Source organism: Lates calcarifer, linkage group LG19, assembly GCF_001640805.2.
Source record: "Lates calcarifer isolate ASB-BC8 linkage group LG19, TLL_Latcal_v3, whole genome shotgun sequence".
In the NCBI taxonomy this organism is placed as follows: Eukaryota; Metazoa; Chordata; class Actinopteri; family Centropomidae; genus Lates; species Lates calcarifer.
In genome coordinates, this window is record NC_066851.1 from 16,261,463 (window position 1) to 16,549,820 (window position 288,358).

General features: G+C 41.5%; 9 protein-coding genes and 1 non-coding gene across 13 annotated transcripts; 7 read left to right on the forward strand and 3 right to left on the reverse strand.

The window, feature by feature from the left end:
• The first annotated feature begins 8,750 nt into the window (after positions 1-8,750).
• Positions 8,751-18,031, forward strand: atg9a (ATG9 autophagy related 9 homolog A (S. cerevisiae)). Its single transcript, XM_018663588.2, is given in 23 exon segments — positions 8,751-8,940; positions 9,033-9,088; positions 10,122-10,273; positions 10,376-10,419; positions 10,532-10,596; positions 10,752-10,901; positions 11,238-11,379; positions 11,495-11,635; positions 11,766-11,886; positions 12,066-12,241; positions 12,330-12,344; positions 12,346-12,453; positions 12,599-12,786; positions 13,547-13,700; positions 14,323-14,457; positions 14,459-14,503; positions 14,684-14,743; positions 14,745-14,897; positions 15,030-15,262; positions 15,420-15,537; positions 15,633-15,903; positions 16,094-16,239; positions 16,409-18,031. Coding segments are annotated over 21 exon segments (2,577 nt in total). The 5' UTR covers positions 8,751-8,940; positions 9,033-9,088; positions 10,122-10,170; the 3' UTR covers positions 16,418-18,031.
• On the reverse strand, positions 17,744-23,000 carry zgc:112416 (uncharacterized protein LOC550509 homolog). Its single transcript, XM_018663589.2, has 10 exons — positions 22,216-23,000; positions 20,971-21,112; positions 20,824-20,880; positions 20,612-20,669; positions 20,188-20,261; positions 19,898-20,107; positions 19,560-19,674; positions 19,348-19,484; positions 19,033-19,259; positions 17,744-18,932 (listed from the first exon to the last, which is right to left on the reverse strand). The coding sequence occupies exons 2-10, from the start codon at positions 20,983-20,985 to the stop codon at positions 18,920-18,922; spliced, it is 906 nt and encodes a 301-aa protein (XP_018519105.1). The 5' UTR covers positions 20,986-21,112; positions 22,216-23,000; the 3' UTR covers positions 17,744-18,919.
• On the forward strand, positions 18,470-18,542 carry trnak-uuu (transfer RNA lysine (anticodon UUU)). Its single transcript has one exon. It is a non-coding gene; the product is annotated as a tRNA-Lys (tRNA).
• pcnt (pericentrin) lies at positions 21,708-56,360 on the forward strand. The gene is made up of 63 exons (XM_018663405.2): positions 21,708-21,896; positions 23,037-23,066; positions 25,373-25,549; positions 26,027-26,170; positions 27,102-27,251; positions 27,348-28,282; positions 28,425-28,784; positions 29,002-29,343; positions 29,382-29,409; positions 29,651-30,061; positions 30,160-30,378; positions 30,473-30,568; positions 30,715-30,858; positions 31,193-31,448; positions 31,664-31,743; positions 31,927-32,224; positions 32,479-32,579; positions 32,771-32,882; positions 33,095-33,221; positions 33,450-33,569; positions 33,665-33,740; positions 33,978-34,082; positions 34,194-34,305; positions 34,405-34,445; positions 34,535-34,669; positions 34,759-35,005; positions 35,157-35,307; positions 35,728-36,181; positions 36,539-36,736; positions 36,852-36,923; positions 37,285-37,389; positions 37,767-37,919; positions 38,644-38,790; positions 40,597-40,757; positions 41,128-41,300; positions 41,474-41,655; positions 41,795-41,957; positions 42,192-42,434; positions 42,947-43,179; positions 43,421-43,528; positions 44,292-44,312; positions 44,689-44,925; positions 45,016-45,189; positions 45,455-45,607; positions 45,850-46,029; positions 46,132-47,157; positions 48,179-48,349; positions 48,444-48,633; positions 48,732-49,069; positions 49,162-49,264; positions 49,799-49,971; positions 50,060-50,338; positions 50,510-50,655; positions 50,864-50,993; positions 51,197-51,988; positions 52,100-52,315; positions 52,510-52,734; positions 53,360-53,586; positions 53,685-53,764; positions 53,859-53,979; positions 54,075-54,196; positions 54,542-54,697; positions 55,891-56,360. The coding sequence occupies exons 1-63, from the start codon at positions 21,849-21,851 to the stop codon at positions 55,920-55,922; spliced, it is 12,729 nt and encodes a 4,242-aa protein (XP_018518921.1). The 5' UTR covers positions 21,708-21,848; the 3' UTR covers positions 55,923-56,360.
• Positions 56,361-57,194: 834 nt separating this feature from the next.
• On the forward strand, positions 57,195-63,409 carry senp2 (SUMO specific peptidase 2). Its single transcript, XM_018663404.2, is given in 18 exon segments — positions 57,195-57,519; positions 57,521-57,549; positions 58,443-58,504; positions 58,590-58,702; positions 59,334-59,400; positions 59,507-59,588; positions 59,703-59,877; positions 60,168-60,274; positions 60,394-60,476; positions 60,604-60,652; positions 60,736-60,808; positions 60,952-61,101; positions 61,192-61,323; positions 61,462-61,686; positions 61,835-61,914; positions 62,023-62,107; positions 62,199-62,294; positions 62,413-63,409. Coding segments are annotated over 18 exon segments (1,821 nt in total). The 5' UTR covers positions 57,195-57,369; the 3' UTR covers positions 62,476-63,409.
• A 3,618-nt stretch (positions 63,410-67,027) lies between these two features.
• Positions 67,028-214,039, forward strand: LOC108874860 (transformer-2 protein homolog alpha). Of its 4 annotated transcripts, none has more exons than XR_007815198.1 (9): positions 67,028-67,210; positions 68,821-68,954; positions 69,072-69,231; positions 69,450-69,638; positions 69,852-69,967; positions 70,066-70,221; positions 70,342-70,412; positions 70,602-70,687; positions 214,030-214,039. XR_007815198.1 is itself a non-coding variant. In XM_051078257.1 (9 exons), the coding sequence occupies exons 4-9, from the start codon at positions 69,199-69,201 to the stop codon at positions 70,610-70,612; spliced, it is 576 nt and encodes a 191-aa protein (XP_050934214.1). In that variant the 5' UTR covers positions 67,033-67,210; positions 68,157-68,431; positions 68,821-68,954; positions 69,072-69,198; the 3' UTR covers positions 70,613-71,387. The 4 variants fall into 4 exon arrangements, 3 of the variants coding, with proteins under 3 accessions (XP_018518918.1, XP_018518919.1, XP_050934214.1); XM_051078257.1 differs by lacking the exon at positions 214,030-214,039 and adding an exon at positions 68,157-68,431 and having other exon boundaries at positions 67,033-67,210; positions 70,602-71,387; XM_018663402.2 differs by lacking the exon at positions 214,030-214,039 and having other exon boundaries at positions 67,029-67,210; positions 70,602-71,387.
• Positions 72,346-78,793, forward strand: LOC108874859 (obg-like ATPase 1). Its single transcript, XM_018663401.2, has 11 exons — positions 72,346-72,470; positions 72,771-72,868; positions 72,971-73,114; positions 73,487-73,614; positions 74,275-74,450; positions 74,552-74,632; positions 75,183-75,280; positions 75,400-75,543; positions 76,205-76,301; positions 76,855-76,977; positions 77,097-78,793. The coding sequence occupies exons 2-11, from the start codon at positions 72,771-72,773 to the stop codon at positions 77,196-77,198; spliced, it is 1,191 nt and encodes a 396-aa protein (XP_018518917.1). The 5' UTR covers positions 72,346-72,470; the 3' UTR covers positions 77,199-78,793.
• On the forward strand, positions 79,793-88,503 carry LOC108874858 (transcription factor Sp3-like). The gene is given in 10 exon segments (XM_018663400.2): positions 79,793-80,232; positions 80,558-80,655; positions 81,275-81,505; positions 81,583-82,068; positions 82,070-82,186; positions 83,271-83,483; positions 83,639-83,843; positions 83,954-84,143; positions 84,693-84,889; positions 86,165-88,503. Coding segments are annotated over 10 exon segments (1,998 nt in total). The 5' UTR covers positions 79,793-80,225; the 3' UTR covers positions 86,419-88,503.
• uggt1 (UDP-glucose glycoprotein glucosyltransferase 1) lies at positions 89,470-119,846 on the reverse strand. Its single transcript, XM_018663398.2, is given in 42 exon segments — positions 89,470-90,833; positions 90,965-91,109; positions 91,921-92,037; positions 93,067-93,181; positions 93,284-93,444; positions 94,627-94,809; positions 96,192-96,276; positions 96,447-96,551; positions 96,970-97,058; positions 97,951-98,035; positions 98,133-98,218; positions 98,340-98,498; positions 99,419-99,608; positions 99,772-99,851; positions 100,003-100,086; positions 100,088-100,106; positions 100,364-100,459; positions 100,570-100,700; positions 100,853-100,984; positions 101,162-101,311; positions 101,313-101,369; positions 101,989-102,083; positions 102,849-102,947; positions 103,540-103,660; positions 104,786-104,950; positions 105,462-105,593; positions 105,783-105,918; positions 106,311-106,396; positions 106,489-106,608; positions 107,384-107,534; positions 107,903-107,994; positions 110,288-110,348; positions 110,473-110,572; positions 113,597-113,697; positions 113,974-114,052; positions 114,156-114,252; positions 116,074-116,248; positions 116,336-116,448; positions 116,558-116,688; positions 117,029-117,108; positions 117,479-117,617; positions 119,748-119,846. Coding segments are annotated over 42 exon segments (4,593 nt in total). The 5' UTR covers positions 119,779-119,846; the 3' UTR covers positions 89,470-90,813.
• hs6st1a (heparan sulfate 6-O-sulfotransferase 1a) lies at positions 124,215-182,019 on the reverse strand. The gene is made up of 4 exons (XM_018663399.2): positions 181,063-182,019; positions 132,741-132,963; positions 130,585-130,833; positions 124,215-128,513 (listed from the first exon to the last, which is right to left on the reverse strand). Exons 1-4 carry the CDS (start codon positions 181,560-181,562, stop codon positions 128,190-128,192), a joined length of 1,296 nt encoding a protein of 431 aa, XP_018518915.1. The 5' UTR covers positions 181,563-182,019; the 3' UTR covers positions 124,215-128,189.
• Positions 214,040-288,358: the final 74,319 nt, after the last annotated feature.

Below are 288,358 nucleotides of genomic sequence, written 5' to 3' on the forward strand. Positions count from 1 at the left end.
TTTGGTTGATGACTTCCAGAAGAGATGAAAGAGCCTCCATCCCACTTGGCCCAATTACAAGTGTTGATCTTGAAATGAACCAGACTGTTCAGCAACAGCAACACCAGTTTGATGACATGATCTCTGACTGAAAATGGTGAAAAGAGAATTAACACAAAAAGGAAATAAAGAATGTAAGACAACCATCTCTCTTCTATTAACAAAATCAGGAAAAACAGAGGCAGATTCGGCATCTTGCTTAAGGGCAAAACCATCAGAGCCCCACTGCTCTAAAATCCAAAACTCAAAGCAGATGCAGTTTAACTTTTTCACACAAGAAACACGGAGAGTACCAGTTTCTGTTCCCTTTTGTGCCATTTCTTTGTGCATAATTTGCCTTTTTAGCTCTTTAATTCGTCAGGAAGACTCTCAGTTCACCTCTGATCCCTTGGGCTGCAGAAAATCTAGATAAAACTTAACTTATTAACAAATTATCAACATTGAGAACTACAGACTTGATCATTATTTCCCTGTATTTATGATTTATTAATATAGAGCTGCAAATTAGATGGTTTACACTTTATTTATATCTATTAATGCCTTGAATTTATTAATGACACATAAGGTGTTCTCATGAATTGCTCATAACTGATCTGTAAAGCATTAGTGAAAGATTTATAAACCCGTAAGAAACTTCTTATATACAAGAAAGTGCTATCACATTTATTTCCCTATATGTGCCTACTCTTGCATGTGTTGAAAGATGAAATAATGAGTTTTGATGAACTGGCTCGAATGGATATGAATGCGTGCTATGCAGAGGAAGAAATCCCCCTAACACTCATTGAAATGATGTCTAAATTAGCCATAAGGCAAGAGCTGTCAGCACCATTCACTCTAATGCTTCTCCAAAACCAGACCACAAAGAGAGAGAGTGAAGGGGGGGAGAGTTAATATTTCTGTATGATCTTTCCTAAAAAGCCTCCCCCTCATGGCATAGGGAGGAGGAAGAGGAGAAGGCTTGGTTACAGGGTTAGTCAGAGCCCCTGTAGGGTGAAAAATGATATCTCACAACACACACACACACACACACACATATATATATATATATATATTTACACACACCAGACCACAACAGAACAACGGAGGCAAAAACACCCCAAAAACAAAGAGGATAAAAACAGTGTCCCCAGCGACACCAGTTTGTATGAATGAGGTAGAAATGGATAGACAGCTGGTTTATGTGATGTGGAGCGTGCATGGTTTTGTTCTCCTCTTAAGACGACCAGGCTGCAGGGGCCAGGTGCAGCTATCAGCAGCCCAGCAGGCTGAGGCCTCTCTGGGGTAAAGTATTGTGAAGCTCAGCCTGTTCCCTCTGGAGCCCTAGAGGTATGGGGGGGGCTGTATGCATGCGTTGAAGTATTATTTAGCTGCGCCTTCGATCTTCATCAGGGAGACAGTTCAAAAGCTAGACCCAACAACGGGCCCCCACCTTTTTTTGTTGGAAGTGTGTGTGTCTGTAGGGGGTATGGACACACACATATGCACATACACAAACACTCAGGAAATGAGACCTGATCTGTATAAGCTTTAATATGAAATGGCCTTAAGGGAGAGGAGAACTTTAGCAGCACAGACCATGAACGCTTCATCACACACTCACGCTCACTGTAAACAGTAAGAGTGACTGTCTGGGTTTACACTGGAGGGGGCTACATGGCGGATATAAACATTAAGCAGAATAATGCTCCATGTAGAAAGGCCATGATCAAAATAAACAACAGGAAAAAAGGATGAAACTGGTAAAATGACAATACAGAATAATAATGACATGATTTTGTGTTTTAAATGTTATTTTGTGGTGATGCATTCAGGCACCACCACGTGTTTGTTGACATAGGACTAACAGAGGTTACCACTCTCTCAGTCTGATTAGCTGGCCTGCAGCAGTGCTTACAAATCATAATGGACTCTCAGATTAACTCTATTGTTGTCTCAGAAGTGTTTCTTTTAAAATTTAATGAAGCTCCTGCTCTGAAGGACACTGACATCATTTGCCATTTTGTGAGAAAAGACGGAAATTGATGCTCTGGTTGTGCTTAAAGATTTTGAATAGAAATGATTAGTTGATCCATCAATTAGTCGATTAACAGAAAATTAATCCTCTTTCAGTAACTGGTAAGTGTTTTACTGGTCAAAAGTTCTTTGGCTACACCAGCTCAATTATGAAGATTTGTTGCTTTTCTTAGTTTTTATCTATGTCTTTATCGTTGTAAACTAAATATATTTGGGTTTTAAACTGTTGGTCTGACAAAACAAGATGTTTTAAGATTTATTATAGACTAAACAATCAATGAAATAATCAGTTGTAGTCCTATTGGTAAGGTACACTAGCATAACGACATGGTTTATTGATTTTTCAAAAGAATTTGTTGGCTAATCTTCCTATTCTTCCTATCATAGTTCTTACTGTCTCCACTAAACCCCTCCCAGCTGGTATTCAAAGGTGCATAAAACAAATGCTCTGTATATACTCTGCATCTAGGTCTGCATGGAAGTCAATACACCAAATGCAAAAGCTACAGATTTACAAGAAGAAGCAAAATCCCAGGAGTGAAAAGGCAGGTGGGGGTCGCCGCTATTCATAATTACATGACTATAAGCCATCGACCCAAGAGACTCTCATTTCATCTAACATGCACATGTGTAGAGGAACACACACAAACACAGAAATACACAGACATTAGAAAGTCTGGGCTATTAAATTCTCATTACCATGACAACACAAGGACTGAGTGACCCTCAGCGGTGAAGTGTGGGATAGATTTTGTTCCCGGCGAGTCAGGAGCAGAACTCTGCTTACTCATCTGACCACAGCTTTCTGTCTCTCTCACTTTCTCCTTGATGTGTCCCTCTCCTCTTTTCTGTTACTCTGCATATATATATATATGTGTGTGTGTGTGTGTGTGTGTGTGTGTGTGTGTGTGTTTGGGCATAAATCTGAGTGAAGTGTGTCTTGCGGACAGATCATCAATAGGTCTTCTGGTTCTGTGGGTGAAAAGACAGACAGATTACTGAAGAGCTCAGACCAGAGGCTGCCATGATGTCTTCATTTCTGTGTACTTATATATTAGAGCATACTAACAAACAAGACTAACATGCAGTTAATCACAGGTGCATCTTTTTATCTAACCATTGTGTGCATGTGTGCACACATCATATGTTGCATGTGCTAATAGGTATCACTCACAATGTCACAGCCAATCAGTTTTACGGCCTGAGCATCCGTAAATCTCTCTTCATTTATTACCCTCTCTCTCTTTCAGTCGCTCCTCTTCAGTGACCCAACTGTCTCTCTCCAGACACATCTGTTTATGGCTGTCTGAGAGGATACGCTGAATCAAAGAGGTGAAGAGAAGCTCAGCGTGAAATGCCCTGATTGATCGTCAACCTTACTTTGCACTGGTTTACTGGTAAAATGGGACAATCCAAAACAAGGCCTGAGGGTCAAATTTGGTTCTCAACAAGCTCTCAGTGCTTTTTCCTGGTCACACAGAAACAAAGATGCACTGTTTGGTTTAATTTACTACCACTTTTAGTGTGAAATCTATGAAGGCTATGTAGTAATGCAACCACCCCAAAAATTATTTTAAACAACGCTCCATGTTATATGTTTACAATAATCAGATTTTATGCCTAATATCCTTCACCATTCTTGTGTTAAAGTTTTTCAGCATGCATGTGTTCTGCAATAAATCAACAAAGTGACTCTTCTGAGAGTACAGATGTAGCTGTTATTGCAATAACTGTGGCAGCTTTATTAAAACCTGGTTTTCATCAATCTAAATCACAATTTATACGACTTATAATCACATATACTCACACACAAACACACACTCGAGGAAATGCAATACTGAGCAGATGAGGTTACTTAGTCTCTCTAATTTGATTTATTTTGAATTGCTTGTCAATATTAAAGTTCTGCCAGTGGAGGACAAACACTCCTGTCCGCAGCAGTGACATTTCAACATTAGTCACTCAGATACTCATCAACTCGTCAGAATTTTTTTTTTTTTTTTTAAAGGCGTTTTCATGTGACTTTTTAGGATGGCCTCTCCAAGATGGAGCAATAACAGTAGATAAGATCACAAGAATAAATGAAGATATTAAGGTGAAAGGTGATTATTCTCCTTAACAGAAAAGTTCACATTTTGAGAAATACACCTATTCATTTTCTTGCCCAGAGTTTGATAAAAATATCTATGCCACTCTTGTGTCTGTGGGGTAAATATGGAGCCACAACCAACAGCCATTTAGCTCAGTTTAATTTAAATAGGGGGAAACAGCTCTGTCCAAAAGTAACAAAATCTTTCTTGCTGTTTTTTATATTCAGACAGAGCCAGACTAGCTGTTTTCCCTTGACTCCAGTTTTTGTGCTAGGCTAATTGGCTTCTGGCTTCATATTTTGCCATGCAGATGTGTATCAGCTTTCTCTAACTCTTTCCAAAATGTCAAGTAATTTCTTTAAAAGGAGCTACTGTTGGGTGTTTCCATTATTTTGTCCACTCTCTGTACCCTCCAACTTCACATGCATCACATTTCTTCATATCTCTTTTTTACTGTATTGATTATTAACTGCTCTGCTGATACTGACCATTAACCTTTCAGTCTGGGGAGCGAGTCTGAAGGGCATTTGAATGTCTAAATTAATGCATTTACAATAGATGGGCAATAGAGCTAAGTGCGGAGAGAGTGAGGACAAAGAGAGTGAACATGGGAGAGACAACTGCTGTGCAAAGACACAATCTGAACTGCAGAATTATTTGTTAAAGTGGTAAATAATATGAATAGGTAATGAACAAATATTACATTACTATTAGAGTTGCAATGCTTCACCATGTTACAAAGATGGTAAAGAGTTAAGTAAATTCAAATACAAAGAAACAAGAGCCACTGCAGTGCATGGACAATCCATGCAGCCTGGTGTCAGAGTTCACTCCCAGAGGACCATCACACTGAACAATGCAATGATTCATGCATTCATGTCTAATGCACACCAAACACACACTCTTAGAGAGTGACATATATGATGTCACCTGATCTGTATGACTCATGCAACATCACACACAGTTTGTGGCTCTGGATTCAAAATGAAATCATATTTCTGAGAATGAAGAAGGCCTGAAGAAGGTCATTTTGGGAGAAACTTACTGACCAGGCCTCTTTTTAAATGGAATAAAATATTAAGTGTACAAATTATAATCACTATCAGCAGACCATGGAGTGTATCACTGCTGCTATGCAGAGACAGCTAAGGACTATTTTAAAAAACGTATTAGGCCAACAGTGCCTTATCAGCAAATTATGAATGAAAGCTTGACCTCTTCTCTGCCTGTGATGGCACTTCTGCACATGTTTATGCTTTTAATTTAACATACTTTTTAATATCTGATTTGATTCATATTTTATCTTTCTTGTTGTCAAACAAACAGGGTGAGTAGTTCCCTTGCTCACCATCTTTATGGGAAGATGAAGGCAGAGATCAGTAATCTCTTTGTTCAGACTGCATCTGTTTCACTCATGTAACACAAACGCTCACCCAAATACACACAGAGACAGTCTTACATTCCCTACATTAGTCATATATCTCCACTTAAATCAAACACAGACAGGAAATTAATATCAAAGTGTTCCATTATGTGTGAGTGTGTGTGTACATGTCAGTGTGTTATTTTCTGTCTATAAGTGTTTGAAGCATGTGTCAGGGGAAATAAAGGTTGGCCGATATGGGGGAAAAAAATCTATGTCCCAATAACCAGAGGAGCATCCTCTAACATCAATATATGTCTGAGTATTGGTTTAGGTTTTTTTAGACATAGCTGATGATCATACTGGACTGGATGATAACAGAAAGTCAGACTGGAACTGCCATTTTCAAATGGCATATTTCAGAGATCATTTCAGACATCCAGACACCCTAAGGGAAGTGGGACAATTAGGGCTGTTGGAAAACTGCCCCAGGGGTACCAGCAGGGAGCGGAAGTCAAGCTACGATTTAAAAATTTAAAGGGAGGTTTGGGAGTATGTAATGTCCCCGTGTGTGTGGAGGTTTCATACCTGCTGTGTTGGGGCTGACATGGGTGCATGTACAGGAAAGGGATGTGATCTAATTAAGTTGTTCCAGTGAGAGATGACTTCATCCTGATTCCCTTTTCCCTCCCCCCACCCAGACCACCGCCCAAGCACCCCCACTTGCCATGCCCCACTCCCCCACTCTCCCACTCCCCTTGGGTTGCATGGCAGCATGACAGCACGTCTTTGGACCAAATTAGCTGTCAATGCAGCCCCCTAATTCCCGACAGACAGTGGGGTAATTTAATCTGCCGGCTATGGCCTGCAGCAGAACATACATGCTTATAGGCATACACACACAATAAGCCAGAATTATTATATCTCCAAACACAAGGAGCAGGACTAAAGAGATCTTGCATTTATGATCTGTCAATTAAGTTTTAGCAATAACCTAATAACATAATTCAACATTTTAAAAAAATAACAATTTAGTAGAGAAAAGGGAGGTAATCTCATACTAGCCTGTTTTTAATTTATCTTACACACTTGGTGTCAATGCTACATATAAGAACTTAATCTCTAAGTTAATGCTAAGATAATCAGTGTAAGACCCTGCTGTTGTTTGCATGTCATCTATTTGGGATCAGGAAAAGGGCCAAAATGTTTTAACTCAGTCAGGAAAGAAAAATCATCTGAATTTCTTTAGATCATCTGTAACAGCTGCAAGTTTACCTTTAACTTTTCCCTTAAAATGATATGAAATGAAACAGTTTTAATATGGTTCATATGGTACAATAGGTGATGAGTCATCAACATGTTTATCAGAGACACTGGTTTATGTTACACGACTTTGAATTATACTGTATATATTATTTCAACATCTCAGTTACTGTTTGGTGTTTATCAGCCTGTGAGCTTCGTTGTGAGAGACTCTTTCTACTGGATTAAGTTGATAGAAGCCTAATCCTAATCAGAGGAGATTAAATTACCCAGATCACTATAATAACCTGGATTACACAAACTCCCCCCTGACTCAAGACACCCCTGACCCTTTTTTTAAATCTCTAATCAACACACACAAACACACACAAAAACAAACAGACACACTGTCAGAAATATGGTCACCTAACTGGAACAAGAAAGTGAAGAGAGATGGGATGAATGAGTTTATTGCGAAGGTGTAAAAGAAGGAGAGAGGAACTGCAGAGTTGTCAGATTGTGTGTGCCTATTTGTGAGTGTGTGTGTTTCTGTTGCGTCTCTGTGTGTCCGACCATCCAGGTGTCTGTGTGTGAAAGCATGAATTAATTCCCATTAATTCACCTCTCTCTGGGGAGACTGGTTAATGAAATCGTTATTACTAAGTTCACCACACAGAGGTGCACACACACGCACTTGTGTCTTACACACACACAGTGACTGGTGTTAACAGTGTAACTAATGCAGTGACACAGTGAACAAAAGCCCAGCTGTCACTCCGCAGGCTTAACAATCATATATGAATATTCATCACAGCAGAGAGCGACAGAAGGTGAGCTTGGCTTTGCAAAGCATCACTTCCATACTGTGGAGTCAGCTCCTGCACCTCATCTACTGTATGCTCATTAAAATCTGATTCACACAATCTTATGTGCATTAAAAGCTGCATATATATTATATATATTATTTGAAATTTATTAATTGGACATTCATCAGTTTACCACTGTCTCTCTTTTTCCATATGATTACTACCAAATGACTTAGTTTTTTTCCATGAAACATTTTGAGCAAATAATTTGTATATAAAAATAAAATAAAATACAGCATTACCCTCATTTTGATTTCTTTCACTGTATTCATGTGTGTCTGCAGGTGATGTTCTATATTGTTACTCTGTCACTGCACTAGCTTTAAGTAAGCTTTTAGGAGAAATGCACAACATACAGTGGCATAGTACAAAAATCAACACTTCTAAAACAATTAGGCTATACTATTTATTTAGTTTTATTGAATGTTAATAATATTAACAAATCTAATTTGCAGATGAAACTTTTAATCCCATGCTTTTTGAGGGACCTCCCCATGCTGGGACCCTGGGTACTTTCCACTTTTCCTCTCACTGCTACAGCCCTGCTACTGGGGATGGCACAGTATTCATGTGATGATATAATACAGCTGATCAAAAGTAGTATTGTAATGACTCATGTTTCATTTTATTTTATGATGTAAAATTATATAATTGATCACCAAAAATAGAGGCTGTGTAATAACAGGAAATATTGGACATATTATTAATCTACATTAGGAGTCCACATGCAGCAGCAACTGACAGGCTTGTAGTATTACTAAAAACGACCAGACGGTGGTAGTAAATATCCATGTAATTAAACAAACTAGAGTAAATGGTGAGGAGCCCATCATGGAGGGTCATACTGGGCGTATCTACACAACACATTATTAGAATCCGCCTCTGGACGAATCTGATTGGCTACTGCGCCTACCATTTGAGAACTCGTCCTCTGATTGGATAGCGTCCCTGTCACTCAACTGTGACAGACGCTACACTGCTAGCTGTTTCGAAAATGAAACTGGCTTGTGTCTGAGTTCAAGAGGTATCCGAGAGAAAACGAAAACAAGACGGTTACCTGATAAAAAAAAATCCCCCGGGATTCGCTGTTTTAAGCTGACAGGAAGGAGGAACGGGAACCAGACGGTAAGGCAACTCCATGCGGCGGGATTTGGGAGGTGACATATATTTTTTTTCCTTTTTGAGGGAGGCAGGCCTGTGCTGTCAAACCACGACAACAACAACACCTGAATCTGTTCTCCCGTGTCACTGCTAATCACCATTTCTAATCATCAAAAAGTCACCAATCTCTGCATTTTTTGTGGACTTAACCTTGTGCTGTACTGTACGTTGGAAAATGGCACCAAGCCCCGTCCTACAGTCTGTTGTGGTCCTAAATTAGACCTTTAAGGAAATCTCTCTCTTCCTTTTTTTCAGCTGGGAATGTTGAGTAAACACCAGAGCTGGACGGGATGTGCTGTACGACAATGGAGGTAAGCATACTTCCTTAGACTGACATAAGCCATACCATATATTTGCTCTGGGAGGTGTTGCAGTATACAGTATTAGTTACGTCTCACCAGGACCTGAAGTATCTCCTCCTGACTACATGTAATAGGAAGATCCCTGTCCTTACACCACACAATTTTGATTTTACTCTTGAAAAAGCCTAAACTTATATGCACATCAAATAATGTGCATTCTTGAGGAATATTTTGCTTCTTATTAGTTTACTTTCTTTGTACATCATTACTGCCAGGTGCCATTATTTTGTCATTACTGTAGTGCATGGGTTATACTCCATAGCATGTAATGTTAATGTAATGGTCTTAAGTCAACAAGAAATGAATCTGATGAGTCTCTTTGGTGCCTGTGGTAGTATTATTATTTATCTGAAAGCTTTTAGATTTTGCTGTCACAACTTAAACTATACAATACTAATAGTAGACAAATTTTGAGACAAAATCGTTTGTCAGTGGCGCCATTTCGTTGGTTTTGGTTTCAGCTTATTGGTTAGTTTCTGTCTTGACTCATGAGTTCAGTGCAGAATGCAATGGACCATGGGCTTTGGACACATTTGTATGTATCATGTATTTTGTTTACAGTTTAGTCCTATGTGAAGCTTGTGCAGCATGCACAGCCTTCAGTATTGAATAAGTAAAGTGGCCTTTAACCAGGACACCTAGTTTTGAACCCCTTGTGTCAGCAAGAATCCAGCTGTAGGGTTGCAGCTCTGTCACTGATCCTGACCTCTGGCCTTGCCTTGGAAAGATCAAGCAGAGTAGAATTTATGTTGAGGGATCAATACTGAATCATAATGCCTTTTAAAGACCAAGGTTAATGTTGATGGGAAGGCCTCAATAGGGACTGTAGGCTGAACCACACATTTTTCACAATTTAGGGTGTGTATCTTCCCACCATCATGTGATGTATACAGCTTTCTAATTCTCTTAAGACTAGTTGTCTTCATATCTCCATCACTCTTGTCTTCCCCTCATCTCCCCCCTGCTTTTCTCTGCTCTCCAGTGTGTAGCAGCAGGTTTGGCTACTTGGTGAGACTGAAGCTACTGTCACTATGGCGCACTTTGACACAGAGTACCAGCGCCTGGAGGCGTCCTATAGCGACTCTCCCCCTGGAGAGGAGAACCTGCTGATGCATGTGCCTGAAGGAGCCAAATGTATGCCACAGACACACACATGGTCATAGTCATAGTCTTATCACATAGAGAATTAGTAATGCATAAGAATACCATTACTAATTTGCAACAAATCTTTTGCAGCCCAGTGGCACCACATAGAAAACTTGGACCTGTTTTTCCAGAGAATATCCTTTTACATGTTTTTGGCATATGCTCATTGCTTGTTCTGCTCTTTGTGCTCTCCTGAGATTGGCACTGTAGAATAATGTGGTAATATTAGTCCTTAATGTTCTGTACGTCTATAACCTGCATCAGAAGAATGGATTCACCTGTATGCTGCTGGGAGAGATCTTTGAGCTAGTGTATGTATTCTATCTATCAGAAATTATTTTTGCCAAGCAGAGTAAGTATCTGACTTTAATTTATGGAGTTTAATCTGCCTTTGATGTATGTTTTCATGTTTCCTATTTCTTCTGTCTTTATTCTCTCCCACTTTCTCCTCTCTTTTTCCATGTAGTCAGTTGCTGTTTGTGGTTGGCTTCACTGTATTCCTGGCCAACTGTGTAGATTATGACATCCTCTTTGCCAACAAGTTTGTAAATCACACTGATTCATCGAAAGTCACCTTGCCTGATGCCTTCCTCCCAGTGAATGTCTGCAGTGCTCGGTGAGTACGACATAGTTTATTGTACTTTTTGCAAAAAATCTACAAGTGGAATTTCCACTGCATGTGTGGTTAAGCTGAGGATAGGTCTGATGATTGTTCAGTTCAGTTCATTGGAGTGCGACCCTAGCAACTTAAACTTTTCAAAGTCTGTGCACTTTTTTAATTTGCTAATGGTTAATAATAACAGGTATTTCAGTAAGAAATGTAATATTTGTTGTCACTTATAAAGCTAAAATGAGTTAGCGGTTAAGTTGCTTACCCAGGTTGACCTTAGTGTTGTTGAATACTAACTTTACATTTACAGTGAATGATAAAAGTAAATATTTTCTTCCCTAGCATCCAAGGCAATGCATTTGTGATCTTTGTGCTGATGATCTCTGGGGTGTTTTGGCTACATCGGCTGATCAAATTTATCTACAACGTCTGCTGTTACTGGGAAATCCGATCCTTCTATATCAATGCCCTGAAGATGACCATGGTGAGACAGGCAATGATTTGTTCTGTTGACATTAAACGTATCTAGTGCGATTTATTATAGTCTCATACAATAACACATCGGACCCTGTCACCTTCTCTGTGCGTTTTATTTTCAGTCAGAGCTCCCCTATGCAACATGGCAGGAGGTTCAGGCCCGGATAGTGGAGATCCAGAAGGAACACCAGATCTGCATCCATAAAAAGGAACTTACAGAGCTTGACATTTACCACCGCATCCTCCGCTTTAAAAACTACATGGTGCGTTCATCTGCGGTGAAATGTTAATAACACAGTTCGGTGTGAAACTGTTCATGTTTAACAGCCACTTGTGAACATAATGAAACGGTGTGACCTCAAACCAAATCTGTGTTGACCTGCACTTCTCTAGGTTGCCATGGTGAATAAATCACTTCTTCCTGTGCGATTTCGGCTTCCTGTACTTGGGGAGAGTGTGTTCTACACTCGCGGTCTCAAGTACAACTTTGAGCTCATCTTCTTTTGGGGGCCAGGTGTGTGTATGTTTGCTGTGATTCATTACAGAATGCATTTCTGTGGTGTCATGTTCAGGTGAAGTCATGCGTCTATTTGCATTCCTGCTGTCATGTATTTGCGTGTTTGTCAAGGTTTCAAATTACAAAGAAGTATTGTTTGTTTTGTTCTGCTTTGTTTTTTGGGGGTTTTGCTGTAGGTTCTCTGTTTGAGAATGAATGGAGCCTAAAACCAGAGTATAAGAGAGGAGGCAACAGGCTCGAGCTGGCTGACAGGCTAGCATCTCGTATCCTGTGGATTGGCATCGCCAATCTGCTGCTGTGTCCGGTCATTCTGGTGTGGCAGATTCTCTACGCCTTCTTTAGCTACACTGAGGTAACAGCTCCAGAGATAAAAACTAAAAAAGAATTTCCTTTTTCTTTTAGTGCTCCAGATAATAGTTATCGTGTGTATGTGTACCTAGGTGATCAAGCGAGAAGCCTGGTTCTCTGGGAGCGAGATGCTGGTCTCTGTATGGTCGCTGTTACCTGCGTCACTTCAATGAGCTGGACCACGAGCTCATGTCACGCCTCAGCAAAGGCTACAAGGTCAGTGGACTAGCTCTTCTCCTGCCAAATATCATGCTCTTAATGCTTATACTGGTGCTTGTCATTCATTGCTTGTAGAGTTATGAAGTAAGTCTATTTCCCCCTTTTTCTCTTCCTCTTCCTCTTTTGCTCCAATTTTATTCAGGCTGCATCCAAGTACATGAACTGTTTCCTCTCACCACTGCTGACGGTGGTTGCCAAAAATGTAGCATTTTTTGCTGGGTCTCTCTTGGCTGTTCTCATCGCCCTGACCATCTATGACGAGGACGTCCTTGCAGTGGAACACGTTCTCTCGTCAATCACACTGCTGGGAGTGTGTATCACAGTCTGCAGGTAGGGATTAGTTTAACCCTGTTAATCTGTCTGCTATTCTCATCTACTGTAAATACACACAATTAATTAAACGATTTTAATTAACTAGTGGGAAAGCACAGGAGAGAGGAGAAGTGAGCACACTCAGCAGCAGCTAACCATCACTAGTTCCCCACTCACTCTTCGAATAGATTACCTTCATTACTATAGAATGGATATTAAATTGCAAACAGCAGATACAAACAGACTACATGAATAAAAGACACAAATCTTAAAGTAGAAATTGAGGGTATATTATCCACAAGCCATTTCTTTATTGCACTTTTAAAGCTACTCAGAGTTATAATCTAATGCTTTTTGGCAGCTTACTCTGCTGTATAACTGATGAGTGTAAGAGGGTTTCTTTCCCTAAGTAGCTCCTGACTCTTTGAAATCTGTTTTAGCTCTAAATTGAAATTAATAAATATTGGGGAACTTTACCATGAACTGATTTTTACCTGTATAATTCTATTTTGTGCTTTCAACCACTCAAGAGACTCAAAATCATCACTAAGAAATCTGTCTTAAATATAACTTTTTCAGTCTGTCTAACTCCAGACTTTATAGATTTATTAAAGATATTTCAAAAGAAGTCTTTTTCTTTGATTTTTAACTAAGGAATTGTTTTGTTTTTATGCATCGTAAGGAGTCACAGTCTACTATTATCTGGTATCCTTAAACTTCCGATCTTACTGTGTAAGACTAAGTTCGACCACCACCATCTCTCTATCTCTCTTCTCAGGTCTTTCATTCCTGACAAGCACATGGTGTTTTGTCCTGAGCAGCTGTTGCGGGTTATCCTGGCTCATATCCACTACATGCCTGACCATTGGCAGGGCAATGCACATAGATATGAGACCCGTGACCAGTTCTCCCAGCTCTTTCAGTACAAAGCAGTGAGTACAAATACTGAACAGAAAAAAAGATCAGGACTCATAATTATTATGTTGGAGTTGACTTGTCAAAACTGTGTTCTATAAGCTTTTTTCATGATAGACATTTTAATATGTGTAATTAAAAATTTGACTTGCTTGTGCTGCTCCTGCTATGACCAGTTAAAATGCCTGGTGTGAAAAACCCTATATATCTCTTTCTGTTTAAGTGTTATTGCTATAGAGTCTGACTCTGAGTACACATAAATTCTCCTTACTCGCCTTACTCCCACACTGTCATTTGCAGTCATATCTCAAAGACTAGATCCACTGAGGAAATGCAAAGGTTTCAGTGAATATTCTCATTCATCCAGGTCATAGTTATCTCAAGGAAGTTTTAATCGAAAGCAACTGCACTTAGTTGTAGTCTAGGAAGACGTTTCACCTCTCATCCAAGAGGCTTCATCAGTTCGTGTTCGCATCTGACCAGGCTGGGACTGGTCCAACTTATTTATCTCAGTCGAAAAGAATATGCAGTTTCCAAAAAGCACATTCAGACTTTTGAATCAGATGTTCAGCCACTTTGCTCAATCCTTTTCTGCTTATCTAACTGTGATGTTAATGTTTCCCCATCATTTGTATCCAGGTGTTTATTCTAGAGGAGTTGCTAAGTCCAGTGGTGACTCCCATCATCCTCATCTTCTGTCTGAGGAGAAAGTCTCTGGAGATCATCGATTTCTTCAGGAACTTTACGGTGGAGGTCGTCGGGGTGGGAGACACCATGCTCCTTTGCCCAGATGGACATCAGGCAGCATGGACATCCTGCGGTGAGGGACCGCTACGTTAAATGCAGCCATACACACACAAAGACACATTTGTAGACACGTATTTAAAGTGCTTATGTATAAACTATGTGGCATGTATTAGATTAAATCATTCAAAAGTGAAATATGAGTGAATGAGAAAGCGTTATATGTCACTGATTTGTCTCTTTCCTCTCTCCCTAGTGGATGTCAGAGGGGAAGACCGAGGCGTCTATCTACCAACAGGCAGAGGACGGAAAGACAGGAGTTATCGCTGATGCACTTTGCCATTACCAACCCTCAGTGGCAGCCTCCTCAAGAGACAACACACTTTATCAGCCAGTTGAAAGAAAGAGTTCACAGAGAGGCCACAGGGGTTCCTACAGACACGCATCCGCTCTCACTGTCAGAGTCTGAGGTATGGAGATAAGCTAACAGCCATGCTCAGTATCACAGTGGTCCTACATTCCTAACATCAGAGGTAAAATTGGGTTTAATCTCCTCTCTCTTACCCTCCCTCTGCCTCTCTCTCTCTCTCTCTCTCTCGCAGCCGAGGAGCCTCATTGCAAACCTCTTGGCAGGTCCCTCTACGCTGGCCTCTGTTCATTTTGGCAGGGACAGCTCTTTGACCAATCACGCAGCAGCTGGCATAAGCGATGGAGCATCTGCTTTGCGCTCCCTTTCCCCAATCAGCAGCAGTCTGCATCTGAGAGGTAGTTTGAGTGCAGCTCACAGGACAGCTGGCCACACTTCAACCATGAGCAAGGCAATGGCAGGCTCTGGGTAAGAAAATACTCCTTCTGAAATATGTCTCAACTCAAATATTCACTGTGCTACTGTCTTCCACTACCATTTTACTTTCGTTTTGTCAACTTCTTATCTCTGTGCCTTCCTCTCTATATCCTCATTTTCCCCTAATCTTTGTTCTCTCCTCCTATAGGACCGACGCCCGAACTGTGAGCTCAGGCAGCAGTGCGTGGGAGGGTCAACTCACCAGTTTGGTCCTGTCAGAGTATGCCTCCACTGAGATGAGCATCCATGCACTTTACATGCATGAGGTAAGGGTGTATTTGCACTCATTCAAGAGGTGGTGGAGAGGTTGTTATTCTGAATATCTACCTCCAACTGTATCTATATGTTTCTGTCCTTGTAGCTTCACAAACAGCAGTCCCGTGGCGAGCTGTCTCGTCATACCTGGCACAGGCAGGAGAGTGACGAAAGCAGCGACAGCGTCCCCGATGAAGTCAGGAGCCAACCCAATCCTCATTCTAGAAATTTCCCCCGCTCGCACACTTTTCCCGCCGCAGTTCCCAGTCCCAGTGCCATTCCCACCTCAGCTTCAGCCACCAGCACTACCACCATGGGCCAGGAGGGGGCATCATCGCACAACAGCAGCGAGCGGCGCTATAGTGGACCCACCACAGGTATTTATCCATGTGGTTGTCTCACTATGTTTCACCCTACATGCATTTGAATGGAAGGTTATTTGATGATCCAATTGGGCTTAAGGCTTTAAGAGTATTTAAGTGTTTGTAAACCAACTGACAACACAAATGTGTAGGTGCTGTACAGGTCAGTGCTACAGTGGTGACACTTTCACTTTCCATTTCCCAGACTCTTTTGGTGCAGGGGGGAAGGTAGTGAGGTCAGCCCGGGTGCCCATGGGAGGGTGGGCAGAGGAGGGTCAGACGGCACCACGACACCATGAGCCACTACCGGAGGAGAGCTTAGAGGATGAAATGCCTCCTCACATACACAAGGTGAATGCTGTTACTGTGTGTGATTGGGATGGCACTGTTAATTTGCCTGTGTGCACTGCAAGTAAACAGACATTATCGTTCTCTCTCTCTCTCTCTCGCTCTCTCTCTCTCTCTCTCCTCTCTCTCTCTCTCTCTCTCTCTCTCTCTCCCTCCCTCCCTCTCACTTCAGATCACATAACCAAGCCATGAGGAAAAGTATCAGCGTCCCACCCTCCACAGATAACTAAACACACACCCTCATCCTTGTCTGAACTAATCTCCAGGACTGACCATCTGATGAAGATGGAAATGTGAAAGATGTACCATGATCTCAACAAATAATCAAGTAGTGAAACCGTCTGGACAAATTTAGGTTGATGTCGCCATTGGCCATTAGAGGACACAGTGAGCTTATGACGTCCATTACTTACTGAATGACTTCCTTCATGTCTAAACAGGCAAAACAGGGTATCAGAAGAGGAGCTGGAGGATCAAGTTATTTCCAATAGCCACTGATAACATCAGATTACACTACACTTCTGTATAACCTCTAAAGATTACATAATGAAAGTGCATGTGTTGCTGCAATGTAACAAAATTTGTGAACACTCTGGCACTGTTGCCATAGAAAAATACAAAACAATTAGCCCAAAATGCAATCTCAATAATCTAAATTGTGCTCTTTTACAAATCAGATTGCATGGGCAGTGAAATTTGAAGAATGTATTGTCTCTATAACAATAACACCATTCACCAAAAAGATGCTGGTAACACACAGACTTTCATTGTGTATATCTGTTCTCATACCAATAGCAGAAGGCTGTGCATCCTGCTCTGTGCTCTGTATTTCAGCTTGCATTCTGCCTCTTTGCAAATCATATGAAGAAATAGTGTAAAATCCACCTGAAATTTTTCAATCACATATTTTACTTCTTATGGTTTTTTCTCTGCATTACAAAGTTCATGGGAATTTTCTAGCACGTTCTGAAGTTTGACTCCGTTTGCACAGATAGACGTTGATTAAAGATTGTACAGAGAAGCCCAGTATTGTGCACGCACATGCACTGTGTAATAATGATGTCAGGTGAAGTCACAGCAACCATAGAGAGTACTGAATTCATCACTAACACAAGGCCAGCATTTTGATACACACTGTATAACCTGAAATGCTGTATGCAGGCACATTTTAATCTGATTTCACCCAGGTTTTATTACTTTTCAAGACTAACTGAAGGGTGCGGGAGACAAACAAGGCTGTTTTAAGCATGTAATGTTGAATTCTGTGCCATACAAGAACCCCCCAAGCACAAGTGTGTGACTCTTGTCCACTCATCATCTGAAGAGTTGTAACTAAATCACCCCACAGCAAAAAAATACTGATCATCCTCCACATTGTGCTTAATCACAGCATGACTTTCCTGTTACCCTGTCATCAAGCTGCAGTTCTTTTAAAGAATAATTATGCACTTTAATCATTTGTTAGTGCAGGGGATGTCACTTAACATGGATTGTTTGTATGTTTTCGTATATATATATATATATATATATATATAAATATTTTTAATTATTTTATTTATCAAAAGGGATGTGCCATGATGATTGCCAGTTGTGAATCAAGGTTGTTTTCTGTTGTGTATTGGGTTCGGGATAAAGAAGCACTGTCACACTGCTGGACTGACAATGCGGTCAAGGATACAGTGATTCGGTTAGATTAAAAGTGATTACTGTTGTTTTTTGTTTGTTTGTTTTATAGACCCTGTAAAATACCATTTTGTACAGCTGTAATTTCATCCATTAAAGTCAAGGCAATGAATTTGCGTGTAGACTGAAAACAACTAACACCTTGAGAGAGGACTAATAATGTCGAATCCCCTAATTAATAGTAGGGTAATTATGGACTGATTGACTACTATTACACCATAAAATCGATTTTGGTCAGTGTTACGTTTAACATTTGCTTTCGGTTTCAACGGTTACGTTGCCAAGGAGTAACGGCTAGCCAGTAGAAGCTAACCCGTTAGCTGTTAGCAGCTAAACCGTTAGCAGCTAACCCCTTAGCTGTTAACAAGTAACCCGCCTAGTATACGGCTATCTTGCTACTTTCGGTTGCTATCTAGTGCGAACTGAACTCTTCGACGTTGTGGAGATTGGGAGAAATATGAAATCTGTAAACCTTGAACAAAATGTCGTTGCTGTTAATGTAGCAAACTATTTAATCTTCTTATGCTGTCCGGTTGGGGATCTTCGCAGAGCCCGGATAGCTCAGTCGGTAGAGCATCAGACTTTTAATCTGAGGGTCCAGGGTTCAAGTCCCTGTTCGGGCGTTAGTCTTTTTTTTCTTCACCCTGCAATCAGTGGACAACCCATGTTACCTGTGACTGGTGTTTTACATTAAAGTTGACGACTGGCAAACAAATAAAAAGCAAAGTTGAAGCTTGACAAGTTGCAGAAATTGCTTTTATTTGTATACCATTCATACATTTTTAAAAACTTCCAGGATAATAGCTTTTTATGTACACTCTGATAATAGTAACTTTTCCATCAGATTCAACTCCATTTGTGCATTTGTAATGTCATAAGGTACTTTTTAGGCTGGAGTTATTGTATATTATAACATTATAATGTTTGACCATTGTTATGCAGCCAGGGCTTCTCTTCTCAAAAGTTTAGCACCTTTAAATTAAATGGAAACAGGGAATTCTCAGAGAGCAGTCCTGTAAAGACACAGACAAATGTTTTTGTTAGTAAAAGACATAATTCTCCATGTGTGTATATACACACTTTAAGTACACATGCACTGTTAAGGAACCTTACGCATTGAGTGGTGGGAGTGTAATAGGTGCTGTTACATGGTGTAAGGATAGATGCCCCCCTGCTTGTCCTGCAGGGACAGATGGCACACCTGGTAACCATGTGGGGTAGCTGATAGGAGGCAGCTGTGGTGCTGCAGGGATAGGACCAAAGTGATGATGATGATGGACGGCACTCCCCCTTGGTTTGACATCTGGCCTTACAAAAATAGGGTTTCCCTGGTAACTGTCCTGGAAATACAGATTTGGGATGACAGTTTTGTAAGGAGTGGAGACTTTTATGCCTTTTCTCTATGTGTTGGAGAGTGTGTGTGTTTACCTGCCCAAGATGGGTGGTACAGTGGCTGGGCCCACTGGGTGGAGACAGGGCCATAGGAGGCATAGCCTTCAGCATCATGTTGTGCATTATAATCTGGTGCATCTGGGCATTTTGCATCAGCATCAACTCCACCATGTCTACTCAAAAAGACATAACAACATATGAATACAAGGAGACTCGAATAAGATATATCTCTATGTGGTGTTGCATACCCTCTTTGATGCTGCCTGATCGTGGTGCAGGGTACGGCTGAGGCGGGGGAATCTGGGTAATCAGAGGCTGCTGTTGGGGCAGCTGTTGTATGATGGTGGTAGGCTGCTGGGGTAGCTGAAGAGAGAGAAAAAAGGTAGAAGTGATTACTTTTTTTGTCTATTTATTTTGCACTTTTCTTGACCTCATTGCAACTCAGTCTGGATACAAATACCTAACCTAAGAGAAGAAGGGGATCAGGAGGGAAAGAAGATTAAATTCTTTCAACAAGCCACATAGAAACAGAGTAACAGATTTGGGGGATTGGGGGTGTTTCGGAGATTAATGCTGAGCGTCTCACAGTCTGGTGAATGATGCGTGGAGGCTGTGGCACGGCAGGCGGCGGAGGCGGCAGGAAGGGCAGAACAGGGGCAGGGTATTGGATGTGGGTGGGTGCCATGGGTGGGAGCGGTGCAGGCGGCTGAGGGGCAGTGACAAAATGTGGCTGGTACTGTCTTCGTGACCCTGCCCAGGTGTGAGGTCTGTTGAGGTCTTCTAACATGTGCTGCTCCTACACAGGACGTGACACAGTGAAAGTAGGTGAGTAATATGTGAATGAATAAAAATGTATTAAATTGGTTTTGTACTGACCCTCAACCTTTGCAGCAGGTCCTGCTTTCTCCTTAGTGCCCGGTGCAGTGCATCCATCTGCCCATCATAACTCCCTGAGCAGAGAAAATCATGATCTCACAAACTAACAATTGTAACTTGTTACTGTCACCCGTGCTTGCCACCCCAACCTGCTCTTATACACCACCTTCTTTTGAGTAGAGTAAATTCCTTCTGCCTTTTTCATCAGTCAGAATACCCCTTCATTCATATCATTTTACCACCAAGTTCATGCATATTTGAAGTTATCTTTGTATATTCTTCATTCTACACCTACACCATTCTACAGCTTGGTCTCAGTTAAATGTCTGTAATGGAGAATGCAAACGTTTCTGTCAAGGCTGGTTAAAATGATATCCTCCACGATTTGAAATTCTTTATCACAAAGAATTCTTTGTTATCTTACTTGCAGACTGGGCAGACTCTGCTCTGTCGTCCATATTGTACTTTTCGTTTTCCAGTCTCTAGGAATGTAAGTGAAGAATGTTTCTTGAAGATTTTGATTTATAATTCTCAAACAAATCAGATAAAAGAACCCAAGCTGAATTATTTCACTTGCTCAAACAGACAAGCTCAAACAATAGCTCTCTATAAGTTCCAGACTAAATTCTCACCTACCTTCTCCAGTAGTTTAAGTTTGAGTCTCGTCATCTGATCAGCCACGGAGCTGCCATCCTAAAAGATGACCAAAAGGAGAAATAGTGTTATTCTAACATATGTGTACTAGAATAAAAGGTAGGTATATGCTTTTAAAACCTAATTTACCTGCAATCCTGGCATGTGGAGTCACACAAACTTTGTGTTCATTTGTGTGTTTGAGTCAAGGCTAAAAACCACAAAGTGGTTGCCATGGGACACACCTGTTTACCACTGGCACACAGCCATGACATCCATACCTGCTTGGTTTCTATGAAAAAGAGAAGTGGGAGTGAGTCTTTGAACAACAAATAACCTTATGGAATTAGAAGATTTCATTTTCTGTTAAGTTGTAGTTTAAAAAGAATAAAATAAATGTGACAAACTGTGTGCAGGTGTTGTGGGAGTGGTTGTGGAGACAGGGATTGTTATACTAAGAATTGATTTTATGTTTTTTGTTGTTTACAGAACTTTGCATGAGGTAAACTGACAAATAAAAACGATTTATAACACTGTTTTGCTGTTGGTTGTTCCAATGCCATGGAAACGCTTCAGCAAGTAAAGAATGACTCGATATATTCACTCTCAAAACACAGAGAAGTGAGCGCCGGGGTGCTTTGTATTAGCCTGTCATGATTGGTTACAATAGCCATCAATCCAACATTGCCTTCTTGACACAGTTATTTCATTGGTTAGCTAGGTTCTGGTTTTGAGTGACGTACAGCATATGAAGTGGTCCATTTGTGATGCAGGAATATGTTTAACAGACACAAACACCATTGGCTGAAGATGTGAACTGTAATGATTTGATTGGTCCGTTCATTCAAGTAAGCTCGATAAGGGCGGAGTTGAAACGTCTTGGCGGCCATATTGAATATTATCTGTTGACAGTTGTGTCTAAGATAGCTCTAAGATTTTGTTTTAGCTAACTTATGCTAGAAGTTGTGCTTTTCAGTGGAATCAGGACGTTTGCCCTAAACATTTAATGGTTTTGTTTAATCCAAGAGATGGATGACGATGAACGGCAGAGGAAACTAGAAGCTGGGAGAGCTAAGGTTTGTTGCTAACATTTAACGCACGCTAATACTGAATGCTAGCACTTAGCTAACTCTTTTGTCATAGCTTTGCGTTTGTGCACTGCTAACTACACCCAAAATGTTTGTGCGCTTGTTTTGTTTGTCGTTGCTTGGATCCCAGACACTCGTCAATTTACAGGCACTCATAACTTTATTCATTTGCCGCGCACATGCCGCGGGTTGGACATTAGCCGAGGTTGCACATTGCTAATGATAACAATATCATTTATGAAGTAGGTAATCGGCTAATGAACTTCACATACGCTGGAATGCAGCAGGGAAAGAAAAGTGCACTTACAAAGACGAAGAGAAGCTTATTTCTTGCTTGTTAAAGGACTATTTAATATCATACTTAAAATGTTTTCTTAGAGGTGTGTCAAGGCGTAGTGCAGGTGCAACCGATGTTTTCATCTGAGTGTTTTTTGTTTTTTTTATATTGTAGCACATGGTCAGGGTAACTTGCCTGCAGAACTGTCTAGTGTTGCATTTCAGGAGTATACATTTTCTGCAACTTAATGTTCAAGCACATATTCAGCAGCCATTGTAACTTTCAATAACATACATTAACCTTTTATAGTTTTACAGTAAAAGGAGTATACAAGTTAAACACGGGGTTTATGACACTATCTCACAGCCTTGAAAACAATAAAATTACTCATTCAGATTCCCAACGTTGGCAGTTAGATGTTGGCTATTCTAATTGTTCTCCGTTTAACTCCTTACAGCTGTCTAAACAGGTAGCATTAAGTTGTATTTAAACAATACTTACAAGGGCCGATGACTGTACAGCCATAAGGGGCAGTAGAATAGAGTATCCCATATGGCATTTTTAACTGGTGTATGAAAATTACAACTGAGGTGCTGCCAAGTTTGAAAAAGCATGCAGCGGTTTGAACTTAAATGGGAGATTATATTAGTAATGGGCCAATAAACAAGAATGACCCTATATGGACAACAATACCATGCTGTTTAATAGCTAGGTTTAAAACTAGGTCACCTGTTCAGAGTAACTGATTGAATTGCAATTGAAAAGATATTCAAAAGATAAGGGTTGTCATTAGTATGATGCATGATATTAAAGAAATAACTCAACTGAACCACTGGTATTCCTTATAACAGAAATCTTCCAACATGCCGCGTAACCAGTCGGTAAGTATAGAAACTGGTGACTGGCAGAGACCTTTGATTTTGTCATGGGATTGTTGGTTTGTGGATGTTTTTTATTTCACCCTTCTTTTGTTTCTCTTGAGTGGGTAATCAGGAGTTTCTTCTGCTTTTCCACACTTTGATGTAAATGCTGTCAACTTTTGAGATGTCAGCCCACTGCTCTTGAAAGAATGATTCACAATACACTTTTTCATTTCTGTTAACCTGAAAAAAAAAAAAAATGTGCATTGCCTTCATAATTTGAATGATTAATACATGTAGCTGCACATCTTGTTTATGTTGTCATGCTGGTTGCACGCCATCAGGTGGTGCAGTGAGCCCATGAGATTTGGTAAGGTTAGATATGTTGCACTTGCATCTTGCATGAATGGTGTTGCCATGGTAATGCAGTGCTGTCAGTCCCATTTACTGTATTTGGTGCATCAGAAAGCTCTGATTTCTCTACCAAATTAAAAGCGTGACATGTATGTATGAAATGCACGTACAGACAAGCATAAATGTAAACAAAAAAAATACTCTCATTAGATACAGCTGCATGCCCTGATCCTGTCTTGGTGCTGTCATTGTTGAGAACACAATAGCAGTATTCAGACCAGTAATATCTGATTTGGCCACAGTAAGCTCCAGCCAGCCAGTTAGTCAGACTCTGTAGTGCTGAAGCAGCCTTGGGCTAAACACAGCTCATCTGGCTGATGTGTCTTTCTAAGATGTGACATGTGTTGTGGCAGGCGGAGGCGATGAATAAGGTGATGGAGGGACACAATGGGTGGGGATTTAAGTGAAAATGAGTAGGAAAGTAGATGAATGGTGTGAGGTGGGAAGAGATTTCATTGTGGTGGAGCTGAGGGAACGATTCTTTCTTTTTTTATTATAGAAGAAGCTTTTACCTGGTTTCAGGAGTCAAATAAGGACGGTATTGTGGTGGATTCATTGTATGGTGCTAAATTGGAGCATGAAGCAAAACCTTCATTTGTGGTCTCGTGACCAGGCATGTAACATGTCATCAGAATAAACACTGGTGCTCATGCACATGTATGTGACTCATCGCACAAAGCAACAAGTAGCTCTCCCGTGGACATGTAATCTCAAATTGAATTGAGCATGCACACTCTGATGCTGCTCACCACACACAGAGCTCTGTCTCCTCCTCTCTATGTGAGTACATCTCCCAGTCTCCACCCTCTTTTCTTAGTCTAGACACATGCCATCCCCTATCCAGAGTTTGTGGATCCTACTGCTCTGTACGTCGGCTGTGGCAGTGAGCTTTAGGATGAGTGTTTGGGTCAAATGTGCTGTTGCCTACAGACCGGAAGATCTACAACTGGACAGTAGAGCAGCTGACCTGATGAGGAAGAACTGACATGTCTGAACACCAGCAGAGAAAGGGAGTCGCTGATTGACTGTTATTATTGATTGTTATTGATGGAGGGCTTCATGAGGGTCTCTGTCACAATGTGAACTGCTGTAATCTGATTTTTAAGCTGCTTAAAGAAGAGGGAGACGGGCTGAGAGAGAGAGAGAGACAGCGATAAAAAGAGGAGTGTGTTATACAAAGAGAAACGGCCTGAGATGGAGTTGTACCAAATCAGTCCCTCTGGAATTCAAGCTAAATATCGAGGCTTGATTGGGGATGTTTTGCACTGTGAATGAACTTCTCAAGCTTAGATTCTTGATCTTTTTGTCATTACTTCAGAGAAGCTCCAGTCAACCAGCCTGTTTCTCTCTGATTTTGACTTTTTTACAAGCTGAAAAATGCAAAGTGACAGAGATTGGATGTGTACTTTTTAAAATTTATGTATATATTTTTTTTTTTAACCTTGCTCTGTTTCTGGCCTGCTGAGAGGTTGTCCAGTGTGTATCACAAAATTTCTTATCTGGATCTCATGGGCTTGAAATTGCTATCTGGAGATTTGAGAACATTTAGCATCACCACCTCATTTTGAACTTATCAGGTTATGGTGTCATCTATTTTGGGTGTGAGTTTGGGATTTCTTCTTGCTTCATTGGGCACTGTCTTTTTTGCTGCACAACTCTGAATCATCAAAATAAGGGCTTCCAATCTTTTTTGCACAGCAGGGACCATCAGCAACTTATATGCATGTGTTTACATTTTATTTAATGATTTCAGAATGATGTTTTGATTACTTCTATTTTCAAACGAGGACATAAATCTGGACTCTAGCTATCTCTCACCTTTGACCCCTGAGCTTCACTATGCTGATAGTGTGGTGGTGCTCAGTGGTCCTGACCTATGTGTCCATCTACCTCTCGCTGTCCTTCCTGCGCAGCTTGCTAGCTTCAGACAGAAGCGGGCGAAAAGCGACAGTGCGGGGGCGGCGAAAAAGACGCAGAAGAGGAAGGGCCAGGCTGTCGCGCAGAATGACAGCTCGACGCAAGACCGCCATGTAGAAGCAGCACCTCCATCAGCCAACAACACAGAGCTGAACAACAAGACCAACCATGAGGTACATCACTGACTGCACAGAGATCACACATCAGTCACACATTAATAATGGAGTTTTTGGAGGAGACCAGGTTTGAGAGGACCATAAGACTATGGGTTTAATTTACACAGCTGGTTAGTTTCATCACACAGAACTTCATGACTTCACTCTGGTTTAGTCTCGGGTCACATGACCTGACCTCCACAGTTTGTCTAATTTTGTTTGCTCGCTGTATGCTTTAACAAGTGGTCTGTGCCCCCTGCTCAGTAAACATACATTAGAGAAATGGGTCACTAACCATCACGTTGCCTGTAGGGCACGTTGTCATAGCAACCTGGACAGGATTAACTGTGGCACTGTTTACTGCCTTTTTAAAGGGAAAATTCACCCACAATATTAGATCCATGGATCACATGGATTGCACTGACATTTTTTTACATTAGTATCAGGTAAAGTGGTTAAAATCACACATAATTCCTAAACTATTTGCTCTTTTAGAAACCCCCAAAGCCAGAGAAATCAGAGGTTCAGCAGAGCCAACGACAGAAGGATGATCCCCCCACCCTGGAGCAAAGCCCGTCCCCTGTGGAAGAGTTGAGAGATGAGGAGTTACTTGCAGTTACTGGCAAAGAGCAGCTCAAGGTATACACAGTCAATAATTAAACATTTCTAACCATTTTAGGATCAATGTATTTTTCATAGTACATGTTAAAGCATCAGATTAAAACACTCTCTTTTTGTGTGGCATAATTTTGTGATTCTATGTCTTCTAAGTACGTCCTTTTTTATTTTATTTTTGAGTTGCTGTTAAGGACTCAACTGAGATTAGGTATGACTAAATATGACTAGCAAAAGAGAAGTAAGGGTTTAATGTCATGAATGCATACTTAGCATTAAAATCCTAGGCTCTAAATTCACACAGTAGAAACTGGGTCCTTAACTGCTCTTAAAATTTGGTGTTCCTGTATATTTATATGTGTATTTATATGTTTGGTCATATGGATTGATTTGTCTTCATGCTTTGTTTACCCAACAATACAATGGAAGACTTGTTATGGTGTTGCTGCGGGTATGATTAATAGGGTTTGTGAATTTCTGTGTCTGTGTCATCACTAACCCACGGGGAATGTAAGTGTCTCCTCTTCTGCATGGCTGCTTGGCTGCACTGATTTGGAAATGCAGCATCATTTAGCTATAATATGAAGGTCTATGTGTAGAGGAGTAAGGTTAAATAGGGTGTCCTCATGTCATGAAAATGTTGTAAAATTAAGTTAAATAGGCTTAGATATAGTGTCTCACATGTTACATTCAGTTTTAAGAAGTGATGGTTTTTGTTCTTTATTTAGGAAAATGGTGTTCTGTGTTTCATTTAATCAAGGAAGTTGGCCTTACTCTTTTCTAACTGGCATCTAAAATGTTAATTGTAGTAGTAATCAGTGGTTAAGTCTAAGTAGAAATACATTCCATGCTCTCAAAAAGTGTGCTGCTCTTAGCAATTATACACATAGTTATTAAAGAAACTATGTCTATGTATGATTGTGTATACTGACCCATAGTTTTATTATACTTGCAGCAGTTACAGGAGGCTGTGGAGAAGCGTAATGAGATAATTGCCAAGCTCAGCTCCAACCTGCAGGAGGCCCTGGCCAGCAGAGACCAGGTGCAGCTGGAGGCACAGTCACTCACTGGACAGATTCAGGCGCTACAGAGACAGCTCCAACAGGTTAGTGCCAATGAAAGCTAAATCTGTTGCCGCACATCAGAAATAAGCACCTCACTATTCATATGCTGAATATTCTCTGAATTGTCTTTTGCACAGACCAGTGCTGAGTTTCTGCGCATCAAAAGTCAGTCAGGGGCTGAAGTCCTTAACGCTCATCGTCAGCAGCCTCAGCATGGTCACTGCTCACAAAATGCAGACCTCAGTCATAAGGAGGCCCCATCACAGGGGTCAGAAAGTGGAGGACCTGCCTCTCAGTCAAGTGTTGAAGGCTTCAGCACTGACAGTGACTCTGAGGCTGACACTGTTGTGCACAAACTGAAGGCTGAGCTGGAAGAAGAAAGACAGAACAGCCAACGCATTTTTGCTGACCTAGCGGAGGAGATGGAGAAACACCAACATGTGCTTTCTTTACTGGAGAAGGAGAAGAAAGGCAGGGATGAGGAACGAAAAGAAAGGGAGGCACAGCTGCAAGACCTCCAGACCCAACTGAGCCAAGTCCAGTCCCAGTGCCTTGAGATGCAGCAGTACAAAGAGGAGAAGGAGACACTAAACCGAGAGGTCCTGGAGCTGAGGAAAAGGCTTCAGGAGGAAGAAGACGCAGAGAGGAGATTTAGTGAAGAGGTGGCCACCTCTGCCCTTCATCTCCGGAGCCTAGAGGAGGAAAGACAGAGACAGGAAGAGGAGTTGCAGAGGCTGAAAGAGGAGCATAGGGAGGAGGTGGAGAGAGTCAGGCAGCTGTTGGAGGAGAGAGAGAAAGAACTGAAGTGTAGAGAGGAAGAAGTCATGGGACTTAAAGCCTCTAAGAATCGGCAGAACCAAGCAAAAGCTGGTTTGAGTTGTGATGAAAGTATTATCATAGATGAGGCCAATCTGGAAAGTAGACCTGATCAGGACAGTATGAATGTATCGATACCTGGGGACATTATGATGGAGAGATACTTGTCTTCAGTTCCACTTGCACACTCTCAGTCTTCAGTAGTCAATGAAAGCTTTGAACACTGCAGTCAGCTGGACATCTCTGCAGACTACAGGTTAGAGGAATTCCTATGCAGTTGGTCCACGTGTGTGTCTGTTTTCATCTTGTATACCTCATATTTCAGTAGGTTTCATCACTTGTGTTTGTTTTCCAGGCTAGTTAAATCCCCTAATTTATCTCTGTGCTCTTCCTCACAGTTTTGAGCTGAACAGTGAAGTATTGGGAGATGAGCCTCTGTTGTCGATCACAAACCGCCTCCTCGAAGAAAACGACAACCTCCGTGACATCTCTAGCTCACAGTGCTACGTCCCTGCAGCTGATGATTCCAATCCTCAGTCTCTGTCTCAGTGGCTTCACAACTCTACTTCTAAATCTGAAGAGCTGGGGATGAGTAAACTGTCTGAGCAGCACTTTGAGGAGACGGACCTGGAAAAGGAGCTGCTGAATCAGCAGTGCGCAGAGCTCCGTGAGGAGCTGGCTCTCAAGGACAGGGACTTGGATGTGTTGAGGGAGGAAGTCATTAAGAGTGCTGAAGAGCTAGAGGAGGCCAGGAGCAGGTAAGGGGTTTAATTAGGGCACCTGTCGATTTAGGGATGTGTTTTTTGCATTAGTTTTCCTCACTGGTGTCACTTTTCTGTAGCTAAGAACCATAGTTACTCCCAAAAGATGTTCAGATATTTAGATATATCTAATATTGGTACTACATTCAATATATAAGTACTAAATTGACATTTGGATAAAGAGTAAGTGTAGCATTTTAAATCATGTGTACAGGTGGGCTCAAGTAACAGAGGAGCTCAGGCAGGCTCTCTGGGAACTTGAAGAGGAAAAGGAGAAGAGGAGACACGTTGAGGAGGAGATGAACTTGAAAGCCCATGAACAGGACAACCTGAAGAACAAACTCAGTGCCTTAATGGAAGAACGAGAAAAAGAGAATGCAGCAACGTTGACGGGAACGGAAGCTGCTGAAACTCCCCTGCTCGTCCCCGATACCTCTCTATCAGAGGAGGTAGATAAACCGGTAGGGGGGCTTAAGAAGGAGCAAGAGAACGAGGCTGCACTCCAGTCTCATCAAAAACAGCAGGAGCTGCTCAAATCGTCTCTGCAGGATATAAAGCAGAATGCAGACTCTGTCAAACAGAGCCGGGGCTTAGCGATGACAACAAGCTGCACACATTACAGGTATGCCAATAAAATGAGTGGCTTTGTGTTAAAGGCCTATTAAGAATGTAAACATGCTTGTCTCTGCACACAGTTGTTTTTCAATCCAACTTGATTTGGATGGATGGAAATAGTATTATACAGCAACAGTAATACATTTGTGTTAAAAGCCTTCAATGGGAGCAGGCAGTGATAAGAAAAAATTATTTAATGTACATAAATCTAAAGAATTACCCATTTCTTTCTTTCTGTCTTTCACAAGACCCATTGTGACCATCTCATGTCAGAGTTGGAGGACACAAAAACAAAGCTTAAAGCTGCCTTATCAAGTCAAAGCACTATGGAGCTGGAGGAAACATTAAAGGAGCTTGAAACAACACGTGCACAAGTTCTGAATGTCCAAACAGAGGTGGAGAGACTGCAGAAAGAGCTGAAGAAGAACCAAGAGAGTCTGGACAGTGCTGAGAAAGAGAAGAGTGAACTGGAATCTCAGATCTTTTGTCTAAAACAAAACCTGGCCAATGTGGAGGAGGCCCAGGCCCAGGCAATGCAGGAGAGGGAGGAGCACAGGAGAAAAGAAGAAGAGATGGATGATCGGATTAAAAAAATGGAACAAGTCTTAGAGGAGGAACTTGAACAGTTTGAGAACCTGCTAAAAGCCAAGGATGTCGAGGTGAGAAAGATCACAGGCATCTGATTTTATTTTGTTCAGTTTCATGCAAGCAAATCTCTGTTTGAAGATTAACATGATGTACAAAATATCTGTTACAGCTGGCTGAAGAGAAGGAGAAATGGGAGGAGGAGAGGCAGGAGAAGGAGAAAGAGCTTCTTGATGTGAGACATCTCATGGAAGCGCAGAGGAGGGAGAGGGAAGAGGAGGTTAAGGCTCTCCTGGAGAAGCAGGTCCTGGCTGTGGAGGAGGCTAGAGAGAAGCTCAAGACATCTCACCAGCAGGAGATAAAAGACCTGTTGGAGAAACATCAACAAGAGGTGGGGTTTACAAACTTTAAAGACCATCAGTTTTATAGATCTATGAGGGTGTATTTTTCCTTTATCTGTATCTTGTATTTGTTTCTCTGCATAGATTTCTGAGTTGAACACGCACCTGGAGACAGAGCTGCTGAAGCTGCAGGCCAGTATGGAGGAAGAACAAAAGAGACAGATCAGCTTAATCAAACAGGTATCAGAGATGGAAGAATTCACTGTTGTGTGTTTCCAAGAAAGTGGAATGCTTTCCCAGGAGAATTTACAGTTACTCATTCAAAGTTATTTATCTTTTTTGCAAGCTTGTATCATGTATCTTACCATTCTGTCTTCCCCTCCCAGGTGACTGAACGTGAGCATGAGAGGATGGTGTCAGAGCTGACTGTCAAACACAGTGAGGAGCTTAGTCAACTGAAGACAGAGCTGTCTCTGGAGCTGAGGGAGAGTATGGAGGCTGCTCACCAGGCTGAACTACAGCAGGCACAGGTATACTGTATATACACAACGGCACAGTGTAACATCTTAAGCCACAGCATGCTGCACAATAACACTTCTGTCTGTCTCGTTACATAACCATTTCATAGTCAATGAAGTTTTTTTAATCCTCATAGTCATTAATACTGGTGTTTTGACACTTGAGAGATTTAGAAATTTAATCTTTTTCTGCTTTGTACCCGTATTTATGGAGGAAGATTGTGTCAGCTAAATGCTTGAAATGTAAATTTAAGACGCATTCTCTGATTTCCCCCCTTGAATGTGGTCACTATTAGACACAGGAAAAATGGACACAAACCACACCTCATGCTTTCATTTCTTTTAGGTCCAAAAGACCCTTGAGCTCGAAGCCTTGCGCCTGAGCCTGACCAGCGTCCACACGTCCCAGCTGGAGCGCTCTCAGGTAAACCTGCAGCAAGAGCAGGAATCTGCACTCACTAAGGTCCAGGCCTCCCTGAGGGAGACATTCACTCAGGAGAGTGCACACCTGCAGGCCCGGCATCAGTTAGAACTGGACCAGCTCAGACAGCAGAACCAGAAGCAGCTGGAGAGACTGCGTGAGCTGCACCAGCGAGAAATGGGTGAGTCCAGAATAGAGTGCTTTTTGGTTGTTGGATAAGTGTTCTTTTTCATGTTTGCCTAGGGGTGCACTCAACATGTGCACCATTATAGATGTGGGTGAGTCACCCTTATTCTTTAGAAGCTTGTTCTGTGAAAAGGAGAGCACAATGATAGATGTAACCTTCAAATTCTTTGACGTGGGTGAATTCATTTGTGTGTGTATGTCTATGTTCAGATGAGTTGAAGCAGCAGTGGGAGACTCGTGTTGCTCAGGAGAGAGCCTCCATGGAGGAAAAACATGCCAAAGACACACAGGTCAAATTTTATAAGAATGTTCATACATATTTTGCATTTTATCACTGCTGTTTTGTGATGTAGTAGACTAATTGATGATGTTTAAAGATTTGCACTGCCATTTTTATTGCATACCAGTCTTTTACTTCCTTTGAATCATATTTTTCAGATCATAATAATTTTCCCTCTGGTTTTCCTTTTTAGGCTCTAAGGTTACAGTTGGAGAAAGAGGCTGAGAGCACCCAGTCAAACCTCCAAACATCTCTCTCTGAGACCCAGAACAGCCTTGCTGCCACCCAGAAAGAACTTGCCAGCACCCAGGCCTCCCTCACCCAGATTAACAAAGCTTTGTCTGAAGCCCAGGCAGCTCTGTCACAGACCCAGTCAGAGCTGCAGGAGTCAAAGACCAAGTTGGAGAAACTCCAGACCTCCAGTAAGGAGGAGAACCAAAAACTAGAGGAGGAGCTGATTCAAGCCTTGGCTGACAGAGATGCTGCTGCATGTGAGTTGCATTCTTCCATTAAGGCTGTGTAATCCCCTAAAGTCACAGTTTTGATGAAAACTGCTCATAGTTGAATTAAATCTTTATATTCTGTACCAAAGTGTATATTGGCATAGGTAGTTGTGATTTTTTTAAATGCCTAGTTTCTATGGTCATTTGAATTTTTATATGTTGTTCTATTTATGTTTTGCTTGCTATATATTTTGTGTTCTAATTTATAAAAATATGCTTCCTGTGTTGTGAATGTTGATCAGGTTCCCTGGAGGAATTGGTTTCTAGTCATAAAGCAGTGCTGCAGGAGAAAGAGCAGCAAGCACTACACCTAGAGGAGAAGGAGAAGCAACTGCAACAAGAGGTGAGTTGAGTGGAACACGTATATGTAGTGAAGTTGTCATTTATTTTCACAGACCCTTGTTTTTTTTTTTTTTGTTTTTTTTTTTAAAGCTATTACCTATAAAACAAAAGGAAACGTACAAATCTTCAAATATAAAGCCATTACAGTAGGTTTTGTTTTAGAACTGGTCTTGTTTTCTCTCTGTCAAACAGGTTTTGCGCCTACAGGAGGAAAAGACTTTGCTGAAACAGAGCTCAGAAGAGGAAGTAGGTCAGCTGTGGACCCAGCTGGAGAGCATGAGGACTAGTCGCCAAGAGTTGGGAGGTGAACTTGATGAACCTGTCTGACATCTGCATCCCAATGCTTTATTTTTAGCTACTGTACTTAAATAATCACAGTAAAGATGTAGAAGGTGTAGAAAACATGTTATTTTATGAGCAGTGGCTGTTGTCTGTAGTGGGATATGATGCACAGAGGAAGAGGAAACTTAATTTTACCATGTTCCTTTGTTTTGTGTCTACCTTATTGTCTCTCAGAACTAAAGGAGCAGCTGCTCGCTCGCTCATCTCGTGTTGATGACATCGAACGCCTAAAGACAGAGTTTAATGAACAAAAACGAGAAATCAAAGAGCAGAATGAGGCTGAGTTGGAAAGCCTGAGGAGGTATGTGAGCACGCACGCAGTCTCAATGCATTTATTCTAAATGACATCTTAACCTACATTGGCTAATGGTTAAAATGTGATGTTTAGATTAGATATATATATTAGATATTAAAACTCTTTATCACAGTCTACAAGATTGTCAATTTATCCTGGTGTGTGTGTGTGTGCACCCCCCCCCTTCACTGACCCCATCCGAATTACATATGCTTTACCTTCATCCTCCTTTAGGTACTTTGAACAGCGCTTGCAGGCAACAGAAGAGAGCCATAGAGAGGAAATTGCTCTGCTCCAGCTGAGGCTGGTAGAAAGCGCTTTGGAGGAATCTGTGCTTAAAACTGCAAATGACAGGTAGGCCAGTTGGTCTGTATCAAGATGAGATATAACAATGGCAATCTTAAATAAAGGTCTTTGAATAACATCAGTGCCTTTGGTCTGTGTTTCAGTTCCATTTCTCAAGATGAAGCTGAACATGAAAAAGATGTTCTTTCTGATACCAGCATCAGACTTGAGAAACACAAGGTGATGGTGCGCACATACATGAGCTAATTATTAGCATAAGACATTTTAAAGACGTGTGGTTACCAGATGAATGTCTGGTATAGAGTAGTTAGAAATTTTTGGAGCTACTGCCCAAGTTACAAAGTTGCTTAATATAACTTGGAGCATGTCTCCAGCTCATGTTTCAGTCTTCAGTAGCATTACCTCTGTGATCTTCATTACACTGAATTTCAAGGTGTTACGTTATGTCTCATCCAGGAATTGCTTGAAAGCCTGCAACTTCAGCTGGAGGAGAAACACTCGGTGGAGCTCGCCAACCTACAATCCTCCTTGGCTCTTTCCTTTAAGGATGAAGTCCAGCAGGTCAGACACAGATTCAGTCCTTCAAACTTTAATGCCTGTTTCCTTTACCTTCACATGATGCCATTACTCTGTCATTGATTATTTGTTTTTATACTATTGTTTGTATGTTAGGTGCGGTCAGACCTCACAGACTATTACTATAAAGAGCTCCAGGAGATGAAGACTCGTCATGCCCTAGAGCTAGAGCAGCTCAAAGCGAAACTTTCTGACAGTCACTTACAAGGTACTTCACACATACTTTTATGACATAACATTTACAGTTGTGTTGTGAGATGATACTAAAGGAGAAAAATCCCAACTTTTTTAAATATCTTTGTCGTAGAGCTTACCAGAATCCGTTTGGAGGCTGCAAGACAGGTTGAGGTGAGAAAAGATAATCAGAAAATCTATAAAACAATTTACACACCGAATTAATGGATCACATAATGCAGAGTCTTGGGGATTTTAATTAGGTGGAGGTGGAACAGAAGCTGTGGTGTCACACTGAGGAGCTGCAGACAAGGATGACCATCATCCACGCCCTGGAGAGCAGACTGGCTGCCTCGAGTGAACAGCATGATGCAGAAATGAAGAAGAACACACAGAAGGTATATACACTTAGCGAAGCACAGATTTCATTCTACAATATGGGAATCTCAAACCATGCCACTAAATATGCTCTCTCCAACTCCTGCAGCTGAAACAGGAGTTTTCTGGGGAGCTCATTTGTCAGGAGGAGGCTCTGAAACAAGAGAGGGAGTGTGTGCAGGAGGAGATGAAGAAGCTGAGAGAAGAGCTCCAAGAGAAGCATGAAGCTGAGATATCTGTCCTGAGGTCGGACCTTGGCAGGGAGACTGAGAAGGAGAGGACACGCCTTGAAAAAGCACTTCATGAGGAGAGGGCAAAGTTAAAGTCTCTACAGGCTGCACTGGACAATGATGAGAGTAAGATGATTATTTAGAATCACATGGGCTACCAGTACAATGTCAGTGATCTGTAGCTTCCAGTCACATTAGATGTGTTGGAAATTGAATAATTTTAATTAATGGTTCCCTGTCAGTTTCTAACATTTTGTTTTTGTGTGTTTGTTTTTAGGCCCACAGGTCCTAATTGTGAGGCAGAGACTGGAGGCCCAGTATGACAGTGAGCTGCAAAAGGCAAAGAGCTGCATGGCATCAGAAATCAAGGAGCTCACTGCTCTCCTCCAGGAGCAGGGTGAAGAGCGGCTACATGAAGCTCAAGAGAGGTAAGATATGCCTTAGATCAATACTCTAAGGTCTTGTTTGCAGCTGGTTAGAACTTCACAACCCTTAGTCTGTCTGTAATACTATATTAGTTTCCTTTTGGTTTTATAGGTGGTTATCATATAGCATGTGTGGATTTGTTTTTTTTCCCCAGTAAATAGAACTGACAGGAGGTTAAGGATGAGATATGTTATAGAGAAATGGGCAGTCACCTTTTAAATTTTTTTGTGACTTTTAATTTCAGCTACAGTGCTGCTGTAATGGTTATAAAAACTGGTGCTATGCAGTACCACAAATCACTGGGGATTGACAGTGTTTTTCTTTTTAAATCACAACAAAAACACCTCCGGTTTCATCCCAAAGACCCCTGGAAATCCTTCGTCTTTAATCATCTTGGGTATTGTTTTTGTCTGTCTATTCAGGTTCCAAGAGGAAAAAGCATTGTTGGAGCAGCATTTGGTCCAGAAATACGAAATCTCTCTGGCAGAGCTAAAGAAAAAACATCAAACTGAGCTGGAACATGAGAGAGCAACATTACTGAACAAATACTCCCTAGAGATGAACACACTCAACGCCAAACACAAAGCACAGCTAGATTCACTCAGTGCCAGTCACAGAGATCAGCTTGCAGCTATGACCGTTGATCTTGAATCCAAACACAACGCTGAGACTGTTGCCTTGGAAGCCTCTCTCAATGCCAAACGAAAAGCAGACCTTGAAGGTCTGGAGGCCATGTTTCAGGAGACCAATCAGGCTCAGCTTGAGGCTTTAGAAGCTGAGTTAACTCGCAAACACCAGGAAGAGAGGGATGAACTGGAAAAGAGGATGCTGGGTAATATGGACACTTTGGAGGCCACATACCTGAAGGAAGTGCAAGTAAGGACGCGCTAACAGAAAGTAAAACATAATGTTAAACCTTATTTGGACAGTGCTTGAAATACCTTGAATGCAGAGACTGCAGGTCTTTGAAAAGTCTTAAAAAGCAGTGAATTAAAATGATTAAAAAGTCTTTAATTTCCAAAAGTTTTCTGTGTTAAATGCAGTTGTGGTAGTTCAAATTTTTTTTGTTATCTTCTGCTGGGGAAACAGAATTAATGTTATATAATAATGAATAATACTAGGCTGTATTGTCTCAACTGGGCTTCCATCACACTTTTGTACTTGTGAAAAATGTAGCTCTAGTAGTCTTGTTTGTTTAAAGTACTTAAAGAGCTGCTCTCTTTTTAATCTCAGACACTGCGTGATGAAGTGGAGCAGCTTGAGGAGAGGCACCGTCAAGATCAGAATCGCCAGAGGTCAGAACATCGGCAGTTACTGGAGCGCCATGCCGCAGAGCAGCTGTCCCTTAGGGAGGAACTAAGGAAAGAACTGGCTCAGGTGCACATGGAGAAGTTTAGTGCCATGGCAGCAGAGCTCAGCCACGTTCACAAGGTGAGAAATGAAAACAGGTGGTGACTAACATCTGGTAAAGAGTTAATTAAATTATGATTCAGTCAGTAAACAAAAATACAGCTAATTAACTTTTTTCCATGTTTTCTTCTTATAGACTGAGCTGGCTGCTCAAAAAGAGGCCTTAGATATTGAACACTGTAAAGCCCTGGAGACCCTTAAGAAGCAGGTATTTACCCAATCATACCTATGTTGATATAGTTTCTTAATCTCTTAAAAAGATTGAATTTTAAGTGTCCTCTCTTGAGGATGATGGCTGGGTGGATGCACGATTCTGACAGACTTGTAATCCATCCTAACTTGAAATGAGATTTCCGCACAGCATTTAAAAAGAAATGGATTTAACTGAATGGTGTAATACTTTTGCAGGACAGACAGTATCTGTTAACAACGTAATTCCATTTCCTCAAATACCCGTCAAAGTAACTTACTGTTGTTAGCTGTGACTGAACTGCAATTCCATAGTTAGGTCATCAAATTATATCAAAATGTTTTTGAAATACACCTGCATATTTTGTGTGATTTCTCAGGTTTTAGAGCTGGAGCAACAACACAGCACTGCTCTTCAGGAGCTGTCACTTACCTACACTGCTGAGAAAGAGCAACTCATTGGAAAACACCAACTCCAGCTACAGGTGTGTGTAATGTGTGATAAAGCATCACACTGCCTCTGTGTGTGTGTGTGTGTGTGTGTGTGTGTGTGTGTGTGAGTGAGTGAGAGAGAGTGAATCTGTATTTTTTTCACAGGGTGAATAAACACCCCATGCTCTGCCTAGCTAGTTGTTTTTGATGGTTGTCACTAGAGTTCTTGTCTATGTTGCTCTTAAAGCCCATTAGAGGGGGGATTACACAGAGTCATTGTCCATCCTTTATAATGGTGTATTTGTGCGTAGAGGCACAGAGTATTTATTTGGATGTTTTTTTTTTTTTTTTTTTCTGAGAAGCACTTTGAATGTGAGCATTTGACCAACTGCCTGCATATTCTAGTATATTCACACACGTTCTGCTATAGGAATTGAGGAGTGCCTCTGCACGGGAGTTGGAGGCATGTCGCAGGGAGCACGAAGAGGAGTCATCAAGGCAACGTCAGCACTTCCTAGAAGAGGTGGAGCTCTTCAAAGTCCAATCAGAAGAGAGGCTGCAGGATAGGATTAATCAACTGAAGGTAAAAGAGGGAATGTTGGGGAAAAAGATGGGACAGTGTGGATAATTATGTGGCATCATTCTGGTAAAGACAGAAATGACACACCTATAATCACTTCATTATATGTACGAAAATATAATATGATAATGATCTTTTCAAATTTGTTTTATTCCAAGTTGTGTATTTATTTGACTCTGAGTGTTTGTTTGAAAGATCATTATGTAATAGCTGTGGATTATTGAGAGCTGTAGTGTGTGTGTGAGTGTGTGAGTGAGTGAGTGTGTGTGAGATGTGGCACTGCCCCCTCTAAGCTCCAGCTGCACCAGTTGACTCCTAGGGATAGTTCTTTCTCTTGGACTGTGTCCCACTGGAGCTTTATTCAAACCCAGTTTCCACATAATCCTACCATCATCATATATGCAGAAGTGTTCTTGTCCGTCTGTCTCTCTCATTCTGTGAATCTGTGTGCTGCTGGGTCATGCGTGTGTTTGTGTCGCTGCCATCTGAACAGTGGCTAAATGGGATGGATCTAAGCTTTTTATCCTCTGATGCAGAAGGTTTTAAGGCTGAAGGTACTTTTTTTTCCAGACATTTAGCATTTGACCATCTGAAATGTGAAGCCAGCAGTCAGCTATAAGCCAGCGAGACATGGCTAGAGATCTTTTGTAGCTGGAGAACAAATAAACCTTCAGTGCACTGCAGCTTTTTCATTCATGAACCCACGTCATCACTGCTTTCTTTGAAGACGGAGTTTGAAGAGCAGAAGGAGGTGGAGCTTGAAGACCTGAGGCGGAGCTTCACATCTGAGCAAGAGAAGAAGGAGCAGAGCTACACAGACAAAATGAGCCAACTTACCGCCCAGTTGCAGCAGCTTGATGCTGTGGTGGCCCAGGTACTGGATACACACACACACACATAAAATTACCACCCAGTCTTTTTGCTGATATTATTTTTTTTTTAATTTTGTTCTTAATGCAATAGAAAATCACCTGTAGCTTTGCTTCCCTCAGGGCAAGACTCAACAGGCTGAGCAAAATGTGTTGTATTATAGCTATTGAGGTTCAAAGGACAATCTGAAGGAGATGAGTGAGAAAATACAATAACGTGGAAACTGAACATCAGTAGAAAATAGATCTGGGGATTACGAATAAGAGAACAATATTGGTGATAAACATGGCATCCATAGGCCAGATTTTCCTTTTTTCCCTTACATCAGATTACATCTTGTTAAAGAGATTATCATATCAATGAATCACCATAATAATCTGCTGTGGGTATGTTTTGTGTTGTGTTTTGCGCTCTCTTAGTTGAAGCAAACAATGGAGCTAAAACAATAATATAATTAATTACAATAAATCAATCAGAAAAATACTTTATTTCTCCAGCAGAAATTCCCCAATTCTATCTTCTCAAATTGGAGACTTTCAGCCTTTTATATAATATCTTTGGACTATCGGTCAGAAAGAAACAACACATTTGAAGACATTGTTTGGGCTTCAGTAGATTGTGATAGACATTTTTTTAGTCTGATTGTACAGTGAAAGAGATACTAAAGATGATGGAAAAAGATGTTCGTTACCCCGTCAAAGCAGTAAAATACAGATTTAATAATCTGTAAGCTCAAATGCACATTTCTCTGCCTATGTTAATTTTTATCTGTCTGTTCTGTTGGATATTATTGGAACAAAGCCTTATTGGTTTAACGTGTTGTGGAGATTTGAAGCTTTTTGGAGCAAATTTGCATTCATTTGTTGTCATTAGTTGATGTGGAGATTTGAAGCACACTGGACTGGTCTTGGTTACTACCAAGGTCTTGCTATCCTCTTTAAATCCTCCCGTCCTCTGCTTATTCTGTAAATCCATTATATATAATGAAACAGTCAGCAAAAATGTGCCTAATGTATGTATATGTTTGTTTCCATGGCACCTGCCTGGCTTGGCTTTTTATAGTGAGATATTAACACACACACACACACACACACCCCATGAGGTTAGCAAAGAGACGCTTAAGAGAGTTTGGGAGGGTGCTGTTGTCAGGGCAACAGCATTGTTTTGTTGAGGCAGGTGGCTGCATGAGAGGTGTTTGATGGGAGGGAGGGAGAGGGAAAAAGAGAGGGAAGCCATGGTGAAAGGAGAAGGAGAGAATGGCCCGCTTGAGGAAGGAGAGGTAAGAAAAATTGGAACAGATTATGGAGAAAACTCTATAGGAGCTTAAACAGAGTCATCTGCCTGATGGTTATAGGCAGTATGGGTGTGTATGTGTAAGTTAGGCTGGTTTTAAATTAGTATTTTGTCCTACAGTAGATGTATCGAATGTATTTTGGGTAATTGTACTGGATAGTACTCATGGTCAGCACTGGATAAAGTGGATTTCTTTGCGACTGTTAACATCTGGTTGTGATTCCCAGTGGCTCTCTTGTATTCAGAACATACCCTCTGCATTTGTCATGCTCTTGGCTCTGCTGGGATGTTGTTGACCATGTGGTTTGGTTATTTCTGTTGTTACTATTGAGATTGATTCATTTGGGTTTGCATCTCTAGCCATGTCTGGTTTGGGTCTGTTAATTCTCTCCTGTCTGGGTTACAGTTGCACATATGGGTATGTTTTTAAACAAGTCATGGCACAGGTGAGAGTGGGGCTGTCCTTCAGTTAGTGTGGAGTGAATTAACTAAACTCTCTGCCTGTTTTTTTTTCCAGCTGCGAGCAGAGGTTGGCTGTCTGCAGGGAGAGTTAGAAGGGAAGCGTGCAGAGATGGAGACCCTGGACACCCTCCTCCAACGAAGGGAACGAGAAAGTCAGGAGGGAGGCAACCTTCTGAAGATGCTCACTGATGACCTGCATACTGCCAAAGATGAAAGGTACATGATGTCCTTTGTGTGTATGTTGTGTGCATTGCCTCTAGTGTCTAGCAGTTGTACTGGTTAATTTCATCTGGTGACTTGCAGGTCTTCCACTTAAGAGGCAGCTGTGGACTTTGGCATATCAAACATGTACTATTAAGACAGAGAATTAAACAAATTCTTTGTTTAGTGAGTGAATTAAAATAAGATGGAAATAATCTGGTTAAACTCACCTATAAACCACACAAAGGTGGTTGTTAGTGTGTTTTTATTGATTCTAAATGTTTGATTTAATTTACCTGGAATAGAAAAATATTTAATCTACCAACATAGTCGTGGCGCTTTGCCCGGTATATGTGTGTCTAATGTGTCACTTTTGTTCTCCTAGACATAAATTGTACAAAGCCAATGAAAAGCTGAGTAAGGTGCTGATCGAGATGGTCCGCAACACTATTGCAACAGAAGAGCTGATTGGACAAAAGATCAGTGCCAGAGCCAAAACATCTCAGCAGGCGACTCATCAGAGGAGCACAGCAGGGATCAAAGATGCACGAGAGTCAGGTCTGTTAATGTCTGATTCATTCTGAAGTAACATGTTACACTTTGATCTCACAGTGAAGCATTTTTACAGGTACAGATATGAAATAGTTAGATTTAGTTCTTCAGCAACCAAATGGCCAATATTTGCATCAATGTAACTATTAATTTAGACTTTTTTTTACTTTTTTCCAAAGGTATTTCAGTTGCAGACTTGTCATCAGAGGACCTGGAGCTGACCCAGCTGCTCTGTGAGAGCCTCCTGATTTCAGATGCTCAGATCAATCCTGGAGGAGAAGAGGCAGCTCTGAATGCCTGCAGCAGACTGCGACAGACAGTAGACACACTGTTAGAGCTGCTCAACCAGGCCAACACACAGGTAAAGGATGTGTAGACCCACTGATAATTCCATAGGTGTTTCTCAACAATGCACAGTGCTTTCAAACATCTTTTTTTAAATGTGGTTTTATAGGTATTTTAGCTGTCTAATAATCACGTGTTTCTCACTTTTTCTCCAGCTGGAGCAGACTCACAATGTCCACCTTTCTCTGGAGGAGAAGTTCTCCCAGGGCTGGGAAGACTCCGCCCAGCTCCTTGGGCAGCACAAGCTCTTATTGGAGCAGCTCGATCAGGAGGCGAAGATGAAGAGTCAACTCCAGCTGGAGCTCCACAAGGCAGAGGGTGAGCACTGCGTCCTTCTTGGCTTTGCTTCACTTGACTCATGTTATGCTGCCAAATACAGTAGTTAATCCACTGACTGTTACCATGCCTTTTTCCTCTTTCACCACTTGCACTTAAGTTTAAACATAATTCAGCTATTAATGATGCTCAGCACAAGAATCTGAAGCATATTATGTCTTGTTTTTTTTTTTTTTCTTTTCATATAACCTCTTTGCATTTGCTTTATCTGCTCAGGGCTGCTAGAGGGCTATGTGGCTGAGAAAGCAATCCTGGAGGAGTCTCTGCAGCAGAAGGAGGCACAAGAAGAGAGACTAGTGGAGGAGCTGGAGGACCTTAAGGTGAAGCTACACAAGATGCAGAGTCTCAGCGGAGAGCTGGACAGCCTCAGACTGAAGCATCAGGAGCTCAGTGAGGAGCATGCAATTCTCCTGCGTCAGAAGGAGCATCTTTCTGCCGGTCTGGGAGAGAGGGAGAAAGGTGAGTGGGGGGGGGGGGCGGCAAACTCATGAAATCATGTACGTCTGTCTGCATAAAGCGTTATGCGACCTCTTTAGTGAGCTTGACCATACACTTATGTAATAACTGTGCTCAGATGTGTCTTTTCTCCGTAGGCCATTGGCTCAATTTAGATCCTGACGCAGGTTTGTGGGTCAGAGTGGAGTATGTGTGTGATGATGGGGTGGGAGATGAATATGCAGTATATTTGCAGTGCTGTGTGAGGTTGCTGTTTGTAACTGCCATCGCCAGTAGTTTGTAGGACAGGCTCTTTGAGTGCTGTGTTCTTTGTTGTTGTTTTACCTGTTACAATATTTTAGATCAGAGCTGTTAAGAAGAATGCATTCAGTGCTTTTTCAGGAAGAAAGGCACAGTATGTTTAATAGTTGTATTATCTAACTCCTCTTTTGTGTCTTGCCTGCTTTTAAAATTCTTCTGCATACATGTATTTACATTGAAACGACTGCCCTAACCTTCCTCTCTTGTTTTTGAAGCTCTACTAGCAGAGACTGAGCGTTTGACCCAGGATAGGCTGGACTTGCAGCGGCAGGCAGAGAAAGACCACAGCTCTCTGTCTCAGCGCCTCAGGGTCCTGGAGAGAGAGTTGGAAGAGCAGGAAACAAAGGGCCTGGAGACAGAGCTGCACCACAAGACCCACACCGAAGACCTCAACCAGCGTGTCCAAGCACTTGAGAAACAGCTGAAACACGACCGCCAGTTTATAGAGGTGAATTTTTAAATTTTAGAACAATGAGATTGTGTAAAAAAATTCTCTCAATTGTGTATTTAGAATGTAAGTCTTCTTACATGAGCTATTTAAGTTTCCCCTTTTTGTTTTTGCGGTTGTCTAAACACAGCATACACACTTCACATTCTCCCTAATGTTATTTGAGAATGCCACAGACAGTTTGTCTTGTTATTGCTTAATGTAGCGGACACTTTCACATAATTCATCACTATATGCACAGGAGCAAGCTGTGGAGCGTGAACATGAGAGAGATGAGTTCCAACAGGAGATCCGAAGGCTGGAGGCCCAACTCAGGCAGACAGCCAGTGTGGATAACAAAGGACACAGGGTGAGGTCCATTAACATGATAGGAAGTGTACACACACAGCAAAAAGGTGAAATTTTTCAAGACAATTTTACCATGACCAAGCTCAGTTTTGTGGCCTCATTACTGCCTCCCTTAACTCTGTGACTAAGTCGCGTACTATTCCCCATGCAAAGCTGGCAATATGAACAGATTTGCACAGATTTAAAAACTGTTTGCTAGGGTCTAAACCAATGTTCAAATCCATTTCTAGACTTTACTGTTGTGCTTTTCTCGTCCTCTTCACTGGACTTATGCTAAGGCCACTGTGCAGTTTGCAGCTGTGGCTGGCATAGACTATGGAGATTTAAATATTGGTTTTGCCTGAGTCAAGCAGTTTATCCTTTCAAGCAGATGGCAGACATCTGTGGGATTTTGACCTTCTCCAGTGTGGTTTGTGCAGTCAATGCCATGTGATCAAATCACAGAGTAATGTACACAGTAATGACTGCACAGAGGTCACAAATAGTGCTGAGTGTGTTTATTTTTAACACATAAATCATACATATCATCATATGTCATCCAAAAAACCTATTTCTAGACTTTGAGAGATACTAAAAGTGTGTAGCATTTGCAGTATGTCTGATTTTGACATGTTTGATGTGATGAATGTTTTGCTAATGGGATTATAAACCAGCTAACCCAAGAATACATAGTACTACTTGCAGAGGTTGATGTGATGAATGTGTTTGCCAATGAGCCTGACTTTTACCATGTGTTTATCCCTGTGCTGAACGGATTGCTGTAGTTTGAGGACTTGGTTCTGCAGGTATGAAATCTAACTGTAGCCTACTTCTCTTAGCTCTGACTCTTGTGCATGGTGTGCATTGTACATTGTTATTTCAGTGCTGTCATCCATAGTTTTAGTGCTTTATGTGCTTGCCATACATTCTTCATTCATTCCCACTTGATCGTCCATTTGCTAATATTCATTTGCTTCTGTTTTGCACTTCATTTGTCTTTCACCTCCATGTTACTGCTCTCGGGAATGGCTTACTTTCAGTGTTCAGTACCAGTGGCTGCAGACCCGGGATGGCTTATTTAGTGACAAAACATGTAGTTTTCCATTTGTAAATGCTTTTTTTCCCTTCTTTAACATTTAGAAACTTGTAATCCAAAGTGTTGTCCCCTGTATGTCTCTGTAGGTGGAAAGTCTTCAAGCTATCATCAAAGACAAGACGGAGGACCATGCATCCTTGCTTGCAGCCAATCAACAGTCCCAGCGCGATCTCGCAGAACGCAACGAGGAAATAGACAAACTAGCCGGGCGAATCAGAGAGCTAGAGCAAGCCCTGCTTAACAGCGCTGAGAGTAACCGATCTATCAGTCAACTTGAACAAGAGCTTCACAGAACAAAGTTGAGAGAGCAGGAACTCACACAAGTGAGAACAAATGCATACTTTCAGTTAAGATTTGGTGTCGGTGTCACTTTTTGTTCTCAAGAATTCACTCGCCTTTCTTCCTTCTGTCAGGATAAGCAGGCACTGGAGCAGCAGCAGCTGTCTAACAGGCTCCAGATCTCCGCCCTGCAGTCCAAACTGGATGAGACGAGACACTGTTACCATGACAACGTGCGTGACCCCACCCAGGAGCTTAGAGATGCTCTTGACACTGCTCAGCAGAACCTACATAGCAAAGAGCAAGAGGTCTGTAAGATTTTATGCAAAGCTGGCCTAATGTAGCTAAGATGATTTTGGTTGATAAGTGGTAGTTTGTGATCTGCACGTTTGGTTGCAGTGCCACCTTCTGGTACACATGTGTATAGATATCTAGATCCATCTTTTAAAACCACCACCAGGACCAGAGATCTCTGAAAGCTCAATATTTTTAAACCACTAGAGAAAACTTTTTGGCAATAAGAATATAGTTTATATTTGCTGTTTTTATAGTAAATAATGTTATATCTTTCAGGTTGAGGTCCTGCTTGGCCAACTGGAGAATGTGCAGAGAGACTTGAACATCAAAGAAGTTGAACTAAAACACCTCACACTACAGCTGGAGCTGCTGACCAATCAGAACGCAGCTCATGTTAACGAGCTCCAAGAGCAGATTGCTGCACTGAAGGTAAGAGCTACTTTGTCCCCTCAGCAATGATTATCTATTAGTGGTGTGTATCTCTTCCTCTCAGTTGGTTCTATATGTATCAATCTGTAGCAAAAATGCTGACTTTTTAACAATACAATACATCATGTTTCAAAGGTAATTCAGTACAGTTCAGCTAGTTTTATCTGTAGATGATATAGCAGTCTGACTCTTGTATTTGTATTTAGTTATATTGTAAATGAAACTAGAAACTCTGCTTGCAGGAGACTGTGTCGGCCCTCACTATACTCAAGGAGCAGAAAGAGGAACAAAGCGAGGTGGAGGAAGCAGAGGATGAGCCCCTCCCCTCAGCTCTACTCCAGGAGAAAAACCAGGAGATTGACCACCTCAACAATGAGATCCACAGGCTTGAGCAGGAGCTGGAGAACACCAGAGACACAAAGGTCTGTGAAGAACACCAAATGCATGGAGATAGTTTGGGAATACTCTTAGTTGATGAGGGGGCGATGAAAATTTTGATTGTTTCTTATCTCTCTGACAAAAAGGCTTTGGAGGTTGAGCTTGAGGATCGGCACTCACAGGTGGAACATCTTCAGTCTGAAATAACACGAGTGCGTCAGGACAAAGAGGAAGAAGAGGAGCGCCTTCATGAGGTCATCAGCACGCTGCAGGCAGAACTCGCCACGCTGGGCCCCAACCTGCACGAAGTTAGCGACTCTCAGGATGGTGACAGCATCAATCCCTCGCCCGCTCCAAGCCCAGAACCCCACCACTACACCATCCAGGAGCAGGAGAGGAGGGGAGGGCCGAGCAGCCTGAAGCAAGAGCTGAGTCTGACTCATTCCGCCTCATCTCGTTCCCTGCGATCTCGTCTCAAGGCCCTTCAGAGTCAGCTGGAGACTGCGGTGGCAGAGAAGGAGGGACTGGAGCGTTTACTGCTCACCCAGGAGGAAGAGTACAGAGGACACGGGGAGGAGTTCGGAAAGAGGCTGAAAGCTCAGAGAGAAAAGGCAGATGAGCTCCAAGGTCTTCTTACCCTCAGGGACGCTGAGCTAGAGCAGGCGAAAGCCCAGGTAGAAGAGGAGAGGGAAAAGAGGAAACTATCTGAAGAGGAGAGGGACAGTTTGAAATGTCAAGCTGAAGAGGCAAGATCCCTGCACGAGGAGAAAGCCCACCTTAACACCCTGGTTTCTGAACTCCAATTGAAAGAACAAGAGAGGGTGAGAGAGATAGGGGCTCTGAAAACAAAGGAGCAGGAAATGAAAAAAGAAATGGAAGTCCTCAGAGAAACCAGTCTCACTCTGGAGAGACAGGTCCAAGAGGTGAGAGCTGAGGTGGTGGACATGGAGGAGCTGGTTGCTGGGGAAAGGGCAAAGATTAAAACACTTGAGACTGTGAAGGGAGAGCTTTTTGCTGAGAGTGAAGCACTGAGAAGGAGGGAGGGGCAACTCCAGGAGGAAATTGATAGGCTCAGACAGGAAGCGGCTTCAATGAAAGGCCTTATCCAGAACCTGACAGCTCAGCTCAATGAAAAGCAAACCAGTGAAGAAGAGGCTCAAAAGGAGGTACTGGTGAGTGTTGCAACTGTACAAAGTAAAGTGGATTGTTTTTCACTTTTAAAAGCACAATCTAAAATGTAAATATGAACTAAAACTCCAAACCATGGAGTTTTGTTAAAGGAATTAACACACTAAAAAACCTTAATCTTGTGATTTGTATGTTCAACTGTGCAACAGAGCTTAATTTTCAGTTTGTTTTTCAGTCTCTAATTCAAATTCATACTGAATGGGCCTTTTAATATGGTCAGAAAACCCAGAGCAAGCCCATGTTCCAGCTTTGAAGAGATCTGGGTTTTAATTTGCAAAGTCACCCAGATAACTGAGTAAACCTGCTTCAACAGGCCCCACATCCAGACAGGAAATATCTTGCTGCCACTTTTTTTTTTTTTTTTTTGCTTGCATATAGCTGTGCTAGCGACCGCAGGCAGCAGGCAAGACCACATCTGGCTATAGTTAGCAGCGTAATGACGTGTTACGGCACTGAGACAGCAGAATCTTACACAGCGGAAGTGACATTTAAATGAGGAAGGAGGAGGCACTTCTTTGTTAGCTCTTGTTTTTAAAGTTGATGCACTTTATTTTTCAATTCTTTGCGTTCTGTCTCGGCAGGATGTGGTAAGGAGAAGTCGGGATCTTTTTTTTTAAAGAGAAACTAAGGAGCCAGAAATGCCTTGGTTGTGCTGCTGCATGTCTTTGCATTCTGTCGAACTTTGTTTGTATTGGTGCACAGCTGCTTTTGGCAAATGCAATCATAACGGTCACAGCGTACTAGAATAGTTTTAGAATAGATTCTAATAGTAGATGTAAAAGATTGTATCAGATGTATAAGCTGCTAACACTGCATGTTTGACATATGGTGCTCATTAGAATGCTGTTATTGCAAAGCACTCAGCTCTGTTCGTCTTGTGCTCCTGTACAAAAGAATCTTTGAAAAACTGAAAAGCAAAAACACAGGATATGAATGCATATGCCAATCCAGGAGAGTGACTATTATGATACTTTGTGCTGATATGGATGTTTTTCTTTTTATCAGACACATGCTGAGGTGACTCTGGCTAAAGCAGATGCTGCCTTGAGAGAGAAGGAGGCTGAGATCATCGGACTCAGGGCAGAACATCAGGCCCTGAGAGCAGAGCTGACTTCAGTGAAACAGGGTCTGAGTACCAGTACAGAGAGGGCTGAGAAACTACATGAGGAAGGCCAGGTGGGAATGGATATCGAAGAATATCAGACATATCGCCTATACCTCTGTAAATCCTGAGAACAGCTGGATTTTAATGTCTCTTTCTGTCTGTCAGACGAAAGACCGCGCCCTTATCGACCTGGAGACTGATAACCAACGGCTGAAAGCAGAGCTTCAACGTTTACAGGAGGACCTGGCAGTGCAGGAAGAGGAACTGGCCTATCAACAACGAGAACTACAGCAACTCCAACAGCACAGTCAACAGCAGGACATACTTCATCATCAGCAAGGATACTCACAGAAAGGTGAGTAACGAGTCTTTAAACACACGTATATTCTGCTGTTAAATTTTAAACAAAGGTATGTTCTCATAATGACAGTGTCTACTTTCTTCATTTTCCAGATATTTCTCAGCGAGCTTTTGAGGACATCGTGAGTGTCTCTCGTGACGAAGTCTCTCTGAGCTCTCCGGAGGTTTTAAGGAGACTCGAATGCTCCGAGGACAGAATCCCAGAACAGCTGCACACCTCTGTTCTCGGCTCTCGTCTTTCTGAGCTCAGCGCTCTGAACAGCACGGGCCTGGATCTGCCCCAGGTCAATACTTCTCCCAGGGTTGTGATGGAGCCTCCCCACTCTAGGACCATCACACCAGATCCAGCCACACAGAGCACCCACTCTCCAGGCTCAGTGTCACTTGTCTCTGACAACTTCTCTATGCTTGACTCTCTGGATGCTGACAAAGTATGTTAGTTTTATAAATGCTACTTGTTGGATATTCTGTAAAAAGCTTTTGGTTTTTATTTCGGTTCAAATGTGATTTCTTGTTTTCTTAGGTGCGTGAGTTAGAAGGACTTGACCTGACAGCCCCTCCATCTCCTCTTGGCTCAACCTCTTCCTTATCAGCACCAGAATGGGCCAGTGATGGATATGGAAGCAGTGAGTATTTCCACACCAAGCCTGACATCTGTATGAGTGTTTATCTGTGAAGATTTTCAGTCATCTGAATCACAGTTTATCTAGAAGTGCTACATCAAATACTATAAATCAAGTTGTGTTTTGTAATGTTGTGACAAAGTTTACAAAAAGGTATCCAACAAATAATAAAGATAACTTGGTGCTTTCCTAATTCATCTGTGGTCAGAAAGACATTGATTCTTTAAAAACTGGTTCTTTTAAAAAAAATGATAAAAAAAAACAGCTGGACTGGTCGTTACTCACACAGGAGTAAATAGTACATTTTTTGGACTATTTTCAGCTGCAGATTTGGTGTGCTAGTATTTACTGCAGCAAAACTGTGTAAAATATTCAAACTACAGTGAACATGTCACTCACTGCAGTGGTGTCACTCATGTTTTTAATAGTTTCTGGACAAAATGGACAGTTTTTATGGTGACTGTTTGACTGTAACAAAAATGTAGGATTTCTCCAAACTCACCTACATAACTCTTCTGTATTTCTCTTGTGGTTCAGATGTGAGTTCAGAGTTGGGTGCGAGGCTGCGAGTGGAGCTCGAGCAGACAGAAAGACTGGACGCTCAGTTTGTTGAGTATCTCCGCTGCCGAGGAATGAACCCAACAGCTAACACAGATAGTGCTGCAGGCAGTATGAGTTACAGCGATGACCTCTTATCACCTGAGCTTCAGGTAAGCTTCATCTCTACTTGGCACTAGTTCTGTTTGTCTGACAGTCAACCTGACTTTTACTCAGTTTCTCTCCCCATCTTTTTTGCAGGATCTGTTGAAGAAAGTGTATCAAGAAAGCTGCAGGATTCTCACCTTGTCCCAGCGGCGTGCCACTTCCACCACCCAGCCTCATGTCTCAGACTTCAAAGCCTTCTCACTGAGTCAGACGCACCATCATTGTGAAGACAGCTCCACCCTGCTGGACCACCGGGACAAATCATCCTCCAACCCCCCGCCCATGAGCTGGCAGCAGGAAAAGAGGGCACTGCAGGAGACTGTGATTGCTCTCAGAGAGCTGCTCTGTCGAATGGCACAGAGACACACACAAGTGAGTTTCTGTAGTTTTTAAATGAAGTTTTTACAACCCTCTCCTAAGGTGGTATTTGTTTTAAATGACAGTGAAGTGAAGTTAAATAATTGGAAGTATAAAAATAATGAGTATTTAATTGACTTAAGCTCTGTTGAATATCTGCGCTGATCTTCCATCTCTCTTCCTTAGACTGACTACAGAGGTGAAGATGACTGGCACAGAGATCAGCTACAGGTTGAACTACAACTAAAAGCAGAGCTGGAGGAGAGCCAGAAACGACTGAAATGTGCTCATGACACTCAGCAAGAGCAAAATAACAAAATACAGTCACTCAGGTATACCTACATACTAAATAACAGCACACAATCTCTGTTCTCTCCATTATATCTATCAGACACAAATCAAGATAATATACAGAGTTAGGCTTCCTCAGTTGTTTATGGATGTTTTCAGGTATTGGTGGGGATAGTATGAACTTTTGCTCTCTTCATCATGTTTCTGTCACAGTCACACAAACATGCTTTTTAATGTATACTTCTCCAGGCTGGCTGTAGAGGAAGGTGAGGAAAGTCTGAGGAGGGAGCAAACCAGAGTCCAAGAGCTTCAACAGCAGCTGGAGCAGGAGAGAGCTCTGAGTCTCCGTAAAGACAGAGAGGAAGAGCAAAGGAGAGAGGTAAGACTAGGACTAAAACATGTATTTAATGTACACAGAAAACCAGTGTTCTTGGTGTAGTCATTCTCATAATATGTCTCTGCAGTGTGTGTGTGTGTGTGTGTGTGTGTGTTTTTTAAAGTTCAAACTATGTGAAGAATCCAAAGAATACTTCAGCTCTCCTTTTTAACCTCTGAAAGATGACTCTTCTCTTCCCTCTCCAGGCTATCCATGTATCCTCTGAGCAGCAGAGGTCAGAGGTCATGACTCTGAAGGGTCAGGTAGAGCAGGAGAGGGTGGCCTGCAGCAACCTCAGACGTGAGCTTCAGATCGAACAGTCTCGCAGTGTTCTGCTGGAGAAACGACTGGACGACGCCCAGAAGGAGATAGAAGATGAACGTCAACACTCTGCCCACCAACAAGATCTCAGCTTGAAAGAAAAGACTCGTCTCGAGCGTCTCCTGACTGAGGCAGAATCTCGCCTAGGTGAGATTCACTCTAAACTCGCAGATGCTCACCGGAAGCTGGATGAGGAGAGAGACCGATGCTCCAGGCAGGTGGAAGAGCTCAGCCGCAGACACGAGGCCGACGCAGCCAGAGACAGGAAATTCATCTCCGACATGCGTGCCCAGCTGGAGCAGGAGCGAAGGCAGGGGGAGGAGCTGGCAGCCACGGCGGACAAACTGAGGGCCGAGCTGCTGCAGAGCAGAAGGAAATGGGAGGAAGAGGACAGAACGAGGAGGGAGGAGCTGCAGAGGGAGCAGGAGGCTGCCACTCGGCATCGCGTAGCTATGGAGACCTTGAAGGAGCAGAAACAGGAAGCCAGCCACGCTTTAGAGGTGGAGCGAGAGCGGTCCAAACGCCAAGGGGTGGAACTCGCAGAGCTGAAGGAGAGACTCCGACTGCTGAAGGACAAAGAGAGGGAGAGGGAGGAGCAGTGGGAGCGAGAGAAGAGGAAGGGATGGCAAGAGCAGATTGAAAGAGAGAGACGACAGGAAAGAACCAATAGCAAACTGGTAAGATCATCAACTTAGGTCTTACACCACTCTACTATACTCACTTCTTTCCCAATAATAATAATTTTGGATATATAGAAACACCTCCTGATTAAACATTTCTGACGTTAGTGTGAGTTGGAGTTGTTGAGGCAACAGGACCAGCAGCGTATGCAGGAGCTGCAGCACACTCTGGCAGAGCTGGAAAGAGAGGAGAGAGAGATGGCTGCTCAGAGGCTGTCCGGACGCACCACAGGGCAACAACACAAGGCTGCAGTCCCACAGCATCTCCAAAGCAGCATTCAGACTGACAGCGCACAGCCAGGCAGCTCACAACAAAACCAGCAGGTACACAAGTGGTTATTATTACATGAGCACTGCTGAAGGAGTGGGACATTCAGCTAATGTTGATCTGATCTCTGACCTCTTTATCACTTGTTGGATGTATATAATGCAGGTAATGTAGAAACGTAAACTTGAATGGATGTTCACACACTACTCTGATTAAATGTTCTGAAATATATCTACTTTTATCACCGTAGATGCCGTCCATGTCATCGTCATCTTCATCCAGTCTGCTGGAGAGGTTGTTGAAGGAGAACTCAGAGTTGACAGAGCGTGTGACATCACTGAGTCAGGAGAGAGCCACTCTCAAACACAGACTCACCCTCCTGGAGCGACAGTTGCGGCGCACTGAGAATGAGCTCGCCAAGGTCACCACAGAAACTGAAAACAGACCCATCAATGATGTGACCAGCAACAGCAAGGTCAGTGGGGAATGACTGCACGTACACACGTTTGTTTTGTGTGGTTTCAGGATAAATCACTACAGTGTTTTTCTTGAAATATGATGAAATTAGGTTTACACTGAGGCATCATCAGTCTGGTTTAGATGAATGTCCTTTAATCAATAAAAGGCTGGATAATTAAGTTATTTTCTCCATTTTATATTCTTTAAACAGTCTGCCTTTTATATGCAATTGAAAATACAGCTCTTTCTACACCTTTTCCTAGCAGACATTTTAACTTGTCACAGCAGGAAAGCACAGGTATAGTTAATAATGTTAAAGAAGTCGCCATTCTGTTTAAGTGTCCATGTAAGCCATGCCAACGCAGGGCTCCTGAAGTGGAGCACCTAAATTTAATCCTGCTTAATGTTACACCTGCAATTTTCCTGCTATGACTTGTCAAAATCTTAATTTAAAAAACCTGACATTAAACAGCTTGAGAAGTTTGCTTAGCTTTGAGTAGGAATATAAAGTGGTAAAGGTACTTAAGCATATCCAAATCACCTTAATTACTGTTAGCTTAACTGTAAAAGTGGCACTGAAATGCAACGGTGGCCAGTGATGTTGGTGTAATCGCAATGATGATTCAATGATTGGTTCGTAGGTGCAGCGGTTGTATGAGCGTTACCTGCGCGCTGAGAGCTTCAGGAAAGCTCTGGTGTACCAGAAGCGTTACCTGCTGCTGCTGTTGGGAGGTTTCCAGGAATGTGAGCAGGCCACGCTGTGTCTCATCGCACACATGGGGGCACGACCCTCCCCCCCGCTCTCCTCCCAGCGCAGACCCCTCGGACGATTTAGGGCTGCCGTACGAGTCGTCATCGCAGTCTCAAGGTAGAGTCCACACCAGGATGTAAAAGTTGTTTAAGAGTTACCTCAGCCTTGTGTATGGATTAAACAAACCCTGCTGTATTTTTTTTTCTTTTTCTCAGAATGAGGTTCCTCACCAGGAAATGGCAGAGAGCGATTAGAAGATTATCCATATCTGGGACTGTCAATGGGCACGCTTCAGGTCAGCTCGGTGAGTGCAATAATTTAACTGACATACTTGACTGTATGTGTATGAGTTTGAGTGGTTGTATCTTTAATCATAGTGTCTATTACAGGCCCTAAAGCTGAAGTTTTAAGGCAGCAACAGCCAAGATCAAACTCTGACTCACCCCCAAACAGAGACACAGTGTCAGCTCTCGTTCCACCCAGCAAATCACCCTTCAGGCTGCACAACAGGTTTGGTACCCTCCTGTGAAACATTTCAATTAAAAACAAATATATCTGTTGAATTAAAATAATTTTTACTTGAATGAGATCTCTTCTTTCTTCAGGTCGTACTCCAGCATGGCTTCGGGGCATTCAGGGGGAACGTCTCAGGACCCAGAGCGATCCTTGACAGAATATATCCATCATCTGGAGAAAGTCCAGCAGCGGTTGGTGGGAGCCAGGCCAGGTGAGATGCATTAAGTGTGAACTGGGTGGAACAGGTGAATTTTTGGACAAGACATTGAGTTGAATGCACCAAGGTGGCAAAAATAAAATTGGATTGGTGATGGTATCCTAGATTCTATCCTCTTTTTATTCCAAATTAATGAACATCGTCTTGGGTTCTGAGCACCAAATTAATATAAAGTGAGGTCTGTGTTAGTCACATGGCACAGGGTGTATGTTTTCATAGATTTTAGATGCATGCCTCCTTCTTTGGTCACTCACTTTCTAGGATAAGTTCAGTACACTCCTGGGCCCTGTGTCATCAAATCCCACAAAAACCTCTGTGCTCTATCATCTCCCAACCTAGTAAGCGAGACTCATTTAGCCGTGCCCCCTAAAGAGGAAAGGAGGATACAGTCAGCCTGTTCCCCTGATATGATTGGTTATCGGCAGCGCTGGCTGCAGGACAACAGGACGTGGCTGTACCTGAGCTGCTTGTCGCCACTTTACCTGAACGGTCCAGGTGAGTGTGAGTGTAACATACTCACTCCACCAAGCAATAAAGCAGCACAACGCTCCTCTCAGAATGGGTCCTGACTTGTCAGCAGTCAGAGTGCACTTTATATTAGAGGTGATAGCACACTGTGGTCTTGAATAAACATGTCCTGGTGGTTTCTGATCCCCCTGTAATTCATATCAATGTGTTGTGAATTTATGATTAAGATTAGTTTGGCTGATTACACATTACAATTACGTTATTGAGATTAAAAATTTGCTTGATGTTTAAAAAATCCTTTGCAGGAAAAGCTCAAGCTCTTGTTGACTTGAGCTAACTATTGTTAGCTGGAAAACCAGTTAAAAACATCCAGTTGGTGTGTGTGTGTGATGCTTTTTATGTCGTGGTTGGGGAAATTCCAGCGACAGAGATTTGAGTAAGCTGTTGAGTAAGTGTTGTATTCAGAAGTTGTGTTGTCAGAAATTTGAGCCAGAGACAAATAATGAAGCAGTCACGGGACAACACACAAAGGATAATTATAACCTTGTGCTTCCTTGAGTTAAAAAGCTTGCTGTTTGGTGGGTGATCAAATGTCAGAGCTTTGTGCCAAACACAAAACCCTCACTGTATCCAAAGCTCACTATTTGTTTATCCTGTATTGTGCACTTTATTTACCCCCTGAAACACACAAAAACACCTGCTGTGGTAGCTGCAAAATGTGGCTCTTGAACCAACAGATAGTAATAAAAATCTGCAGGACATTTATCCCACAAGACCAGAGTGTGACAGCCATGCTAACGGGATAGTTTTTCATCTATTTTCATTGCAGCTGCATTTTCAGACTTGAATATTTCATCTGAAGATAATAGTGGAGGTTCTACTGACATGCCGTTGCAATATTTACTGATGTAATGAAATTCTTGTGGTTTGTTAAGGATGCAGGAACGGTAGTGGCAGATGTTCACCCCAAAAAGATAGAGGCCAATTCAAATATATTTTTATAAGGTGCTTTGATTACTCAATGTTGTTTACTTGCACATAAATTCAATGTCTTGTTTCATGACATATTTAATATATATATAAGAAATACAAGTCCATCACCACTGGTTTTGTTTTTAATTGTATGATACCTTGATTGCTATTTATGTAAGTTATTTCAGTCTTGGGATAAAGGTCGTTTGTCACATTTACTGATATTTTGTGTTTGTGTGTCCCCTCAGGCCCGTCTGTTCTCCAGCCCAACCCAAAGTAATCCGACCACTGAAAGACTGAATGTCTCCCGTCTGCATATCGTCCATACCTGTCCATGCCTTACACCCATGTAGAAATATGTAGAAAGGAATATCAGATATGTGTTGAATTTTTTGATGACGTGATTTTTATAAGTACATAAATTATTTTTTAAAATTTTCTATTGTAATTTTTCTATTCTCTGTACCTCAGTATTTTGAAGGTCACTTTTGAGGTGTTGCATAGTGCTGTTTGTTATTTTTCTACTAATGTTTTATAGCCTTTGTTGCTATGTAAATAGGACTGATGTTCATTGTACATGTGCACTGGTTTTATACTGGAAATCCACGATCAACATAGCTAGTGAGGACATTATTGCACAGAGGTGAACGATATGTGTTTTTGTATTATCCATGTTTCTACCGTAGAGTTAATAAATATTTTAAATGTGTGATAACAAACCAAACTGAGACTGAGTTTATCTTTCAGTAGCTGAGAATCTACTTACATCCTGGCATATCTGTTATTTCTGCATAATGTGAGTTTTTCCAGGAAAGAACCTATATATTAGATGTTTGATTGTCACATGTTATTTATTTATTTAACCTTAATACAAAACAGATGGTTAAGCATACATGTTCTTTTAACATAATACTGTGTTAACAGTTACAAAAAATAACAGGAACAGAGTAGCAATCAATAAACACGGAATAGGCTTTAGTGAGACACGTTTTATATGCATATGAACATGCAGAAATAAATGAAAAAATACACATAATTACAAATGAAAATAAACTTGTGGGTAAAACAAGAAAAAGGAAGACGAGAAGACTAAATAACAGCTTTAAGAATTGTGCTGTATTTTTATTTTTACAACTCATAATTAGTTTTTTCGTCTTTGCCTGGTTAAAATGGGTTTATATTGAATTGAATTTTGATATATACAAGTTTTTACACTCTGATTACACTCTCATGTTTGTTTTAAGCAGGTAAACTATTATTCTAATTGCAATTTTCATCATTTCCTAGACAATGGACACATTTCCCCAATATTTCTCTCTCTGAGCCTGAGATGTTGACCATTATTACGTAACAAGAAGTGACATCTGAGCAGCTCAGCAGCAGCCAATGATATTCTGACCTACCTCTGACGCCCTTTACCGTCTCAGTCAGGGGTTCGTTCGTTATTAACTCCGCACACGCCGTTTGTAAGCGGTGCCCTATAACAGCTGTGCTTTAGAGCTCCGCCCATGCACTTTTTACACTCACATACAAATCGTTCGCACTACGTGAAACATCAACACGGTCTGACGCACATCCTTTCGCATCTCAGCACAGTGGTGCTAACGCTAAGCTAAGGTAACGGCGGGCGGTGTGTGTCGTAGATCGTTGTTGGACGTCTTACCCGCGGTGAAATAGTCCTGGCCCGCGTAGAAGACCTCGTTACAATTTTCTCGTATTTGTCTGGGATGTATGGATGGATAGTTGACGGAATCTCGTCGCTGTTTGAGCCCGTTACGGGGCATAACCCCACCGAGTGGCCCGGGAAAGGTAACGTTAGCGAGGAGATACCCACGCGACCTGGCGTTAAAGCGGGAGCACAGCGACAGGAGAATCACAGGCAGACCGGCTAAACGAAACTACCAGAGGTCGGTTGTTGAAGATTATAACTATTTTTAGTACTCTGTGTGTGTATAATTGAATTTTACATCCTAATATCCGCCTGGTTTGACTACTAATCGAACAACGGACATTGTAACTAGGGTCAGAGGTTGGCGACTATAAGTGTCCTAACCAGCATTAATTAAATCATTAATTAGCTCGTGGTAAGTAGAATGAACACTCAGTGATATGAAACAATTATTAGATATTAGATAAGCTGAAATACCTCCTCTTATTGTAGTTAGTTTGTTGTAGTAATCGCACACTGCTAGCTTAAACATTTGTTTGTTGTTGTACAGACTTCATTTTGGCTAACTTTGATTCTTAATCTCTCCTGAAAATAACTTAAAACGTTAGGTCCATCTCAACACGTCACTATTTAATATTAGTCCGCTTATATGTTGTTTAAAGACACCGACAGTTGCATTTACGTAAAAGTGTTAGCAGCAAATTTCATTCAGTAAAAGTCATTGTTATGAAGAATGGGGCCTCATAGTGTTGTTATATTGGTGAACTATTATTATAAATACATTAACATGTAAACGGCACTTTAATGTTGTAGTTAGTCGGAATGGAGCAAACTTTAAATACTTCTTTATAGTTTTGAGTGTATTAACCTGTAGCGAGACATCACGTTTTGACTGTTAAATCTTAATTTGAAAAGTAACAAGGAACAATAACTATTAAATAAAAGCATTTGAGTTAAAAATACAATATTTCTTATTAATCTACGGTGGAGTAGAAAGATTTATTGCAAGGCCATTACATTATACATTAGTTTTAGCTAGGCTTACCTAATGAACTACCAACTGGATCATGAGAGGCACAAAAAGAAAATGTGTCGCTATATTGTCTCAAATCTTGTCTCTTTCTGTTACAGTGTTGATGTTGCAGACAGTGTTTACCAGAGTGATCCGGTAGAAGTGAAAAGACGCAGGCGAGGTTTGTTAACAAAACAAAAAAAAATTCTTGATATCTACTTAAACAAATGAAGAAGGTTATTGATTTGTGGTGTCCTGTGTTTCAGATGTAGTCATCAGCTTTGTTAAGAAGACTGTGGCTGGGGTAGCAGGTCTGCTCAGGCTGCGCAACCCACTGAAGACCAGGTGTGAGAATCCCAGACATTATGAAGAGACACAGGTTTGTGCTTCACCTGCCTCCATCAGAAATGTGCATTTGGAACTTTATAGAGGGAAATTACCAGCGGTGGAAGAAATATTCAGATCCTTTACATAAGTTTAACATAAGTTATTTCCACCAGTAGAAATTACAGTTTGTTCCAAACAGATGCTAAAATGTTCAAGACACATTAGGGAATGTTTCCTGTATTTTGTTTAGGTAGTATAGTGTGAATATAACTGTCTGATCTACCTTACTCACCTTTGTAATTTGCATACACAAAAATAAACCTACAGAAACACACATGGCTGCAGCTGATTTGCCTAACACCAAACAACCCAGTTTTGAAGGCTATACTTAAGGCAAGATGTTAAATAGGCCACTCCACTCCTCTCTTCTTTGTTCAGCAGTGACCATATCCCTAAATGTAATATTGAATGTGAACAGGGAGGAAAAATCTAATCACAGTGTGATCAATTAAGTTGTATTTGAGATGCATTCTGATATTGTGCAAACTGGATTAAGACAAGGTATGTCTGTATCTAAATACAAGATACTCTGTGTGAGCAAAGTTTTATGCACAATTTAAGTTTGACACTCTGGTGTTGTATTTGTGTCCTCCATGTTTAATGACCTTCCTCTGTGAATTCAGCCTGTCACTCTGATGGGGATAGATGAGCTCCACACCTCCTGGCTGAACAGTACTGAGTGGAGAATGGGTAAGTGGGGGGAACACTCATTTTTGTCACTTTTGTCTCATCCACACTGTTTCCTGTGTAGTCCTCTAATCATAATCACTTTGTTGATTTTGTCTTAATTACACAGATAAACCAGTTGGTGGAGTGAATGATAGGGGAGGCAAGAATCCCTTCCAGAGCTCCTCACCTCCTTTAGTGAGGAAATACAGGTAGGTGGTCCAGTATTTGAGATTATCTTTATTCCTACCCTATACCACTAATTTATATTTAATGCGCTGCTGTTGGAGGATGCGCTAAAGTACATAACCTTTTCCTAAATCCAGTGGAACAGCGCTCTCTGCAGGTCTCCCTGACAGGGGGAAGGACAGGGAGAGGAGAGGCTCCCTTCAGTTGCTGCCCTCGAGATCTGCTCTCAGGGTAGGAACCGCTTACCCTGATCCAACCTGCAATGGTGTTGGACACAACCGCTGCTACAAGCCCAGTCTTACAGTGGAAGAGGTAAAATAAAGAGACTACAATCCTGCATTCATTGAACATGTTTCTTTTTCAAATTTCACAAGAGGCAACATTTTATGTAAAATATGTTTGATTTATTATGTTAAATTATTAAAAGGTCTATTGAGTGATTGCTGTTTGATTAAGACTCAACTTTCAAAAATGTACCCATGCTTTCAGTGTTCAGAGAGCAGTTTTGAGTTACATTTACCAACAGAATCACCTCAGTAATCATGCTTTAAGATTTGTTACTATTTGGTTGTGTCAGTTACATGTTTTGCTTTTACCTTTAGGCCATAAAGCAGAATAATAAAGAACATTACAGGCGCCTGCTGGAGATGGTGACCGAAAAATATGGCAAAAGTCAACCACTACCTTTCAACCAAGCAAAACCACAGGAGTGAGTATAACCTGTTTTTTTTTTTTTTTTTTTTTTTTTTTTGACATTCCACTTAATAGTATACCCCAGGACATGAGCAGAGACGTCCTCTCTGATCCTTCTCTTCTTATTACTCTCAGTGAGTCACTGTCACAGAGTGATCACAAACCTGCTGCTTCAGGGAAAACCTTTGAATCAGTCCCCAGAAAGACAGGATACACAGGTAACACATCTCTGTAGACCTTCTTCACCCCCAAAGAAAGTAGAATCTATACATGTATTTGTTGCACTTTACAGTGGTGCTCGTATTTCTAAAATGCCTTGGACTGACATTTTTGTCTGTTGCACAGCTACACCGACCATGTTTACATGGAGAAATGCATCTGCAGCCAAGGAAAGGTTAGTGTAACACATCTTTATATGTGTGTGTTGTATATGTTGATGACTTTTATTTCTTTAACTTCTGTCTGATTCATCTCCAGGTGGGGTGGCCTGACTTTCAGCAAGTCATTCAGTGGCGGCTTTGAGGACACACAGTCGGTTAGAAATGCAAAGGTAACCATTTCTCATGTTCTCTCCTAACACGTCAAAGCACTCATTAAGTTATAATTATGATATACATGCATACTTATCCTTATATGGATTATAATTACATACATATAATTATGAAATATATATGTCTGTCTGTGTATTTGCAGAAACAGGCAGCAGATTTGGACCTCTCTACAGAAGTAGCGACTCGCCTCAACCTAGTAGACAGAGAGACTCCTATCAGTTTGCCTGACACACATTCTGCACACACAGCACATACAAGGCACATTGATGAGGACATACCTAGGCTGACCAAGGTGAGATTAAATGTTAAATGTAGTCTCGCTGAGTTGAAGACAGCATGGATTCAGTTTATTTCACTGCATGTCTCTATTGACTGTGTGTAGGAAATGGCAGTGGAGGTGAGTGGAGCTCTGGCTCAGAGTGATCCCAACCTTGTTCTAAGTGCCGCGTTCAAACTTCGCATCACACAGAGAGACCTGGCCACGCTGCAGGAAGGTGGCTGGCTCAATGATGAGGTAAGGTGCAGAGTCACTTAATTTGGTCTATATTAAGAATTACTTAACTAACTTCATAGCACATTATTGATGTGTTGAAGTGTGGCCAGTGTCTCTTTTTTTAACATGTATTGTGCTTCCTCTGTTTCCTCTGCCAAGGTGATGAACTTTTACCTGTCCCTGGTCATGGAGCGGTGTTCCAGCGAAGCAGCAGGGCTAAAAGTTTACTCCTTCAGCACCTTCTTCTTCCCTAAGCTGCGGGGTGGAGGGGGCGGACAGGCTGGAGGACATGCCGCTGTGAAGCGCTGGACTAAGGCCGTTGACCTCTTCCTCTACGACCTCATCCTGGTCCCTCTGCATCTGGGTGTCCACTGGGCGATGGCTGTGAGTCAGAACAGTGACTATAGATTTATCATTTGTTTCTCTGTCATACTCCTCAGTTTAGTTGATGATTCTTGACAAACACTAAGAGCTAGAGAAGTTTCTACACTGTTGGTTTTAACTTTTTTCCTCCCTCTCACTCTGATTCTAGGTCATTGATCTTAAATCAAAGACAGTGAGATCCTACGACTCGATGGGCCAGAGACATGACGACATCTGTAGTCATTTACTGTGAGTCCTCACTGTGCTATTATACTTGGGTTATCTGGCCATTATAAATGCTTTTTCCATATGTCCCCTTGTTGCATAATGGATGGTATCATTGTGCTCATTTTCCAGACTCTATCTTAAAGAGGAACACAAAGTAAAGAAAGGCAGAGAGCTCGACAGTGCCAAGTGGACTATTGGAAGCTTGAGGGCTACTGTAAGTTAAACTGAGATGAATGACATTACACATTGAAACATTTTATCTTTCACTGTGGGATTTATAAGCTTACATTATGTTTGCCTTGTAGGAAATTCCCCAGCAGAAAAATGGCAGTGACTGTGGTGTTTTTGCCTGTAAATACGCTGACTATATCGCAAAAGGAAGGCCTCTCTCCTTCAAACAGGTATATACTGTGTACAAACTTAATATAGTAATAGTTGTATATATATATATATATATATATATATATATTTTATTTATTTTTTTTTTTCTTAAAGTAATGTCTGCCTCTTTCTCTACAGTGCCACATGCCTCTCTTCAGGAAGTTAATGATCTGGGAAATCCTCAATCAGAAGCTGCTATAGAGGATTGTAACAATCTCCCGTCCATTAACCACCTAACAACAGAGACTTTCTCAATGGGAGCGACATCTGTGTACAGTGATTACATGGCGAACGAAAGAAAAAAGAAAGAAATGGGCCAAAGAACTGGACTGAAATTAACCCAGTCTAGCTGTTTTGGTCTGGAGAATTTGAACACTAGTCTTAAGAGTTGATTATGTCCCTTTTCCTGTCAGGGACATATTAATGTTTTGTAATCTCTGAGTTGTAATTGGAGACATTATTAGGATGTAAGAAGTGTATATCTTATACAAGCTTTGGCACTACTGACTGAATGGCTTTTTTTTAAATTGACTTTGGATTGTTTGTTTTACTGTTTAGAAGTATTGCCTGAAGTGCCTTCAGTCCTCTGACACTGAGCTCAACATAGAGCATGCTTTTTTTTCTTTTTCTTTCTTTCTTAATTCCTCAGTCACACACAACTCTAAGTCAGTTCTGAGGAGCTGGACTCAAATTATATTTTTTATATAATTTGGTGTAATTTAGCTGTTCTCTTCCCAGTAATGATCAACAGTGGATGGCAAATAATTAGTTGTGAAATTTAGTCTGACATTAACATTAAAATTATAATACCTCCTTTCCACACCCTGTCAGACAAAAGAGAGTGCTTGTAATATATGTTTTCAGATTATTTATAATTTGACTGAATGAGAAAGTGTTTTTGGAGTGTATGTTTAGGTTATTTTTCCTCCATGAGTGTTAATAGTTGTTTGGCCATACGTTACATAACGCGCTGTTAGGTCTGTGGCATAGTGCAAGAGGCTACTTAGGGCTATTACATTGACTTACAGTATAGTATACTGCATAGCAAACTACTGTACACACATGCATGTTTGAGTTCATGCTTTGAAAATGTGATTTTTTCCCCTCTCCTGTAATAAAGTATTTCTTTTTTAAACTGGAGTTTGATATTTTAAACGACTTTTGGAGTGGTACTGGAGGGTTCACCTCCACCCTTTAAGGGTTAACATTTACCTTAATGTTACGTTACATTATTATATCAGACATCTAGACCCTCTTTTTTTGCTATTTTGAGGATTGTCAGGCAAACTGGAGAACTGATTACTGCTGAGGGTAATACTCCAGGTATGTTATGCAAACAATAAATAATAGAAAAGCCAGATAATCATTACTTTCAAAAGTAAGAGGAAAAGCAGAGGAACACACAGAGCATGTTCTGTAGTGTGCCTGCGCGGCTTCCTCCCACAGATCATAGATATGTAGGTCAGGTTAACTGGTGACTCCTCTAAATTGCCCACAGGTGTGAATGGTTGTTTGTCTGCTCTATGTCAGCCCTGTGATAGCTCCAGCTATCCCAGAGAGCAGCATGCAAAAGAAAGTGGTCACAGAGTGGAAACTAAATGAAGCTGCATTGTGATAGGGAATATGTAGATGGGCTAATAAGAGGGACATTTTTAAAGTCTACTTTAAATTTATTTTGCAATTGTGCTAAAGCAGTACTGCTAATTTATCTTTAAGAATAATGACAAGAGAGTGCAAAACGAGTGACAGAGCAAGAACAACAAGTGGACAGAGAGAAGAACAGAGCAAGGAGAAGAGCGAAAGACTGAGGAGGATTGAAAAAGGAGGATTGGAGAGAGAGAGAGAGAGAGAGAACGACAGGAGCAGGAGGAGAGAGACAGGAGCAGGGGTAAGTTGAAAGACAGGAGAGGGTAGAGAAGAGGAAAAGGGGGGGGGAGACAGGCAGGAGGAGAGAGAGAGAGGGAGGAAAGAGAAAGGGAGGAGGAGAGAGGGAGGAGGAGAGGATGGAGAAGAGGAGGAGGAGGGAGGAAAGACAGAGATGGGAGAGGGAGGAGAGAGAGAGGCAGGAGGGAGGAGAGAGAGAGACAGGAGGAGAGAGGGAGGGAGGAGAGAGAGACAGGAGAGGATGGAGAAGAGGAGGAGGAGGGAGGAGAGAGAGACAGGAGAGAGAGAGACAGGAGAGAGAGAGGGAGGAGAAGGAGGAGAAGAGGAGGAGGAGGAGGAGGAGAGAGAGAGGAGGAGGATGGAGAAGAGGAGGAGGAAGAGGGAGGAAAGAAAGAGAAGGAGAGGGAGGAGAGAGAGAGGCAAGAGAGGGAGGAGAGAGAGAGGCAGGAGAGGGTGGAGAAGAGGAGGAGGAGGGAGGAAAGAAAGCAACAGGAGAGGGAGGAGAGAGAGAGGCAAGAGAGGGAGGAGAGAGAGAGGCAGGAGAGGGTGGAGAAGAGGAGGAGGAGGGAGGAAAGAAAGCAACAGGAGAGGGAGAGACAGGAGAGGGAGGAGAAGAGGAGGAGGAGGGAGGAAAGAAAGAGACAGGAGAGGGAGGAGAGAGGCAGGAGAGGGAGGAGAGAGAGAGCAGGAGAGGAGAGGGAGAGGAGAGAGAGAGGCAGGAGAGGATGGAGAGGGAGAGGGAGGAGAAAAAACAGGAGAGGGAGAGGCAGGAGAAGGAGGAGGAAGAGCTGAAGAGGCAACAGAAGATGGAGGAGAAGATAAGGCACAAGAGGGAGAAGTGGAGAGAGAGGAAGGATCAAGAGGAGGCAGAGGAAGATGATGAGAAGAAAGCTGGTCTCCTCTTACGGATAGTGACTGGATTCTTCGAGGGGTATGGTGACCTGAACATGGCTGTTCTTTAAAGGAAAGATTAGACTTTATATAAACAGAAATTAGAAGAATAAGATGAAAAGAGGCAGGATAGATGATAACAGCAATGTTAGGTAACACAATTTAATATAATCCAACCAATTGTGTCCAATCCAACCATTATTATTAATATTATTAGTAACCAGCCATTAGCAATATAATCAATAGTTTTTACTACTTGCTATTTAATTAGCTGATAAATTATTTTAAAGTAGGATTAAAGTATTTAGAGAAGGAAAGGATAATTTCTAAAACAGTAATTGTAATACAGAATAAAGTTATTTGTCCTCCTACGAGGGGGGGTGGTGGCGGGTTAAAATTAAATTTAAAAAAGTAATAATAATAATTCAAATAACTGAAGTAAGGTTCCACATGGACCATTTTATTTCTATAGCAGATACCACAAAATGTTTAACAATAAAAGAACAGAAAACAAAAGAGAGGAGAGAGAAAAAACAAGACCAAAACAAAAACAGAACAAATAGTAAAAAATCAAGCCTAAACCAGAGGTGAAAGTAGTTATAGAAAGAGGATTTTAAAAAGACTAATATACTTATTATAGTAATAGTAATTTGAAATAAAGTTATTTGTCCTCCGATGAGGGGGGGTGGTGGCGGGTTAAAATTACATTTTAAAAAAAGTAATTCAAACAACTGACGTAAGGTTCCACATGAACCATTAACATGCAGACTGGCTGGTTATATTTATATGGCAGTGTTCAAGAGCAGATATCACAAAGTGTTTAAAAATAAAAGAACAGAAAACAACAGAGAGGAGAGAGAAAAACAAGTAAGACCAAAACCAAATTACAAATGAGGAAAAAAGCAAAAAGCTAGTTTAAACCAGGAGTTAAAGTAGTTAAGAAATGGCTAATATGGATATTATATATACAGTATATAATAATAGTAATTTAGAATAAAGTCATCTGTCGTCCGATGAGGACAAATCTAGTCTAATTTGATCTAATGTGATATGATCTAGTGTCCAGAGAAGTAAGAAGGAAACTTGCATGATAAAAGTGGACAATCTAATACAGCTGAAACTAATATAATACAATCAAATGGAATCCAGACCCATTAAATCTAATATGATAGGTACACACCACTGTCTGCATCTGTGGGGAGCAGGTGGGTTAGGTTACTGGGAATCACCATCACAGAGAGCCTGTCATTTTCATCACACTTCTCCACCCTGGTAAAGAAGGCTCAGAAACAATTGTACTTCTTAAAGAAACTGAAGAGGACTAAATTCCTGCACCAAGTTCTTGTCAGCTGTTGCAAAAGAGCAACAAAAAGCATCCTAACTGGAAACATCATAAACTGGCTTTGGATGTGCACAGCACAGGACAGCTCTGCAGCCGCTGATTCAAACTGCCCAGCACATCATTAGTAACCATCTGCAGAGCATCAGTGATATCAGTGAGGTGATAAATCCTCCCATCCACAGCCTGTTCACCCTGCTGCTGTCTGACAACCAACACAGAGGTATCCACTGCTGTACCAAAAGACTTGAGAGCAGTTTCTTTCCTCAGGCTGTGCCTCACTGAATTCATCCCTCCACACTCCACCATGAAAATAGTTTTATTTTTATAATAAAAAAAACATTAAAGTTTTTTTCTGAGTAGCACACAGACAAAAAAACATCTGTAATTTTGTTATACAATTGTATGATGCATCATGATTATTAGATTGAATCTTGTTGTTTATTATATTATTGAATTATCTGATATTTGATAATAATAAAGCGACCATTATCAGTAGTAATAATAGTAGTAGTAACACACTTTATTATTATTATTTTACACCATTTATTTGTCCTTCGCTTTTCTACCAAATAAAGTTTTAGGCCAAGTTTAATAGAGACTACGCTTTTATTCTGAAAATCAAAACGGAACAGGATACTGACCTCTTATAGCGGCGGAATCTGTCGTTAGCCATTTCAGATCAAACCGGTTTGCTCTGCGGTAAATTCGGTTGTACCAAGCTAAATTAGTCGTTAAAACCGAGTTTATCACGTACATTTTGCACATCTGCGGTCTAGTTACGTAAATATGAGCGACAACGAGAAAGAGTTCAGGGAGCAGGTGAGTAGTGAAAGAAAGAAAATAACGGTTCACAGAAAATAAATTAAGCTAGCTGACGGTCGCTAGCTAGCTTAGCTGTTAGCCGCGTTTGCAGGTCTGGTATTGGAAACACTTTTTGGAAACTGGCCTCCAACATGAAAGAAGTCTATTCTGTGTGAGACTTACTGTAGCATTCTGTGTGAGTAATTATAATCGATGCATTCCTTCAAGTACATCGTGCAACGGTGCCGTTATTGTTGCTAAACTAAAGCATGGGGCCTACAAAGCGCAGCAGCGGAGATGTGGCCGCCGCCCGGCCACGCTACTTTCACTTTACCATTTATTTATTGTACAATTGTTAATTATCGTTACCTTTTTCTATTACTGACTAATCATTACCAGTCAATATAGATTATTAGCTACCAGTCTATACCATGATTACCGTACAGCTTTGTGTCAGTAAATGGTAGTTTAGGACCAATAAAGGCATTAGGGCTGCAACTAAGGAGTATTTTTTCCCCCCAACGATCAATTGTCAGTTTTTTCCCCCGATTAATCGATTACTCGTTTGGTCAACAAATTTCTGATAAATGTCCATCCCTACTACTTAAACCCAAAAAATTAAACATGCAAGTTCAATACTCCAAGACACTATCTTTACAATCCTAGAGATGCAAAGAGACCAATCAGTATTCACATTTGAATTTTTTTTTCTCAAAAAATAAAATAAGTGAAACCAAATCAAAGCCATCACTCTGTTATCACGATTGATGATTATTTTTCTGTAGGTCGACTAATCGATTAATCGACTAATTGTTGCAGCTCTTAAGACCGAAGCTAGCTAACATACAAACATGTATTCAGCTAATCTATGTTGTTTTCCTGGTTTTGCTGTTGTTTTCTTTGTACCTTTGGGTTTTTAACAGAAACCAACATGCCTTATCACCCTTGTTTGTTCTTTGTTAAGGTTGAGGTTGGAAGAAAGAAAAAGGCGGAAGACGTTTCAGATGTGAAGTTGTTATTATTTGAAGCTGATGGTGTTGATGCATGCTAATGTATTGGATGCTGAAAAGAAGCAATCAAGATCTGTCCCCACTACTAGTGTTGTAATGGCAGATGGTAAATGGGGGAAGAGGAGGAAAAAAGAAGTCGTAATGTCAAACAGAAGAAAGAAGAAATGAAGGGTTGTTTTGAAGTAATGAAGTTAAGAAGTTATGAAGTTAAGATCAGAAGTTTACCGGGGTATGAGTAATTTCCTAACAGCCTGCTATGTTATTACTCTATTTCATCCTGTTTCTTTCTCTAAAGCATGCACAATTTATTTCCTCTCTGTATCAAAAACATCACTGGTCAGTCCCTCCATACCTTATAGGTTAATTTACTGTACAATCTTAATTTCAGCTAAATTATTTAATTTCTACTTTAAATATTTGTTGCAATGTATATATTTATGTAATCAAATTCTTAAATACATAGTATCAAACCTGCTAAACGCCAAAAAATGTGGTCAACTCCTTCTGAAAGGGGCATGTAGAGGGCGAGCGCAGTCACTTCCTGTCCCTTTTTATTCTTGTTTTTTGGCAAACGCTTGGCTTTAGAGTGTTTCTGACCTTAGTATCTGGTCTGTCCAGGACTCACGGCCTGGCTCGAGGAGCGCGTCCCCTCGGGGCTCGGCGAAATCCACCAGCCGCTCTCCAGCACGCTCCAAAGATGGCTCCCGTCGTTCCAGGTCTCGGTCTCGTTCTCGATCCAGATCAAAATCCAGGTTAGATGGGCTTTAGTTTTTCAGAGCTGGGCGTGACATGCGGACTCAAGAACTACATTTCTCAAACTATTATGCATGTGTGTAAAGGGCATACTTAAAATGTATGTCTCTTCCTAGATCCCGGTCCCACCGAAGTTCACGCAGGCATTACTCCCGCTCTCGTTCCCGCTCCCACCGACGCCGGTCCAGGAGCCGATCTCGTAGCTGGGAGTACCGCCGCCGTAGGAGCCACAGCCGTTCCCCCATGTCAAACCGACGCAGACACATTGGCAACAGGGTATGTAAAGTCTCTTATAAATGCTTAGTTTGAGGTTCCCTGGGGCCTTCTTGTATGTGGATTTGAAATTTAATAAGAGAGAGAGAGAGAAACATTTACACTCCTCCTGTCAGATACCCTGGTGCTGATGTGCTCAGAAAAGCAGGATTTATTGCAATGATTGTTGCTCCTCATTTTCTTCCAGTATTTTCACATTCCTCTTCTCTTGACTCTCACAGGCCAACCCAGACCCCAACACCTGTCTGGGTGTGTTTGGACTGAGTCTGTACACCACCGAGAGGGATCTGAGGGAGGTTTTCTCCAAATATGGCCCTTTGAGTGATGTCAACATTGTGTATGACCAGCAGTCACGTCGCTCGAGAGGCTTCGCTTTTGTCTACTTTGAAAATTGCGAGGACTCCAAGGAGGTAGGGAAGAGAAGACTATTTATGTGTGTATTTATTTTACAAAGTTGACTTTTTAACTCCCATTTCACAGCAAATATGTATTTATGTCATTAAGTAGTTTAACAGTTCTGGGTTTTTATACTGTTGAATAAACCATTTTAATACTTTGGGCTGTAGTAACTTGTGATGGATGTAGCTTAGTAGATAAAAAGTTTACTTCTGATTGCATTTCAGGCCAAAGAGCGCGCTAATGGAATGGAGCTTGATGGACGCAGGATCCGAGTGGACTTCTCCATCACTAAACGAGCCCACACTCCCACTCCTGGAATCTACATGGGACGTCCCACGTAGTGAGTCGTTCTTAACCTTGCAGCTTTTCTGGAAGCCAGCTGTGTGTGGAGTCTTTCAAGCTGTCAGTAAACTGTATTCTGTCTGTTTTTTTCTGTAGCGGTGGTGGTGGCGGTGGCGGTGGTGGTGGTGGAGGTGGTGGTGGTTCATCACGGCGCGTCTCGAGGGATTACGACAGGGGCTACGACAGAGGCTATGACAGGGGTTATGATCGGGACTATGATCGTTACGATGACCGAGAGTACAGATCATACAGGTGGGTTCTTTGTCGAGTAATTTCACTGGATGTTGACCATTGAAAGGACTGCAACTATTAAAACTGCTCCTTTTTAAGAATGGAGAAGTAATGTTGTGGTTTTCTTTTCCCCTTCTTCAGACGCAGATCTCCGTCTCCGTACTACAGCAGAGGGTACCGCTCTCGATCCCGATCCCGATCCTACTCACCACGTACGTTTAAACCATGTTTCTATAATTCAACATCAGCGATTAGGAAATATTGATTTATTTCCCATTTATATTAAAGTCAGATATTTATGTAACCTTCACACATACATTGTCACTGGAACAGTTCACAATTTATTTGATCCACAAAAACTAATGTTTATTAAGTATATTAAATTTTTTTTTTCTTCGCAGGTCACTACTGAGCCGCGAGATGAGAGTCAACGACAGATTCAGTGTTAATTTCTGGATGCTTGTTTCTTTTTATGTTTTTTTTTTTTGTTTGTTTTTGACCAGATTGTGTGTGTGATAGGAATCCAGGGTTTAAGTATTTAAGGCTGAACAAAATTGTCCTAGTAATGCAGTCTTTCTGAGAATCTTTACCAAATTTACAAGAAGGATCATGAAAAATGTTTTGCCAAAAAAATTATATGGCAGTAAATTAGGTTCAGGTGGAAATGGGTAATGGTCCAGATCTGTTCCAGATTCCATCACCTTCATCTTCACTTTCATAAAATATGTGAAGTTCTTTTTGGAAATCCACATAGCTAATGATCAGAAATCTAAAACACAGCCTCTTTGGTGGTGGTGATTAAACAAACATCTGGCTTGTTTATGATTTACCTAACAAGGGTTTTCTGTGAAAGTTATATTACAGTTTCTCATTTTGCTGTTTGTATGTAGCTGGTTTCTCAAGCTGTCATGATCTTAGTTTGCTCCGGGATATGTTTTAGATACCTTTTTAATTTAGTTTTTTTTTCTGGTGGAAAGTACTTTTGGGGGGGGCGGGGGATTGTATATAAGCAATAAAAAATTACTTGGGTCACTTGGTCTGTTGTTTATTGACACTGAAGTACAATGTATGGTTGTATTGCCCCATGATTTTAGAGGCAGGAATGTTGTTTTACTATGAAGCCCCATCAAACATTTTGACTTTTGTTCTTTCTTGACAGAAATAAAAATATTACTGCTTGGTCTTGACGCATGCACTGTCATTCCATTTGAAATCAGAAACAGAAATACTGCATGTGTATAATCAGATGATGGCCTCCATGCATCCCATGTACTCTGTGTAATGTGTGTGTATATCCCATGACACAAGTTACTTCACAGCAAAAGTATGAGTGTTAGCTATATTTTAGCTGCAACTAAACTTTTTTGTGCTTTGTTTTTAGTGATATTTCAGAAGTTAGTCACAACTCAGGTGAGAAAGATAAATTCTCACTGAATCCAAATGTATAATGCAAACCACATATTTTGGACTACAACTGGTGATTATTTACAGTATAAATTTAGTTACTAATAAATGTTCAGTTAGCTAATATGTGAAAGATTCTTTACTTGTAACCAGTAAATTTACTTGTTAGTTTTAAGAATTATATATATTTATATATTTAAGAATTTTGGTAGGCCTAAAACACATAGGATATAACTCCTGCAGTAATCCGACATTAAAACTTGAGTTTAATGAACTTAAGTATAGGTAAAGATAAGGGGGGGGGGGGTGAAAACTTTTGTCTGGGAACCCAGCTAAATTAATACTCAGTAAACCCCCCTTACATACTTTATATTTATGAAGTTCATTGAATAAAAAGTAACAGGGAATTAACATTTGAGGAAACTGACATTCTAATTTGATTGTTTATTAACTCATATACTTGTAATTTGCCCTTTTTTTCAACTGTATGACGTTCTTGGACGCATCCAGTAAAACGGTGACTCCTATCGATGCACCGCGGAAAGACATACAGCAAAGTAAACGGTAACAAAAATATGTACATTTATATATCGGTCGATTCACAATTATTATAGCTTTTATCACTAAAAATTACAACAGGAAACAAAACAGAGCAAGTAAAAACTCTAACTGATCCAGTCTGTCAATTAACGCACCTCTGACGCAGCGTTACATCTCTGTCTCCGACCAATCGGAGACCGTTCACGTCAAAACACTTCCGCTCTGCTCTCCAGCCTGTCTTTCCAGTGGAGCGGCCGGTGTGAGGTGTGAGCAGAAAACAGATCCGTGAACACCACGTAGCCAACAGGCGAAGGACAGATATAAAGGTACTAAACGAGGAGGTCCCCCAGCTTAGTAGTATTCGGGCTGTTAGTAATGTGTGGGAAAAGCAGACAAGACTAAGTGTTCGGTGAGACATATTGTGGCTAACAGCTAGGAGTGGTTCCAGTTAGCCACTTGCTAACGTTCGCGTGCTGTGTTTGAATGAGCATATGAGTGTACACGTTTTTAGTGGAGCTACTTACTGGTTAAAAACCCAGACTGGTGTTGGTACAAATAAGACAGGCCTTGGCGGATTATTTTGACATGGGTGTCATGGTTTAATCGACTTGTTGTAACTTTTTCAGATGCCCCCCAAAAAGGGAGAAGCACCGAAACAGCCCCCATTAATTGGGCGATTTGGTACATCTCTGAAAATTGGAATCGTGGGATTACCTAATGTTGGGTATGCAGCCTTTATATCGCTAGTAATGTAAAGATTGTGAGAAAATAAACAAATCTTGGGGATCACTCAGGCCTGACCCTCTCTTCATTCGCTCCTCTGCAGGAAATCCACCTTTTTCAACGTGCTGACCAAAAGCCAAGCTGCTGCAGAGAACTTCCCGTTCTGCACAATTGATCCAAATGAGAGCAGGGTACCTGTTCCTGATGAGCGCTTTGATTTCCTCTGTCAGTACCACAAACCAGCCAGGTGTGTGTAATGACTCAACTCGACTCAACTTTATTATTTATGTAGCCCATTACACAGAACACAGTTGATTCCAAGGCATTTGCACCGGACACACAGGAAAACAACAACAGAAACAAAGCATAAGAGAAGAAAAATAAAAACAGAGTGAATGTAATGAATTATGATCATCACCTTCCATCGCCATTACACAGTGTACGCAGAGACAACACAGACCAGTGGAGGCTTCATGTTTGGCACATTTAAAACCTAATGAGAAAATGTGCATTTTAAGACTCAGTAAAGGGGAGAATGATATGATGGGAAGAATCTATAAAGACAGTGTGTTGTGAGTCTTTTCTGTGTTTCATTCCTGCTTTTGTTTTGTCTCTTTAGCAAAGTTCCTGCCTTCTTAAACGTCGTGGACATCGCTGGTCTGGTGAAGGGAGCTCACTCAGGACAGGGACTTGGAAATGCCTTCCTCTCCCACATCAGCGCCTGCGACAGCATCTTCCACATGACCCGTGAGTTGTCATTACGACTGCCCGCTGCAGCTGCCAAGTAGCAACAACTGAGTAGAGTGGACAGGTGTCAGGAGGGCACGTTAGAGCCATTGCTACACTTCTTAAAGGGGGACAAGGCCCATTAAAGGAAGCCTGTAGCTCAGATGGGTCAGTGCAGCGAGTTCGTGTGAATATGCATCACTCTGTCCCAGGGCTGGGTGTAGAATTTGATGAGCACTTTTTATGGTGCTGACTGCCATGTGTCAGTAGCGCAGGTTAATAAATTGTTAAGTATCAAAAGATGGCATTGAATGTCTTGTTAATTTAGACAAACTGCTTGTTTGTTGACAAGTTTTAATAATTAACAACTTTGTGTTTTGTTGAAATTTGGAAAAGCGAACCATATCCCAAGATCTAAAAGCCTTTACATTTCTGATCTGCCTGGCATGTAAAATCAGAATTTTCAGACCAATATAAAATATATATGATAGCATTTCTAGAATTGGGGTTTTACTTGGGTGGGCAACCTCATCTAGAGTCTCAGAGAAAGTGTCAGACAAAAATCAGTGTACCATTCATTGTCATTTGACTTTAAGATTTTACACCATAATAATGTAATTCAATTTATATCTTTAGGAAAGGTGTTCTTGGTTGTAAATACTGACTGAACTGTGGTTTTAGGCGCATTTGACGACGAAGATATTATCCACGTGGAGGGCAACGTTGACCCAGTGAGGGACATCGAGATCATCCACGAGGAGCTGCGACTAAAAGACGAGGAAATGATCGCTCCAATTATCGACAAACTGGAGAAAACCGCAGTCAGAGGAAGTGACAAAAAACTCAAACCTGAATATGTAAGTGCATCTGTTGTACTGTTGCACATTTGTGTCACTACTGGAGTGGGGTGGACAGGAGGTCTGTCATCAGCGTCACCTGCTGCTTCTTTTTGCTTCAGGATATCATGTTGAAGATAAAGAACTGGGTGGTGGAAGAGAAGAAACACGTCAGATTTTACCACGACTGGAACGACAAAGAGGTACTGTGTGTGTGTGTGTGTGTGTGTGTGTGTGTGTGTGTGTGTGTGTGTGTGTGTGTGTGTGTGTGTAATCCTGCTCTGTTAGGCTTGGATGTCAGCAATGTATGTAGAAATATGTCTCTAAAGTAATTTATTACTGGGCACTGTATGGATCAGGGAAAAGAGACTGTGTATTTTATATTATCATTATTATTATATCATATTATATTTATATTATCATTTGAAAAAGGTCTTTTTGCCTCTATTGCACCTCATAACATTTATCGATTTTTATTTATTAATGTTTTTGTTGTTTTTTGTTCCTGCTATTTTCAAATTTAAAATGCACATAAAAACCCATTAATGTAATTTTACTCTGATTGTGGTGAACTTGTTTTCCTGATGGAAAGAGCAGTCTGCTCTGTCATTACTGCATTAGTAGAGTCAAATCGGTCAAATCTGGGACTAGAGGCACATTATCTCAGCAGCAGGATTTCTCGACAAAATATCTGGATAGGCTTTCTGAGAACTATTTTCACACTCGTGATCTGTGACTTCTTTCTTGCCACAGATTGAGGTGTTGAACAAATACCTGTTTCTGACGTCCAAGCCCATGATCTACCTGGTGAATCTCTCAGAGAAGGATTACATCAGGAAAAAGAACAAGTGGTAGGTTTATTTTGACTTACTAATCACCCTGCATATCTACATGTCCCAAACATTATATGTTTGTGTTTGTAGCTGCAGATGAGCACAGAAAGTCTCACCTGCTGCCTGTTTTCCCACAGGCTGGCAAAAATCAAGGAGTGGGTAGACGCTCATGATCCCGGTGCTATGGTCATTCCCCTGAGTGGAGCTCTGGAGTCCAAACTGCTGGACATAGAGGATGAGGAGGAGAGGAATAAGTACTGCCAGGAAATGAAGACCCAGAGGTGAGAAAAACACACACATAATGTGGCAAAAATCTAGTTCAGATTTTTGTTTAAATGACAGATAGTGCAGCAAGTAATAATTCTTATATTTATTGGTTAGTCTTCCAGTTACTTTTACATTTAAATGTTTAGTCTATAAAATGTAGACTGAATATTTAAATGTTAAATGGCTGCTGAAGTAGACTGACAGCTAAATATCTGCGAGTCCCTCACAGTCAGTGTGATGGGATTGTTACTTGCAGTTTGTTGACAGGTAAATGATATTTTGAGACAGATGCATAAATCAGTGGGCCTTTTTTCCCCAGCAACCATGTTAACGTGTCACTGCAGGAAATTCATAACTGTATGTATTAATGATGGCTCCGTTACAGAGAGCCAGTGTGCACGATACCAGGGGCCTGCCACACTTAAATGCTATAATAGATTGCAAGTTCATGTGTTTGCAGTTTAGAAGGCCTTTGAGTCAGCTGACACTGAATAATTAAATCAAGCTTGCATTATTGCGTAAATCTGTTAAGAGAGGTAAGAGAGGATTAAATATAATAACTGAACAGAGGCTTTAATCACTGAATGTACCCTGCTCAAACTGCTTCATCGTGGATAATCATATCTGATTCTGTTCCTTTATTTAATTATAATTATTAATATATATGTTATATAGTGTGCTGACCAAAATTATAAAGACCGGCTATGCAGCACTACAGCTGGAATACTTCTTCACAGCGGGACCAGATGAGGTGCGAGCGTGGACCATCAGGGTGAGTGTTGTGATATGAATAACTCTTCTTCACAGTTCATTTTTACCTTTGGTCCTGGTGGATTAACTCTTGATAGATCCTAGACTCATGAGTTCATTTCAAAATCTTCTGTGCTGTTCATGTATAGTTACTTTCTATGTTAAATAGTTTTCTTAAAGTTTTGTTAGATATTTAGGCAACTCTTTACTTTAGGTCCCCTATTTAGCATGCATATAAGATAAGATAGACTTTATTTTTCTCTCTTTCTGGAAACTTAATAATCTTACAAATTTGAAATGATTTCCATATGTATAAGTAGCCTAAATAAATACACTTTGAATTTCCTTTATTGCACTGTTCACTATTCACTATATGGAAAAAAAAGGGCAGCAGTTCAGCAGCATGGAATCATATTGGTATTTACTTGTGGTTCTTTTCTAAATTCTGTGATCGATTGTTGCTTTTTGAAAACTTATTTAGCCATTTTAGAGGAATGTTGTTCACTTGAGTTGTGTTTTTTTTTTTTTTTTTGACTCCAGAGAATTGAGAGTTTTTGCTTGTTTTGCTCCAACAGAAAGGTACCAAGGCTCCTCAAGCTGCAGGAAAGATCCACACTGACTTTGAGAAAGGCTTCATCATGGCCGAGGTGATGAAGTACAGTGACTTCAAAGAAGAGGGCAGTGAAAGCGCAGTCAAGGTGTGTATTTGTACAGGGCCTATTTATAAGATGGAACAGCTGCACTGTTTAATTTCTGTCAACAACTGTTCATTTTCTGAGAAAACATCATTGAATACATTTTGAATTTGTCTCCTCAGGCTGCAGGGAAATACAGGCAACAGGGCAGGAACTACATTGTGGAGGATGGGGACATTATCTTTTTCAAATTCAACACACCCAATGCCCCCAAAAAGAAATAATGAGACCACGCAGTCGCCAGAGGGAGAACTCAGAATACAGTTCAGTCGGACCCCTGAGAGCTACACTGTGTGCTGGTTTTCATTCTTCTCTCTTGAATTCAGAGGATCAACATGCGGCCTGAGATATTTGGCCAGAGAAATGTACTCGCCTGTCCTCTCAGGTGTGGACCAGAATCTATTAAAATTATTCTGTATAACAACATTTCTATACAAAAACACCATACATTCCTGTGTGTAAGAATGTGAGCAAATTTTGAAATGGAACCAACTGCACTACCAGTCAAATGTTTTGTGGACACACCAGATTCAAGCAATCACAGTCACAAGAAAGAAAAGATGTAACAATGTCTTATATTATTTGATATTGATTTGAGTGGAAATGGTCCAATCAGGAACCTGCAACAGAATTCAAACTGCATACTCTGCTGTAAGTGATATAAGCAATGTATGCAGCAGGACTTGACCTGTTTTCAAGATGTGCTTTAATCGTTTAAGCCAAAACGCATGTTCTTAAAAAGATACTAAAGATACTTGAAAGGTTTGATTTATGTTGAGTTTATCTTTAAGACAGTGTTTCGTTCCTTTGAGTAATAACAGCTTATCTTTGCAGTCATTAATTGATGCTTACCTCCATGATGACTGCTGCTTAACTGGCAAGCTCTCAGATCCCTAACGAGTCTCTTAATTAGTGTTTTATTAAAGGCAGGTGTGCTGGATCGTTAAGCAGCTTCTGTGTCTTTGGAAACGTGTAAACAGTGCTGGCAGGAATCAGCGTATCACACAGCAGTCTGCTACAGGTGGCTCATCAGAGTAATGAAAACTAGGCCATCCTGAATTAGTCTTTTCCTTAAAATGAAAAAGATAGGTGAGCTTTTCTCACTTCCTTTATGCCCTCTCCTCAGTTAAACTTCCTTAATGTTATGCTGTTAACAACAAACTCATAATACCTGAGACTTAAAGAAAAATGCTACAGTATACAGTGTCTGTAATCGTCTGACTGGCAGTGCGTTTTACTTTAAAGAGAGAGGAGAATGAAATCCATCACTTTGTTTACCTTCAGGCCAGTGCTGTGCTGTATTCTGAGCAGCAGGGATATTGTTATTTTAGAAAGAGCAAAGCAGGCATCCCTGACAGTGTCTGATCAGATGCCTGAACAGAGAATGTTGTTGTACACACACTGCTTTTATTGACCTACATTTTGGCTGTAAAAACAAAAAAAGAATTAAAAAAAAAAAAAAACAGACTCTTCACATTATGAACTCCACCCTGCGTAACAAGACAATGCTTCATTGTGAATCCGGACAGCTACAGGAGTGCTCTGTGCATCATCCAGACTGTACAGCTTCAGGTTTCACATCTCCTCACTGCCTCCTCAGTGTGAATGTCTTTATTTTCAAGAGAGCTTACTATCCCCTAACCAATCACCTTGCCAAAATTGTGGACATGGAAACACAGCCCTCTTTATGAACCATAATGAGTTGCTGAGAAATATGCAGGTGAAACTTTAAAGATGTTACTTTAAAGGGAGAAAAGGTCTAATAAATGTCATCCTCATCAATATGCATGTGTCAATAAAAGGAAACAAACCTCTGTCATTGCTTTGTGTACTTATAATTTGTACTCATGTTACAGGCTAAAGTTACAAAAGTAAAAAAGAAATGGGGTTATGTGCAAGAATATGGAACTTGGTCTTTTAAATTACTAATGAATAAACCTAATGTAAAAGTTGCCTCTAAATCAATCACAAATGCAAACTATAAATTTTAAAGCAAGAAAAAAGATAAAATGATAAAATAACTTTGTTATTTTTATATTTCCGGCCTTTCAATCACATCACAGAATCTTCTGCAGATGTAGTTTGCCTAGTTGTCATTGGTCTTGTAGATGTTTCAGTTATAATTAGAAAAACTATTCTGAGCACTTCAAGGACTCGGTCGACTAAAATTAATAGGTTGTCTTAATGCCTTATTATTGACTACAATTAAACAGTAACAGTCACTCAAGTGAGGGGGATGTAATAACGAGGATGCTTTTTTAAAAATAGCTTTTCATTTTCACAGAGTTAACCTTTTGAAACTTTACAATTGGTTAAAAAAAACAACTTTTATTGTGAATCAAACCTTGAATGTTTTCCCCTGCTTTTATTATCAATAAAAAGCAAACTTGAAATGTGAAGTTTGCAACAGCACTTAACCCCTCTCGCATCCTCTCTCAAAGTGCACTTACACTACTTGTTAGAGCTTTCACTAAGGAGGTAAATTATGTTGTTTCGCAGTTTATTGTGAGACAATATTCTCATAGTATTATTAAATAATAAGTGTGTAATGTAACAAAACGTTTTTCGTTTGGGAGTATCGTCAGTGCGGACAAAAATCTGTGCTGGTGAAATAATTATGAGACTTGCAAGTAGTTTTTGATTATGTGCCAATTTGATCATGAAGTAAACTGTTGTAATGAGGTCTTGGTGCAGGGCTGTAGTAGTTTTTGATTATAGTATAATGGAGACCAGCTGACGAACATAAAGTAACCAAAACTTAAAGAACTGAGGTTTTATGGCGACAAGAAACTCCATTGCACACAAACAACAACGAGGGAGCGGGATAAATAACTTTATTTTGTACTGAAGCAGTAATATAGAGTGTAATTTTAACACAGACACCACTGTTTTCCAAGTTTCTCCGCTTAGACTCCCAGCAACTGCATTCCTTCTCTCGTCTCTCTCAACAGCAAACAGGAAACACACGTCCTATAAAAAGAATGATTGACATCTCGGTCAACCATTGACGTGTCGGCGTACCTCGCGCTCAGCCAATCGCATCAGAGAAGAAGGGCGGGACGTCCTGTAATGTGATGCAAATTGGACGGTCGAGCGCGTTGGTCCCACCTTTTTGTGTTTCCCGCACCGTCAATCAAAATAGAAAAAAATCGACCCGAATTCACCGATCAACACTAGCCCGCCTTTGATAAAACAATCATGTTCGGAGTTTAGTTGATCAGATAATCCTCTCGCTTACTACCATTCACGCTATGACTGGTACGTAAACATTTAGCGCATCGAAGCGTGCAACTAATCGGTGAGTTTGTGCAGACAACAGCGAAACAAGCTGCGTCTTTTTATCTTTTGCTCTGCTGCTAACTGGCTAGATATGGTTAGCTAACTGAGCTAGCAGGCTAGCCACGGAGTTGACAAAGTAAACAGTCAATCTGGGCCGAAATCGCCCCAGAATCTCCGCTGCAAAGTTGAATTTCGCAGTCAGCTCCTTTTGGACTGGAGAGTGGGGATGCTTTGCGGGCTTTTCTGGCAGGCAGGAGTTGAAGATTACAGAGTTTTGCTGAGTTTCCCCCTCTCTCCCTGCTAGCGCCAGAGCAGCCTCTGAAACAAGGAGAAATGGCGTCCGCGGACGTGGACAGCAGTCAAAGCGAGTTTCTGCAACCCGGCGGCGCAGCGGAAACACAGGTATCCGACATTTTCTAGCTCGTCTTTCTCGCTCGCTTTCGATTGCTGGTTGTGTTTTTGAGAGCATGAAGTTCACACGTTTTAAAATTTTGATGGCATGGGGTGAAAGCCGTACACTTCCTGTGTTCCCCTCAATAACGGCCACCCACTTTACCCCTGTAAAACCCGCCCATAGTGGGTAGGACACTGAAGTCAGTCACTTGGGTCGGCTCGCTGGAAGATAGCCGGTGTACCTTGGGCTCGGAGGATGCAGGAGTGTGCTAATGTGGCAGGGATATCGTCCATAATCAAAACAGTAGCGTTCAATTGTGTTGTAATAGCCACCCATCCCCCACACCCTGCTCTCGACCATTTCTGAGCCTGTTATCTTCACTCTGTGTGTTGGTGGTTGCATGTAGCTTGTGCCTGTTTTATCGTTTCTCCTGCGTGATCCCCACTGCCTGTGATTTACCCTCTCTTTGATATATCAGCACAGTCTCTGCACCCGAAACTGATTTTCAGACAATAGTAGTGCTGGCTCCCTTTCTCCTGTGATCTAATCTGAGGCCGAGATGAATCACTGTCTTCTTGTACAAGTGTGATCTGTCCTTGTTAATCAGAGTGTTGATTTTACTCCCAGACGACAGATATGTCAGCCATTCAGTTGACGGGTTCAGACCGATGGGAAGTGTTGACTCCTGTCTCAACTGGGAAGGAAGACCAGGGGGTTGTTCACATTCCAAATTCGGGCATTGTCACATCCAACGGACAGTATGTGCTTCCTATTGGGAGTCTTCCCAGCCAGCCCATTTATGTTACAGCACCTGGGAATGAGGCTGCAGCCAATGGAGTATCAGGCATTCAGTATCAGGTAAAAGGAGACAGAAACATGTTTAAGATGTTGTGTTCAGGTGGCAGTCTTGCTCAAAACTCTCACCCCCTTTCCAGGTCATCCCCCAAATCCAAAATCCAGATGGGACACTTGCAGGATTCCCAACACAGGGGTTGGATGATGGCACGGGGCAGATCCAGCTCCTCCAAGATGGTAGCCAGGGCAGCATCGGGATTAGTTGTGCCACAACGGCGACCACGGATCTCCTGACGCAAGCAGGGCAAATACAGTCAATCCAAGGCGTCCCGCTGGCTGGGGGGGCAACATACACCAGCACAGTACCCGTAGGGCTCCCTGGCAACATAACATTCGTCCCCATAAACAGCGTGGACCTGGAGTCGCTAGGGCTCACCGGAGCGCAGACGGTTCCCATCGCGACCGGGGTAACAGCCGAGGGCCAGCTGATCATGAGTGGTCAGACACTGGAGAGTCAGGGTCAGGACGCCGGCAGCAAACAGTCGCTGGTGACGGTGAGCAACGCCAACCAAGAGCTCTATGTGCCAACCACCACCACCGCCTCCTCTTCCAGCTCCTCCCAACTCCCCAGAGACCATCGATGGCACGGGGGTTCTGACCCAAGCGACTGCCGTGTCTGCAGGCGTGTCTGACCCCTCCTCCTCAGAGAACTACAACTCCCATAACCACCTGCAGCAAATCCAGGTGAGTGCTTGCCTTGATCATCCTGTCTTGTGTCAGGCCTGTGTGCTTTAAGGCAGTGGTTATTCTTTTTGACTTTTGTCTAATTTTTGCTTTTTTTCTTACATATTTTACCTCTCCAGGCCTTTAAAATCCTTCATACTAAGGAATGAGCAGGAAAAATCAAACACTGGTCCACACTAAGGCCAAACCTAGTGACGAATATGGCTGGATACTTAACATCACTGCCTTTTCATACTGTCTGAAATATGTCAGCAGTACATAGTATTGAAAACTGACAAGCACTGAAAGCTGACATTGAATGTTTTGTCAGTACATTTGTAGTTTTGTTCACCTGCTCTCTCATCAGTTAGTTTCTATTTTAAAATAAACTTTCCCAAGTTTAGGTTGTTAGTTTGAGAAAGTTCTTGCACAGCTCCTTGTTATTTTTTTTATTTTTTTTGAGCTAAATGAAAAACAGGTATGATAATTTCCCTCAAAGTAAGTACTGTTTTGTTATTGGTGGGTATTATATCAATACTGGTGTCTATCTCAAATGATACCTAGCCATAGCGATGATGGCTCTTAACTACACATTTGTTTTAAGGGGTCAGAAGCGTAAAGAGATGGGAAGCACTCCTTTACGGTCACAATATGTGTTGTTACAGTGTGTTTACTCTCTAGGAATCACACATTTATTGTTGAAACATGTCTGACGTGTATCCCAAATCACTTTGATCCACCCATCTGGCTACGTTTGCCTCCTACTAGAGATTGTTTGCTTGCTTTCTTGCAAATGTTTCTATACCATATAACTACAGATGCAAGTGCGTACTGCTGGAATGATGCATTCACGTGCAGTCGTACAGATCGGAAAAACACCTATGATCAGATGTCACCTTATCAATACAATGTTGCTGTGCAGCTGGCTCTCAAGTGTTTGGATCTTCAATTTTCTACCAGAAATGGATTCCTAAACACTTGAACTTGCAGTTTATTGATGCGATACTGTTTTACTCCCGTAAAACCAGGACGTCCTGCCTAGAAACATGATGTGAATGCAGCTTTTGTTTGTTATTTATTTTCCCTGTTTCCCTTTATCCTGCAGGTGTCATCATCTAACGCCACCACTATTTCACAGCCCATCCTGCAGCTGTCTGGGGACAGTCAGGCCCAGGTAGCCCAGGTGGCTCCAGGTCAGGACCTGACTACGGCAGCAGGTCAGACTCTACAGAGCGTGCAGCTGGTCAACCCGGGGACCTTCCTCATCCAGGCCCAAACTGTCACAGCCACAGGACAGATCCAGTGGCAGACCTTCCAGGTATGCTACAAGAAGTGTGTAGGGAGTTTTCTTCATGTTTCAAAGCAGCAAAGCGGCTTAAAGAAATTTCCTCTGAATCTTACTTAACTATTATGTTGTGTTTTCATACTGTGAATTATGTCATTACTAAGATATATCCAATCTCTGTACGCTAGGTTCAGGGTGTCCAGTCACTCCAGGGGCTCCAGTTGCCCCAGGGGCAGGGTCAGGCCCAGCAGTTGACCTTAGCCCCAGTTCAGACCCTCCCTCTGGGTCAGGCAGGCCAGGTCAGCCTACCCAATCTTCAGACTGTCACAGTCAACTCTGTAACACAAAGTGGAGTTCAGTACACACAGGGAGAGGATGCAAACAGTCCAGCTGGTATGAGACACCTCCACACTCTTCTTCATTTTCTTGTGCAAATCTTAAATTGCTTGTCATTAATCACTGAAACACATCCTGTATCTGCCTCTTTTTTCCTCCTGTCTCAGGTATACAGATAAAAGAGGAGCCCGACTCTGAAGAGTGGCAGCTGAGCGGAGACTCGACGCTGAACCCCAGCGACCTGAACAACCTGCGGGTTCCAATGGGAGACGAAGACATGGAGACGCCGAGCGGGGAGGGCAAGAGGCTCCGCAGAGTAGCCTGCACCTGCCCCAACTGCAAAGAGTCTGGAGGAAGGTGGGAAAGATAAAACACACACAGATACCAGGGGGGTGTAGGTGCTTAGCTCACCTATGTTTATTGGAAATGATTCAAGATGGACCCTGATATTACATGCAAGGGATGAAAGAGTCTGAAAAACTTAACGATATCCTAAAACTGAACTTGAAATTACCACCATATTCTACTTTATTTTTCAGTTACAGCCAGTTTTGATGCAGCTATAAAATCCATTTTAATGGCAGCTCTCTCTCTCTGATACAACTCAAAACATCCAGATTTTGTTCATTGCGGTGGCTGTACTAAACCTAAATATAGCTTATCTTTTATCATTATTTTATAGTCTCAAAATCTGTGTTCAGTTGGAAGTAATGCTTTCATGCAAATATAAAATGCAATCCTTAGTCAGCATAGGGATGTAATTGTCTTTCTATCATCTGCATTCCTTTGTCTTTTAAATAGCGTTTTTCAGCCTTTGCTTTCACTTTTTAGTGTCATTTTTCCAGCTTGGATCGTCCACAGTATTTGTATCTTCCACTCATTCTGTACTTTCCCTTTGCGTCACAGAGGTTCGGGCATGGGGAAGAAGAAGCAGCACATCTGCCACATCGCCGGCTGCGGGAAGGTTTATGGGAAGACGTCCCACCTCCGAGCTCACCTGCGCTGGCACAGTGGGGAGAGACCCTTCGTCTGCAACTGGATGTTCTGCGGGAAGAGGTTCACCAGGAGCGACGAGCTGCAGAGACACAGGAGGACACACACAGGTGAGACAAAGTCAACGCTTTTTATTTTAAAGTACCATCTGTTTTTATTCCCACTTGGTTCACTGTATTAGCATTAAGCACAGGGCAGTAAACAAGGAACGTGTTTTCATCTCAGAGGAGTGGTAACAAGTTTGTACGTCTTGTATCGCTGCTTCCTCTCCAGCGATACAAACTTTAAACGAACAATTTAGTTTTCAGGACATGTTCCTCTTCTAAGACTTTGCAGCTAACACATATACAGATCTTTTCATGTTCTCAGTAGATGATTGTCTGCAGCTGTCCATGTCATTGTTTTTGATTACACGATGTTCAGTGAAAAAAGGTGTCAACCATGATCTTGTAAGTGAGAAAACAAAACCTTCAGCAGCTCCAGAGCTGAATGTTTCGACGTTTCGAATGATGCACAGCTGAGTATGGCAGTTTTATGAAGGCAATAACTAGCAGGGACATCTCTCTCTTACAGGATTTAAACATGTTGGGTGATGTGTGGGGCAGTATAATGAGAAGAGCTGTATAAATGTAAAACTTTATAACTTCAGGCATTGTTTTAGACTCAGTAAATCATTGATAGTGTTTAGTAATTTTTGACTTTAGGTTTAGTGATGATGGGTTTAATTAAAGAATCAAGCCAGTTATAAAAAACAAACAGTACAAAAATGTACTGTAGGTCTTGTTTCTTTAGACAGTCCTAGTCACCTGTCATCACTCCTCTTCTTCTAGACTTTCCAGACTGCAAGACGCAGTATCTGCAGGTCTTGAAAAGTCATAAAAAGCATTTCAGTTAACCAAAAGAGTTCAGTTAACCATAGTGACGTTTTTGGGAGTCAGTACACACTTTATACATGTGGTGTTTCAGCCAATGTGGTGTGACATGTTGATAATTTGACATGCTTAAGTAATTGTTTTTAATCATTCTTTAGTATGCCTGTGAAAAAGCGCTGTTTCATTCAATGTGGTGTTTTAAAAAAAGGCCTTAAAAAGCCTTAAACTTTAACATGTGGGACACTGGAGAGACCCTGAAAGCACTTTGTAGTACATTTAGTTTCTTTGCAGTTAAACTTGTCAGTGCTCTCTGGTGGGCAGACTATGTAATGGTGTCACTGTAAATGATCTGAAACAGATTTTTGGCTTTTGTGTGCTGCAGTTTCTCATTACTTATTGGCTAACAGTTAGGCCACTGACACAGTGGAGTTGAAGTCAATCAGTCTTACATGGAGTGTGTTAACCAGTGAAGGTTTTACACTGTCTGACGTTATTGTTTCACTGATCCCGCAGGAGAGAAGAAGTTTGTGTGCACAGAGTGCTCCAAGAGGTTCATGCGGAGCGACCACCTGGCCAAGCACATAAAGACTCACCAGAATAAAAAAGGCGGGGTTCCCTCCTCCACGTCTCCGCCCACCACCGACGCCGTCATCACCGCCGATGGAACCACGCTCATCCTGCAGACCGCCACCACCCATGACCTCGTAGCCAATCAGGAGATCCCTTTGCAGCTGGTCACTGTGGCGCCCGGTGAGGTCATGGAATGAGGGGGGTGAATGGGGTGAGGTGGCTTTTTGAGAACTGGCCTATCACAGGGACCTCTTGGGCTCCTCTCTTCCCCTCTTACTTTTTTTGTTTGTTTTTTTACATATGAATATATACGTAAATATATATGACAAATATATATATTTTAAGTAAGAGTTATCATGACTTTATGTTTGTTTTTTGCAGTCTTTTTATAGGCGGGCAAAAAAAAAACATTAAAATGTGGTTGCTATGTACACGCGTAAACACACTCAACACACACATAAACACACATGAGAAAACACTCAAAAAAACACAACATGAATACTCAACACAATGAAATGCCTTATTTTGTATCATACCCTTGTATAAAATGCTGGAGGTGCATGAGTTTTTATCCTTTGGAGATGATGTAACTGTAACGGAGACAAATGTGTTTGTGAAACGGAGGAGATAATGACGAGGAGGAGTTTTGGAAAAAGGAAACGAAGTAGTGAACCTCTCTGGGAATATTGAATTTTTGTCTCTGGAGAATTGTGACAAAACCGAGCTCTGCGTTTGAAGCAGCGCAACATCCACGCTGAACTGTTGCACTGCTGCTGCCAGGAGCAAGTGCTTTTGTTTTTAAAGAACTAGTTTGACATTTTGGGAAATTCATTATCCGTTTTCTCGCTGAGAGTTAGATGAGCGAGGCCGCTCTCACGTCTGTGTAGTAAATATGAAGCTGTCATGAGCAACTGTTTAGCTTAGCTTAGTTTAGCTTAGCATAAAGACAGGAAACTGGGGAAACCGCCTGCCTGGCTCTGTCCAGAGGTAACAAAATCTGCCTCTCATTACCTCTAAAGGCCATGAGTTAACATGTATCTTATTTGTTTAGAGACACAGGTGTGTAAAAACAACAATTGGTAGTTTTATAGAGGGTTATGCCAGCCAGTGGAGAACATTACTGCTCAGCCAAGAAATAGTCCCTCCTGTAAAAATGGCAGACTGATGTTTTTACACCTTAAACAATCACGATAAAACATGTTAATTAGTGAGCTTTAGAGGTGATAATCGGTGGATTTCTTTTTGCTTTTGAGCAGAGGCAGGTTAGCGGTTTTCCTGGTTTCTAATCTAATTCTCTGCAAGAGAGCGAGCAAGCACTTTCCCTGAAATGTCCAACTTTTCCTTTGCAGCAGCTTTGTTGCCCCAATCATTGACAGCCAATAGGACGGTGCTGCTGCTGTTTCAAAAAGAGCAAGAGGTTCAGTTGGTAGTCAGAGAAGGACGACAGTGCCACTGTTTACTGATCTGAAGTTGTTTTTCCCACCTCGAGGGGGAGGAAAAATAGATGCAAGCCGCTCTGAAAAAGGGCAACTTCTTCCAGCATCCGGTCAGTCTGAACAGAATGTCTCATCTGTCCTCACGAGCACACCGTCCGCTGTGCTTGTCCACGTCAAAAAAAAACACGTCTTTATTTTTCTTTCCTTCTGCATATTTTCTTTGTAAATTTGCATTGTATTTCAGTTTGTCCTGTGTCTCTTCGCCGATCTGGGTGTCGTCTAAATCAAAGCCACACAATGGTGGTTGTAGATTTTAAAATGTAGAGTGGTTACCTCCGAATTCCTGCAGGGCTTTTTCATAGTCACTGTCAGCTGCGGCATGACTGCAGGAGGAGAACATGCACCAGTGTTGCCATGTGAAGAAAACTGAGAAACGGATGCAACAAATCAGCGAGCCCCCAAGGGCGTTTGTCATCGAACATTCCAGTTGGACACCAGATGATGTGGGATTCATTTTGCAATAACTGCTCTGTTGGTAATTCTGGCCAGATGTCACTCAAGTCAAAAGGAAAACAATCATGCCATTGTTTGTTGTGTTCTTTTTTGTTTTTTTAAATTTTAATTAATGTAATCCCTTCCTCCGTTTGTCCTTTGTTTGTAGCATTCATTTACATGTATATTATCTTATTTTCACATTGTTTATAGAAGCCATTACTTAGTTAACTGAATTTGTTGTATCAAAACCTTATTTTAAGTGATTTTTTTAAAGAATTGGTGTAAAAATTGAATGTTACCTTTTGTAAAACATTTTTTTCAAATGGATCACAATAAAAGTCTGAAACCTTACAGCGACAGGATTTCTGTGTTCAGGGCAATTTTAAATTTAGGAAAAACTACGTTGGTAATCTGTATCGACAGACATCTCCCCCGTAAAGGGAGGAGGAAAAACTCAGAGCAATGCATTCCCAGTCGAGGCTGTTTTTCTCTTCTGTGTTTCCTCTGTGTCTACAGGATGATTTTATTGATGGATATGTTCCATGTGCAGTGCACCTCTCTGATGTACCCTGCAGCCCTATCAGATGAACTCAAGTACAGCTACGTCAACAGAAACCCTCATGTAAGTTTATCAACCATTTATCCATTACTGTTTTATCCTGTTTATCATTTTATCCCATTTTCCATTATCCATCACTTTTAGCCGTTTCAAATTTTTATCCATTACTTTAAGCTATTTTCAATTAGCAATTCATACTAAATTGTTTCAGTTGTTTATCCGTTATACAAGTGTTTATTGCTTTCAGCTAATTATAACTGTTGCATCCATTACTTTAAACTATGTATTTACCAGTATCCATTACATTTAGATAACTATTTCAGCTGTTCATCCATCAGTCTCCCCTATTTATCTACTTTAAGCTTAGTATTTCAGCATTTTATCCATTACTAATTTACTTCAAACCTAATTATCATTATCCCTTTGTTTTAGCCAACTATTTCAGCTGTTTGCCCAGTATTTTTTTTTTAGCAATTCCAACATCTCGGCTTGGCTCAGCTCTCTAACCTTAAATTGCAACAAATAGTGTTCAGCCGTAATAGCTGAAGAAATGTGGATTTTTAAAAAAGCTTACATTTTAATTATTTTCTACTTAGTTGCCCATTTCTACCCCCCCACCCCCACCCCACCCCCCAAAAAAAAACTTAAATGCAAGTACTCCTGCTCTGTAATCAGCAGATCAAATGTCTATTAATTAATTAAATATCTTAGCTCAAATTAAAAATCCAATAATTCCAAAAAACATGAAACTGTGAGAATACACTGGACCACTTATTTATTGGGAATTTTATTTAACAAAAATATCTGACAGCCAAAACAGGATGATAATGACAAATCCATGGATGTTACTGAAAAAGCAGAAAACCAAACATTTTTCAGCTAAACTCAAAATGTCATGGTTGCTCTTCCCTTACAGTACCCTAAACTCAACTAGATAACAAACCCTCCCCTTTCCTCTGATTCGTGCTTTATGTTGGAACCCGCACAAGCTTCAAACATCCTTCCCTGAGAGATACAGTGACATTAACATTCCACAAGAAACCAGAGATCAGTCAAGCCTGCTGATTTTGTTCTTAATTTTCTCCCCAAATACCAGGTGATGAGTGTAAACATCGTTAACAGCATCACCACTTATTTCTCGATTCAAGAGTTAAGTTCGGATTGGGCACTTAATATTCAGCTTGAGGTGATTCACCACTGTACAAAATAAAGTATACAGTAAATGTAGCTGTGACATTAATTTTCCAGACTTATTTTGCTATTTCTAAATGTCTCGAGCAACTGGCAGATATGTTATATTTGTTTATAAAATTCAGCTGCCCAAACTCATAGTTCAAGGTAAACTGTACAAGAAAACAAACATGGAGTTATTAAATATAACAAATGACAGGGGATAGTTCACTGCAGTGAATGTCAGTTTGATTATTTTCTGTTATTTTGCATTTATTTGCCATGATTAAAACCAATCTTATTAACGTCATCATGTTGACTTCAAACATTTGGTCCAGCCCTAGTCTTAAGGTCTGAAAATTGGTAAATTATCCATGATTTTCCAAACCTTCACGAGTACTCTTGAGTAGAAGTGTAAACCTGCCTACCTGTACCATTTAACAATCCAGAGCAAGGTCTAACAACTTTGAAACTGTTTTATCCCAGTGAGTGGGCTGAAATCTTTCCCACCACCAGATGTTTGGTTTGTCAGAAAGCCAAGTTAACCAGCAGTGAGATTTTTCTCGAGTCCACCTCCCCCTTGTGCTTTGACCACAGCGAGAACCAACATCCCAATCAGTGCAAACTTACAGGCTGACATCTATTAGAGGGAAGGGAAAAAATTACTGAAAAAAATAGAATTTATATTCACGATTCGCTTCACAAAACACATTCTCGCTGCTTGCACGCACGCATACAGAAAAGCCCCTTAAACCCGACCACTAAAATCCCCCCTTCACACTATAAAAAGAACAAAACAGAACATTGTTTTAACCGTCTAGCACTGTTTGTGGTCGGTCTGTCAGCAGTCCCCGAGGCATGAGAGGAGCTTCTCTTCATGAAGCAGACTCTTTAAACAGAGTCCAGTTCACTGCCTCATCACAGCAGGATCCTCACAACTCCACGTGAATATCTGACGAGGAAGATAAAAATTTATCAGCTTGATTTATGCACCTGGCGCACCAACTCTGCGCTCATAATTTCTCCTTAATTAATATATTAAACCTGTGTGTGTGTGGGGGGGGTGTTGTGAGTGTTGAGTACCTGGGGCCTGCTGCTTTGGTCTATGGTTTGCTCCCTCCTGGACTCTGGTCTGCAGACGTTTAATCTCTTTGTCATAATCGGTCCACTCTGCCACAATCCTCACCGCAGCCTGCAGCTTGGGCTCCTTGGTCATAGGGTTGTTACACTGAAATCAGGGGAAATGAAAATGTACATCATGAAGTCAAAATTTCCACTAAGATCACTGGTGTTAAACTGCCTGATCTGCCTCCCATTTAACACCAAAGAGCAGTTTTAACTTTAGAGTGCCTATTTCATCCAGATTGAGCTGCTCCAGTCTCAATGGAGATTCATGTGAGTTCGTGTGGTTTTTAGCATCTGTTTTACTAGCTTTTAAGAATTTTATAGTTGTATGTATTTTATGCTTAAATGTGTGTGTGTATGTGTGTTTTTTAGTAGCCAGGTGAAACAGAATAGTTTCCCCTCAAGGACAATTAAGTTTAAGTTTATAGTTTGTAATTTAACTTGGCTCTAAACATGACTGATTGGCAACAGTTTGGATAGTTTTTGCTCCAACAAATCCTGTGATCACTTTATACAAACAAACACAGAGAAGACGCAGGAGTCCAGCTTTGTTGCTTCCTGTGCAGTTTTTTTCTTGTGTGAACACTGCAGGGTTTTTTTTTTCAGAGTATCAAATACTAAACCAAATCTCAACCTTTAACAGGATTCTGAGATTATTTTTTATCTTAGGTTTTGTTGTTTTTAAATCTGAATCACTTAATTTATCCAAAAGAATTACTCACATTCTTCTCTATAGTAATTATTCCTCACAGTTGGCTTGTCTGCCCTCTAGTGGCTGTTGAGAGGCATCACACTTTCCATCACTCCAACGTGCAACTCACTGTGTCTACTGTTATTTTATGAGTGTTTTGTCCTGATACTACCCCTGACATCTACACACACACACACACACACACACACCAACGTTTTCTTACCAGGTCTATTGTCTTGGCACTCTTTTTGGAGCTGTCATCACACCAGGTCTCACACCACAGCCACTCCTGAGGCAAAGACTTGATGGGCACCTGGTGGATCATGTTGTTGGGCAGATCCTGAAAAAACAACAAACAGTAAAACCTGTGAATGAGGCAGGGACAGAAGCTAATATTTATTACACAGGCCCTAATTTAACAGCTTTCATAACTGCCCCCTTTCATTTTAATCACACCAGGACACGTCATGTCAAAGCTATAGATTCATTATTGTCAGATTTTGCTTTACACAATTAAAAAGACATAAAGATTAAGCAATAATGTGCATACACACACGGGAAGAAGCATCTGCTTAACTAACACTTCCCACTCTGCATCTTCACAATCTGCTGCCTTTATGTTTTTTTGTCAGTCGTGTGGTAACGCAAATACTACCAGGGTGAGAGAGTCCGAGATATGAAAGTCGGCTGCTGAACAGTGTTGAAATCACAATATGTAGAGAAAACAATGAGTAAACACTATGAAAAGATAAGATGAATTCAAACATTTCTCAGATTAAACTACTATTAGCGCCTCGCTGTTGTTTGCCCAAGGTTCAAGAAAGTGGTTTATCTCTAGTCCAATGGCTGAAGTGGTTAGAAGACTGCTTTGACGTTCTGAGGTCTTACTAGGCTCAATGAATTTTGAAATCCAACACAAATGCAAACACTCAAAGGCTCAAAGAAACAGATGATAACCATCTGATGAAATAGCTCAGGCTGATAAGACACCTGTTTTATAATCCTGAGGATACTGGTTTAATCCTGGCCTGGTGCAGTAAATTTTGAAGTCCAACACCAAATGCAAACGCTCAACGACTAGAAGAAAAAACTAACAAGCATCAGACCAAACAGCTTAGGTTGTGAGAAGCCTGCTGGATAATGCAGAGGTTGCAGGTTTGAGAAACTTGTATTAAATTAGTCTAATAATTTTGATTAAGTTACTCTTTGGAAAATTGGTGATAATGTCAGCTGTATTACATAAAAAAAAATGGATCACACCATGGAAAATATAGAGTAATGCAAGCTGACAAAAATGCCTCAGTCGTCAGAATCAGATCTCCAAACCACTTTAAAATAACATCAATGACAATGACAGAAAGTCAGAAACCTGGTCCAGGTTGGAAAGGCTGTTGGGGTCTTGGCTTAGCCCCTGGTACTGTCCCCTTAGTCGATCTCCTGCGGCTATTTTCCTGAACTTCTTCAGGTCGACCACATACAGGGCGCTGCACAAAAGGGGAATGAAAAAGCGAATCAGAGCGTGTCTCTGTATGTTTATGAGCTGAGTTGTGTGTTACGTTGCAGCTGAGCTACCACAGTGTGCGTACCTGATGTGATATTTGCGGCCAGCGAGGTGGCTTGCCCAGTAGCCGGACTTCCAGAAGCGATAGCCGTCCATCTCCCTCCGGCTCTCGCAGAATGGGGTGTAACCGTACGGAGCTCCCTCCAGGTCGAAGTCACGCAGATCCTTCAGGTCCGTCCGCACGATCTGAGGGAGGGGAGGATGAGGCATAAAAAGTACATGAAGATCACTTTAAGGCGACTAACTAATATATATACTAATGATGCACCGATACCAGCATCGGGTATCTGTTCCTGTACTCGTACTCGTGTTCATAAAAGTGTCCCAATACCACTTTACGGCAGCGTGACGTTCAGCTGGGCGGTCAGGAGCTAATTGAGAGCAAGGAGGAGCAATGTTGGCAGTGTGGAGGTATTTCAAAGTGGATGATGGCGACAGAAGTAAAGCGGACTGCAAATTATACTCTGCAATGTTGTCAAGATGAGGGACGAAAGCGAGTACTTTCAACACAAGCAATCTCATAAAACATCTAAAAAACCAACACGACGCCGAGTTCAAAGAGTTTACTAATAGCGGGCTATATTTAAGTGAAATATGTGGCAAGGCTGTTTAAGATGCAGTTGAATGCAAAAATGTAAAAAACAGTACTTCTATTTGAGTAAAATGTGTGGCAATGCCATATATAATGCAATGTTCAAATGTCACAGCAATTTCTTACAGCCAGAGAATGAAACAATATCTGATGAAAATAAAACATGTTTTCAAGTAAATGTTCTAAGTGTAATGGCATTAATAATTACTCATATTGGTACTCGCTATCAGCAAGTACTCAAATCTAAGTACTTGTAATTGGATTTTTAAAAATGTGGTATCGGTGCATCCCTACTTAAAATTGCTTGTTTTGTCCAACCACCAGCCCAAAACCCAGAGGTATTAAATGTACTTTCAGAAAACATGAAGAAACCAAGCAAATATTCACATTTGAGACTGAATTTTTGGCACGTCTGTTCCAAAAAATGACTTAAACGATTAAAAGATTATCAAAACAATTGCCATTTCCTTTCCACTTGATCAATTATTTCAACTGTAGATCAATTCTGACTGTCAGAAAATCTGTATTAGGATTAGATCATTGAAAAATCTGTGAATAATATCTAAAATCTATCATCTCACGTAGCAGAATTGAACATTTTCTTCCAGGTTTCCATAAAATATTTGCAATTTCTAAACCCTGAGGAGCTTCTAACACCAACACGCATCAGTTAAGAAACCCAGTTTCTTCACCTAGCTCCCTTTGAATCATCAGCTCAAGATATGAATAGTCAAATATTTGATTAGGAGTGTTTGTGCAGCTCTGTATGAGCTAACCTGGTCTGCATCCACAAATAGGATCTTGTCGACAGCGAGAGGAAACAGCACGTCCAGGAACAGGATCTTGTAGCCCCAGATGATCCTCTGCTTCTCGGTCTGTTGGTGTAGCCAGCGAGGCCACTTGTACTGGACCAGCTCGTATTGGAAACCATATTCCTTCGCCATGTGGGGGATGAACTCCTGCAAGATGGTCACACATTATAACACATCTATCAGTACGTGTACTTAAGGATGTGTTGATACAGTTTCATGCATTTGAAACCAGTTAGAGCTGTTGGGTACAGTAGTTAATTTGGTTTAAAATGCCGACCACTGTCTGCTCTCTAAATATGTGTGAGATCCTGTTGCACTCTTCTTTGATTCCCATTGACATCCACTGCCAAACACAATTTCACCCCACAGATCATCACTTCTTCAAGTTTAATCAATCACTTGTCCAAAATTCCCATAATAAGTTACATAACTGTGTATCAGGAGCAATTTCAGGCTCAGTGTCTGGCTCAAGGACACATCATTGACACACAGACGGGAGGCTCTTTATCAACTGACCCACAGCCGCCCGCTCACAGATTTAATCAAACCACGCTCAGCATGACACCAAAATCTGATATATACCAACTAATACTGGCCAAGAGTAACAATCTTAATATGAATACAGGTGTAAAACAGGTTGAACGTTTCAGACCGAGCATCTGACTTCTGAATATGTATTTTTACATGAGAAATATATATAAAGATAATCTGTCATGAATAGTGTATGTTATCATTACATAACCGCATCAGTGTTGCGTTTCCTGTTGCTGCATGGTTTGTGTTGTTGTCTGGACTAGGCTGACTTTGTTGCACTTGTTGTCATTTTGGTATCTTCCTGTCCCGTGTTTGCATTTCTTTATCTATAACATCTACTCAAAAGGGCTGCAGTGAACTGACAGGCTGGCTAACACTGGCACATTTACAGAGATTAATGTGTGTTTTCCTTTTAAATTAAGACCGTGAGATGAACTGAAATGCTTTGGTGGATTCCAATTGGGATTGGGATAGGGTTTTTTTTTTTTTTTGACAGTTAACAGAAGGTACAACTCCCTGTGGACTACATCACAATAAAAATATTCAAAGCAATCCTTCAAACTGTAATACCTGCTGGAGCCTCTGAGTAATGGGCTGAGTAGGAATCTGGGTTACAAAACCATCAGTTTCTTCAGGTATCGATGTGTATTACTGATTCTGACTTTTACAAATGTCAGAAAACAGCAGTACACATCGATATCTGAAGGATAATGAGGCTTAACAACTAAAACCAGAGTGAAAATAATGGGAAAAAACCCATCAGTGATAATGACGAATGGAACTATGAGCAAAGAAGTGAAATCTATTCATCAGGAGATTTTCCTCTAGCAGAGCATAAAAAGCTCATCCCTGCTGCATGTTTCACCTTGATTTTCAGAACTCCTGTTTGAAGAAAAAAAGCTGCAGCTGTCAGAGGAAATCTCCACATCAATGATGAGATGCCAGCTGATTTTTAAAGTAACACCTGTGGAGGAAAAAGAGAAGAAAAACCCTACCTTGAAAGTCGGGGACAGGTAGTTCTTGAGGAACCAGAACTTGACAGGAGTTTTGGTGTTCTTCAGAACTGACAGCATCATAATCCTGAGAGGGGAGGAGGAATAAAAAGACTCTTGGGAACAAAGCTGGGAGAACAAAAGTACTAACATCAATAGTCTTTGCACAAATAAGAAGTAGGGATGTTACATTTTGAAGATTTTGGCTGATATGACAATCCCCCTTCTCCTTTGTCTGGTCACATCTCTGACACTAACCTGAGGAACCTCTCGTACAGGTGCCCCGAGGCCACAGAGAAGATGTTGATCACGTCGTCTTTCTCCTGCTTTGGCTCCTCCATCTTTCCTCCACCTGTAAACCCTCTGAAAGGCAAGAGACAAAATAAAACAGGTTATTCCACAGATTACACATTTCGAGATAAAAAAATAAACGCAGAGACACATTCAAATAAAAGACATCCTTGATTGGAGAGAAATGCTGCTCTTTGTAAGCATGTACTGGTGGTGCAAAATATAATCAGGGCTGCAGTTGAAACAGTTGTGTTCATATTAATTAAGTACCTTTTTGATTAATTGTAAAACTGTCAGAAAGCAGCAAAAAATATTTTGTAGGTTCAAAAGTCAAAGATATTCAATCGAGAATTTTTGACATTTTTGCTTGAAAAATGACTCAGACAATTAGCAACCAAAAACAACATTGATTATGATTCTGTCAATTGACTGACTGATGAATTGACTTGTTTCAGGAGCGGGAGCAGGTAGGTTTGAACCACAGCTGTACCTGGTCAGAGATTTCCAGAAGCCAGTGTCATTTTCCTCGGTCCCATCGCTCAGCAGCTCTTCATTGAACTTGTCCGGTTTCTTCTGGACCTGATCAACATGCAATTTTAAAATCAATTAGTGAAACAACCAGTGGGAAAAGTTCTGGGTGTATTACTAATCATTTAAAAGCTAAAGATTTATTTGTCACGATTATTTAAATTCTAAACGAGAATCATTTTAAAATGAATCTGTAACATCTGATAAAAGTTAGACATGCTTGTTTGTATATAGACAATATATTAAAGCCCACAAGTGTTAGATTTGAAAACTTGACATAAGCAACTCTTAGTGGTAACACCAAAAAGATGTGGTGGATAATATAAATACGTAAATATTCTTCACAGAAAAAACACCCTCTGGGAGAAATACATAAATAAATTCAGTTAAAGCAAAATTGTATCCTGAATCCATGGAATTGGGACTACACATCTATATTTGGACTTATTTGTTGCTTCATTTATGAATTTCATTATTAAAAAATTCAAAATTCTCGTTCACAGCATTTTCGAATGAGTTAGATTTGGTCTTCCTGCAGCCACTGTGTGTCCCATCAAAAGTTTAAACTGAGTAAGAATAGCAGTTTTGTTTGTAGTTTAAAAGTGTGTCTGCATGTGGCCACATCCATGATGTGTAAAATTTCCAGTGAAATGTATAATCTTACCCATGTAATTTATGCACCTACTGTACAGTATAGGTCCTGCATTATGTAAAAGGCTAAACACAGACTGGAGCCTCTTCTCCTCATTAAAATTTATGAGATATTTGAGAAATTGAGGAGACTTGAAATGTTGCAACTCACTCTCTGTCCTGGATTTGGTTTTGCTTATTTTGGGGACAAAAATTAAATCGGCTCTGTGTGTTGAAGGGCATACAGTATTCCTATCACTGTTTCCATGCTGCTGTGCCAGAAAAGTCATCACTTTATCAAAGGCGGACTGACCTTGACTTTTATGATCCTGCTCTTGAAGTTGTTAAGCACGACTATAACGTCGTCCGAGTCTGCCGGGGAGTCTGTGCCGTCGTGGCTGCAACACGGAGATTGAAAAGATAAGGAAAATATTAGAACAGAAAGTTTACAACTAATATTTAAACTGTGACACAATATACTCTCTGAGTTCTCACCTGTAAATCTTATAGATTTCATCAGAGCGTCCTTTCCTGAGCTTCAGGATCCAGGCGCCTGGGTTGGCCTTGAGCTGAAAGTAACCCTACAGAGCACATATTTACAGTGTTTATTACCATAATAAGGGAGGAATCCAAACACTCTCTTGTCTAAGGTGTTAAAACAACAACAACAAAAGAGGACCAGAGGTTGAACCTGCAGCTTACCAAGTTTGCCATGACGATAGTGTCCACAATGACAGGATCAGAGGCGGTTCCCAGGGTGAACTGGAGCCCACGTGGCGGCTGGCCCGAGCTGACGTCGAAACAATGGCCTTCCAACAAAAGATGCTCCAGTTCGTACTCTGCTGCGACAATATTCTCCACCTGCAAAGCACCAGAGGAGTCGAGACAAACAAGGTTTATTTTGTGCAGCCCAACGTCAATGTCCAGGGACTTTACAGACACACGCTAACAATGGTTCCTGAATAAGTCCCTCAAGCTGATGTGGAAAACTCTTGGAAACTTCTTAGCATAAACAAAAATTCAAGGAGACATCACACCTCTTGGGATGAATGTGGGTACAACAGGAGGCAAAGCCAAGGTAAAAGACAATTACAAAAAAATTACAGAAAGTTGTTATATTTCATAAAAATATACAGTCAATTATTATTAGGAACTGCACAAAAGTTACTGGGGAACCAAATGTTATGTTTCACCTTGTAAACACTCTTCCTGAGGTGTTTAATGATTGTTTTCTTTAAACTTCAACATCCTCTCCTCAACAGGTAAAACAGTATAACAATGGTGAATTGGTACAACTTATTTAATTTCTAACCTGAATTTAATCCATAATATCTTTATGCACACATCAATAAAAGCCTACTACAGAGACAGAGCAGTTGTTCTCTGCATACAGAAAAGTGAGAGTTTTCTTTTTGACGTAACTTTTTTAACTACATTGCAAAGGAACACTGAAATAAAATATTAATTTAGGACAAGAGAAAAGCAAGAACCTAACCTGCTTCTGCCAAAAAAGTTAGACTACCTTACCTTCAGTCAAAAGAAAATTATACCCAACCTGTTTTCTGACACCTCTCCCCTTTAATATTTTTCATAAGGGTCTTTAACACTGTCAAATTAAAAATAATTCCAGTGAAATTAGCCAAAAATCCAAATTAAGTGGACAACAGACAGAGTTTCTTGCTGGAAATGGGTGAAACAAAAAGCACTTTGAGAAACACTTTTAAATATTTCACCACTACCGATACCGATTAAGCCCCAGACACACAGGTTTTCTCATGTACCTCTTCCAGGTAGATGTTGTCCAGGTCGTATCGGGTGTGCACAGACTCGACCATCCAGCTCTCGGGAGTGTTGAGGTTCAGGGTGAAGAGCGGAGACTGAGGCATGTCCAGGAACTTGGCCATGGGGCCAGGAGAGAAACTACTGTCGGTCTGAAACGTAACCTCTGGCTCCAACACGTAACGGTAAAAACTGGAAGAAAACACAGCAACTAACTTACAATGCAGGTGCAGGAGCCTTCATTGCCTTCGACTACCATAATGGATGATTATCACTGGGCATATAGGTGGCTGGTTTGAGTCTTTATTATATACAGTCACTGGTATGAGTATACAGAGACAGTCTGTGTCCTCACCTCTTCAAAGGCATTTCCGACAGTTTGGATTGGCAGTTCATGAAAACTCGCAAGTTGACGTTTACCAGCTGCTTCAGCACCTGCAGGTGTCGAAGGGGAACGAATGTTCAGAGAGAGAAAGAAAGACAAGTTAGACAACATCACAGGGAGGTCATATATCAACTTGACTGATCAGTATCAAACAGTTAAAGATGGATAATCCAGTCCAACTAAGGATCACTATCACTGTACCAGTAGGAGAGGAGCGAGTTTTTGTGCGTCCCTGGTCACTGGATCTACCACAGCAACAACATCAAAGTACACGTCTCCCTCCTTTTGGACGGATCTTCACAGCACTGCAGAAGGCACATTGATATTAACAATTAATTTTTAATTATTTCCTATCAATTTTTGGGTGAACATAGCACACAAGTGTTTTATATTTCTGTATTCTGTCTGAATATTTGGAATAAACCTATGATTTTTTAAAAGAATCTTACAGCTTACATTACATCACCATGGTAGAAAACAGATATTTTTTTTAAAATTCACTCCCCAGGGAAAACAACGAGGCATGCTTGTCTAAAATTTTATGCAAGAATTGCAGCTTTACCTGTAACGGTCATCAGCAAAGTCATATTCAACCCGAGCTTCTCCTTTGGGCTGAGAGGAGAGCAGAGCATCCACCTTCATCACAAGGTCGCTGGCCCTGAGAAAAGAAAAGCCCTGGGTTAACTCACAAAACTCAACACAATCTGAAAATATGACTTTGTGAGGTTTCCTGAGAGGACATGACCTTGTGAAAATGAAATAAAACACCTGTCTTCCTCAATTCCAAACTGCTGGACTTTGCTTTTGATTCGCTCTCCAGATGTCTTCAGGATGATGCTCTCCAGAAGCAGGAAGTCATCCTGGTTAAACACCTCCTCCTCCTCCAGTGGCCCTATGATCTACAAATAAGAGACACAGAAATGTTGATTAAATTGCTATAGTAATTGTAGGAAAATGTTATTCAAAAGTACAAACTATATTTGTTCATGTCCTCATATTTTAGTTCAAGTTTAAAGTTCTGTCAAGAACAAGAAACAAGACTGTGACTCACTCTTCCGTTGCTGATAACCGCTCTCTGTCCTCTCTTCAGTTTGAGCACGTCTCTGCAGTAGGCAGCGTGGGAGAGCAGGAAGTCAAATTTGGGACCCTCATACGCGCTCTTGAACAATGACACATCCATACCCTGAAGGAAAAATAGAAAACTTGTGGGCAGCTGATAAAAGGGAAAATTAAGAGTAAAAATAAAGAGTCACAAGGCTTAACATGGGCAAAGTGTCTCAACAATAACAGCACAAGGAAACAGTATAATTTTGAATCACGATTCTGATACAGAAAAGTGAAGCTGTCTGTCTCCCCTCACCCCAACAGCAAACTCTCCGATGTCAACACCCTTCTGCAGGGCTGCGGCGGTCTCTTCTTTAGCCATCTTGGTGATGAAGTTCTTGGCGTTGTTGGCAGATTGCGTCTGCATGGCTGCCCAGATCGCTCGCGTCACACGGCTTGTCTCAGCAGGATGGAGCATCCGACGGGTTGTTGATCATTCCCAGTCGGACGTTGTTGCTGGTTTTCTATTGTGGAGCAGGTGAGAGGTAAAATAGCAAAACAGCTGATCTTACAAAACTCACTGATGGCAAAGGCACATTTAAACAGCCCCATTGATTACCAATGCAGTGGTGTTCCACTGCAGTGTATTACATCAGACAAAACAAAAACTTAAAGGAACAGTTAGATATTTTGGGAAGTCCACTTATTGACATTCTTGCTAAGTCATTCAAGAGAATTAATACCACACTTAGTTTTGAATATTGAAAATGGAGCTACTTAGCCTGTTAGCTTAGATTCAGCCTAAAGACTGAAAATAAGGATAAACAACTAACCTGAAGGTAACAAAATCCACCTGTTTTCTTGCTTATGTGTGGGACTGTTTCTATTATTTAGTGAAATTTATAGATGCTGGTAAGCAGACTTTGTTGCCTTTGGACAGATCCAGGCTAGCTGTTTCCCCCTGTTACTATTATTTATGCTAGGCTATGCTAACAGGCTGCTGAATGGACAAAGAGGTATTGATCTTCTTATCTAACACTCTGCAAATATAGTGACATTTTTAAATTAAGTTTGCTCAGCATCATTCATTGGGGCATCACTGTTTTATAGTCCAAAGAGATGGTACAGGAAGAGGTTTCGTACCATGTGTCTGATGGCATCGTAAAGGAGCTGCCGTCCGGACGGCTTGTCAAAGTCTCCGACCACCCAGAAGGTCACAGGACGGATGTAGCCATCATCTGACAACGACAGAAGAAAAATGAGAGGTGGTCAGGATAAGTTACTGAGGTGACGCTTCGCACCATCTTAAGTGAAATACGTTTGGTAAATCTTACACAAATCTACATAGGTTGCATACTGGGTTGTAAGACAACAAAAATACTAGAACAATTCTCTACTCCAAATCTTGTGTCTTTTCCAGAACCTTCAAACTTTTTTCATTTCCAAACATCAAATCAAACTTTCTCATTGTCCATGCAGCTACAAGTGACGCCTAATGAACGGTCATGCTCTCCTTCAGAAAAATGGAAGAAACAATGTTAGATTTAAGTGAGCAGTTATGTAAACAATGTCTTTTAGTAGTTATACTTCAGACCCTAATACACAATTGTCACATGCGTAAATTAGTCATTTACGTCCTCTGAGAAATGCAACACAGATGGAGGAGTGGTGGTGGATTCAAACAAACGTCTAAACACTGCCAACAATGTTGTTCACAGAAAACATGGGAAAAAAAGAGCAAGTGAGGAGGAGTGGGAATAACAATGAGGAAAAGGGTGATTACCATGCCTGTTGGTGGTGGTCATCCCTGATGCAGGGATTTTTTTTTAAAACACATGAATAAGAGGAGGAGGAGGAGGAGAGGACAGAAGAAGAATACATGAAGAGAGTTTAGGCTTGAAGATGACTGAATTATCTTCAGTAGAAATAACATAAAAACTCCACAAACATCCTCTTTCACTCTGTGTTTGTTTTTATGTGACCGCTCTCCTGCACACTCTTACCTTTCTTAGTCATGTAGTTCATGCTGTTGGCCACAGCGGTGCTCTTCTCTTTGGTGTCCAGAGTCGAGAAGCGAGCATAATCATCTATAAAGTAGTTATCTGTAAAAAGAGGACAAAAAGGAATGAGCTGGAGATCATGCAGAAAATGCTAAAGATGATGTTTTTTTAAGACTGCAGAGATGTATGCATGTGAATGTTTACTAGGTGTGTAATGCAAAGCTACTATCGATATCTGTTTATGACACAAAAATAATCTATATTCAGATTTATAACGTACGCTGTCAGAATCTACACACAGTGGAAGGAGGTCCAGATGAAAATAAAGTTGGTCTGAAGTGTTTGTGGATAAAGATCTGAAGAGCTCCATGGCCATTTTTTCATTCACTTTTGAGATGATCCATAATTTGTCAGTTTCTGGTCTACTGTCAAGTCTTCAAGTGTACAAGGCTTCAGTGTCAGATCAGGAAAAAATAACAGTTGTACAATAACAGTCCAGCTTTATCCTGCACTGCACCACTACTCAGGTCGAAAAAAAAAAGGTTTTTGAGGACAAGCCTCACTAAATGTCTAAAAAATTAATACTGCAGCACAATTTCAGATACTAATTTTAGATATTAGTGAGAGTATTAGAGTGTTAGTACATTTCCAGATTATGTCTCTGTATTCCTTTAAATCCCTACTGTGTACTCACTGGTGTCAGACAGATCCAGGTATGTTCTGCTGGTGGACAGCACTCTGGGGTTGATGCGAGGGACAACGTTGGGCTGGTTCATGATGAAGTCCACAACGTCGTGATCTGTAGCCAGTTCGCCCTGCGAGAGCCACATGGAGGTGGTGTTTAAGGCCAAGTTCAGAGAGGACACTGTCGCATCTGCAGTAACAGTGAACTGTTACTGCAGATGAGACAGTGGCGCAGGAGGTCCTTGTCTGCCTGCCTTTCATCCCTTCAGTTAAGAAAAGCCCTCTCGAGATTTAATAGCTTTTTTCCCACTGCAGTCAGTGGCGGTTGTGTATCGACTGAAAAGTTCTTCTGCGACAAGTTCGGATTAAACATTAAAAAGGACAAAACAAGAGTGATGACTAACACCCTGTTCAGCACTAACACTGGAATAGCAACCAAATTAAACTATGCCCACTGTGCTTAAATGCCTTAGAAAACCTGAAGGAACTAAATCAAAGAGTTTGCTTGTCTGAGTGCTGGACTGACATTAAAACAGGAGAGAATGACAGATGGCACACTCACAAAGATCCTGTCTGAAGCTCAATTTATTCTATCACTACAATCCTCGACAGTGTACTTGTAAAGATGAACAACTTTTTTCAATAGCTCCACATAAAAGAAAAAAAGTATTTAGAGCTCCTCTGCTCATTTCCTTTACATTTTTATTTTTCTTTAAATTGAACTGTGTTTTGTAAGTAAATTACAAAACAAAACAGCACAAATGATTATCCAGACTATACCCCTGAATATTATCAGTCTGCAGAGTCCACAAATTAAAATTAACTCTCAGTGAACATGTAATTTGTTGTATGAAGTCTTATTTGATGAGATTAGACTAAGTTTTGTTGTTAAAAATGAGAGAACATATCTTCAGTTTCTTGATGGAAGAAGGAAGAAACATTTTTTACAGACTGTATGTACATATGAGCACATCAGGAATATCCAATAAGAACTCAATGCATCACAGCATTTATGCAAAGTAAATTAAATTCTCATCAAATATGCACTTGTGTCTACACAGATAATCATGCAATTGCTTTGAGAATGAATTTTAAAAAACAGAAGAGTGTTATTCATCAAATACACACCTTTATTGACTATTTTTTATTCAACCATAATAAAACAATAGTGTTAAATTATGAAGTCACTGGTACTAAAAATCTCACTTAAGCTCACTGTCTCACAATGACTGTGAAGTGTGTGTGTGCTGACTGACCAGGTAGACGGCTCTCTGGTAGAAGGAGGTGGTCTCCAGGATCTTTTGCATGGTGACTGTCTCCAGTTCGTCCGGGTCCAGCTGTTCACGCTGGTAAGGAATGCCATTATACATGACCACGGGGAGCGGGCCCACTCCTGTCTGCTGGTAGTACGCCCGGCCTTCCTAGTAGACGGCACATAAAGAAGTATTACCTCAATTTGCATGAGTCTGAGCGGGACCTGGAGAAGCTAATCCAAGCTTATGTAGATTTAACTTTTCTAACAGTGTCAGGTCAACACCAAAAAACTCTTGGGGCAACTACAAGGTGTCTAAGTTCAAACAAAAACAAAAAATAAACACATCACACAAACTCTCAAGTCTCTCCACTGAATAGAATTGATTCTAAAATCCTATTTCATGTCTACAAATCACTTACTGTGCTAAGACCAAATAACATTTCTGATGTGTTTTCATCTTATGAATCTTTAAACACTCTTGCGTCATCTGAAATGTGTCCACAGACAGTTTATAGTATCAGTATGTCCAACACTGACCATGTTCAAATCTAAAACTTATGGATCAGTGTCGGAGAAAACATTTATTCCCTGACTTGCCAAGAGTTAGCTCCCTGTGTGTGCAAAAAATTACTAATGGCAATGTAACAATGTTGGCTTTGCCTTTCAACCTGACTCACCTTCCTGTTGCTGTCATAGCTGGAGTCAGCTCCCAGGACGCTGCTGACCTCCACGTAAGGGAACCTCTTCTCCAGCACCTTCACCACATCCCCAACACTCAGCTGTCCACCAATGGACACCCGGTTAAACATCTGACAGGAAAGGAGGACATGGGAAAGGGGAGGACAAAATTAGTTAAGAGTAGCACAGCTTCTCTGCCTGTCTACGCAGGTTTTTTCAGTGGGTGTCAAACTCATTGACATCATTTTATCAGACAACAATCAAGCCTCTTCTCTTCTCATTAGGTTCTTCATTAAAGTGATGGTGAAAGGTCGACTCACAGAGATGACAGCTTCAAAAGCGCTTTGGCTGTCCACTTCATCACTGATGTAGTTGTAGGCACGGACAAGTGCCACGCCCGCGTCCTGCATACCGTCTATGTCATCCTCGTCTGACACCACAAACACCAGCCCGATCCTGAAAACACAAGCAGAGAGCAAATAAGTTTCCAAAACAAACTCTTATATGTATATTAGACAGCTAAAAATGCAGGGCGTGTGCTGTCTCCCTCATCAGTATTCAAACAAACTGACCATCCCCAGATGCCACATGCAGGGAGGTATCAAAGGTCTCCCAAACCTGCCTGAGAAAACTCCTAAATTAAAATGGATTTTAACTACACGTCCCTACAGACGACAGGCTGCTGCAGCTTTTTATTTCATTTTCCTTGTTTTTGCTGTAACTGTGGAGCAATAAAAAGTATTGTGTTGCTGTTTTATTGAAATATTCATCAGAAAGTACATAACACATAAAGAATCTATTTTAAGAGCTTTACGCTCTACCACTTCCCTGATGACACAAACACCAACCTGAGTGGGATGTTGTTCGCATAAAACATCTCTGCAACACTCAGCAGCTCGGCAGCATTCTCCTGAGTTGGGTCCAGAATGATCACCTGCAAAACACACACACACGCTGGTATTTTTCCACAAGGATTCAGACCCATTTTGATTCACAAGGGGTTTGATTAGTCAGGCGTGGACGTACCAGATTGTGAAAGTTCTTGCGGATCTGTCTGATGACTCCTGGGAAGGTTGGCCTGAGCAGCTCCTGCACGTTGTATGGCCACGAGCTGTACCTGTGGTCTGTCTCCAGGTTGTTAATCCACTGAAAGAAGAAAAAAGGAGTTTATAGAGGAAATGACAGCTTGGCCCCAAGAGTAAGAGATAAGAAGAAATTACATTTGACTGCTGTGGGCTGCCACAGCTAACAAATATTTTCACTGTCTTTTAATCATTCTAATTTTTTTTTTCAATCGATCAGTTAATTATCTGTTCCTTCACAAGTTTCCAGGCCTCAAGTTCTCATCTTCAAAAACTGCTTGCTCTGTTCAACTGACAGGCCAGAGGATATTTGGCATTTTTGCTTGATGAAAGCAGTTTATTGGTTTAATTTTTTGTTGACTGACTAATCAGTAAATCACACTACAGAAAAAAAGTTTGTATTCATAGAAACCTTTAAAGGTTTTTTGCAAGTTTGCAAACATCTCTGACCAAATTTTTTAATTTAGCAACCCCACTGTTGTTTTTAAAACCTTGCTTATATTTTTCTAAGGATATTTTAGGCAGTGTAATTACATAAATAAAGCACTTACAGGTTTTCCAGGATATGTAGGCGCTATAACCAACAAATATTGACTGAGACATTGTGCTGTTATAAAGTAACTTAACACCAGCACCACTGATGGGTGTGGTGTCACCTGTAAGCACAATCCCCCAACAGTGTCCTTGAGTGCACCTGTGCAACTCTGCAGCAAGGTGAGGCAAAGTTAAACATCAAAAACAAGATTATCCTGAGTTAACCCTGAGTTTTTTTTTTTTTTCATTCTCTGTGCCTAGCAGAAAAGCGGGGTGCAATCATTTGCAGGGAGAAGATTTCTTACACTGATGGCAGGGTTGCGGATGTCAACGGCGTAGTCAGAGTCGGACGGCTGGACGTTGAGCTTCAGGATGTCGTGGATGTAGGGCGTTTCGATGTGCAGGGAGCGCAGACCCTCCATCACCCTGGCCTCGCTGCGAAGCACCTCAAACACACTGTAGGTAAGAAGGGACAGAGGTGAGTCAGTATTTGGTCATCTACAGTAGGGTGTGTGCCTTTCTGTAGGTGTGAATAAAAACCTGAAACTAACAACATCATGAAAGAAACTGGCAACTGTTTTGATACTCGATTGATCATATTTCAAGCAAAAAAGCAAAATATTCTCTGGGTTCAGCTTTTTAAATGTGAGGTTTGGCTCTAGACTGAATAATAAAAGTTTGATTTTATAGGTTTGAGAAGATAAAATGCATTTCTCTGCTGAATATAGAACAACGGCAATTTAACAGCAGCTTAATAACTAAATGCTAATATACTATGCTAATATATTGCATATGTATAAATGACTGTGATTGCATGTGTCTACCTGAAGATGTCTTGTGTGTCAAGATCGATGTGCAGCCCATTGATGAACAGGGCTGAATCCCCAGGCTGCAGGCCCAGAGTCCCTTTGAAAAACTACAGGGAGGGAAACATGACAACATGACTAAACATCCTGTTCACATCAAACTGTAGAACTTCCCATTCAACTCCAGCTTAGCAGATCGCCACGTAGCACGTAACGTCAAAGCTGGCCATCGCATAGTTAATTATAATGTAAGACCAGAGGCAACAGTCAACAAAAAGCCGTAACGAGGCCCGTCGACAGCTCCAAACAAGCACTGACAGCTCTGTTTAAAGTCGGTCTGTTTAGAGCAATCAAACCCCCTACTAAACAAATCTAATTATTAGAGAAAAAGTGTGCGAATGCGTGTGTGTGTGTGAGAGAGCCTGGCTGGGAGAAGCTGTGGATGAATGTATGTGTGTGTGTGTGTGTGTGTGTGTGTGTGTGTGTGTGTGTGTGTGTGTGTGTGTGTGTGTGTTTGTGTGTCTGCACAGGCAAAAGGAAAAGCTCAAAGTCGTTCTGGCGCAGTCAAATCTCATTACAGAAAGACAAAGACATCAGATTAATCATACTCCAGACACTGCAATTACAACAAGACATGATTAACACAAATATTGTTCATCCCACTTAAACAGTGTATGTGTGCAAGTGTATGTCTGTGTGTGTGTGAGAGAGACAGAGAGACAGAGAGAGAGAGAGAGAGAGAGAGAGAGAGAGAGAGAGAGAGAGAGAAAGAGAGAGAGAAACGTCTGCGTGCAAGTGCATGTGTCCAAACTACTTCAATCAATAATCATTTCTCGCTGCAGGACTCAGTGCGCCTGCCGAATGAATCACCGATTCAGTAATTAGGACGTTTGCTGCTCACCCCCACCACCCACCCAAACTCCTGTCTGCACACCAAGATAATGTGAGCACAGCTTGAGGAGGAAGGGAGGAGGGAGGGGGAGTGAAAAAACATTTGACAAGAAAAAGGGGTGATTACCTATTCCATTAGCAGGGCAAAGCCAAACACATTGTCAGAAACCAAATGCTTTTCAAGTCAGACGTTGTTTGCAATTTATCTCATAATAAAAGGTGAGAGGAGCAAAACAAAAACAAAAAGGGCAGTTCTCATTTCGAGATATTTCCCTGAAGGCGAAGGCCAAGAGGCCGGGGCACTGTGGTTGTGGTTGCATGCAATAATGCTATCTATTTTTCTTCATTTTTCTTCTTTATTGCATTAGATTGGTAAACAGCTAAACCTAAATTATCCCTGACCAGTCAACAACACACCAGTCAGCAGGAAAGTAAGAACACCGGCATGCTGGAGACTGAAAGGACTGGGGAGTGAAAGGGGATGAAGAAGTCAAGCAGCTGTGATGATGTGGGGAAGCTCTCTGCTTTTTTCAGGCCAATGTGAATAATCATATATATACAGTATAGTGTCCTGAACATAAAATCATAATATGACATAAGATCTCTTTCTATCACAAAAGATTGGAGGAAATGATCCCATTTGCAGTGAAGCAAGCTATTTTACATCTGTCAACAAAATAAAACAGAAACAGGGAGTCCTGGTGATCCCACATCTCTCTGTCTCTCTTCTAATTTCCTGTCAGCTCTCTAAAAACTTAAACTTGAAAAATGACAGTAACAGAAAATATAAAAGCTAAAATCCCAATCGTAAACCTCACTAGAAATTTCATAGAAAATAGAAAATAACCTTACTAAATAGAAAACAAAACAAGAAACAGCAAAAGTGTATTGAACATGAATCACAAAAATAATGGTCATACAACAATGCTGTGATTAGACCTTCAAAGATGAGGCTGGCAATATTCCATTCTGTCTTTCTCAACAAATTCCATTAATAGGCCAAAACCAATAATGTATTGATCCTATTAATAAGTATTTAAATATTTTCTGTGTAGCTACTGTCTGATGTTGTTTACAATGTTCCTCTGTGCCATAGAGCCTCGGTGTTGTCCAAAAACACATAAATAAATGATAATATTATATAAAACTGGGTGACATGTAACATTATTTGTGCCACACAAACAATGTCACCCTGCTGCAAGCAGATCACTAAATGTGTATTAATCCATAGCTGAAAATAGTCCCCTACACATGCGCTTTGCTCAAAGCTACAGAGTCCAGCTACTTCAGGAAATTGTTTTGCCTTTTTTTTTTTTTTTAATTAAACAATATATCTGTCATTATTAGATTTGCATCTTCAGAAGGAATAAATGGACAACATTGGTTTGAGTCACTGAATTTGTTGGCAGAATAAGATCAGCCTTACCGTGTTAGATGAAAGAGTTAAAGAAAGGATAAAGAGGACTGATGATGATGAAAGTGTAAGAGGTGAATGGATGAACAAACACGTACCTTCTGATTCTCTCCAATCTCTTTACGGATCTCAGAGTTTACCACTGTTTTAGTGATGGACCTGTGAGAGGAAAAAGAGCAGATTGAACTGTAAAACTGCAGACCAGTCAATATCTGCGTAAAACCCAAAACCTCTTAGAGCAGCTGCTTCCTTTGTGTGTGTATGTTTCTTGCTCTTTCTTTACCTGGCTTTGGTGGGGAAGTTCTGACTGAGGTCTTTCATAACATTGAGGGCATCAACAGCGGGAGCAGCAAGAATGCGAGCTGCTGTCTGGAAACTCAGATCTATAAAAGAAGTGGTGGGAGGATGGGGAGGTAGGCAAAGAGGGCATAAAAATGGGAGAGAGATGAGTGGACAAAAGCAGAGAGGAGAAGAGGAAGCACACAAGAGGGTATGGAGAAAGAGAACACGGAGAGAGAGAAAGTTTCGACAAAATAAAAGCAGAGTGAGCATGTGTCTGTACTGCGTATACCCTCACAATGATGCTCAAAAGCTCAAGGGTCTGAGGAATAAAGTTAAAAGGAAATAAAGAACATCAGGTCCTTGAACAGTGAAATGTTAATGCAAAATATTATTGCGAACTCAACAACTTTCATATGTGAGGCTGAGTGGTGGTTTGAGCTAAATGCATCACCATGTTAACACTGCTGATATACTAAACACAGTAACCAACCAAGTACAGCTGAGGCTGATGGGAAAATCTTTTGTTCTTGAAGAGGGGTTGAATAAACCGAGCTACTGGGCTTGGTTGTAGATACTTGAAGACGTTTCGCATCTCATCCGAGAGGCTTCACAAATCTACCTGCTGCCCTTGATTCAACCTTTCTGGGATAACAACGACCTGAATGACTGACAATCTCCACAGACATCATTAAATTTTGGCCATAAACTTAAGTATCGGGCCAGTTGCAATAACTTTGACCTGATGAGCGCTGGATGAAAAGTGAAGGATCACAAGTGATAATCATCTTTGGGGGGACATGAATGTCTGTACCAAATTTCACAGCAATCCATTGAATACTTGTTGAAACAGTTCGCAAAAAAAAAATTATCACAAATGTGAACCTGCTGGCGGCAGCAGAGGAAAAGTCGGGAGATCACCAAAGTCATTAGGATTTGTCTTCTGGGCGCAGTGGATATCTCTACAAAATTTCATGCCAATTCATCTGATGAGAAATTTCATTCTGGACCAAAGTGGCATATCTACAGACAGACGGACAGGCATCGTCATCCCCAGAGCCATGTTGCTGGCATGGCTAAAAAAGTCATCAGTTAAGCCAATTAGCATATTAATTAGGAAATAATTTCATGTTAACATGCTTGTCTTAACATCTGAGGCATTAATTAAAACTCTTAAAGCATTAAAGTATTTCAGGCAGGATTAAGAATATAGACTAGAATATGATTACATATGTATATGTGATGATAATATTGTACAGAAGATATTGTATAAGTGCAAACAGAGCTTTTCCTTGTGAGGAAGGGTGAGAGTGTAGTGAGGATTATTTCGATGCAGTGAGCATCTCTGTAATGGTGTTGTAGCCTGTGTGATTATTAGCCCCTGGAGGTCTCCCTCTCTTTATAAACAGGCTGAGCTAATGAGCCCCAGCGGGGTGGAAGATAAAGACAGACGCCCACATGACAGTCTGACAGCGGAGCCTCAGCCGCATCTCTCATCCCCTCACATCCTTTATTCACCACAATCAAAGCAGCCTCATGCTTGCATCCTGACCACACCTTGTGGAAGAGACGCTGCTTTTTATGCAGGTTTTACTTGCATGCACAAAAACTAGCTTGAGATATGCATGAGGAAAGAAAAGTGGATGGAATTCAAAAGCACATATAATTAAGTCTGTGATTCATCTGATGATGTAACCCTAATCAATAATGCTTTTATGTTGCAGCAGAGCATGCTCTCATATCTGCAAGATATTATGACTCAGATGTATCAAGAGGACACTGATCGATTGTAGTCATTGATTACAGAACTACACATATAAATTTTCCGCTGCGAATTTCACTTATAGAATGATCTCACTGCTAAAGCAACAGACGCTGACATCAATTTTCTTTTATTTTTTATTCATGAATTTATGATCAATGGATGGGAAAAATGAATCAAACGAATGGAACAACTGAATCAACAACAATGTGGATGCAAATTCTCCCCACTGGATTTAGTTAACTTTCAATGCTTTCAGTGTGTCATGCGCAACGCGGGGGGTGGCTACAAGAGAACGTTTTAATCCCAGTTTCACAAATGGGAAATCAAAGCTGAACACACACAGTAAAAGACCCCAAAGGGCAGTTGTACGGTGCTTTCACTCATGTAGTTTGGTTTAATTTGGTCAAAACTGGTTTTTGCCTTTTACTTGTAGTTGAATCTGACTTTTTACAAACAAAAAGCTGTAAACATGAAGTTATACAGACAGAATATCAGCAGTGTTTTACTGCACTTTATGAGTTTACTTATTTCCTCTAGTGGTTACAAAGTTCTGACAGAGAAATAATTTATTAAGAAAATAAATTCTCCAGACTGCAACTAAAACTCATAAATAGTGATGAACAGGTAGAATAAGGACAAGCCATCGTGTACTGTAAAATATTACCTGGGGGAAAGTTACTGCGCGGTCACGTTTCCCTCCTTTTTACTGAGGAGCTGCCAAAATAAATGTTGGGAGTGGGACAGAAGCTCAACACACCTCTGCTTTTTGATCTTGAATAAATACATATAAAGATTTCCTGTAAGCTTAACTGTTCACAATCTACAGATGGATTAAAATAATGTTAAAATATTATCATATAATTTCTATGAAACTGTGAGGACAGAAAGGTCTTTGGGTCAAGAAACTATTGATTATGTTTTGATGGGGATGAGGGCCTGGGATTTCTGCCATTAGATAATTATCTTTTGTTAGCTGCAGCTATGAAACTAATGGACAGAGAGCTCAGTCTGAGTCCTGAGGGTATATTTACAGGATCATAAAATCGATTCCCTTAAAATTTAAGTGACAGAAATAATGCCTGCAGGTGTTAACAGTAAGCTGAGGAAGTGTTTAGTTTTGGTGCACGCTCTGAGGGCCTCGCGGTTTATTTTTGTTGGCCTGCCATGTTCTTGGCTCTGTCAGTTTTACATATTTGTTTTATTCTGCTGTCAACAGTCCATTAAGTAATTTCTAACTGATGTAATACCAGTACGCATAAACAGACGCTTCCTGTGTGGCCTGTTTGTATCGACAAATCCAATCATGTTACAATAAGAAACAGAAGAAGAGAACATTTACTGATGGTGGAAAAAGGAGACTCACCCTGCATCTGCCAGACTTTCAGAGGGGCCATTTCATTGGTGCTTTCGACTAAATGTTTCCTCAACTCTTTTAGCTGTTCTTTTAGCTCCGGGTAGAGCGTCCTGTTCAGAAAAAGACAGACAGAGTGCTTAAGTGCTTCTGCTAAATGCTTGAACAGTGAATTGCTAATTAAGAGGGAGTGGATGGATTCAAAGATGGATTAGTTTATTTTCAGGTTAGTTTATCAGAGATAAAAGGTTATAGTGATTGCTTTGAGGGAAGAGACTAGAGAGGGAAAAAAAGAGAAGAAAAAGTCATGGCTAGAGGGAGCGTGGTGCAGTTCCTGGAGCTAATCCAAGCTTTGAATTTTTATCATGGCCTGACACAGAGCCACTCACTTGAGTTTGCCAAAAAGGAATCCCTGGACCTCGTCCACCGGATCATTCTCTCCTATCACTGTAGCGTTCACCTCCGCCCCTGCAACCACAATCAATTAACTCGTTATTCACATCAGGACTCTGTTGGGATTACACAATCGTGGGCATGTGTGCATCGACAGAGTGTGTTCTTGTGTGTGTACCTTGGACTTGTGTGTCGTCTTTTGCCTTGTACTCCTGGCTTTTGATGGCCAGCTCCACTCCATACCCAGACAGATACACTTTCTTTCCACTTGGATTCTGGAGGCAAAGGGGTAAACATTGTAAAAAAAGATGAGGAGGAGAAGTCATCCTTATCCCTAACGTGAGTGTGTCATATCCCTTGAAGCGCCTTGACACGCCACTTGAGGATGCATTTCGGTGAGGGCTTAAATGCATGTGTAAATGCATTCAAAAGGCACCGGTGGTAGTTAAGTCAGTTAGACGGCAATCAAGCTGTCGAGTTTGTTTCACTGCAGCTGCACTGGCGGCAAATTTAACAATGTTTCCAATCCATATTCAACTAAGTAAGAAGAAAAAAAATGTTTGCCCAAGTGGCTTCTATTGTTAACTTCTTTGTATTCATCTTCGTCTCTGTTGTAAAAAATTAATCTTCACCTACAACATAAAAGGCTGCAAACACGTGCATGCCAACTACAGACGAGCAGCTGTTCCTTGCTTAGCGCTGAAGCCACTGACTGTCCCCTGATTGGACCCTGAGTTTTGAAATAAAACGAGAAAGTGTTATATGTTACAACCTCTCCGGTGCCCAGGACTTCATGCTTAACAGACAGATGGTGGGAATAATTTAGCATAATTACAGGGGAAAAATGACAAAATTGAGAGATACTTTTCTTCCCAGGTGTAAATGAGGAGCCCAATTAAACTGGAGAGTTTTTTTCAGGATAAGTATAAAGACAAGTGCTTTTAAATCATCATCTTGCCTCATGTTCACACAGAGGAAAATATACAGCGTATGCACATATTTGGGGACCTTTTATATTATACTATTATGGACAACTGTCTATCTATACTGGAGTAAAGAAAGGTTAAGTTCCTTACTTAAAACCACTGTGACAGCAGTTATAAAGGGGGAGAACAGTATCTGTTCATTTTTCGTGACTTGTCCTTAAAAAAAAAAAAACTTTGAGGTTTCACCAGACAACCCTCCATTTACAAGGGTAGCATGTTTCCTTATATACATAAATACATTAGATTTACTGATCACACAGCCTAAAATGGCTTAACGTCACACTGTAATCCACACTAACGAGAATGCAATTTGTTTAAGCTACCTGTATACTGTAGGAGATTCCCAGGCCTCATTTGGCTTCAACTGAATCATATCCAGATTAAATGTGCATTATGAAAAGTGCTATGTAATTCTTGTTGATGTATGTATGGCTAATTGCAGTTTTTCCACTGGTCATACCTCATTATATTCATTTATATTAATTTAGGGCCACAACAAAAAACATTTTCATTTACATTATCTGCTGATTGATAAAAAATGTCTGTCATAACTTCCCGAAGCTTAAGTTGACTCATTTAAATTGCTTGTTTTTTTTTTTTTTTTGACCAAACGTCCAAAACCTCTAAAAATTCAATTCAGTGTCACAGAGGACTAACAAAACCAGCAAATATTCACATTTATGAAGCTAGAACCAGTGACCTTTTGCTTAAAATCTTTTAAAAATGATTAATCAATTATCCAAATTGATACCAATTAATTTTCTGTCATTATCATATTTGTCATAATCGTTTTAATCTCAGTAATCTCAGTCTATCTAGTATAATTTTATCATTTACACTGGACCAAAGCAACATCATGCTGCTTACACACAGAGAGAGAGACACAATGCATTACCAGTGTATATCAATGTATGTATTCAATTTATAGGCAAACTCTGATGAAGACCTCAGTATGTGATGTATATTCTCAGAATAATGACATGTTGTCAGCTGTTAAACAGCTTCTTGCTTTTGTCCTTATGCAGGTGTGTCATAGTACTATAAATTGTTTTGTATTCATCATTCATACATCAAGTTCATCTTGTTCTTGAGTGTGTGTGTAACACCTACAGCCAGGTAATGGCGGAGCACGTAAGTCACCAGTCCTTCGCTGACTTTGGATGACACAGCTTGGTGAAGCCTCTGGAAATCTGGTTGTCCAAACTCAGCATAGAGGATGACAACAGGAGCATCAGGGTTTGATCCTGGGTATTTGTGGTCACCTTTGAACAGGTATGGCTTTGGCCTGAAAGAGACAGTAAAGTCAATCATAAGATGACTCATAAGATTGATTTATGACCCGCAGGTCTGAAGTGTACGTGTCTTTAATTACCTCTCAGGTGCAGTTTTCAACAGTGCTTCTAAACTTTCGGCATCGCAAGTCTTCTGTCCATGGACGCTGAAAAAAGCTGAGCAGCCGGACGGAGGAGGTTCATTGGACGCAATCTAAAAATCAGAGGAACAGTGGAATCGTTTGCAAACACATTTACAGGAATATGAGCCCATTCTCATCCATGTACAAGCCTTCAAAAACAGATTTAAGCCAACCTCCTACCTGCTGGAAGGAGTGTACTGTTGCAGAGTAGGCTCTGAGGGAGAGGGCGAACTTCAGCATGTTCACCTGGACGGAGCTGAGCAAGGCACTAGCTTTCTTCACTATCAGGTCATAGTAGGCCTGATCTGTGTCTGTGTGAACACAACAGGTGCACACATGTCATGTAAACTCTGTTATTAGACAGGCCTTCTCTCACTCTATTCAACAGTTTCAACACTCCTTTTTTAACTCTGTCACAGGAGTTGTGCTTCAACTTCTTTAAACACGAGCAGAGACATAAACGAACAGAACTACAACATAGTTTGCCGCTCTATTCTATCATGTTATTGCTTGCATAAGTGTTTGGGCCAAAACACTGACACTGCAACTGCTGCCAAGAGGCTTGCATACACATCATAAATTCAGCTGCTCACAGCACAGAGAACTAAAAGTGAAAACTGGTCTAGAGAGGCTGAAGTAGTTTTACTTTACCATCATGCTCTCCTTTTATGTTTTGATTGGCCTCAACAAAGTCCCAGAATTTCTCCTGGCTCTCCTCTGCCAGGAACTCACTGAAGAAGAAGAAGAAGATGATGATGAATGTTGGAGTTTCATGAGATGCACATGTACACATGACACACTTTGAACACGCTATATGTAAAGTGTTACAATGAATTGCTACAGAAAAGTACTCATTTTGCTTGCCAAATCAGAACACAGAGCCAGCTATAGTCAACAGCACAGCATCTGAAGCTTTTACATAAGCAGGATCTTGCTCAAGGACACATCAGCGAGACAGAAATCTTAACTCACTCAGAGGAGAGTCTCAGTAATGACCCTACCAGCCCTCAGGACACTGATTTATCTATTATCTGCTTCCGGAATTTAATGTCAGATGTAATGCAGCCAAATGGCTGTTACTGTGCTGTTGCGGTGTTGTACCTGGCCTCCAGCAGCAGAGGAGTATCAGCCCATTTCGTTGTAAGGGTGGTGGTGACAGCTTTGGAGTCTGCACCCCCTGACACTGCAGAGAGCAGCGACAGCAGCAGGATCCACAGAAGCCACATCCTCAAGCCTACACCTGGGAAAACAGAGGTGGGAGAAACAGCTCAGCCCTGTTCATATATTGCACAAAAAGCATCTCAGGTCACACATAGACATTTAAAATACAGGTGTGATTGTACCCAAAGCGCACTGAGGGAACTGAGTCAGTCCATTTTTTTTTTCTGCAAATGAAGTGTTTGGAGTCATTTGATACACCACAGTCAGACACATTTAGCTGCTTCAAATATAAGTGACATTATTTTATGTGTGATCTTGCCTATATTTGCCATATTGTGATACCAGAAAATAACCCTATTAAGGCTGTGGTACTGATTTCAGCCATACTTCAACCAAACAGGGCAAACTTGCCAAACATTGTAGGACACTGTTAATTAGCTAAACAACTCAAACAAAGTTTTGAAGCCTTTGGCCAAGACAAGGTGCCAAGCTGTTTTCTCCTGGTGAATGTCTAAATGTGCTTGTCTGTATATTTGAGATAAGATAAGATAAGATAGACTTTATTTATTCACCTGTTACAGCAGTGAGAACAAGAGTGAAGAACAGACGATAAAAAAGATAAAAAAATATAATATAAAAGAGGCACAGAAGGATACGAATTAAAGTGCAGAGGAGCAGCATAAAACTCTGTAATAGACATAAATGTGCAGTGGTCAGGGTTTCCAGAGAGAGAAGAAATATAAGCAGGAGGAGATGTAATTATTGTGAACACTGGAGATACTTCTGACATGCTTTATGATGCAAGGTACAAAGCACAAGCCATCTCAGCTGGATCTAGATGAGACTGGTTTGCCGCCTGGGCAAGGCAGGTAACTAAGGAACCTCAGGAAACTGGGTGTCAGTTGTTTTCTGGTGCTTTGACCAGTTGCAAATTTCTTAACACTTCATTTTAAAGATCCTAAAAACAGAGAGGAGGTGGAGCAACCTCTCCTTAAATGTGGGCAAGACTAAAGAGGTGGTTATTGACTTCAGAAGAGGCACACTAATGAAACTACTGTCAAGAGTCAGTAGCGCCAATTTCAAGTCCATCATGACTACGTCCTATAGAGACAGCATCCAGAGAATTCTGACAGCCTGTATCACTGCCTCGCATGGGAACTGCAAAGTCTCAGACCACAAGTTCCTGCAGAGAATAGTGGAGAGGATCACAGGTGTCTTTCTCCTCACCATACCTGACATCAGTGCTGCACTGCGGAGACTGATATTTTGCCATCATATTTGCAGATCAATTTTCTGTACATTGTCTAATCAATTAATTGATTCAGTTCAACTTAACACCTTAATTAGCTAATGTCAGTTTATATTGAACTTACACGGTGAACATTTCTTTATGCAGTCACACTAAAATTAAATGAAATAAAATTTGAATGGAATGGAGAAAATAATAGGAACACCTGTCAACATGTCAACGGTACCACAGACTACGTCCTTCAAATCATACACTAAACAAAAAAATGAAGGTAGGATTTATTGCAGGACTGTTTTATTAGACTGCTGTAGTTTCCTGTAGCTTGTGGAAACTTCAAGGATCCAGAGTCATTACAAGAGGGGGAGAAGAGGAGGAGCTCAAGAGCAAATTTTTATCTCGGGTATCCCTGATAAATTATTATGAACGTAGACAAAATCTGTATCTTGATAAAGGATATTAAGAGCGAGCGAGGACAGAGAGACCCGGATGAAGAAGAGGAAGAAGCCTAGCCACGACATGCTTTAAACATGTGTAAACAAACAGCTTAATGAACTCTGTCCAATGAGAAGCTTCAGCGTGTCTCCTCAGGTCTGGACATCCGGACTGTGTCACTGACAATCCTAAGAGCCCTCACTCTGAGTTAAAGGCTAACTTCATCACTTCACGGTAAGGTGGTAGTGGTCTAAGCAGGATTATTGTCCGTCATATTCACACACAGAGCTCGTCAACAGTTTGTAAACTCAAGGCTGCTAAAAAAATTCTAACTGACGTTAGCTTGAAGAGGCGCAGCTAACTAGCTAGCTAACTCTTCCTTCACAAACGGAAAGCTGCCAGATTTTACGTGCTTCGGTTTACACGAAGCTAGCTACTGTCCCAGTCTCTACGAACAACCTATAATAACCGATACCAAACACGACTGCTTAAAGCTTCAGCACAGAAAAAATGAATGATTTTTCTCACCGAAGCCGGCTCCGTAGCTTCCTGCATCCATGTTCCGCTGGGAGTGGGTGGGTCCTGTCAGCCAGATGAGGTAACCACAGATGTCGCCTGATCGTAATGACTGAAACTTTCAGAGCAGTAAATTAACAACAATGAAACGTGAGCTGAGCGGCACATTTCCCTAGGAAATAATTAAAAACTGAAGTGTGGGGTAACCGAGCCTAATCTAGCAATTAACTTTACTGTCTCACCCCTGCCTCCCAAACTAAAAAAAAAAAAAAAAGATTAAATGTAATATATTTTTTTACTCAATTAAAATTCCCACTTATATTTATACTAAGACTAGCACAGAATATTTAGAACGATAAAAAAAGAACAGGCTTACATATATTATTATGATTTAACACAACACTAATAGACAAATGTAAATCAGAAAAATTGGATATCACAGCTGTGTGTGTGTGTGTGTGTGAGAGAGAGAGAGAGAGAGAGAGTGGCAAGAAGCAGATAAATCATGTCATTCCTCGTGCCACTTAAAGCACGCTTGTTGCTGTACAGGATAGTTATATATCTAATGTCAAAACTATGTTAAGCAGTGGTTATTTGTATCAGTTAAATATGAAATACACCCTAAACATAATTTACATTGTGCTATTCCAGTGATTTTGGACAGTAAAATTAATATTTACTAACATACACATCTATCTGCAGCTGTAAATTACAGTAAAAGTCACTTTTATGGAGATGGCCCATTGACACTTAATTAGTGGCCAGCTGCATGGACTCATAAACATGTCTGGTATTTTATATTTTATTTGAAAGCAGCACTGACAGCTGTGAAACCGAAAATATCTCCCAAGTTGTTCCATCATACAACATTACATACATACATACATTACAAGTCTCTGCCATTGGACTAAACTGGAGACTTGTTAAAATTCATGTATTATATCATAATTACATTAGATTAAATAGGGGATTAAAGCAGGACAGTAAATGCAAGAAAAAGGACAGTGAGTTTATTTCTATGGCACTTTTCAAAAATATGGCAATTAAAAGTGCTGTACGCAGGTATGAACATACTATATATACTATATATGTATGTGTGTATGGGTATGTATGGATTATGTTTCTTGCTTTGTCTTTATATTGCTATTTTCTATGTATTGTCAGTGCATATAGAGTACAGCAAATAAGTATAGAGTAGGTAATCCATATATATTTGGGACTTGATGTGAGAAAACTGCATGTATTAATTTGAAAAGCAGCTCATGGAAATGAGGTTTGCTGTATGCACAGCGTGATAGCCAAGGGAAATAAATCCTGTATTAAGAATAAGCCAAAGCTGTCCCTTTGGTTAACAGTATTTGTTATGTGGTAATGAAAAAGTAGAGAGACTGAAATCCCTCTCATTTTGTAAGAGTCACCTGAGACTCCTGGGGTCCATTTTGTAAATCTTTACCTTGAGTTTGCGTGATAGCCTCTTATCTTTTGAAAAGACCTCCCCTTTGGGGCAGATTGGTAAAAGCGTGCCAAGCTCCCTGTCTACCTGTTGTGTGGTCTTGACAAAGAGAAGATGAAAGGTACGGAGACACCGTCCCAGCGTGTGGAGACATGGGTCCTGCGTTTTCATTTACTCGCTCTGCAGCCTAAATTAAATTGGACAGCTGATCCTCCAGAGGGACCAGTTCCAGGGTTTGATTTAACATTGTATAAAAAGCAGCGACATTAATTATCCTGTTGGATTTGACCTTCACTTTGATGTGCACGCGTGGACACCTCTCACATGTTGATGCATACTTACACACACTCTCTCTCTCACACACATACACACACACACACACACACACACACACACACACACACACAATGTAACACAAAAATCAGTTGTATCTCTATGTGGGAAGGCCAAAATGTCCTCAATGGAGAGTCCTCACAAGTATAACTAAACATAGCCTTGCACACACTGCCCACGGGGCCTGTTCATCTGTCACGGAGGTGACATCTTCAGATGAATTATGGGAGATGGTTGTCATCTTCTCTGGGGTCACATAAGAAATGGTGAACCCAAGCTGTGGGCTCCCTCTCCTCACACTATCACACGTCAGCCATTTTAGAGGTTGAAAGCCTCGACGGGGGACCAAAACGACCTCAATTAAACCTCCATTAATATTAATACATTTTGTCGTTTCACGTGAGTTGCTGCTAATTAAATGTGTCCCTGACTGTATAATGGGGGTCAGCCTGGGTCTCCTACATGAAGCTAATTCACCACATTACAGCCACCAAACACTGGTCCGGTCCGAGCGCAAATCTTAAATACAGATGGAGACGGGGGCAGGCCCGGCTACCTCTGTGTTTGTTAAAGTTAGACACATACACAAACACACTTATTCAGCAGAAGGAGAACTTTTTAATTAGAAACAGTCACTTTATGTGCACCGCAACGCTCACTATTTTCATTTTTATGCTCTCTCGTGTGTGCATGTGTCATGTCATGTGTATAAAGGAAAATTATTACCCCTCTAACAGCCTCACATTTCGTGCTTGGCCCTGACTCAGGGTTTGTATCCCTGCTACATTTCTCCCACATCAACATTTATCAGACTTTTATGTAGAGGTTAATAAGTTTGCAGCGGATCAGCTCTTTATGAGCTCCTGGGCCACAGCTCCACACACACACACACACACACACACACACACACACAAACACAATAAACACACATTTCAGACCATAATGGGATTGTTGTGGGATTCCTCACACTGGACTCTCTCACTGGTTTTAGTCTGTAAGAGCTCCACAGTGGCCAAGTCCTGTCTGCCTGGGAGGTTGGATTCTTCTGTTCAATCCTTTAATATTATGAGGGATGATTTGGTGTTGACCTGGGAGATTAGCCAAGTCCAGAGTGGAAGGTCAGATAACCGCCCCAGATGTCCGATCTAATCATATTTATTTATTGCTGAAAGAAAAATGTGCACTCCCATGGCAGATTGCACTCTCTCGTTGCCCTCTGAATTTACTTTTTTTGGACAAAACACGGTATTGAAACTCTGCAAATTGTTTGTGTATAGAGATTTATCCACATTGTATATTTGACGATGAAGGTCTAAGCCATGCCACTGCTGGAAATGACTCAGCTTGGAGACAAAAGACCAAACTCCATCGTGACCAGTGCCAGCGCCAACAGGGCAATCCTCCAGAACTACAATAGCCTGGCTCTGATGCATGTAAGGGAGGCACTCAATATGAACTTATCTGCAGAATTCCATGCTGAAAATAAGCGATAATAATGCCAGAGCTTCTTTGTTTGCATGAAAGAAGCATGGGACTGGCAATGAGGAGCTGCAGCCAGTTTGACCTCCTAATGATGGAGTGTAGCCAGAGCCCATACAATCACTCAGAGCCGGATTCCCACTGCAGGAACAGGCGAGCGAGCGAGCACTTTCACTCAAACGCTCACATGCACATGTTCAGCCAAACAAAAGCTGTCCAGCCCTCTGCAGTAGCTCAGCCATTATTGTTTGTTTAGTCCAGCTGCACTTGAAATGACAGCGACCCAGAACTATGGGCAGGATTAAAGAGTGCGTTCAGTCCAGTGCACCATGTACCAGCTGCCAGAGAGGCTGCACAGCCTCCCCTTTCTCTCTTGTCACCCCTCATTTCCCTCTCACTCTCTGTTCATATGTCAGGCACAAAAAAACACCCTCTCTTTCCTCCTGTCTTACATAAAGACCCTCTCTGATTCCTTGTCTCCTTTACACTTGTGCTCTTGTCAGTGCTGTTATTGGGCTCTGATATCCCTTCAGTCAATTGCCTCTGCTCGTCGCTATCCAGGCAAATTATTTTTCTGCTCTGCCTTTGGGGTGGGGTGTGGGGGGTGGGGTTGGAGAGGGTCAAAGTTGAAGCTCACCGGACTGTTGATGAGACAGGGCGAAGGCCTGTGCTCTGCTCCATCTCCTTTGTGTGCTCGGCCAAGGACAGGGAATGATATTTATACCAGCACCCCCACCCCCGTTTGCCAAACGTCCACCTGCCACAGCAGAGGTAGAAGCGTATTTTTGTGCATATACAGTACTTGTGTTTGCAGATTGAATTAGGCTGTAGATCACTGTTGACAGGGCTGAGGCTGTCATTAGGAGCTGTGGGGTGGAGGGGGGGAATGGCTGCTTTATGGGGTCACGGTCCTGTGGTTAGTGTAGGCGAGTGTTAGAAATGTCCTCTGGTTATAGATTGGCCCGTGGATGGAAGTAGAGAAACCTGGAGGGCAGAGCTCCCACACGGGTTGTCAAGAAAAATCAACCAGCTGAGAGAATCTTAAATGAATATGTGGCTGCATTTCAAGTTCAAATCCTTGGATGTAATTTCCATCTTTAAAAAAAAAAAAAAAAAAGTCAGATGGAAGATGTTTTTCATGGGTGTGTGCTGGATAATAGAGTGACAGAGCGGGGAAACATCACAAATGATATGCAGTGACAACCACAACACAGTCAGGTCTGTAAAAATGAAATATTTTAATTGGTGGCTTGATGATTCATTTTTGCAATCATAAGAAACAAACCCAGAATTATGCATACAGAAAGAGCCAGAGACAGACTGCACACCAATCCAAAAAAACAAGTCTCTATCACACTTTCTTTAACACATTAAAAAAAAATAATAATAACAAAAAAAAAAATGATGATGGTAGTGACACCTGGGTTGCTTCATTGTCACAAAGGAAACGCTGTTAAGACATCAGATATACGTTGTGATGAGACATAAAACATTTGAGTATAGCTTTACAGCATCAGTTTCTGGAATCATGTCAGCGAGAGGAGTTTTCCTCTTTCACACACTGATCGGGTACGGTTGAGTATTTTTAAGGGACTGCTTCAAATCTTATCATCACTTGAGACTGGAAAGCTGAAAAAAAAAAAAAAAACACCCTCAAGATAAAGAATCAGGTTTGTTTTTCCAGTGGAACCAGATATTGGTTTGGAGCCCAAATGTGGTCTAATATAAGTCTGACTCTGAAAAAAAAGAGGGGTTGTGGGCAAAATGCCTGGAGCTGCAGTATTTTCAAGTCTCCAGTTTCACAAATACAATGAAGGGGAAGTTAATATGAAACAAACAAAAAAATAATAATAAAGAGACATCTCTCTTTCCATATCCATTTCCACGTCCCTATTGCGTTACTTTGAAGGCTACACAAAAAGCAGCATATTGACGCTGGATGTGTCCCAATACCTTTCATCATCCCCCCCTCTTGTTCTTCTCTCCTTCCCTTCATGAATCATCCCTGATTAAAAAAGGCGCTGATCAAAAAGAGAGACACCCTGGATCCAGGGTGATTAGCTGAAATTGAACAAGGGCGATGGTGGGTGGTTCAACTGTTAATTTCTCCCCCCTTTTGACTTAAAAAAAACAAAACAAACCAATGTTAACAACAGGATACAAGAAGTTATTTATGGTAATACAGAGGAAGCAGGTTGCCTGTGGACTACATTCAGTTTGATTTAATTGCCCTGTGACATGTCTGTTTCCCTTTACACTTTTAAATTCTTTCTCCACCCTCTCATTGGTTTCTCTCCTCTTATTGCTCAGATTCTTTGCTTGAAGATAGGGTTGGGGTTTTTGATAGCATTTTGTCCAATCCAAATCCAGAACTGAATATAACTAGGTTGGGATTTTAACGTTTTACAAGCAACTTAAATTGCAGATGACGTAAGTTGCAACTACAACCTGAAAATGAGATGAAGATTGTAACATATGAAATGTATCTGACACACTGAAATAACACATGTAGCTTACCTAGTTTTACACCTTATTTTTTGTGAGCTTCTCGCTCTAAATTCTGGAGGTCTCTCTCTCTGAAGCTGGTACTCATAAAATATTGATATTGTATGGCAAAAAGTTTGAGATTCTCCTGAGAGAGGTGCTCAGCTAGAAGTAAAGAAGTGTCACCACTCTGTTGGTACAAAATCACACTTACAGTTATAGTGTGGTGTTACAGAGTGATGTCTCTGTTCCCTAACAAACCATCTTTGGCTGAGTGCATTACGAAATCAATACTAACTGGAAACATCTGTGATCTCAGGACTCTGTGGTTTGGTCAAATTGTGTTCCCTGTGTTATTTTATTATCCAGGAGCAAGCTGCTTCTCCAATGTTATTTTCAGACTGATAAAAAGTTCAATATTTCCACAGACTTTCTTGATGCTGGAACGTACAACATGTCAGCTGCTGAGGCTGTGCTGGGGCACCACAATCTATTTAAATTTCAGTGTTAAATTTGCTTTCCAGGCAGACATCTGAAACCTGTGGGGTCACAGAAATAGCTTTGAAGATGCGGCTGGATAGCAAGTACAGAAAAAACTGACTGATTTCAACCTTTTGTGTAGGCAACACTTTGTGACCAAAACATAGAGTAATGTACTGACTGCTGAGGTAACAAATGAGTCCACAGCCACTGATGTTTGCCTATCGCAACCCAACCCTACTTGTAGATTTTGCTGCCAGGGGGTAAAGACATGTCACACAGGCAGATTTCAGATAATTAAAGTAAAGAAATCTTCATATGTAACCAGGTCATCAGGAGGAGACAAGAAAAGGGGGATCAAAAATGGTAAAGGAAAAGGGCGGAGGGGTGTATTATTGGCTTGCATCACTGCGATGGTCACACTGCTGTGACTTGCTATTGGAGGGACTTTGCTGCCTTGCCCTCCCACCACCAAAAAAAAACATGGCAAGATAATTGGTCATGAAACCAGTCACTCACAAAACTCATCAGACATCCTCTCTCACTCAGGCACACTATTTACAAAGGCATACACATACGCCAATCAAAGGCATACTGTACATACTATTTACATACACACACACATACGGAAACACACTCATCCACACCGACACACGAGTAGTCAGAGAAATTACCGTAGTATAATGCAGACATAGTATCTGGCAATAATTATGTTGACTATGATCCCAGTACATAGAGGCACTGCTACCTCGCCCCGTCCGTTCCTCAAGGTAAAACCAACTAAAATACCAGTCGCGCTAACGAACTACAGGTCACCAGCGCTGTGTGTGCCCTTTCAGCAGGTGGGATGGAGGCTTGTTTGACACCGCCGCAGCTCTTGGTCAGAAAGAAAGAAAGGAAAAAAAAAAACTAACTGAGAGAAACTGAAAATGCCACCCACTACATTAAGGGCTCACATTGCCATGGTGACCGGTAGTTCCGCAACTCCCATCTCGAGCATTTGTCTGAGTTAAGGCTTCCAAAGCGCTTGCCGCTCACACAGCACGGTTCCTGGCAACAACCTGCAGCAGACTCTCTCCTCTCCCTGCCTTTGATTTCTTTCGCACCTATGTGAGACTGGGCTGTGTAATTGGCCGTCATTCTCTGTAGAACCGAGCCACAAAAAAAAAAAAAAGAAAAAGGAGAAATAATGAACTCGTTAAGCGACAGGAGCTTTGGGAACCTCTAACAGAGAAACAGGCCACTTCCCCCCCCCCCCCCCCAAGATGCAAGGCTTCAGTAATGGCTATGGTCCATTGTACGTCAATCCCAATCCATTAGCTTTGACTTATAAAACAAACAAAAATAAAGAAATAAAGGAATCACTTTTCTTTAGGCAGCAATATTGGTCTCAGTGTTATTACAATTCTGCTTTTAAAAAAGCATAAACACAAAAAGGAAAATACAAATGAAATCATCCTAAAATGAGAATGAGACTGTCACTATTTCATGACCAAAAAGCGTGTTCATGGGTGAAATGGCTGATTTTTTTTTTTTTTTTAAGCGGAAAGCTTTATTACACAACTCAGTCCAACTTCTTCCATTGTTTCTTTCAGTTACAGTCTCTCCTGTTATTCCCACCATTTTCTTTGTTCTGCTCAGCCGTTCGCATACTTTTCATTGCTTTCCCAGTTCCTCTTGAAATCGGAGCATCCAGGAAGTAGACTGGTCCTTAGCAAGGATTAGCGGGAATTCACAGACTTAATTTTATTTTCTCATGCTCCATATCAGGCCACAGAGAACGAGAGGAGTACAGGAGGAGGAGGAGGAGGAGGGGGAGGCAGGAGAGATGGATGAGATACTCAGTTGTCAGCAACTCTTAAAAATATCTCTCCTCTGCTCAGTCAGTAAATGATGATGAGAGAGACAGAGAAACCCAGAAAGGGGGGAAAGGGCAAGCGGGTGCTAATAACAACTGGGCAAACCTCAATAACATGAGCTGATGCAACCGACCAAGCCCTGGTCTCCATAGCAACCACTTGGACTCTCATTTCCCACAGCCCAACTCTCCGGTAAAGTCTTTTTGTCATTCATTTGGGTCTTTGATGCAGGCGCCACTTCCTGTATATGTAAGTGTGTGTGTGTGTGTGTGTGTGTGTGTGTGTGTGTGTGTTTGGCTGTGTGTATATGTGTGTGTATATTTCACATTACATATGCATGTCTGTGTGTTTGTTCTCATTCTGCTGCTACCAGCGGTTGATGATCTGGTTCATGTAGTCCTCAGTGGGGAGCCTGCTGCCCGCCTCCTCCGTTCTGCCTCCCTCCTCGCCCTCCTCCCGCTCCTCCCGCTCCCCCTCTCCGTACTCCAGTGTCGACACCGAGCCCTGCCGGCTGCGGGAGGGCCACAGGCCGACGCCCAGGCCCAGGCCCTGGTGGCTCTGCATGTGGTTCTTGATGCGCTGCTGACGCCTCTCCTGCTGCCTGGTGTACTGGTAGCGCTGCTGGAACAGGTCCTTGGCGTAGTCATACAGCTCCATGTCTAGCTCATTTAACTCCTCTATACGCTGGACCTGGCGAGGAGGGAGCAGATGAAATATTTAAGTTGAGAGAATAAGGATGGAGAACAAAAGGCTGAAGACAGGAGGAAAAAACAGAGCCAGAGAACAGAAACCTGACAGAAACAAAGGGTGAGAAAGTGAAGTTATAGTCTTTCACAACCAAATAATTCCAGGATCTGTGGAACCTAAGAAACTATACGTCCTGTTTGTGTAATTCCAGTTTGTGTCTCCACTGCATCGGAACAACCCTGAAAACTAAACAAATTAGACTGATGTTGGTTTCTTGTGTTCATCCACTTTGTTCTCCCATCTCCTCTCTCTCTCTCCCATTTTATATCTAGCTCTTTTAAAAGTATTTGGGGCATTGACAACAAAGCCTAACTGTTGTTTTTAACATTAATAAACAAGTAGTATCCTTTCTTTGTCCAAACTAGAAGCATCTACAGCTTTTTTTGGTGAATACTGACCTCAATGCTCAGAATTGCTTACAAACTCCACCCAGATGGTTCATACACCACTGAAAGCACCGCCCCCAGAGCAGGGGCGTTTTTTTGGCATCTGGAAGTAGCCAGGAACTAATAATTATTTTCGATCAGAAAGTTCCAGGATCCACAGAACCAAAGGAACTCAATTTAGGCTCTGATTTGCATTCCTGATTGCATCTAAGCAACTGAACACACAACAATACAAAGTCATCTTCTGTGGCTGTACATTAGCATGTAACTACTGACATTCAGCCCTGTAAAACACACCCCAGTAGCTCCTGAAACATTAGAAAGTACTGTCTCCGGTAGTTCCTGAGCTCCTCAGACGATTCTTGGTCCCCCAGAAAAGTTCCTGTCGTGGAAACTCCCCATTACACATACAAAAGTTTTAAAATGGTTCTACAGAGAGAGAGGGAACTGAGAGAGAGATGTTGGCAATATGTGGGGCAAGACAACAGGAACGTGTTTGATGTTAGCGTGGGCAATGCAGCCGGCTTTACTGGCTTGTATCATCTGCTGCAAATGAATACAACACGGAGGGGGGAAAAGTGTTTAATTAAGAGAATCCCTTTGAAACCCATGATGGAGTGTTGAATATCATTTGTGAGCAGTATGTGCGACAACAGAGGGAAGCGAAGCGCCACATTGATGTTAGAAAATTAGAGATGTTTGATCGGCAGCACGGGGGACACCGGCACAAAGCCAAGAAGACAGCGCCGAGCTCAAGTTGTCAGACTCGAAAGTAAATATTCTTCTCAACACCCGCTGATGTAATTATTTGACTTTTTAAAAAATTAATTAAATAATGTCACAATTTCACACGGTGCCTTTAGAGGTGTTTAATTTAAAAGATAAATTTAGAAACTCATTTTTACTCAAAATGCCACACACAGACTCCCTCACCTGCCAGCCTACGAGTCACCACGTGATATTTTCTCTTTTTTATGATAATAACGATTGGTCCACCTTTCCACAGCAGCTGGGCATACTTTATTCTCTCTCCTCCCTTCTGGTTTTGATGTATAAATCACCAGTCTGCTGCGTACTGGAGGATTTTTTTTTCTTTGCTGGGAACTGAGCCTGAGAACTCCCACACTGGACCAATCAAAGTGTGAAGAACATGTTTGAAGCTGCTGTTTTTTAACGGCGACAGTCATCCCAACTCATTTCACAGCAATAACAAAACCACTGCGTTTACTCTTTGAGTCTCTCTTTCCCATTTTCTTTTTCTTCCTCTGTTCTCCGATAAACTTTCACTTCCTTATGAACCATTTCTTTCATTTTTACTTTCTCTTTATTTTCTATCATTCCTTTCTTCATAAAAATATGCTACTGAAATGTGTGTATGTATCACTACAGGACTAATCTAAGATAATGAGACATTTTTACTCTATAATCCTTTAGAGAGGAAAATATGGAAACCCCCATACGTACAAGAATTATATAACAGACTGCATTAATTCTATAAATAAATACTATATTTATCCTGTTATTTACACTAGGCACTGTTATAATTGCATTCACTTGTCAGGATTTTTGCTCTCTGCCTACAGGACCAGATCCACCATATGTAAGCTGAGCTCAGCTGTTGTACTGACCGTAGCATTGTCCAGGTCCACCCCTGCAGCCCGGGTGCTGTTGTACTGCATGAAGGGCCTGATGAAACGTAACCTGAAGGTTCGCTCAAACAGGAACTGGGTTTTCCTCTGGTACTCCGTCAGACCGAAGAAGGCCATGTCTCGCAGGTTCTTCTTGGCCGACTCCAGGAGAAGTTGGGCCCTTTTCTTCTCTGGAACCGTAGACATGTTGTAGCAGCCGACGAGGCTCAGGTCTGCCAGCATACGAACCTGGGAGTGAGGAGATTATAGAAATAAGTAGATGTTTGTGTTTTTGTGACCTGTGCTTAAAAGTCAGTGGCAGAAAACAGACTCTGTGAAAAGATTATAAAGCAAATACTCAAGTTCAAAGGAACAATCAATCACACTGTCCTACTTTTTCTGTATTTCTGTTCTTCAGTTTTACAGTAAAGGGACATGAAATATGTGAGTTTTCAGTTTTAAATCCTTAAGCAGTTCAATTTACTGTGATTAATGGCCAAGAAAAGCGTCAAATCATCATATTCGAGGAGCTGGAGCCAAAAAATGTTTGGCATTTTGGACTGAAATATGACTGAAACAAGTGATCAATTATCAAAATAGCTGTGGATTAATTTTCTCATTACAGCTCTACATCTAACTAATATATTACATTTAGAGATTATTATGTGAAAATGCTGGTGGTTTTATATTTGGGTTTCTTGGCTATTTATTTAGTTAATAAAACTTCACATCAACATGCTTTACATTGACAATAACAACCAAAACTGAAAGAAAAAACTACTATTTAAAGACATCACTTTGAGTTTAAGGTAGTGTAGTAATTATGGATATTTGCCGTTTTGTTTTTCCTAATTTGACAGACTAAATGTTTATTCACGTCTTCAAAAACGGAAAAAAAGAAAAAGAAACCAACTAAGGGACTAATTGATAATAGCAAAACATTAGCTGCAGCCCTGATTCAGAGGACTGTGTGTAATTTCCTACATTATGTAACTACCTCTTGACATTTTATCAACTATCAAATTCCCTGATCACCTGTTGCACCTTGTTAACTAAAGTAGCTGATGTCGAGCTGGATTTGGTTGCAGAGATGAGCGCTCACTACACAACTGATAGCACTCTGAAGCTGTTGTGTTACAGTACAGGAACAGGAGCTGCATACTGATTTGGATTCACAAGAGTACACGGTGTGCACCTCAGCCTGCTGGTCCACCAGGATGCCTTAAGTGTCTGTATGTGTGAGTGTGCCACATTTATAAGTCATGAGACCCTGAGTAATAACAGCCGCGAGCTCAGATGAGATAAGCTGGCCAAAATGTTTAGGTGGGAGACTGAGATAGCACAAGAAAAGAAGGTGTGAATTTGAGGTGTTTATGGCCAGCAGGCGAACTCCTGATTGTGTACGGGTAGACGTGTGTGTGTGTGTGTGTGTGAGGTAGAGTGTACGCTCACATGTGTACAGCTCATTTTATACTTTTCACATGTTTTGGACTTGCAGTGAGTTTGAATGTAAGAAGTTAGATAAAAACAAACTCTTCTTGTTGATAAATCAATATGTGGCCAATCTTTGTGAGTTGAAATAAATGCACTGTTAATGAGTTATGAGTGTGTGACTTAAAAACCCATATTTATCTAGTGTGTATTTGGTTTCTCATGTGAGAATTTTACCAAACAATTTTATCTACTTTTCTGCAGAGATTAATTCCCTGTATTGGTATTTTCCAGTCGACTTGGATTAATGGTACTCACTGACAATATCAGGGCTATAATCTTACTGGGGAACAAAACAAAGCAGTCCAGCAGACAGGAGAGAAGTCAGGTCAGGCGCAGGGATGCAGGTAGCAGTGATAAATGGCAGCGTCAAGGCTGAAATCGGCTGCTCTTTTGAGTGTTTGCAGTAAAAGTGACTCTTTGCACAAACGGCCAAAAGAAGCCCGTAAGCAAAGTTGAATGGCCGAGGATTTGCGGGCACCTTCACTCTCTGTAGGATTCATTTACGCGACTGCACTGCAGTGGTTTCACTTCAGGGGGACTGTAAGCACAACAGTCAATGTGACAACGCTGCAACATATCCCGTCTCTCTGAAGCTTACAGAGTACAGGTTTTTTGTTGTTTAAGTGACTCACATTAAAAGCCCCCCCCTCTCCCCACTCTACCTGTCTGTTATTGGCCAGGTTGTAGGGACAGTCCATGAACTGCTGCAGGGTGCACCCTGACCAGTCAGAGCCCTCGTAGCACGAGGGCAGCTCCTCGGGTGTCGGGGTCCGTCCATCGCACATGTGCAGGGAGGTTTTCCACGTGGCTCCCCGCTGCACGTGCCTCCACTCACTGAGGTATCGGGACACAGGGTCCCTCAGCAGAGTGATGTAGTAGAACTTCCTGTTGGGGGTAAAAAAAAGAAAAGAAGGAAAGGGGCAGAAAAGAAAGGTAGAGAAGGGGAAGGAGAGGTAAGACAGAGAAGGGAAAGAAAGGGACAGAAGAAGAAGAAGATAAGAAAAATGTCATTAATAAATTATTGCACTTAATTGCAGAAGAAGAGAAGAGTGAAGAAGAGAAGAAGAGTGATACAGGTTTAGTCAATTAATAAGGTAAAACAGTATTAAAGGAGACCAGCACCAACACAATCAAATGAAATTCTCCATTCATCCATGTGGTGGCACTGTTTACAACACTTTACTGCAGCAGTTCCGTTCTACATCCTCATAACTCAGTAGGAGGAAGGATACAGACTGAGGTTGTCATATTTAATACCATATTATTTGCATTTACTAGAAGCAGCCCTGTGATGCACAAAAGAAAACCGGGCCGCAGATAAGAGGCAAAACTACAAATGAGCGGGAGGCGGAGGAGGTGGAGGAGGTGGTGGTGGCGAGGCAGAGAGAGTTGATTTGTCAGGCAGAGGATCGGGTCAGTGTTCAGGCCACACTGTGCAGGAAAAGAAACTGCTGGCACAAGCACATCTCACTCGGCAACACACATCTCTGCGCCGCAAACATCCTTATGTCTCAGACTCTGACACGCACACACACAGCACACATCCTTCCTCGCTCCTCACACTCGCGCAGAGTATTAGGTCTGCCTCCGAGAGATGACTCATCCCGCATCTGAAATTTGGATGGGACTGTTTCTGTGGCGTGTGTGCGTGCGTGTGTGCATGTGTGTGTGTGTGTGCGCGAGTAATGTAATGGTGCATAGCACAGTTCAATGTCTCTCCAGAGGGGACACTCCCACCAGAGCAGAGACCTTTCCAGGCCTTCACACTCCAGCTAATTACTGCAGTCTAATCAATCAACACATCCTCATTAAACACACACACAGACACACATGCAACCTGTGTGTGTGTGTGTGTGTGTGTGTGCGGGTATGTGCTTGCAGTGTGTCTGGGAGTGATGGTATGGATTTGTCTGGTCAACAGACACACGCTGCTGGTCGAAAACACACACACACACACACACACACACACACACACACACACACACACACATACAGGCACAAACCCAGTCTTCTCCTGGGCTTGCATCACGTCAGAGGAATGTTTGCAGAGAGAAAAATTTTGTGTGCTGACAGGAATCCACGAAATCGCTCCTGGTCCACACAAGTCGCGTCACAAATACATATACACACACACACACACACACACAACAGACTCTCTCTTGCCTCCATCGCTAAATCTTTGGCTTCGCACTACAAAGCTCACCCGAGGAGAGAGGAGGGGTTGCTGGGTGGACACAAAGCCCCAAGTGTCGCACAAACAGTAGCAGTGTCTAGATATTAAAAAGAAGTGGCTAAGCTGCCCCGAAATCCAGTGGCAGCGGGGAGATCCTGGACAACAAAACAACTAAACCCCAAATCTAGCAACAGCTGAATGATGGTGCATAATAAAACAGCCAAGCCCTAAATCCGACAGAAGCGGTTCAGGGGAGATCCTGAGCAACAAAACAACTAAAGAAAAAACAAATTTCATTTGGGGAGATCCTGTGCAACAAAACAACCACACCCTGAATTTAGCTGCACCATGGAAAGATCCCCATAAATGAAACAAATCTAGTAGCAGCAGGGGGATCACGGACAATGAAACGACTAAACCCTAAATCCAGTGGCAGCTGGGAGATCCCAGGCAACGAACCAAACAGACCCTCAATCTGAGGGCAGCTGGGGGGGGATCACCGGCGTAGAAACAAGTATCTAAACTCTAAATCCCATCAACCTAAACCTAAAATCTCATCCCCTCCCCGATCTAATCAAAAGCAGAGGAGGCACAGTCAAACTGGAGCCTGCAGGAGAGAAGGGGTACATTATGGAGATTCCTATGATGACATTATCAGGATTTCTAACACTCCCCAGAGTACAGTGTGTGTTTGTATGTGTGTGTGAGGCTGCTGTGTGCGATTCTGAGTAAGACTACGCCTATTAAATCAGTGATGACATTTTCCCCCTCTTGGCTTCTATTCCACTGAAAAAACATGGTACTGTTTGGCCCTCGCTACAGAGATGGGGAAGGGAGAACGGAGGGAGAGGGTGAAAAACAGAGAGAGAGGGAAAGAGAGAGAGAGAGAGAGGAGGGGGCGGAAGAGAATTTCAATTAGTTTTCTAATACTGTGAAAGCAGTGAGGGCCCCGAGCCCAAGTGATTTATCAAAGTTATGGCTCCAGCTATAATGAAGGCTCAGGCATATTACCAGAAAAAATAAATAAATAACATGCACGCAAACACACACAGGGAAGCAACACACATAGTAATCCACACACAGGGTATACATGCAAACCCAAATAAATGATCTTAAACGGCATGCCTGCCTGTCGTGTCTGCTGGGTCAGGCAGACTGCAAAAAAAAAAAAAAAAAAAACACCCGGTGCCTGGAGACTTTCTCGCCTTAAAGCCTAATGATGTCTGGCCGTGTACTCAGATCCCTAGGTAATGATGTTTCAACCCACACACACACACACATGCACACACACATTTACTAACTCACCACCAAGTCCACTTCCTTTTACACACTTCCCCATGCACATGTATACACACTCTGAGGTGACTGCAAATTACTACATATATATATATATATATATATATATATATATATGTGTATGTGTATGTGTGTGTGTATATATATATATATATATATACATACACACACATCACAGGTGATATTGCGTATAGTTGAAGCAGCATACAAGCACTTGTCAAATTAACTTCAAAGCTAATACACTGGGCTCAATCTCCCACTGACGAGATTGTAGCACATCATCCTCCGGCTGAGTGTGGGAATTTGCAGTCTGGGAACAGCAGCTCGAAGGGCCCCTCTTGCAGACTGCGTTTACGTGCGATACATTTTTCATAAAATTTCTCCCCTGTATGCCCCCCCCCGTTATCTGTAACAAATGGAAGAATACCCCTGACATCCTCGCAAAAACTATCAAAACTGCACTCATCAGCTATCAAACATGTCGACTAATCGGCGGGCGCTTTATCACCTTATTGATTTATCCTATCAGACCGGCAGAGTATAGAGGAGGCTGATAAAAAAGCACGCGTTTTAGCAGGGAGAGGTGTGATGAAGCTATTGTCTGGACCACTGTGGACTGAACGAGGACAGTTTTGTCTTTTATCTCTCACTTTCCCTCTCTCCTGATCACTATATCTGAATACAAAACGGAGTCTGTGAGAGCAGGATGAAGTGTATAAGCTGTCAAGCAAAGAGAGTGAAAGAAAAAAAACACACACACCATCTCTCACATTTTTAAAGGGCTTTGTGACTTCTCAACCTCTTTTTCTCACCAACTCTACCATCTCTTGTGCACAGCTGTGTTTACACGTGCGGTAAATAAGTGAGAACGAGACGCTTGTAAGCTTTTTCCACCATGCCAAGAGTATAATTATTGGAGGGAACACTGGATACTTGTAATTCTTCACCCATTTTTGGAGTGTGACAATGGTCAAACTTTAAAAGATAACAGAATAAACATGAGCAGCTTCGACGCACAAAAAAAAAAAAAAAAACGACCAGAACCTTCCTTGAAAAAAAACGCACTGGTCAAAATATAGCGTGTTAGAGAGTCAGTGTGAGTGCATGTGAGCTTGCTGAGCGTTATCAAGAGGAAACACGCAGTGCCTGGGCCTGTTATGGTCTCTGAGAGGCCGGGGAAATGAGCCCTTTGCCTGTTTCCTGTGGGTCACAAATCACCACTTCTACAACCTCCACCTTCCCCGTTTAACCTCTTTTCCCTTTCTGTTTAAATCTTTCCCTTTCTGTGGACCGGTCTTCCTCCAGCCCATCTCTTATTCTTGTCTCTCCCCCTGTATAATGTGCTCTCCCTCTTAAGAGTTGGTTTTGTTAAAATTTCAAGCCAGGAATCTTGAGTTATGTCCTGCAAGGTGCACCGCAACTGAAGAATGGTGAGGTTTAGTTTAAGTTGGTACAAGGCTAGAGAGAAAGAGAATCATTAATTAGGGTTAGGCTTGCATTCACTTGTGTTGGTTACCATTTATAGTTAAGGTTTCATGCCAATTATGAGTGTTTCTGTAGGCTTTCTTTGTATGAGGCAACAAAAGAAGCAGAAGCACAAGAAATACTGGAGGTCGTTTGCGGCTGCAACACACAGGAGACACAAAGTCTTAATATTTTTCTCAAGAGAGTGTGAATATGTTTAGAAGCCTTGTTTAAATTTAAGGTTATGGCTCATAGGAATGATTTACATACACGTATGAGCACCCAGACACACAAACACGGTGACGCCACCCGCATCCCACTGCACACAGCAACCATGATTTATTAATAGTCCACGGATGTTTGTTGAAACCAGATCCACTCAACAACGCTGCTCTTTCCCACCTCTAAAAATGGACCTGAAACCAAACAACTTAAGAGTAAAAGGAAGAAAAAAAAGTTACGCCACAGAAGAAGTAAACACATTTGTGGATGCTGATCAGAATTCAAAACGCAGAAGATGGTGCACTAGGATTTAATCACTTTTAGCAAAACAGAAAGTGAGTCAAACTCAAAGAAAGTCAGAGAAAATAAGATTCAAGGTTAGTGGCAGAATGTCTGTGTTTCTTCGCTTGGTATAAAAAAAAAAATATCACTGCTGGATGCTGTGATTCACCAACAATTCATCACCTCTGTTATTTTACTTGCTTCCCCATTTCACAAGTCATTACGTGCATGAAGCATGTGACTTCAATGTCTTACTTAAGCCTCTACTCCACTGAGGAATGGTGGATGAAAACATTATCTGTGTGGATCGATTGTGTTCTTCCTCAAATTGACAATATATACTTATATATAAAGATACAACATATTTTCATCATTTTTTCTACATTTTTTTCCACAGTTTGTAGTTTGCAGGTGTGTAGCAATTCTCCAAATCCACCGGTTCATGCCCTATTGCGGCTCCGTGTTCCCATATCATGATACCAGAATGTGTATTGCAGTGTTAGTGTTGGTTTCAGAATCGTTATACCTGAAGTCGGTTGACTGGCGCTCTTTTAATTACCTCATCTTTTTGCACCCTCTCATTCTGCAGAGTTTTAAAGGCACTCAACTAAAGAATTAGCCGATTTTTAAGAAATTTAGTTAAAACCTGCCCCACATTTGGATGGAAACCTAGCTTTTAACTGCAAACTATAGATAACGATGAAATGGCAAAACAGCACAGAAGGGAATCAGCCCTTTACATGTTTAATTTAAACACAATGTATGCGATAAAAGCCTAGTTAATTTTAAACTTCTACACTTTGATGGATCAGTCACATTCACTCAGTCATGACAAGCCATCAATTTTTAAAGCAGTAGCAATCCAGAGCACATGATATTGCTTTATTTATCACTGTATGTCACTACATATTCACAACTTTACCAGGAAGAACCGACTGTGTTTGTGTATACAGTAGTATATGATTAGGGTCTTAAATGATGTGACATGAATTGAAATGAAGATCTGACACGAGCCAGAATCAATAAGGAGAACTGGAATCAGAGTCGATAAAATCTTATCAAGACCTGGCCTGGTCCTGGGTGTGTAGCATCTGTGTGTGTTTCTGTGTTTGTGTGCGATAACTTGCAGGGAAAGCTCAAGATGCCCTGGCCTGTGTGCCTCCACTCCCTTTTGCTTTGAGAGGAATGGTCCCAAGGAATGTGCTGGCTGTAAATGCAGATGATATCAGCCGTGTAAGTGTGTGAGAGTGTGTGAGAGTGTGTGTGCGTGTTTATAGAGGGAAGAATGAGGACACGCCAGGACTTGGACAGACTTCCATCGAGTCCTTCCTCCTCCCCTCTTACTGTAATACATGTGTTTGGACATTTGATTGTGCAAACACAGGAATGCTCAGCCCTAAAACAATAGGTTGTCAGATTGGAGATGTCTCTGCTTCATGCACCAGACGATAATCAATTCAGGCTTGGTCTGGAGCAGACCGTCTTCTTTGGGATACACCTAGAACGGGCTGAAAGTGCCTCGTCTTCATATCAATCCCTTCATCTTTAGCCATGACCTCTCAGGACTAAACCTCACCCTTCGCCCTCCCTCCTACTCCTGTTCTCCTCTCCTCTGCTCGCCATCCGTCATCTCATCCCGTGTGTCCTGGATGTCTTCTGGCCAATAATGACGCACTGAGACAGACAGAAATAGACCCTCTGGTTCAGACAAGCTCTCGAGGCATCTTTTCTTTTTTTCTTTTTTCCCTGGCTCACTCTTGCTCCTGGTACCACTCATTGTCTCTTTCTCTCTCTCTCTCTCTCTCTTTGTTAGTCGATCAATAACAGCCCGAGGACTCAGACAGCCTGCCTTGGTAGTTTGGACTTTAAACACAGAAGACGTACAACAGGCGGAGTGAAAAAAACAGAGAGTAGAAGAGAAGGGGAAAGAGTAAGAGAAGACAGAGGTGACAGTGTTGGAGAGAGGGGATGCAGAGGGGGCATTGCTGGAGTGAAGCAGACATCAGGAGATTGTGGTTAAATATGAGGACACTTGTGGAAAGTCTTTGTTCTTTCTCTGAGCAAAGGGAAATCAAAATTGTGCCAAGAAGTTATGGTTTCTCAATATTTTTCCATTGAAGCTGTCCACATTTTCTATATATTATAACAACCTGGCTGAGAGCTGCACACTTTTGGATGCAATTTGATCTGCTGTGTGCTGATGTGGCCGACCAGTGTGACTGTGACAAGTAGGCCAAGTCTAGTCCTCATAATGTTATTTAAGTCTCATACAGCAATCAGAACAACAGCTGCAGCTACCAGGTATTTTCATTACTGATTAATCTGTTGATTAGTTTTTGACTACTGGTGATCAATTAACTGTTTTGTATATGAATATAAAAATAGTAGGGGTGTGGCGCTTGTGAAACCAAGACTGAAACTACAATAAAAGAAGTTCACAATCTCACAATACAAGAAGACGGAAGCAAGAAACTACCGCTCCCAACCCAAACCCACTGCCACCACTGCAGGTGCAGCCTGTTGAACTCTCATTGCATTACTAATGTTACAAACCTCATTTTCTATGTCACAATATATAGCTCCCAACAGCGTGTCACATGACTATTTTGGTCCAATCACGCCTGAGGTCTCATTTCAGAAGCCAGAGCCAGAGAATTTTTGGTATTTTTGCTTGAATAACGACTGATTAACCTTCACTGATTATCAAAGTAGTTGATGATTATTTTTCTGTCATTGATTTGACCAATTATTTCTGCTCTATCACATAACACATAACAAGAGTTGGCTTAAAAGTAAAGAAATTTAAATTTGTCATAGTTTTAAATATCTAATCAGATCTCATTAGTCATCAGTCTCATGGTGATTAAGAAACTGTATTACTGATTTCAAGACCCAATGTAATCCAGTAATCTTGAAACAATCTGTTAATTAACAGATTAGTCGACTGACGGCTAATTATTCAGCAATTTTCATGATCGATTAATGATTTAAGTCACTTATCAGGCAAAAATTTCAAGCATTAGATGGCTACAACTTCTTAAACCTGAATATTTGCTGCTTTTTTATTTGCTAGAACCCAACAGAGGGTCTTTATATGTCTTGCTTACCATCACATAAGACTATGAAAAGCAGTAACTCCTTACATTTGAGAAGCTGGAACAAGAGAATGAAACTAATTGTGTCAGTTCTAGATTTAAACAACACCAAGCTGTTTCTTTATCTCTGGTTAAGACTCAGGAAGGAAGCCTTCTGATGACGGTTGTGTACAGTGCGATTTCTTCAGCCCCCATCACAGCAAGACAATAAATTCAGGTCTAACACTGAGAATGTTTCAGAGCCCCTGCAGCCACTAACAAAGTATTCAGGCGAGCTCCTCTCTGCATGTGAGGTGTTCTTTCCAAAAAATGCTAGTTGGCAACGCAAGTGACAGTTGCCGTGCGACCATAACTAAAGGAGCGTGTGAAAACTTAGCTTATGCCATGAGTACAAAATAATGCATGACTCGCTGCATTTCAGCACAGAAAAGCATCCTTTCCGTGATCATCAGACAAAAGCTACTGATGGAAGTGTAGCCCAGGGCTCGAGCTGGACGTAACAGTACAGGAATGGACAAAAACAAAGACAGGGCAGAAAGAAAGAGGGAGAGAGAGAGAGACAGGGGAGGGAATCCCCTGAGTGCAAAGCTATGTTCAGCAGGAATGTACTGCCGCCTGTTCTCTCATGTAACTTGACTGGCAACAGCCCAGAAAGCTGTCTGACGGAGACACGGAGAGGAAGGGAGGGAGGCAGAAAATCAGATGGATTCGGTGAGAGGGAGATGGGTGGAGGACAAGAAGGGCTGCACATGTAATCACAGCTCATTATTTATGTTTCACAGTTAAAACTAATGTATCCCTGATAGGGTTGGGTGATATGACGACATAAGATACACCCCCCCACCCCCCGGAGATACACATTTTTTAACTGTGAGATCTTGTAATCGTAAAAGCATTCATATCAAGATCCTATCAAGGTCTGGAACTAAATTATTAATCTGCTGATTATTTTTCCAATGAATGGATTAATTGTTCAGTTGACGAAAAGCTGGAAAAAATGTCAAAAATTCCCATGTGAACTTCTTCTGACATCTTCAAATTTCTTGTTTTGTTTGACCACAAGTCCAAATTAAAAAATATCTAATTTACAATGATATACATCAAAGAAAAGTGGGAAATCCTCTTATTTAAGACGTGGGAATTATAATATTTGGAACTGTTTCACTATTTGTGGCTTGAAAAATGACTGCAATGACTCATCTTTCATCAAAAGTTTTTTTCTTTTGATTGACTATACCGAATTATCTCAGGTCTAACTCTTTCCCATTAACATTTTTGAATGCATTAGGCAAAGCTGCCTGGCATATATTTGCTGATTCGCTGGATTAGGGTACAATCAGATTTATAGGCTGACATACACATTTACTATATCATGATTTCTATATAGATTTTTATCTGCATCACCCACTATTAATCTCCAGAATATGACACTTTCATTACTGTTTTTAAAACGAAGGTCAAAGTTTTGGAAACAGAGAGAATTGGCTCAACTTCAGGAAGGAAAATTAATTCCCCCCAAAATCTCAAAGCTTATCTTTGGTTTTAAGCTAAGACAAATAACAGTATTAATACAGATTCTTTGCCTTTGGGTTGTAGCTGAGTCCCAGAGTAATAAAGAAGTGATTATTGGCTGAATTTTGTACATTAAGACCACAAAAGGAGAGTAAAGACTCTCTGTGTGTGTTAAAAAAGGACTCTCAGCAACTTTGAGAAATAGTGCACTGAACTAAATAAAGGGAAAATGTATGCTAAGCTGCAAAAAAATTCAATAAAACAATCTGCTGCAGCTTCCTGTAGCTGAGACAAATAATCATGATTATAAGTGTGAACACAGTAGTAAGAAAAACACAGTAATCAGAGTCCTTTTTCATAATCATGCAGCCATGGAAGTGAGGAAATGTAAACCAGAGAGTGAGAGGAAAGGAGGTGGAGCTTTAGGTTGTTCAAGGTATCGCAAATCAACCTGATAACCACAGCGTACATATTTGTGTGGCCTGAATGTGTGTGTGCACGTGTACAAATTCCCCTCTGACTGGTGTCATATTCATACGCCTCCTGATACCGAGGTCAAAGCAATCACTTTGCTAACGCGCTGACATATGGACATGTTGCACTCACGCAACCGCACCCAATCCCACCACACATGCACACACCTGCATGTTATGACATAACGCTCGCTGTATGCGGTGATGTAAGATTATTGATACGTCCCAATAGTTCACTTAACGCGATGAAGAGAAATTGCTGGGAGGGCAGGGGCGAGGAAAGGAGGAGCAAGAGGAGAAGAAGAAGAAGAGGAGGGGGTGGAGGTGGGGGGAGAAGGAGGAGACATGATGCAGAGTTTGGGGGCAATTAAAAGGCTGGGTAACGAGGCTAATGAGTAGACAGGTGGCCCCATTACAGAAGCAGGCACACACACTCATTAACACACTCATACACACAAAACCTTCCCTCTGGCTGGGATTAGTGCGTGTGTGTGTGTGTGAGAGAGAGAGAGAGAGAGAGAGACCCCTGTTTCCCCCATTAATCAGTCGTCACATACGAGACTGCAGGCAACAGGGTGTTTCTGTGCGTGTGCATTGTGTTTGTGTGCGTGCGTGACTGGAGGCGAGAGTGTGAAATTGGAGTGATAAGGCAGTTAACATTCAAACCTCCCCACCTGCCCCGTACAACCCCACACCGACACACTCACACAGAGATATAAACACACTTCAGCGCTTGTTTCTTTCCTTCTCCACTCCAGCATTACATCTGTATTTCTGTGTGTGTGTAAAAAAGTAGGCATTTGTTTGTATGAATAAACAGGATAATGAGATATTGCTGAGCCAGTAGCAGTGGTGGATAGTATACATGTATGTGTGTGTGTGAAAGGGGGCGGGGGGGAGAAGACGCTAGGCAGAAGCGAGATTTATTTTTATTCAAGAAACGCTCTTTCAAGGTAGTGTCAAGTGTTTGCCCAGGAAAGAAGAGAGAAAAAAAAAAAAAGGCTGATGTATCCATAATTACTCAGACACAGACAGGTATGGCAATGCTTCACATTTACCCAGAAAGCTCAGCAGATGCACAAACAAACACAAAACAGCAGAGTCATATGAGGATAAATCTCAGTCTCTGGGTATCCTTGAAAAGTAAAAGCAAGAAATGGGGGGGGGGGCTCTCTGTAAGTTTAAAAATTCTCAAGCAACCAAGATGCAAAGAAGCACAGAGACAGAAAGATAGAGAGGTGGTGGAGGGGTAAAGGCGAAGAGGAGGAGGAGCAGGAGAGCTGGGGGAAAAGCGAGCGAGGAGACAGAGGAGCCAGCAGCGAGAGCAGCCCGGTGACATTTGGTGGATACGTCTGCATATCAATGGAGCTTGTATGGGTAATGGTTGTTATTATCTTTTGACAGAGGAGGGAAAGAGGGGACATGGTGGTGGTGGTGGTGTGTGTGTGGGGGGGTTGGACAGCCAGGAGACCGGACAGTCAGTCAGTCAGTGAGTGAGGCCTGGAGACAGGCCTGGGGCTGGATTTACACTCTCCAGCCCAGGAACCACAACCTGACCCTGGGGAATAGGAAGGGGACAATTGGCTCTTTAAGAATGGAGGGAAAAGTGTGAAGGGAGGGGTGAATATGAGTGATGTATGTATGTGTGTGTGTATGTGTGTGTGTGGGGGTGGGTAGTGGTAGTGGTGGTGGTGGTAGTAGTAAGGGGTCCTCCAAGCCCAATTAAGCCTGACTGCATGTCGGAGGGCTGTGCCAAACATGCCCCACCTGTTTAGAGAGGGCCAAGGGGCTAATGAGCACTGCCTGGAGGGAGGGAACAGCATGAGAAAGAAAGAGTGGAAAACAGCAAAGAAAATTCCAAGGATTTAAGGAATAAGGATGACATTCCCCAGTTTTCAATCCACCCCCATCCTCCTGCCTTCTCTCTCATTATACAGCCACAACTCAGAGACGCAATGTCAGAGGGATTTCACAGCTATAATTAGTCTTTGTTATCATATGCAATCATACGGCACAGGCTAGATACATGTGACACACGCATGCACACACACACACACACACACACACACACACACACACACACACACACACACACACACACAGAGAGAGAGAGAGAGAGAGAGAGCCTCCAATCAGTCAATCAGACAAAAAAAATACACAGCCAAGAAAATTAAAACCAGAGACCAGAGCAGAGAGGCAGGGGAGCAGGGGGTTGAGGGGCATAATGAAATAATAAAGAGCCAAATATTGTGCAACAGGAGCAACAACAGTTTGCGAGACAGAACGCCTCTGTGTTGTGTGCGTATGTGTGTCTGTGCGAGTGCGGGTGAGTTTGGGTGAAAGAGGCCCATTGTCTGGCAGCGTAACTCAAGCTCACAGCCCCGGCTTTGCCTAGAATGAGCTGTGAGGCTGTGGCATCCTTCCCTTCCTTACTTCCTTCCTTCTGTCCTCATTTACTCCTTGCTCACTTCCACTCTGTTCAACCTGTCTCAGTTCCCTCTTAAAGGAATAGTTCTGCATTGTGGGAAATAGACCTATTTGCATTGAAAATAAAAGAAAGAAAGTGTTGAATTGAGGGCAACTGGACGTTTCACCTCCTTAGTTCAGCCAAGTATCTACAACCAAGACCAGTTGCCCTCGATTCAACCCTCTTAGATAACCATGACTGCGATGACTGATAATCTTCACGTACCGCTAAATAGGGCTACTCAAAGTACAGTGCTACAGTTTAATATGAGCAAAACTCAAGGTGTGGTTTTATAAAAGTGCAACTTGCCGCCTTTACATTTTGGCTTTCTGAGTGGATTGAACAAAAAAGATTTAACGTCTGAGTTTTACAAATGTTGATAGGAGGGTTTTGTTTCCTTTAGTCAGGGCCAGGCTAGCTGTTTCTACTTGTTTCCAGTCTATATGCTAAGCTAAGCTAACCAGCTGCTGGCTGTAGCCTTATTTTTACCACATTGATATGAGATGAGTATCAGTTTTCTCATATGGCTCTCAGCAAGATAAAGCAAATAAAGCGTTCATCCTAAATTGTCAGACTATTCCTTTAATTATCAACTGACCAGTGGCTTTGAACAAACATTCAGGTGACCAGAGCAGTGAGGTGAATTTAATTGCTTATTTGATTTTTCACAAGATCACACAAACACGTACACGGCAGCACCACGCACACACACCACACACACACACAATCAACTGGCAGCTGCTAACCCTGAGATTAAGGCCAGTGTGACAGACGTGATTTCAGGCTACATCTGTGACAGAGAGAGAAAGAAAGAGAGCAGAACAAACAAACGTAGAGTAACATGCAGCTAACATACACTGAGCAGCAAATTGTTACTGGCTAGTGGAGAGGAAAAAAACAAGAGGTGAAAAAAAGAGAGGAAGAAGAAAAAGCAGTGAAGCCACGCACCATCTGTTGGGTGCATATTGACTGTGCATTCAGAGATTCAAAAGGCCATTAATTCTACACAAAATCCCAACGTCGAGGGTGGCGGAAAAGACCCAGGGATGCTTTTATCAAACAGCCTTTTAATAAAAATTTGAAAAAGAAGAAGAGAAGATGTTTGACTCTGTCCCCCTTTGATGTTCCTCCCTTTCGCTGAAAAGAAGAAAGGGATTAAAAAAAAAAAAAAAACAGATGTTGTGTTTGCATCTGATGCAAGCAGGCTTTTAGTAGAGGAACCTGGCCTTTGGTCATAGCTAAAATTGAATTAGATCTCCATTTAGCCTGCCACAAACAGCTCTGCTCTGCCAGCACCCGTGTTCTCCTCTACTCTCGCTTCCCTTCCTCTCTCATCTCCCTCTGTTCTTCTCTCCTTCTTAAACCATTACGAATGACACCGAAAATAATTGAAAAGCCTGCTCAGTCCGTCACAAAAATTCTAACTTGCTTTTCAAAAAAAGGCATGAGAAAAGGGAAGGAGAGAGACAGAGGAGAGGCTGGAAAAGAAAGTGAGGAGGAGAGGGAAGATTTTTTTTTTTTGGTGAGCAGCTCATTGATATGACAGTTTGATTTTCTGGGCTATGGTGTGAAGCAGCTTAAGAGGGCATCCCTCTATTATAAGGCCTGTGACATCTAGCCTCTTCAGCTCTTCAGCCCCCACCCTTATATATGTGTGTGTGTGGTTGTAAGCTGGTGCATGTGTGTGCCTCTGAGTACATGTGTTTTTCACTCTCCCTCTCTCTCTGTTTATGTGTGTGTCCGTCCCAGGCAGACTCTCCCCTGAGTTTCCAATCCCGGATCACATGCGGGGGAATGTGGAGTCGGAGCAGCTGTCGGCCTGGCAACGCTCCTCGCCAACCAAGCGGGATAGAAACTTACCAAGCATCAACACCCCGGCATTCAACACAGCAGAGGACAGGGTCCATGCAGGGCGTGTGCATGTGTGTGTGTCAGCTTCAATAACCATTCGTGTTGTCAGTAACTATAAGGCAGTCAACTGAAGACCCCACCCAGAATGATTTAATCAGAATTCGAAAGCGGAATTAATGTAAATGTTGGTATTTGGAACATTTAAACATCAATAAATCAGTGCTAAATTAAATTTCAAGCCTGGCAGCTTCTATCGGCGTTTACAGTGCCTTTTACAATTTATACCACCTGGTTGGATTTGGCAGGAAATCTGCTCGTTTGCCTTACAGAACTAAACTGGCACAAAGCTGTTGTTCTTCCAGCACAAGGCTCTGGGATTTTCTCACAATGGAAGACTGAATGAAATGGGAAAATAACAAATGAAAGGCTGATGGAAAAAAAATATACATCACAGCTGACATGTTTATCCCTATCCATTAAAATGAAAGTAAACAGAGGCCAAGGGTCAAAGCCAGAGTGCTCTTTCAAGAGAGGCAAGAAATATTAAACTTAAGTCAACAGATGTTCCCTTTAACAGGTCATGTATAACAGACAAGTCCTCAGTACAGAAATGCATGTTGTTTTTAAGATGGGAACGCGATCGGGTAGATGTAAAGGGCTGGAAAAATATGTAGCATGTGAGGTAATGGAAGTCTCTATCTTCTTCTATCTGGTTAGAAACAAATGTGAGGCCGCAAAGATTTGTGGGAACATTTTGGCTCTTTGTTTGGAAATCATTCCTGTTGGTAATAATAATCATATCGCAGTCAACTCAAGTCAACTGCTGAGATCAGGGAAAGTCAATGAATGGAAGTCAGAAGGGGACAAGAAACACAACAAGTGGTAAAGAGGTTTTAAACAAACCCCAATCAGGGTTTCCCATAACATTTTATAGTGGAGGCATCCAGCCTCACCTGAAATAAAGAGTGCCTCTGCTAACGTCACAGGAAATTACATGACGTCCTTATGAAATATGAAATAAGGCTTAGTAAGCCTCTGGGAAAATGAGCAATGGTGCTTCATCACCCAGCAAATGCATCATGTTTAAAGAGTGAAGCAACTGTTTGTAACGTCACGTCACCGATCATGAAGTGACATGCGAGAGCTTCCGCTTCCACTAGCCAATTTCCCAGGGGAAAGTTATTACCTAAAACCACCCGTTGTAAACACTTATCACAGTTTATAGACTGAATTACTGGCTCAGCTGGTTCAACTGTGGGGCACATGGAATTTCCCTGAGCATTTTCAGTGTGCTCACTTTTGGTTTTACTTCCAAATTTAAATCAGACTTGAATGCCTGTTTACAACGCATCTGAAAGTCTGCTGACTGATATCTTGCCCTGCTGCCGTGTTACCGTGTTCCCTGTTCTCAGCAATTACTCAGAATGTTATCACAACTGTTGGAAATGATGATCAAACGCAAGAAAACAAGAGGCAAGTTTTGATAAACTGGAATTATTCATTAAGGGTTAATAATTCTATTGTGCACTGGGTTGGGCAATTTGTTGTAACGGCTAAATCTTGGGCTTTGGAGCGGATGTTAGTCAATGGAATCTTCCTACATAACAGTAACAGTAACAGTATCAGTCTGTGTGTGCGTGTGTATGTGTGAATGTGTTGCGGCATATCCTACCCTCAGCAAGGCTAACAATACAAGATTTTGTTTCCTTGGAAGATATCAAAGATTGCGTGGGTGGAGGCTGATATGTAATTAAATTCATGTGCCCTGCCAGAAGAAACACGTACAGACGAGCACATACGCGCAAGCAAGACACTCAAACACAGTGATAAAGGGGAGAATCAGGGTGAATCCGAGAGAATCCCAAACAAATCCTTGGATCAGATGCTGTGGTAGGGGGTGAAGGAAGGGGAGGGGTGGGAGAAAAAGAGGGCAGGCTGCGCGCTGGGATGGTTGATTGTGTGTCTTGAGGGTCAGAGTCAGAGTACGTATGTTCATGTGCTGGTCACTAGAGAGAGACTGGAGTATATTATAGCTAAAACTCACAAGAGACCATGTGCCAGGGGAACAATACACTATGCAAATGAAGTTACTCCATATGGTCAGAGTCAACTGAGCGCTCAAACACACACACAAAGACACAAAGACGCACACAGAAACAAGTCTACATTGAAGAGCCAAGTGCTTTGCCTCATTTTTATGTTAAATTTGCAAAGCCTTGTAACAGCTATCTCTGCTCAGTCTGCGAGGAAGAAAAAAGGGGAAGAGACGAGAGGAAAAACAGAATGAGAGGAGAAGACAAGAGATGGATAGGGAGGGAAGAGACAGACGCTCAATAGAGGAAATAAGAGAAACCAGCCAATACTGTCTTCTGCTCCTTCCTGATTAGCATTCAGTAGGAACTGGAGGAAACAGTTAGCAGTCTGGCCCTTATCAGAGCTTGCCTGCATACCTCCCACACTGGGTCACCATACTGAAAGCTCACTGTGTCTTTTTTTCCCCGTGTCTTCCAACTGCCTATTATCTGTTAATCCACCCACACTGGTTCATCCCAGTGTAACAGGAAACATTATTAACTGCTGAAAAAAAGACTGACCTCGAGACACCAAGGGAAAGCTAATCGCCCAAAAGCCTGCAGGACAAGTCTGTTCATCGAGCCTACGCCGCGTTGTCTTGCCCAACAGTGGGGCCGGTCTACCTACACAAGGCTTTGGACAGCCATCCTTTGAGTTCACAACCTGGCCCCAGGGGAGTTGTGTTGGGACAGAGGGATAAGCAAGAAATAGGAGGGATTGGAGGTGTAAAATATAGACTTCTGTGGAGGTCAGATGTGGTTCGATGCTGAGAATGTGTAGCAAAGAGAGGCTGCTGTAACAGAGGGATTTTACCAATCCTGTATTTTATTTTGTAGCGTTTAACCTCCAGTGTACTACCAGCAGCTGGCAGGAGCTTCAAACTGGCAAACATAAATCCTTGTAAAAAGTAAATAAAACCATCTGTAAAGGTTGGAGGTAACCAGCACTCCCCAGCTGGGGGTTAAATTCCCCCTTAAACTTTTCCCCCTTGATGGTCGTACGCTGGAGAATGTTCCAGTGGAATGTATGTGCGTGTGTGTGTGTGTGTGTGTGTATTAATTGTGTGTGTGTATGTTGGAAGGAAAAAGGTAAGCAGCGGTGGAATGATGATCCTGTGATTTCCCCTGGGGCCACAGCTGCCCTCATTGAGCGGGCCGCCTTTAAAAAAGCCCCATCCGACATTCCTGGAGCATTCCGCCAGCATTCATCACCATCTCCAAGACCCCTCCTCTCCAAGACCCCCCCATCCGCTCCAGGCCCCCACACGCCCCTGCACCGTGTAGCTCTCCCCCTCCACTTCCACAAAAAAAAAAAAAAAATCTCTGAAGCTGGATCCAGAAATGTCCAGAATGTCTGCTGTGAGACTTGCCAGAGCCAGAGCGTGATCCCTCCCTCCCTCCCTCCCCGCAGCACCGGGGTCATTGTTCATCTCTTCTCTGTTCATTCCTCATCCATCGCTCACTCCATCTCCTTTTCTCTTTTCTCTACCTCTGCGGGGATTTGCAGCTCTCTAATAGAGGCATCTACCATGTCCCACTAACTGCTGGAACAGCTGGAGCTGGGATGCATGCGGAGCGCTGCCCTGTTTGTGTGTGCGTACGCATGCAGCGGGTGTGTGCGTGTGTGTGATCGGGCGTGCACGGGCGAACATCTGTGCTGAGAGGGAGCGATGGGAAATGATGTTGCAAGTGCCAAGCCAGGAATATCTGTCACACTCTGACATATCAACGCGTCCGACTGCATGCGCACGCGAGCACGCACGGCTGAGGATGGCGGCGCTGACGCCCACAGAACACAGGGAGCGGCTCTGTTTTTTTTATCACACGCGATAAATCACCCATCTTCTAATTGTCCCCGACTTCCCTGGTCTCTGACAATCTGCTCCTTGACAACCAGCCCATATAACTGACAAACGGTGCCCCCGACAACCGTCATCCTGGGTAACCAGGGCGTTTATCTGGAGTCTCCATCCCTTTTGGAGTGGTTTCTGCTTGGCAAACCCCTGAAAGTTTGATAAGGTGAAGGTGGGCATGAAGCTCCATATTTAGCCACCGCTGTCAAACTCTGATTTAGCACCGCAGGTAATTGCACAGAGTCACAACGAAGCAGGCGGGGAGTGAGCTGGGGGTGTGAGATGGGAAGGAAGAGGAGAGGGGGGGAGTAGGCTAAATTATGCTGAATAGCACTGCAGTGATATCCCCCCTTTGCTGTTGAAACAATGCATCGCCGCCAACCACTTTTCATTGAGACAGCAGCATCAAAGCAAGAATAATGGATCCTTGCAGAAACCTCAGCTCGATAGTTGGAGAAACAAAGCTCTCATTGTAATCTCGGGCTCTCTCCCTCCTCTCGTGCATTCATCCCAGCGTTAATCCTTTTCACATTACTCTGACTCTACTGTAGGACATTAGAAGAGGAGAATTAGAATTCTACTGTAGATTTCTAATCTGTTCCATTCCATTCTGCTCCCACGCTCAATCAGCGCTTGGCAGCAGCATAAAGAAAATGCGAGGAATCTATAAAGAAGTTAGACAGACACATCAGAGTCGTACACGGATGTTTGCTGAAAACAAACTCTTGCAGTTATATCAAATATCAGACCACACATCACCTCAACTACTGTATTATTTTGAAGCCTGACGCAATGACACCTTCAGGAAGCAGATATTTAGTTTCAAGATTTTAGGTTCAAAAAGTTCATTCTTGACCTTAGACACAGCAGTTGAAGAAAAACAATATCACCTTGAGGTCCTTTCGATTATATGGCATGATGTTCTTTTTTTCCCATTTGTTGCGTTTTCTTAGCTGCTGTTTACAAGGTCAGGACTGAACTCTGAACCTCAACTTTTAACTCAATGTGGATGAAAAGTCCTTTAAAATGCCCAGAGGAAATGAAAATTTGGAAAACACTACGATTCCATGGTAACTTGGCAAACTCCATCTGCTGATAAGGACCATGTGATATGGTTCAAATCAAAATCAAATAAAATGTAATTTTATTATCCAATAGAGAAAATCCAGTTGGTTGGAGGTGCAAATAACACTCAGGCAGAACAAAAATAGCAAAGCAATAAAAAAAATTTATAAAGAAAAAAATGTATTAGAGAAAAGCTCATACAGCTGAAAGCTGCAGAACAGCTACTAAATGGACCTCAGTGGTGAGACACTGTCTGAATCAACTGCTGTGAACATCCAATATTGTTCACATACTGCAAAAGGCTAATAGAATATATTACCAACAGTATAGCACAGTATACTCTGCAATCAGGGAAGCAAAATTCAAAGGTCAGATTGATATTCTAATACACAGCCCTTCATTTAACTTTAAAAATGTGTTTTACTTAATTGACTTTATTCAATGTAAGATTTAATAGTGACTGCATACCTAGCCATTCCCAGAGGCAGAATGCTTCAAAAATGTAAGAATAAGTGATGCTATAGGGGTCACTGACAAGGCAGAATATGTTTCCAGCTCAGGCTTCAAAAACAAAGTCATGGATTTCCCATCAGCTCCAAAACAAACCAGGCTGCAAGCTTTGAAATCCATCTCCAGTTATTGCTCACATATGTGGCTCTGATGTACAGTCTGTGACTTTCCCCTTTTCTGCACATTCACAGAGAAAAAAAAATCTATCAGTGATGGGACTGATTCAATTTCTAACCCTCACATGTCATAGCTGGAGGTCTATATGGTGGACGGTCTGACCGCAGGGTTAAAAAAGAAGCGACCACAGATACAAAACTACAGGATGCTATTGACTACAGCTGCACGGATCCATAACCACCGGACTGGAACTTGGCCTGTAGGGGGAGGAAAAAAAAGGGCCAGCTGGAAAAATAGATGGGAGATTGTGATGTACAGCATCTTCTAGGCGCCAGGGGGCTTCGGTGATGATGATGATCATAATGGGTTTTACAGGGTTTCCTGCATTGACTGTGGTGACACAGGGCAGGAATCCCGAACTCAGCTTTAACACAGGGTTCAGGGGTTTGTTTGGACAGCGTGAAGCAAAGAGGCCAAAGAGCATGTGTGTACAAAAAGAACTTTGAGAAAACCCTACAACAAAATTAAGAGATATTAATATATTATATGGGAGGCGCACAAAGGGCATAACTGATAAGACTGTCCTGGTTTGAGTCAGACGGACTGAAGTCCAAACATTCCCCACTTCAACTCATACACGCCTACATTTAAGGACAGGATAAGCTGAAAAAATCCCCTTAATTTGAATAAAACTAAATAAATTGAATCCTTATCTTGTCTTAGAAAAAGTTAATGAACAGTATTAAAGTAGAAACAGACAGTCTGGCGAGGGGACATTAAGAAATAGCTGGTTGAAGATTCATTTTGTCAAGATATTTTTTGCTTTATCAGAGTAGAAGGGGTCAGCAAGGATGTGGAACGGAGGAAAAGCAACATGAATCATTCTGAATCCAGCACTGAACTACGAGGACACCTCGCCTCAGCCTTAGCAGCAGACATTTAGTCTGAGAATTCAGGCTCACTTGTCTGCACTGGATGACCACATCACTAATCACCCCTGCAGGAGAATTTAAAAAGCTCTAAACTATCATGCAGCCCAAAGCTTGAGAGCTGCTGGCATCCATTATGTGATTATGAGGGTATTCACAGTTCTCTGGGGGCAGTGGTAGGTCCGTCTCTGAGACTGCCAGGTACGGCCCAAGGCCTTGAGGTAAGAATTTGTGTTGTCTGATGTGATGCCTATCTGAGGGTTGGGGGGTGTTTTGAAGAAGGACGCTTAAGCCAGGTGGATTCCTGCTTTCCTGGGGGAATTTGACCATAGACCGTTTACTTGAAGGACAGTCTCCCCATCTATTATAACTGTGAGCATTTATGCTTTATTTGTATTCAACAAAACCATCTTTATATGTTTTAATTCAAGTTTAGTGTACCTACAGTCTGACAAATAAGGGTAATTTTTCATATACAGATGCAGCTGATACTAGCCTTGACCTGTATTACTTCAAGCTAGAGCTGATTCATTGATTACTTGCGCCTACATTACCCACAATATAGCTTAACAGATTGGATGGAGATTCGGGGGTGATATGCTAGTAGTGGCGAATGTATAGCCTCGAGCCGTTAGCCTCAAGCAGAGATGGGGAGCAGACTACAGAGGTCTGTTGAGCTCATTTCATTCTACCTCCATACCCTCAGTTTTAGTTTTTTTGGGGTCAGACTTGTAGTCTTCAGTTCCATAAAATGCTTTATAAAATATTTTTCATATACTCTACATACAATATGTGATCTCCAAGACCTTTCTCTTTAACTGGCAACTATTTTGATAATCAATTAATAATTTTTAAGCACCAATGCCAAACACCACCTAGTTTAACCTTCTCAATTTGTTGTTTATCTTTGTCCTCTGGGACAGAAAACTGAAAATCTTTAGGTTTGGACTGTTTGAACAATCAATCAATGTGAAGATGTCAACTTGGGTTTAGGATATTTGGGGTGGGTGTTTTCCAATTTCTTTGACATTTATAGACTGAACAATTAGTATTTTACTGAGAAAATAAGTAGTAGTCCAATAATTACTTATATCTGAAAGACTAGCAGTGACCATTACTGCTGGATAACTGTAACAAAGGGGATTGAGATTTACGACCCACTGTATAATAAAATATATTTTCTCCTTGAGCATTTGTGCAATGTGCCTGTCTGTGTATCTCTGACACTCAACTTGTAACTCTGAATAAACCGTTTAGCGGACTCCAAAGACAGAGGGAGATGAAAGGGTGGTATTTTTGGTTTGATTTAGTTGACAGATTAAGTGCATGATGGTGTAATTCTGTGTTGTTTATTATTTTGCCTGTGTCCCACCCTGAAGCTACACTCCCATGTGGATACGAAACAGTTTTCAGTGCTTCCTCCCCTGTTCAGAGGAACAAGGCAATCAAACACCAGAGTAACAGGAACTGTCTGAGTTGGTGCCCGATGTTGTAAAAATCGAAAACTGCTGAACATTTTGGGAATAACTCATAACATATGGTCGTAGAACACTATTCTATTTAAGCTATTCTTTTTTTCTCTGCTCTTTAGCATCAGTAGGAACCATGTACAATGACTATAACTTACGGCAACATAGATAAGAGCTTAGACAAATGGATTTATCCGTTCTGACCTGCGGGGCGCTCAGTTGAAGGATAATGCCGGTGATTTTTAAGTTTGAGCCAATCATTTATGCTCCCCTGCTCTTTTATATTCTTCCTGCTGGTATCTGAACACAGTCAGCACAAATGAAAATATCTGGGCTCATTTCCCTACCTTAAGGGGAAACCATTAGCTGCCATTCACCTTCATATAGTCCAAAACTGCTTCCACAGACTTGTCTAAGCAGGACGGTCTGCGAGGGTAAACACAAAGTCTTAATTTGACTACCCTGGCTTTGCTATGTTATTGTTGTTTCACTGTGTCCCGGCTGGGTGTTTTCAGACGACTGCTGCACTGCGTTGCTGTGCTTACTGTCAATCAGCTGACATTCAGAAGAAGACACTGCCAGGGAAAGAGTCCTGCAAAAACACAACAGCAACTCACAGACCATCAAATTTATGTTTTTGTATCTGCTAGCCATGACAGCAGTGGATTTAAAAATGGATTTGACACCGTGAAGGTTTTTGTTTTTGAACAATGAGGCAATGTTAAAACTCAATGCAAAAAAAGTGCACTGCAGTTTGTCACTTTAATGGAAATCTGCACTTTAATTTGTGCTTTTGCACCTGGATAATAAGGATTAAACTCAGCCAAGGTCTTGTTTTTAAACAGAGCTCAAGTTTCCTACAGCTAAATATACCTGAATCACTTGAAACTGATGTGCTTGAAAATGTCTGGACATCAAACAAGGCGTGGCGAGACTCATTGCACTCACTGTCGGAAAAATAACCCCCACCCCCCAAAAAAAGCCTTTCTGATACCTGTAGCTCTTTCCGGCTCCCAGACGCACGCGGGCACAGAATGACTTGGGTCTGATCCGGTCTGATCCAGTCCCACGCCGGCCCACCGTGCAGCGGAGGTCAAGGACGCCCCAGCGCAACCTCCACCTGTCAGCGCAGGTCGGCAGGAGAGGGATTATTGCGCAAGAGGGGGTGGGGGGGTTGGGACAGATTAAAGGGCGACACAAACAGAGATCTGGAGTGCCAATCTGCCGAGCAGCAGGGGATCCCCCACTTTTAGAGCTCCGGCGGATGAGAGGCAATCGATGTCACGTGTACGAGCCCACACGCACCAAAACTTGGGCCTCAACAGTCACACATACACAAACCGGCAGACGTCCGGATATATACCTCACCACTGCAATGTTAGATGTGTAATTTAATTTGAGCTCTTTCTTTCAGTAACGTCCAAGCCTGTTACCTCTCCAAACAGCCTGGAGTCATGACGAATAGAATCACCACGTAATGCTGATACAAACTCTGCTATCTTTGCTGTAATGCGCTGTAGTTTGAAGGCACTGCAGCAAGTAATAAGCCTTGGGGCCTGGATGTGGTATCTGAGCTCTGAGGCTTTTGAACACACTGCCTGAAGAGCTTAGGCTGGGAAAAAAATTAGTGCCTCCTTTGGATTCACTTTTTAAAATCGTACTTTCACAGGGAGCCTCTCATATTATTTAGTTTTGGTTTGATTCTGGCTGTGTTCTCACATTATTCTCCTGCAGTCATGCTTTTAATTCATGTCTAGCAGTTTCATCTCATTATACTATTAATCTTAATGGCTTTCCTTCCTCACTGTTTTATAAAGCTCTTAACTGTGTTTTGAAAACTGCTATAAATGTGAAGTTTACTGTAATTCAAGTCTTGCTGTCTAAATTGGAATTCATGAATAAAAGAGGAAACATTTTATTTCGCCTCTGCTGCTATCTGACAGCTTAGCGCAGCACAAGAGCACAATCAGCGCCGGATAACACAGCATTAATGCTGGTTGTTATAAGGGGGGAAAGCATTTCATTGTAACAACTTACACTATAAGGTGATTCTGCGTCCAAATGCTGACATCAGTGGAAAAATGTGCGCTACACGCACTTGCAATTTGCCACTTGGGGAATGTGGGGTTGTTGGTGTTGGAAAGTGTTTAAGTTAAACACACAGAGAGCGAGAATGAAATCCAGATGAGTTAATAACGCTCTCTGAAAATACATACGCGCAAATATTCGTGGTCACATACGCTCATTCAAACAAACACACATGCACGGCATATTCACACACCGTGCCGACTTCCCACCCAGACACAGATTTGTGATGTCCCTGTGGCCTTATCGTTAAAGATGGTCAGCTTTCATCGGGCCCTCGTATTCCCCTCTGTCTCCCCGCTCTGTTCCTTCTCTCTGTCTCCCTCCCACTGTTTGCCACCATTCAGAAAAGCAAAATGTGAAAAACATGCTTGCCTCCAAACACTGATTTAATTAGCTGATTTAATTAACTGATTACAAAACTTCTATCTCAATGCTACAAACGCCAGCCAGCATTATTAATCTTTACAGCAATACTGCTGCACGTCCCACTCACTGCTGAAGCTGTTGCACTGAAGCAAACAGGACAGCTGCCCTACTTACACACCACATGTATATATACTTACAATCAAACCGCTGTAAAATTCAACTGCACCCACTATGATATGTACTAAGTGAACATGTGCACGCCCACACCACACACACACACACACACCAGTGCATCAGCGTGCCGTTACTCCAATGGGACAGGCTGTGAAAAAATAAAAACACACTCTTTGGTACAGAAACTGTCCCAGTGGGGCCCATAAGCTGTCACTTCTGTTCTCCTGCTGTGATTAGGTGTGTGAAAGTGTGTGTGAGGAACTCAGTGTGCATGTGTGTATGTATGTATGTGTGTGTGTGTGTGTGTGTGTGCAAGTCTTGAGTCATTGTCTGTCTTCTTTCTCTAACAAAGGAAAGAGAGGGTCCCAGTTAAATTAGCAAGTTTCATTCCATCAATGTTCATCATTATTTCATGGTCTCCTAAATATTTTATATACTGTGAGTGTGTGTGTGTGTGTGTGTGTGTAGGCATGTCTTCCTGGCTTTGTGTATGGGTGTGCACATGTGTGTTAATGAGCGTGCATGTGTTCATACTGAGACCGCCTGTGTGTGTGATAGTGTGTGCGTGCGTGTGCTGGGACATTAAGTATTAACTGAGCTGGGGGGCTCGGAGATGAACGTCCGGGTCCTCTACTATCCCAGCATGCTCCGCTGCTCTCCTGTCTCGCCTTTCCAGGATAGGAGCCTGGGGAGCTGTCAAGATTCACTGCACCGCTTTTTGTGTGTGTGTGTGTGAGTGTGTATTAAACGTGCGTGTTTGGGTGTGTACTGTCTGAGAATGGGAGGCGACTCATGCAAAACCCAGATGAGTTAATAATGCTGTTTGAGAATCCCTCTTCAAAACACACACACATTCTCAGACAGACAAGTGCATCCTCACACACACACACACACACACACACACCACACACACACTGAGACGTACAAGCAGGCACACATGGGATGCCGCCTCGATCCCTCCCTGCATGACATGTTCTTGTCTGTGCCCTCCTATTCCCTCGTCCTTTCGTTTCACGAGCGCCGTTAAAAAAAAAAAAAGCAAAGACGAACAGACAGATTGAGGAGAGAGAGAGATGAGGGAAAGGAAAGAATGCGTCTGTTTCGAGAGAGCGCTGACGCCAGACAGGTGTCGCCAGTAAATTTCTCAACTGCTGACCCTCCTCCTCCTCCTTCTCCCTTCCTCTCAATCCCACTTTTTTGGTGCTTTTTTACCTCAGCGCCCCCTCCATTCCTCCTCATTCATTCTCCACCCTATCTGGGTCATCCTTTCTTCTGTTTCCCTGAGGGTGTACAGTAGGTACAGAACAAGGCGAGAAAAAAAAAAATTAAGAGAGAGAGTGAAAGAGGAGGGGAAAAAAGGGAGCTTCTGACAAAATATCCGTGGAAGGGAGTCCAGCACCCCAAAGTCTCCACGGCTCCCATCACCGACAGTTCAGTTACCAACTCCACACACCGAGACAATTATATATCTGTGTGTCTGTGTTCTTGTTGCCAGCCTGGGGAGCAACAGAGCAACAGACTCTGGCTGGCGTAGTGGTGATGGAAGCTAGATTGTCTTGGCTCTTGTTGTTGTTGTTGTTGTTGTGTTGGCCTTCTGGTTAGTTAAAGGAAAAAAAAACTGAAGTAGTAGAAAAGAAGAAGAAGACGACGGTTCGGAGCTTTCATGTCGACATCAGTGGACTGAACGAGAACGCGCCGCAGTGGGGCCCGATGCACAGGAGACCGGAGGAGGAGGAGGGAGGGAGAGAGAGAGAGAGAGTCGCACACACACTGTATTCATGCAGATGAACATACACACACTTAGATGTTGCAAGGGAGGAAGCAGGGTGCTGGGCTGGAAACACAGATTTTCAACAGATTGTAAAACTGAAGGCCACTCAGGGGAAGAGAGGGAGACAGAGAGATGGCGGTTGATGGAGGGGGTTGGGGTGGGGTGGTGGTGGTGGGGTAGGACAAGAAGAAAGTAAACGGAGGATAAAAAACATGAATTGGAGAAAACAGACGGGTGGGTGGTGGAACGTGGAGAAACACCTTCTCTGGCTACACCAGAGTGCACTACAGAGCAACACACACACACACACACACACACAAGCATACGCACACACCACGGTCCGCACAGGTGCTGTTTCTGGGATTGGCTCCGCTGCAAACAAGAGATAAGGGACTGGAGGGAGAGGATGGCAGAAAGAAAAAACAGAAGAAGGAGGGATGGAGAGAATACGGAATGACGGGAAATTAGAGAAGAGGTGCTTCAGAGGGGAAAGAGATCACAAGAGACAGCTCAGGGAAAACAACATCCTGCAGGTGATTACACACACACACACTCACACACTTGTACTTCCATCTTTGTCAGGACACTCATTGACATAATGCATTCCCTAGCCTCCCTCCCTAGCTCCACCATCACAGCTAAACGCCTAACCCTAACCTAAACTTAATTCTAACCTGAACCATAAAACCAAGTCTTAACCCTTGAACAGTCCTTTAGTCATGAACTGAAATGTCCTCAAAAAGATAGAAGTGCAAGTACACACACCCACACACACACACAATATTCACACTTATAAAGAAATCACACAAATACAAACTAGTCCCACAGGCTGCATGAATGGAAGGAAGGAAGAAGCCAGTCCCATCTGGGGACAGCTGCCATGTCCCAACAGAGGGATAACACGCACACACACGGTCACACACACACACACACACACAACACACACACACACACACACACACATACCCGCGCACGCCAACATACTGCGAAAGAGAACAAACGCAGACACGAAGACCTTCAGACCTTCAAAGTCGAGTTAACATTTAACTAGTTTAGTAAATCAGCACACACAGAGCTTGAGAGTGTGACCTGAGATTGTAAGTGCATGCGAGGCAGACAAAGTGTGTGTGTTTGTGTGTGTGTGTGTGTGACTGTGTGGCTGGGGGACAAGATATTGCGTTTGTGTGTGGATAGCTGCAAGGACGGCGCAAACTGTTTGGAAGTCTTGTGACAACTGAACTGATTTACACCAACACACGAAAAGATTTTTTAAAAAAGGAAAGGTCTTACCTGTTGCAGAAAAGGCCACGTAGAGAAGGAGGATGATGGGACGACCATGTAAAAGACAAAAACAGAGAGACCACGGGGAAGGTAAATAATGGGTTGCGGTGACATGAGGGCACCACAGCCTGTCCTAACAACGGAGTGACACCGTGTAAACATTAAACAACCATATAAAATCCCAAAACAATCGCACCGGTGAAAGATCAATAGCTCAAAATGCCACTCCTTGGCTCATTTGTGGGGACGCAGAAGAATTAATTTGACAGACTGACGAGCAGGGGGGAAAAAGACTGGCATAAAAAGACAGACATGGAGGAAGGCCAGTCAGAAGGACAAACTGATAGGTGGATGACCTATTTATTTGATAAAAGGAGTGACAGGCAGGCCGGCAAGCAGACAGGTAGACAGATGTATAAATTGGGAAAAGAGAGAGAGAGATGGAGTAGCAGACACGCGGACATGTTGGGTATGACAGAGACAGCATGCCGAAAGCTGGGAATTTTTGCAACAGGAGGGACAGGAAGGCCTGACACCTCATTATAAATGAATGAGAGATGTGTGCTCAAAGAGGTCGACACTCAGGGGAGAAACACACACAAACGCACGCTGAGAAATCCCCTCCCTGGAGTAGACGAGCAGATGGACAGGTAGAGGGATGGGAGAGAAAGGAAGGAGAGAAGGGGTGGTTTCCAGATTTGCTTTGCTTTTGTCTTCCTCCAGATCTTTTGCTAGTGAGGGCCAAAGCATCAGGAACCAATCCAAGTCGGAGACACACACACACACACACATACACACACACTGGCAGGTAGATAGAAGGATGGAGAAATTACGAGAGGAAGTGACAAACACTGAGGAAGTGCGAAAAGTGAAGAGGCAGGGAGAGCGTGTGTGTGTGTGTCAGTGCCTGAAATAAGCCTGATGGCAGCTGTCGGCTTCTATCTGATGGAAGGGAGAAGAAGAGGAGGAGAGAGAAAGAGAGAGGGATGCAGGGAGGGACGGAGAGAGAAGAGAGAGAGAGATGAGGAGATGACAGAGAGAGCACGGGTAAGAAATGGAGAGATGGCGGAAAGAGACACAGAGAAACACTGAGGGAGGGACAGACAGAAAAGATACCAGAGGAGGCAGAGATAGCATCTCTTATTCCACAGGGACCACATCCCATTCTAGATATCCACAGCAGTCAACACTGTCAGAAACCATATGTGAAAGTGTGTGTGTCTGTGTGTGTGTGTGCAGCAGTAGGCGAACGTGAACGCGTCGGGAGTCGTTTTACTTTCACCTCAAAGTTAAATTAATCAAAAAGAGATGTGGTAAAGCTGACAGCTATCGTGTGCATGGTCATACATATGTATTAACGCATTAAAATGCAACGTTACTATCAAGCCAACACACAATCTTGAGCACACAGATCGGTGGGTACAAGAACGAACGACATGTTCTAACCTAAATTCAGTGACACTGGGAAGCACTGAGAGAAGACAGTGAAGGAATCTGAAGATGCTCGTGATGCCGGTTTCCCTTGTTTACTCTGGTCTGTTCACAGCACCGCTCTTATTTATTTTTGCTGTTTTGACCATGATTTAGGAAGTCTGTCTATTGACTGTGATGAATGTTTACACTGGACAGTTTGGCAGTGGTGGAAAGTAACTAAATTTGACTGTTTTTCAACACATCAATCATCACAAATCTTCATAACTGAGAATGCTTGGCATTTATTGCTTGCCAAACAACGACAATTAGTAACTCATCAAGACGGTTGGTGATTTCTGTTGCACGTCAATGTATAGACTGATTGTTTCACACGCGTGTGTTATGAGTACTACTTTTAACACTATTAGTACACTTTCTGATATTACCATTGAAAAGTATGTGTAATCTTTTCACTGTTTGTCTAACACATCACTGTGTTGTTTCTGGTCTGAATGAGTTGAACTAACCTCGGAGTTTGCTTTAACACCTGTATGATCATTTGACTTCTTGTCTTTAACTTAAACTGACTATGAAAACATGACCTTAAATGTATCAAGGTGTCTCTCCACTCCTGTAAATTTGAAGTTCTCTGTTTCACTGTGGTGTTTCTCGAGAGTGTGACTAAATATAGCTCAGGTATTTTTTTTTCCAGTGTGCATAGATGTAAGCTGAAGTGCTGTGACAGGATACACACACTGTGGCACACAAGTATGCAATTATTACTTCTAAACAGGGTATTTCTGCTTTAATTTAAATTTTAAATGGATGAAGATACATTCTGTTCTATTCTCAAATTCTTGGAACTTTTTTGATGACTGAAAGGAACAGATCTGACCCCTTTTATCCTTGTTTCTTTGTTAGTAAGATGTTTGTAGCTGGAGAGGACTTCCTTAACAGCTAAACAAACATGAAGCGTCAGCATCTGCTGCGGATGTGGATCATTGCACTGATTACCACACTCCCCTTAGAAATGGTGCCTGTTGTCGTCCTAATGTACAACAAAGGATTATCCCGCTATTTATAAAATGAGATTCTGAATAATTAACTTATCCCTTTTTATTCAATTTCTCGGTTTTTACAATACGGTTAATTGAGACAGAAATTAAAGCGCTGTGACTTTTTCCGAAAACGGTTCTGTCTCATCTGCTCTGTTCAGTGTTTGTGCAGCCAGGATGGATGGCGGTCAGATCTCATCCTCACTCCAAACAATTCTCACTTCAGAGGTGCAGTGAGATGTACTGAGCGCGCCCCCTCAACAAGGTCCTGGCCCGATTGTTTTGGTCCCAAGTGAAATTACACGGCCCAATTTCTTATACGGCCCAATAAACTGAAATAAGGGGAAAGCACTCCTAGTTCGAAAAAGCTGCTCCGACTGATTTAGCTGTAAAAATGACCTCGGCCGAGGAGACCAAGGCAAAGTGGCTCTTCACATTGGACTAGTGACCCAAGAAATTCGGCAATCAGTGTGAAATGTGTAAAATAAGTTGGTGAGAGAAGACTGACGAAGGAAATCCAGCCTCCAAAATAAAATTGAGGACAACGTAACTCTTTTTCAAATGGCCAAACCATTTTCTAGTGCTTCACTTTGCCACCACTGACACCCACTTTCATCACAATGGGAATGTAAGAGAGTATTAAACACAATTATTTTGTGTAGATAAAAAAGGGACAACTGTGAGGGTATAAAGAGCTATAACTGACTATGTGCTGGAGGAACCTGTAGTGTAGCTTCAGTATTTGCGTGTACCAGTATATCTATATATCTCGCCTTTTAAGTTGATATGGTGAAGTTACTATCAAACAGTTACATTAGCATTCATTTGAAGTCATGTGTCTGACCATCTGGCCAGCTCAAGTCCAGTATTCACTCTTTAGCTCCTTTTGGGTCCACAAACTCCTGAGGAAAATATCTGGCTTCTCAGCAGCTAAATGCTTGACTAGCTAGTCTCTAACTTTGTCTATCAGCCATTTGGTGCGGAGCAGGTAGAGTACAGTGGGTTTACCTACAGCAGTTGACCTCTATGTTTAACACAGAACTGGACAGACAACTCTGACTGGTTTATATTTTCTGGTTTCTAATAACTGCAACCCTTAAATATCAAACCTGCCTCTGTATTGGCACTGTACAATGAATCATATAAGGAAAAGGCAATTCAATACTGATGCTGCTATTTCCAGATCACCTGAGGCTGTACTTTTTTCCCCCATCAAAAGCAAAAGAAATGTTTCAGACAGCTTCCTACACAACTTAATTTGGTGCTATGAAGAATCTTCTGGCCAATGAATAAAGACACATGCCGGAGAAAAAATCTTCAGCTCATTATAACCAAGCAAATCATCTAAAGCAGTCTAAAGCACCTCTGTCTCAAGACTGCACTTTCATTTAGGCATTGTGTTTTATTTTTAAGCGGTGAAATTTCATTTTAAATGTGGAAGAAGCTGTATTGAAACATGATGAGACTCGTGCCAATATGCATGATTCAGAAGAGAAAAAAACTATGATGTTTTTGTCAGTACGGCAAAAGCCTTTTGTCTCGCCCGCAGGCTACCGCCATCCTGAAATAACCTTCCACACCTCTTTAATAAAAATATAAAAAGTAGAGTTCATTTTAAATCATTGCCATGCATGACACATTTTGATCCTTTGGCTGTTTTGTGACCTACAACCCTCTGTTTCTGCCTGCCATAGCTAACCAACCAGCCACAGAGGTTCCCGTCTGAGGTGGTATGAAAGGAAAAGACAGGTATGAATGCTGAGAGCTTGGGTTTAAAATGACAAATTCATGCTCTAGGAAAAGAAAGCCGACAGCTGCTCTTATAAAATACTGACAGAAGAAAAGGAAGACAACTTGAAAACAAAAGATTGCGTGAAACATAACCAACACATAATTTTTTATCTCCAAAACTGGATATTTAATGTCTTGGAAATAAACTCCCCTGCAGTGCTTCATTTCCATGATAATGTTGTCAAAACTGATGAATCAAAGAACTATTTATCTGAATTTTGTGGCTGTCGGGGGTGGGGTGGGGGGGTTGTAAAGAAAGTTGTAAAGGGCATTGTAACGGACCCCTGTGTGCAGTTGTTCATTTCAACCACTTCAGACAAGGCTCCAAAAGGCCAGAACACCACGTCCGACCTTTTCACCCCATCACACACACACACACACACACACATTCACAAACATACACAGACAACACACTCACTGAAACGCCAAAAGGCCTGACCTCTTTACGCTGATTAACATTCCACTGGGGAAGGAGGGGGGAGGCAAAGAGATACTTTCCCTCACCTTCTCGCCCTCTGTTTTAACTCCATCTTTGCTTTCTTTTTGCTCTCTGTACCTCCAACTGCTCGCTCTGTCTCTCCCCTCTCCTGGCCCTTTCTTTCTGTTTGCCTACTCAAACGCAATTATCCCTCCCTTCCAATTTCCTCCTCCGTAGCACTTTTATTAAGCTCTTTCTACTTCCATCGCCACTTTCTCCATTTTTAAAAGGTTAATGTGTCTGTGAATGTACGTGTGTGTGTGTGTGTGTGTGTGTGTGTTTATCATTCGGGCATGTCATGGCAGGCACGTTACTCAGCTTACAAGAACTTGACTGACTCACCACATTGGACAGAGTTTGTGCATGTAATTCACACGCTAATTTATAACTGAGAAACTAAACATTTCTATGTATGTACAGGTACTTACACATAAGAAAATGCACACACTTTCTCTTGTCTGGCAATCAGAATAACAAAACAAAAAAGAGGTGTTTCATTAATTTTTTCCACACCTCATCTGCTTTATTAAGACCTATGACTCATGTAGGTCTCCACACCTGCTCTCTCAGAGCTTTTTGTGGCTGTTGGTGTGCACTGGCACGTGGCAGCTTGTGTGTGTGTGTGTATGTCTGCGATGGCAAAGCTTTGCCCAATAAAGATCATGTGTGAGTGTGTGGACACAGCATTTGACTCGCGAAATCCAAACACTGTGGTTTGCGGACAAGCCTGTCCTTGTGCCAGATTTGTGATGGATTCTCAGTTGGTGTGATTTCTCAATTTCCCTTGCTCTTTAAAATGGCAACAAAAAAGGGGGAAAAAAGATGCATTCAGGTGTTTAATTTGTTGAATGAGTTTAAAAGAGATGCTACAATCAGTTTTCTCTGCCACCAGTTACATACAACGATGTAACACCATAAAATATAATGCAGTCCAAGATAACACTACCATTCAATACAGCTCAAACATTGCTAAAGATTAATTAACACTTATCTACCACAGTGGCAGTACAAACTGAACATCATAACTCAACAAAGGCAGAATTTATCAACGCCTCTGTACTTCATTACATAAGTTTGCACTGGTGTATCTGATAACCTTCTAACTGTAATTCAGCATTATCATTAGCTGAATTTTTATCTCTTAATTCATTTATATGCTCCTTTAGGCCGTATAAAAAGGTACAGTACATTTCAGGTCATATCCATTCCAAACTATATTATCTGCCATCTGACATTAAATTATATCTTCTCATCCTACTGCAAACTGATTGAGAGTTGAGCTCAAACAGCGAAGTTGATTAAAGGTACCCTGTGGAGTTTTTCACCACTAGTAGCATTACTGAGCAATGTGGGTCCCTGTTATGTTTGTTTCTTCCTGTCAGCGGTTCCACATCATTTAACCGATCTACAGGTGGCGATGGGAAACAGTAATGAGCCAGAGAAGGCGGAGTAGAAGAAGACTGCTACGAGTAAACGTGTATGCAAACAATGCAAAACAGAAACTTTGTTTACCTGAAAACTCCACAGGTACCTTTAACAGATACAAAGAAAATGTAGCATCAAGTATTCTGATAGTCAATAACTTGTTTATAATCATCATTTTTCAAGAAAAAATACCAAAGAATTTGCTTTTTACAGCCTCGAAATTGAGGCAATTTGTTTCTTCTCTTTGACAGATGAGATTATAAACTGATCTACCTGGGTTATACAGTGTTTTTTGGAAAAAAAAAAAATGCAATCTGAAGATGTGGCTATTAGATCATGATGAGGATTTTTCATTATTTTCTGACATTTTATAGAGGAAACTATTTAATGAAAACAGTAACTGGAAAGTAGTCACTGGTTGCAGCACCAGTTGAGAGCATGTTAATTTGTATTTTCACTTTCTAAAACATAAGCAAAAGGTAACTGAGGTCCCTTGCCGCTGAGATGAAAACAAATTTTCAAGCCTATGAGGAGCTAGAATGATCTGATGAATCTGAAATCTCAGTTTCTGACTCAAACAGACAAACCTCATGACACATGCTCTTACGTAAAAACCTGCTTGCTGATCAGGAAAGGCTAACCTGGGTAAAAGGTGACATACATACCCACACACAAACAAGGTGAATCATAAAAGAAACTTCCTCCCCTTCACACAGAGAGAAAACAACCACAAAAACAGACTGAGGCGAGCGGCACACAGAGCGTGACAGACTTTCAGTTATGACTTATTACTTGAGGGAGAAAAACAAATAAAGGACAGAATAATGAAGAGACAAAAGACGGATGAAAAGAAACCTGCCGCACCTACGAGCAATGCATCTTTACGAGTCAGGCAAGCGTGCATACAAGACCACACAACCACACGTCTGTGGAAACCACTCACACAAAGAGAAAGCGATCAACAAAAAAAGCATGCATATCTGTGTGTGTGAGAGAGTTTGTGTGCAGTTGAGTGTGAGCCAGACTCCAGCTGAGAGGGGAAGCAATAGCAATTCCCACTGACCTGAAAACTAGCTTGCCAGCCACCTCAAAATACAGAGGAATGGAAAAAAAGAGGGAGAATGTCAGTGAGCACGAAGGCGATGAAAATACAGAAGGCGAGATTTAGAAATACTGGAGAGTGGAAAAGATTTGAAACGACACACACATACGCATACACACACACACCCAGGTGCGGCGAGGGATTATGGGAAGGAACAGGCCCCGACACCCCTTTGTACCGCCGACTCAAGTGAAAAGAATGAGGGAAAGACGAGATAGAAAGAAGATGGATAGACAGAAAGAGGAGGAAGGGATCATGTTTGCTGCGTCTGCACACACCCAACAGGACAAAAACAAAGAGTGTGTGTGTGTGTGTGTGTGTGAGAGAGAGAGAGAGAGAGTGTGTTTAAGTGTTGAGAGTGACTCTGTATGGGTGTGTAGATGTGTGGGAGTGTGTCCCCGTTTTGGCTTTTGTGACTCCCGAGGTTCCCCGCGGTCAAGAGCAGATCCTCTTTCTCTCTCGTGCCCTCTTTTCATACACTCGTTCCCCCTCTTTTTTTTTTATACACTCACTCCTCGTTCCCTCCCTCTCTTTTAGCGCAGCGCTGAATGGCCCTCTCTCTCTGATGAGTGACTGATGAATGAAGTAGCTCTTTGAAGTCAAGAGTCACAGCAAGGCTGGTCAAGCGTGAAGAGATGCCGGACAAAAGAAGGCAGAGAGGGAAGGGAGAAAGGAAGGAAGGGAGGAAGAGAAAAACGGCAGGAGGAGGAGGAGGGGGGGTTATATTCAACAAGGGAAACCGTCAAACAGTGAACATCCATAAAGTCAGTGAGGAACGGAGGCAGAATGTGTGTGGCAGAGAGGGAGAGTGTGAGAGAGAAAGAGGGAGAGCGTGGTTTGCATTTTTGCATGAGTGCCCCCAGAGTGTTTGCATTGTGGTGCTCAACATGCAAAAGGCCAGCATCACGCAAATGGGAAATAACCCGAGACCTGATGAAGAATCATCTCTCTGGAACAGGCCTTCTGGACTACATGCACAATGCCTGGAGGTCTTTGGGTTTTCACTGGGCCTCAGATGCCTCTACTCTCCTTTCATTGCTGTGGACACTCTGAAGCCAACAGACTGCTTACAGGATAGATTTTTTGAAACAATACTCTTTAACAGTGCCACCCCACTTCAATTACTGTTAGCGGTTTTCTTTTTCTGGTAGCATTACAGTTGTTGTTTTGGTTCTACTATTGCCTTCTGCAAATGATTAGCCTTTTAGTCTAAATGTCTTTGGCATTTTTCTTTGTTTAAATGTGTTAACCACCTAATTTCAACCATTTTCTTAGTTCAATCCCGCTCCCTCACTGCCCTTTTAGTAAGGAATAAAGATTATGCCTTCAATAGGATGTCAGTGTACATAAGGATTTGTTTTGTGCTGACTTCCTTGGTTAAAGAAAGCGTAAATTAAACAGAAAAATCTTTTCATTTACTAATTGAAACTAGTCTGGGCATAACTTGCCTCACAATGACACATTCACTTCCAAGAGCTTCTCAGTGCTTTATGGCTCCTTAGTAGTGGGGGTAACACGCATTGGCAACTTTTAGAGCTACCACCAACCAATTTCTTGGGCTTTCTAAGAATGACGCCAACGTCCATGTCTGTTTGCTGCAGGGAATATGAAATTTAGATGGCAGCAATATGACAGGCAGCCATTCAGAAAGCTGCTTGGTAGTCATTGTTTTGGCTTGATTTTGTCCAGTACATGTAATTAGAGAGGGAGATTCTCATCCAAGTCGAATTTTGACAACAAGCAAAAACCAAAGAGTAAATGATACAAATATCACAGACTGTTATTTGTACTAATTCATCCATAAAAGACAAATTATGTCAGCGCTTGGGAGGAGGGGATTTTGAAGCCTGTTTGTCTTGTCATCAGATCACAAGAAGAAGACTCAGCCATTAAGTAGAATGCACATGGAATCAAAGTTACAGCTTTGAGCAGCTCGAGTATGATCAAGGCTTTAAGGATGGCAATGTTGGTCTGATGGTCCATCCCCTTGGTTTTGACTTAAATATCCAAAGAACTATGGAATGGAATGGAAACTTGGTACAGAGATTTATGGTCCCCAGAGGATGAAGCCTAGTGACTTTGGTGATCCCCTGGCTTTTCCTCCAGCTGCACCAGTAGGTTGACATCTGTCATTCTGAATGAAATGCCTGAAGAGCTGTTGAATGAATTATAATGGAATTTCCTTTATCAACACTGACTTTTCATCAAACACCAACATTACTTCAAAAGTTTCAATGTGGTGTTCTTCTTCAATGTTTATCACAGCTTCACAGAGCCAATAGCATGGCTGTAGACTCGTAGACTTGTTTGAGGTTTAAGACACAATAAATTGCTTCCGGTTGCATCTCCAGGATGAAGAGGGCTTGAGGCTGAGGCTGAAGGAGATTGCTCAGAAGCACTTTAGCAAGAAAAAGTAAGAGTGTCGACTCTTTACCATGACATCACCTTGTAGACCAAACACAAGAATAAACTTTGATTTCAGATTTGGTCGACAGATTATCTAAACATATTTACCTTGATTCTAAATTTATAAGTAGTTGATGGATGTATATTAGCCTTGCCTCTCCATGTGTATCTACTATAACACACACACAGGCTTTTTAAATATACGACACAACACTGACTCCTGAAAATAGTCTAGCCTCAGTGGAACTTGGTTTTCCCTTCCTATTAAACTCTTAACAGCTAGTCTATGTGCTTGTTAGGACAACCCAAGGCAAAATCTGAAATATTGATATATTTTGTATCTTTTTCATGTACTAATCTTCTGAATGTCACAACAGTGTACTTTGCATGCGCAGCAGCTCCTGAAAGTGATCCAATAGACTTTCTGCATTTATTTGACAGCCTAACATAAAGTACAAAAAAAATTGGAGCAGGTGGAGGTTTAGTTTCTCTCTCAAAGACACTTTGACAGACAACACGAAGCTGTCAGCAGACATATTACATATCGTGAGGGATCAAACAGGCAATTTCACTGTTACAAGACTACTTCCTAAACTTCTCTTATTAGGCTTCACAGCAGATTTTTAAAGGAGTTGAGTTGCTGAACAGGTATGAAAGACCCACACTCTAGTATTCCTTTTGTAATTTGGCAATCACCCCAAGACCACCAGATTTTTCTGTCTGTGCACAAGAGGAAAAGGCAGTCGTTGAAGGGAAAAAAAAGAAATCGAGTACTTCTCTGTCGTACAGTTCCCCAGGGTGAGCAGGAGAGAACACTACACTCCTCCTGTGTTTATCTCAATCTCACATCAGATCAGATCACTGGCAGATAAAAGCACTTCCTGACACATCACTTCCTCTCTCTGGAGGTAGCTGACACGTGCTGGGAACCCAAAACGACAGTGCGGTGGCGAAGAGGATGAAGAAGTTAAACTTTTTTCGACAGAGTGAAAGAGAGAAGGCAAAGCAGAGAAGGGGGTATGAAGGGGAAAACAGCGGCGGAGGGGGCATAGAGAGGGGTGAAAGCACAGAGAGAGAAAAGGTGAAACCTACATATTCGTGGCCCAGATCCACAGTGCTGTGCAGGGTGAAGAGGGATGAGGAGGAGGAGGAGGCAGAGAGGCGAGAGACAAAGAGGTGAAGAGACACTAAGAATAGTAAAACTGGATTAGCTTTAACACTGACCTTTATTCAGCGGGGTGACACTCCCTCGCTCTCTCAATTGCTCTTTACAGCAGTTACAGGAGAGGCCTGTCCTACTTTCTCACTGTTAAGCTTTACTCCACAATGGTCTGTGCTGAGATTTCCAGAGGTGATTTATTTATTTAACCCTTGTTAGACTGCATCTGTTACTTAACAGAGTTTGTGTGTGTGCACATGTGGTGGGTTGATGTAGGTATTTGTGTAGTGTGAGTAGGTGTTTTCATATCAGAATCACGATTTTGAAGTGTAATTTTCCACATCACAACAGCAGCCTTATTAATTACATTACTAAAGCCATAAAGACAACTATCTGCAGTTTAGTCAGCTGTAGTTAATCATTAATTCACCAGGTGCAACTACAAAATGTTCAACTTTGTTAAAATAACAAAGGTTTCAACTTGTAAGGACTGTAATGGATGCCAATTTGACTTAAAGTATGGGAAGTAACCACAAATCCCCTTTTAAAAGTCATGAAAACTTTTGTTTTAATTATTTAGAATTTTAATTAATTAATCTTATTATTTATCAATTATTAATTAAGATCAGTCTTATTAATGAAACATGTTACCAAGGTTTACTTGGAAGTTGATTTTTCTCCAACTGACTTCAACCCTGGGAGGACCAGAAAAACAAGACACTGCATTTAACCAAAAAATTATTAACTCAAGGTCCATTTATTAGCATTATCATAGCGAGGTGTAGCTAAAAAAGCTCTTGCGAGAGCTAATAAGTGGACCTTGAGTTAATAATTTTTTGTCAAATTTCTGCTTCCAAAGTCAAAAATGAATTTAACACTCAAGAAACATTTGCATTTGACTAACACTTATTGACTCAAGGTCCATTTACTAACATTTTCTGTAACTTTCAGCAGCATCAGAAGGTCATGGCCCTCAGAGTGAGATGTAGCTAAAAGCTCTCAAGAAATCTAAAATGTGGGCCTTCAGTAAAGTTTTTGTCAAACAGTGGTTTCCAAGGTCAAAAATGAACTTTAGCGCTTGATAGACTGCATTTATTTCACCTCATATTTTTGTGAAGAATTATGATGCTTTGCTACAAATTGATGTTTTTAATATATATAGTATATCATCAAATAAGCTCTGGATATTAATTAGGGAAATAGAAAATTATCACAATTCAAATCAGAATATCAATCTTCTCTGAGATCTGATATGAAAGATATTTTACTTTTCATTCAGCTCCATGTGTGAGAAAGACAGAACAGTAATGTAAGCAACAGTGTCACACACACATCAAATCACCACACACACTTGTGAACACAGATCACACAAACCACATATTCACACGGCATACACCCTGACACACGCAACCCCTGCTTGAATGCACAAATGAAGGCGAAGGATGGACACACACACACACACACACACAGACACACACAGACACACACACAAACACACTCAGAAAAAAACGTGTGCGGCTTCAAAAAGAAGCAACTCCGGAGATCTACACAGCTCTGCCCTGGAGTGAAGCAGACAAACCAAGTGTAGCAGAACGAGGAATCTCTGTTTTTTCCTTTCACTCGGTCTTTCCATGAATGGCATCAGCACTTTAGCTGTTCTGGTGGGACTCCCGCATGCACAGATGCACACACATTCACACAGACAAAAGACACTGGGAAGTCCTGGGATGGCATGATAGCCAGAAAAAGATGGAGAGGCATGATGGGAAAAAGACATAGTGAGGTGTGGAAGGATGCAGACACAACGCTATCATTCATTCTCTTTTTTGGGGGGATTTGGTAAAAGTTACTCTACTGTGTACATGTGTGTATGTGTGCGTCTAAAGAGGAGACAGTCCCAATCAGTTAAAACTCCTCCCCCTAATTCAAAGAGGCAGTGCAGGATTTGCATTTTTCCCACAATTCAATTAACACGCTTGTCAGCCTCTCCTCGCTGTTCACATGCCTCCTTTGGCCATCTCTCGCTCACACACATACAAACACTCTCCCACAGACACACATCGGCTTCATGAATAGATGTATTTATTCATAAACACACGCATGCGGAAAAGAGACGCATTTATTTGTTTGTTTACAAATAAATGAGAGGCACTCAGACTGAGGGATGAGGAGAGGCTCCCGGGTCACATCCTGTCTGGACTCGTCACGTCCAGGGACATGAAAAGACAGTGCCATTAATGGATGCAGAGAGAAGTCCCTGGGGACATCTTTCTCTCCCTGTCTTCTCTTCTGTCCCTCTCCGCCTCCGAAGAAATGAAGGAGGGAAAAGATGAGAAGTGCCATCAAAGAGCACTGCACCACAGGGTGAGGGTGTTAAAAGAGAGACAGACACTCAGGGTCGATATGTGGCAGGAGACTGGACAACGGAGACAAGGCCAAACCCGATTTAGAAACCAGGATCTAGGATCAGCCACAGACGCACTGACATTGCCGCTGGGCCGCCTAATGACTTCAGCTCGCCTCTTGTCTGATTAATAGCCTGTAATCCCATTCTCATGGATAGCATACCATAGCATTCCGCTGCACCACTCATTAACCACTATAGAAATGTCCACTAATCAGTCAGTCGCTTTTAGCTAGTAGGGCTAATGCTAGGCTAGGCTAATCAATAGGCAGTAATCCTGTTGGCGGAGCCGCTGCAGCATAGCGCCCCTCATTACCAACCATAGAAATGTCTGCTAATCATTCACCGCACGGTTATTTGTCCACAGGGCCGCAGAATCACTTCAGTAGTGGTGGTGGTGGTGGGGTGCGGGGTTGACATTTGACAGTCGGCGGCAGAGGGTGGAAGAGACAGAGTGACACGCCGAGTCAGAGAGGCTGTGTAATGATTAAGAAACACATCACTCTTGCTTTTCTTTCCTACTCGTCCCGTCTGCCCTCTTTGTTGCGTGTACAGTCAGATAGGTCTGGAGAGGCTCTGCTCTATGTCAGCGTCATTCAAGTTTTATCAATCAATGAAAAACCCTCACCGATCCATAACAGCTAATCAATAATGAAGGCTTGCAGGCAGAGAGCAAAGATAACCCTTCACGGACCACCAATAGAGATGGTCGTCAGCGGTCAAGCGGATCCCTCTCCTTGTTCTGTCTTTAAAATGCACTGAGGTAGAACAGCTGGGGCAAATCAATGGGGGCAACAGCCTTAACTCAACTTGACCTTACACTGGTTTGCATTTTGGTCAGTTTCATACAAGAATCCACTGACTTTACCCTGATACTTTTTCAGGCCATTTTGCATTCCCGATCAACAACTGCTGCCAGCTGCAAAATGGCTGCAGACGTTCGGTATGACGGGAGTAAAACTAAAGCCCTGCATGCATGTGTTTGTGTGTATGTGGAGTAGCGCAGGGGCCCCAACAAAGGTATCCACATATACTCTTGAGCTATAGCCTCTCAACTCTGAATTGTGAGGCTTGGTTTATACGTTACGGTGACCCGAGGCTGAACCTGAATTGAACTCTTGTAGTCGAGAGGAAGCAGCGGTGTAGCTGAGAGAGGCCTGTCAACACTCGCCTCGAGCTACTGAAGAAGAAAACACATAGGGGCCATATCTCACCCTTTTATGTGTGAGATTGCACGAGAGTCGACCATCCTTTCACTATATTGTGAAGGGCAGAGCATAAAACACCAAGAGCCACATTGCTTGACGGCATTATCTGCTGTTGGTGGGCTGATCTAGTGTTGAATTTAAGGCTATAATTAGGAGGTAAGATATCATTTGAGTGAGTAATACTCCATTGTAGAAATAATAACAATGTTATTTATAGAGCTCCTCTTGAAAACAACATTACAAAGTGCCTCACAGGCAACAGAACAACTAAACCTACAACGAAAAAGTGATTAAGTGTAGCAGAGTAACAGCTAACCAGTTTTGAGAATGAGGTGGTTGTCATTCTAACCAATGTGAGCAGAGCTTCAACTGAAGACTCTCGCTGCCTATTAAAGTATGTGTTATTCTTATTATAGGCGACTTGATTTTTAAGCATAATGGTTTCCAAACTGTGGATCAGGAAACCACCACAGGGTCATGATATAAATTAAAATGGCCGCAGGATGATTAACAAGATTGGAAAGAAAACCTACTGCAAGTAGTAAAATAAAACAGTATGGCAAGGAAAAATGTGCTGGTTGAACCGCTGACAACTTGTTCCACGATACAACCTGGTACATGGAGTCAGCAGTACATGTAGCTTTGTTTCACAGGGCTATAAATCAATAGAAATTGGGAACCACTGGTTTAGTGTTTAATATGTCAACAGCAAGACTAGACTCACCTGTCAACAAAGAAAAATAACTTAAGTTATAGTGACAGTAAAGAGTCTGTAACCAATAATTCATGATTATAGAAATTGTGATTGATCAATTTTGTGTCCACTCAGTTCATCTATTAATGGTTCCTGCATTAAAGATTTATTTGCTAAATCACTGTCACTCAATGTACTTAAATGCCTCGATCTGTACGGCTCTTCCTCACTCACTAATCAGGTAGGTGCTGCTGTTAAGTCACCACTGGTAAACCCAGCTAGAGCTTGATTTCCAGTAAGAAAAGCAGGCTGGTCCCACAAGCAAAGGCGATTTGAGCCCGGTAAACAAGCAGGGAAGCAGGGGATGTGGGAATGTTTGTAGGGAATGCTGGAACGTGGTGCAGCCGCAGTTGCAGGATGAGCGGACGTAACCAGCTTTGGAGTGCCTGGCCGCCAGCGCTTAAACCCGGCTAATCTGATTGGATTAACACCGACCTGCCTGGCTACACATGAGCGCACACACGCACTCAAATAGACACGGACACATATGCACACACACGCACACATTCGTACTATATGCCAATCAGCCAGGGCTGCCTCTGCAGCTTCCTGGAGTTCATCTGGATTCTGGGTTGTGCTGGCTGGCTGGCTGGCTGATGGCACCATGCTGGGCTACCACATGCACACGCATCCGCTCTCACGCCCCACACACACACACACACACACACACACACACCACACAGAGTTACACACAGAGCCATCTTAGAGTGCAGTGATTTGTGCTGTGAATCTGAAACAGACCTATTGAAAGAAGAGTAATGCCCACTGCTTGACAACCGTGCTAATTGACTAGCCCCCTCCCCAGCAATGAAACTAAACGTTTTCACCCCTCCATCTTTTATCTGTTCAATCATTCCCTGACAGCTCGCCTCTTGTCCCACACTTAGCCCATCATCTTCCTCATATTGCTCTTCCTTGCCTCCATCTATTCCTCTGCCCCTCTCTCCTCGCCCCCTGCTGCCGTCCTCCTCCTCCTCCTCCCCATCCCCTCTCCCCCATACTCATACATGTAATCATTCATTAGAACCAAGGCAGTTGTCCATTAGGCAAAGCGGCCATTTTGGAAATTGCAGCAAATCTTCCATGAAAAGACATTTCCTCTAATGCGGTAGTCACGCTCGGAGGGAGAGGGAGAGAAAGATGGCAAAGGAGAGAAAGAAAGACGAGGGGGCAGAGATGGAGAGAGAGGGAGAAGAGAGGAGAGAGGGGAAAGTGAAGGAGAGAGATAGAGAGAGCGCCCCCCGGCCATAAAGCCACCAAGCGGAAAGCAAGCCTGCTGTTTGATTAGAGAGTGACACCATCATGGAGGGAGGGAGGGAAGGAGGAAAGGATGGAAGGAGAGGGAGGGAAAGTGTTTTAGAGGCAAGCAGAGGGGATGGAGAGGAGGCAGGAGAGAAAAAACAGGGAGTGATTTGAGAGAGGACCGAGATAGAGGCAGTAAAATTAGCCCCATCACTTCGCTTACCAAGACGCTCTATGACACACTAGGATTAAAAACAGACACACACACAGTCTTGAGATGTGCGCACACCCACACACACATGCACAGGACAGATGGTATCCCCCATCTGAAAGTGTGGCTCTAATTTCAGTAAAGTGATAGGAACCTCCTTAACCAATTAAAAGCCCCATTTCTAAGGCCCTGCATCAGGGTCTATGGGTGTTTGTTTTTACACACTCATTACTGCGTCTGTGTACTCCGTGTGTGTGTGTGTGTGTGTGTGTGTGTGTGTGTGTGTGTATTAGTGTGTCCCCCTGGGATCAGTGAGGAACATTAAAACTGATATAAGAGGATGGGAAATGACAAATCCACTCTGAGTGGCGCTCTGCTGAGTATGTGGGTTCTTTTCTCCCACAATGCCACTGCTCGTCTCGATCCCATCTCATCGCCGATCAAAGACAAACCTGTCTCTCCTATTACCGACCATTCATCTCACTGCCGCTCGCTCCTGCTTAATGCGCCTTCCTCTAAAGCTGACACATTTGTCGCCAGACCAAACTGAGCCTAATCCATCTGAGCATTTCTTCTCTCACAATTTATGATATACTGAGAAAACCCCCTCACCACCATATTCAATCCAATTTCCTCAGTGTCTCTGGAATGTTTTAACGCTCCTGTGAAGTAGAAACATTGTGAAGGAACTGTGCAACACACTGTGATACACACACATCTGTAGAACCAAGAAATAACACAGCCATGACGACAGGCCTGGTAAATGTTACAGTATTGATACAAAACAGTTCAATAGTGGCATTAGACACAGAAATGTTTTTAAAATCTTAGAAATGTCAGATCGACTGTCTCACGCTTTTATATAAAGGGCAACTGTTGAGATTACACTGCTATTATACTGTGCTTTAATATATAAACATAAGCACTAGGCTCTCAAATGGTGTTCTGCTCTAGAAATTTGTGATGGCCATTGTTTTTTGTTTTTTTTTTTTTTGTATTTTCTGGGACAATTAATCAATAATGAAAAAAACTGTTATTTAAAGTCCAAAAATACATGTTCCTTTGCTTTCGTGGTCAGATTAAACTATAAACTGCAGTAAATGTCAACATGTCCAGTAGTGATTAATTCTGAAATATATTCAGCTATTCTTGACTTTTTCCGTTTGTCCCTGTGGACGTGTGTTTTTTTGTCATTCAGGAGGTGCATTTATGTGCTTGAATCCAGCTGATGGAAATGGTCCTAATTCACATTTTATTTTTGCAGCATTTGAAACGTTCGTGTAAAATGTGCTTGACAGCTGGACGAGAACACAGCTGCAGAAAGAGAGAGAGACAGAGATGCTGGATCTCAGCACTAGAACTGCTGCTGCTGCGTGGTTGAAAATTTCTAGATAGGCCGCTTCCCCTGTTTTGTTTTATCGCAAAGTTTAAGACACAGCTTCCAAACCACTTCCTCCTCTATGTGGGCAAGTATGTGGCCTGTCAGCCATTAAAACTGGCTGGGGCGACAGACTGTTTATCTCAGCAGCGCTGACAAAACGCACAGTCGATTTGAGAGCTATGCGTACAGCACTGCGCCAAGAAATCCCTCACTGCCGTTCTGTAAACACAGATGATCTCTTTCACACTTTCTCTGGCCTCTTCACCACGCTGCTACTGCCCTCAAGACAAATGTCCCTGAACAAGCATTGGCACATTGATACAAGGGAGCCAGACAAAGAAGGGACACGAGGACACACTCAGACAGAGGCACATATAGAGGGGAAAAAAGAGGCAATGAGACAGGAAAGGAAGCAAAAATAGGAAGAGAAAGTGTGCTTCCAGTTTTACTTCAGAGCTCCTTGTTGCAGCGATTCACTTCACTTTCCTGTGGAAGTGGAGCTGCGTGTATATGGAGCAGCATTGTTTTTCTTCAGGGTGCTATTAAGCTTATAGTCCCTTGTTTCTTTTGTCAGGAGTGAGGATAGTCGATTATACCACAGGCAAGATCCTCTCTGCTGCGCTCACTCTCGTGCATACATACCTACAGTAGACCTCTCTCATCTACTCTGCCTCGCTGTCTCTTTCTGTTCCTGCAGCCTCTTCAGGTGCACATAGACACACAGGGAAATATACACACACAAACACACATACACACACTTGTTTGGGGCTTTGAAAAAGTGCTCACAAAGTGATGAAAGGCCGTTTATCCTGCATCCACTGTGATATCTCAGCTCGCCATGCAGAATGGCCGGACACGTTATCACCTCTGACCGGGGGAAACCACGGGAGTCAGGACAGACGCCAGCAGCAAAATACCAGGGCTAGTGTGTGTGTATGTGTGTGTGTCCCAGCGGTAATAATCACCCGGATTAGAGCGGAGCCAAACCCCCGCAGGGTCCCCCCTCTTTTTTTTCTCCCCCCACCTCCTGACTGGCCCAGCCCAGCCCAGCCCAGCCCTGCAAGCTCTGATCCCCAGTTTGAGCAGCCATGGGAAGCAGAGCAGCCGGCCTGACATCTCCACCGCGCCTGGCTTCCAGACAGATAGGCAGAGGGGCGAAAAACACTCCATTCTTTCTTTAAATTTCCCACATATTTCCAACCCCCCTTTTTGTCCTATTGATCATCCATAACCAAAATAAAATATTGAGCAAGCGAAGGCAATACAAAGACACATAACCCATTCAACAAGCATACCCTTTAACCACAAGGGTGCAGTGAAATGGAAGTTGATACAGCCGTCAATATGTCTGGGTGAGGGATGCAATATGTTGGCAACAACAATGGGGAAGCACGGAGAAGAAATGGGTTATAACTTAATAAGAATGCACGTCATGTCTGGATACCTCGTAGTCAATGTGAGGGATTATTACTGAGTGGAAATGTTGCCTGGACATATAACGCCTCCCCACCCTCTACCCCCCTCCCTGCCTGAATTACATTCAGCCGAACCTCAGTGTGTGATTCAGTGGGAGGGCACCCCTGATACTGGCACCTATCAACAATTGTCAGAGGCACTGTTGAGCTCCTGTGGCATTTGTGACAAGCGCTGTATTATCAGCCCACTATTTCAGGAAAGATGCACACAATCCCTCTCCCCATTCCTCTTCTCTTTTAAACCATGCCATTAAAACGTCCCACCCAGAGAAGAGAGAGAGAGAGGAAAAAAAAAACAACAAATAAACCAATGTGGCATTTCCTACTAACACACTTGAAGGACATGAATGTGTTAGTAGTGCTCAGTTATGGGAATATAACACCATTATTTTGCCTTCTGTTATAGTGGATCTTCGCTGGTTTCACTTCTACAATTCTGTGGTATAAATGCGACTAAAAATAGCTACACACCCGTGTGAACTTTTGATATTTTATGTGAAGAAATGCTTTAAAATTTGCCATCAGATCAGGCCTATTATAATTGCCTCTCTAGAGGAATGAGCCTGCATTAAAGGCTGTTTTGTAAACCAGACACAGACATGTACCAAGGAGGACTGTCAGCAGAGACAGTGCTCATAATTAAGTCATTTTTTATATTAATTTAATTTTAATTTGTGATTAGGTCATTTTAATCTAATTCCAGAGAAACACAACTTACTGATTTGCGAGTTATCTGTGACCTGATTGTAGCCTAAATTTTGTGTACTCTGGCATCTTAAATCACTTATAATAACAAAGTGATCGAGTTTAAAAGTTGCAGTGATTCAACCCTCAAAATATATAAGAGTTACAGCAGATTCACAGTTTCTAACTACAGACTACAACCTTTGTCTCAGACTCTGGCTTCCTCATAATCTACAGTCAATAAAACAAACAGTTCCCAGTTTTACCTTTGATTTTTCTGCTTGTTCTCCTTCTTGTTGAGGACCCCCGGCACACAGTTGGTGAGCTCGGTCCAGTCGGCGTGCAAGCCGCAGCTCCAGCCGGTGGAGAACCGGGAGAAGAGCCAGGTCTCCTTGCGGTTCGGCCGGTAGCAGGTACACTTCTTCTGGCCCGGTCTGCAGTCGCAGGGGACCTCCAGACGGACATTCTGGACCAGGTGCCTGCCGAATGTAGTCCCCCCGGTCTTCTGGATGTGCAAAAACACGATCACGTCCTCCCCTTTGATTTGGAAATCGATCGTCCTCTCCAGGTCCCTGACAGGGAAGTAGTATTTCTTAACGTAGTGGGGGTCCGGAGTGGGGAAGATGTCCCCCTCGTCTTCCTCCGTGAAATAACCGTGCGGGGAGCCGAAATTGATCACCCCGGGAGCCACGTACTGATAGAGAATCAGCATGAAACACACGGATCCGACGACGATCAACAAGAATTTGCTGCTCCTCTCGACCATGTTCCTTCCCAGTGCGGTGCCTACAGTACGCTACCATTTCCCAGTCAAGCCGACAACAGGGAGCAGGGCGCTCGGCTTCTTCATTCTCGCTCTCTCCCACCCCCCCTCCAGCCAAGAAGGACTCGCGTTTTCGGGGCTCAAGAGTGGCTCGCTCCGCTTCGAGACGACCGGCGAAGTTGGCTCATCGTTCACCGAGACCGTTCAGCACCGTGAAAGACGCATTGTAACCAACTCGCTTAAAGACTCGCTCTCCCCTCCTCGTAGCCGTCCCTCCCCCGTTTACTTTACTTTGGTTTCTAGTCTATACACACACACACACGCACACACACCGCACCACACACAAGACTCACTGCATCTCCATGGAGCTGCTGTGTACCCCGGATGCAGCGCGAAGAAGGCTACCCTTTTCAACCTCTCTCTCTCTCTCTCTCTCTCTCTCTCTCTCGCTCTGAAAACACAGGTGAAAGGGAGAGTCGCTTTAATTTAGTGGTTCACACGTAACGACCACGTCATCCGCCAGCAGCCAATAGGAAGTAGTCATAGATAGATTGTACTTAAAGTAAAATTATGTAATTTTCAAGAAGAAATGTCAGATTTTTTTCCTTTACAAATGACATATTTAATTCCTGAGAAATGAAACACTCTTCCTCAAGTCAATACCTTCAGGGGTTTTGTTACTACATCCCTAATCAGTCTGGTATGACCAGTCACTTGTGGTAGATAATCCCTGTTTATTTATTTGGATCCCCGTTAGTTTGTCTTTGAATTTCTGCAGCTGTCCAACAATTAGTCTGGGTTTTTGTCCTTGTCCTCTTCCTTTCACCACTTCATAGCACACACCCAGTTTGAACTTGGGTAAGAAATATTCCTGTTGGCTACTTTCTTTTTGTTTTGAGCCCAGATCTTTCCTATGCTTTCAGTTAGTATTACCTCTGTTTTGATTCTCCAGGTAGTTTTTCAGAGTAATCCACATGGATCATTGTAGATTTTTAGCAAATGGTTTTGAGGTGTATTTGAAAATTAAAATTTTGTGTTGTCATACTTCTATTCCACTACATATTAGACAGAAATTCTGTACTTGTTACTCCACTACATTTATTTAACAGTTGTTTAGTTACTTACTTAATTATAGGCTGTAGAAAACCTATGAAAAGCTTGGATGAATCATCCTGCAGCCTCTGACAATCTGTGACCCATAAGGCTCCAGGTTGTCTCTGTGGCATTTACTTTGAGGTAATTTGATTATTTATAAATGTGTTTGATAATATCTACCACTGAGCCGCAACAAAAACTGAACTGCTATGGTTCTAAAGTGGCTCCTGCACTTTTACCCAAATCTCGAGGCCCACGCCTTATATTGCAGAGAGGCCCTGTGTCTGGCAAGATAAATAAATCAATGCCTTTCTGAAAATACAGATTTTTGTTTTGGTTTGTAGTGTTTATGACAAACTGGAGGACATTTCTGACCCAACATTTTATTTTGAAATACTACAACATTATCACTAATGAGTCTCATGAAATAGCAAATCTATTTCAAGTCCACATTTAGACTTTAAAAATGCAATCCCATGCTTTTATCTTTTGATATAAAACATTAAAATGCATTGGCTGATTCACAGGGGTGATTACTGTCGTCAATTCGAGTGATTTGGGAGTAACCCAAGCAACCATTCCCATCTACTGAATAACATGCAGGTTAACTGTATTTTTAAATTTCCAATTACATTTCTGCCAGTTAATGTCTCGCACCAAAAACATGCAACCGTGGAGGAAAATGACCAATTAAAAGGTATTTTGTTAAAAGTGTTTGTTGTTAAAATGGGAAATATCAACTTGTGACTTTTCCTGGAGGGAAATATAGGCACAGTACAATGCATTTGTTAAACATTTTATGCATTCATGTGCAGATTACATCCACCACTCATTCTTCACTATACATTATTGGTATTTTATCTCTCTACACATACAAAATGAACATGGAAAATAGTATAAACAACCTTATAGGCTGTCAACCAGTCATTTAACCAGTCATTTAACCAGTTATTTCTTCACTTCACTTTTTTTTTCAAGAGCAACTTCCTTATTTCTGTCTCAGTCACAGTTAAGTTGCCAACGGTTTTAGTTGTGCAAAGCTCCAAACTGAGTCGTTTTGCAACAGAGCTCAAATGTCCGACAACCATGAGATCAATCACTGCTGGTGGTTCACGCTGCGTCTCGCGTTACTACCGCTGGTGGTCAGCACTGAGCTCCTGCTCCTCTTCTTTAATGCAGCCGAAACAACTTGTCAGGCATATTTATGTGATTCTCAGGGGCGATTACTGTCGAACATGTTTTGACTAATCACATCTACGAGTGGAAGAGAGAGGCATGTTCCAACTGCTGGATGTTGTTCAGATAAGACTGGCTCCACCAAAAGCTGACAGCGTGCCTTTTTCTCTTTCTTTTTTCTTTATTACACCGGTGTCCCAGAGGTTTAGCTGCAATTCTCAGGCATTTGTTATTGCAGATGTTTATTGTGGTAATAGGGCAAAGCCAAATGACTGGATGCGTGCAATCTTGGTAAGCTACCAGGCCTGATTCCCACATGTTTCTTAAATGAAGCTCAATCAGTAAGATCAGCCCAATCAGCAGGCCCGGGGGTGTGAAAACAGCAGTTGGTTGTGGCTGATGGCAAATGAGGTTGGTAAGGGATGAGGGTATATTTTCACTTCGAGTGGTTTGGGTTGATGATGTGGTGTGTGTGCTTAGTCAAGCTGTAATTGCCTGTGTGCTTATCCACAGTTTCAGCTTCCATGATTTCCCAGATGGATGTGGATCTCTGAAGACCTGCGCTCATCCTCTTTCTGAAACCTGTCATAACTTATAATTTATGTCAGGCAGACACCAGTTGGGGCCAGGTGTTCACCATTTTCAAATACACCAGTACTTCAGCCACACTTTCTGCACAATTTCTGCATTTACATATGGATAGAAACAGCTCTCTTTTCATTTACAACAATTTTGGGTACCGCTCTCTGATCAGTCATCTTTTATGAAGGGTTTATACCTTGTAAGGAATGGTGTTAATAATGGTTACACATTTACTAATGTCAGTGGTGGATCAAGTAAACTGACACAAGTCATACATTCAGAGTAGCCTATTGTTTAAGTAAGAGCAACATAATATACTCAAGTACCAAAAGTAAAAGTCCTGATTATAGTAGCATGTTGTAGCATGTTACATACTGCCAGTTAGCTTAATCCACAACAATACAACAGCATCTATACTTAAGTACAGTACTTAAGTAAATGTGCTTAGTTCCTTTCCACCACTGACTATGTGTTCTAGCATTTATGTTTCTCTATTTGGTGATAATATAGTTTTAAATATCAGTAATTCTTGAGTTACACACTCTAATAAGCCACAAAGTCTGCAGTTACATACATGTTTGTTAATAAATGGTTTTTGGTCCAGATTCTCAGCAGGTTTTTCCACAGGGTATGTGGTCCATTAAAGGGTCTAGTCTGATGAATTAAAGGGCTGAAAAAAAGACAAGTGTAATGCTGGAGGACAAACACCAGCCAGAGGAATTTGTAATATGATTTATAATTTATAACCTGGCAACCTGAAGTTGTTCTCATTAATGACTTACAGTGTAACTGATCTATAAGAATTAGTAAGTGATTCATTAACCACTGTTAAAGTGATTAGTTACCACTAATAAAGCCTAATGTGATATCAGGAAGTGGCACCCCTTTTTGATCATCTACTACTCTTATGTTCTTTATTGAGTAACAGAGCTCGTGTCAACTTACTCAAAAAAGAGGAACTCCTGCACAAAGACTTCAGTAGCACATTTCTTGTAATCAGTGTTTGAGTCAGACCCTCTTTGTGTTTCCCGATGGAAGAAGAGACTGTGGTCAAAAAGTTGTCTATTTTAATACATTTGTGGTTTGCCATCAGCATGTTGCTGTTCCTCTCCTTCACTGATGGTGTTTTCCTTTCACCTACATGTAATGTGGTGAGGATTCACAGATTTTCTGTGTTGCACATTTTGTGTTGCACATTTTTGTAGCTTCGGCTTTCCGACAATTCACAGACTAGACAATTGATCAGTCAGCAAAAAACCATGGTGTTTAGGCATTTTGCCTTTAACTTACAGTGAAGGCTAGAGTGCAGCAGGAAACTGCCTCAAGGCCCTAAACTCTTGGGACCCCAAAGGCTTCAGGGTTTCTGTGGATCAACTGGTTTGTAAAATTTTTTAAGAATATGCATCAATATTGCCCAGTTTATTTGACTTGCAAGACTATGAGTCTTGAAGCATGTCCTTCCTTTAAAGTGTGTGTGTGTTTTTTTTTTTTTAATTTCATTATTTAAATATAATGCTCACATGTTGCATTCATGTTACAGAGACGTGGCAAACTTGTTTCCTGAATTAATGAAATGACTTTGATTGAATTAACACATGGTCAACCTGGGACCAGGTCCTATGGGGGTTAATTGGACCCCAGCAGCACATTTTTGCTCCAGGGTAAACCCAGACATGCTTCTAATACAGATATAGACAGGAAATAGGGAGATTGAGAGAGAGAGAGAGAGAGAGAGAGGACATACTGATGTGGTTTATAAAATGTCTGGAAACAGTGACTAACAGCACTTGCCACACCCAATAGTATATTGCTATCATATAAAGCAGCAAATCTCTAATTTGAGAAGCTAGATTCAGTGAATTTTGGACTTTTTGATTGATAATTTAAAAAGGCTAATCATCAATCAAATGGGTGCAGGCTAATTTTCTATCAGTCAACTCGTCACTTAATCAACTTATTGCTTCGACTGTTCTTTGTTTTCCCTCCACATCTGGTCACATCCAACACTGAACTGTCCTCCCACACACATCCACCACATCTCCTCTGAGCTTACCACAGCCTTGTGGACACCACATGTGCATCTCCACGACATCACCAAATCCCAGATTTACAATCGGGTCACGTGAATTAACCACATTTGTGGAATAATAAAACTCCTGCTCGGCTCAGTCTGGGTGTGGAACTGTTTGCACCTTGAATTTTTTTTTTCTCCTCCTTTCCCTTCCTGAGATTATCCCAGCATGACTGGAGCTGAGCGGGTGAGGGCAACCAGCATGTGTGAGCCGGTCTCAGTCTTGAATTATTCAGCCTGCTTATTTACATGTTCTTTACTTACACTGAAGCAGCATCCGCCTGTCACACTGCTGTTAAACACACTCATGATTATGACTTCTGCCTCGCCCCTGGCATTACCCAGTTGTATTAAATACTTGGAGATTTTGGTGAGAGTGCATGTGTGTGTGTGTGTCTTGCTGTGTCTCTAAGACAGAGAGAAAGCGACTGAGAATATTAATACTGTGTGTTTGTGAGTGTTAACTTGTGTGTGTTTATGATGGTACGTTGGTGTGTGTGTATGTGTGCTTTGCTCCCACCATGTGCAGTGTCATTATGAGCGCCGTTACTTAAAGAAGATGGATGTCACAGAGTGTATTGCCCTCTGGCTCGGGTATAGAGATATGACAGTCTGTTTATCATCAGAACCAGTTTATTGTTGCCTTTGCATAATGATCCTGTTTAGATGGATATTTTCATACTGTTTCCGGAGGATCTGAGCTGTGTATTATGTCCTGCATCAGTGTCTCACATGCACACATTGTGTCTCTTTGTTTCTTTTATGCTTGTAATGCATTTCAGGCACATTTTTGTTAATGGGGTTTGTCTTGTGATAGAGAAACAGCAGTCACATATGTTTATATAAGCAACAAGTACATGGACACACACACACATATACAAATATTTACAAATGTATGAGACCCTTAAAATGCCCCCAATTAAAATTTTCTGTGTATTAATAAATAAACAGGTGGTTGGTGGATTATAGTCGGCCCTCATGTTGACACAAGCTAAACAGGGTTCATTCATGGGGCTTACATCTTTGTCTTAATTTTTAGGAATCTCCTCTCAGGCCCTAATGTCCGTCCCCCCCACACACACACACTTGCACACATATCATGCTCAGACATGCTATGTCTGTTTTTGCTTTGTTTTTCATGCAGCCAGCGGCCAGAGCTGACTACCACTGAGGGAAAAACACAAAACAAAGGCAATAGAGTATTAAAAACACACACACAAAGACTGTTTTCCCCATCTTACATTTTTTTGTGTGAATGCTGCAGCGTATTTGTTTATTCTTTATAAATAAACTGGCAAAAATTAAGTCAGAAGAATTAGCAATCTGTTTTCATCACGAAGCCCTGAAATGAATTATTCTCTGAACCTTCGGAGTGTTTCAGACACAAATATTTTCTTTGGATGTGCCTACAGGGAAGCGCACACTGTAGAAAGAAAACAAAACTGGGCGCCATGTATTTCCTACATTCCAGAGTCTGTTAGTGTTTGAGTGTGTGTGTGTGTGTGTGTGTGATTGAGAAAGAGAGTGCACCAAGGAAGTTTGAGGGTGTGTATATGTGTGTTTATACATGATGTTAGGTTGGAGTTTGGATTTGTGTACATGTGTGTGTGTGTGTGTGTGTGTGTGTGTGCATGCGTCGTTCAGCTGTAAACGTGCATAAGTGTGTCTTATGTGTGTTACATGTCAGCTGTGTGTGTACGAGAGAGTTTGCATTTGTGTGAATTAATATGAGTGTGCACACTGTGAGATGTTAATGTGCTGCTTTAAACCTGTCTCCTAGAAATTATTTTCGTATATTAGTCATTTGTTTTGTTAATTACGTGCAGATGGAAAGGTAATTGCTGCTTGGATTCCATTCACAGCCAAGGTTTTAAAAGGTAGTTTTTGTAAGTGGAAGACTGTGACACTGGAAACCGGGGTTCGCATCCAGACTCCCACATGTAGGTTTAGGCAACAAAATTACTTTGGTTAAGGTTAGGCAAACATTGTGGTTTTGGTTAAATAGTAATAAAGTAAACATGTCATGTCTTAAAGTCACTTTTGACTTTTTCAATATTTAAATATTTAACCCAGACCATGATGTTCATGCTTTTAGTACATAATCATAACCATAAAAAACATTATGCTTTAGTTGCTACAAGAGGATATTGTGCTGCAAGATGTTGTTAATTTTGATCCTTGTAGTGAACATTATGCAACTTGGCAAATATAGCCATTAACAAGGCAAAATGTCCATGGCAGCTCAGAGGGTACAGTGTTCTCTATGTCCATATCTGTTTAGCAAGCTAACATTTGCTAATTAGCACTACAGTAAAGGCTGATGTCATTAGTTGACATTTGAACATAGTTAGAAGGCATATCTGCTACTTGGAGAGCCAAGCCATCACCAAAGTTATTACAATTCATCCTCTGAAAAACATTGATTTTGCTCCAACCCATCTATATGTTAAGATATTTCACTGGATAAATGAAAATGTCTACAGGAAAAGGATGGAGGATCACTGGAGAAAGTAGGATTCAACCACTGGGGACCATGAATTTGTGTGCAAAATTTCGTGGCATTCCATCCAATAGTTGTTGAAATATTTCAGTCTGGACCAAAGTGGTGGCCGGACCAACACATCAACAGGCTGACACAATCCATATAGCCACACTGTTAGCATTACTAGAAACGCTACCTGATTATGTCAATGATAAAAACACGTTACCCAGGCAGTATTACGTTTGTCTCATAATATGTTGTTGGAAATCAGTAGTATATAACTGCAATTTCTAGGAGATATGTGTTGCAGCCAGTTATTTTTTCAAGGTTATTAGAAATACAGATAGACAGAGACATCATCCACCTCACTAAAGGTGTCAGTATGCTTTAAACACAGTGCTTGTCAGAATGCCAAACATAGTCTGAAAACCCGTCTCCCTACACCCTTCCGACACTGGATGGGGGATACATCCAACTTGTAACTTTTCAAAACTGACAATCACACCCACTTCAGACAACATTTTTTCAGGCATGCAAAGGTGAGAAAGAAGGCAGGGTATAAACCTCTCTCCTCATCAGTCACTTTTTGTCTGTACAAACAAGTGCAACACCATGCATGCCCTCGAGGAGAGACCGACTGAGAGTGTGCACTGTGTATAATTGCCGACGTGGTTGAATGACGTTTAACTCACTTCAAGCATACTCCAGCTTCCACATGCCAGCAGTCTAACACTACTCAAAACATTCCTCTGTGCCTGTGCGTGTCTGTACTGTACTTTTCTCTACAGGGCTGTTATTTTCTAGTGACAAGTTGACCCTTGAACTTTATGCCAGAGGACATATGTTTTCCATGAGTGTGCTGGGTTTAACACTTAATTCTCTCTCGCAGACATGAGGGATTAAAAGCCCATAGGCGTGTGTCCATAGAGAATTGGATTATCTCATGTTTCAAGGCAGTTGTTAATGATTAAGGGTTTATTTAAAATGCTGCACATAACCACTGTTTACTGGCAACTGAACATGTATTGATTTGTGGAGATTACTTAGGCTCAATAGCTGATTCACAAACAAGAGTGAGTTTACATATTTTATTTTTTAAAATGTATCAGGTAAACATCAAAGCTGCAAATTTGTAATTTAAATTATGTTGCCCTGATGAAGGTAAAAAAAATCTTTACACAATCTTTGTGTCTAAGAAGGTTTTATTTTGTACACGAGTCTAGTGTGACTGCAGATGAACAAACATCATAGATCCCTGTTTTTGGTGGAGGAAATACCTTGCAATCGGTGAAGAATAATATTGCACTCGATATCAATTTTCTCTGTCAACATTTGCCTTGGGAAATTTAGCTGGTACAATGGCAGAGGATTCAAATAACTAGAGATCTTTGTTTGAGTGGAGTGCAATCTGATCTAGCTGCTGCTCCAGTTCTTGGAACACAACGGACGGCTAATGGAAGCTGCGTAACCTCACACTGTCTCACCCTCTGTCCTCTGTGCTCCCCTTTTTATTTCTCTCCTCTCTCTCTCTTCTGTTGCTTTCTTTTCATCTATTTTGCCACCCCTGTCTCTCTCCTGGCCATGTCCTTCCTCCCTTCCTTTCATTGTAAGCCACATGGCATCGGGTTCTCACACAGAGAAATCCACAGGATCCACTGTCACACCACTTACCTCCTTTGAAATAAATTGACAATAATTACTGGGCTGTTGGTGGTTTTCACTTTAGAGTCCCACGTTCCCTCCTCTCATGTGTTTCAGCCGTTTCATCTCAGTCTCATCACCCCTCTGCCCTCTAACTCAACTTCCGCCTCATGTCAATTACATATTATTGGCATGACTGATACAATATTGTTCTAAAGATAACTGCAGTCTGGCTTCAGTATTGTCTCTGTGCAGATTGCAGATTGTAACCAAAGCTCTGTTTCAATCATACAATGGACCTCCCAAGGTGTCTTCTCAGGACATGAAAACAAATGTCTGCTTGTCAGCTGATTAGGATGTGATCACTGCCAAAATGCAGTACCTTAATTTGGGGTTTTTCCAATGAGTCCATGCCATGTTGAATCCAGAGGAAGGAGAGAAACGTTTATTCTACCTAATCTGTGTACGTAGAATTTATCAAAACTGTGTATTATGTGATCAATATGATTGCTTTCTTGCTGTTAGATACTACTGAGTTAGATGCTACTCATGTGTCTGTGTTTTAGGTATGGAGCTGGAGCCAGGGGATGATTAGCCTAGCAAAGTAGCCTAGCAAAGTATCGAGACTTTTTTTTTTTGTACAAATTAAACAAATGAGATATGTTAATTAGTGATCTTCTTATACCTATGTGTATTTTCGAAAAACTCTTTATGCTAAAGTAAGCCAATCCTCTTCTGGCTCTACCTTCATAGTACAACACAGAACTTCATACTTTTCAAAAATACTAATTTTCAAAAGGGGAGGCTACATAGCAGACTCAGACTAACAAACAGAAATTATTGTCCAAAACACGTGACTGAATTTTCAATTAAAGAATGGGTTTTCTTACAGGAAGCCACCAATTTTAGTTCCTGACAGCACATACAGTATAATCAACAGGCTTGAAACTTGCTTAAGATTGACCAAGAACAGTGAACATTTCAGCTTACCTCAGAGTTACATTATTGTATTGTAGCTTGCAGTTCAGTTGAGGAAATGGATTGTTTTTTTTATTAAATCTTCTGAGGATGTTTTTGGAGGCTGCACTGAAGCTCTGACATCTGACATAAGACAGCTTGCTTCAGAACAACTTTTGAATCTTGAGCTACTTTGATTGAGAACAATAAACACACAAACACACACACACACACACACACACACACACATCAAAAATGATGTTGTTCAGCTGTTGACTTCAAGGATTTGGATGTTGGTGATTACCACCAGCACATGAGCACACCAACCTGGATGATTTTTGAAAAACTGCGTCTGAATCATAACACAACTACACAGTGATTTTTAACCTTGTAAATACAGTAATCAAATGTTCTCTGCCATGTATCATCAATCAACAGGTTTCAAGCCTCTGCATCCTGTTTTTCGTGAAAGAAAGTAAGACAGAAAAACAAATGCAGATTGGAAAGCTTTGATACACCATACAAATGGCTGGTGTCAGCCTGATGTATGCAATCTATAGTGACAAAGGCTCTAGTAAACCTTTTTTGAATATTAGGGTGGCTGACATCATCCCAGTCACACAGGAAATACAGCAGCAGATGGATCTTGGGATAAACACAAGAGCACATACTGTACAGTATATTTCCTCCTCATTCATCATCATTTAGCTTTTTTTTCCCTATTCCTTTTTCTGCATTATTTCAGATGGACAGTGAAGCCAAAACTGATCCCATGATGGATATTGAAAGATGGAAGCCAGAGCAGCTGAGCCCCCCCCCCCACCCCCAACCCCTCTCTGTCCCTCCTCCCTCTCCTCCCCCGCCGCCTCTTCTGCCTCCTAAGTATAAGCAGATTAAAGTTAATGATCTAAAGTGAATTAGATATTTAATCATCTTATCATCTTAGCCTAGTCAGGTCATAACTCTGTGCTGATCTGAAATCCCGTCTGTTTGACAGCGCACAGCAGAAGCACAATAAGCTAAATTCAGAGGTCGGCTCGTGGCCTCCAGTAGGTTCCACTAAATCAATTTGGAAATTGAGAAATTAAATTCACCCCCATGTTTTTTTTTTTTTTCATTGTTGGTATGATGTAAAAACTGCCGCGATTGAGGACAAACAGTAATGGAATAGAATTGACCCCGAGAGATGAAAAATAACCTGAGAGACGCCTCCAGTGATTCATCTAATTTCCTTCCTCCTTTTTAAATCGCTCTCTTCATCATCCCCTTTGCTACACACTCTGTCACCCTCCATCTGAACCCTCACTGATTGAGGTGCGAGCACTTTGATTTTGCACACTTGGTTGCTCCTCACACACACACACACACACACACACACACACACACACTCATTTCCTCTCAATTTTCCCTCGTTGAGTTTCTCCCTCTTCTTGCTGGGGCTAAGGTGCCCTCTTTAGTTGTCTCTCAATCCTAATTTCATTGCATTGGTTCTTTCCTCTGTCAATATATCAGAATCCATTTCCATCTGCTCAGCATCTGCCCACTCCATATCCTTGCAGCCTTCAAATTTAAACACTGTATTGTGGTTGTATTCCTATTATATGAATCTGTGTGCCAGTGCTGTATCTCTGCTCTGTATCTCCATGTGTACTCTTACATTTTTGAGGAAAAAAAATCTCTGTGCATGAGTTCTTGAAAGCTCTGTTGGGGGGGGCAGGGGAGACTGTCATGTTTCCAATACTCAGCTGTGACTCATATTACCAATTCACCATGACCGTCTGTCTTGGGCTGCTCAAGGTTCACAGCCAGACAGATCTGATGATGGAGTTTTGTGGTGACAGAGAGAAGTGATAGGAAAGACATGGAGAGGCAGACACATGGAAGTGGAAGTATAAGACTGAAGAAAAAGCTTGAAAAAAGAATGGTGGTATTATTGCAATGAGATAATGGCTGCTAGTCCAGCAACGCAGTTGGGTCCTGTACATTTTCAAAGAGAAATGTTCTGTTTCAACAACATCTGAGGCCTCCCGCGCTGCTTTATGACTATGGAAGATCACCGAGAACACAAACATCAAAAGGGCTGCAGCTTGTCTGCCAAACGCCATAACAGCATGCGTATCTGTGTGTGTGTGTGTGTGTGTGTGTCTGTGCACCTAAAACAGAGCCTGCACATCTTACAGTTAGGTAGATTGTCAACCCAGTTTTAAGCACACACATATGCATATTAAAAACACACACACATGCACACACTCACAGAAGCGTATTTGCACACATTTGCACACACATTCGTGCACAGTGGAGGCAGCATCCTGACGGTACGCCTAGTGAATTTGTCTAAATGTCACATTACTGAGGCAGCCACATGCGCCTTTCCTCAACAGCCAGTCAGATAAAAGCTGGGGGAAGAAAAGATGAGAAAAAAACTTGTTTTTGGAGAAAGGGAGGGTAGATTCATACAGAAAAATTTAGCAAATTCTGGTGTATGGTCATGTGTGTGTCTCTGCAGTATCTGTCATTGGTGTGTCTCTTTTGTGGCTTTCTTTTGCCGCAGTCTTCGCCTTATTTCCCTTCCCCACTCCACAGGAGATAAGTGTGTTTCAGAGGAAATTAATGATTTTACTGTGTCCATGTTTATTTAGAATATTTTGGCAAGGGAGGGTGCCTGACTCTTGTTCTAATTTAGCATTTTTGCAACTGTTGTATCTGAAGTCTATGCCATCATCGTATTATTAAAAAATAATGTGTCCTAGTGCATAAAACAGCAAGTAGCTACACTTTTTCATTATGAAAGCAATAAGGAAATCATCAAAACTGTGGTTCCCCTGTAGATAAAGTAAATGAACCTCTTTATTGCCATGGGGTAAACTTCATTTAGACTAGATTAGGCTTGTGTTTACTCCGGTACAGGATGAAAAACATGGTTCAGTCAAAGTCCAGGGGCGTCATTCATGTAATGGATGTTTGTTTCCTGCATATTTTTGTGGGATTCATCCATATTTTCTTAATTTTTAAATAGTAAAAACAAAATCGGCATGTGGTTGCAACCATTTCTAAGTTGCAAATATGCAATACTTTATATTCCACTGGCGCTGCACATTTTTCATGACATCTGGATAGTAAATCTAACAGTTTAAATCAGACCTGTACTGAAAGTGATTTTCTTGGTAATGTGAAAGTGCATGATGTAAAAAGAGTCACCATTTCTGACACTACTCCACAGCAACCCACAGACATGATTTAAATCGTTGCAACACACCAGACCAATCCACTCATCCATTTCAGTTGTTTGGGAACTGTCCGTCAACCCCCCCCCCCTCGCTGTGGGCAGAATGCTACACCTGGCAGCCAACAGATGTTTTTTTGGTCCCTGGTTTTAAATCAACCCCCAACCTTTATCTTCTTCACACATGTGCAGTTTCAGTTGCAATAACTGCACCAGTGACATCCTCGGTCCAAGAGCCCACCACCTGCACTTAAAATTATAACCGTATCCTGCTCACATTTCATGAATCTGGTACAGAGAGTTCTTACTTTTTTCTTGTTTCTTTTTCACAGACAAAGAAAACAGCAAAACATTCACCGTTACATGATTCAAAAGGCAGTTCATCCTTCCTCATGTTGAGGTTCATCCTACCATTTAGCACAGTTAGACAGTTAATTAGCATTGATGAATGTCTCTTTGTCAATATGAAGCATGGTAGCAATCAGATGACATTTAAACACTGACTGACCAGACAAACAACAAGCCAGTCTGGTCAGTCATTGAGCCGGATGTGTCATTTTTTCACAGTTTTTGAACCAGTATTGGCAGATCTGAAGTGTCTGAAGGATATCTGCTGTTTATTATGTGGCTGCTGCTTTAAGAGATTTTTTTTTCTGCATCTGAACATTCGGACTGATGATGCAGTGAGAGGATGAGAGGACAGGCTCTGCAGTGGGAGAGTTTTTCATTACTGCGCACATTAGTTTGAGTTTTATAAAGCACTTCTGTTCAGCTGTGGAATTCGACTCATTTAGTGGTTCGACTGTACTGTTCCTAACAGTAATTTCAACACTGTTTTGTTCAGTCTCAGTTGGCATTTACATTGAATTATTTTGGATGCAACAGTGTACAGCTACAAGTGCTCATTTCCCCTTTCACCCCGCCAAGTTGTCAATGAGTTGTCAAGAATCTGCATGGCCTAAGTATCAGGCCTTTCCAGGAGAAATTCACAATGGTTAACCATGCTTCACCTCACCCATTAACCTAGCCAATGGAAATCAAAGGGCTATAAACCAAGAGAGTGACTTGATTATTGTAAGCTCTTTGCAGCAACCAGATTTCTTAAACATCAAGAAAATGAATAACCTGCTTTCCTTAACTGAGCAACCCATAGCTACATGTGCATGTGTGGAGAAAAAGACCTCATAAAGGGGAATGTAGCACAATGGCAGCAGGGCAGAGGAATGAAGGGAAAGATCATTACTCATAGCTGAAGTCTAAATAATCTTAAGTCCAAAGTCTGACTGAAACTGAAACCATGAAAGTACAAATAGAATACATGCAGTATATCTTTTCATTGTGCCCTAAGTCTGTGTTTACTTTGTGAAAGGAGGTAGGGGACAAATCTGATTACTGACCAGCTGCATGTAAACACAGCTTTTACCATTATAAGGTTATTGAGGCGCATGAAAACATTTTTTTGTTTATTCCAAGAGGTTGATGTCCACTCTGAATAGCCATTAGAAAATTGGTAGAATTGGTGCCCTGATTGACTAGTAGATCATTACAGTTATTGCACCAGTGTTTTGCTTACACACTATCTTGAGAAGACAGATTTTGTTGGTACTGTTATATTTTCAACATGTTACAGTCTTGTAGTATGTTTGTATGTCTTAGCTGGTTTTAGAACAGCTTGCCAAAGCACAGCAGTTGACAGTTATCTGGCTGGCTAACACTGGCACATTTACAGAAATGCAAATCAGTGTGTGTTGTCCTTATAAATAAAGAAAAAATGAAATGAATATTATATGATTTTACTCTGAAAGAGGGGCTATTATTAATTGAGAGAGTTGTTCATTATAATCTCACAGGTCACCTATGCAATTTGGTATCCATCTAATTAGGTTGAATTATGATTGCATTCTAATTGCCAGTTGTTCAGTGTTCAGGCAATGATGACACAGGATGGAGCTGGGAAAGACAACAGATGTAACATGTTCATCAGTGAATAATGAACAGAAATGGGCTGTGGAGTTTAAAGAGCCTCTGTGTTTTTTAGCCACACCAGCAGCATGGCTCTAGCGATGATATATCTTAACTATTTAAAAGACGACCATGACATTCATGGCTTCCAGATGTTGTACCCTGGTGACTTTGGACATACTTGACTTTTCCTCCAGTGCCACCATGAGGTTAACATTTTTGGTTTTGAGAGGAATATCTCAAGAACTACTAGGTGGATTGCCAGGGATGGATTGTTAAAACTTTATCCCCTCGACTTTTCATCTGGCGCTATCTACAGGTTTGAATTTTAGTTTCTCCATTTCCGTGGTTTATGACCAAATACCTGCAAACAAGACTCCTATGAGTATTGTCTGTACTTTGCCTTTAGAGCTAATTAAGAAATGATTGTATGCTAACACACTAGACTAAGATGATGAATATTGTAAATTTATACCTGCTGTAATAGCATAGTCATTGTAAGCATTTTAGCATTTAGCTTAGTTCATTTCATATCAGAGTTGCCATAATTACCAGATTCCTACTAATGTTCATGCCAGCATCCAAGTCATAATTAAGACTGAGGCTAAAAAGTACTGAGGTGCTGCCAAAGTCCGTTGTTAAACGCAATTAAGTTCTCAAGTACAGTGCTATATTAAACAAGCACTGTATTTTAACTCTCATATGTCCAACTCTGCAGTAAAACAACTGTCACTCAACATTGTTACACTCTTGGATAGTAGCCATTAATAATGTTTTCTTTCTCACATGATGTTAATGGGGCATAAAGCAACACTGTGCCAGCCACTAGCATGGCTTAGGCATGCTTCTTATTAGCTGCTAGGTGGACCACCAAATGCACCAAAAGATCATTTATGTGTTACGTTTAAATGATCAGTTTTGGGTCACAGCTGAAGTGTTGTGTATAGCTCACAGCTACAATCTTGCATGTCAAATGCAGAAAAAAGCATGAGAGTCATGACCTCAATCAATGATCAGTCTGTGAGCAGCCGCGACAACTGCATTACTTTTTTCCACAATTAATAATAAAGAATCAGTAATGGGGAGATATTTGTAGTAGCTTCAATTTCCTTGAGTGTGATGTATACATTAAGTCTGCGATTACAGTGAAGTAATGACAACCTCTGAACGTGCAACATGAAAGATAAAACGTTGTTTAACTCCTGGGATTCAATAGCAGCACAGCAGCTATATAACTTGCATTTGACTTTGATAACCTTGTTTACTTGGTGATCACTCTGTTTCCTCTTGCAAGTGGAGATAGAGTGCAAACAGCTAATTCCTAAATTGTTCAGTTTTTCTTTTCTTCGCCGTGATCTTTAGTTTTCCGTGTCTGTGACATGTTTTGATTAGCAATCAATTTATGACCTCAGTGTGTCTGATATTTACCTCCTTTCTTTCTTTCTTCCTGTTTTTCTTCCACCCTCCTGCTCTCTCGCTCCTTCCCTCCTTCTCCTTGTGTCTGTGCTGTATGGATGAGTAGTTACATCATTAGTATGCCATTAGCTCTGATCATTGATTCCTCCTGCAGATCTCCCCCCTCCTCCCCGTTCGCTGACACGGAATTCTGAGGAGATCCGTGAACTTTATCACCTTCAGCGTTCCGGTTTCCTCCTCAGAATTCCCACTGGATCAGCACTTTCCTCCCCTCCAGACCTTTTCTAATTATCCCGTTCCTGCCTTTCAATAAATAATTACAATAAAGGTCATCAATCAAAACCGAAACATTGATAACTGAAGAGAAAGTCCAATATCCCCTTGGCACAGTGCTCCTGCTGTCATAAATACAATGACGAACTGTGTGCGTTAGTATGTGTGCATCCTGGTGTGTGTGTGTGTGTGTGTGTGTGTTTGTAGCGGAAAATAATTTTCACATAAATCATGGGCTATGAGATAGATGAGAAGGACCAGTGAACGCGCAGCACACATGGGCTGCTGTGATTAAGCTTTGTCTGTTTGTGTGTGTGTGCAGGCATGTGTGTGTGTAGTTTTCAGATGATAAGGGCGACAAAAGTAAACAAAATATGATCAAACACTACAGTTTGACCGGGAATTAAGCTCAGGCTAAGCCCACACACATTGCACACTAAGCAGCCCTTCTGCATTTTGATTAGCACACACAAACACACACACGCACACACATACACACACACACACACACACCTGGATATGCTAATGTGAGTCTGCAGCGAAAGCCGCTGGGTAGTCTCTTTGGTGCCAGTGATTGGTTGCTATCTGTCTTGCCTGGAGGAACGGCGAGGCAGGCAGGCCTCCCGCCAGGCTCAGCCCAGAGAGGAGCTCTGATAACGGGGGTAAAAATGTGAGCCATCCTCGGCGTCAGCCTGGAGGAACTGCTGCCTGGGGCCTCTTCTGAACTGAAGCTGCAGCCTAAATGAGTTTCTGTGCCTGGCAGCTCAGTAGAACTCAACGCTGATACACGCTGTTAGCTCTGCACACACACACACACACACACACACACATGCTCATTCTAGAACACACACACCCACAAACAAACACACGCTTTGCACTTACTCTCACCCATGCTTTCACCTGGTCGGCCACTTACAAAGGGAAATTAGAAAATCAGAGAGGAACATTGTCTGTTAAAAGAGTAAACAGCCTCGCTAGTTGTGTTTGAACGTGGGAGCCCAAATGCATTCATTATCCTGTTGCTTATGGAGGCATTGTGCTCTGCATGTCAACACTCCACCACCCCCGTACACTCATCATAATGCAAAGCCAATCACACACGCGCAGGCACACACACACACACACACACACACACACACACACACAAACACACGCACTCACAGCTTCAATGACTCCAAAATGAGGAAATGACTTCCATTGGACTTTAAAATATTCTTATCCTTTTTCTTTTGCCTCCCCTCACATCACTTCCCTCTCTCTATCCGTCTCCTTCGTTCCCATCTAATTGGTCCAAATACATGCCGGCGGTGCCACAAACAGCACTAAATTAGTTTTCATCAAAACACAATTCCACCTGAATTCGACCTGCAAATGTGCTGAACACACAAAGATAAAGTGGTTAGGCTTTCACAGGTGTCGGAGCCCGAGAGATGATGGTTAGGAAGACACAGATTTGCTGAAATGGAGATTTTTGGAGATTGTGTTTGGTAGAAAAACAGGTTTCTATTAGGAAAAGGTAATGGGTAGAGTCAGGCGTATCTGTCTACAGGAGAGCTGAGAGAGAGAGAGAGAGGGAGAGAGAGAGGGTTTCTCAGGCATCGTTGAAGAGACAGAGCGTGAAACAGTTTGCTAGGCATGTCTAAAGATAGAGAGAAGAGCTGAGAGGGACGGGAAGAGAAGGTTGGCAGTGGGTGGTTAACCAGCCGATAACACTGCATTCTAAACAGGTGAAAAATGCGTCACGGAGCAGATTCTTGTCCAAGCTGATGATGACTTTTCATCATCAGCCGCTGATGTAGACTCATTGTAAAGCATGATACCTCACCTGGTGACTTCTGCTGACATTCATAATGATGTCTTAATACTGTGGTGTGTACGTGTGTGTTTTTATTTGTGCCTGTCTAAGTCTGAAGTTATTTTTATTTTTGTGTCATGCTGCAGGGGGCTTATAAAACACCACAAACTGATGTAATCCGGAGCCAGTATGCAGCATATAATGTTATACATTTTCAAATAATACTCCAAAGCCTTCAAATTTTCAGACAACAAAATTCACAAATTTCTAATTAGGCACACATAATGGAAAGGTACAAGAAGAATCAAAGACAAATTAAACTGTCCATCTTACTTTTGCATTAATGCATACAATACATTCATTTATTTTTTGGTCTAGGCACTGGATACAATATGTGATGTCACCAGTGTTACCATGGCAGCAAACAGCAGGGCCACTTTTTCAGAATAATTTAAAGTTGATATTAAGCACGGCGCCTGTTGATCTTTGACATCTAATTTGTGTATTTACATTTAATTAACATTGACATGAGTTATGGAACAAGCACGAAAAGTATGGGCTAACAAATGTGTTAGCCTGACATGTAATTACCTGTTACTCTGGTATTGCTCTTCACTTACGACTCTAACAGCAGTGTATGTGTATGTAGAGGATAGCATAAATAAATAAGCTAATAACAGATGTCCTTTGCTCCTGTTCCATAAACACACCCTGATGACTACTAACTGAAGCTACCTGTGACTGCACCTGGATAACTCAATGGTAGCTAGGTGAAACTGCTTAGCACTGTAAGTAGCTTCCTGTGTAATCCAGCACACTGGACCTGAAATGACTGTCTGAGTTTAAAGTGCTGATTCTGAACTTCAAGGGACTTTGGATTTGATAACAGGAACAGCAGCCCTTCTATCTTAGTTATGCAGTTACTCAGCTTGAGCACATTGTATGATTTTAAACACACAGCAAACGCAACCATGGACTTTTTACGACCCAGCTGTGGACTGTTGTTGAAAGTCAGCCCCCTGACCTCAGTCTAGCTAAGTTGGTGTTTCACTTGCTGAAAACCAGACAGGGGTTCTATCACCAGGATGGCAAGTGCTGATCTCTATATGCAATAGACTTCATCCACTTAAGGATTTCACACATCATGATTGTATGAAAATTGTATGAAAGTTCATCTTAATCACTTAATTTTCATCTTAATTGTCAAATAACCTCTGGTCCCCTACAATCACCGGAGCATTTCTATAAATGCCTATGATTTCCATATTGTAGCGATTACATGCAAACACTCAAATAAAGATGAAACTCGCCACTTAAACACCATAGTTATCATTCCATTTCAAAGCTGATGCGCTAAATTATAGAGCTGGTGCAAGACAAAAAGAGTCACAATTAAAACCATTGACAAGAGAGTAAAGAGCTTTCTTAATGGTATGTTTTTTCTTGCACAGCAGTCCTAAAAGGACCCATTAAAGTTCTTGTATTTAACCTTTGATGGTGTACAGACAGTATTACATAGAGGGTATAGCCACACTTGATGTGTTGAAGGTTTTTCAAAGACTTGAACCTTTATGTTTTCCATGTCTGCTTATTTTCACCACCACATAACAGCAGCTTTATGCCTCGTTCAGCCGAAGTGAAAACACATTACCCTGAAGATTTGAAAATATCTTACTATATACCTTATAAAAAAATAAGAAACACAAGCTTTGAAAACTGACTATTATGGAGACAACTCAACTTTTTTACTCAGTAATGAACAAAAATAAAAAAGTAACAAAAAAATCAAGGTGATGCGTTTTCATTGACTGTCAGTCAATGAACTCAAGCATTACAGGCCCTAGAGATACATATAAGGGTCAGTAACCCCACATTCACTCTAAAGTTATCATCTATCACATTTTATTCTGCTGCAGAGTTTTCAGAACACCAGTAGTGGGATTTTGAGAAGAACACTTTTCAATGGGATGAGGCGCACTGCTCTGCTGCCATATGTCAGGGATAAACACATGACTGCTTCATGCGTCCCTGTAACTGCACCTACTAAGAGACAGTATGCCCATGGGTTTGGCTGTCACTGGGAGACATGGTTTGTTCATGAGATTAGAGGACTGAAACCATGGGAACTGGATTGGGCTGTTGGCTTTGTTGACCATCTACAACACAAATAGAGTTGGGTCTTTACAGTCCAAGTTATCATTGAAAAATTAATATTCATTATTTATTGTAGAATTGTTTTAAATAATTTCTATTTGCCAGAGAGATTAATTTTGCAACTAAAGATCTCTGGCTTCTGGGCAAGTGTGATACTGGGGGAGTGTGTTACACTGTAAAAATACCATTCATTATTGTTTGTATTATTAGTACATAAGCAATTAAATTTCAAACTCTCATAGTAGATCAAATGTCTAAATTATTTAGTTAGTTGATTAGCACATAACAATCTGAACACTGGTATTTTTAAATTCAGTGCAGTACAACATTGTGTCTAGTTCCCACCAGTGCAGTTGACCTGTTAGATGCAGAAAACATGTTTCTTTTTCATTTCCTGCCCTGAATTACAACTAAGTGACAATATCTGCTTTTACAGAATGAAGTGAGGGTAAATTACCCCTCTACCTGTGGTTTTGTGTTGTAAACAATCACACTCACAATTAACATCTCTCACCAGGGCACAGCATGTTTAATTCTGGAATGTTTTAGATCCTGCATTGCTGACATTGTCCTGTGAGCTTCTTCAGCTCTATTACTGACACATTACTACCTTTTAAGGTGTATTACCACCATCAGTGATTATTACGCTTTGCAGAAATGGCAGGGATGCCTACCTGTGGTATGCACGGGCATCTCCAGGCATGTATAAGTAGAAGATAAGGCACAAACAACATGAGAACCTGTTCATTTAACATTGCTTCGTGTTCAAAAACAGGGTAACTTTAAACACCTACTGTCATCTTACATTAAAATATCAATATTATAATGTTGATGTTAGAAACCAAAACCAAGTAAATGGACCTTGTGATGAGATTTTTTTGGTCTAACAACTAACTGATTGATCATAAATATAATATATATATATAAATGATCTTTACCTGATGACAGTAGGTTTACCAAAACACAGTGCTGTTTATCCAGGCTACTCATACATAATGCAGCTGCACCAAAGTCCCATTTATTGAGCAAGTTATTATAATTCTCCACATATGAAACCTTTGAATTCTAAAAAAAATTATGCTAACTAAAAATTCCAGCGAGAGCTGCACCTTTTTTAATTGAAACAGGTGTATTTACATCACACCCCTGATATTTTCGGGGCTTATTATGGGTACTTTATTCCAATCTGTGCTGCTGACGCCTATCATTACCAGACTTCCCCTTAACTCCCCCTCCTCTGCAGTGAGAGGCGAGGCGAGGCAGAGGGAAGAGAGGGTGGTAGCGCTGCTAACTGTCATCAGACAATATGAATGGCTTGTGTGAGTATTTTTGTGTGAGTGTTTATGTGTGTTTATGTGTGTGTGGCAGTCTCATTAAACAAGGCCTAGGCGCACTTAGTGTTTACAGACGATTATACTCAGACATCAACACTGATTGGAATAGAGAGATAATTGCTCCAAACAAGATGGGGGGAAGTCTCTCTCTCTCTCTCTCTCTCTCTCTCTCTCATACACACACACACACGCACTCTGTGTCATATGATATTCTTTAGACTTGGTCATGTTCATCTGCATCCCTGTCTCTCATGCACCTCTGCAACCCTCCCCTCGTCACCCCTTCCTGTCTTCCTCCCACCTCTCTAATCCCAAGGAAATGACTAACACCTGTCACGATCTATCCAAGCTGTATAAGATAATTAATCAGACATTGCAGCAAATGTCACTACATCTACATCACGCCCACACACACACCCACATACACACACACACAGACACACACACACACACACACATCGAACAGGTGTTCTTGTGCTTTGCGGAAATAACTCAATAGCACTGATGTAAAAACCATCCTTTAAATATGACTGAGTCACTCTCAGCCTGCAGACCACACTGAGTGTGTAAATGCACTCTATTGTAAACTCGTGAATTACTTTCCCATAATGCACTCTGTCAGCCTGACCTTGGCAAAGAGACTCTGTCCGCTGCCCTATAAAGCAGGCAGTAATGCTGGCCCTGTCACAAATGCAACACAACACACACACGCACACACAAGAGTGGGGAGTACATTTAGAGCAATAGCAGGTAAAGCAGGAGGAGAGGAAGAAAGGAGCTAGGTGAAAGAGTGGAGACTAGAAAATGGCACACAGAGATATCCACATGTCTTTGTGAAATGTTTGGTTCTGGAAGCTCTGGGAAGCTTGCAGCACTACTAGACATGCAGGAGTGAGGATAACGATGTTTATGACTCACGAGCATTCATATCATCGAACTCAACATGGCAGCTGTCACTCTCCTTGTGCTTCTGCTTCTCACTCATCACTGCAGATTCCAGGTGTCTTAATCAATAAACGCAAAAAACTAAATAGACAGACACAAATGTTAGCTATGTTTCTTTAAAGGCTTGCCTACTACTCTCACACTTACTACCTAGGATATAAATTGGAGTTGGATTTGGACATGTGAAAGTTAAAAATACATTGGTTTATATACTTACTTACTTTACATGGTTGGTCATTGTCATCTGTGGATTTATATGTGTATGTTTGCACAGATCTAAATTGTATACTTGTGTCTGCAATGAGTCAGCGTGATGCTGGGGTTGGGATTACAGGAATAATGTAACTATATTATATGCACACAGTATACAGTGTTCAATCACCTTTAACACTGAACTTTGATAGCACTTCCATACCCGTTATATAACATGAGCATCAGCTGGTGAGGTAAAGGTAGACAACTGTGAACATGCTAGCACTTTTTGTCAATTGTTAGCTAAACTATTTAAACCATTTATCTATTACTTTTAGTTATCTTTTTTGACCTCTCGATCATACTTTTAGCTAAACTATTTCAACTTCTCTGCCACTCTCTCTCAGGTGTTATAGCTCAATATATTTTGTAGTCTAAATGATAATTTATATTTTTTTAAATTAGCTAACCTACTCCATTATCTCTTGTTGTATCCTCAAGGAACCACAGAGGTAGAAGTACAAGTACCCCTGGTTGGGAGTTATTGATGTACTCCCTCCTTGGCATTTTGTGCTTAGGGTTATACATAATTTTATTCAAAGAAAAGTTACTGAATAAAAGCTCTCTGACCTGATTAGCGAACTACAGTTTTGATATGTTAATTCACTTAGCAACGGAAATGCTTTACACATGTACAGTATTTGTGTCATTGACTCCCCAAAAAATTATTTGCAAATTATTTCTCAGAGGAGATTAAATAAAAGTGAATGGTGTGACACAGCTAATAAGCTATGCTAGCTTTTTTCAGACGCCAAGTCAACTCTGGAGCACTCAGGCATTTTTGTTGCTATTTTATCCTCACCATTCTATGATGGTCTGCCTTCTTCTTCTGTCCTTCTGTCTTTATCTATGTCTCACATCTCAGTTTCCTTCTCTGTCTGTCTCCCTTTCACTCCAACTTTGTCTTTCTTTCTCCATCTCTCTATTTCTTTGCATTTTTTATGCGTTTCTCCTTCACTTGTGTTTTTGATTAATATTGATTTAGCTGTAATAGTTGGGCAACAGGGACCCCACATTTCAATAACTTCTAATTACACGCGCGCACACACTCACGCTCACACAAACACACAAGCTTCGATAAATCTAATTGCAAGTTCCACTCATAACGCCCCTGAGTCCCGGCCCACAAATTACAACAGCAATCTGACATTGTCAATAAATATGGGTGCCATTCTGCCCGGCTGAATTCTTGTGGAATGAAAGATGCAAATAAATATTATGAGACGTTTTCTTTGATCCCCCATTTTTTCTCCAAGTCTTTTCTGTTTTCTTTCTTTTATGTCTTGAGTTCTGTCCTTCCCTCTTCCCTTACTTCCTCTTCACATCATCCTGTCCTCCTCTCTCTCAGCCCACCCCTCTGCCTCGACATTGTTTCAGCTGTTGATTCAGCATCAATCACTGCGAAATCTAATTTGTCAAACCTCAATCTAGCAGGGCCCTCAACCCCGCGCTGCTGTCTGTTTGTCTGGAGCCCCACAAATGAGATGTGTGATAAGGCAACAGAAGGAGTTCTGCCGGGAATAAAAACAGACTTTTGCACTTTGAAGTCAGAGCAGATCAAAAACAACAGAGGGCTCTTTGTGGTACAAAGGGAGTGTTTCTCCCCTTCATCCATCTTCTCTCGTTCCTGCACCTTTTCTTCGCAACCAGTCTGTCACTCTGTGAACTGTCACATATCGCATACAGGCCCCCAACCTGCTTCACCTACCTGCAGTATCTACCTATCTACCTACCGCAGGGAAGAGATCTGACTCTGTGTGTGTGTGCACCAGTGTGTCTATACATGTGTGCACGTACATACACGCGTCCTTGAGGGTTTGTGGCAGGCGGTGCAATTTGCGCAGTGTCTTCGTTGGTACACAGCTGATAAAGACATGCAGTATATTCTGTTTGTCTATTTGTCTTCTCGTTTCTGGGTCGTATGCTTTTAGTTGCATCTCGCAGGCAATCTTCTTCCCTATTATTTTAGCACACCCAGGCTCTTTCCTGTCACTTTGATTTTTGCAGCACACTCGCGCCGTCAAGTCTGGAAAGACATTGTCACTGTCAGCGCTGATGTTAGGGACGTACTGTACATCTTGTGTCCCATCAGCCCACAGCTACCCTTCATCACGCTCCCTCCGCCACCCTCCCTTCCACCGGTCCCATGTTCCCAACATGGGAGTCATTTGTCTTCTCTGTGTCCGCTGCGATGATGTGGGATAATGTCGGGGGCCAGTGGAGCAGACAGGGGAGTATTGGAATATCGATCCTCCTCCGTTCTCCCTGTCCTCCTGCTGGAGTTTTTTTTTTTTCCAGCCTGTGTGATAAAGCGACTGGTGCTGATGGGGTTTGGCTCCATACATTGTTTCTTGTACCTTTTGTGCACGTGTATGTGTGTGTGTGTGTGGAGAGAGAGAGAGAGAGAGCATTTTATTGGTAGGTGGGAGTTGTTTGTTGCTGTATAGGACTGTTCATGTTCCAGTTAAGTCTGCTCTCTCACCGTTCATATCCAGTTCCTTCCCTGCGGTGTCTGTTTACTGCTGTACAATGACTGTGCAAGTCAGTCAGATGCATGTAGCAGGGGTCAAACTCTGCAGATAATACTGTCAAACTTTGACTTATATCTAGAGGTAATGAAGGCAACCACAGGACAAATAAACAAGTAATGGTAACTCACTGTGGCTTAAAGAATACTTGGACATCATTTTTGTGGTTTTGGCTGAGTGGTTAAATATTTGCCTGGTTTATGTCAGCTGGGACTGGCTCCAGTGGCTCTAATTATTACTCAGTCATAGTTTACACACTAAGGCCCTGTTTATATGACAACAGCTTTTGCATAAAACAGTACACCTTTGTTGTAGTTTGGCCTGTCATTCATACGACAAGTGTTTTGAAAACGCCACCCTTAACATCGCTGCGTAAACCTGCAATATGCAGTTCTTGTGAAAACTGTGACGACACTGCCCCACCTCATGCATGGCTATCAGTTTGAAAATATAATAGAGAACCAACAACAATGGTGGTCTATTAAGCTTTATTTGAGCTGCAGATTCATCAAGTTGCATTGCCATCTACTGGCCTGGTAAGCAGCAGTGTACACTAAGATCATTTTCACAATGTTATAGTGTGAACTTTTTTAAAGCACAAAGGATTTTTTTTTTTCCATTTCTAACAACTATTCGTTGTTGAATAAACAGGGCCTAACTTTGAGGTTAAACTTTGACTTACTTGTACTTACTTACTCTAGCTGTGTGTTTTCCTGTGTAATGAGAGATTGTCATTGCTTCAAATGGAATGGAAAATTTCTTATCCAACTTCCCATTACAAAGAGCTTGACTGAATGACTGAAAATAGCCAGCTGATTGGTATCATCATAGAGCCCTTATTACTCTTTTGACCTGGCCTTTGTTGTGATGTTCCTCTCTGGTCAGCACTGTTCACACTGGCACTGAAAAGAGCCAGTTTCTGCTAAGTGACTTCTGGTTGTTTTGTAGTTCAACACACCCGTATTGAAGGAGACATCAGCAAAACAAAAAGAATGCACACATGCACACAGTGGTTGGAAAAAGATCCACACACGATAGGTGAGAAGAGGTGATAAGCATCTGTGTGAAATCCAAAACAAACAGGCACAGCTGTGCACACAATGGACACACACACATACGCACGTGCACATGTTCGTACAGTGTAAGGACCGGTTGGGATCTGTGACCGCAGCATGAGGCTGCAGTCGTATTTAACACACCAACACATCACGAACAAACAGTAATTCAAATCTGCTCCCACCTTGCAGAACCAAGATGCTGCATATCATTTTAAAGGACCTGTGCCACTTCACACACCCACACACACACACACAAGCACACACAACCGACCAATCCACTCCTCAACACCACCAAAAGTAATTTGTCATGTTCATGATAAATTATACCCTCTCCAGTTCATAGCCTAGAGAGGTTGGAGAGAGAGAGACACAGAGACAGAGGGAGAGAGAGTAGGTGTAGAGAGAGGGAGAGCCAGTTGTACACAGCTGTCATTTGTATTTGGTACTAAGAGCTAACAAATGAAACATGACAAAATATGGTAAGATGAGAAAGTGTTCGTGTGGTTACCTCTGCATGGTATTTGAAGCTGTGGGGGGTAAACTGGATCATTTACAGGGCAGCTAGACTTGACAATTGAATTTGTCCTTTCTATTTTTAAGTGACTCAAAGCTTGACTAAAAACAATCAAAGTCTAGTTAAAAGGGTTGGCTCACCTATATTATATAAAAACACACACACTCTCTCTCTCATCTGATGGTACTGAGATGGTTTTATTTGCTCAGGTCTGAAGATATAAGCCTCTGAGATTTCACTGTTGTGCTTACACTACTGATAATTTACATTTGAAAACACAATAGTAAAGTCTTGGCCTGTGTCCCGATCTTTAAATCACTGCCTACATCTCAGACTTTTTCAGAATTCAAATAAGTCTGTTGTTGTGCTCACTCCTGGCTGTTTCCTAACTCTGAGTTCATGCCATATGGGGTTAATGGTAGAAATGATGAAGATTTCCATGTTTTAAATTTTAGTGTGTTCGTCTTTAAACAATCCAGTACTGTTATGATTGTAGAGTTGGCTTAATTTTGGTTTAATTATGTTGAATGACTGGCTGACATGACACACCTATATTTGTTTGGTTTTTGTGAATTTCTGTGTTATCCAGTGTATGAGATGCTTCATTTTGTAGTTGCAAATTCAATGGACTGGAATGGAACAGAAGTCAACTTGATTGTCCATTAGAGTGTAAAACTGTCTTTAACTAACCAAAGCATCAGACATGTAGCATAGCTGAGGACAACGGGATTGTCATTGTGTCTGCAAATATCTAGTTATTTGAAGTACAAAAATAATTTCTGAGCTGATGATGGCGCTATAGGAAAAGTGAGGAGAGAGGATCACCACAAGTCAACAGCATTTATCTTCTCAGGGTCATGAATGTCTACAAAATTTCATGTTGAGATATTTCAGCATGCATCAAAGTGGTGGCAGAAACATTTAGATTTGGATGTCTGTATGAATGCAAAGTTGGAAACTGGTAATTACAGTGACTCTGTTACGGCATGAATTCTGTATAAGTTGGAAAAAACAACCGGGCCAATGACATGGTTTGGCAATGGTAGCAGTTTTGTAGGTGAGATTAAAAATTGAGATGTGTTTGGACCCCAGTGTGCAAACTACACTATGGTCAGAATCGACAGATAAAACATTTATAGAGCACTTTATTTGAAAGAAATCAGATGAAAAGTAGCTGCTGCTGCCTGCTGTGTGCCATGGAGACATGGAGAGCGGCGAAGGGAGTGAGACAGAGAGAACAATGTTTATTTCAGTATTAACAGTAGTACACTTTATTGCTGATAGAGAGACCATTTCACTAATACACCCTCCAAGTTTGTTCCTCTGCCTGCTCTTGGCATTAAGAAATGTTTTCTTTTTTTCTGATTTAACAATGAATGAAGTTTATGATATTGTGCTGTCATGCTTCGATGGTGATGGCAAGAATAGCCGCATGCAGGAATCTTTAGTAAAGTGAAATAGGATGACATTATGAGTAGGTAGCGCAATCTGACATCCATTATCTATACTGCTTATAGGTTGAGGGTCACAGGGGAGCTGAAGCCTATCCCAACTGACATTGGGTGAGAGGCAGGGTACACCCTGGACACATCACCAGTGCAGATCCAGTTAAAGGGGTGGATAAAAGCTAGACAGACGTGTAGGATTGTTTGGTCTTGGTGAAGATATGCGCTCTACTAACTGCCATTCTGGTTCGTTTGTGTATTACTGTCATGTCCTGATCCCTGTCAGACTCTCATTTCTTGTTTTATTTTGTAATCACTTCCCTCCTGTGTCTTCTGTGGTTTAATTCCTGTCTTTGTTATTTTCCCACTTGTTTCTTGCCTCACCTGTGTCTTGTTAGCTAATCTTCCCCTGGTTATATTTAGTCGTGTCTTTCTCCTCTTCTGTTGGTTAGAATATTGTGTTGTGCTGTGTGATGTCAGTTTCCTGTGTTTGCTTACCCTCTCGTGTTTTGGACTTCTACCCTCTCGTGTTTGGACTTCTCCTGTGGTGCACTGGACTTGTTTTGCATATTTAGGCTTCTCTTGTGGTTTTGACCATTACCTGGCTCACATTTTTGTAAGCCTTGTTCCTTTATTTTGCTAAATTACTTAACTGCTATAACCTCAGTTTCGTGTCTGTATTTGAGCCCATCCCGTGTGTCCCCTACTACCCACAGTGACAATTACTAATACTAATAATTGATTAAAAGCTATAGGTGGTAGCCTAACATTGCTAATATCTGCAATAGTACTGGGATTATGCATTCATAATGTTAAAACTACTATAAAATAATCTTCAGTAACACCATGAACCACTAACTATTAATTAGTTTTTGTCTGCTCCACTGGAAGCTTCTGTTGCTTTTTGTTTTGTGTCAGATCTCTCAGCCACTGTGGTATTGGGCTGAGGGCAGAAATCTCAATTAACAAATAAACACAAAACTATCTGCATGGCTACCAGTAGGAATATGAGGAAATCTGTGTGGGACTATTGGAATTCCCACACTGAGCCCACTACATAATAAATTCAACTGAAACATGGCCATTCCCTAGTTAAGAAAAAAAAAAAAAAACACAAATACGAATTTTCTAAGCAGCATTAGTCTTGGAGGTGCAGGGTGGAGGAATAGGGCAAATCTTAGAATAGCCTTATGCACTATGTGTGTTTATAGAGGCTAAATGCCCACAGGACCAGCATGAGGCATGGATAGAGACACGGCCAGGGGAGAACTCATCTGTTTCTTGGCTCTTAGCTGTTCCAACACTCATAATGCCTCCATCCCCTGGGTGGTATTGCTTCTATAATAGCCTGCAACTATGCAGCACTGAAAAACAACCTTGCTAATTCTCACACACACCATGAGAGAGAGAGAGACCCATGGAGGGAGACAAAAGGGGGGGGAGAGAGAGAGAAAGAAAGAGAGGGGGGAGGAATCCTGTGCTTGTATTCCCAAGTCTAACAGACCTCTTTTGTATTCAGGTAAGTTGGCTTAACCAGGAAAATGCTGATAACTCCTTGACACAAGGTCAAACATTATATGCCATTAAAAAGCAAATACAGGTATATGTAGTTCATGCACAAACACGCACATTCATGCACACAAGTTGACGGGTCAACAGAATTATGTAAACCACTTCGTTTCAGCTTCATAATCGCCAGAGGGCTTTGTGGAGTCAGGGTCATTGACACGATTATCCTATTATATTAGATAAAATAAGGGGGATGGAGGGAGGCAGTGAGAGAGGAGAGACAGGCAGGAAAAAGAAAGAGAATATTAAAAAGGGCTCAGGCATGTAGGAGCGTCTCCAGGTACAGTAAGAAAGATGTGCAGAAAATACAATGGATTCCTCTGTGGCTACTCAGAAATTCTACCTCAGGAACAGGTGTGTGTATGTGTGTGTGTGTGTGTGCGAGTGCATATGTTTTGTGTATAAAGGTGTGTCTGAGAAAGAGAGAGATGGGATGAGTCATGTGGAGTGACAGTGAGAGAGTGGGATTTCAGAGTGAACTTTGAGTGTACATCTCATATATTTTCATCTGGCCTCAGGGAGAGCTGTGACTGGCTGCTCTACTTCACTGTCAGTCATGACAGACTCCACTGATTGGCTTTATTCACCACTCTGTGTGTGCGTGTCTGCATGCACAGGTGTGTACATGTTCACAGGTGATGCATACGTTGATGTATGTGTGTAAATCTGGCAGTGTTGTATATTACCTTTACCTGTATTGCTTGTTTTTAGGAGACAGCAATCATGTCTCCTGAAAATAATGCTCGTATACAACTAATTTGCATGAACAAACATGTTTTGTAGGAATTGCACTCCTGCCTGGGTTATGTTTATTATCAGCATGAAGAGGAAACATGCCTGTCAAATGTATCTCAAAATAACATTGCAAAAATGTTAATGAAACATATGTTGATATCTCTAGAAGAGCTACATCAAAAGCAAGTGGACACTTCTCTTCTGACCTAAGTGACAGATATATTTATTGTCAGTACATTTCATTTGTTTTTTAAACAATAAACACTCCTGGCAGCTGAGGCATGATTAACTTGTGTATAGTTATGTTTATGCAACTAAAAGCTTGGTTAAGTGTTGGTGTTAAGTAAAAGATTACATGAACAAAATACACTCAAATGTAGTTTTCAACTAACAGAGGTACCTACAGAAAGTGTGGGATTATCATGACTCTGTGCTATGCCAGCGTAGTAGTCTTAGCTATTTGTAAATTTTGCTATTCCTATTTATTGCCAACATTTGCATTAAAAGCTGTTTATTTACCAGTCTAGGAGATACGTTGCGAGTATGTTTTGCTTCTAGTTCTAATACTTGTTTTCCTCTACTGAAGTTAGCATGCTAACCAGCTTATAAGTGTCTCGTCACTTTCGGATAATGACTCACTGTTGCGTCCAGACTGCCCTGAAGAAGTAGTGCTGCTCAGAGGGCATTTTTAAAAACCTTTTGTATTGTAAATGCAATGATGGCTGAAGCTCTTGGCAAGTGACCATCACTTCCACCTTCTTCCAGCCAGAAACCATGTGGGGTGGCAAAGAAAACTTGCAAATTGCCCCTTTAACTATTTCCTAACTATGCCATTTTCATATCAACGTATTGTTTGGCTGACATGACGTCTATGTTTGCTGCTGATGTAATTTTCAATACTGTAACAACCCCATGTTGTGCTTTTTTTTTTGGTTTTTGGTGAAATATGTAAAGGTGGGTTTGTCTTGTATCTTAATCATGTATATTTGTCCAACCATTTTATGTCAGAATCCTGAAGTCTGTTTCTCACAGTCATGTTTGGCAAATTCCGGCAATAATGTGTACAGTCATGTACAGTGTATGACATAAACTTGAACCTCTAAGGAAGCAATTGGAGGTGGATAAAGACAAAAAAAAAGGGAATGAGAAGAGGTTAGGAGGGAGTCTGATGAAGGTCTAGATCACTAGGATTTTTACAGCTGACCTTAAAACATTTTGGGTCCCCCTCCCACGGCCCACCTCCTGTTTAATGAACTACAGAAGTTTGTTTTTGTGTGTTTTTAATGAAAGTAGAAAATAAAGGACTGAGGGGAAAGAAAAAGAAATGAGAACCAGGTGTCAGGGATAACATCTACCTGAATCTCACAAATGTTTAGTTGTTAGAGGAAATGCATGTAGCTTTGAGTGACAGTCTGAGGACTGAAGCTTTGTAAAAAGTAAATGAAATCTGTAAACATTACACATCTAATTTCTTGCTTTTATACTTAAGATATTTTGCTGATGGAAACTGAAAACATTAGGATAAATCAGCCCTTTTGAATTATTGTGTTTGGTTGAAGCTCAGCAAGACATGATATAAGGGATATGGAGGAAAGGAGCTCACATTCAAAACTTAACTTGGCAGAAGCACATATATTTTGGAAACCTCCTGAGGTAAATGATGAAAAAGAAAAAAAAAAAAAACTCACTGGAGTCTCCTTTTTCTGGCATAAACAGTTTAATGTCAACAAAACACATTTTGAAGTCGTAATGCTTAGGCACAGAAAATGAGAAACAACAAAAGAGGCAAACCTGGGTTTATCACCAGCCTTGCTGTGCTCTGTAATGGAATGCTATTCAAATCCCCAGCTCCCCTGAATACTCTGCTGCATGGCTGCGATCCAAGGCAAAAATCTCCTTCACTGTACCCTTGACGCTACAACCCTAATGGTCCTTTTCGATGACGACGCAGAGGAAGAGAAAATGCACCAGAAAAGGGTCCATTTTCTTGACTGGCTCTCTGAAGATGAGTTCTGACGTGTGGGTGTTTCCTCAAGGGCAGCAGGTAAAGGGGTGGGGGGTGGGGGTAGGGTGGCACAACATCCTTGATTTCAGAATGCAGCCCACTGTGTTGCAGGCATGTTTGACACATGCTGCAGTGCATTATAATCAACTCAGCCATCACTCAGCAGGGCCCTGCGCTCTGAGCCTGCAGCATCAATTCAATCAAACAAGCTTTTCTGATCGCCATGCCTCTGGAGGAAAGCCCTCAGCATAGGAAACATGTCAGTCTAATATCTGACACACGACGCTCTATCTGACTGATCAAACAGCCACAGAGATAACGACTGAGCAGGGGCCATCAGCATGTGTTTCTGCGTGAGCGAGTGAGCGGATCAGCATTGCAGAATACTTGACGGGATCGAGAGTTGCTGTGTAAGACCTTCAGCCATTGATTGATGATAATGAGTCCTGTGTAAGATCACATGATGGGGGATAGAGGAGAAGTTAAAGAGAGAGGCTGGGATGAGCTGAAAAATGGATACAGAAGAAGAGTGACACAGAGGAATGAAAGGGAGAGGTAAAGCATGAGAAAAATCCAGTTGGAGGTTAAACTGAAAAAAAAAAGATGTGAAGGATGGAATAAAACAGAAAAAGAACAAGAGGTACAGAGTACAGGAGGAGGAGGAATGAGGGAGATGATGGGAGGAGATGGGGGAGAAGTAAAAAAAAAAAAAAAAAAACTGTGTTTCTGCAAAAAACCCAGGCCATCTGGTGAGATGGAATTACATTAGCGATGCACATACAGCCCTCATGCTCCTGTCTCATCAACACATAGCACAGACTGAGATGGTTTATGTGCATGTGTGTGAAAGTGTCTGTACATGTGTATGTGTGTGTATGAGTGAGCACTTGTTTTGCCCTTGAAATTTTTACCAAAACCCCCCTTAGTCATATTGGTCTTCGATTTGCACAAAAACTCTTATCTGGTCAAGCATTCACCACACAATAGATCATGTGAGGTATCCATGCCAATAAATGCCTGTTCAAACTGTCCAAACAGGAAAAAAGAGACATTAAGAGGACTCAGGGTGCCTAATGTTCGCAACTATTACCTCACATAAGAGCTCTCCCACATTCCCATTTACTCAATATTTCCATGCATGAATAATCCAATACAAGCAAAAGTGCAATATTTCCACAAGGGCCCCCTGCTAGATTAGCAGAGGGGGTTTGGCACTGTCCCCCCGAGGACTTCCAGGCTTCTCTCAGGAACACAGAGCAAAAGTAATCAGACGCAAGACACATCTTTCTTATCTCTGGCCGACTCCTAACAAGCACATAATTGCTAATATCTTTGCTGAGCTGGAGAACGAATACCCCGGAGACTGGCTATGTATATACACCCTGATAGAGAGATGAGGACAGGTTGCTATAGGAACAAAGAAGCCTTAATGTGGTAATGCAGGGGGCAGGAGGGGAGGAGAGCAGCATGAGAGAGAGAGAGTGAGAGTGAGAGTGAGAAGGTTGAAAGACCTGAAGAACTGTACAGTGCACTTCTTATATGTGTTACCCTTGAACTTTGTTATGCTTTATTGTTCCACGGGTGGTGGATGTAATTAGGCTTCTTTGAAAGTGATCGGCAGAAAAGATCATTTAATGTCAAAGTGAAAACAGAAAATTCTTAATTATAAAACATGAAAAGAAAAGACTGAATAAGTATTCACCGCCTTTACTGAACTTTAATCATTACTAGTGCTGCAGACAGCCACTTCTAAGAGGCTGTATAATAAGGTAAATAGGAATCGGCTGTGTGTAAAAATATAACAGTTGGCTTTAAGCTAAGTACACCTGTGTCAGGAAAACCCAACAGGTGGTTAGTAAATTTCTTGCCAAGAACTAGATCATAAGGACAAAGGAAAATCCCCAAAAGATCCACAACATGATCAAGTAAGTACCCTTCAGGCCAAGGATACAAGAAAATTTCAAAGGCACTGAATATCCCTTGGAGTAAAGTAAGGTCAACAGTAGAGTTTTTGCCAGAAAGCATGCCAGAGACTGAGAAACTGAAACACTGCCACAGGCCATTACTGTAAATGCTACTGCAGTCAGAAACACTTATGTCATATACCAAATTGTATATGGTTAGATTTGATGGAAAAGGCTTTTCTCTTAGGTGAAGCTTTCAAAAAAGCTGAGTAGCAATAAGGATTCTGCCGGGGACACAAATCCTCCCGCTAATAAACACATACATAGATGTTAAATTTTAGTAAACTGTGCTGAGTTTATAGGCAGGGTACTAGTGAGAAGTGTCAGGTTAAATACCCACGCTATACACCTGCATGAATGTGATTATATCCAAATGCTCACTGGGTTTTCAAACATTTACATATAATTTAAATTATACTGTAGTTTAAGCTCCCACATCCCACCTACCCAAACTCCTGGAGGACTGGCTAACTAACCCGATGTAAAAAATGAAAAAAGCAATCTGTAATGTAATGTAATAATTGTGGTTATCAGTTACAGTTTAGGTTTTAACATAGATTTCTTGTAGTATGGACATAGTATTCGAGGAATGGCTGCTGTCCTTAATTTTTTTTTTAGCTGAACCCTGAGCAGTGTATTTAAGCTTTTCCACAGGAAAAACCACTGATCCAAGTATTTTCCATCTGTAAGAGGAAAGGTAGATTTCCAGTTGTACAGAATGAGACATCTTGTTAAAAGCGATAACAAAGCAGAGGTGTTTCAAAACTGTCAAAATCTCTGGGAATATGATTGGATGTTACTAGTCAGCTGGTAGCCAAACAGCTGATGAATGAGCCAAGGATTGTGCATGAATGTGTTTATTAGGCTATTGTAGTCAAGATGAAGAAGGACACATAACCTTATTCAAATCATTTGCCAGTAAGGACATCAGAAAGAAAACATTTCTACTGTATATGCTGTTCTAGAGGACATGGGACCAAAAACGTATTTTGTCATTTCATTTAAAAGACTTGTTGAAACACCACATGGCAACAACATCATGAAGCCTGGTGGTAGCATCATGCTGTGGGGGATTGATCTCTGAAAAACCAATAGAAGCAGACAACTGAGAGTTGGGAGAAGATTTTCCAGCAAGGCAATAACCTCAAGTGTAAACATTTATACATTTGGAAACCACTTTTGCCCAAAAAGGCATAAAAGTGAGGTAGTCAAAACTATATAAAAATGACTTAAAAACAAGAATGTAAATTGCTATTCACTCATAGAACTCAATGTAATGACTAAATATTGACATAAATAAATTATACAACTACTTATTGTATGTTTGATAATTGTACTTCAAGTCAAATACAGAATTGTGTTTTATTTTATTTGTTTGACTCTTTTTTCAGTTGATCAGTGTCAAAAAGAAGAAATAGGCTTAATTACATCTACCACGTTGTAAAACAAGAAAAATTCCACAGGGAGCTTAAGTTGCAGTTCAACAACAGAGCTTGGAAAGAGTGATAGACAGCTGGTAATTAGTTGGCAGAAATAGAAACAAAGTGAGTTGGAGAAAAGCAACGAGAAAGAGTGACAAAGTCAGACATCTCGACTCTGTAAAGAAGGAGCTCTGAAAATATACTGTATATTCCTATTATTATTCATTTTAACTTCACTTTTTTGTTTTTTTACTTCCACAGGGTGTGCTGTTTGTTATACACCAACAAAATACATCAGTGAGGCTTTTATTGAGTTGAAAGTATGTATCATTCTTATGGTGCATCATTGGATTACCAGCTAGCTATCCGTAATGTCAGCTTTTGTACGGCAACATGAGAAAAACCGAGGCCATAACTTATGTGTGTGAGAGATCACATTATGTTGGCTGAGCTCTAATCATTCTTTGATGCCAAAGGCGCTTCATTCAGCCTTCCCCTCCCTCTGTCTCTCTCTCTCTCTCTCTCTGTTTGTCTCTATCTTCTGGTTTTTATCTCTCGTTTTCCTCCTCTCCGTCTCTCTGTAATGGTATTTCAATAGGACAGATAGCCACAGGAATCCAATACGCAGACCGTCTAATTGAGTCCTTTAATAGGTTGTCTGATGTCTGCTTGCTGCTAGTTCACACTGAGAGAGACAGAGAGACGGAGTCACACTTCAAACAACACACCACCACCAGCTGGACTCGTCTGGAAAGGTCACGCTACATGCCTGGGTCAACAGCATTAATGTGTTGTTTGTTAATTATGCACACTAAAAAGGATTTTTTTAATGTAGTGGTTAACTTTCTGCTTTGCTTAAAAAGACCCAGATTGCTTTATTTTAGAGATGCACAGTGGATTGATTGAGAGTAGATCAGAGAACCTGCTCATTAGAACTGTGTTCAATTTTTGAGTTTTGGTGCATTGATTTGAATCTTACTCCCATGCGATAGTCTAGAAACACAAAGTTGGAAACAAAAGTTATAAATAGTGTACTTTCATTACAACAGCTTAAAGTCAAAATGAGACTTTTGTCTTTTTAATAAAACAACACCATATTCAATGTTATTATTATCAACATAGGCGTTGACTAGAGCTTTTGGAAAAAGGGTCAAATTTTGGCTGTATTTGAAATCACTTAAATCATCCACTACTGTGTTTATGATTACACTTAATAGTTTTCTCTCTCTCTCTCTCTATATATATATATATATATATATATATTTTTGGCACTCATCATCATCATTTACAGGCCTGTAAAGCTACATAATTTGTAGCTGGAGCTATATGTTGCTAATACAGAATTACAAGTATGTTAGTGCATTTGTCAACTGTTATGTTTTACTCTTTTTACTTTTACGCCTGTGGAATCTGCTATGAGTATTTTTACTATTAGTTATAGTGTCTTACTTCCTATGGGGATGTAATGTCGAGCTGTTGGCTGCTTGATGATACTGGTATTTTTTTTCTCTCTGGCATTGGGGAAGTGTTAGGAATTTGACAGTCTGTACTTTTGTGGATCCACTTTCCTTGTCCCTAATTCATTTTTACAATAACTTTGGTCTGTGTTTGGTATTTCATTTTTCACAATCATTGAATTTTTTTTCTCAGTGGTGTTTTCACAGTTTCTCACAGGATTCCAGTAAAAAACCATCAGAGAACACCTGCTGGCTTTGACCTTAGGACTGTTGTTGTTGACTGTCTCAAACAAAACAAGCATCTTAAACATGGACTCTAAAAATGGCTAAAAATGGGTATTCTTCATAATTTTTTTTTACATTGCATTCACCAAACAATTAAGGAAAATAGTCATTACCTCAAGAGCTAAAGTACATGGCAGACGTGTTGAGGAGATGTTAAATGGAAGATGAGTATGCAGCTAAACAAACAAAACAAACACAAGTAAAAATAAAAGATGGACATGACGCACAATAACAATGAAGAGAACGTCACATTTTTCCTAGAAAGGATTATCACGTAACACAGGATCCATATTTACCCATATTAGACAGAGCCCAAGAATCAAGACAAATATATCTTATAGTTGTTATATAATGAGGAAGGCTGTGAGTGGATGATTCAGGTTTCCAGTCTGTTATAAAAGAATACTTGCTTGTTTCTTTTCTTTGATTACACTTCCCAGTGTGTGTTTAGACAGTTCATGACGTTGTTTAAGTCAGTGCAGTATTGCTTTTTTTGCCTAATGATATGAGATTGCTTCTGTTGAGCACAAAAAGTAAACTTATGAGACAGCCGTAATGAAATAAAGTACAGATGCTGAAGACTGTTTTTCTGTTTGTTTGGCTCAATATCATATCATGTCTTATCTTTCACATGTAGATTTGTGTATAAGTGCATATTCATGTGCAATTAGATCTGTCTCAACCTTTGTGGTGTCTGTATGGGTATATACGTAGTAACCAGCGCTACAGGGCCATGACTTTATTCTATCTGCGTAACAGTGGGATAATTAACATCTTCACCTGGTTCCTGGTTTGTTCGTTTAAAAAGCCTAATTAATCACAGGGACAACGTTGGGACTGGAGTCAGAGCCACCAAGCGTGAAATTACCTTTTTCAGAGACTGGGCTCAAACGTCCATAAACAGTGATCCTGCCAACCTACCCTCTGTACCCGACTCTGCCATTCTTTATCTCACTCTATGCACGGCCTTGGAAGGAGAGAGTGGGAAAGGGCAGCAGAGGTGGGAAACAATGCAGATGAATAAAAACGAAGAGGGAGATCTGAGGGAAAAGACTTGGGCTTTTCTTTTGTGATATCCCACTGCGCGGGCAGACTGACGGTCCTGCTCTGCTGCGTAAAAATAAAATTAGCTGGTGGGCCAGGTATCTGGAACACCTACTCTGAGCGAGCTCTCTGGCCAAATCGATAACTTTGAACTTTTCCAACATGGCAACAGAAAGAAACTCTTTACATCAATAGACGGTGCAGTATCATATCCCACTGCTTGTGTTGAGCACAGCAGCGGCTGTTCTGGGAGTAGCTTGTATGAATCATTCAGGACACCCACTCGCCTAACCTCTCCCTCTCTACCTACCTGCCCACCCGGCACCCCAACCCCTCCCCATCGCCCCCGCCCACCAGGAGCCGCCGTCAGCATCAACGTCTTTGTACTTAACCTCACACATCACAGCTAACTCGTATATCAATGCTGTGTTGAGACAGCGGAGAAGGGATGCATACCTATTTCTGGCTTTGTAGGAGTGGATGATGGCCTTTATGTGTGTGTGTTTATGTGTGTGTGGAGGTGTATGTTTCATGAACACATGTGGAAGTGCTGTGTCAGATCTCTCCCCGAATAACATGACAGCGAATGCATGGAAACCACATTAAAATGGGCACACAACAACAATATTTATTATGTTTAAACCTCTTTTTGGGATTAATTAATCATATCAGGGCACTGCTACATGTTTTTATTCTAATTATTTCTTTAGATATTTCATAGTTTGGACTTTTAACATTTTTAAATATGTTTCTTGCTATCATGGCAAGTTGTATAGATAGCATGCCATTTTCAAGAACATTTCATGTTATGTCTACACATTTATTCACATCATTTAATGCTGTTTCATCTCACGTGTCATTTAATGCTGTTTTGGTTAGGGTAAGGGGTTTTGTCAGTGGTGTGATATGACACATGTGTTATTCATAAGCCATTTGGTGATACCAGGGTGTGTGTTGAGCTCTACATTTGAATGGTGAGCTATGCAGTCTTATCTGTATAATTCTGGCATCATGTTTGGGCCTTGCGAGAACACACATGTTATGCCCAGGAGAGGTGAGACTTCGAACATGAAATGCAACCAGCACAAGAGGACAGAGAGGATGCTTGTCAGATCCTCAAACAGCATCCGAAACTCCCTCCCTACTGCACCTTTCTAATATCTATATCAGGGACAGTGTGAGTGACAATTCTTACAGCTTTCCAAAGCCAAAAATACAACAAGCAAAACCCACACCAGGCAGCAATCAGCCAGCTGTGCAAAAGTGAGAAGGCAAGCAGGAACTGAACTTCTCTCTCAGGCTTGCTTTTTAAAAATTCTTCACAGAGCTTACTCTCACACTTCTTGTGAGAACAACCGAGTGTAATGCCATGAATGCCTCTGTGAGTAAGTGTGTGAGAGAAAGTGTGCACCATTATCCCCATTCATACATTTCATTACACCTGGTTCCTTTGTATGACAGCAGGCTTTTTACACCTTTGAGAAAAATATTTCATTGGGCATTTTATGTCTTTAGTAAAGAGTCAACTGTAGAAATATGAGAGATGGGGGCTGACATGTAACAAAGGCAAGATATTTTTGCATCACAACATCAACTGTTTCTAACTCGTGAAGATGACTGCACGTGTTACTTGACATCATAAAGATGTGACTGTCATTTATTATCTGGATTTTCTTGAAAGGAACATGAAGTTCATCTTTAGAACATATTAATTAAGCTGTACATCTGGACATGCAGAGTTTGATACTGTAGATTATGTGGTGCATACATTGGATTCCATAAATTTTAAATGTCCCTGAGGTAACTAAAAAGTGGCTATTAATCTCACCAGAAGGCCAACTTTTATTATTATTATTATTATTTTATCTTTTACAAGCTTACCAGATGTGGTGAGATATCACAACAATGGTTATACAACAGCAAAGCTTGCTGGGTAAATACTAAAGAATCCTTTTTGCAACTGTGTGTGAGAAAACTAGAAAAAACAACAACAGACATACACACACACACACCCCTACACACACAGGGGATATTACATTGACTTACATTCATTTCCTGGAGAATTACTCTAACCATACCATAATTACTATTTGCCTAACCCTAACCCTTAACCTCAACCTTAAACCTTAAAATTTAATGATTTATGTCTTGGGGATTTTTTGTCCCCATAAGGAAACAAGTCCCCATAATGTAACTTTGTAAACAGATTTAGGTCCCCACAACATGAGGAATACCTAGACCACTCACACACACAGACACACACATACACAGACACACACAAAGATACCAGAAGTGCCTCCATGAAACATACATTTGTTCCAAGAGAGGACAAACTCAGACACACACATACACAGTTGCAGCAATACACTGAAAAACACTCGGGTCAGAGGGGACTAACATTCCAATCTTCTGTACAAATTTGTGATGAGCAGTGTGTTTTGTGGGTCCTGTGGGAACTGGCACACATAATTAATTTGGTTTCATAAACTTCTGTTACCACATACTGTGGGACTGGGGCTGCTCAGAGTAAACAAATATTTAAATTATTACGTCCAGACGTCGTCGTTCCCAGGTAATCCGCGTGGAATAATCGGGCTGTACATGTCTGCATGTGGATATATGCGTGAATACATACCTGGTTGTGTGTGCATGTGCATTCAAGTGAGTGTGACTGTGTGTGCCTGTTTGTTTTTTTGAAGAGAGAAGGCAGACGTCTGTTGCTGCTGTTGCTGCTGCTGCTGAGTTCCCAGGGAAATCAGAGCACATAGAGAAAGAGAGAGGAAGAGAAAGAGGGTGAGTGGGTGAGGGTTGGGGAAGGGGCTACAAATAAATAAATTTGTTGGGAAAGGGTGGGGAGCGAGAAAAAGAATTAGGAAAGAGGAGGGGAGAGGCAGTGAGAAAGAAAAGGGGAAAAAAGAGAAGCAGAGTTTCAAGGAGTAAAATGTTGATGCCAGGCTGCTCACTGGCAGCTGTCAGACGGAGAATGTGGCCTGATTTCTGGGTTGCAATCAAATCCCTATAAACAGAGTGATCATTCACTCTGCCTAAACTCTACTGCATTACTGCCAACCGGTGAGGACACGCACTAGTACTTTCTCTCACACACACACTGCATTTGTGACACCAGAAAGGTAGAGTTTCCAGCAGGGTTTGTAGTCTGTGCACGTTGGAAAAATCTTTGCTCATGCACCATATATGCATAACTAAACAAATGCACTCACACAGACTGGAGAATAGAAAGTGATGAGTGGAGGAAGGAGACTGCAAGAAATATAAGAAAGAGAGACAGGGAGGTGTTGGAAATGAAAGAGATTATGTATAATCTCAGAACTCCCTTGGGGGTCAAGAGTGCTCCAGTGTGTCTGTCTTTTACGAAGGCTTCACTGTACAGAGCGGCGTGATATTTCAGAGGTGATGTAGGAGTCATGACTTTGTTGTTGTTAATGTCTGATAAGCTGCTTAGTACTATAATATTCAGAGAAATATTCAAAACTTTACAGGCAGACGGTTTAGAATAACAGGATAAGTGGAGAACTTTTGCACCCCAAGGATGGAATTTACTTTTTGATCTCAGTAAAAGGTGTGTGTGTGTGCATGCTCAAAAACAACCATTAAAAGAAAAAAAAAAATCATTGGGTTGCATGTCAGAGCCAATCCACAATTTCTTCCATCTCAGTCTGGACCAATAAGCTAGAAGCTTACCTGTGCACTTACTCCACTCAGAGGGAGAATCAGCGAGCATGGAAACACCAAGTCAGGGAAAAGAAAAAACTCTCATTGACTTCACATGCTTTTTAATGCGTCCGCCTCAAGGTCCTGCTGTTCTCAACCAGCTGCTCACTTTGCCCCAGACGCCATCAGAGGCTGATACATTGACTGTATTGTGAAGTAATGAGTTTATTTTCTCCATATGTGCTACAGGTAGCTGCTCATGTGAGTGTTTGCTTGCGGACTTGTGTTGTTCTTGCAGAAAATAGAAAAAAAAAGTGAGTGAAAGACCTGCAAGACTCAATGACTAACTATTGGATTGTTTGACTGATACCAGTAGGCTTTGCTTGTCTCAAAGACTAATTTTTAAAGCAGTGGGTCCTTGATGTCAAACAGAGATACACAAAAGCAGACATGTCATTTCCAATTGTTGACCATTGATTTTTCCAGCTGATGTAACAGCAGCTATGATTGTTGGCACAATCTAAGAACCGCCATGTTGAGTAAAGATTTTGTAGTAATGGCATGATAGTTCACTCCGCCCAGTGATACATGACACCAGTGATCAGCTGAGCAGAGTGTCGGTGATCTTAACATTGTGCAATATCTTTGCAACACGAAAGTAGGTCCTAACTGTTGGTGGCCATGTGTGGACATACACAAGGGATGGCGGGTTAACAAGAGGGATGCACTTTGCTCTTTTTCCTGACAAGGGGGATAGCATCCCTCTAAAAGTGCCTACTGTCTGTAACCCCACAGAATGCAGCTCATGATTTGGTGTTTGGCTTTGGAAGTAGCACTGGGTTTTGTCACTACTGATGCTAGAAAGGTAGTTAGTTGTACATGCTGTTATTTGTAGCTTACGTTACAGCAGATGAACATCCTATTAAATCCTTTCCTTACACTTATGCTGCTGTGTTTTAGTCTTAGGAAAGGCTTAATACAAGACACCCTCATAACTCTTTGAATTCTTACTGCAGCCCAATGCACATCAGATTAAAAATCCAAAGGTCTGCTGTGTCTAGTTATGGTTTCTGAACTATAATTGGCCAGTCAGTATTTGGGGGAGTGGATTAGCAAGGGACAATTCTATGAACATGTGCCATTGATGTATTATGAGGGCTTGGTGATGTAATTTTTCCTAGTGGTCACTTTTGGTATTGCAACAAAAAAATCTCAGCAGCCCAAGAAACATTTTCCCCATAGACCACACATTTTAATTCATGGTTTTGTGTTTGAAAAACGTTCTGAGAGCCTAGACAAGTGATTTTTATTTCTGTCACGTCATCCCAATGCCCAGTTGGAATGTGTGGGTGGGGCCAGTGGGGGGAAACACTACTGTGCGTGTGCAGTGGGCTGCATAACGTGGAAGCAAACCTGAAAGCCAGAAAACTTTTATGGCTTAGGTGCCAAGCGAGAAATTTTCATTCATGTGAATGGACGCCATCTTCTCATCTGGTGTCCACTTCCAGTTTCAATGCAATGATGACATGTGCAGTACAAGTTTAACTAGAAGATGTCTTTTGAATCCAAATGTTGCCTATTTGTCATAAAATGTCCCAGCTGTGGGCTTCAGATGGCGTCTGTGACTTAAGATTTTTTTTCCTCCTGGACATCTTACATACTGATTGACTGAAAGACCTTGGCTTGCTTTTCACAGCTGACACCTCCATCACGAAGTCGGCTCAGCATCTGCTTTTGTGCAGCGAGAGTCACTGCCATGGCAGAGTGCAAAAACATATCATCTTTACAAAAACAGCATTTGCTGGAAGAAGTAAATTCAACTCTCTTCTCTTTAAGTCTGAGTGCTTCTGTTTAAAGATAAAGAATTCTGGGTTGTGGATTTGGGTGGGTCCATCCGTCTCGCTGTCTTTGGGTGCTGCAATGACAACGCCTCCATTGTCACAGCTGAGAAATGGTTTCCCACTATTTGCATTTTTATTGATGCTCCAAATTGCAAATAGCTTTCTCCTCCTTCTGTCTTTGTCTTTGCGTTGAGGGGAAAAAACCCTCATTTGTTCAAGCAGGCCCTATATAAATCACTGTAGAAGAGTGAAGTGAAGTGAACTCATCTCTGAATAAAACATCAGGTGGCAGACAGAGCACACTGGAAGCAGTTTTATCTCTATGGGGTTTAAAAAATTTTTTTTTTTGCTCTTTGAAATTTGCTGTACCCTTTGCCTCTGTATTCTGCAGAGCTGGAACTAATACTGAAGTGAAAAACACACAGTAACAGTATTCTCACAGATTGCATTCAAAGCTCAGGTTCTGGAGTTTTTCAGTTAACTCAGTGTCAAAAAACATGTAACATATACTACATGCAATAAAGGGCCACACAGTAATTGGTCAGACACATTGATTGCCTAGCTGTTTGCTGTGCAAGTACAATATGGATTGGGCCATTACCACAGTCACTACCCTGTAACAAACAGCAGTCCCTGCACTCTGTATGAGAGTGCAATTATTTATCAGTCAGTGAATTACTGTGAAATCCGAGTCACACACCTCTCTCTCTTTTTCCCTCCGTCTTTCTTGTCTCGCTTTCTCTCAAAATGAGCAACTGCATGCGAGCAGATGAAATTTCATTGTTTATGTATTTATTCATTGTGAAGCAGGGATTACTGACTTTACAAGGTCATTCAAACAGATGAGTGAATACTCTATTGACTGAAATGTAAATATGGGCTCATGCTGGGCCCCAGTCACACAGCCAGAGGTACAGCTGCTGTCTTCATTGTCCTTCATTGTCAGCCAGAGGAGCAAAAGTGTTTTCCTTAAACTGCTGATTAAGTTGCTCCAGCCTCCATCAGGGTCTGGGGATCTTGGGAAATGAAAAACCAGAAAATGAGATGTTGATATTGATTCTACAATCTAAAACAGAGGGCACCTTTCAGTTTATATTAAATGAACTGACAGCCACACAATAACTCTTTTTACACCTGCAATCTTTGTTGTAAATATTATGGAAATTCTCCAGAAACATATTATTTCTGAATTTGAAACTGAGCCAGAAACTGGTTCCAGGGAATGCTTGTCTTTATTAATGTTGGACAAAAAAAAAAGAGTCTAATGGATGAAGCAGCATTTAAGGAAGTTATTACCTGTACAAATACCCTCAAAAAGAACCAGTTCTTGAAGGAATTTGGCCACATGGAGGCAGGTGGACAAGTTAAAAACAAAACACCAACATATAATCCCCTTATATAGTTGATTATATTAGCACACAATTCAATTGCCTAAACACACAGCAACATTACCATTCATTAGGAGTTGTGTTTATGGCCACCTAATGAATGTAAATCTATCATTTACACTCCTTTTCACTCTGTTTTGGTCTACACCAATTCCTGAAGGAAAAATTTGGCTCTGTAGCAGCTGAATGCAGAGTACAATGGGTTTATTAGGGTTTTTCTGCTGAAAATAAATGCTGTCTACTGTTGTGGGATGGGAGGCTGATGGAGCGATGAGGCTGCTGTAAATAAAAACATTTAAGTTGAACAAAGAACTGAGAGACACTATTGTATTCTCAGGGGAACTGCACACTGGGATGACACAGTTCTGTGGCAATTTCACATGACACATCGTTATTTGATAAGTAAACATACTGCTGAGTGAAGCTATGATAGAGAGAGAGATTGTATGCATGCTGAAGAAGTGAAGATGTGTTAATGATAATAAAGCACTGTCACTGGATGTAGAGGTGATGATTAGGAAAACGAATCCAAGCTAATTACCAAGCTGAAAAATCTTGCATTTAACGTTATTTTTAAAAATAATGACCATGTCAACATGAGAATTTGAGATATTTTCATTTAGTTGTATCCCGTTGAGCTGCAGGTGTCAGAGGTGAGAGCAGACAAGCTAATCTGGCAACGGTTGTTTTTCTTGTGTGTGAAAGGGACTATTGAGACTGGTCCAGGGTGACAAACAAACACTGCTCTCCTTCCTGTCTACTACTTTTCGCTGATCCATCCATCCTCTTGGCTGCGCTCCTCTCCAACAGTGTTCTGTCAAATCCTGCTAAGCTCCACATCTCTTCATTGCATCCCTGTTTCGTCTCTTTTATCATCCTTTTGACACCTGCACAGAGGGGGTAAAATGAAGTCATCTGTCTGTCTGTCAGAGCAAAAGGTCATTAGCCAGTGAGGGGGAGAGGGCAGGACGGGAGGAAGGACACCTCAAGGTAATTATGACCATGCAGACACATATGAGCTTTTTCAAAATTACTTTAAGAAGAAAAAATTGCCTTGATTAGCATAATACAGCTCCCATAATACCTTTATTATTGCTTCATTTACTTAGCATCATGGAGGAATTCAACTGAAAAAACCCTCAGTTTTAAGTTATGCTTTAGAACCAAGTTAATTAAAGTCAAGGCCGAAGTTATGAAATTTTAGATTTCATTTGGACTTCCTGGGATCTGAGACAATCTCCAGACATTTTGTTGACTCTATATTATCTTTGGTAATGGAAAATTGATGGCTGCTGAAGTTTTGGCAAAAAAGTTGATATCTTGTGTGAGTGAAATATGAAAGTATCTTAAAAGCTTTTCTGTCAGACTTTTTGCTTTTGAGAAAACCACAAGGTCCATTTGGTGGCAGTTTGGGGTTTACAGTGTAATCATATCACATGATTCCCATCAGCAGATGGAGTTTGACCAGTTGTTATGGAATTGTAAATGTTCTGATCACTTAGCTTGAGAGCACATAATATATGACTGAAAGCTCCAGAACAGCTTTTAAACTGACGCGGTGCCATTGTTTCTCAGCTGCTGTTTCCGAGGACAAGACTGAAACTCGGACTCTGCTGTTGCAGATCACATGACACAACTGAAAGCCCCAGAACAGCTGCTAAATGGACCTTGTGTGGAAACTTTCTCAACTGCTCTTTTTTAGGTGAAGAAGGAACCCCGCGACCTCAATCTTTCGGCTATTTAAAGAAACTACTTTCTGAGAAATGTACGGGTTACCAAGTGTTATCTGCAAACCTGTAAACCAGGCCCATAATAGAGAGCAACATAAGAGGGAAAGAGCTTTTTTGAAAACAAACTCATCCTGTAATTTGAACAGCAGCACTTCTTCTGAGACCTACAAGGATGCTTTCAGTCCTTGTTTACGGCAGAAAAATGTGCACAAGCGACTGCTTTGGCAATTTGTATTCACCCTGCGACCTCTTCTCAGTATTCATGGACAGTTTGGTGTGGGTGATATCACATATTTGTTCTGTATTATCCCTCAAATAAAAAATCCTCATCAAAACGAAATGAAATGACCGTGGCTTGTTGGACTGACAACAGCGGCAGATTCTGCTTGCACCTGATAAAAATTTTACATCCCCTCCTCTACAAAGAGGATCAGTGTGATTCCTTTGAGAGGGAGAATGTTGAATTCAGCCCCAACATGTGCAGAGCACTTCTGACATATTCACGCTTACATGGATAAATGTGTTGCGTAACCAGTAAACCATCTGTTTGAGAAAAAGCCAAATAAATAGTAGGTAAACAGTGGATGTGATGATGTAAAAAATGAATTGAATTAAGAAAGGCCTGTGAGAGCAGACCAGATAGTGAGTTAGTTGGATAATTGGTCTGTGAGGTAGAAAAGGGGAGGTGGTGTTGAATAAGAGAACAAAGGTGGAGGACAGAGGAAAGAAAGAGCAGAGAGAAGAAAAGAGGGGAGGAGAGGTGAAGAGAAAGAGCGGTGTGAAGGAGAGAGATGGGTTCACGGACAGCTGGCTGATGAAGGGTGAGGGGTGGGAGGGGCGATTCCTAATCTTGTTGTTTTTCTTGTCTATGATGCCTCCTGTCGAACCCGGTTTGCCCCACGCTTGTCTGAGTCCACAAACACAGCACGGCACCCTCTTTCCCATGCAACTCAGCAACCTTCTCCGTCCCAGCCCCTCCAACAACTCTGCTCACACACAAAAGGACAACACTCACTGGAGAGTCTCGACACAGGCAAACACTTATCTGCACACTCAGAGAGACACAGTTCGAACCTGCAACACCAGCAACTTTTCCAAATCAACACACTTTTTTATGCAGCAACACAACCTGATACACCCAGAAGTTGTTATTATTTACTGCCAGTGTTTATGATTCAGGAGGAGTGAGGGAAAAGAACAAAGAAATTAAGATTTACCTCGCAGATAAGATGGGGGAATTTGAGTATGTGGGCTCTGAGAAAGGCCTTATCAGCATTCACTAGCCTCTATTACATGCACCAGGGGAAAGGGCACTGAGATAGCTCAGGTGCATTTTATTATTACCACAACAACAGCCCCTCCTACTGGTGGGCAACAAAACAGCAGGTGATCTTGTGGTCTGATTAACTGGATATAACAAGAGCGAGAGTGTTTGTGATAGGACTTTAACACTTTCACAGATGTGGGGGTGTTTTTGTCTGAGAACCATTCAACGTGAGGATATAACACTCTCTTTGTTTAGCTCAATATTTCATTAATATACCCATTAATAATGACGCAATTAAAGTATTTGTAATGGAACTTTAAGGGATACTTAATGAATGCTGTAAATTAATGGACTGAAATATAATTATATGTAATATTATGGTATTTATTAATGGATTATATGCAAGATGTATATATTTTTTAAGGGGTAAAAATGCCTTAAACACCTAAAACATCAACACCAAAGGATTAAATCCACTTTAACAAAACTTTGTCATAATAACCATAGGATCAACCTTATTTAGAGTTGGTGTAACGTCTCAGCATGGATGCAATGCATTAAATTCTAAGGTGTTCCTGATATTTTCTTTGTATCCATTTAAAGACACAAGCAGGAGAAAATAGTCAATAAGGGGGCTGTATGAAAAAAATCTAATCAGAGTGGGAGAAAAAATGAAGACTGACTAAAAGTGAAGGGTTTAAATGACTTCACTAATTAAAATCATAGACACACACACACCAGTCTGATGATCCACCAGCCACATCGATGTGGCCTCAGCCCCAGTAGAAATATATAACATATAAAACAAGCCCATCGGGAGCGGGAGTGGGAGCAGCGGTTAAATGACATCACCAATCAATAAGACACTCACACCTGAGTCCAACGAGTCATCATGGAAAACTGGGAGGGAGGAAAAGTTGTTATCGCTTCACTCATGCTACAACTGGCAATATAATGTTTCTTTCCCTGCCTTCACCTGTATTGATTTTGTCATCCGGCGGGCCAGACTCAGAAACGAGCAAAGTTTCAATCTGTCAGGTTAACCAGATGCTGCAGTTAATGCAGAGTGAGCAGTTTGGAGGTAAAACAAGAAGAACGAGAGAACTCAACAAAGGAGGAATGAACGCAACAAGTGGTAGAGAGTGGAATTTGCTTTTAATACTACAAGTCTGTGCATATAAGAACCACTAATAAGGCTGCTAATGATACTGTGTAAAGGCTTTAGAAGTTGGAGGTAACCGATCTTTCTTCACAGCGGACATTTTTGTCATGGTAGGAGAAGCACAAGTGTTACAAATAACATTAATGATGGCTCTGTTCTACTCAAGTGTCCCATTAAGTAGTGACAGTGAGCCAGCATGCACAACACCAGGAATGCAGTCATCATTAATTTTACTATTTACCACCTGGGCTTTTCTTACTGTGACATGTGAAATCTCTTCTGCGAAGAGAACAATTCTTTAAGTTGTCATGTTGTGACAAAAAATCCCCATATAGCTCTGTGTCTTCAGGAAGCTCTTCAGTTCTCTTAGATTAATTATGACAATGCGAGAAACCCAAACGACCTTTGAATAATTATTCATTTATAACTGCCGACCTGATGGCTTCTCAGAGAGAGAGTAAATCATTTATATATTGTCATGATGTTTTCTCCTCAAGTCTTTTTCTCAGCTTGGCAATTCTAAGTGGGTCATAAATAAAGAAAACTTCATCAAGTTTGCAGCTTTATAATCTGTCCCATCAAATACTGTAATCTTAGAAACACATCACTCTGTTTACAGGTCTTGGGGTACGACCGCATATGTGATGCCTCAAGTGTTGTCACATAGCTAAGCCACTACCAACAAACTGTCAGTGGTCAAGTTGCATTGTGTGTAATGTGGACACCAGATTTTGAAAGCATGCACCAAAAAAGACAACACCTCTGGTCCTGATGCACCTATTTTAATCCATTTTTGTCCAATGGTGTTACAGCAGTGAAATGGAAATCAGTTGAATGGTTAATTGTCAGCAAATAGTTGCCATCCAGCAGTTTAAAAGCATCATCATCCATGTGGAGTCATGTTGTTTGTTGGTGGTGAATCTAAGTCCAATATTAATTCTCTGTTAGCTCTATTTTGGGTGTCTATCAACTCCTGAAATAGAAATCTGGCTCTTTAGCTGCTAAATGTTCTACTATGATGAAAAGCTAGTTGCTAACTGTGTCTGTCTGTTGTTTTGAACCAAACAGGTAGAGTACAGTGGGGTTTTGTGCTTTTTTACTAAAACCACCTGCCTGTTTCAGCTGAAGAGGAAGTTATGAGAGCATTGTGAGTGAACCGAGACAGTAAAGCCAGACAGATAAACAATTAGCTCACTATAAAACTTGAGGGAAAGCTGAGGGAAGCTTCAGATTCAGGTGAGATTTCTCTGTTGGGTCATCATTAGGAGAGAACCCTTTCACAACGTCACATTGCTTTCACATTGACACTTGATACATAGCTGCTTTAAGAAATAAAAATAACAGTACTATACGCACTGCTGTCTATGGGGGTCTGGAGGAATTACAAAACCTGTTGAAATGATGAAGCAACATTAGGCAAGAAGAAGATTTCTACCATGATTTTTCCACAGTCCAATTAATATTGTTTTTACAGTGTTGAAACCTGTATATTTTACCAAAAGAACTATCAATCCAGTGTTAAATGTGCAGAAAGTGAAAGTTTCAAGCACTGCTAAAGTTCAGTTCAACCAAGACCAACAGTGAGTTCATCCTTTGGCAGAGTTTTGTGGCAAAAAGATTCAAACCAGACGACTGAAGTGTCTGTGTGGTCCTCAAATAAGCATGCAACAGATCACTGGCTTGTTCTGAGGCCTTTGATGTCTTCAGTGCCCAAGGCCGCAGCTCACTTAAAGGAATAATCAGTGACATTTAACTGCTTTGTTGAACAAAATGAACATAATACATCAGCGGGGGGGGTTTGCAACTGCTGAACAATGCTTGCCGCCGTTCTGCCGCGACATCAGTGCTTTCTAAACAAGTTGTCTGGTCCATCCCCTTTATTCAAAATCTGAACACTTTAACCTTGTTTTTTTTTTTTTTAAACAAGGAGACTTTACTGTAGCTTAGCCCTGCTGCAATACCTCTCATGAAAGGGAAAAACCAGTCATATCTCTTCTCCTTGAGAGTTATCTGCAGAAAAGAAGAAGATGATTTAAGAAGTACAGGATTCTAGCAGACAAGTCTCATGAGGAACACAGTAACAGCAGGAACTCACCATGAACTGAATCAAACAGTTTTACTGTACAGTAAGTAGCACTGACTGTTTTCACTCAGCACCGTCTCCGTGGCAACAAAAAACAGGTTCTCTTTGCAACCTTGGATGCAACCTTGGGAGGAAACATACCTACATGAAACAGATATGAAGAAAAGTCTGTGTGGAAGTGAATTTTCCTCTTATGGAGAGTGAAGACTGATACTTACAGACCTCTGCTGTGAATCTCAAGTAAGGGGAGAGTAAAAAGAGAGAGGCAAGTAAAGTGCCAACATTAGGGAAGTGTTGGATTTCAGAGCCACACAATGGCAGGTCACTAGAGTATTTGGAAGTACTCATCCACATCTGCAAGAAAGCTGTCATTGTAACAACAGACATCTAACAGATATTTCATTGCTCCCAGAGGTGAGGGACCAGCTCCACAACCTAAACAAAGACAGTCTGTATACTCTGACTCAGGCCTGTCAGGACAACAACCCACTGCTAGCAACAAAACAAAAGCTTTCAGTCTCTAAATAATATGGATCCTCTTAAAGGAAGAGTTTGACATTTTGGAAGACAAGCTTAATTGCTCTCTTGCCGAGACTTAGGTTAAAAGATTGAAACCGCTCTCATACAGTATATGTCCATTACATATATAGCTGGAGCCATTAACCGGTTAGCTTAGCTTAGCATGAAGGCTGGAAACTAAATCACCTCGACCAGCAACTCTAGCTCTTACAAAGTAACGCAGTATATCTTGTTTAATCCATACAAAATGACATGTTGTGGTGGTAGTGGGCTGGATGATTTCTTGCCTCGGAGCAGTGACCTTCTGGAGTCTCAGGTGGTTTCCTGACAACCTCACAGTGATGACAAGACTCCAGGAAGTCACCACTCAAGAGTAAGGCTTGCTCTTTCCATGCTATGTTACACTAAGTGCCAGCCACAAAGTGCATAATTGTATTTCCCAAAATGTAATTTTCCTTTGACAGTTTGGACCTAGAGACCATGTCTGTCTCAAATTCCAACTCCAGGAAAGTCCTTTAACTGCATGAGAAACTGTGACAAGACCCTGTTGATGAAAGCATGACCTGAATGTGTTACCTAATCCTACATGGTGCTTATCTCGGTGACACTTCTGACGTTTGCTCAATTTGCAATACCCTCCTAATAGCTAAGAGGACTTTCACAAACATAGTAAACCCAGAGATGTGATTCTAAAAAGTTTACAGTATTGTGCAGTTGTTCATAGACTGTCCTTGACTGACATCTCATTAGCTTCATTGCACCTGGGGGGCAAATTTAACTTTTATCATTCTGATTAGTATAAAGTGTGGTTTTGGAGTTCAATAATGAGCCAGAACTGAAAACATCTGTGTGTCTGCATAGGGCTTTTCATCTTTTCATTTAACCACTTCACTTAAAGCTTGTGTTTAGTTCTGCTCTTACAATACAGTTAGAACACAACAGCTAAATGCTGCCACTTATTCTCTGACTTATGATATATAATTTCCAAGATGTGGTAAGCAAATAAAACCGAATAATGTAATATATATGATTTTTTCACACTTGTCATTCAGACTGAGCCACTCCCTCCTGCCCTGCAGTAACCTCAGTCCTTCCCACCTTTCATCCACCTGATTCCACTCTGTTCATCCACACACCTGTTCTTCATTTCCCAGTCACTCTGAGTCCGTTTCCATCTATTCTCTGCCATATTGCCTATTGTGCTTTCCCTGCTATAACTTTCTAGCATTGCTTACCAGTTTTTATCCTGCTCATTTTTGCCTTTTTGCTTGGTTCTCCTGCTTGCCAGTTTCCCAACCACTGCCTATGCCCTGACTTCGCCTCCTGTTTATCTTTTCCTGCATTTGTCTCCTGAGCCTGGATAGAGGTGAACTATTTTGAACTTTTATCGACTTGTGCATTTGAGATGCTTGAATCCGTCAACATTTGCTTACCCCCAGCGACACCCGTGTATTTGGGAAGTGCTGTTAGAGGCACTGCAGTGATTACTCGATCCATGAATTAGGAGATCGAGTGAAAATAAATCAGAAAGAGTTTTCAATGATCTATTAATTCTTTAACTCAGTTTTCCAACAAAAATACAGAACACATCACGGTATCTGTTTGAAATGTGAGAATTTACTCGTCTTACATAATAGTAAACTGAACATCTCTGGGTTTTGGACAAAACAAGACATCTGACGACATCAGCTTGGGCTATGGGGAAATTATTTTTTTCTGATGTTTCATTGTGTTTGTCTGATGTTTAATTGATTAAACAAGAAAATAATTAGATTAATTGATTATTAGATTAAATGAAAATAATTATTTCATGTAGTTTCAGCCCTATTTGTTGGCACATTTGTGGTTTTTGGCAAAGCATCATAGCATATATCACAAATTTCTTATCTTTTGAGCCATGACAAATCTTCAAAAAACAGTTATGGAGCTGGTTTGTGAAGATGATATTCCAACCCTTTTGGTGTGCTGTATGTCAGCCTGATTTAGAACCACATTAGGTCTATTTACATGTCTGAAAACTATGATTCCACATGTGCTCTGTTCCTAGAGAGAGAGTGTGAACTGTAGATGAGGATAGAGAGAGGAATGAAGATAAAGACAGGGGTATACGGGGTAGAGGGAGTGGGGGTGAGCAGTTGGAAAAGCACTTGCCCTTTTCATCCTTTTTTTTCCCACCACATGCTTCTCCTTCGCACTTTAGCAGCACACGCACACACATGCACACAGGCCCTTGGGGTGTGTTTAGCCCTGAGGTTGCCATCTGTACCTGCCTCTTTGGTATGCATTGGGCTCTGCCCCCAGTCCCAGCGAAGCCTATTCCCTCTTAGCTGTTTGTGGCTCTAACTGCCTCCACTTAGCATGTGGCACAATTGCGTCTACATATATTTGTACATATGTGTGATCATTTTTGTGTTTTTGGTGCTTGCATGTGTGCTTGTTTGCTTTTGTTTGCATGTTTGTTGATGTTTGCATACCTGTGTGGGGGCGTGCATTTTGCAGGTTGATGCATCTGTGTGTGTTGTAAGATGGATCTCAGAGTATGGTGCTGATTTTCTTGTAGCATCAGGGACTAATCCTTCAGTGTTGGGAGACCAGCTGTTACGGACAGCATGGAGCTCATCTTAAAAGCTTCATATGCCTCGTTGCTAAGTGTTTAAATTTGCCTGGATCTATTTTGTCATGCAAATTATACATATGGTGGCATGCATGTACAGCTGAATAAATGGTCATTACTGTTTTGTTATGCACTCTGTATTAAGTGAAGGGTGTTGCATGTGCTTGGATTTATGTCTGTTTATATGTGCATGTGTTTTGGTGACATGCAGTGAGAGTAGCAGTCTGAGACGGAAATGAACTGAGAGAATGGATCAGCAGCATTTTTTAATTAGTGTAAGATTTTGAGCATTGAACGCTTGCATGGGAAAGGCTTGATGAGAATGTTCATATTTGCCTCTGATTCCACGTCCCGTCAATTATATTTAAAACTTAATTAACAGATGATCAATAGTGTTTACACTGTAAAGCGACTGGGGCAGATTCTAATTAGAATATCCATACATTATTAATGACATTAGCAAGCTCTGAAATTAAAAGGAGACAACTGCCGCGTTCAATTAAGCCTGCACTCGCCGAGAAAAAGTGGTGGCAAAAGACTGAAAATGAAAGAGAGTGAGTGAGTGAGTGAGGTGTAGATCAAGGAGCAGATGGATGGGAAGTGATGATGATCAAAGTCCAGCGGAGTCAAAGGGAGTAGCGTTGGGTGGCTGTAAGTCATCTTGAAGTTGAGTGACATATAATAACTCAGAGATATGACTGAGATTAATTAGAATATCTTTGCTATATGATTCCCAGAGTGGTAAGGATATGTAATATCACAGGGAAGTAAAGGGAATGACCGAAGTTACTTATAAAGCTTGTGGAGAGAGAATATACATGAGCACACAGTTATTACAGTTAAAGATGTGCATTACCCAAAGTGTTTAAATAACATGACCATGTTCCACCAGATGCCTGCCTGCAAGATAATTATGATTTATTGCGACTTGGTTGTTATTTCCATAGCTTTGGCCATCATTTCTGTAACTTATGATAACACTGCACTCACCAAAATGATTTCTGAGATCTGGGAAGAGATGGGGCAAGACACAAGTGGTCAGAGGCTCAGGCAGGATGTAAACAAAACACATTTTTGGCAACATTTGCTAAACCACTTTATCCACTCTCTTTCTTCCTACAACATCTTGGCATTGTGTATGTTTAAGGGTTGAGAGAGATTGTAGGTTTTGTTGGCCTTTTTTGGGCAGTGGAAGCGATCTGTAACCACAACACTGACTTTGATATTTTTGTGAACTGTTCCTCATTTGCACATCCAGCAGATATTAGGTTAGGACATTAGCATTCATCTGGAGCCTCATTTTAGCTCTGTTTTTGGTCTTCACCAACTCCTGAGGGAAATATCTCACACTTTAGCTGCTAAACGTTCCACTATGTTCACCAGGTAGCTGTAAATTTGTGGGCTGGGAAATTAAAACAAGCTGAAAAGTGTTCTGTAGAGCTGAGGGGAACAGGTTTGTCTGACGGTAATTATCTGTGGATTCATTACTATGAGTGACTCCTTTCAAAACGAGACATCTAAAACACTGAATGAAGAGATTTTGTTTAGGTTGGATTTGCAACACACCCATTCACCACTATAACCTTTTTCACCTCGCTACTTAAAGGAAGGCATGACTTCCTGCATGTATTAGCTCAGAACGCAGGCATAAATCATGAGGTGTGTGTCTAATATTAATGGTCTGATACAGATACTAAGCTGAGCTTTTCATGATTCCCCCCCCCCATTATTTAAGATGTTGTTGCATTCCCAGCTAAGTCGTTGAACACAGTCGTCTTACCACTAACTACAAAAATATGACCCAGGTTGAAATAAGCAGTAATTATTCTTTACCCCCTCTACTAGAACCATATTAGCACTCACATTTCAACAGTTAAATCAGCCCCAGTGCAAAAGAGAGACTGTGAGATCCGAGCCTGAGAGAAGCCTGTGAAGATCATCTTGGGTTCATCTTGGTTCAGCTGCTGCCACGTCAGGGGAGTATGAAAGAAACTTCTGAGGATGAAATGTAAGAAACTCCAAGTTGGCTAATTACAAAAGGAGCTTAAACACTCATAATTAGCCTTTTCTTTTGTAGTATTGGGTTATCACAATGTCATGTCAATGTAATTTTAGAAGGAAGTGGAGGAGAAGTGGAAAGAAAGTGGAGTTAGAATTGAAAAGTAGCACTTAGTGGCTCAGCTGGGAATCCACATTCAGAAGCATTTTGTCCCCAGTGGTTTCAGCAGCCATTATAACGCGCTGACGTAACGCACATAGATGTTAAAATTTCAAATGAGAAACCAGCCGGTTGATTTGTCAGCCAGTAAATTCCTTTTGTTATAGTTAGACCAAACGGGGTCTCATAGCACATTTTAGCAAATGAAGAAGAGTGAAAGAACCCTGATCTGATTTTTGTAATGAAATACAGAATCATATCCTTTTATTTGAGAGTCTGGAACCAGCAGATGATATAAAAATATATGAAATATATATATAAAAATATAAAAATTACAATTAGCCATAGGGGATTATGTGCTGCACTATTTCCCATGTTTCCAGTATTTACACCTGCTGGCTCCGGCTCGACATGTATCCAACATTAGACTGGTATCAAGCTCTTCATCCTGTTATCTGTAAGAAAGAGAATAAGCTCATATCAAACAATGTGGTTTTCCTTTAAATTGGTTAGTGTAAAGCTGAAAATCAAATTAAATCTAAAATCGAAAGTTTATTTCTTTATCATGCTTGAGACCAAAGTTTCCACACATTTCATAATGCATTGAACTTAGCCATTGAACTTAACCCATGACACTCAACAGAGCCCATGGACACTATGTAATATTCCTGTGAAAAGCCTCTCCAATAATGCTTTTTTAATTGGTTGTGCGGAGATTAACAGAGTCCTATTGAAGCGGATCATACGACCCTGAAGCTTCAGATGTAGGATGAATTGCTGACACTGTACAGTGAGAGTAGTTGTCACAGATACGATTCTCAGTGTCATTCATCAGAAGGCAATAGATGTGCCCAGTAGGCCAGAAAACAAGAGGAAGCGAGGAGCAGCAAGGAGGAGGGAGGCAGGAGGGATACATTCATTTCTTCTGCGATGAAAGACAAGAGACACAATATCAAGACATTTGGGAGGCCATTTTTCACCATCTCTTTACTGTGCATGAATGTGTGTGTGTGTGGGTGTGTGTGTTTGTGTGAGAAAAGAGTAATTTGATTTTCTGTCCCCTGTCTTATGGCAAAGAATAGGGACGACCAGGCAATCTAGTCCACTGACCTTCCAGTTTCACTTAAACTTTCAGCCTTGAAACATTAGCTCTCTGTCTGTTTCTCTTTTTCTGCAGCAAAAAAATATTGGTGCATGACTACATATGCACTGGAACACATATCCACACACTCATGCATGCATGCACACACACACACACACACACACACACACACACGTGTGGTCTCATCTCTCACCCTCTGTAATTAAGCCTTCATCATTGATTCTGGGGGCGTTTTGGCTGTGTAACCTAATACCAGCAGTAACATTTCTTGCATTTATAACACAAGTGAGTGTGTCTGTCTTATTTGCTTTGTGCGAGTGAGTCCGTGTGCATGTGTGTGTTTGTATGTGTGAGCGCGCATGGGGTCGTGTTTCCTTGGATACACTGATGGGCTCTCAGACTGCTTGTAGCGGTCCATTAGAGATCAATGGGATCCCTGCTCCTAATTCCTACTATCAGGGCGCCTCTGATCCTTATCTGCTGTGTGGAAAATGCAGTCAAAGCCATTTCATCCTGGCACACACACACACACACACACACACACACACACACACACACACACACACACATATACACAAACATACATATAGTCTGTAAGTACAGGCATGTGTCTCAGCCAGCGTACGCGAAGATGTTCTCACCCACACAAACAATCTTCCCGGGCGTCAGGTGCATGTGTGTGTGCGGTGAATGAGGAGGAGATGAATGTCTATTGAAGTCTTAAGCAGAGATCATTATTGCCGTGAATGGGCCCTGAGGTGATGGTGGTTAGAGCATGAAAGCCAAAGCTCCTGAGCTCAGGATCTGTAGCTCAAAACCACAGCTGGAGAAACCAGCCAGCACGCAGTGATACAGCTGCAATGTGGGGGAAGCTGCTGGTTCCCTATGTATTTTTTTGCAAGTTCCCATTTGAAATTATTTTAATGATACTGAAGGAATAGTTAGGCAGATCATGCTTCATATTTAGTATAGAGTGCAGTTGTATAGACTCTGGAGACATGGGGAAATGGCCAGCTTGCAAGAAATGCCTACTAATACCTATTAAGCTCAACCAAACTATTGTATCCTGTTGGGAGTTACATGGTATATCTGTACAGTGTGTCTTGCCACACAAGTCATAGTGCACTATATTTATCCTCTGGCATTTAATTTGATTGTCAAAAGTAGAAAAAAAAGCAGCCTCTACAGCATGCACACTTCTTGAGAACAATAATCCACGTTTAATAAATTATTATTGTGCGACTCGAGCTGTCAGTGATTACGCAAAATGACAATTATATTGTCAATACTAAGTGTGTGAAATCTAAATTTATAGCTTAGAATTGAACAAACTACTAATTGTCTATTGTTGACTCCATGCGTTTCAGCAACGCCATTATTTTGTCATTTAACTTGCTGTCTGCAGAATGTGTTGTGTTGCACATAATGACATCTGCTGCTTGTGATCACATTGCAACTATATTTTAGCAAATATCTGACCAGTTTTCTAATGGAAGATACAGTGTGAAGGGCTAAGGGAGCTGGAAGAAAATAAGAAACTTTATTTTACAGCAGTCTGACAAACATCGACCAGTGCTTAGCAGCACTAATTAGATCAGCTCTCCTGCACAGCACAGGGATCAGCTTGTCATGTTTCTGTTTTAATAGTGGCAACTGCAAACAACTCTAAGAACTTCAGTTATTAACAACTTGTGAGCTTGTTAACTCTGTGGGTAACTTGGTAACGGGATTCCTGCTCAGAACTTGTTAATTTAGCTCATCTGCCTCTGCCTTCACCCACATCCTCAACTTCATCAGGTTCCTGGTGTTCCCTGGAAATTTCCATGAGCTGTCGTTCCCCATCCAGCCACCAGATGTCAACAGTCTTTCCCTCCATTTCTGGTCACCTGACCTACCCCACCCACTCACACACCTGCTTCCTCATCAGCTCTGTCTCTTTCACCAGCTCCTTTGCTAGCTTTTAAATGTTCTTCATGTTCAGTGTGGATCTGTCTCCCTTCCTGAATTGATGCAGTTTGTTTTGCCTTGAGTCCGTTCCTGAACCTGTTCCCGTTGCCTCACCTGTGCCTGGTTTCCTCCAAGCTTGGTCATCTGTAAGTTTTGATCATTTTGAGTCAGTAAAGCCACTTCCCTGCATCTGCCTGCCTGCATGACAAACATGATCTCCTCATGAATGTAGACCTATGTTCCCAGCCTTGAGAAATGTGTAGCAGGCTGTGTGAACAGATCAAAGCAGAGACATTTGAATTCAAGTAGCAAAAGGCAGCAATAGCAACCAGAAGTTAAGAGACAAAACAAAAAAAATGGGCTGCCACATAAGGTCAATAAAGTGCCCTCATAAATTCTTAAAATAGGTCACAAACTAGCATCCATGGCCAACACTGTTGTAGAAATTACATATATATATTGTTAAAGTGTTTTCCCTGTTACGTTGTGGTGGCAAAAGTAGTCACTAGCTGGATTATGTCCCTGACTGGTGTATGTTTTTGCACCAGGTGGTTGAGGTGGCTGGTGGTTGTCTAAAACGCTTAACTAACACACCAGAGACCAGGGGTTTGCACCCAGTGTCCCATCTGTGATTAGCTTTAACCAACACAAGCACCTAAATTGAAATTAGGGGATGACCCTGGTTTTAGTTAAATGTAAATAAACATGCTGTCTTAAGACACTCTGAACTTCTGTATGAAACCACATCACAAACTTTCTCTGACATACAGGGAAGATATATATTTGCAACTTGTCAAACATGAACAACATATCCTTCTTATGTTAACAGAACATGTAATCAGGTCACAATTTAAGACTTTATAAATATGAAAATTATCATTGCACTACTTCACACTTGTCAGTCATGATGCAAAATGACCTTTGTACTGCTAATAATAAATGTAAAATCTCAATTTACTACTCTATTGAGTAAATTATTGCTAGTAGTGAGTAGTCGCTGGGTGAACGCAGCTATTGTCTCAGCAGAAATGTAATTTCCGGAATCCTGGGTGCCTGAAATACCTGTTCTCATTGAGTTTTAAAGGACTCCTTGGCTTCACTTTACCCACAAGTTTCTCTACATGTGTACTGTTTGTGTGTATATGTGTATGTGCGCTCCTCGGTGTGTACAGTTTCCTTATCGGTTGTAAATTCCATTGTGTGTCTGCTGTTGTGCTTGTGCACTCTGGGTGTAATTTGAAGAGGTAGGTTACTGTTAGGGTAAAGCGATACAGCGGTAAACAGCATTGTTATACGGGAAGCAGAGGGATAACGGAGTGGTCTAGATTTCACAGATGATCTCCAGCTGCTGTTATCGCAGGGAGTGTAATGAAACCTTTACTGGTCTCAAACAACGGAGGGGGGGCGGAGGGACATCCTTCCTCTCCTCCGTTTTGTCCTCTTTTTGCTCTATTCCTGCATCCCTGCCTCTCGTAACCTTTCTTCCTCATCACCTCTTTTATCTCTTTCTTGTACATCCAGTCTCTCTCATATTCCTCCTCTCAACCTTCTCCCGTCACCATCCCTTGTTTTTTTTTCATTTCCTCTTTCTTCATCTTATCCTCCCATTCATCACACCATTTTCCCTGTAAACCCCCCCCCCAATCGTCTTTTTCTTGCTTTCATGGTATTCATTTTCAGGGACACTGACAGTTTTGTAATCAGGAGGGAGACATATGGGGTGAAAAGCAAGAAAAGATACCTGCTTTTTTTTATCTCTTTGAATTCATCTTGTGCAATTCGGCTGTGCCCTTTTTTCCTCCTTTCAACAGCTCAAAAGACTTACTTTCGTGAACAAGTTATCAACCTTTGTGGAAATGTCAAACACATTTTTGTAAAATTACTACACAGCTCCGTCTTTGGTAGTGCAGTCAGAGTGAAGATGTGCTTCTGAAGAAGAAGAAGAAGAAAGATTATTTCGCTTGAGAAAAATCCCAGATTTAAGCCTCTTGGACAATCAACCAATTTAGCTAATAAATGAATTGTCACAATAAGGCTTGCCGTTTTTGTTGTTCCCCACTCTTGATGTGCTTTTTGAAGGCCCCCCAGAGGTCTTGAAAGTTTGAGATTAATTACTTTTCTTTTCTGGTTGAGCAAATTAAAGACCACTCAGAAGAAGCCCTCATCGCGTAATCAACTAATCAGCTTCAACATCCCCCACCACCACCACCACCACCACTACACACACACACACACACACACACACACTCCTCACCACTCCACTCCACCCCCACCCCCCCATCCTTATCATTAGAGAGCATTCTACCCTCATTTCAGCTTTCAAGATCACTCCATCACACGGACTAAAAACAAAAAAAACAACACTGTGCATTCTCCCGCTTGAAAAATAGATTTATTGATATAGTTTTTCTTTTGATGGAGGGCCAGAGCAGCCGCGTTCAAGAAAAGGGCCCATTCTTGGCTTGGATGTTTGCAGGCGTTGTTTAGCGGCCTGGGTGGTAGAAAAGCTCAGGGGTCCGCCGCTGGTCGAGTGGCTGGTGTTTACCCCCAGGGGCAGTGGAGGGAGGCAGGAACTCAGGGACACCCCCACCCACCCCCTCTGAACATCTCGCTTGAGCAGAACAGCAGCGAGCTTTCACGGCGGAGAAACCACAGACGCGAGACGCGAGAGGCTGATAAGAGTGAAACAAGCCATTGAGTCTGGTTAAAAGAGAAGTTTTTCATTCCTATATAAGTGTGGGAAAGAATTATGCCATGGGAAAAAAGATATGTGATGGGAAAAAATGTCTGTAGCGCTAAGAAACAAGGGTGTGTATGAAAGGAGATTTTAATTAAAACTGACTCTTGATGGGATTATTTTTGAATTGGAAGATTTAGTTTAATTCACTGACTAATTTTTTTTTCTTCTTAGTCTGACCTTGAGTTGCCTTGACTGCATCCAACCTCCTCCATCTGATAGCAGAGATCAAGCACCATCCCCTCCGTCTCTCTCCGTTTATCCATTTTTCTCTCTTTCCCTCCCTCCATCCACCTCTCCATCTGTCTGCCCCTGGCATACCCCCCCCCCCTTGTCTCTTGTTACCTCCCAGGCTGCTTCTGTCATCTGCTCTCCCCTCTTTCCATCTCTCCATCCTTGTCCCGCCCAGCTCTGAACAAGACTGATGAAAAGAACAACTGCATTCTTCATCGCCCCTGCACCCTGATTCTCATCTGATCTCTAATCTACTGGACCCAGCGTTCCCTCCATTCAGCTCAGTTCAAGTTTGTGGTATTTTCTGGGTGTGTCATTGCTCTGAGCACGCACTCATGAGTGTGGGTTTGTGTATGTGTGTGTCTGTCCCAGCTTCGGCTTGATAAACTGATAGCATCTCTTTCTCATCCTCTTCTTCGGCCCACAATGGGCCTCATAGACTGTAATAGTGCTTTCTTTCTCTTTCCATCACTTTCCATGTCGTTGTGGCACAGTCTGTTCTACAAAAGTACTTTTCACATCACTATTTTCTAGATTGGCCAATTTCCTCTCTGACAAGAGATCTGAACATGTGCTCCTGTGAAGTCTCCAAGTGCCATATCGGCACACAGCTTAAGAGTCAGGTCACAGCTGTGGTTTGGTTTCCTGTGAAATCCAGAAAAAAACGCCAGTGACAATCACCTCTTTTTCCCTTTTGTGTTTGACTCCAAAGAGGACAATTATGCCATACAGTCAAAACACACCTTTGGGTCTCCTCCCAGTGTTTTCACTGATGAGCTTGGGAAATATTGTTACATCTGTAGCATTTTGTCCATTGTAATGTCTTCATTGTAGTCACACAATCTAAATTCCCTCTGAATGCACAATCAGTGGCTCCGGCTAATGAATACAGCTGCCTTCTCTGACCTTGGCAGAGATGTGTGAGTCCCTATTGCCTGCACATGCATGATTACACACACACGCACACCCAACATAGCACCACACACACACACACTCATGCGAACATCTGCATTAGCACACCGAGCGGCCTCCCTGTCAATGCAGCAAGGTAAATGAGTCTCCACTCAATAGTCAAGGCCTCTAGTGGTACAAATTATCATTGTACTCATGAGCTGGCAGACCTGTTACAGACTAATATTGGCTCTTCAAGTGTGTTGCTGGCAGTTACAGGTATAAATTGTGTGGGTTTTTTTAAGCTAATCAATGTATTGACCAATCTATAATGAGAAAGCACTCATTTGTCTGCGTCAAACACACTCACACATACAGAAACTGTCAGTGTCCGGAGGTCAAATGGAATAATTTATATAATGTAGCTGTTGTGTATAAGCTTATATTTGTTAAGCGTTGTTAAGCTGCTGTGAAAGCCGTCACTTACAGGGCAGCCTGCTACCTGCACCCTGTGGTGTACATCTATCCATCAACACAGTGGATCAGGCCTATTTGTTTGTTTAAAGAATATCCATTTCAGCGGGCAAACAGAGCGTGTGTACATTAGCTATTTATAACCCCACATGAGCATACCGTGGCTGTGCCCGCTGGACACACAAACAGCCTGTGCTTATGGAAAGCTGTACATCACGCTATGGATTTATATTAGACACAGAATCAAAACATATGCTTCCATCGAGTGTGTGTGTGTGTGTGTTTGCACAGTGAGCGCCTGAGGAAAAGTTCATCGTGTTTTAAGCGAGTGTTTTCATTAATGCCCGGAGTGATTTTTCTGTTATGGTTCATCGAGAATTTGATAAAGAACTACCATAACAAAGCAGTTATGGTATACTGTATGTCTCAGCTGGGTTATTTTCTATAGAGAATGTATCATTTGTTTGGGTCAATCAAACAAGTCTGGAGATATTTTTCTTTTTTTTTTTTTTTCAAATTTGTTGAATTATTCATGTTTGTTTTCAGTTCCATGTTATCTTTTCACCTCTTTATCTTTTCTTATTCTGTCTCTGCTGCCTGTCTGTGACTCATCTTCCTCCATCTTCCTCCGTCCTTGTATCATCCTGCTTTCTTCCTGTGTGTCCTTTATCCTTTCAGCAACTCCTTCTCTCCCTTCCGCTTCGTTTCAGACCCGTCTTTATATACAATCAGAAGTACATAAAGTGTGTTTTTGAGCTCCCGCGTCCTCCTCTGATTTTTCTACTGCCAGACAGATTTTTTAAAAAATTGATAAAATCATAATCACTTGATTGCCGCATAGCGCTTGTTAACAATGGTGAGTCATCTATCAATGCTAATTTGCCGGGCCAATTTTCTCTGTGAACTCGATAGGCAGATAAACAAAATCAAATTAAATCTGATGTATCACCTGTCTCTGTCTGTCTGTTTACAGATCCAAAGACGTTAACAATATGTTTTTATTGTACATGTGAGAATGCTGCATTTGTTTATGATTAATATTTCTAATTAAGAATAATAATCGCTTAAGTAAATAATAAAGTACATATGGCACAATAAGGCAGTATTCAAATATAATATGCAGTAAACACAGAAACCATCCTTTATGTTCACTCAGGCAGCAGGACAACACATATCACTATTTATTTTTTTGGGACCAACTGTGCATGTTTGTTGATTTTGGATAAAATTTTGGATGAAACCAGATTGGCCAAAAACAACATTATACTGGGGCACCACCCACAAAAGCTTTAGCTTTTCAAAGACTGGTTGATAAATCATTTCACTGAAAACACTGGCAGTTGGTTTCCAATCTGCTCATCAGGAAGATCGGGACAGCTGAAAAACATCCACACAAATGCTTTGTTGTGGGAACATTTTTGTTAGTTACTTAACTTGACAAACAGTCTGAGTATGTCGCCATCATTTTGAAGTGAAAGGATAGGTTTGTATTTTTTTAACTCTATCTTGAGACAGTGCTACATGACGTGCTGCATGTACATTGTTAGAGTTGTTTGCTGTAATCACTTCTCTCTACACTGGCCATGAAGTGACTTCTTCACAGAGTGACTACACTGTAAAAGATGGGGGTTATAATCCACAGTACACTTCATCTCATTCCCAATTCTTTTATTCTCTCTCTATCTCTTACTTTGTAGTCATGGTAGTAATGGGCTGCTTCACTGCCAGTATGCAGAGGAAGAATAAATATCTGGCATACAAGTATTGTACAAAGAAGAAATCCAAACCTATTCTTTAACTTGATGGTTGCACACTATATTTACAGGTAGAAGAAGTCAGTTGATTAAAAGGTGAGTCACCTTTTAGTCAGCTTTTAGTGGTTCTCAATCAGTTAACATTCTGATATTTGGATTTTGTTATCTGTTAATGAGCTGCTTTGTACAGTTTGATGAACAGGTCTGATTAGGGCCCCAGATACTCAGTGTGGTTCCAGTCACTAGGAGGATTGTAGTCACCTGTTGATGGTCTTTACCTCAGTCTCCTCGAGCCACATTTCACTTTCTCTCTTCCTTATCTCCTTACTCTCACCTCGTCCTTATTCTTCCTCCCTGAAGACCCTTTCTTGGCATCTAGCACAGGTGTTTTGCAGCCCAGAGCCATAAAGTTGATACAGATGCCATCATCTCCACCCCTCCTGTTTCATTTGTAGCCATCATTCCTCTTCCCCACCTCTTTTCTCTCTCTTTCTCTGCCAGACTGTCCTCCATCCCTCCTTAACCTCCTCCCATCCATGCTGTTGTCAGACAGTGCTCCCCAAGCCAAGGGCAGATGCCTAGGGCTCTGTCCCTGGATGGCGCTACTTAGTCTGAGATATACAGTTTGGCACACCCAGTGTGAGATATGATTCAACGTGAAGCCATATTGGCCTGCAAGGGTCCAAATTACACATGCAGCCAACATGGAGAGCTGTTAGCTGACAGATGGTTGAAGCATGAATCTGCATTCAAGTCAGTGAAAGCTTGAGGCTTAAGCCTCTTCATGCTTGCACATGCTAAACAGTAGATGTGTGTATAGGCCCTGTAAGTGTGTGACAATGTGCATCTGCTTGCATACGTATATACTTACGTGTTGCACAGTTGAATATTTGTAGCTCGGCAGTTCTATGTGCATACGTTCAAGAATATATGTGTGCTTTTGCCTGTGCGTGTGTGGACGTCTTTGGGTGTTTGCTGGGCACAGACTCAGCAGAATGCCACTGGAATGAGAATAAGTGTGGCTTTGCCATGGCAACAGAGGAATGCCAGAGCAGACGGGAGCAGCAGAATTAAAGCCCAGCGCTCATCACAGCAGGGGAAGAGGAACGAAGGACCTGATTAAACACCACCATCTCTCCTCCTGGAGCCCTCAGCCTCAGCCCTTTTCATCTTACATTTCAGTCTGCTGTGAGATGCTACAAAGTGAAACTAGCTCCGATGCCTGCAGATTCATGTAGGCACAGACCCCAATTCAAGCAAGAGTGCAGCTTATGCAGATTTTTGTTGTTTTTTTTTTTTTGCACGCTCATACAGCGAACGTCTGTGAACTCAGCGAGACAAACACAGACACACTAGTACGCCAGAAATACAGTTATGTACACCAAACAGCTGAAGCCCGAACGAGTGATGCATCACCACCCTGAACGCTGCTGTGTGTCAAGGTAGATGTCAACTTGATAAGTGATTCAGAGCTTAAACTTGTCTCCCGGTTGCATCACAGAAATCTTTGATTGATTCATAACTGGTCGATAGAGCCGAGTGTCATACCTACACTCACACACATCTACACACAGGACTGTGACTAAGTGCAGTGATTGATGGCTTCCCATGCACTACACAGTAGTTGGGCTAATTGCTAGACTGTGAACTCAGTAGCTGGTTTCTGGCTCCATCCCCAATGTCCCAAAACACACTGGGCTAATCCCTTTCCTTTTTCTCTCTCTATTTTTTCTTTTTTTAGGGCGAGCAGGGAGGTCTGCACCTCTTCTTGTTTTCACTGAGGCAGCAGAAATACATGGATGGAGATGAGAGGAGGACGCGGGGTTGAATGTCACGTCAGGTCAGCAGGTTCCCGAGGCAAGTGGTCCTAACCTTTTTTTCCCATCTGAACAACTCTAATTTCACTATTTGTTACTTCTAGACCTTTTATAAGAGGTTTTTATTATCACAAATGTAGATTTATTTACTCATGTATTTTCAGCCTCCTGATTTTTTTGTTGTATGTGTCACCAGCCTCTTTTCTCTCTTTACTTTCCATTACTGTCTCTCTTTTGTTTTCCTTTTTTTTTTTGGGGTTGGACTTAAGACCATGAAAGGAACGTGGGCCCCCTGAGGGCGAACCCATCTCCCGCCTTTGTCCAGTGATATTAGTTTGTCCAATGATATTAGCCCAAAGAAATGAACAATGCCGTCAAATTAAAAAAGATCACTCTGTGACCTTGTAAAGACAATTATAGCTGCTCATTCTGGCTCGCGCTGATGAGTTTCTTGTAGGTTCATCATCATAAGCTAAATAAAGTGGGGCTGAGATCAAAGCCAGCAAGCCTGACGCTACTTTAATATAATTCATATTGACGTCCATGATGTAGTGACCGTGGAGAGTCAGTAAGGGGGTATGAGCTAAATGGTGTCCGACCCAACAAACGGTTCTCCGTATTTCCTCCTGTTATAGTTGGTCTTGTCAGAAAAATTATCCATATCCATTACTTTTATCACGTCTATTTTTAGTGAAGCACAGTTAGAATTTTCTGGTAATTACATGTGGCAGTGTTTCATCTTCTTTCTTGATCTTTCTCGCAGGAGCCAGTACAAAAGTTTTGCTGCTAATAATGGATTTTTCATTGGCACACAGGGAAACGCTCGTCTCAAAATGACTCTGGCTTAATATGAATGGAAATATAATTTATCATATCCCTTTTACCACTCAGAGATCCTATGGAATACATATACAAAAAAGGAGACAATATTTCTGGAAATTGGAAGGTATTCTTATGATGATTTCGTGTCCTCAGCTTAGCACCTCTCTCTCCCTCTCCTTTCGGTTGCACCCTGTAATTTCCCTTGTAATGTGAGAATGATGGAGTCGTGATAATGGCATGCTTTCATTTCATATGAGACAGGAAGACTCATTACAGGCCCTGACATGTTTCTCGACGGGGGAGAGAAATGCTTCCTGCTATCTCCACATCCCTGCGTCTCAACAGTTGTCAGTCTTACATTTCCTTTTCATCATCAGTTCCATCTTCTGATTTTCATTAGTGCCGGGGCAACGCCTCACAGAACTCAGTCAAGCATCGCTAAGTATAACACTGAGACCTGTCTCAGTTGGTGAGGTGGTGCATTGTGGTTTCAGACAAATTCATCTGTTTGCTGTCGCTGCAATGCATTAAGAAGCTATCGAAAGGAAGGAGAAGAAGCAAAATTGGGAGTGGGAGTTGGATCCTGGCAAAACCTCAAATCAAAGTTTGTGTTCGTTTTAGAAAACTGAGATGTGAAAAGATATGATTAAATGGAATCTCACAGGAGCTGAGCGGCTGTTTTGAAAGCTGGGTTTTGTTTTTATCATGGCATCAACAGTGCACCTATAACACTGAGAAAAGATTTAACAGGGAGGCAATGTCGCCACCAGCGTCTGAGCCTCCTTATTTCTACTGAGTGTCCCCTGAATCAAAGCCAAGTCTTCTCTCTGTGGGGTTTACAATAACATGAATCCTGGCCTTAATAACCCGCACAGGTCAGGCACAAGCGCACACACACTCCTCCATCCCTCTCCCTTCTCCCGACCCATTTCTCAGCTTCTCTCCCTGGAGCATTAAAACAGACAACGGACCTTGGTTAGGTCATGGCCAACACAGACCTCATTTGTCACAGAGGATGAGCATCTATGAAGCTGGATTGTTAATTATGAGAGTAAAATAAAGACATATGAGCTACCAAGGCAGACACACACACACACACACACACACACACACATACACACAGACCCAGCTGAAGCACAAGCTCACACCTTGAACGTTTGCATTAGGCATTCAATTATGCAAGCATACAAACACGCACACACACACAAACGCACTCTTGGTTGTGCATCACCGACCAGATGCAGACGCACACAAACGCACAGAGTGCCATTAAGGAGCTGGATAAAGATGTATGGGAACTATGTGTTCCATGACTCATGCTGTATTGCGTAATTAATGGGTCTCAAACTGTGCAGTTTAAATGGGATTACTTAACTGATGAACACAAAGACCACTTTATGCTCTTCAGTCTGGAGTTGAATACTGGGAATTCTCATCAAAATGAACTCCCATTGTCTTGGGAAAAATATAGTGACTTTTTTTTCTAACATATGCATGTCTGTGTTAATTTATGTGTGCATACAGAAGACTACTGTACTGAAAAAAGACATATCATAGCTAAATACTAGGTTTCAAATGCTGTTATTGTGGTAATGTAAGTGGATCAACTTTTCAGCTGCAGAGGTGTCTCTTAGTTACTCGTCATGCTTAAATTGCAGCTCACAGTCGAGCTGTATGGATCATAATGTCAATGAAGTAGAGAAAAAATCCAGGCAGATCAACAATTTCTATGAAGTGCTGCCTGTCCACATCTTAAGAGTGACTCCTAAATCACTTTTGGACAGTCTGTCCTTGAAGGCACTCCACCTCTTTCCAAATTTTGCATTTTCCGATTAAGAAGGGGGATATGCCGTTATTATCATTCTTCCTATACAGCGCAGGGTAGTTGTAGAGATGTTGAACGTAAGGAGAAACACCTATTTTTATCCTCTGTAAAGCATGTAAGTTAGACAGGGCTTAGCTGCAGGACGTTTATCGGAGCATGCACAGCTGCATGCAAATCAAAATATTAAAGGAAAATTCGGAATAAGGGCAAAAACTTGAATATTTTATGCACGTAAATGCGGAGTAAGCCAAGAATAACTGTTGAGCTGAATTACAATTCACTACACAATCTAATGTACTGTCATGTAACTGTCTTTGTGGGCTGTAGAGGTGAGGATGCAGATGATAGGCCATTAAAAAGGAATTAAAGTTGTGTTGAGTATAAGTTGTTAACAGTTATGACTCCAATCTTAGCTTAAGCTGTCTTTGTTTTTAATATGTAACATTCTCTTAGTAATGATGGGGCTATGGCTGCACTTGATTGCTGAACTAATCCATATTGCAGTATGTAGATGAAACAATAAAATCAAAATGTGAATATGTTTTTATGATTTTATAATTGTTTAAAATCAGACCTCATACATGGTGAGAAGTCATTTTTCCTGGGAAAAGGAGGAATAATAATTTTGAAATCACAAACCTGCAGAGAAACTTGCAGGAATCTAAGAGACAGGCTGACAAATGGGCTGACAGGAAGGCCAGTCAGAGATACAGACTGACTGAGTGACCGACCAGCAGACTGACTGACAGCCAGTCAAGAAACCAGTCAGATAAGTCAAGGGCTGACTGACTGACTGACTGACTGACTCGCTGACTGACTGACTAAAGGCCAGCGAAAGAGCTGCAGGCAGACAGAGAGAAATGAGTATTGTGAGCATCACCCGGGAGGAGTAAATAGCCGTCCTGGTGACACAGTGGGGCGGTGGCCGGGTGGAGGCGAAATAGAAGAAAAGAGATGGGGCGTAAAGAGAACAGGGTGCAATACTGAGGGGTGCTGAGGCGGTGAAATGAGGTGTTTGAACTGCTGATGTAAGCGTGGACACACTCCCTTTTTCTTTCTCTCTCTTGCACACGTACACACACTAACGCACACACAGCGCTGACAAGCTGTTTCTACCCATGGGAAGTCATTCAGGGTTCAGGGGTTCAAATGAAAACGAATAACAGCGGCTGGACGTATTGCTCTTCTTCTCTCTGGCTCTTTCTCTCGCTCCTTCTCGTTTCAGTCATGATCAAGCATTTTCTTCCGTTCGCTTCCGTCTGCTCTGCTCCCCCCTCTTCAACCCCCACCTCCCCACTTCACCCTCGCCCTTTTTCCTCAGCCACCCTCAGCTCTGAATTTCACATAGCTCCCTTTAAATATTAACAGCTACAGTCTGAGGAATTTCACTGTATGCTGCATAGCGCTCTGCGTTCGGAGAAGCAATTCAGTATTCATTTTAATCAGCATTCAAAGTGCAAGCATTCTCTATTCATTCTAATCTGTCTTGAGCATTTTAATAATGACCATTCTCAGGACTTGCACTGAATTCTGTGCCATCTCTCAAAGCATGCAGGAATCTCCCAGGGTTTGAAGCCCGCGTTTGTTGCCATCTGTAATTGCTGTTTTTTCCGTTGGGGGTCCGCCTGTGTCGTGTGACAGTGGCATTGCTTCAGTATTCCATTTTATCTGGCGCCGGTTGATGCCTTTTAAGGCGGGGAATGTATTTAATCATGAATTTGACACAGCAGAGCGGTTGCTTTGGCTGACGGAGTATCTGTTTCATCTCAGATCAATTAACAATGGGGTACACACAAAGATGGGAAAGTTTACAGCTGATACGCCTCTGAAACCAGCACATACATATATGAATATTACAAACAAAACCCCAAAACACAGATGCTCATGCAAATAATCTTAAGAGGGCTGGCTGTTCTTTTTATTTTATTTATTTATTTATTTAGTGTGTGTCAGGTTGAACAGGAGCAAAGTGCAGGATTAATAAAGTATCAGTCACAGGTGCCCAGGGAAAATGTTGCCGTTTCTTTCCTGAAACTGGCTTTTCTGACCCTGTCAGTTTGATTTGTGGCCTCCAGTAGGTGAGAGGAGTGGAAGAGACACAGGAGATGTAAAAGTTTACAAAGTCTGCTTTTTGAAATTCAGCCCTGTGTTCCTTCCAAGTTGTTTGCAAGGTAGGAAAAAACATCAGTGTGTCCACCAGGGGTGCAGCAATACCATTTTCCACCAGCAACAAGTTAATTATTGACAGCCTTCCAAAGAGTGGTATACTGTACATATATGTATACAGTTTAGGCTCTGGTGTAGAGAGCGGTGAAATTTTAGCAGCAGGTTTATCCAGAGTTTTCAATGTGGTCACATGGTCTTCATCACAGGAGTTTGTTCATCACTGTTATAAGTCCAAGGTTGAGAATAAACCTGCTTAACAGTTTTCGATGATTGTTGGCCATCCTGTCAACACAACATTAATATATAATCATAACTTTGTATAGTGAATGTGGGAGCAGACTGTTGGACTGTGGCTGGAAATTGTACTGATCAGAGTGAACCAAAACAAGCTGTGGTCCACAAAGCCAAAACAATGAGCTGAAAGATATCAAACTGATCTGTAGAGTCGGGTGATACTTCACATACTATCACAACGAGCAAAGCCTTTCACATTACAACACAACTGTTAATATGAAAATATTCATTAGAGCACCTTTTGACTTAAGAGCAACAGAACAGCTGAACAACTCCAATCACTGATGAAGATCATGTGATACGATTTGAAAGCTAATAAGTGGAGATTTTTTTGGCTAATAAAAAAGGTTGCAAAGTAAAGGGAAATCTTTGATCATATTGTTGTTCATTTAATGTTTCTGGAATATTAGGCTGGCAACCAAAGTCATTTCTATCTGTCATTAGAAACCTCAGTGTTCTAATTTTATGCAGAGTTGTTTTTTTTTTCCCCTGGCAGAGCAGGTGTCACTTTAGCTCTGCCCTTGAAGCTTACACAGCTATGTTGATAAAAATCACTTAATGTTTTCACTAATCTACTGATCACAGCAGGAATCATTTTCTTAGACTATTTTAGGAATTAGCTCATATTATTGTGCTGAGTGTGATGAAAGAGTGAAGCAGCGTGTTTTACGCTTTCTGACTTGATTTTGATTGATCGCCCTGTACAAGGATTTTATGTTGCAGCAAAGGGCGAGCTGTCAGTCACAGAGACACTAATTTGAAGGCGCGCCTGCCCTACACTCACACACAAAAAACACACACACTACGGCAACCTCACAGTGACCCAGGAAAGGTGTTGGTGTGTTTTGTGTGCACGTGCACGTGTTGGTGTGTTACAAGACAAAACGATGGACACTAAGTTGTCTAAAAGCCCTGCTGGGAGTCAGTGGAGCGCTCAGCCATGTAATGCTCTTAGTACCACTTTCAACAACAAATATACACACACAGCCATACACAGCATATGCACAAACACGCACAGCTACTGTACGGTAACACATAAACACAAGCCTGCAAGTACAGTTTTTACACTTAACACACACACACACACACACACACACACACACACACACACAAATTTGCAGACATTGTCAGCTCAGACAGCATTGACTACAGTGCGTTACAGCGTATTATTTGAGTCCCATTACAGAGCAGCAATCATTTGTCCTCCCTCTCTTCTGTCGCGCCTCTCATTTGACAGAGAGGAAACAAATTTGCCACTCAACTAATGGGTGACTCATTCAGATTTTCTGCCATGTGCACCATTAATGTCTGTACTTAGAAGCCATCTTACAGTAATGTTTATTTAATGCATGCCTCTGCTGCCATTACACTGTCTTCTGTGTTGCTTTGTAGTGCATTGTTTTCCATTTAAATTTTAAGCTGTTGTTTTTTTTTTATCGGGTGCAAAAAGCTCCAGTTCCCAGATCACCTTTTTCTTTTAAAAGCAATGACAAGTTGAGATGTAGTGCCCCGACAGCATCCTTCTTAGAGACAGATAATGGTTTTTTTTTTTTCGCGGTTTTTTGATGACATGTTAGAGTGAGTAGAGACGGAGATGCGGGAGAAATGATTCAGTGCACAAAAGATGACATGAGGTACATCTTGAAAAGATAAGTTTTTCTACAAAGGAAAATAGGGACTGGCTGTCGAATGGAGCAGTGCCTTCTAAGGAAAGTGATGGACTGAATGATTATATTTTCAGATTTCAGCATTTCATCAATCGGCATGCGATGGGTGGCCGACGGATGACCCCGCGAAAGCTGTGACTGGCAGACGTTTGAGGCGTTTGGGTGGTTTTGACACGTACTCGGACGTGTTTACAGAGGAGGCGGGAATTGAAATCTGTGAATGCGCTGGTTTCATATCGTCCCCGACAACGCTGCTCATCAGGGAAGAAACCCTATTACGCGTCCGGTAAATGCACTCCGCGGGAGGATTTGGACACAAACAAGCAAACATCTGCAGACTGATTTTCATTCATGAGTCGCACGATGTCTAAAGAGCCATATGCTCCGTTTGCCACGAGCCCCCCTGCAGCAGAGTGTGTGTTGTTGACTGAAGCCATCTACAGTAGCTTCACACTGTTTTCAGGCCGTCTCTTGCGTACACACTCTTTCATGTTTGTTTGTGCGCACTGTATTTCGAAGCTTGCGTATATCCTGCCTCCTCCTCCACCCCCCCTTTTTTTCTACCTCTTCCGCAGCCGATTAAAAATGGATGAGAACTTTATTTAGTGCAAGGCAATTCACTCTGCCAGCCAACCGTGGGGCTCAAATGAATGAGCTGCTTGTGTGTGTGTGTGTGTGTGTGGTTTGGTTACTCCTGAGCTGGGTGGGGGTGATGAGACAAGTGGATGTGGGGTTACCGCTGGGTTAAACCAGTCTACTGTCAGGTCAGCCAGAGTTCAGCAGCACAGAAAGCAGCAGACAGCAGCTCAGGTAGACATGACGATGGCTGTGGTTTGAGACAAGACAAGACCACTATGGTGGATTCCCACTCACCACCCCCACCCCACACACAGACGGAGACTTAGACGAGAGGAATACTAGCATTTAGGGGATCGCAATTAAATCCATGGGAAATCTAATCCTTTTGGAAATGAAAGCTAAGGATAAGAGCTCCCTCCAGGAACGGGAAAACAAAGTAAAATCTTGTACTTTACCAGCATGACATTATTCCATTATTCACCATGGAAACCTATGGGAAGAAGTGGAGTCAGACTCTTGCTACTGCTCTGCCTTTTTTCCTTGATGAGAAGAAAATGTTCAACCCTATATTTTTTTTTCTCTCAGCTGCTCCCTTCTCTCGCTCTCTCCCCTCTTCATTTTAGTTTTTGAAATTGCGCAGAGGCAAACTGCTAGCAGTAGTGCTTTTTTATTTCTTACAGCGACTGTCAGCGCTTGAGGTGAAATAAAAAATGTGCTGGTACCTTAAGTCAGCAGCACCTGCAGAGCATTCATGGTGCCAAGACTTGAATTATTAATTAGATAGTGGGATTTACTAATTTATAATACCAACCATTGTTGTTTAAACTACTAATTTACCAAGTAAGTACATTATAGTACTTCATCAATTACTAATCAGCATGCAATTACAGTAGTTACAGTTGGTCCTTGTTACTTTCTGTTGTCATTTCACCCACTATCACCTCATACCTGATCTTTTTCAGTTGTAGAATAACATGACATCCTTAATACACTGTGACATGGTCGTGGCCTAGCAGGATTTCCACTGAAGTAGAAGATGTTATCAGGTAAAGATTTGGAAGCGAATGGGTTTCAGTCTTCAAGGACACCAAAAATTGCGATGAAAGGACATTTTTGAAAGGTTTACAGACCTGTCGGCAGATAGCCCAGCTCTGGTAACTGCTCCCTGCTTCAGGCTTCACACACTCTCCAACTCCAATGGCTAACATTGTAGTAACTTTGTAGTTACAGGAAGGTATAATTAACCTCTTTTTGCAGAGGTTAGCCATGCCAACACATCTATCATAATAATAATATCATCCAACTTCTGAGTAGAGTATTATGTGGACAAGTAAGAATATCTAATAAGTCAATTTCACATTGTAATCCCCACCAGTTTGTCACTGAAAAAAGTAATCACATTACTGTTATATGCTTCTAGTGTAAGTAATGGGTTACTGCCCGACACTGATACCAACTCGTACAGAGATCTGAAGTCAGGACGTTGTGTACTGGCTACCTTTTTTTCCCCCCAGCCTTCTTTGACAAACAGTCACAATAACTACATCTTGCTTACCCTCATGAGAAAGTAACAGCACTGAGTAAAAAGTAACCGCAACAGTAACATACCTGAGAGGCACTGGCCCATTTCCATCATTCATGACAGCATGACCATCGTAACTGTAGCTACACTATCTCTAAGCTGCTATTAAGCTGTGTCTATGCTATTTGTCATAGTATACTGTTCTTGCAGTTAGCATACAGGAAGTCAGTGTGCTTTGCTGTTTCTTATTAACAGGAAATTAAACTCTTCCTCGCTGCTGCCAATTAAACTTCACAAAAACAAGGCAAAAAGTTCCTCCCAAGATTTTAAAACTTTTGTCTTCCAAGATTTTTCTGGAGTCGTCTCATCGCCGTCCACAATTTGTTTTGAAATAGATTCATTTTACACATCAAAAGAAAAAAGGCTCCAGCTCATTCAAAATGCAGCAGCCGCAGTCCTCATGCGTACAAACAAAGCTGAAAAGCAAACTGAAAACTTTTCTGTTTTCTCAGGCTTATGATTACTTACTGTATGTCTGTGGTTTATGTCTGTGTGGTGGATGTGCGGTTCTTCACTGTGCTTGGGTCTTTCTTCATATCATTTAATTTTCTTGTATTGTCTTTATCATGTTCATATACATGTCATTTGTTGCTGTATATGTTTTAATGTTAAGCACCTGAGTTCTGGTTGGATAAATGCTCCCTCTCTAGTGTTTTTGAATTAGTATGTAGTATGGACTTGGAAGGTGGATTATGTCCTCTATCATAACCACCCCTCATCTATTTGTTTTTCTTTTTTTGTGAGGCACCATGAGTAACACTGTCCAACAGCTATAAACTTTGATTCCTAACATCATGTCAATGTTATGATCCTGAATCCTAGATTAACATTGATTAAGTTTTACTGACAGCAGCCATGTCAGTACATGCTCCTGTTTCAGTGAATACCAAGCATCTATATGTCTGTACTGTAATATTTGCTTTTTTCTACTTAATTGAAAGAGCATTGATTGTACCTGTGTTTATATAAGTGACCCACAACCATGAATCTGTAAAGGCTGATGAAAAACTAAAGGACTGAAACATTTGGTATTGATTTCAATTTTAGTTTTTGTGCACCTGCAGTAAAGCTGCATGGAAAAATACTTTTAACTGAGCTGCACGACTCCTTTTTTTTAAAAAAAAAAAAACTGTTTGCTTTCTGTTTTGCTTTCAGGTAACCTTTTCAGTTTTAAAGTCTGCTACCTACACGCCGAAGATGAGAGGCGTTCTGTTGAATCCCCTTGGCTGTAAGTACCGTCATTTTACTTTTTTGAAAAGTGAGAATAGGCAATATTGCATACTACTTTTTATTTGTCACTGTGACAGTAAGAGTGTCTTAATGACTATCCGTATGTCACTCACCGCCGCGTTATGAGTGCAGTTAAGCGCCGTGAGGCCTGGACTGTGGAGATGGACAAATATGGGGAGCAGATCACTGCTGGAGAGGAGAGACGAGTAAAGACAGGCAGCCAGAAGGATATAGCGTGATGGATAGAGGGCGTAGAACAATGAAATATGCATCAGGGCTCTCGTGAAATTTTAATCCAGACTGTTGACTGGAGGTTGACCCTGTTGTGACCCAACACTTGCGGGAGTGAAAATATCTGCCGAGGGAGGCATAAGGGTGGCGGTGGGTGCAGAAGCAGGGGTGAGGAAATTGTGAGGAAGATTGGAGTAATGAGGCTGGCTGGAGGTGTAGACGGGTAATTTTATCTGTCTGAGAGCCTCAGTGTCTGAGCATCCCCTAACTACATAAGAAGCTGGGAAAATCTGCAAGAGCTTCTAAGAATTAAAAAAAAAAAAAAAAAAAACAAACTCCCATTTTTATGTACTCTTTGTGAACAGTCGTTAGTTCTCAATAGCTCCCTGAAAAATACACTTTAACAACATATAACTCTAAAAATATATAAAGTGCAGACTTCCTTGAGGAAAATGTCAAAGAAAATATATATTTTTCTCTTATAAAGGAATAATTCAAAGGGAACATGAACAGTTCCCTCTCAAAGCTTTAAAACCACACTAAGACTTTAATCTGTTAGGTTATTACAAAAAAAGCCTTTATGCACACAAAAAAACCTTTATCCCTTTGTGCATATAGTAAGCAGAACATTTGACCATATCCCCAGGAAATCAGCCTGTCACGGTGTCTGGTTTTGGGAAAGAAAAAAAAGATGTTTGTATCTGCAGACACTGATTGAACTGCACAGGATGATAAAGCTTCCTTATGTAAATTCTGTCTTTAGTTTGTATTTACCTTTTAATGTTTTTATTCAAAAGTTGTTGCTGATGCTTGAACTCTTGTCCTCTTTTTCCTTGATATTCATTATTGCTGTTTATCAGGTTGTTTGTGTTTCTATAAATATAGAAACCTGTGTATGCATTTTTTTAAGGCATCAAAAGTAGGGTGTGCAGGTGTTGAGCACAGAAGTGGTTCCCAACTGTTATTGTCTGATGTACAATGTACATCAGATGTAAGATGTGACAGATGTAAGATGTGATGTGACGCCCCCATCAACATCACCTATCATCCAAATATGTACTGGAATGCATACTATTTACTATAATGAAAGTGGATATTATTACAGTATTTTTTTTCATACGGTTAAACTGTATGTTCACGTTTAGATTGCATTAGTCACGTTTGTACAACCACTTTGACTTTTTGTAAGTGAAGTGGCCAAAGCTGGATGTTTCAGCTATTCATTACTATTTCAACCACTTTCCGTTATCTCTATCTTATCTTTCAACTGTTTATAAATTACATTAAAGGATAATTCCAATTTATTTCAACCTGGTGAGTTTTCCGTTCATGTGGATATTGTGACTCAGTGGATCATGGCAACTTTGCACTTGCTACCTCCGTTTTAGAGATGTAGGGAAACGTGGACTCCAACTACACATGATTTCTACATGAATCATTTCAAATGCTTGTCTTTTGAGTCTGACTGAAAGTAAACACAGAAAGTAGCCACCTTAACAGTCATTATGGCTAATTGCATAAGGTATCTACATCAAGGGCAACTTGAACACTGTTTACATTTGAGACTGTGGATAGCTTAGCATTTAGCGTCTACCTTTATCAACCACTTATCCATGACCTTTAGCTAACGATTTCAATCATTAATCCATTACTTTTAGCTAACTAGCCATTATTTTTTTACATTTCATTTTACTTTTAGGAAACCATTTTGACTCTCATTACTCTGTAACTCTTTATATTCATATACTCTTACATATTTCAACTTCTCTAGCTTGCTAACTAATTTCATGCACTGTCTATAGCATCAAGTAGTGTCAAATATGTGGAATACCTATATTTTTTCAAATCAGTAGAGTTTTCTATGGACCCTCTAGCAAGTAACCCTGTTTGGGAAAGCTATAAACAGTATGCAATTGTTCATAAAGGTCTGTGTGTGTGTGTGCGTGTGTGTGTGTGTGTTTTAACCACTCCCTCAACCTCTAGTGCACCAACCCATAGCCTCATTAATAACCCTTGCGTTTGCTGAATGGGGCTCCGGCGATCTATTGCGGTCTATTGCAGTGTTGTTTTTGTTTGGCCCTGGTCACAGTGATTCCTGGGAGATGGCAGCATCATAAATCTACAGCTTATTCATGGAGCTTACCTGACCTTTACAGCAACACTGAGAACAGAGGGAGAGGCTAAGAGAGAGGGAGATAGAAACCAGGGGAGAATAGTAGAAAAGGCCAGGGAAAAGAGGGGGGGGGGGGCGGGGGGGGGGGTAGGTTAGCGGGTTTTAAAGGTAGAGCTGAGGGGATGAGAATGATAAAGAGGAGGAATGAGAGATAGGAGAGGAGGGGTAAGGTGGTGGGAGAGCAAAGCACAGCAGAGGAATTAAGAGCAGACAGAGGTGGCTGGGGGAGATGTGAACGATAGAAGATAGAAAAGAAAATTCAGCAGAGAGTAGGAGAGTGAAGAGAGAGACAATGGCAGTCAGAGGATGGAAGTGGTGGGACCAAGAGGTTATTACGGGATGAAAGCAATCAATGAGTGTGAAGGGAGGGACAAGAAGAGAGACAGGGAGATAGACAATCGTACGCCTGTGTGTCTCAGTCGATGGAGCCCATCTCTCCTGGACCTCCGTCACCTGTCGGGTGTTTAATAAAGCCTCCATGTTGGGGGTTTCGTTTGCTCGCAGATGGCACCTCATCTCTCTACAGGAGCTGTCTTGCACCTGACCACCAAAACTATAATATGTTTTGAGAGAAGCTATAAGCCCCATGTGTATGGCATATAGCTTTTTAAGTGTGCGTTTGTTTGTCTGTGTGTATCCGTAGGCTATTATTGTGTGTGCAGCACAGGTTTTACAAGACGAAAGGGAGCGAGAGGAAATCCTATGAAAACTGCACATGTTCTCATCATCATCAGCTCATTTGTTCTTTCAGGTCTTATATTATCTTTTTATACAGTCATATTTATTTATGTGGCACAAAATCAGATGTTAAAAATCTGTTCAACATAAAAAACGTTGATTTGAATAATCAAAGGCGTAAAAAAGTTGAGATGCACTTGGTGCTTTTTCCAAAGCTTTCAGCTCCATCTCCCACTCTTCATTAGGGGATGGTATTGTTTATCTGTAGAATGAACAATAACAACAATCCATCAACCAACAACCATTTTGATAATATTAGTAAACACCAGGTTAACAATAAAATGTCAGAGAGTTTTGGGAAGTGTTTGCAGTGACAAGACTACTGATAAGAGTGGCAGGATGTCGTGCAATTGTTTTATTAGTCACACACACACTTATGAAACACATACTGCACTGTATCAGAAGTGGATAATCAAGATATTTCATATTTAAGATTCAGTGCAAATGTGGTTTATGTTTACGTTTATTCAAAACGAAACAAAAAAAAATGAATCAAAATGAATGAAAATTCTCCAGAAGGCACAACTGTGCATCAGTTAAAACACACAAAAAATGTAGAATCGTTACAGCCTCCATTTCTATGCTGTTACCAGCCTTTTATAAAAAGTACTGGCAGTTACAGTCTAATCTAACATAGGCACTTTCAGATCTAGATTAAAAGCTCCCTTGTTTTCTTGTGCATTTAACTGATTAATTTTCTCTACTGCTCTTTTATTTAATTTAGTTTTGGGTTAACTTTCTACTTCACTGCAACAATTTCTTTAGTATTATTGTTTTGTCAAATTTTATTTGATCTAACTTAATTCAGTCATTCTAATTTTCTTTCTGTGATTCTAAATGTTATTCTGATGCATTTCTCTGCCTTACATTGAGCATTATATAAGTTTATTCGCCCAGTCTTTTTTTTCCCTTTTTTTTTGTCATAGACAGATGTTTATTTAATCACGTTATTCATTCATATATTCATATATTTTCAAAGTATAACCTGAATATTTAAAATGTGCAACAGTATGTTGCTATTTCACAAATGTTCCCTGTAAGATGCCCCTAGAAAATACTCTTGGCACACATACAAACACACACTCACGTACAAAAGCCAAACACAAACCCTCTCTCTTACCACGTTTCAGTATTACCCAAATGATACACTAACAATTTGTACCTAATTGCTTTGGCAGTATTGTTCCTTAACTTTCATTCCAATTGAGCTCATTAAATTGAAATTGCATAGAGATAGAGGTTGATTTGTGAGCTCGCGGTGTGGTGGACTGATAACTCCATTCCTATGGAAACTGCTCTCCTCATTGGTATTCTGCACCTGTCTAGCACACAGACCCATCGTAGATCCATTGAAAAAAAAAAAAAAAAAGAGAGAAAAGGGACGACCATTAAGAAGCAATGACTCCACTGCTGCTCTAGAGCAAAGCCACACATACACACACACATATACACACACTGTCTTTAAAATTCCACAGATGAAACACTGCTACATACAGTAAGCCAATTAGCTACTACACCATTAAGTTCAATATCAAGTTCACTGGGGGGGAAGTCATTAAATGGTTGGTGCAGTAAATATGTGGACATAACTGTTAGCTGTTCACCAGGAAAATAGACTCCAATCTTTGTTTTCAAGTTGTTTTTATGGAGAAAGACCTTAGTTTGGTCTGAAGATTATTTTCTCCCAGGCTGTTGTCTTGGGGATCTGGCTGTAATTTCAGCGAAATTAAACGATTTGGAAACTCAAATGAGATCCCAACAGACTGCCAGGAAAAATCAATTGAATGGTTGAAAAGCTGTGGTAAGGCAGAAAGTACAAACACACACACACACACACACACAGGCACAGGCACAGGCACAATCACACATACCCTCATACACATTCAAGCATGCAAGCACCACTACACCCACAGGCGTTCACGCCGGCGTCCACAGATTTGTGCATGCACACACGCATTGTGCCAATTTAAAACACCCCAGGTTTACAAACTATCACACAAAGACACACACACTCTGCAGACCTTCATGTATCCTTCCAGAACAATTACAGGAAGTCTCTCTGGGATAATGCGTGCATGTTTTCAGGTGATGTTCAGAGAGGGAAAGAAGAGACAAAACAGCTTTGTGGTTAAAATGGACCTACCAATTCATGAGACTGTCCTCACCAGAAAGATGTTAACACAACCTAACAATATTCTAGGAAATACAGGTAGCTGGTTATTCTTTCCAAGAGTAAGATGAAGTTCAAGATCAGACTCATTAGCTCAGTTTAGCACCAAGACTGGAAAAGACGTGAAAAGTTACCATGATTTTGTGAAGTTTAAAAACTTGTCCTGTCACACAATCCTCACTTGATGAACATGGCGTATCTTGTTTGTATAACATGTAGACAGAGTCAAACCAGCTGTTTCCTTTAATTCCTGTGTTTATGCTAAGCTATGCTAATCACCTCCTTAATATCAAGTGATACTGTAACAGACATACACAAGATTGATATCAATCTTCTTATGGAAATCTCAGAAGAAAGAAAAGCAAATAACCATATTTCCAAAAATGAAATGTATCTATTTTTTTATTATTTCTTTTTACTTCTGTTTAATTTTTTTGACAGGTGACCTTAGTAGTTGTGCAAATAATGACTGCCATTAGGAAAGGTGAAAGTAGCGTGATGTTGTTAGAGCAAACCTCTTTGTAGGGAGCTCTGGGTGAAGGGCTAAACACAAATGTCTTGTTTTGGTACTGTAAACTAGAGCTAGTGTAGCTGGTGCATTTGTTGGCTGTTTGCTTGATTGCTTGTTTGTATTAGGTGTTCATGTTCAAATAAATTACTATTGGCCGATATTTCATTATCAGATTTGTTAAACTTCCTAATATTGATATCAGCATCTGCTTCAAACATCCAGTATTGGTTGGGCTTCCCTGGAGACCACTGCTCATCTAACTTTCTTTTTTTCATTTATTTTAACCGTTAACCACACTCTTTCCCTAACCTTAAGCCAGTAGTTTTAGCAGCAAACCCCCCTACCACCCCCCCACCCCATAACGGTTATGTCCTGTCATTCAGCTTGGAGGACTTGCTGCAGTTCTCTGCCCAATAGTATCTTCCAAATGGTGAGTGCTCTGCAATGAATACAAAGGTTTTTCCGTCACAAAGTGGCTATTTTAACCATAATAGCACCTGAAATGGCATTTGTGTTGAGCTCTATCGAGCTCAGGTCCCTCCAGGGTGAAATGGCCTCACTGAGAGGACTGGTCACCTGCTCGATATAACCTCCCCCCTCTCACTCCTTCAAACACATCGATAAGCTCTCAATCTTTCTTTCTTACCACCTCCTCACATCCTTGTCCTTCCTCTGCATTCCTTGCATTCCTTCATGCTCCTTTTTTATTTATCAGGTTTCCCCCTCCTCCCTCCCCTCCTCATCCACTTTCTCCATCATTACCTATGTGAATCCATCTCTGCCTCTCCTTGCTTTCCTGCCCACCTCCCTCCCCCTGCCATTTCTCCCACTTCCCTCCTTATAACCTCAAAACTCTGTCTTCCCCTGCCGTCGTCTCTCGCCCTCTCCCCCCATCTCTTCAAAGTCATCTCAGTCTTTGCTGTCATTGCACTGAGAATTACACATCGCTCAAAGTGGTAACATCTGACAAAACGTTGTTCACTGACATTGTCGGTAGTAACACACGGAGCGATAGAGAAAGTTCACTCAGGCAGCCATCCGATTATGTCACCAGACGCGTGCACACACAAACCGTACCTACACTCTGACAGTCGTAGATACATCCAATTTACCTTGTAGTGGCCTCCCGAAGGGACGGCGACAACCGAGGAGTTCGTAAGTCAAAATAACAAACACAAGTGAGCGTGTGATGCATCAGGCACGCTCTCCTCTTCTTCCTCTCTCCATCCCACTCTGCATTAAGTGCACTGGAGTGGCTGGTAACAGTAGCAGCGTCAGGCTTTTATCGCTGTAATTTGCAACCATACATCAGTGTGACAGTGGCCGGGGCAGGACAGTGTCGGGCCCTGCTCCCAGACACTAAACTGCACTCTCTACTGACATACGCCAAGGGCAGCCAGATAATGTAGATGTATGAATAAAACAAGGCAACTTTGATGTTGCAGATCACAATGCATCATTCATTCACGTCCACAGCGAGACACAGAAGTGAAGGATACTGTTCATTTACAGCCGCGAGGATGAGATAAGGGATGCAAGGGGATAAGCGATGCACTGGTCATGGATGGACTTCAATCAGGGATGCTTCAGTGAAAATATATACAGCGTGCTATTTATGCAGTGGCTCATATCTGCATTCAAAGGGAAATGGCCAAGAGGGGGCCACACAGAGAGAGAGGGAGAGAGGGATGGTGATACAGAGGGATGGAAAAGAGCATGAGAGGGATAAAATGTCATAGCTGGGGTTGACAGTCGGGGAAGGTCCATCCACTCCATCTCGGAGTATGTGGCGGGATAGAGATGAAGGGGAAGGGAGGGGATGAAAAGGGAGTAGAGAGATAGCCGCAAGGTAGAGGGGGACTGTATTAGAGAGTGTGTGAGCGGAGGGAGTAACAGGACCAGAGAGGGAGAAAAAGCAGCGGGGGGAGTCAAGGGATTAGGGAGGCAAAGCAATGAATGCAGAAGTTATAATGGTCTGTCGGAACAGAGGAAATAGAGAGAAAAATGTGCGGGTTGATGAAGGTGAAGAGGTACAGGTGGATTTGAATAGCAGTCTGGGGAGACAGAGGATGAGGGGACGGAGGTAGACGGAGGAAGAGGGAGAGGATTGGTGAAGGTTAAGAGGGATTTCGTTAGATCTGTTTTCTTTATTCCATCCTGACTGATTTTAATGGGGTCTTAAATTCGCCGTGAGGTTACCAAGGCAACTAAAACACAGTGTTGGACTGGTGGTGGGACGTTGTTATCTTGTGCAGAAGAAGGGACAGAGGAATCATCCAGCTCTGACTGTGAGAGAGGCCTGTGTGTGTGTGTGTGTGTGTGTGTGTGTGTGTGTGTGTGGGTGTGCATTGTTTGTGTCTGTCATTGAATCTGACTGTGTGTATCAGAGTGTGTATGGCGTACATGTCTGTATAGTAGTGTGTGTCAGGAGCGTGTCATTGCAGGTGTGTGGACTGTGTGTCAATGTACCTGACAACATGTGGGTGAGGTGTACAGGTGTGTGTGTGTTTCTTTTTTGAAGAAGTGGTGCAGAGGAGTGCATGTGCGTGTTTGTGTTCTTGTACTTCTACCTATCTTTGTGAGGACTGGTTTTAGACCATGAGGGCTCAGTCTCACCAACATTTACAACAGCAGAAGTTGGACTGCGATCAGTGGATTTACTTGCAAAAGCGAACTAATTTTGCACAGTGCTGAGTTCAACCTCGGTGAACTTTGATGTGCAAATTTGTCTTGTTGATCAATTACAAACTGCCTGCACAGTGCTGAATTTTGAGGAAACACAGAGAGCAGGGGAACTGAAGATGCTGCTACATGCTAAATTGACGTAACGTACTGTGAGTAGTTGCTACGTCACCAAGCTTCCTGCACCACCTATTTCTGACCGTGTGTGTTTATTGGCACCAACCAGCCAATGTACCGACCATACATTAAATATAAGCTAGCTAACAATGGACACACTGACTGTGTCTGTTTGTCTGCGTTCACTTCAGTGTCTGATTTAAGTCAGAACTCAGCAGAGACTCTGGTTCTGTCGCTTATTTCTCTCCAGACTCCTTTTTTTTCTTAACCACAAAGCTTGTTGCATTGAAACATGTTGAAAACACACATGGATGTGTCTTCATGTCAATTCACACCACCCTGGGTGAATTCAAGTCTAATTGCAGCTTTATATATATATATATATATATAATAAATATATATATTTTTTATATATATATATATACACACACACACATATATATATGTGTGACACTTTTTTTTTTTTTACCATTGTACTGCCTTTAACATTTGCTTTGCGCTCCGTCTGAACACACAGTTAGGTTTAAGGTTAAAATAATATTTATTTAAAGATAATTCCACTTTATTGCAAAGTAGGTGTTGTGTTCAAAGCTGCATCCATCACTTCATTTCAACATTACGCTCACCAAAATAAGAGCAGAGATCTGGGAACTCTGCAACATTGCTAAGTCCAACGGGGCACGACAAATAAACAGTCAGCTGTTCAGACATGCTGTAAACAAATCATTTGTGGTGCTGTAAACTGTGATGGATGTTTACACTTTTTGTTTGTTTTTGTTTTTCTCTTCCATATGAGTTTGGTTATCCTTCTCTTTTTTTTTTTTTTTTGCCTCATCTTGATAGATCTCAAAAGCAGCTTGTACTTCATACCAACAGGCATGATAGCCAGTGCAGAAATAACATCCAAGTTGTAATAAACTGGAATGATTCTTTATGTTTGGGGTTAGAGAACACAGCGTCCTCACAAGTATAGGAGTGCAAATATTTGTGTGTATGTGTTTGTGCAGAAATGAGTTTTGTTTCGATGTACCCATGCACAGTTAGTCCCTTGTACTGGTATTTTTTTCCTCCTCCGGTGTGTGTGTTTGTGTCTTGTGTAGAGGAGTGTGTGTTTCCCTGTGTGTGCAGGAATGTGCCTTGTTTGTCAATGTACCTGTGTATGAGCCTTGCTGGTGTGTGAGCGTGTGCATGTGTGCTGTGCATAGGTGTGTGTGTGTGTGTGTGTAGCCATGAATCTGTCTGTCCGTGTAGCTGTGCTTGCACTATACGACAGAGTGTGAATCATCAGAAGCAGTGGAGCCATAAAGCCCAGAGCTGTTAGGCAGGATGGCTCCTGGAATGATCACAGGGCGGCTGTACTTCTATTTCCCAGGCAGCCATCACTGTGGGAGGCTGAGAAGCTGCTGTCGCTGTGTTTGCGGGGACCCGAGGGTTAGCCAGTATATAGTCATGCCTGACAGCACAGCCAATGGCCATAACGTCAGCAACAATGATTGAACATGTGAAATATGTGCTCTTTGTCCATGGTATTGGACAGGGTGGAGGTTAGAGGTAGGGTCAGGGTAAGGGTTAAGGCAAGAGGAAAATTGCCTGTTCCTGAAAGAAAGCCTGCCTCTCTGGCTCTGCCTCCATCTTTTATTAGTCATTGTTGAGAGCTCACCTCAGTGACAAACAAGATATTTGTCAGATCTGATTCCTTCTCTACAGCAGAACTTTGCTGGTTACCCCAACAGAACACTGTAATATGGAGATATTAATAATGCATGTGCGCCCACTGCCAGGGCGGATCTATATAATTGCACCAGACAAAACATTCTTCTGATACTCACTAACACAGCATAATTTTGAATAATCAGATAACCTCATTTGGTGTAGCTAGGATCAAAACATTCAGCTGCCTGTGACGTGAACATATGTACTGGTTATTGGTGAAGTAAAGTTAACTTTTCCTTCATGTTTTCCTACAAAATATAAATTTTTAATAATATACATCCTGATTAATGCAAAGAAAGCCTAGATAAAAATAAAAACACAAAGTAGATGTATGGTCCATTTGGATGGAGCAAAAGGGAGGAGAAAAAAGACAAATTACACATCTATATTTTGCCCTTCAGCTGTAGCCTGCTCTTTTCTGTGTTTATGCTTCCTCCTTCCCACCCATTCCTCAGTTTTACTCTCCATGTCTAATCATTCAACAGTGCCAGTGTTTACATTTGCACCAGTGGCACCTACAGCTGCCATTAGAATATATATATGCTGCCATTGTTTTGCATGTTTTCACCATTTATATTAGTTATATGACATTTTGTGACAAGTGTGGGTTTTTGTCATTTACCTTCTACTTCAGCTAGAGAGACTAAATGGAAGCTCGGCGGAATAGTGAATGAGAAATAACAACATTATTATTGTTAAGTGTTTCATAAGTAGTTTTGCAGGCAAGCACATCCATCAGAGCTCCAGGGGAGGGTGGGTGGAGGGCGAGCGGGATGGCGGGAGGGAGGAGTGGGGATGCGGGAACCTGATATAAGGGGTGCTGCGCTTGTGGTTTGGTGGTTGTTACTGCTTTTATCTGACTGTTGATGACTGGGGGGGATAAGCTGTGCAAGGGTATAGAAGCTCAATAGTGCCATCAACAGGTGCAGGGGGGGCAGTGCTTCTCCCTAAACAACTCTGAGCATCTCAGTCTGGGGCGATATTCATTGAGCTCTTTTGGGGTGTAAAGGTGAAGATTTATCAGAAATATGATCAGGTCATAAAGTGAAATATGCCACCGCCTCTGCAGCGTCTGGTGAAGGATATACGAGGCTCGGGGATTAAGGTGAATATGAAGCTGGCTGATGTCCAACCTATTCTCTGCCAAGGTTAGAATATCCTTTGGCCTTTAAAACCTCAGTCAGCAATGCTCCCTGCACACACACACACACACACAAATATATATACACTTACACACATTTTTGCCATATCCTGCCCAGAAGGGAGGTCAAGGTTAGAGCACACTTCAAAATCACCACCTGACAAACCCCTTTTTTTGTACCTCACACATTCTTTTTACTTTTTTTTTTTTTTTTTTAATATTCTGTTTTTTAGTCTCTCACACATACATGCATACTGGACATGCAACAAAGCAAACACACCACACAGCAGAGTTTTTCCTCCATAAATAAGCGTGGTCCATCCATCATGGGGCCTCGGAGGACCCTGCGTGCCCTCTGGCTAGTTCAAGCCAGCAGCCCCAGCAGCAGCAGCAGCAGCAGCAGCACACTGGGGGATGGACAAAGAAGGTCATCCCAAACCTCCACAAGGAGAGGGGTAATAATAATCATCATCCCTTTGAGTATATCTGTGTGTGTGTGTGTGTGTGTGTAGGTGTGTGTGGATTCCTTGCTGGAGATGTTGTGAGCAAAGCAAATAGCCTACAGTGCGTTTAAAGGCATTCCCTCACCCTCTCTTCTTGGTATGGATTTTCCGTCTGTCCGAGGCTAACTGTCTAACAGAGTGAGTGTAAAGGCTTCAGTATTAGTTGCATGTTACAGGCCAGTCAATGCAGGCAAGGATTTGGAGCTCATGTAGAGCTGCAGGGAACAGACACAGATTCATGTGTGTGTGTGTTGCTAAGATAGAGTTTGTGTGTGAGTGTTTTTGCTTTCTTCGAGTCTGTTTGAGAGTGAACAGATTAATTTTAATAACAGAATGAAGATGAAAATTAGAGCCCAGTTAATCAGTGATGTACTGTTTCAAAGCTTAAATTTGAATCAAGACACTCTTCAAAGTATCATTCTGGAGAGTTGCAACAGTGGAATGGAAAATGTATTTGAAGTACAGAGGCATAACCTTTCAATGTAATATTATTTGGTACAAAAGTATCAGACATTATCTGATGAATGTCACAAGGCCATAACATCATGAGTTTGTACATGGACAGCTTCAATTTCTAGTATTTACAGCATCTTTATAGCATCTTATAGCTCATCGCTTCACGGCTTACAACGTAGCTGTTTTGGTTGAGTCTAACAGCTCTCATCGTATCATTTTAAGCCATTGCAGGCAAAAATTCTTAAAACCCAGTTAGCGACCATCTGGTGAACATAGTGGCATATTTACCAGTTAAACAGCCAGATGTTTCCATCAGAAGTTTGTAGACATCAAATACAGCTAATAAAATAGAGAATATTTAATTTAGATTCACTAGGTGGCCAAAACTCAACTCCAAATGAAATCTAATGTTGCCCTGTATTTTGTGGTTGTGTAAATAGGCAACAGTTCGCTAACATGTTCACCATACCAACATTAAAGATTATTATATCAATGTTGTTCAGTGTCAGTTCACATCTTATTTATGCTGCTCCCCAAATCTGTTGTTGTAGGTTTTACCAACAGTGGTGGTAGAACAGGAAGTGGTTTTACTAATTATTTTTGTAATGGCAGGGTCACACAGATGCTCTGTAACCTCTAACAAAAGTAAAAAAACACACACAAAAAACACAAAAAACAGTGCTTGTCCACCTCAGTTACTTTTGTGCACCATCTAGCCAGCTGGTGAGTGGCTTATTTGGTCATTAGTACAAATTAAGGGGGAAAAATGTTAAATGTAGTTGTTTTGTTGATGTGCATTAGTGCCAGAGTCACACAGACAGATTGAGAGCTTGAAGGAAGCCTAACAAAATGTTGGGAATTTTAACATCTTCATTTGATTGATTTTGGTGTTTTTAGCCTCTTCCCTAGACTGCACATGGTCATCCTCTGGTTTAGAGCCAGGAACAGCCAAAGCAGTCTGTTCCCATTTGGATTCCTTTTATGGTGAAAGTCCTCAGGGCTGTTCCAAGTGTGGTAAAGATGAGGGGGAGGTTTGGAGATGCTGGGAGAATATATTGATTTCGGGCAGTTTAAGATCATGTTTACTCTTATAACACATTTAGAAATGTTTTTTTCACTGATAACCTAAAATAGTTATCTATTTGGTTATGGATAAATCACTGCTATGAGTTAATTAATGGTCTAATCGCTATTTCTTGGAGTAGGAGGAGCTACTGACTATATAATGAGCTTTTGTCAGTCCATGCCAGCATGAGCAGGCAGCAGCACATCTTTTTATTTGATCATCATCGTTAAAAGCCACTGTCTGTAGAATTGAATGCACCACCAACCCTGTCACCTCCCACACCCACAAATCCAACCTGAGGTCACTGAGGTGAATGTGCTGAAAGCACCACATATTATAGCACAGATTTTCTCCCAGAATTTTTCTTCAAACACCTATGCTTTCAGAATTCAAGATTCAAGATGCAATAGATTCAAAGTTTTTATTGTCTCTATATTGGACATACAGAGGAATCAAAAAAATGTTTCTCTCTTCCTAGTTACATAATAAATATAAAAAGTATAAGGGAATAAAAGTATAGAAGTATAAAAAAGTAACAAGTGTAGCAAAAATAATAGACAAAGTACAAAGTGGCGGTAGTGCAAAGACAAGTAAGGTGTAGATTTAGTGTGCAGGCTGAGGTAGAGTCTTTGTATGTATGCATCTGAGATGTGTTAAAATTACATAAAAAGCTCATACAAAGCTTTAATGAAGCAAAAAAAATGTGTAACTGCTACCTGTTTTGCCTTGTATGCACATGCATTCACACCAAAACAAATTTTCGCTATTTGACACAAGTAGGTTGCACCTCGGAGCATCACAACAGCACCGCCGTGTTAGAACTGACAGAAATGGTTCACCCTCATCACTCCTCCTTTGTCTCTGCAGTCTAATTAGGGAGTAATCGCTGTCAATTAAGTCAGGGAATTTATGCAACATGACACATTCCTACGGCACTCAAGGGTCTCGTGTATTCTCATCTTGATCAGAAACTTAACGTGGTGTTCTGCTTATTTATAGGCGGCTCTTAACCTTTAAAACTGCAGGGAATGAGTCCAGGAACGGCCGGAGACCTCAGGGATTTATGTCCCCTAGTAAAATAAGATTAGTCTCAACCTCTCTGAAGCACTCTCCCCTCAATTCAATACGATGTTGTAATTTGTTTGGCTGATAGAGAAGATTAAAGAGAAACTAATGTCTGATACCATCATTTAAATTAAAATTTATATTGATTATACGTGTTTTTCATTTTAATACAGACCTGTGTGAATTACTTTATTAAAACTTAGACAGGTAGATGTATTCTACCTGTTTTACTGTTGTTCAAGGACATGGCAGCCCTACTGTTCTCGCTGTACAATATTTCTAATTAAACACACCCTTTTAAAATGTTAATCACATCATGTGTCAAGATTTGTAAGGTTCCATTTTTGTTTGGTTTTTAAATAGAGGGTCTTTTTTCCCCCTCTTTTCATGTGGCAAAGCTAAAATAATAAAAAAAAAAAAAAAAAAAATCCAGCCACACTCCCTCCTGTGAACACCTGTTTGTAAAATGAGTCCCTTCAACCACTGGGAACCCCTTATTAGCAAGTAGCACTTAACAGATGTTTGGAAAAGCTGTTTGTAGCTGCTTTATGACTACTAATAACCTAAATATGATGAGTCTCTGATGTTTTTCTAAACTGAAATATGTAGAACAAAAATGTATGACATAATGTATTGTGATGTCTGCTGCTGTAGGTTCTCTCGCTATATCGGTACTTTATAAAGGAAAAGGACGTGAAATATTTTATGTTTTAGCTTTTTAAACAGTCTTTTAGGGTTTTTCATCCCAGTTTGTTTGTTGGTTGGCTGCTGATTGTATGGGCTCCAATTAGGGTCAAAAAGATTTTGAGCTTTTAAAGTGATGTTCACAAATGATTCCAAAGTTTGCCGTCATAAATCCATTTTAATAAACCTGTAAAATTAATCTGCATAATTTTTGCATGTGTGGAAAAAATGTGTATTTGTAAAAATAAGCAGAGAGAGAGGGAGACTGTATGAGTAAAATCTGTGAACAAATTATACCAGTGGTGAAGTTACACAAAGACTGAAAAAAACTATTTCTGTGAACATCTCTGTGCAGATACAAAGCAGAAAACTGCATGTAAAACTGTTCAAAGTTCCCACACTGTGTCTCACACTGAAGTTACAAGTAAGAATTTTGATCCTGTCTTCACACCCGAATCTGATTGGACAGTGACAATCCAATCACATAGCAGAGTCTAATCAGTAGATTTCAAGATGGACGTTGGCATGAATTTTTCTGTGACCCAAGTGTGTTGGAAAAACCCTGTCATCTATCTTGAAAATCTACTACACCTTTGAGCACATTGTGGTGGAGATGAATGTAACAGAACTGCCTGCCCTCCCAAACAACAAACTTTGGATTTATTTATGAACATTGATTTACATGCTGAAAATCTTTTTGACCCTAATTTGAGCCCATACAGTTGAAGCCATGTCCTCTGTCTTTTTTTCTTGGAATTTGGGGGGTTTTAGCAACCGAGTGGTGGTTGCTCAGTGAAAAGTTGGTGCATCACCAACGTGATCACAGCTTACACTGAGGATGACATGAATATCTGTACCAGATTTTATGGCAATCTACTCAGTAGCTGTGGAGGCACTTCACTCACAACCACAAATGTGATGCTTATGGTGCTGCCGGAGGAAAAGTCAGGGGATCAACCAGAATCATTACGATTAATTCAGTGTGTGTGTGTCCATGAATGTTTGTAGAAATTTTCTTACCAATCCATGCAATAGTTGTTGAGATATTTCAGTCTGGACTAAAGTGGTGGATCAAAGGATTTTGTATTTCCTGACTAGAATTTTACTCCTGTCTGTGTGGACCTTAGTTTTGGGAAATAAGAGTTAACTGAATTAATGAAACCTTGAAATAATGAGTCTTTCTCTCTGGTCACTTCTGGGACCCTGGGACTCAGGACCTCAGAATTTTTTAAAATCCCGGCCTCCACCCTGGTCAATGGATTTCAAAATCTGGCAGAAAGGTCAGCAGGCCGTTGGGAGAAGTGAATAATTTTTGATACAAATCCTGGATTTGTGGATCGTGTAGCTTTGGTAATGGTATGTGCTCTCTGAGTGCTTTGTTTTATTTTTTATTATTGTTCAAAGTTCAATTGATCCTCGCAAGTCAAGGCTACCATATAACGTGCCTCAACTCACCATCTCATGTTGCATGAATTTGATCCTCCAACAACACATGAACACATGCTATGATGAAAAGCCTGCAGTGCGTCACGTGTGTTTTTCCAAACCAGACCTTCTCTCGCTTTGAAGATAACTCATCCTTTAATCTTTGTGTATTTTCACTTCTGCAGACAATATATAATCTGACCTATATACTATAAAATTCGTCTTAATGTACAGTATGTGGCTTCCTTATATATTCCTCCCACTATCCCATGAATGAAAATGACATATCCTTTTGTTGGCCATACATTCTGCTAACTAGATTTATGTGGTCTAACATAAAATAGATTTAACGCTGGTGCAAGCATTATTGTGGAACTGCACTGAAAGAAACATACAGTAATCTTATAATAAAATACGATTTTAACACTAGAAAGGGTAATGGAGTTTAAGAATCAATGAAAAGGCAAATATGCTGTCTATTTAATGTGGGAAGTATTAATTATTAATATTAAGGCTGTTTTTTGTCTGTTGTTTAAAATCTAAAAGCACTGGAACTATCAAAGTGCAAGTATTAATTTTACAATTCAAATGAGTAATTTTATTGTTGTGAAAATCAATTTAACAGTATTTTTTTTTTTTTTTTTTTTTTTTTTCCCTTGGGTTAATAAAGAGCCAAAGAGCCTTTATGTCCACATTTTCATTCAGTGAACTGAACTGCTGGATATATGCATAGGAAGCACTAAAAAGGCACTTTATAATGGTTCAAGGATACTCAGCCTTGAAGAACCTAATATATGCCTCGCTGCCAGTGCACAGAGGACGGCGGGTCGAAGCACTCAAGGAGAGCAGAGCACAGTGTGAACATACAGAGTGTATTTACAGTGGAATAGATGGCAGATGAGATGAGGTCTGGTTTTAATAGAGCAGAGACCTGCTCTCACAGCCAGCTGCCTTCAGAGGCCTCAGAGGAGAGGTGCCAAGGAGAGGTGAGGAGCACAGAGAGAGTGTGCGAGGGCGAGAATAAAGTGGGTGAGGACATATGGACCCTGCAAGAGCAGAAAACTTGGCTGAATAGTCACCTCTGAGGACTGTGCTCTAGACCTCATTAGTGAAAAGCTGATTTTAAGGTTAAAAGGTAAGTGGTAGGGGTTATAGTCAGAGCTGCATGCATGCTTGTGTGTGTGCATGTGTGTGAGTGTGCGCCAACCTGTAACTGTTTTCCCAAGAAAAATGACGGCATCAGATGTTCTTGAATATTCCCAAAACTGACATAAGAGTGCGTAAGTTCCAGTGACAAAGCCCTCTAGCAGCCGTAGGAGCTGTTTGCTGCTGACGGTCAATGTTTGTTTGTTTCAACCGCAGTGATAAAGGTCCCCTAACCTTAACAAGGTAGTAATTAAAACCCAAATCATGATCTTATATAAGTATAATAGTATATAATAAAGCTGTTTTTGGTGCCTAAACCCAACCAAATGCTAACCATAGTGGTGTGAGCTCATATAAGTTTTATTTTTGAAAGAGTGATTTGGTTTTGGTAGTGGCATCAGATCAGTAAATGCTTAGTTGCTCTGGAAGGCAAAAACAAACAAGATATTTTGTGTCATTTGGATGACTTGTTGGCCAACCATGTCTGCAAGAAATTCCATCCGTATGCAACACTACTAATTTGCAACAGTATAAACACTGTGAAAGAAACTGAATGCTGATTAGGAAATGTTGTTAATTAACATTTTTACCAAGTTGCATAATGTCAACACTAAACATATCTGCAAAATGTTCACAAAATATCTGCTAAGAGCAAGTAAAGCATGAAAAAAAAGGTTTGTTATGCTTATATTTAGGCACAAACGGCACTTGCATAATGTTAGGGAAAGTCTTTAGTCTTTTTAACATGTTTATTAATTTTTAACCAAAACCTTAAAGGAAAAGTCCGACATTCAACATGGTAGCTATGTCCCCCTGTTGTCAAACTTTGTGCTAAGCTAACACCATGTCTACACAGAAGGTGTTTTGGCTACCTTTTTTAGTCATCCATCCCACGCGCCTCTAACAGAACATGTCTATATTTCTTCATTTAACTCATGTCATGTCTAACTACAGCACTTGTGTATTGGACTGTGAGTGCTTCCAGAACGCGGGTGACCCACAACTCAGTACTGTGCCTGAACGCCTCCTGCTGCTGCTCTGCATGCTCTACTGCCATCTGTGTAGACATGGCATAAGTAGCAGGATGCTGGTGGTAGCTTCATATTTAGCGTACAGACATGAGAGTTTGTATCAATCTTCACGTCTTGCTCTTGTTAAGGAGAAAATAACCATATTTCACAAAATGTAGGACTATTCCTTTAGGTCCTGCACTTTGTATGCTTCATACCCACCCCACCTCCCTACGACTTGTGTGAAAGTAACTTTCTTTGCAACAAAACAACATTTCCTGTGAACATAATCAAGGCAGAGATGACATTTCCTTTCACAAAAAAAATCGAGAAAGCACATTTATTAAACAGAATTTCCTTTGATGTATGTATATGTCAGTTCTATGTTGCTCAACACACAGTACACATGACATACTTTTTGCACACATCTGCATCCATCATCTATATGGGACAGACCAATGACTTAATAATCACACATATTTTTTGAATGGAAAGAACATGAGCTATTCATACACACACACACACACACACACACACACACATGCATGCATGCACACCAAGATACTCTCCCCTTGAAACTCTTTCTGGTCACACTGGTCCCTCACAGCTGTGTGATGACAAGATACATTCAGAAACCACCCCCTTCCACCTTCTTCCTCCACTATCTCACAGATGCACACACACACACACACACACATACATTCACGGTTACACCCTGTACCTCCACACACCCTCTCTCTCACACTCTCCAACACCGGTTTGACAGCTGTGGAGCAGCTTGCCAGCGATGTCATGCAGATAGAAAGCTTTTAACACGGAGAGGTGTGTAATATTCATAAGGAGTGCTCCACTTACTGTGTAATAGACGTCGGCGAGTGTGAGTGTGAGCAATACTGATCTGGTCCTTTGGTGATGTGGTCTAATATAATATTAATGCCAGTTGTGTGAGATAGCTTCCACCCTGTTGTTCGTTCTGCCCCATTTCTCACATGCAACACACTCCCACGTTACAGCAGAGATGGTGAGACGGGAGCTTGTTTAGTGTCGTATCTCACAGCGGGATGCTGCAGTGCTATGGGGGGGCCAAACGTTTTGGGGTGCACGTCTTTGGGGTTTTGTTCCTTCTGCGCTACATCCTTCTTCTTGCACACACAACTTTCCACTGTGTAGATGCTGAGCAGAGATAGATTAGCTTGGCAGGAAAACAAAGTCCACTATCGTTTTTGCTAACCAATTTGGCAGGGATTATCTAAGGGCACAGGCACACTAAAGGTTTGTTTTATTTGTTTTAAACCATAGTTTAAAAGTTCACTTTGTTGCATTTTTTCTAATTGGTCCCTTTATGTTCATGCTGCTCCAATTATAAGTGAACCAGGGCTTGGAAGCAGGGGTTACAAATAGTTCAGCTTAACTGAGCACTTTTGCTAATCTACTTTCCTGCAAGGTTGGAGACTTAGGTAATGCTGTAGTGTCAAAACAAATACAAGTTCTTGTAACTTTAACAAAGCATGAAGGACTTTTTTGCAGCAATTTACCTCATTTGATTCTCATATGAGTAAAGAACACATGAAGAAATAGCTGATTATGCACATTAGTGTGTCCTTGGTTTATTTTGTCATGCTAGACCTTCCAAGCATGAGTAAATGCTGACTTTCACGGCTGCAGACGGGTGACAAATTAAAGGAAAAACTTGAATAAATGAGTACAAATGTAGATGGTTCTATACAGACCGTGAGGGGTCACTGGATGGTTTGATGAGTTTGAAAATTGCGTGAATCATATGCAGTAGCCTTCACAGTCACCACTCAGCTGAAAACCTATGGGATGATCGGGACCACTCTGACGCGAACTTCACCCCTTTTCATTTTCTGTGGTTGAATTTTTTAACTTTATGCAAAAAGGGGCAAAATTCATCTGGCAGCTCCACAGTGATTTGCTGAAAACGCCTGTGACCTTTGCCCCCAACATTACAGAAACAAAGTCACATAAATTGTTGGGGAACACATATATTATGGATTTAGGAATCTACTACAGACACAAGAGGAAAAAGAAGAGAGACTGGAAGGAATTAACCAACCCAGTCTCTTGGCATCTCATGAAATAGTCACAAGCTGCCATAATCAACTGATTCATGCATTAATTTATTATGGTTTAGGCACTTAAATGATTAAAAACGATTAAAGCTCATGGTCTAGTTTAATACACAGAAACTTCATAGTGACTTCAGATGCAATGTGTTCATTTACATTTAATCAAATATACTATACTCTTTAACTAACCTTAAACAAAGTGATTTTGTTGCCTAAACCTACCCACCAATGGGACTCTGGATGCGAGCCCTGGTCTCTGGTGGGACAAGTCTGCACCTTGTACACCCACCATCCACCCCAACCTACATCACTGCCACTCTGCTTCCACTAATACGTAAATGTAGCACTTCATTCAGTCAAAAAAAAAAAAAAAGCAATTTCATTTGAAATACATTTGTTTGAAAGATGTTCTGAGTGTCATTAAGTAAATGAAAAATTCCTGTCCATGTAGAGAAATCAGTAGACTCAATTTTGTGACTATTTCACGAAGTGCCATGAGAGTTGGACAAAATAAAAAAACGACCTTGAGTTCCCGGTTGAGTTCTAAGATCAGTTTGAGCTGGACATAAATTCAAACAGACACGTTCAAATTTGTGTGCATAACTTGAGGCAAAAATTTCTTTTTTCCTTGTTTCCTCGCTCCACCTCCATTAAAATACCAAATTAGGCAGTAACCTCTGGGACAATGGTGATCATCTGTCTTGTAGAGACCAAAAGACTTGAAGAATCTATGCAAAGGAGCACAGAAGTTGTTCTGGCAACTCGTGCTGGTCCAACACCCCACTGAGAAACTTTAACTTTTCACCCATCTGTGTGTATGTTTCCTTGAACCCATGGACCTTTTGGTGATTTGTCTCACCCAAAACAAGCTGCACCTTGTTCTCTCTCTCCTGGAAAAGCACCAACACCTGCATTTTCAGGTGTCTCATTGTATTTTCTTGTTGTTTTGAGTTTCCATCTCATTATTCTCACCTGCTTGAATGAACCACATTAATGCAGCAAACACTCCAGATATTGAATCCAAACTGCTTGCGAATGCAGCCTAAATTTGTTTCCTGTCACTGTCTTTCCTTACATTTTCACATTCGTTCTCATTTTCACTTCATTCCTCTTCCCTTCCTTCGTTTCCTTTCTTGTCACTTCCTCCCTTCCGCCATCCACCCCCTCTCCACTTCTTCCCCAAGCTCTTCCCTTCTGTCCTTCCCTTCTTTCCTTGCTCTTTCCCTCCCTCGCTCCATCTCTCCGTAACTAATGGTCCTTAAACACAGCTCCAGCTGTCGTAGCGTTGGGACTAAATCACAACAATCATGAGTTATTATCAGCGGTGTGCTGACTGATTGTGCTAATGTCCGCGCTGATCGTATTAATGCCGGAGCTGATTGGAACACATCCATCATAATATTCCTGGCAATGAAGAGGTAATAACCGGCATTATCCTGATAATGAAAAAGACTGTTAGGCTGAAGATTAAAACTAAACAGTGATAACAAGGGACTTCATATTAGGGAATTACTGAGAGCAGAAGGAGAAATCACTGCTGTTCCCCTCCCTCCCTCACTGTTTTCTCTTTCTGATGATGTCCTTGTCTCTTCTCCTTTACCTCCCAGTTCATCCCATTTACTAATCACCAGCTAAAAGCATAATTTTGCTTCCTATAAATTGTTTCTTTATGTTTATTCGCCATCTTGTCTGCTGTCCATCCTCTTCATCTTCTCTTGGTTTCTTTTAGCCTGTTCCTCCCTATTCTCTCCACTTAACAGACACCCCACACCCCCTTTTCTCCCCGTTTTGTCCTTGTATTTTTCTTATTTTTTCTCTTTCTTCTCTTAAAATCTCCTAATTCCTCCTCTTCATTCCTTCTATTTCCATTTTCTTCTTATTCAACATCCCAACTGCTTATCCTCCCTTTTCCAGACTGTTTGTCCTTTCCCCTGTCTGCTCATTCTTCATCCTATTTGTAGAAATCCTCCCTGCTCCTTGCTCATTTTGTCTGCTTATTCTCTGACAATCCACCTGTTTTTTCCCCCCATTTCCTCATCTCCTCTTGTTTGACAGCCCAGCAGCTTTACCTCCTTATCCTCCCCAGCTTTCACCTTTTTTTTTTGGTTCATGTGTTTCCCTTTCTTCCCCCCTTACACTATATCCCCACTGCCATAGCAGTGAGGAGTCCTGTCCGTTTATGAGAAAGTGAGGGAGAGAGAGAGACGGGCGGGGGAGGTGTGGGAGGGAGTTTGAAGAGTTTTAATGAGCCAGCGCTCACACTTATGACAGGACGGGTAAGTGATGGAAAATTAATCTGTTTGAGAGAAAGTGAAGGAGAGTGTGTGTGTGTGTGTGTGTGTGTGTGTGTGTGTGGCAGAAGGGCATGTGTGGACGTACATATGTGAATTTTGGTGATCTGTGTGTGTGTTGTGTTGTGTTGTTATCCTATGAGAATTCCCTGGCTCACCAAGCAGAGACATTTTTAACTTGTGCAATCAATATGAGAGGATACGTGTATATGTAGTGCGCGTGTGTGTTGTGAGTGTGTGTTATGCTGATGAATGGCCCAGCTCTTAATGTTCTCAACCACTCTGTGGACTAACTAGACTATTTAATCACCCTCTCTCATCCCCCGCCTTCTCCTCCTCCTCTCTGTTTCTGCCTCTCTGCCAAAACTGAGTGTACTGCTGAGGTTAGACAACACTTATTGTACAATACATTACCCCAGAATATGTGTGTGTGTGTGTGGGAGAAAACGAGCATGAGAGCATTAGCACTGCATCAGTCAGTGTCCAGCCTGCTGGCTCGTACACCTGTCGGCTCGTTATGGAGCACAGGAACAGATAGAGGTGGTGCACGGAGCATAAATCTAACACACATACATGCGGACACATCCTTGTTATACTTGTTTGACTCACAATCACTCTCTAACTTCCCTTAACTTCCCCTGTCACCACTAATTGCCTGACTGCAGCCATTACCTTAACTTTCACATTTAACCGTGACACTTAAAATAACCCTTTTCCTAATGAGGTTCAGAAAGGGCTGCTCACAAATTACTCTTTTCCTGAGACCTTATAAGATAGCGGACATAGATAGCTCTCTCTCACACACAGACACACACACACCTTGATGACTGAGGACCTGCAGTTTACCTGTAACTGGACGTGGGTGTGGGCACGCGAGACAATTGCTTTGTGGCGTGTGGTCTGTGTGACTTTGTGTGTGAGTAGGTGCACGTGCATGTGTGTGTTTGTGTGTGTGTGTGTGTGTGTGTGCGCGTGCGTGCGCCTACAGCAGTAATGAGCACTGGGCCATGGGATGGCCAAAGGCAAGGTTCCCTAACAGGGTCAGTCTCAAGGACGTCTGGCACTGATCCACGCGCCCACCTCCTGCACACACACACACACACACACCACACACACACACATAAAACTTATTTGACCAGCGGACCGCAAGCTGATCCAGCACCATTAAACAATGTGAGGAAACAACATGTTTTTTTGTACATCGCACCCACCCGTTGTGTTTTCTCTCATTCTGTCTCTCTTCTCTCTCTCTCTCTCTGATGCGCACACACATGCTAACACACACACACACACACACACACACACTGAAACACCCTCTATTTGTCCCCAAACGAACGAGAGATTCACGCTCCACTAGCAAAGACTCTCAGAGTGTAGGTTATTAATGAGAGCATGTCCTAACAGCATTACAGAGCTACTGCCCCATGGAGGAGAGGAGAAGGGAGGAGAAGGTGGATGTATGAGGAGAGGGAAAAAAGGTGGGAAAACAAAAGAGAGGAGAGATGAAGAGATTAGGGGAGGAGAATGGTGACAGGAGAGAATGGAGAAAGGGAGATGGAGGTAAGAGGAGAGGAGTTAAAAAGGTGACATGGGTTGAAGTGGGAGAAGAAAAGAGTGGAAAAATGGAGGAGGAAAGAGGCAAAATTAGTACAGGAGTAGAGAGAGGAAAATAAAATAAGAAGGAGGAGAGGAAAAGTGGAGAAAGTGACAGGAAAGAAGAGGACAGGAAAGAGGTAGATAAAAAGAGAGGGAAAGGAAGGAAAAATGAGGGATTAAAGAAGAGGTGAGTGAATGAGAAAACATGAAGAGAGGAGAAAAGGCGAGAGATTAGAGTTGAAAGAAGAGGGTGAGGAGAGTGGTGGAAGAAAGGAGAGAGTAAATGACAAAAGAAGAAAGTGGGAAAGGGAAGGAGAGGAGAGAGAGGATTTAAGGTGGAGGAAATGTGGGGAGACGGAGAGAGAGAGTAAATAATAAACAGGAGAGGGGATGAAACTGGGGGGAGAGGCGAGGATAAAATGAGAAAAATGAGAGTAGAGGAGTTGAAAAGAAAGAAGGGAGAGAAAGGAGGTGGGAAATGTGGAGAGAGGGGAGAGACCAATAAATAAAAATGAGGAGAGGGAGGGAGGTAAATAAGGGGGGAGAGGAGAGGAAATGCAGAAACACCCAGAGTTGTCGTGATGAGTAGAACAGAGTCTCAGTAAAGTGCTATTTGGACCCCCCTGTGGCGTTATAATGGTTATATTGGAAAAGTCATGATAGATGAGCTGCGCACTGCTGAGGAGACAGTGCCATCTAGTGTTCGGTCACACCTCCACACAAGCGAGTAACCGCTGAGCCCAGCATTCACTCCATGTCACACTCGCTCTCACCTACACACACACACACACACACACACACACACATTCTGCTGTGCGTCAACATCCTCCTCCCGGTTGCTTCACACTCAAACAATCTGCTGCTCGCGGTCATTTTTCACTCAGTTGGTGCGTCATTATGGAGGCAACATGCGCCGTCACATAAACTGAGCGCAAAAACATATTTTGAATTGATAGCCAGTCTCGTGAGCCCAAGTGTGTGTGTGTGTGTGTGTGAGAGAGAGAGAGAGAGTGTGTGTGTGTGTGTGTGTGTGTGTGTGTTTTGTGCTTCTTGGGTTTTATTGTGTAAGTGATCTTGGGAGCGTTATGGGAGCAGAGCGATAAGCCTGGTGTCACTGGCGTCTAATCATACTCCATGTTCCTTATCGGCTCCGGGCTCAGGAGACTGAGTCAACTGTGGAGAGGGAGAAGAGGAGGAGGAGGGCGGTGGGAAGGGGAGATGGGGGAGGGAGAAGGTGAGAGGAGGAGGGCGGGGGTTAGGTAGCGAGAGAGAGAGAGAGAGAGAGAGAGAGGAGGCGATAGAGGAACAGAGATGAGGAGGAGAAAAAGTGGAGGATGAGAGAGGTGAGGAGGGGGAGTAAAGGACATGAGAGAGGAAGGAGCGGAGATGTAAGGGTCTGCTGCGCTAAAAGCATATAAGGAACCGGTGCCAAGCCCCGTGTCCCGACTCACCTCACCACCCACACAGCACAAACCCACCTTGTGTAAGAAGATCCGCCACTTCAGTGCAACTTCCCGCTGCGCGCGCGCGCGCGAAGGGAGAGCATGTGTGTGCGGGTTTGAAGCCTATGCGTGTGTGTGAGTGTGTGTTTGTGTGTTGGGGTTAGGGAGTGCTAAGGATGGGTGGTAATTGAATAATGACAGTAACGCCTCTGATGGATTACCTGTCACTCTTCCCTCTTCTCTCCCTCCATCACTGTCATCCCTCGCTTCTGCCGTCGCTCTCGCCTCGCAACCTCCGGTCAAATTGTCTCCCGTCCCGTGCCGTCAGCCGTGCCAGCGGAGATAAAGACACCCACGAAACGTGCGGGGGATGACACGCAACCCCGCGATGGATTCACGCGCACGCGCTCAAACATGCGTTCTCGCTCACTTTTTATTGGCGCGTATTGGCATTTAAAGGAAGTAGAAGGATTCAGATTCTTCACTTAAATTAAAGTTACAGTTCCTCAAAGTAGAAGTAAAAGGCAAAGGGGAGTGTTATATTACAACATGTTCTATTTTTGACGATTCAGTAGCCTTCAAATCCTTAGAGTTCATTACAAGTAGAAGTCCTGCATCAAACATTTTACTTCAAAGTGCAGGAGGAGTATCTGCAATATTTTACTATCAAGAATTAAAGTATGGATTATGGAGGGTGGCATATGTTATATTAGTACAGTTTAAGTGATGCTTTAAGTTGTGAGCAGCATTTTAATTGTGTATTTGATCATCATGGAGCCACTTGTGACGAATTAATATCCTAGTGGGTACTTAAGTCTATTGCAGTGAGTCATTATTTAAGAAGGTGTTCCTGTGCTTTTCCACTGCAGAAGTATCACAGTGCGGTACTTGAGTAAATGTTCTCTACCATAGATTTTAATGTTACAGCTGGTCAAAAGGAAGCCAGTTTGAACTATTTAAAGTGCTGCTGGGAGGCTTGATCGCTAACAGTGCATCATATTTTATTAACTGGTCATATGTTTTGTGTAAGACCTGAAGTAATAATGATTATTTCCATCTGAAAATATTGTAGAACTGTATAAAGTGGCATAAATTAACCTGACAACCTGATGTATTTCCATTTTCTGCAACTTTATACTTCTAAGGTAAATATGACCTTTTATGAAATTTACAAGTTTGGAGATTTATTTCTTACATTAAATAAAACAATTAATGACATATGATGCATTGGTATAGATAAAACTACCCAACAATATATGAAGCAGTTATAATTAGCCCCAAGTCAACCTGCTTTAACATTAAAATCCTGTTTATACATTGATGCATCTACTGCCCAAATACTGAAGCAGCTAAATGGAATGCAGCCATTATTAATTTTCATTAGTTGCCCTTGTTGTTTTCCTGCTCGGACATGTTGAACTAGTCCGTGGAAAAAGCCTATTTGTCTCCTACCTGAAATGTTGATCACAAGACCTCTTCCACCACTGCTTATTTTCATGTATTATATTTGAATTTGTGTGTCTTTTTAGTAACCGTTTGTGTTTTTTATATTAGTTTTTACTTTCACTTTGGGGAGGTTCATTATTATAAGGCTCACTTGCTTAATATGTC

What these genes read in the sequence shown, in the direction of transcription:
- LOC108874860 (XM_018663402.2), top strand. Translation starts at nt 67,178, where the DNA reads ATGAGCGACAACGAGAAAGAGTTCAGGGAGCAG. An exon ending in ATTGCGAGGACTCCAAGGAG is followed by an intron (nt 69,639 to 69,851) that starts GTAGGGAAGAGA and finishes ATTGCATTTCAG; the next exon opens with GCCAAAGAGCGCGCTAATGG. An exon ending in TACATGGGACGTCCCACGTA is followed by an intron (nt 69,968 to 70,065) that starts GTGAGTCGTTCT and finishes TTTTTTCTGTAG; the next exon opens with CGGTGGTGGTGGCGGTGGCG.
- LOC108874859 (XM_018663401.2), top strand. Translation starts at nt 72,771, where the DNA reads ATGCCCCCCAAAAAGGGAGAAGCACCGAAACAGCCCCCATTAATTGGG. An exon ending in CAGCATCTTCCACATGACCC is followed by an intron (nt 73,615 to 74,274) that starts GTGAGTTGTCAT and finishes CTGTGGTTTTAG; the next exon opens with GCGCATTTGACGACGAAGAT. An exon ending in ACGACTGGAACGACAAAGAG is followed by an intron (nt 74,633 to 75,182) that starts GTACTGTGTGTG and finishes TTCTTGCCACAG; the next exon opens with ATTGAGGTGTTGAACAAATA.
- pcnt (XM_018663405.2), top strand. Translation starts at nt 21,849, where the DNA reads ATGGATGACGATGAACGGCAGAGGAAACTAGAAGCTGGGAGAGCTAAG. An exon ending in AGATCAGCTTAATCAAACAG is followed by an intron (nt 30,569 to 30,714) that starts GTATCAGAGATG and finishes TTCCCCTCCCAG; the next exon opens with GTGACTGAACGTGAGCATGA. An exon ending in GTCGTCATCGCAGTCTCAAG is followed by an intron (nt 53,587 to 53,684) that starts GTAGAGTCCACA and finishes TCTTTTTCTCAG; the next exon opens with AATGAGGTTCCTCACCAGGA.
- hs6st1a (XM_018663399.2), bottom strand. Translation starts at nt 181,562, where the DNA reads ATGGTCGAGAGGAGCAGCAAATTCTTGTTGATCGTCGTCGGATCCGTG. An exon ending in ACCTGGCCAATAACAGACAG is followed by an intron (nt 130,834 to 132,740) that starts GTAGAGTGGGGA and finishes CCTCACTCCCAG; the next exon opens with GTTCGTATGCTGGCAGACCT. An exon ending in TGGACCTGGACAATGCTACG is followed by an intron (nt 128,514 to 130,584) that starts GTCAGTACAACA and finishes CCTCCTCGCCAG; the next exon opens with GTCCAGCGTATAGAGGAGTT.
- zgc:112416 (XM_018663589.2), bottom strand. An exon ending in AGAGTCTGCCCAGTCTGCAA is followed by an intron (nt 20,262 to 20,611) that starts GTAAGATAACAA and finishes TTCTCTGCTCAG; the next exon opens with GGAGTTATGATGGGCAGATG. An exon ending in GTACCACCCATCTTGGGCAG is followed by an intron (nt 19,260 to 19,347) that starts GTAAACACACAC and finishes CTGTATTTCCAG; the next exon opens with GACAGTTACCAGGGAAACCC.